This window comes from Phyllobates terribilis, unplaced genomic scaffold, assembly GCF_046119375.1.
Source record: "Phyllobates terribilis strain yellow unplaced genomic scaffold, ASM4611937v1 Scaffold_11__3_contigs__length_659146591, whole genome shotgun sequence".
NCBI lineage: Eukaryota > Metazoa > Chordata > Amphibia > Anura > Dendrobatidae > Phyllobates > Phyllobates terribilis.
Genome location: NW_027362771.1, coordinates 394,893,762 through 395,148,596, shown reverse-complemented (window position 1 = coordinate 395,148,596; position 254,835 = coordinate 394,893,762). Strand labels below are relative to the sequence as shown.

Below are 254,835 nucleotides of genomic sequence, written 5' to 3'. Positions count from 1 at the left end.
ACAGAGAGCATTAGACCTAACCTCCTCCCTTTTATTACCATAGCAGCTAATGGCTTGTAGACAATAGGAGCAGTAGGAAAGATAAGCTGCTCCATATAATCCCTGCAGACTTCTGTCATAGATGTAGAGGGTAATGCACTCTATGTTTTCCTGTATATGTAAAGTTGTATTTATCTTAATCTGGAAATACATTTTTAGAAATCAGACTTATGTTTAAGCATTTTGCTTTCTGTAATTAATCACATTTTTTTACTGCAAGCTGCATATGTCTGTATGCAAGTACTTTAAAGGGATTTTACCCCTGTCTTTCAGCTGTAGTTTATTAAAGAAGCACTCCCATCAAATTTTTTGTCCTATTAATATATTGAAATCATAGTATACAGCACTGTGTACTTACAATTGCTCATTCTGCCTTTCTAATCAGCTACTTCTTCTCTTTTCTCTGCTCTATGTAGAAACAGGAAGTCTCTTGTCCCTGCATTTATCATCCCATCCCCCTCTTCAACTCCTGACCCAGCTTCTCCCTCCTCCCCCCTTCCTGAGACTTTTGCAGTGACTCATGACTTGTGCAGAGAAAATTGACCTCCTGCTTCTACATAGAGTTTAGAAGGATTCAGCTAGTCAGTTTTTTAGTGCCATATAATATGATGATTGTGATATATTAAGAGGATAAAAACTTTGATGGGAGGAGGAGTGCTTCTTTAAAAAAAAAACTAAAAAACGAACTGTGTTTTATTTTCTCTCCCAAGGTCCAGCACTGAGTCTCCACCGTTGCTCCTGGTGTCTGTTTTTCTCTGCAGTGCTGATATCATGTCAACAGCTCTGCAGCAAATAAGTGAGCTCAGGTGCTATTCCTGAATTGTGGCACGAGCTCACTGATTGGCTGCAGAGCTGTTTATGTGATGTCAGCACTGCGGGCAATAACAGACACTGGTAGCAGTGGTTGAGATTTAGTGCTAGATCTGTGGAGAGGGAGTAAAGCATGGTTGGTTTTAATCAAACTGCAGCTGTGGATAGGGGTTTTCCAAAACTGGAAAACTCCTTTTGGTCTTCATAGAATAATATACATCATCATGATTTAAATATTCGCTTTTACAATAAAAGAGTCAATTTAAAGACCGAGACTCTCATCCATGTTTCTATGTTGATATCAAAACCCCTCCCTTATTTTTAACATGGCTTCAGCTACTTTTAGAAGCTGCACATACACATGTTAATTTTTTCAGCGATTTACATTAAGAGAATCTGCAGCACAGTCCTAGCTAAGTAGATGAGACGTGAAAAATCTCATTTGCACGTTGTGCACATTTTCTGTGGATAACATGCTAAGACGTGTCCATTTTGAAATCCACAGCGAGTCAGTTCTTTGTGTGGTTTTTCATTGCTGATTTCACTTTGAAATTTGCACAACAGAATACTTCTATAACATATGTGGATTGTACTGAGGATACGATATTGACAATCTGCAGTAGTTACATGTGCAAATGTTAAAGTTTGAGAGATGTTTTTCTTTGCTCAATAATAGATAAAAGAATATACAGGCTTTTCTGTTTTGTGTCACCAATAGAAAGCACATTAGAGTACTTCCACCAATAACATAAAAAATGAATTGTGATCACAGATCTGGACTCAGGATCTGTGCAAGAGTTCTATTTACAGTGGTGTGAAAAAGTGTTTGCATGTTTGTCACACGTAACTATTTCAGATCACAAAACAAATATAAATATTAGACAAAGATAACACAAGTAACCACAAAATGCAGTTTTTAAATTAAGGTATTTATTATTAAGGGAAAAAGAAATCCAAACCTACAGGGCCCTGTCTGAAAAAGTGATTGTCCCCTAGACCTAATAACTGGCTGGGCCACCCTTAGCAGCAACAACTGCAATCAAGCGTTTGAGATAACTGCCAAGTCTTTTACAATGCTCTGGAGGAATTTTGGCCCACTCATCTTTGCAAAATTGTTGTAATTCAGGCACATTGAAGGGTTTCCGAGCATGAACCACCTTTTTAAGTTCATGCCACAGCATCTAAATTGGATTAAGATCAGGACTTTGACAAGGCCACTCCAAAGTCTTAATTTTGTTTTTCTTAAGCCATTCAGAGGTGGACTTGCTGGTGTGTCTTGGATCATTGTCCTGCTGCATAAGACAAGTGCTCTTCAGCTTTTTTGGTAGACAGCAGAATTCATGGTTCCATTTACCACAACAAGTCTTCCAGGTCCTGAATCAGCAGAATAGCCCCAGACCATCACACTACTGCCACCATATTTTACTGTTGGTTTGATGTTCCCTTTCTGAAATGCTGTGTTACTTCTATAACAGCAGTAATGGGGCATTCACCTTCCAAAAAGTTCAACTTTTGTCTCGTCAGTCCACAGAGTATTCTCCCAAAAGTATTGGCGATTAACAAGATGTTTTCTGGCAAAATTGAGACAAGCCTTTATGTTCTTTTTGCTTAGCAGTGGTTTTCATCTTGGAACTCTGCTATGCATGCCATTTTGAGCAGTCTCTTTCTTATGGTGGAGTCATGAACCCTGATCGTAACTGAGGCAAGAGAGGCCTGCAATTCTTTGGATGTTGTTGTGGGGTCTTTTGTGACCTCTTGGATGAGTTGTTGCTGCGCTGTTTTTGGTCATCCGGCCACTCCTGGGAAAGTTCACCACTGTTCCATGTTTTCTCCATTTGTGGATAATGGCTCTCACTGTGGTTTGCTGGAGTCCTAAAGTTTTAGAACTGACTTTATAACATTTTCCAGACTGGTAAATCTCAATTACTTTGTTTCTCATTTGTTGATGAATTTCTTTGGATCACAGCATGATGTCTACCTTTTGAGGATCTTTTAGTCTACCTCCCTGTGTCAGGCAGGTCCTAATTAAGTGATTTTTTGATTGAGAACAGGTATGGCAGTAATCAGGCCTGTGTGTGGCTAGGGAAATTGAACTCAGCTTCCAAATATGTGATAAACCACTGTTAATTTATGTTTTAAAGAGGGAGAGGGGCAAGCACTTTTTCACACAGGGCCCTATAGGTTTGGAATTCTTTTCCCCTTAATAATAAAGACCTTAATTTAAAAACTGCACTTTGTGTTTACTTTTGTTATCTTTGTCTAATATTTAATATTTAAATTTATTTTGTGATCTGAAACATTTAAATGTGAGAAACATGCAAAAGAATAAGAAATCAGGAAGGGGACAAACACTTTTTTATACCACTGCATATGTATTCATTCCATATGTAAACTCTAAAAAATTTTTACAGGTCAACATACTGTAAAATTTGTATAATGTAATGATATTTAGTAGACTGTCTACTGATGACAGAAATATATTCAATCTGCTGATGAAATCACAGAATGTTCTTCAAGGACAGAAAGAGGGATGAGTTCACATCCCTGATAATATCAATTAGCTTTATCCACACCTGTATGATAACTTACACCAAAATAAAGTATCCTATGAACAGCTTTAGGTGTACAGCGTTAGGTGTACCTTTACTTATGTGTGCTGATGTGGCATTCAGACATGTCAGAACAGAAGTCAGCATTGGTGGGTGTTTTGCAAACTGGGACGAACCAACCCCCGATCTAAAGAATGAACTAGCTCCAGCGATCTTCACAACTGAAGGAAGTGACAGTGTACTGTGCCTTTAGCAACAATGTCTACAAACATTTTCATTAAAAATGACTATTACTAGTTGATTTATTACTCATAAAACAATGTGCATGATACTGAGCAATGACAAGTTGTAACTCATGGTTAAAGTGAATTTGTAGGTCCCCTGACTTTTCCCAACTGCCAGTATGGCGGTATGTGTGGGAATATCTTTAATCTGATAAGGTGTTTCATGAGGCTTGACATCCCTGCAATCTTTGAAGAATGACCATTAATCCTTGTTAATGAAGAAGGACTAGTCCAGCTATGTGTCTCTTCACCGAGACTAGCCCTGCCTCTTCTAATCAGCCCTCCCGATTCTTTATTGACACCCTGCATTCAATCCAAGGCAGGAGTAGTCAAGTGTGGCGTCTCTACCACCAGTTCCCTTTAATAAAATTTGCTAAGTTGAGTTTGTAGAACTACTGTAAAATAAATGGGTAAAAATGGAATTCCGCTAACATACTGTTCTTCAGACAGATGAGATGAAAGTGGAACTCTTTACCAATATATTTAACCCCTTCACCACCCAAACCTGTTTTCACCTTCCTGACCAGGCCAATTTTTACATTCTGACCAGTGTCACTTTATCTGGTAATAACTCTGGAACGCTTCAACGGATACCATGGATTCTGAGACTGTTTTTTTCATGACGTATTGTACTTCATGATAGTGGTAAACTTTGTTTCATATGACTTGCATTTATTTGTGAAAAATTTGGAAATTTGGTGAAAATTTGGAAAAATTTGCAATTTTCAAACTTTTAATATTTTATGCTCTTAAAAAGAGTTATGGCACACAAAATAGTTAATAAATAACATTTCCCACATGTCTACCTTACATCATCACAATTTTTGAAACATAATTTTATTTTTGTTAGGAAGTTAGAAGGGTTAAAAGCTGACCAGCGATTGCTCATTTTTCCAACAAAATTTACAATACCATTTTTTTAGGGACCACATCTCATTTGAAGTGATTTTGATGGGCGTAAATGACAGAACATACCCCAAATTGACACTGTTCTAAAAATTGCACCTCTCAAGATGCTCAAAACCACCTTCAAGAAGTTTATTAACCCTTCACGTGCTTCACAGGAATTAATTAAATGTAGAAGGAAAAAATTAACATTTAATTTTTTTTAACAAAAATTTTACTTTGAACCCAATTTTTTTATTTTCACAAAGGGTAACAGGAGAAAATAGACCCCAAAATTTGTTGTGCAATTTCTCCTGAGCACGCTGATACCTCATATGTGAGGGAAAACTACTGTTTGGGTGCACGGCAGGGCTCGAAAAGGGAGGAGCACCATTTGACTTTTTGAACTCAAAATTGGCTGGAATCGAGAGTGGATGCCATGTCACATTTGGCAGAGCCCCTGGTGTGCCTAAACAGTGGAAATTCCCCACCATTGACCCCATTTTGGAAATTAGACCCCTCAAGGAACTTATCTAGATGTGTGGTGAGCACCTTTAACGCCCCCCCCCCCCCCCCCCGGAGCTTCACAGAAATTTATAACGTTGAGGCATGAAAATAATAAATCTATTTTTACAAGGGTAAAATGAGAAAATAGACCCCAAAAATGTTTGTGCAAATTCTCCTGAGCACGTCAATACCCCATATGTGGGGGAAAACTACTGTTTGGATGCACGCATGTCTTGGAAGGGAAGGATCACTGTTTGACTTTTTGATTGCAAAATTGTCTGAAATCATTAGCGGATGCCATGTTGCATTTGAAGAGCCCTTGTTGTGTCTAAATAGTGGAAGCCCCCCCACAAGTGATGCCATTTTTGAAACTAGACCCCTCAAGGAATGTATCTAGATGTGTGGTGAGCACCTTCAACCCCCGGGTGCTTCACAGAAGTTTATAACGTAGAGCTGTAAAAAAAAAAAAAAAAAAAATTTCCCACAAAAATGTTTCTTTAGCCCCAAATTTTGCATTTGCACAAGAGTACCAGGAGAATATGCACCATACAATTTGTTGTGCAATTTCTCCTAAGTATGCCAATAACCAATATGTGGGGGAAAATTACTGTTTAGGTGCACGGCAGGGCTCGGAAGGGAAGGAGCACCATTTGATTTTTGGAGCGCAAAATTGGCTGGAATCATTAGCAGATGCCATGTTGTGTTTGGAAAGCCCCTGATGTGCCTAAACAGTGGAAAACCCCACAAGTGACCCCATTTTGGAAACTAGACCTATCAAGGAATATATCTAGATCTAAACCCCCAGGTGCTTCAAAGAAGTTTATTACGTAGAGCCGTGAAAATAAAAAAATCTAATTTTTCTCACAAAAATGTTCTTTGGGCCCCACAGCCTCCCATGTGGCAGCCCTTCCCCCAAAAGCCAGGCCTTTCCATCTAAACTGGTAATTGACTCTTTAAGTTCTGTTTATACTTGTTGTACCATACTTTTGTATTTCTAACTCTGACCAGTGTGTATGTTTAACAATTATGTATATAGTATATTGTTTAGTGTGCCCTTATGGTGATTAAATATATAATTTAACCTTGGGCTTTTCTTTTATCTCGATCCACTAACCTTACGTCTGTTGTTCGGTCCAACAAACACGCTACTGGGCTGGGTTCTAGCCCGATATAAGTCCGTTATATCAAATAGAAACTGGTGGCTGCTCTACCAGGCCAACAAGGCTCTGCTTCACTGGAGTAGTGAAAGAGCCTTTCAGCCTGTCAGGGGCCTGAGTGAGTGTGGTGCCACGTCAGTGGCTAAGTGGACCACCTTTTCTCACTCCCTGGTGCCTCTCTGTACCCGTGTGGACAGGGGGTGACTGTGTAGAACTGTACTAATCTGACCTTACGCGTCCTTGAAGGGGGTGCGGATGGTCACTTTGGTGTAAAGGGTAGATCCATATCACGTGCTCTGTCTGGTGTGGTGTGACGTCAGCTGGGTGGCGGGGTGTGGATCCATCACAAGAGGCAGCAACAGCGAGATGCTGTTTCTTCACAGGGGACGAGGAGCCATTTCACTTTTCCAGAGCCTTTGTACTACCAGTAACATGGAAGCCCCCTATTTTTTCCGTTAACAGATGATGGACCTGAGTGGGGACTTGCTTTTTTTGTGGATTGAGTTGAAGCTTTAATTGGGAACATTTTACAAAACATTTTGAATCACATTTATCCTGAGCTATACGTTGAGCACTTACATCTAAATCTCTGAGTGACCGTGATTCAGATGAAACCCTCGAGGGATCCATTCACTTTAATGAGGCAGCAGAGTTACTGTGGACTCCGTCTGGCCTCTGTTCAGCGTTGTCTGTTTCAGAAGTGCACAAAACTGTGGCATACCGTGCTTTTATGCACGCCTAAAAAGACGGGCACCGCCAGATCACAAGCCAAACTGCGTCCACAGTGTCTCTATCTGCTTCATTATAGGGAATCTTCCACTTGGGGTTCCATCTGAATCACATATTTCAGAGATTTACACGAAAACCCCAGTGTAAGCTCTCAGCGTAGAGCGTAGGATAAATGTACGCCGAGCCTTACTGCGATCTTTGGGAGGCAGAATGAAAAAATCAACAGCAGGTGAAGAATTAAAGTGATTAGGCAACTTTATTCTTCGGGTCAGTGTGATTTCTGCGATACCAGATTTATATTGTTTTTTTTAAGCTTGGCTGCTGCCACACACTAAAAGATGCTTTTTATTGCATCGCCATATTTTGATAGCTAAAATTTTTCCATATTTCGGCTGACAGAGTAATGTGATGGCTTGTTTTTTGTGGGACGAATTGATGTTTTTATTAGTACCATTTTTCGGGCTTGTGACATTTTTTGATCACTTTCTATTCCGATTTTTGGGAAGGCAAGATGAACAAAAACCAACAATTCAGGATTTTTTTTTTTTAATGTTGTTCCATGTGTGGCAAAATTGATAACGAAGCTTTATTCTTCGGGTGAGTACAATTACAGTGATACCACATTTATATAATTTTTTTATCTTTTAGCCCTTTTACTCCTGTAAGGCAGCTACCGGACATATAGTTGATGGGGGGTATGAGTCACAGAGATGGCTGTGATCTGTGATGTAATCCTGGAGTGTTGCTCTAGTGCACATAGCACTAAGAGGATTGTTTGGTGCATCCAGGACCAGGTTAGGGGCAGCCATGAGAGATGGGCAGGTCTGGCTGCCCACATACCTCATCTCTGGGTATGGTTAAGAGGTTAAAGTGGAGTCCTTTGTTTGAAACATGGTCTGTGTATGGAGGGAGAAGGTCTCCCGTGTGTTGTTATCTGCAGACTGAGCCAGTGTACTGGATGCTACCCAGCCTGTGTGCCCACAGGACTGACTAACCAGAGGCTTTGCCTGAAGGACTGTTTACTTTACCTGCACTAAAGGCTGTTTGTTTTCCCTTTTGGTTATGCACGGTTTATGAGGTAATAAACCGACACAGACATTTAAATAAAAACGCTTCCTGTTTGCCTCCCGACGCACCCAAGTGAGTAGAAACCCTACACAGCATAAAAACTATTTTATAGAAAAAATAATTATTTTTGCATCGCTTTATTCTGAGAGCAATAACTTTTTTATTTTTCCACTGATGGAGCTGTATGGCAGCTTCTTTTTTACTGGACAAGATGGCGTTTTCATAGATACCATTTTTATTTATATTCGTCTTTTTGATCGCGATGTATTCCACTTTTTGTTTGGTGGTACGATGATAAAGCATCGTTTTTCTGCCTCGTTTTTTTTTTTTTCACTGTGTTCACTGAAGGGGTTAACTAGCGGGACAGTTTTATAGGTTGGGTCGCTCCAGATACGGCGATACCAAATATGTGTACTTTTTTTTCCTAAAACTATTTTTTTATGGGTACAATATAATATTTTTTTTTATTATTTTGTGATTCTTTTTTAACATATTTTTACAATTTTATTTTTACTTTTTTACTTAGTCCCTCTATGGGACTTTCACTTTTTTCAGTCTGATCGCTTATAAAGCATAGCAATGCACGAGCATTGCTATGCTTTATAAACTGTCAGTGGTACTGACATACAAGCTTGTTACACCATGCTCTGAGCATGGTGTAACAAGCTTGCTAGCTCTGGTGACTCGGATGTCATCATGATGTCATCTGATCACCACGGCAAAATCGGCCCCTCGCAATGACGTCACGGGGGCGCCAAGCGGAGGACCTCTACCTGCCTTCTAAATGCGGTGATCGCTATCGATCGCAGTATTTAGTGGATTAAACCTCCAGGAGCGGTGCAGGCAGTGAATGTCGGGTGTCAGCTGTCATATCAGCTGAAAACTCGGAGGTGATCGTGCCTGCACAGCTCCTGTGTGCGCAAAATCGCAAAGATGTATCCATACGTCCAAGGTTGATAAGTACTTACCAACCTGGACTTATAGATATGTCCAAGGTTGTGAAGGGGTTAAAGGAAATACATAAAGCATTTTGTCAACAGTCACACATGGAAGTGGTAGTTTGGAGATGTGTTTCTATCTACCATGAATTTTTATGTTTTTGTAAATTATCTCTTCCAAGAGGAAGAGGAATTGAACTCTAGTGCCACCTTATTGGAAGTAGCAATCCTATAAGTCAATATCGACCCTTTAACAAGCATTCTAATATGACTTAGGATAAAATGCAAATTGAGATTCTGATTTGGCTTTTATCCTCAGACATATTCCAACACTTGTTAAAGGGTCAATATTGACTTATAGGATTGCTACTTCCAATAAGATGGCACTAGAGTTCAAGTCCTCTTCCTCTCTGAAGAGATAAGTTGCATATTTAATTCAAAGAGGAGCATGCAAGGCTTTTAAGTCTCCTCATACTGGCGTGCCAGACATGGAATGTCACTCTCCATAAGAAGAAAACCAACCCCTTAGATCATACAGGTCAAACTCTGGCCTGCAGGGTGGTTTTATTTGGCCCGCAACACCAGATCCACCAGCCATTCATTATTCTGTATAGAGGACTATGTGGGGCCCATTATTCTGTATGGAGGACTTGGTGGGGCCATAATACTGTATGGGGGACTATGTGGGGCCCTTATTCTGTATGGAGGACTATGTCGGGCCCATTATACTGTATACTGAGTGGTCCGCGACTTTGTTTAAGTTTTTCATTTTGGCCCTCTGTGTGTTTGAGTTTGACATCCCTGCCTTAGATCTATGTTTTTGTAAGTAAGATATGTTTATTTGCTATAGTCAAAGTTTTGAATATATATATATATATATATATATATATATATTACTTGCGGAGATATTAGTATTTTGTTGTTTTTGTAGGGATGCACAATTTTGCAATATGGACAACTGAAATGGCATCATTTCTTATCAGCTATCTGTTTTTATTCAATGCAAGAAAAACAAATTGATTTTGATCAGTTAATATTTTCAGCCTTCCAACTGTTGTCATGGTCTGTTTGTCCTTTTTTTTTTTTCAAAATTAAATTTTTATTGAAAGGTTAAATAATTTTCAATTACAAAAATACAAAAAAAAAGAATAACCAGGACAATATCAGCATCAATATATCATAGAATATAAGTATAACATCCAATAAAACATCAAGTTATAGGAAGAAAAAGGAGGGAAGGGAACATTTTAGGCCATCAGTATTACAATTATGAAGTTACTAAAATACAATGGAAACCATAGTGCAGCCAGGCGCAAACCAACACGGGGCACAATCCGGACAGAGAAGAAACGCACTAGAGAAAAGGGTGGATCACATCAGTCTGATGAAAGGCGGTAGGCATCGGATTCCCAGAATTCAATCCAGTCTCTCCAAGTCTCACAATATCTATTACAGTCAGTGGGGGATTGGGCAATCAAATGTTCCATCCTATTTAGAAGGGCTATTTCACAGAACCACTCCTCCAGAGTAGGTGGAGAAGTACTTTTCCAGTGACGAGGAATGATATTCTTAGCAGCCTGTATAAGGTAGCTTATTAAAGACCTTTTGTATTTGGTGAGACTAGTTGGGATCATAAAGAGCAAAAGAGATTCAGGAGAGTCGGGCACAGAGAGACTAGTCATTTTTTTAATAGTCTGAATTACCCGAGTCCAGAAACCTCTTATTATGGGACAGCTCCACCAAATGTGCGTCATCGTCCCCTCTTCCACTCCACATCTCCAGCATCTATCTGATACTGCGGGAAACCACTTATGAAGTAATACGGGAACCTGGTACCATCTGGAGATTATCTTAAAGGAGGTCTCTAGAGCTTTGGTTGCAATTGACGTTTTGTGAGCAAATTGAAAACATTTAGCCCATTGTGAGTCTTCAAAAGATTTGCCCAGTTCTCTTTCCCATGCATCTCAATAGGGTGGTTTGATAGTTGTAGAATGGGCTATTAGGTGATCATAGAGCAATGAGATGGAGTACAAGGGTGAAGACGACGACAGGCACAGTTTTTCAAAATTTGTAAGATCCCTATTGAGCCGTCTATCTTTTCTAACATGGCAATAGAAATGTTGCAATTGTCTATAGTCATAGTTGGCTCTTGGAGGGATAGAGCAGTCCTGAAATATCTCGTTGAGGGGTATTAAAGATGCGTTAGATAGTACATGAGCAAAGTGAAGAGGGCGATATTTACTTCTACCCAGAAATCGATTGGAAGATAGCCCCAGTAAAAAGGTTCGATTGTCTGAGATAGGGTATAATGGGCCCTGTGGGTCAATTAGAGAGATCTTCTTATTGTGTCGACGTAGGGATAGGATTGTACATTATGTTCTGTAGGATTGTTGAGAGGGTTGAAGGACTGAGGGATGTGGGTTCCAGGGGAGTGTAGTTAATGCCCTTGGACATATAGTTTGTGCTATATGAACCCAAAGCTTCCCATGTTGATGGTGAAAATAATCGAGTATTCTGGCATGGACTGCCGCCATGTAGTATTTTCTACAATCCGGAAGACCGAGGCTTCCCATTCCCATCTGTTTAGACCTGACTAATATATCACCACGAATACGTGGACGACCAGTCAGCCAGATGAACTTAAAAAAGCTATGACGTAGATGTTTCCAAAAATTTAAAAGGATTCTGGTCGGGATAGTTTGAAAAAGGTAAAGCAATCTAGGTAAAATATTCATTTTTAATATATTTACTCTGCCGAACCATGAGAAATCCTTCACAATCCGTGAATTAAGGTCCTTATGGACTTGACCAAGTGAAGGTTTGTAATTGAGGTCAAACAGTCAAGAAAGATCGCTATGTATATGTATCCCTAAGTATTTTATACCCTGTGATGGCCAAGAAAAAGGAAAATTGGATTGGATGATAGCCTGAGTGGTAATTGGCAAGGAAACGTTGAGAGCCTGAGATTTTGAAGTGTTTATTTTGAATTTGGACTGCTTGTCCTTTTTTACTGTCCATGTGTCATCTGTTCTTTTTGTATGCAAATAAAAAAAATGCTTCCAAATTTGTCCAACCCATTAGACAATAAAAAAAAAAAAAAAAACAATAGCACCAGCATACAACATTGTGCTGTCCATTTTCAGGTGACCCATGTCCCTTTTAGAAAAATGTCTACCACAATATAACAGAAACTTATCCCTGTAAGCAAAATAAATCTAACTACAAGATTTCTACATGTATTTTTTCTACTAATTTAATAATATATTACCCATTTTATGTTTTGGACACAATTAATTTTTAAGTTTAATTTTTGTCATATTTCCATAACCGAAATCTGACCTTGTGACACTATTATTTACTTATTTTACTCACTTATATAGTGCCATTAATTCTGCAGCGCTTTACATACATTATCATCTCTGTCCCCATTGGGGCTCACAATCTAGATTCTCTATCAATATGTCTTTGGAGTGTGGGAGGAAACTGGAGAACTCGGGGGAAACCCATGCAAACACGGGGAGAACATACAAACTCCTTACAGATGTTGTCCTTGGTGGGATTTGAACCTAGGACCCTGAAGTGGCAAAGCTACAGTGCTAACCACTGAGCCACCGTGCTGCCCAATGACTCAAAACTAAAGAGAAAATCTACAATTAAATAATAGGAAGAATGTAACTCAAGTTTCAGATTGATTCAAGCTCAATAGAGATGCAATGGTTCATCCTAAAATGAGAAGTTCATAAATGAAAGTGTCCTGCAATTGAATAATGGCTTAATTTACTGTACTAGATATATACATGAAATCGGAGTTATTGACATGAGCAAAACAAACTATTTTGCTCGTGTGTTTCAAAACTTTCCAACAAAAATGTATCTGATTGTAAAATTGCCATACAGAAGGATGTTTTAGCCTTTTGCATCTTCACATTGCAGTATACAGAAAAAGAGAATATGCATGCCAAAGACAGTCAGGACTCAAGGAGGACGGCATAAGGAAGTGGCAGTATGTCATCTTTTAATTCTGCCAGACAGAACGTACATTTCAGAGCAGTGTGTGATTACTTTAACCCCTTAATAACATCTGACGTACTAATACGCGTCTGTGCCCTGGGACTTAAGAGCCAGACCCGTATTAGTACGTCATCGCGATCGCGCGCGCACACAGGCTGTGCGGGCGCGATCGCCGCCGGGTGTCAGCTGATTGTCACAGCTGACACCCGGTACTATGTGCAGGGAGCGGTCACGCACCGCTCCCAGCACATTAACCCCCGCGATGCTGCGATCGAAGTCGATCGAAGTCGATCGCGGCATTGCGGGGGCAAGGGGAGGTGATCGGCGATACTCACCTCCTCTTCCGGCTTCCAGCGCAGTCTGCAAAGGCTTCCCGGGTGTTGCCATGACGACCCGATGTCGTCATGACAACATCTGGGTCACCAGAGAGCAGGAAGATTGCTTGGACATGCGCAGTGCATCTCCAAGCAATCTTCACACTGTGCACTTCTGACAGCCTTCATGGCATAGGGATGGTGCTCCATTCCTGTGCCATGCAGGCGATCAGAAAAAAAAAAGTGAAAGTCCCAGAGTGGGACAAAGTAATAAAGTGTATAAACTGTGTGAAAGTGGAAAAAAAAAAAAAAAAAAATGTGCAAAAATATTATAAAAAAAAAAAATAAATAATACACCAAAAATAAAAATATAATGTACCCATCAATAAATATTATTATAAAAAAAATAAAAAAAAACAATAAAAGTACACATATTTGGTATCGCCGCGTCCGGAACAACCTGACCTATAAAACTGTCCCACTAGTTAACCCCTTCAGTGAACACGGTAAAAAAAAAAAAAAAAAAAACAAGCAAAAAACAATGCTTTATCACCATACAAACAAAAAGTGGAATAACACGCGATCAAAAAGACGCATATAAATAAAAATGATACCGCTGAAAACATCATCTCGTCCCGCAAAAAACAAGCCGCCATATAGCTCCATCAGCCGAAAAATAAAAAAGTTATAGCTCTCAGAATAAAGCGATACTAAAAAATATTTTTTTCTAAAAAATAGCTTTTATTGTGTATAAGCGCCAAAACATAGAAAAATGATACAAATGTGGTACCGCTGTAAACGTACTGACCCGAAGAGTAAAGCTGCCTCATCAATTTTACCACACGCGGAACAGAATAAAAAAAAAAAAAACAATTCCTGAATTGTTGGTTTTTGTTTATTCTGCCTCCCAAAAATCGGAATAGAAAGCGATCAAAAAATGTCAGGTGCCTGAAAATGGCACCAATAACAACGTCAAGTCATCCTGCAAAAAACGAGCCATCACATGACTGTCTGCCAAAATCTGGAAAAATTATAGCTCTCAAAATATGGCGATGCAAAAACTAGATTTTACAAAAAATGTGTCTTTTAGTGTGTGACAGCTGTCAGTCATAAAAACCCCATATGATTCTGGCATTGCTGTAATCACACCGACCCGAAGAATAAAGTTGTCTAATCACTTATACCGCACAAGGAACGGCATCAAAAATAAACTCTTGAGTTAGGATTGGGCTAGGGTTAGGGCTGGGTTTGGGGCTAGGGTTGTGCTGGGGCTAGGGTTGTGCTGGGGCTAGGGTTGTGCTAGGGTTAGGGCTGGGGTTGGGATTTTTTTCAAAAGTAAGAAAAAAAGATGACGATATGGCGACTAGTGTTGAGAGCAAGTGCTCGCTACTTGAGTTTGCATCGGGTGCTCTGGTATGCATTTAGTATCGTGGGTATTTGAGTGACATGCTCGAGTCTCTGCCCCATATGCTTCGCGGCCAAAAAACTTTACGGGGATTGCCTGCCATGCACGAGCGATCCCCGCATGTTTTTTTTTGGGTGTATAATAACCGTGAAACATGCGGAGCAGGGACTCGAGCATGTCACTCGAGCACACGCTGTACACGGTGCATACCTGAGTACCCGATGCAAACTCAAGTAGCGAGCACTTGCGCTCAAGAATAATGACAACTTATTCAATATGATGACCTAATGTAAACAAATAATGTGCCGTACCTCTGGGTTCAAAATGTTCACTATACACCTTAATAAAATCTTTGAGGGGTATAGTTTCCAAAATGGGGACACTTGTGGGGGAGCTCCACTGTTTAGGCACATCACGGGCTCTCCAAACGCGACATGGTGTCCGCTAACAAATTGAATGGAAAATCGGCTCAAATTGTTAGCGGACGCCATGTTGCGTTTGGAGAGCCCCTGTGTGCCCAAACATTGGAGCTCCCCCACAAGTGACCCCATTTTGGAAACTAGACCCCCCAAGGCACCTATCTAGATGCATAGTGAGCACTTGGAACCCCTAGGTGCTTCACAAATTAATTCGTAAAAATGAAAAAGTGTTTTTTTTTTCACTTTTTCATTATTACGAATCAATTTGTGAAGCACCTGGGGGTTCCAAGTGCTCACTATGCATCTAGAAAGGTGCCTTGGGGGGTCTAGTTTCCAAAATGGGGTCACTTGTGGGGGAGCTCCAAAGTTTGGGCACAGAGGGGCTCTCCAAACGCAATGTGGTGTCCGCTAACAATTTGAGCCGATTTTCCATTCAATTTGTTAGCGGATACCATGTTGCATTTAGAGAGTCCCTGTGTGCCCAAACATTGGAGCTCCCCCACAAGTGACCCCATTTTGGAAACTAGACCCCCCAAGGCACCTATCTAGATGCATAGTGAGCAGTTGGAACCCCCAGGTGCTTCACAAATTGATTCATAAAAATGAAAAAGTGGTTTTTTTTTCACTTTTTCATTGTTACGAATCAATTTGTGAAGCACCTGGGGGTTCCAAGTGCTCACTATGCATCTAGATAGGTGCCTTGGGGGGTCTAGTTTCCAAAATGGGGTCACTTGTGGGGGAGCTCCAATGTTTGGGCACACAGCAGCTCTCCAAACGCAACATGGTGTCGCTAACAATTTGAGCCAATTTTGCGTTAAATTTGTTAGCGGACACCATGTTGCATTTAGAGAGCCGCTGTGTGCCCAAATATTGGAGCTCCCCCACAAGTGACCCCATTTTGGAAACTAAACCACCCAAGGCACCTATCTAGATGCATAGTGAGCACTTGGAACCCTCAGGTGCTTCACAAATTGATTCATACAAATGAAAAAGTGTTTTTTTTTTCACTTTTTCATTGTTACGAATCAATTTGTGAAGCACCTGGGGGTTCCAAGTGCTCACTATGCATCTAGATAGGTGCCTTGGGGGGTCTAGTTTCCAAAATGGGGTCACTTGTGGGGGAGCTCCAATGTTTGGGCACACAGGGACTCTCTAAATGCAACATGGTGTCCTCTAACAAATTTAACGGAAAATCGGCTCAAATTGTTAGCGACACCATGTTGCGTTTGGAGAGCCGCTGTGTGCCCAAACATTGGAGCTCCCCCACAAGTGACCCCATTTTGGAAACTAGACCCCCCAAGGCACCTATCTAGATGCATTGTGAGTACTTGGAACCCTCAGGTGCTTCACAAATTGATTCATAAAAATGAAAAAGTGTTGTTTTTTTTCACTTTTTCATTGTTACGAATCAATTTGTGAAGGACCTGGGGGTTCCAAGTGCTCACTATGCATCTAGAAAGGTACCTTGGGGGGTCTAGTTTCCAAAATGGGGTCACTTGTGGGGGGGCTCCAAAGTTTGGGCACACATGGGCTCTCCAAACACAACATGGCGTCCGCTAATTATTCAAGCAAATTTTACAATCAAAAAGTCAAATGGCGCTCCTTCCCTTCCGAGCCCTGCCGTGCGCCCAAACAGTATTTTTTCCCCAAATATTGGGTATCTGCGTGCCCAGGGGAAATTGCACAACAAATTTTGGGGTCCATTTTTTCTTGTTACCCCTGTGAAAATAAAAAAAATTGGGTCTAAAGTAACATTTTTGTGAAAAAAGTTAAATGTTCATTTTTTTCTTCCACATTAAAAAAATTCCTGTGAAGCACCTGAAGGGTTAATAAAGTTCTTGAATGTGGTTTTGAGCACCTTGAGGGGTGCAGTTTTTAGAATTGTGTCACTTTTGGGTATTTTCTGTCATAAAGACCTCTCAAAGTGACTTCAAATGTGATGTGGTCCCTAAAAAAATGGTTTTGTAAATTTTGTTGGAAAAATGAGAAATCGCTGGTCAACTTTTAACCCTTATAGCTCCCTAACAAAAAAAAATTTTGGTTCCAAAATTGTGCTGATGTAAAGTAGACATGTGGGAAATGTTATTTATTAACTCTTTTGTGTGACATATCGCTCTGATTTCAGGGCTTAAAAATTCAAATTTTGAAAATTGCAAAATTTTCAAAATTTTCGCCAAATTTCCGTTTTTTTCACAAATAAACGCAAGTGATATCGAAGTAATTTTTCCACAATCATGAAGTACAATATGTCACGAAAAAACAATCTCAGAATCAGGGGGATCCGTTGAAGCGTTCCAGAGTAATTACCTCATAAAGTGACAGTGGTCAGAATTGTAAAAATTGGCCCGGTCATTAACGTGCAAACCACCCGCGGGGCTTAAGGGGTTAAAGTTTAGGAGAAACCAAAAAAGGCATTCTTTCTAAATAGGACAAGGGTTGATATTGTATGAAATATTAGAACCTACAAATCACAGTATGTGGTATCTGATGTGCTACACCGGGTTCCCAGTTTCTCTGATGAGCTACACCGGGTTCCCAGTTTCTCTGATGAGCTACACCGGGTTCCCAGTTTCTCTGATGAGCTACACCGGGTTCCCAGTTTCTCTGATGAGCTACACCGGGTTCCCAGTTTCTCTGATGAGCTACACCGGGTTCCCAGTTTCTCTGATGAGCTACACCGGGTTCCCAGTTTCTCTGATGAGCTACACCGGGTTCCCAGTTTCTCTGATGAGCTACACCGGGTTCCCAGTTTCTCTGATGAGCTACAGTGGGCTCCCAGTTTCTCTGATGAGCTACACCGGGTTCCCAGTTTCTCTGATGAGCTACACCGGGTTCCCAGTTTCTCTGATGAGCTACACCGGGTTCCCAGTTTCTCTGATGAGCTACACCGGGTTCCCAGTTTCTCTGATGAGCTACACCGGGTTCCCTGTCTCTCTGATGAGCTACACTGGGTTCCCAGTTTCTCTGATGAGCTACACCAGGTTCCCAGTTTCTCTGATGATCTACACCGGGTTCCCAGTTTCTCTGAGACCACTACAAATGTCTCACATACCAGCGGCTGATAGCTTGAAGAGGGCATATTACAGCAGTATTATTACACATCTCTTCAGGAGTAGAAACTGGAGGGAAAGAACATTATATAATCAGAGTTCATGCTAAATGTCTACATGATAACTTTGCTTTATCATACTCTTTTGTTGGGCATTCTCAGGGCATTACACCTTACTAGCAATATGGCAGAACCAAGTTCCCTACGAACTGTGCACAAATAGAAGCATTCCTAGAAATATAGATACATTGTAATACTCACTGCGCTGAAGATCAACTGTAGAACAAAGCAGACAGGAGCTTACTGCAAATAGGAACAGGATGACGGCCCTTACCCTGCAGCTAATCTACTTAGCAAGCTATTAAAGAACAGAGTCTCCAAGAAAGATTATTACTAGAAGCCAATAAACACTTCTTGGCTGTATTTCTACAATTGCTAATGATTGATAATTTAGAAGTGTTCTCAAAATGGCCTCCTACCGTAGGAGACGATCTGAAAATGTCATCAATTCAGATGTTGCATAATATAATGGATAAACAGTGGTTTTATAACTTTTACATAGGCTCTGACTGGCCTACTTGGCAACAACAACAAGTGATCCTGTGTGTGCCCCTGTGCAGGATCCTCCTATTCAAGCAGTAATTGGCACAATACAGTTTATTCACTAAATGCAGAGAAGCGTCGTCACATCATTCATTTTATAAACTATCTAGCTAAGATTATTATTATATAGAAACATTTGTGAATGAGGATAATGTAATATTTGCATGTAGCTGAACTGTGGGTTAGCAGAGTAAATGATACTGGCGGGCCCTTGGCACTAATCCGTCACTGCATATACAAGTACACCGCTCATAGATGTTCCTGCCCCTCTAGGGAATTCTAGACTCCTGCCTTAACAAAAGCTTCAACATTGAACTATCAACTATTTACATTCAAAATGTATGATGAATTTGGAAATATCACCAAATATACCCTAAATGTACATAGAAAACCCCAGAATATAAATAGTACATGTATCAAACATGCATTAATTTATAATATATACAGTGGCATGTAAACGTTAGGGCACCACTGGTCAACATTACTGTTATTGTGAATAGTTAAACAAGTTGAAGATGAAATGATCTCTAAAAGACCTAAAATTAAAGATGACACATTTCCTTTGTATTTTAGGCTATATATATATATATATATATATATATATATATATATATATATATATATATATACACATATATATATAGATATACACATACATACATAATATATATATGTATATATATGTGTGTATATATATGTGTGTATATATATATACAGTACAGACCAAAAGTTTGGACACACCTTCTCATTTAAAGATTTTTCTGTATTTTCATGACTATGAAAATTGTACATTCACACTGAAGGCATCAAAACTATGAATTAACACATGTGGAATTATATACTTAACAAAAAAGTGTGAAATAACTGAAAATATGTCTTATATTCTTGGTTCTTCAAAGTAGCCACCTTTTGCTTTGATGACTGCTTTGCACACTCTTGGCATTCTCTTGATGAGCTTCAAGAGGTAGTCACTGGAAATGGTTTTCACTTCACAGGTGTGCCCTGTCAGGTTTAATAAGAGGGATTTCTTGCCTTATAAATGGGGCTGGGATCATCAGTTGTGTTGTGCAGAAGTCAGTTGGATACACAGCTGATAGTCCTACTGAATAGACTGTTAGAATGTGTATTGTAGCAAGAAAAAAGCAGCTAAGTAAAGAAAAACGAGTGGCCATCATTACTTTAAGAAATGAAGGACAGTCCGAGTCACCAGCCTCGGAAATCGCAGGTTAACAGCAGCTCAGATTAGAGACCAGGTCAATGCCACACAGAGTTCTAGCAGCAGACACATCTCTTCAACAACTGTTAAGAGGAGACTTTGTGCAGCAGGCCTTAATGGTAAAATAGCTGATAGGAAACCACTGCTAAGGACAGGCAACAAGCAGAAGAGACTTGTTTGGGCTAAAGAACACAAGGAATGGACATTAGACCAGTGGAAATCTGTGCTTTGGTCTGATGAGTCCAAATTTGAGATCTTTGGTTCCAACCACCGTGTCACCGTGTTGTGACCATCCACAACCTCATCAGGAGTATGGAGGTCATACAGGCACGTGGAGGCCACACACAATACTGAGCCTCATTTTGACTTGTTTTAAGGACATTACATCAAAGTTGGATCAGCCTGTAGTTTGCTTTTCCACTTTAATATTGGGGGTGACTCCAAATCCAGGCCTCCATTGGTTAATAAATTTGATTTCCATTGATGATTTTTGTGTGATTTTGTTGTCAGCACGTTCAACTTTGTACAGAACAAAGTATTCAATGAGAATATTTCATTCATTCAGATCTAGGATGTGTTATTTGAGTGTTCCCTTTATTTTTTTGAGCAGTGTATATATATATGTATATACATATATTCATCTTTTACATTTTAAAAATTACAAAAAAGGAAAATGGGCCAATGCAAAAGTTTGGGCATCCTACATGGTTAGTACCTAGTAGCACCCTCTTTTAAAAAGATCACAGCTTGTAAACGCTTTTTGTAGCCAGACAAGAGTCTTTCAATTCTTGTTTGAGGGATTTTCATCCATTCTTCCTTGGGAAATTCTTCCAGTTCTGTGAGATTCCTGGATCGCCTTGCATGCACTGCTATTTTGAGGTCTAGCCATAGATTTTCAATGATATTAAGATGAGGGGACTGTGAGGGCCATTGTAAAATCTTCAGCTTGCGCTTTTTGAGGTAGTCTATTGTGGATTTTGACCTGTGTCAACAATCAAAAAGTAGTGGACAACTTCTTTAACTGTTCAAAATAACAGCAATTTTGACCAGGGGTGCCCAAACTTTTACATTCCATTGTACCATGTGTAAAAAAGGGGCATAGATTCATAAGCAAATATTAGGGAAGGATGCAAAATTTTAGTGACTTTGTACTGTCCAACATTGGCTTATAATAGCTATATTCTAGGCAATTCTCTTATATATTCATGAAGTTTTACAAAAGGTGAATTAACATATAAAACATACAGTACACTGTGTGCAGAATTGTTAGGCAAATGAGTATTTTGATCACTTTGATACTTTTTATACATGTTGTCCTACTCCAATCTGCATAGGCTTGAGGACCAACTACCAATTAAGTAAATCTGATGATGTGCATCTGTGTAATGAGGAGGGGTGTTGTCTAATGACATCAACACCCTATATAAGGTGTGCTTAATTATTAGGAAACTTCCTTTGCTTTGGCAAAATGGGTCAGAAGAGAGATTTGACGGGCTCTGAAAAGTCCAAAATTGTGAGATGTCTTGCAGAGTGATGCAGCAGTCTTGAAATTTCCAAACTTTTGAAGCGTGATCACTGAACAATCAAGCATTTCATGGCAAATAGCCAACAGGGTCGCAAGAAGCGTGTTGGCTAAAAAAGGCGCAAAATAACTGCCCATGAATTGAGGAAAATCAAGCGTGAAGCTGCCAAGATGCCATTCGCCACCAGTTTTGCCATATTTCAGAGCTGCAACGTTACTGGAGTATCAAAAACCACATGGTGTGTGATACTCAGGGACATGGCCAAGGTAAGGAAGGCTGAAAAACGACCACCTTTGAACAAGAAACATAAGATAAAACGTCAAGAATGGGCCAAGAAATATCTTAAGACTGATTTTTCAAAGGTTTTATGGACTAATGAAATGAGAGTGACTCTTGATGGGCCAGATGGATGGGCCAGAGGCTGGATCAGTAAAGGGCAGAGAGCTCCACTCCGACTCAGACCCCAGCAAGGTGGAGGTGGGGTACTGGTATGGGCTGGTATCATCAAAGATGAACTTGTGGGACCTTTTTGGGTTGAGGATGGAGTGAAGCTCAACTCCCAGACCTTCTGCCAGTTTCTGGAAGACAACTTCTTCAAGCAGTGGTACAGGAAGGAGTCAGTATCGTTCAAGAAAAACATGATTTTCATGCAGGACAATGCTCCATCACATGCATCCAACTACTCCACAGCGTGGCTGGCCAGTAAAGGTCTAAAAGAAGAAAAAATAATGACCTGGCCCCCTTGTTCACCTGATCTGATCCCCATAGAGAACCTGTGGTCCATCATAAAATGTGAGATCTACAGGGAGGGAAAACAGTACACCTCTCGGAACAGTGTCTGGGAGGCTGTGGTGGCTGCTGCACGCAATGTTGATGGAAAACAGATCAAGCAACTGACAGAATCTATGGATATATGTAGATTGTAAGCCCGCAAGGTAAGGGCCCTCTCCCCTCTGTACCTGTTTGTCATTGTTAGTTTGTCCACCGAATTTTATATTTGTATCGTGTATGTGCTCTAAAAAGAAATAATACTAACATCAATCACTTGCATAAGATGGATAAATAATGACAATGTGTGGCAAATAAAATGACAAAAAAGGGAGCAAACTACTGAATAGTCTTTATTAATGTAATGATTTTCATTTGTAAACATTCGTCTGTTTCTTCATTCATGTGATTTTCTTCATTTACACAATTTCATTTTTAAGTGTAACAGAACCTATTCCTAAAAAGGCGTTCTCCGGTCAGAAGCTGGAGAATTATGTGTACAAGAGATAATGGCGCAGTCCCCTTATAGATGTTTACTCTCAAGCTGATGTCCATCATTTCTGCTCTATAGTCACGATGTACACAAGAATACATGAAGAGTAAAGGCTCGTTTACATGGGCTGATTTCATCACGTGCCAATCTTCTACAGTATATACAAGTTGATCAGCGCCGTGAGCTGATGTATAACAGCACAATGCTGTCCACAGAACATCCCCCATTTACACAGGACGCTGTGCTGCTAATAAGGAAGATCGGCAGGAACAATTCTATCACCCAACTGCTCATTGAGTGATTGCCGATCCTCATCTCGTCTAAACTGGCCTTAAGCCATTTGGCTCCCAACAGACTGCAGAAGAAATGACATTTCCCGAGTGGACGGCACCATTCAGCAGCATAGGTATTATCTCTCCAAGATTAGATCTCCTGTTAGACATTTTCCTTCTTTAAATGATCTTCATATTGAGGCGCATGGTAAAAGATACATAACAAACAAAAATCTTCATGTCAAAATAAAATACCACTATAAAAATATGACAATTTGTATACAATTGGTTTTCATTTTCATTATCTACAAAAGATATAAAGAAATAATCTCTGAAAAAATATACAAGAATGTATAAGACGGCAGAGCTCTACATCTCACTAACATGCGGTAAATAAAATGCTTCTATTCATGTACAGATATGTAACTCCTATTTTTAACCCCTTCATGACCTTGTGATTTTCTGTTTTTGTTGTTTTCCTCCCCTTCTTCCTAGAGCCATAACTTTTTATTATTCCTTCAATATGGCCATGTGATGGCTTGTTTTTTTGTGGGAAGAGTTGTACTTTTGAATGAGACCATTCATTTTATCATATAATGCACTGGAAAGCGTGAACAAAAAGTGCAATTCCACAATTGTTTTCGGGTTTTTATTTACCATGCTCACTATATGCTAAAACTGACCTGCCAATATGATTCTCCAGGTCATTACAAGTACGCAGAGACCAAACATGTATAGGTTTTTGTTTAAATGGTGGGAAAAAAAATGATATAATTTGTAAGAACATTTTTTTTCGCTTATAACGCCATTTTCAGAGACTCACAGCGTTTTCATTTTTTGGGATCTGAGGCTGGGTGAGGATTTATTTTTTGAACCCTGAGCTGACTTTTTTATTGATACTATTTTGGGGTTGATATGATGTTTTGATCGCCTCTTATTGGATATTATTGCAGTGGAGTTTTGATTTTCTATCTCGTTACGCCGTTTACCGATCAGATTAATTGTTTTTATATTTTGATAGATCAGACATTTCTGAACGCAGTGATACCACATATGTATATATTTTTTTGTTTTCTTTTCAATCAGGCAAAAGGGGGTGATTTAAACTTTTGTGTTTTCTTATTTTTTTTCATATTTAAAAAACTTTTTTTTCACTTTTCACTTTATTTAATAGTCCCCTTAGGAGACTTGAAACTGCGATTGTCTGAAACTGCTGAAACTATGTATAGCAGAAATGACGATCTTCTATGAACGCCTGCCACAAGCCGGCATTCACAGGAGATTCACAAAGACAGGCACGGGGGTCTTCTGCAGACACCCGGCTGTCATGAAAACCTTTTCCGCCTCGTGGTCATGTGACAGGGGCGCTGATGGGCGGAATTTGTGACACGCTTCCGGCCATTAAATCAGCCATCAAGTGCGGGGAGAGATGTGGGCTCAGAGTCTGAGGCAACATCAAAGGCAGGGACACAACCTTTGATGTAAATATATGTTAAAGATCGTGAAGGGGTTAAAGGATATGAAAATTATTTTTTTTTACTTAAATTTATGTATTTTGAGCTATAAATAATTGTTGTTATTGGGTTTCATTAAAAAAAAAACTGCACTGTTTGCCTTCTATAGCCTCTTTGATACACTATTACAGGCTGCAGGATAAGTTAATTGAGAATATTTCAGTGAACTTGTTCTGACCAAAAGTTGGTAACTGTTTTATATGGCTTTTACTGCGCTTCTATCAGCTGATTTGGGCTGGGGCTACACAGTTACATATGTCGGGCATAAGCAATACAAGTTTAATGGGGTCGCACTGGGGGTACTGTGAACGTGACCTGGCTGTGTGACGTGATTTGACAAAAGTTGCTGTGTAGCCCCAGCCTTAACAAGCAGCCTTAAAAGCCGAACAGAGCAACATTTTTAATGAATCCTGAAAACTATTTTTAGCCCAAAATACATTAATTTAAGTAAAAAAAAAATCCCAATCCATATCCTTTAATTCTTAGATCTCGTTCACATTATTCAGTTCTGAATTATGGTTGAAATATACAGACATATTAATGTTCTTGTTTCCTTTTCCAGCTCAGTGTTTTGTTGCGGGGGAGAACAAGGGACGACATTGCTAAGAATAGAAGATGTAATGTATTTTAGCACCCACATGAAAAACATATTGATGTGATGACAACTTCTGATTCACGAACATATAGGAAAATGCATAGGAAATGTGCCTGCGGTAATAAAGTCATCCAATAAACGACCGATTCAACAATAAATTCCAAACATAAAATGCCAAAAATAAAACTTCAACAATAACAGTTAAAATCTCTAACTAAAAAAACAATGGCACAATACCAAACAATGCACAGAAATACCTAGCAATCAATGAGAATCCAGATAGAAACAAAAATTGCTTGGGAATATTTCTCATATAGATTAGGTAACATTCACTGAACCCCACAATTTTGGCAGGACCAGAAAATCATCTAATGTATATTGGGGTGTTTTGAATATCCCTGACGGTTGATATGAGGAAAAGAAAGGTTGGGCATGACGGCAAACAACATTCCCAATCCTCTTGTAAGGAGAGATAAGGGAGATAAGCTGCTGCTGGAGGGGTAACTGTGCCGGTGTATGGGGGAAAGGTGGGCAAGGAATTGATTTACTGAACAATATGGGCCAACAGTCAGGAAAAGGGTTCAGCTGACAGCTATGTGAAGTGTATGTCAGGTTTAGTGCTGGTATCTTTTCAGCAGAAGCGAGCACTGATCTCCTACTACAGCTAATGGGTTACAGAGGCAGCAACTACAACACCCAACATTCTGTGTTCTTTTATAGCTCAGATAGGCGCGGCAGTCCGCACTTTTCTATGCTATAAACGCCAAGTGTACACATCAGATAGATGGTGAGCATAAAAGAAGATAAGAGAGGTCCAGAAGAAGAATTCTGACAGCTTTTAGGTAAATGGGAGCTTTTGCACAGGAAATAAGAGCTAAATCTCGGCAGAGAATACTTTCTATTTTCTTCATGTCTGAGGATATCAAGCATCAAATTTACCTCTACTTATTCCATCTATTATTGTACTATACGTTGGAAATCAACTGATAGATTTTTTTAGACTTAAAAGTCTTGTCTGCAAGTCGGACAGAAACATCATGACTGTAGATGGGTTTGGACCCTGTGCATCATACAGTACCAGCTCTGACTCATTACATTGGGATTCTTTGTCCAAGGATCGAAGATTGTAAGAAAATCTTGGTGCTATATTCTCCTGTACTTTGTGATTTGTAATGAAACTGTATTTTCTCAAGAACCTTCCATCTTTACTATTACATCCTTGGAACAATGAGATGACGATAAACAGTCCCAACATTACAAGGTATCTAAATATAGTGCAGCAGGCAGTTTATCCAAGATGAATTCCTGCGAGGGCTGTACATATCCTCGGCCTGGAGCTTGTGCAGCCTTTTATATTCTAGACCCTCTTAAGGAATCCAAGCTTCAGGCTGCTGGGAATCTGGATGGTTTCCAGTGCATGGGGAGACGGGCTGAATGGGAAGGTCACTTGGAAGAGGTATTTGCTATCCACCATTAACTGTGCTCCATCTTCCCGACTGCTTAGCATGGACTAGAGAAATGAAATAAAAAAGTAATAGATTTACAAAATAATAAGTCAAATTTACTAATAAATGAATTTACTAAGAAATAAATTAACAAATGAATAAATAAAAATATTTAAAATCTATCAAAATTATATTTTAGCCTCATATTGAGTCCTAATCTGTAGCAATGATTACTATTCAGCAAAAAAACAAAACCAATCAAAGCCTGGATGGGGGGAATCACTGAGAGGGTTATTTCAACTTTTCTATCACATGTGGGGGAAAAAAACTTACAACTAAATAAGAACACAGACCTGGTCTCTCAGGCATCTTGGTTTACTCTAGTTGGACCCACAATGCAGCTAAAAACCAATGGTCACTGAATCTGCATGTAGTGCGAACCATATAATATGGATATATGGTTAGATGTGTAAATGAATGGATAGAAGCTATACCTGGACTTGCTATATGGAATATATTTATAAAAATAGCTTAGCACATATTGGCCAATTCCTGGGAGCCCACCAGCCATGACAAGTCATACCTCTCTTGGGACCCTAACCTAATATTTATCAAATATGCCTCTCCTGTGCTAAAACTCAACAAATTTGGAGGGCAGGTACGATCTAGCACTAATTAAAAACAGGCTTTGGCTGATGGGTGGGGTTCACCATCAGAAAAGGAGGCAGTCATCACCTCCAATAGTATACTACAAAAAAAATAGCACCTCCAAACATAATAAAACAAATATGAACAGACGCAAGCTGCTATGACTGCATAAGATTGTGGTATACTACTGCCTCCATATTTGGTTGAAAACTCGCAAATTTCATATATTCTATGTTTGCTAACATCTTACTGCTTACAGAGCGCTTCTTTTGATTGTAACTTATGCAGTCATAGAAGCTTGCACTGGTTCACACTTGCTGTTCTGGGTGTGTGTGTGTGGGGGGGGTTCTGGTCAGTTTTTTTGCAGATAGATAGACAGATATTCTTGGCATCCAGGCTATATAATGTCCTTCTACAGGTGCATCTCACTAAATTAGAATATCGTCAAAAAGTTAATTTATTTCAGTTCTTCAATACCAAAAGTGAAACTCATATTATATAGAGTCATTGCAAACAGAGTGATCTATTTCAAGTGTTTATTTCTGATAATGTTGATTATTATGGCTAACAGCTAGTGATGAGTGAACGTGCTCGCCACTGCTCGGTACTCGCCCAGCATAACTGTGCTCGCCGAGCTCAGCGAGTATTTCCGGGTTGCTCGGGCACTAACTCGGGTCCCCTCCCTGCATGTTTGGCGCTCTTTAGAGAGCCAATGAACATGCAGGGATTGCCTGCCATGCACTGTAAGGCCGTAGCCATGTTGGTTGTGGGCATTACATTAATTGGCTGGCCGCACAGCATCATCAGGTGTATATAAGACCGGGTGCCGTCATGCTCGTCAGTCTACCCCGGAATCAGGCAGAGTAGGGAGAGCTGCTGCTGCATCAGGGAGATATTTGCTTCTTCATAGTTAGTATAGGTATTCCACAACATATAAATATATACAACTGAACTAACAGTACTTCTGAGGACTAATCCAGCTACATATATTCAGTGGTGATAGCAGGAGTTAGGCAGCTAGGCAGTGTATGTGGCAGACTGCAGTGGATGATACAGCACAAGAGGGTCCATTGAACGTCCTGTAAGTATAGGTATTCCACAATATATATATATATATATATATATATATATATATATATCCATCTGAACTAACAGTCCTTCTGAGGACAAATCCAGCTGCATATATTCAGTGGTGATAGCAGGAATTAGGTAGGCAGGCAGTGGATGTGGCAGACTGCAGTGCATATAGTTCAAGCGGGTCCATTGAATGTCCTGTCTGCTGCTGCTGTTCTTACAGCTATTTGTAGACATAACCCCAGATATCAGGGAAAAAATTTTTTTGCACTTAATCCTGGTTATTTCTCACTGCAGAATAAAGCCAGATCTGTTCCATATTTCAGCGATAAAAATACAGAAATTTAAAGTGAACGTGGAAAATATTGGCCTCCTTTTCCTGTTGCAGTGTGTCGGTCAAGCTTTTCACACTAGGTGTCTGTGAAGGATAGTGTTAGCAAATTAAAGGCCTGCTATTTAAAACCTTGGTTCTCTGTCAGACATAACACCTATAGGAGTGTTCCAAAATCAGACATTTATTCCATTTTCATTCTGTTGCAGTGTGTCGGTCAAGCTATTCACAAAATGTGGCTGTGAAGGATAGTATTAGAAAATTAAAGGCCAGCTATTTAAAACCGTGGTTCTTTGTCAGACATAACAGCTATAAGAGTGTTCCAAAATCAGACATTTCTTCCATTTTCATTCTGTTGCATTGTGTCGGTCAAGCTATTCAAACTAGGTGTCTGTGAAGGATAGTATTAGCAAATTACAGGCCTGCTATTTAAAACCGTGGTTCTCTGTCAGACATAACACCTATAAGAGTGTTCCAAAATCTGACATCTCTTCCATTTTCATTCTGTTGCAGTGTGTCGGTCAAGCTATTCAAACTAGGTGTCTGTGAAGGATAGTATTAGCAAATTACAGGCCTGCTATTTAAAATTGTGTGTCAGATTTATCACATATAAATGCGTTCCAAAATCAGCCATTTCTCGTGAACGTGGAAAATATTGTCTTCCATTAAAAATGGGCAAGGTGCGTGGCAAGGGACGTGGTAGTGGACATGATGGTGATGGTGCATGCAAAGGCCGAGGACGTGGCCGTGGGCAAGCTGAAATTGTGTCACAACAAACACCCACATCTTGTCGCTCGACCTTCCTGTCCCAATTAACAGGGGACCGCAGAACACCACTACTGAACATAGAGCAGTGTCAAAAGGTTATTGGTTGGATATCGGATAATGCTTCCAGTCATTTGGCCACCACCACCGCCACCCTGCCTTCCACACGGTCAAGTCTCAGTAGCTGTGAGTCTGGACCGCATATTCCCCACCCTGATCCTCCTTCCTCCCACCATGCCGAGTGCCCGGACACAACTGATCCCACACTTGGACACTCAGAAGAGCTGTTTACTTTTTCTTTTGTAGATTCGGGCCTCTCACCCGGCCAGCTTCAAGCGAGTCAAGAGGAGAACGTGTGTAGTGATGCCCAAATATTGGAGCAGCCACGGTCACACGAATGTGACGGTGGGAAAGTGCAATTACTGTCACAAGAGGTGGATGATGATGATGATGAGACACAATTGCCAGAAAATCAGGAGGAGGACCAGGGTGCGAAAGTGGAAGACAAGGTGGTGGATGATATAGTAACTGATCCAACCTAGCAGGGGGACATACAGGGCAAGGACAGCAGCACACAGGGGGAGGGAGGAGTAGCACCACAACAGGCAGGAAGAAGCAGAGTGGTGGCCATAAACACAAGGCGGGAAAGAGTTCCTCGTAACGCCAACACAACGGAGTTGCCAGTACAACTGTTAGGTCTTCCCGAGTCTGGTTATTTTTTAAAGACTCTGCAAATTAACCCAAAAAGTCCATTTGCACCACCTGCCAGGCCAGCATCAGCAGGGGTAGCAAAACTAGCAGCCTGACCACCACCAGCATGATCAGGCACATGGCAAAAAAGCACCCGACTAAGTGGGCCAAACCACAGGGTCCAGCAACAGTGTCTGACACCACTGCTTCTTCCACTGTTGTGAGTGCACGCCAATCCCCTGTCCATGGCGCATGCCAAGATGACTCCCGCCCTGCACCTGTCGTTGCACACTCTCAACTAGCACCATCGGCAAGCACGTCCACGTCCTTGTCCCAGCGCAGTGTTCAGTTGTCCCTACCCCAGTCCTTGGAATGCAAGCGCAAATACACAGCCAACGCCCCACAGGCCACACTACTAAATTCACACATTTCGCAAATGCTTACGCTCGAAATGTTACCTTTTATGCTCGTGGAGATTGAAGCTTTCCGCAACCTGATGGTGGCGGCCGTCCCTCGGTACTCGGTCCCCAGCCGCCATTATTTCTCCCGATGTGCCATCCCTGCATTGCACAAGCACGTGTCCCAAAACATTAGACGTGCCCTCAACAATGCAGTTGCTGGGAAAGTCCACCTAACTACGGACACGTGGACAAGTGCTTGTGGACAGGGATGGTACATCTCGCTGACGGCACACTGGGTTAATATAGTGGAAGCCGGGACCCAGTTGGACCTTGGGACGGAACACATCCTCCTGACACCGAGGATTGCGGGCCTTGGGTCAATCAGGGTTGCCCCCACATTCTACACCTCCTGCACCTCCTTCTCCTCCTCAGCCTCCATCTCCGAAATGACCACATCAGTCGCAAGCTGGAAGCACTGCAGCACTGCCTCAGCCAAGTGGCAACAGGCTGTACTGAAGCTAATATGCTTAGGTGACAAACCGCACAACGCTGAAGAGTTGTGGACAGCTCTAAAAGAGCAGACAGATCCGTGGCTGAAACTGCTGAACCTACACCCAGGCATGGTCGTGTGTGACAATGGCCGGAACCTGGTGGCAGCTCTGAGGCAAGGCAAGCTCACACACGTACCATGCTTGGCCCATGTGCTTAACCTCGTGGTTCAGCGGTTTCTCAAAACCTACCCGGATCTGTCGGATCTGCTTATCAAAGTTCGCCGCCTGTGTGCCCATTTTAGAAAATCAGCTACAGCTTTCGCTGCCCTTGCCATGCTTCAGCAGCATTTGCAGCTTCCAGGTCACCGACTGATCTGCGATGTCCCCACGTGTTGGAACTCAACATTGCAAATGTTGGGAAGGATTTGTGAGCAGAAGAGGGCAGTTGTTGACTACCAGCATCAATAAGGCCATCGGTATTCAGGTCAGACTCCACACATAAAACCTCAGGAGTGGACATGGATGTCAGACATATGTACCATTCTCCAAAACTTTGAGGACTGAACCAAGAAGGTGAGAGGCAATGACGACCATAATTAGCGTCACCATCCCGCTTCTCTGTCTTCTGAAACGCTCTCTGCTCACAATTAAAGAGGATGCATTACAGGCGGAGGATGATGAGATGGAGCAAGGAACCATACAGGGTGATTCCACACAGCCCAGCCTCATCTCATCCCAATGTGGATTGGGTGACAATGAGGAAGAGGAGGAGGAAGAACAGGAGCTAGTTTCCTGTGAAATAGACGATACTACCTGTACAACTGTTATACCGTCTGTTCAGCGTGGATGGCCTGAGGACAGGGAGGAGGAGGAAGAGGAGAAGGATGAGGAGGAGAGCATGGTCAGTCGTCCTCTTGGTGAGGACACGGAAGTCTTGCCTCTTTGCAGTCTGGTACACATGGCTGATGTTATGTTACACTGCCTTTCCCGTGACCCTCGTGTTGTCCAAATTTTGGGTGACAGTCATTATTGGTTGGTGACACCTCTAGACCCACGCTACAAGGAGAACTTTGTCTTTTATTCCCTTGCAGGACAGGCCTAATAAAATGGTGCAGTACGAGAAGGCCCCTGTTGCGGAATTATTAAAAAAATTCCCATCTGAAAACGCTGGTGGTAGAGGTCACAGTTCATTGTACAAACAAGGAGTACAGGCGACAGAGACACAAATGCAATCAAGCAGAGGTAGAGGAACACTGTCAAAGTTCTGGGACAGTCTTCTCAGACCCTCCCATCGCACAAGCCCTGATGTGCGGGGTACTCTCTCAAGGAAGGAAAGAAAAGTTTCGGAAGATGGTGCGGGAGTACCTTATAATTATTGGGTATCCAAGCTAGACACGTGGCATGAACTGGCTCTCTACGCCTTGGAGGTCCTGGCTTGCCCTGCCGCTAGCGTTTTGTCAGAGCGGGTTTTTAGTGCCGCAGGTGGAATTATAACCGATAGGCGCATCCGCCTGTCAACTGAAAATGCTGACAGGCTGACTCTTATAAAAAGGAACAAGGGCTGGATTGGGCCAGACTTCTCAACACCACCGAATGATAGCAGCGTAACATAAACTGAAATACAGTGTCTTTTTTTGGGAGGTCTAACTATTCCCATGCACCTCTCTCTTCACACCCAGACATGGGTATTTGCTTCCTGATTTTGTCTATTTGCTCTTGTCCTCCTCCTTCTCCGCATCCTCATCCTCCACCACAATATCACCACCATATGTACCATATCAATATATTTACGTCTCTTGCAAGGGACATTGGAGTTCCTGCAAAATTTTGGCAGCCGTTGCTTCACTGCATAGGCAAACAGTATGGGAGACACACTTCCTAATAATGGGAACATTGTTTTCAGGAGGCCCTCCGACCTCTACATCTCTTGCAAGGGGCATTCGAGTTCCTCTAATTTTTTAGCAACCATTGCTTCACTGAGTAGGCAAATAGTATGGGAGACACACTTCCTAATAATGGGAACATTGTTTTCAGGAGGCCCTCCGACCTCTACATCTCCTCTTGCAAGGGGCATTGGAGTTCCCCTAAATTTTGGGCAGCTGTTGCAGTCACTGCATACGCAATAACAGTATAGGAGACCCACTTGTTAATAATGGGAACAACAAAGCATAGCCGGCTGATGGCTCTCTAACAATAGAGGGGGGTCCGACTGCTAGCCCTTTAAGAATAGTAAGGACTGCCTGATGGCCCTAGAAAAATAGGCTTTGTGACTTTCAGAGTCCCTCCATCATAAATGAAACAGGATGTGTCTGATGATGTGTCACACACCACATGGCCAGATAAGGTTGTAAAATGTTAAAATGACATTTCCTGGTGAATGCAGTTCAAAAACGCATCAAAAACGCTAAATATGAACATAGCCCAAGGTGTGGAGGAGCATTTTTGTTTTTGTATATTTATTTTGCCTTATATACAAGTCATTACCCTGGAAAGGATGTTCCTTAACATATTTCTCAGGAAAATCCATTTTGGTTTAGTTTTTGTATGTTTTATTGTAAAAGTCTGTAAAAGTGGTGTAATACCTCTGACAACGTTGTTGACAGCAGTGACCTGAGAGTCAGAAATGCTTTCAGGGGTCTTCCCCATGCAGTTACCATGTCATTTGAGCACAGCTCCCATAGATTTTTAGTCCCTCTGCAGACCGCTGGGGGGAGCCGCCGGAAAAATGCTCGAGTTTCCCATAGACTTACATTGGACTCGTTACTCGGTCCGAACACTCGAGCATTCCAATTTGCTCGACTCGAACAACGAGTACCCGAGCATTTTAGTGCTCGCTCATCACTACTTACAGCCAAAGAAAAGACAAAAGTCATTATCTCAGTAAATTAGAATAATTATCAAAAAACACCTGCAAAGGCTTCTGAAGAGTTTAGAAAGGTCCCTTAGTCTGTTTCAGTAGGCTCCACAATCATGGGGAAGATTGATGACTTGACAGATGTCCAGAAGGCAGTCAATGACACACCACAAGGATGGTAAGCCACAATAGGTCATTGCTAAAGAAGCTGGCTGTTCACACAGTGCTGTATCCAAGCATATTAATGGAAAGTTGAGTGGAAGGAAAAAGTGTGGTAGAAAAAGGTGCACAAGCAACCCGGATAACCGCAGCCTTGAAGGGATTGTTAAGAAAAGGCCATTAAAAAATTTGAGGGAAATTCACAAGGAGTGGACTGCTGCTGGAGTCAGTGCTTTAAGAGCCACCACACTGAGACGTATCCAGGACATGGGCTACAAGTCTCGCATTCCTTGTGCCAAGTGACTCATGACCAATAGACAACACCAGAAGCGTCTTACCTGGGCCAAGGAGAAAAAGATCTGGACTGTTTCTCAGTGGTCCAAAGTGTTGCTTTCAGATGAAAGTAAATTTTGCATTTCATTTGGAAATCAAGGTCCCAGAGTCTGGAGGAAGAGTGGAGAGGCCACAATCCAAGCTGCTTGAGGTCTAGTGTGAAGTTTCCACAATCAGTGATGGTTTGGGGAGCCATGTCATCTGCTGGTGTAGGTCCACTGTGCTTTATGAAGACCAAAGTCAGCGCAGCCGTCTATCAGGAAATTTTAGAGCACTTCATGTTTCCCTCTGCTGACAAGCTTTTTTGGAGATGAAAATTTCATTCTCCAGCAGGACTTGTCACCTGTCCACACCACCAAAAGTGCCAATACCTGGTTTAAAAACGACAGTATCACTGTGCTTGATTGGCCAGCAAACTCGCTTGACCTTAACCCCATAGAGAATCTATGGGGTATTGTCAAGAGGAAGATGAGAGACACCAGGCCCAACAATGCAGACGAGCTGAAGGCTGCTATCAAAGCAACCTGGGCTTCCATAACACCTCAGCAGTGCCACAGGCTGATCACCTCCATGCCACGCCACATTGATGCAGTAATTGATGCAAAAAGAGCCCGACCAAGTATTGAGTGCATTTACTGAACATACATTTCAGTAGGCCAACATTTTGGATTTTAAAAACATTTTTGAAGCTGTTGTTATAAAGTATTCTAATTTACTGAGATAATGACTTCTGTGTTTTCATTGGCTGTAAGCCATAATCATCAACATTAACAGAAATAAACACTTGAAATAGATCACCCCGTTTGTAATGGCTCTATATAATATATGAGTTTCACTTTTTGTGTTGAAGAACTGAAATAAATTAACATTTTGATGATATTCTAATTTAGTGAGATGCACCTGTATTTTGTAAACTTGATGCAATGTTAGAAGTAACAGCTTGGAGAATTGATGCACGACATTCTTATGCTCAATGTGGCCTCTAAGGCATGTCGTTGGTAATTGCAATTTAAATATTTACTTATCTAATATACATAAGACAAACTACTGAAGGGAGATTGGCACCTGTTAGCAATTTATTACAAACTTCTGTTAAGTCACCAGTAAGTGAAATGAATCATGGGAGATGGCAGCTTTACTCTACTTTACATGCTGCTACACTTGAGTAGATGTTTCAACGTTTGCTGCACCTGCACATGATTTACAGGACAACAGACTGCTTTTGTGGAACTCATTGTAAATATACCAAATATATGACATTATTTTAACTTATCAATAAAATCATGATTTGTTTTTTTTTCAAAATCCCATTGGAGGTCACAGATGAGGAATGATGAATGGGCCTTGAGTTTATAAGTTTTGAATGTTAATCGGCTTATTCTTATAGAAAATAATTTTTCTAAATTCATTTTTCTAAATGCATGGAGCCTACAGTGAAACATAGTGGTGGCATGTTGGTTACACGAGTGCTACTGGTGTCTGGGAGCTACATTTCATTGATGGAATCATGAATTCACAGATGTACTGCTATATATTAAAAGAGAAGATACTACGATCACCCTGTGCCCTTGTAGACATGCACAAAGATCCAAAACACAAATCAGTTGCATTTCTGAAGAACAGGGTGAAAGTGATTCAGTGGCCAAGTGTCTCCTAATCTGAACCCAATCATACAAATATGGGGAATTCTGAAGAGACAAGTTGAGCATCACTCTCCATCCAGCATCCAGGCTCTATTAGAGATCGTTCTGGAAGAGTGGAAAATGATAGACGATGCAATATGTCACTAACATGTTTATTCCATGTCTAGATTTGGTACTATTTTTTTTTAAATCATGGCAGTCACGCAAAATACTGGATGCAATTATTTTTTATATGTAGTGTTTATTTTTCCATCAACTAATTTGAGTAAAACTGAAGATTTTGGAATGAAAATTATATTATTACCCTGACATTTATGTTCTGAGTTAAAAAAAAAATGTTCTATGAAACTCAGTCTTGTCAAAACTTTGGAAATTGTTCTGTGAGACATTTATTAAAATCTTACTTTTCTAAGGGGGTGTACTCATTTATGCTGAGGATTGTATATATAGACCGATTTTTCCATTTATCTATATGTATATCTGTATATCTATATATAAATATATATATGTGTATGCGTACAAAATAAAAGTTTAAATACAACTAATCACAATAAAGTCCATTAAAGCTATTAAAACTTTAAAGGGGTTGTCCGGTCCACTCTGTGTGACTGCAGATTTATGAATCCCCCCAGCGCACGCACTGTGCACTGCGGGGTTCTGCCAGTTTCTGAGCCAGGAACGGAGAGTATGTATGAGTTATACATACTCCCAACCAGAGCCCGGCTAGTGGGCATGGCCTCGCTCCATATACTTCTACTGAGCGAGGCCACGTCCCGATTAGGGACGCGGCCACCCAGTGGGCGTGGCCGACTAGAGAACGCGGCCTCTCTTCACTCAAGTGTATGGAGAGCGAGGCTGCGCCCACTGGCTGGGAGTATGTATAAAGCTTACATACCGGCTCAGAAACAGGTTAATTTGTGCGCTAGGGGGATTCATAAGTCTGCAGTCACGCTGTGTGACTGCAGACTTATCGATTTGGACCAGACAACTCCTTTAATGTTCTACTACAGTATTCTAAGAGAAAAATAAATACAAAAAAGGCAAGTAAACCCCAACATATAAAACCTTCCCATCCATCCCAACTCTATATTTTATTTTTTATTTTACTCACTTTACAGTCATCTTCATCACTGTCCCCATAGGGGCTCACAATCTAAATTCCCTATGGGTGCCAGCAGACGAGCGTATGAAAAATCATCCGGGTTTCATCTAGAAAACTCAGACGATTTGTTTCTAATTTTCACCAGATATTTGTCCATGTGACATCCGTATTTTATTTTTTTTTATGCCTGTGTGCTGTCCATTTTTATACAACTACATTAAAACATGTTCATGATCACATACAGGTTTATAAAGAAATCTATCCGTAAAAATCAGATGCCACTCTGATGGTCAGTGCGGGATTTCATTTTTTTCTGGCACCCATAATCTTGAATGCGTGAGTCTTATCCGAGACTCAGATGAAAGTAAGGCATGCTGCAATTTTTCTTCTAACGGACAGTTGAACTGAGAAAAAAATCATTCATCTGAACAGCAATATTGAGTAACATGGGTCAGTGTTCTGTCCGGTTAAAAATCAGATAGCACATGTCCGATTTATTCGCTCGCCAGCATGAGCCCTTAGACTGCTTTACCAAATCTTTGGTTTACAGAGGGAAGATACAAAGCAATCGAGATTTGGAAATTCTCAAAATATCGCCATTTAGGATGTGCCTTACTCTACTGAGATCAAATGAATTACACCAATAAGCAAATACATGTGTAAAATGACTGAATTAGCATATACCGTAATTTTAATCCTAAAATGTGTGCACTAATTAGTGTATGGTTTATACTGAATAAGCCTAAAATATGAATATTTATCCCAACACATTTATCAAAGTAATGGGTCCCACGACAAAGGTTCAACCAAAACGTGCCAGGCTGACGCCATCCCATGGGGACCATTATCGTATTAGTATGTACAATGCCTATAGTGAGATAGTGGCATTTTGTACAACTTTGGCACTTTTGATATGATAGTTTCTATATGCAGCTCACATCTCCTACTTTTCCAGACCAGACTATAGTGTTATTTGGTATATGCACATCCATGCTAATGTCATATCTCTTTCTTTGGCTGATCCTGTGGGATTTTTACTTATTGTATAAATATATACCCATATTGTTGATTTTTTGACCCATTAGACAGACACATGTGTCTCTACGTATTTGACTTTATTTCATAGTTTTTATTAGGGTGCTATCCTTCTGATGATATTGCTATTTTGCCTTGTGACTCACTTTATTAATGCACATACATAAGAATTAAAAATGTGTGTTTTTAACAGTAATATCTAGTTGCATTTTTTTTGCCAATTATTTTCATAGGGGCAAATCTCTACTAAGATCTCAACGTGAAAAGCCACCATCTCAAAAAATGTGCTGCAGAAGAGGAACCAGGTACCCCACAAATCCAATCCTGAATACCAAGTAGTGTCACTGAAGGGTTACACAATATCGATCCTTCTTTTTACTCAGACGTTTTAGTGATAAAGACTGTTCTTTTCATCATATATTCTTACTATACCGCAATTGGGTACACATAAAAAGGATGTCCATGAGGTGAAAAAGGGAGAAAATATTCCTAAACTACTTGCATGTCTACAGCTCCTTGTATGTATTACCTGAACTTTACGAACAAATGAGGGGGTAACTCGCTTCTCAAAATCATCAATAGGAGTGTAAGAGTTCAGTATTTTAACAATCTGTAATAAATAATAATGAAAATAATGCAATTAAATCAACATGTCTTGTAACTTGGGATGCAAATGGGTAAAGAATAATAAGTCACATCTGGGATTTAAAGGGAATCTGTCAGTAGGATCAACCCTCCTAAGCTGTCTATATGGGCATGTAGGTCATAGGAAACTAAATAAAATGATATCTCGATATCTGTGAGATCCACATTTTTTTTAATATGTAAATGAGCTTGTTAAAATCCATGAGTGGGATATAGATCTCCTTGGGAATTATTATATCAAGTCATCTTCCCCTCTGAAGAGGCTATTAGCATATTTATATTCCTAGAAGAGCATTGTATGACCTATAAGGGTATGTGCACACGGTGCATTTTTTAATGCGTTTTTGATGCGGTAAATTTGAGCGGATTTGGCCTCAAAAACGCATTGCAAGCCTTATCCCAGCATTTTCTTTGCTATTTTGCAAGATCTGTGCACATGATCAGGATTTTGCCTTTCAGAATTTCATGTACGTTAAAAGAAGCAGTATATCCATTGCCTGCATTTTTCCTATACAATGCATTGGAAAAAACGCATGGCAAATCCGCAGGCAAAAAACACATAAGCGCTGCAGATTTTCCGTAGCGTTTTTGCGGCCAAGAGGTGCAGAACCTTGAAGAAACGCTGCAGAAATTTCTGCAAGCAAATCCTGATCGTGCGCACATAACCTAAGTCTCCTTACACTGGCTTGGAACTCTCCACAAGGAGAAAAGTTCCCCCTTAAAACCTCAGTCAGAGCAGTCTGACCTAGCCAAATCAGATTTCCTGCTTTGCGCTGAGGTGAGGGCAATATCCCGAAACATGTGTCTGCAAATGGAGTGGTTTGGCTTCTTATCCTAGCTCATGTGGCAAAGCTCATTAAAGGGTCAATATTGACTTTTAGGATTGCTACATCCAAAAAATGCTCCAGAGATCAAGTCCTCTTTCCTTTTGAAGCGGCTATTTGTATATTTAAATTCCCAATGGAGCATTACATGGCCTATAAGTCTCCTTACACCAGCTTGGCACTCTCTGCAAGGAGAAACTTTCTCCTTTAAACCCATAGTAAATTTAAGCACAGCTATTTTATTACCCTTTTTGGTGGCATAAAATGTTGTAAATTGTAACTGTTACATGACCCTGCTGAGTGCAGGACTACAACTTACAGACATGTATCTTAGGAAATGACCTGACAGCAATACACAAAGAGTTACATTTTAATTTGTACCAATGAACAGGTCAATTATATGCAGTACATATTGCACACTGCAAAACCTATTAGAGACATAATGTCATAAGGCTGTGTCATGACTGGCTGTTATGGTCATGGGAAATGGCATTTCAAAGGATGTGATGTCATTAGTCATGAGTTGCTGTTGCTTCTCAACACTGAAAGTTTATTGGAAATATCTGAGTTTTACAACCTTCAGTGAAATGCAGTTTTATGAAATATACTGTAGTCTTGGAAATCCTTCAACCCGGGAGAAGATCTGCATCCACTCTTGGAGAATGTCACGTTTTTCCCGTTATTCGACCATTCGGGAGAGACTTCACTTGTCTCATATATTGTATACACATGAATAGAGGGAAAAAAGAAAACTATGATAAAAATGACAGGAGAGTAACATTACCTGGACTGTAGAAAGCGCAGAGCAACGATCACATATTTCTTTAGCGTCATCATCTTTGATTTTTTTGACCTGTAATAACCATGCCGCTTGGGAAAGAGGTTCTAGGGTTTCCTTGGCTGCACTTCCATGTAGATTCTTCCCTTGTAGCCATTCTTCTAGATAGCTTATATCACATCTAGACAAAAGTTAATGACATGGGTGATTGGTGAACTTTGTATTAAGTCAGGAGGTCACAAATGGAGCAGTGTAGCAGGCCATTAAATTGCATTGTTTCCTAAAAATGTCAACGTTCGAGCAATTAAAACAAGTGCAGGGAATCCGAAAGTGCTGCATCACCTACAATACTAATGCGAATGACAACCCATAATTATTGCATGGTAAAATAGCAGCATTGTATAATAGTGTACAGTTGGACGATGCTTCATAGCGTTATCTGAAACAAGGGTAGCATGTAGCATAGAGACATCCTGTGTGTTTGTTATGTTGCCCATGAAAAGTGACCCCCACCCTGGTTCTACTAGGTAGTATAAAGAAGGATAGGCACTGGAATCATGACTAAACCAGAAGTGTATCATTAGGACGGAGCGCCACCCCCAATTTTGGTGTACAAGCAATTCTCCCCATATATCTAACCTCATAATTCCCTAATGCACATCAAATACAAACCAGGAACAGGTCTGCTGTTATTCTTTTCTACACTGTGTGAGTCAATTTGTATTTTTGATGATTAATTTTATTATTGAACAACTACAGTGGGGTAGGTCATTCCAAAATGCTCATAAATTGGAATATTTAAGAAAGCAAAAGTGAGGTTTTGTCTTTCTTAGGAGAATATCTTTGTGTGCAGAATTATTATCCAACTAAATGAAAAATGTAAATGCTTCCAATGTTTGGTTGTTATTCTCACTTTAACAGATGAACACAAACAACTCAAAATGTACAAAATACATTTTTGGCATTTAAAAAAAAATCTCAGGAACCAATATAGCAGCCCTTCTTTTCAATACCAATCATAAGCTCCATCCATGGAGTCTGTCAGTTTCTTACTCAGTTGATGATCAATCTTTTGGGCAGCACCAACCACAGCCAATCAGTGGTGTGGGCGGGGTTACAAAGAGCAGGAGCACTACATGCCACAAGACAACTAGTCCTCTAGTGATAATCTTCAGGTGATAAAACATTGATTTATTGAATCTACAACGAGCAGCCTAGTAAGCGACACATTGCAGGAATCAGGGTCTTTGTCCATACATCATTCTGCTCTCAGATTAAATAGCAAAAACCTGCTGACAGATTCCCTTTAACATCATGAAAATTATGAAGTTTCTTCATTTCTCATAAGCTTTACAATTATGTATGCCCAAAAAACTCCTTTCATACAGTGTGTAAGGTAATTTAACAAAGGAATTGTGGGTGTAGTTAAATTCTGGATCTACAATGCCCATGTGATGATCTAATACATCATCATATTGCACAGGTGACAGATACTTATTTTAGAGATCGTTAGTCCTCAGTAATCTAGATACGTATAGACAGCTTACTGAGCTATAGTATTCACCCATTTTAAATATGATGGAGCATAAAACTGAATGGGGTTGTGTGAAATCAGAAAAAAATGGTCTGGATGTTTTCAAGAGACATGTGTAAGGGTGTCACAGAGACTGTCATGTTCCTGCCCCTGAAGACAACAATTGTGTAGTGTGAATACTGTCATGTGTTTTTACTGCATTTTTTTCTGACATGTGAAATGTAAGATGTATAGAGTGTAATGTAACTAATGTATAGTGTGATAGGTACTGATGCTGCTGTGTGGGTACTGCAAAGGTAACGCCTAAAGTAGCTGTGTTACACTCAGCTCAATTCTAGGGAAAGTATAAGATACAGGTTAGTGCCTAGAATAAAGTTAGATAGTAACTGTAGGTACAATAGAGCAATACACAGTTAATATTTTGGGAATGGCCCACATTGGGAAGGGCTAGGGCAAGTAGAAAAGGGATCTTTTTCCTGGTTTAGTAAGTACGTAAGAGTTAGAGGGTTTGTGAGAGATGAGGCCAAGTTGAAGGAGCAGTGGGCTGGAGGCACCTGAAGTACATATTATTCTGGCGGTTTGAGCTCGTACCAACATCCGGGGCCTATGGACCAAAATAAGCACTGAAGAGAGATCCTTAATTCCTTTCCATATAGAGGAAGCTGGACGGGGAGCCATGTGAGGGAAAGCTAGCAGATCTTGGGAATACTGGGCTAACAGGACCTGTTAAAGTAGGGATAGTCCGAGCTGAACATAAGAAAATGATTGAAATGTACTGTGTTGATGGAACAAGAACTGGAGGGTTTTGTGCCCAATACTGTGTGTTAAAGACTGATGTACTTGAACTGTCCAGTAAAGTTGAACTTATTAAAATGAACCGGGTGTACCCTTATGTGTGTGTGCCTGGTCCAGGAACTGAAGACGTGGAGACAGCAAAGGCCTCCAGCCTGCAAGTGAGTACAATGCAATGTACACAGCACAACACTTATGGACTGGAACACTGCTTGCTTGTAAAGTGTCATGGCATTATGGAGCAGTAGCTTGCCCACGGCTACCGTCCTGAGCACCTCACACTTTTCCATAGTTTTACAGCTCAACTATTTACATGAAAGGGTCTAAGCTGCAATGCACAGTTTGTGAGGGAAAACAGAACAGAACAGAAGACAGACCAACTAAGCCATGATGTATTTTTGATCTGAGGTGCTGTACTAAGGTGTATACATACCGTACACAAAAAATATAAAGTACATTGCTGAGAAATGATTTCTCTAAACTTGGATCAGATTATACAAGTACATAAGCCTTTTACAAATGATTTTTGATTTTACATTTCACATAATGAACTTCGTACCTTATCTGCATTCCTTTCCTACAAGAACACATGTCCTTTCGCAGGAAAAGACTATTGAGCGTAACAGTGGAAATCAGGAAGAAAAGTTGCTTTACAGTCTGCTTCTGGAGCTCAGGATCCATGCCATGCTGACACATAGTAGTGTAAAAGTAACTCAGCTGCTGGAGTATTGAAGTCATAGTATATGCATCGGTATCGTCTATACTGGATGAACGCTTGCGGAATCCTGTAGGCTTTGCCACTGATATCCCGTGAAGACTTTCATATTCCAGCATCCCAGGTACTAGAACATAAAACATGATAGATCAGTCTCTGCCACAATCCAACTACCGTGCCTTGAAAGGTATTCTTACCCCGTGAACTTTTACATATTTTTCATGTTACACTCACAAACGTAAATGTTTTTTATTTGTTTTTTATGTGATATACCAACACAAAGTAGCAAATATTTGTGAATGATTAAGGAAATTATATAGATTTTTCTAAATTTGTATTTAGCCCCCTGTAGCCTGATACCCCTAAACAAAATCCTGGAATAGGGTCTATGAATACTTTTTCAAGGCACTGTATTTCTAGTACTAGTTTTGAGTGTTTTTTTTTTACCAATCATTGGCTGCAGATTATTCTCCATCACAGTGATGAATTGGTGGTAGATCCGAATAGCCAAATCACTGATAATCTGCCTGTATTCTGATAGATCAAAGTTCTTTAGACAGTTCTTATTCTGAAGAGGAACATTATATTTCATGAACTCCTGCAAATAATAAATAATATTAAATTTACTTTGTCATACAGACAGTGCTGTGGCTATTTTGCTATTGCCTGAAAATCACATATAGAAACTAATACAAAAGAGAAGAGGAAATACTTCCCATATAAGTCATGTAGACTAGACACACACACACGTACACATAAAAAGTGGCCAGGGATGCATTTCTTTGCGCACAATGCGCTCCTGTAAGGGCAGCCACATTGTATGAATTTATGACCATCTATGTGATTAAGTAATGTAAAAAAAAAAGTCCCAGAGCTGGGAGCCAAAGTATACAACAAATAATGTAATTTACTGGAGAGATAACGGCCACCACTTTATGTAAATGTCTAAGTGACAGTATGAATGCTTATAAAACCAGTGTTTGGATCAGTTCTGGAAATGTCTGATTGACATGTAGATGTGTAGCTGAATTCTCTTAAGTATAAAACTCCTGTGTTATACAATAACATAAAATGACAGAAAATATAAGAACAATATAATGTAATAGGAATAGTCTGATTTCCAGACCCCGCTGTTTAGTATTCGTACGATATACAATATTTAGATCATATTCCGGCCCCCATAATGCTCAAATGCTATTAAGTCTGTAGAAAGAGTTTGCTTTGTCCAGTGCTAAGTTTCTCCATTAAGTCAAGTGACAACATTTTCATTAAACCCAGTATGACCCTCAAGCAGCAGTATTTCTAGAATGTCTCCTCTTCTTTTGACAGAATAAAGTATTGCAGCAAGCAAGACTACATGGGAAATGGTTATGTGTGACTTTCCCGAGGAGAATATTCTAGCAAAAGGTATCCTCAGTGTAGGGCCAGCCAGTTGTACATGTTGCATTAGGCCTACCTGCCTACAATGAGAGTAGCCAGACACAGTATTGCCCGGTCACAGTCTACTACGTCTGGGTGTCTACCTCCAGTAGGCATCTGAAAATGATGCACATTAGAGCGCTCTGTCGGCACCATTATAGGCTATGGCTCCATTGACTCATACGTCCGAATTCCGTTTTGGATGGGGGGGTGAGTTCGGACGTAAGCCCAGACGAGGTCGCTGAACAGGTGCCAAAATACAATGTGAAAGCATCCTTAGAGGAGAGATTTGCCTCAAATGCAAGCTGGAATGAATCGTTCCCCTATTATGTTTCTATAAACTAGTTTATTTAGCTTAACTGATCAAATTTCTAAAATACATGATGGGTATCCTGATCTCCCTAAAAGGTGTTTTTTGGGACTGACAGACTAGCACCAATATTCCTCATCACAGTGCTAGTTACTACATAAAACACTTTTCCAAAACTGTAAATTAACTTTGTGTAACTGGATGAGAATATCCCATCTTTTGTGCAATGGGTAAGGCAAACGGCTTCCTGCCATGTAAAAAACGAGTGCACCTGACACATTTTGCACCCATTGATCTAGTCTACTTGCACCACACAATTTAATGTGCCTTAATAAGACACCCCTATTGTACCTATGAGTAAAAATTCACAGAAGCTTGTGCTTTGTCTTTATCTACTTCTTGTATTATGTGGTATATGTTTACATGTATTTGTATTGCACTGCACTGCTTCCTCGTAATTTAAAAAAAAAAATGAATAATTTATTATAAAGTCAGAAAGTCAGAATTTTCAATGTATTTAGAAACTATCTTTCAAAAAAACGTCAAAATTAAAAAAAAGGAACAAGAAAGCTGAAAACCTGCTCTCAAGTCTCCTGAGGATGCCGCAGGTGGATATAGACCAGCAGACGGTTTAGATGAGACACAGCCACTGATCTGTGTAGGAAGGCCTTTTTTACCCACCTGATTTTTGAAGCAGATATTTGCATCTCTGAGGTTTGATGTACAACTTACCTCTTCTCCACTGTACTGTTTCAAACAGTTGAGGAAATGATGGACGTTGGACAGCCAGAAAGACAACATTTCAAAATCATCATCGTGTTCCTACAGAATGAAGGAGAAGAACATTCATTTAAAAACAAAAGGCTAACACCCTAAGAGATGAATTAAAGAAGCACTTCTATCAAAGTTTTTATCCTCTTAATATACTGCGATCATCATATTATATAGCACTGTGTACTTAAAATAGTTCCTTTTGCCTGTCTACCCAGCTTATTCTTCTCTTTTCTCTGTTCTATGTAGGAACAGGAAGTCTCTTTTCTCTGCATGAGTCATCACCCTCTTCAACTCCTGATCCAGCTGCTCTGCTACTCCCCCTGCAAGGGACTATGCATTGATGACTCATGCAGGTAAAGAAGAATTTTTTCATTTTTTAATCATGTGATTTCATAGATCCAATGGAAAAGAGAAGAATTATCTGGGTAGAAAGGCAAAAAGAGGATTTGTAAGTACACAGTGCTATCTAATATGATGACTGCAATATATTAAGAGAATTCAAATTTTGATGGGAGGAGGGCTTCTTTAAGTGGTCAGCCCCTGTTATTACTTAGGTATCATAGGGTCCCCTGCTTTATAGGGCAGAAAAGAAGTACGCAGCATAAAGCTCTTCTGCTCTGGAGAACTCAGAATGATTAGGTATTACACATTAACCATTCCTTTTAAATGAACACCATGAAGAAATCTGGATGGCCTGGCTAATCTCTTATGGGTTGTCCCCCACCTTTCACAAATTTAATAAAGTTTAGGAGACTAGCCTGTCAAAAACAACATAGAGGTTTTTACAAATTTTCATTTTTACTCAGCTATGTGTGTTTTCATCTATTTGCTGATAATCTAGTAGCTGAAAAGAGTTACTATCGCCAATTTTTAATGCGGTTGTTCAGCCTTGGGGTACATGTTTGCAGTCACTGTATGTGACAGCAGACTTGTGAATTCTAACAGTGTGCAGTGTTTTCAGGTGCCGGCGCCGGGAGCGGTCACGTGACCGCAAGTATGCAGTTTGCATACTTCCAGCCACATTCTGACTAAACGTGTCTGGCCTCGCACAATATGCTTGCATTGAGCGAGGACAAGCATGTCTAGTCGGCACGTGACTGGTTGTCTGCTGCAAATCACATACTTGCAGGTCACATGACTGCTCCTCCCAGCACTGAAGAATCCTTACAGTGACTGCAGACTCGTACCCCAAGGATAGACAAACCCTTTAATTATAAAGCATTTTAATTGGTCAAAATACAGTATTTTTCGGTAATGATGTTTAGCCCTTTAAGGTTGACATACACATTAGACTAAGGTCAGCTGAGACCAATGATTTGGCTGGTACCAGCTGAACTTCTAATGTGCATTATGTGTCTAGCCCATGTTTGTTCGGGCAATGATGAGGGAAAAAAAGATTGGACATTTTTGATTTCATCATGACTGATCCCTTTATTTTCCCTGGAAATAAACTGCCCCCAAAGGTGTCTGGAGTGGCTTACTCCCCTTTTTGTGTTCACAACATATGCATGCTTAGATAAAATTAAAAGAATGAAGAATAACTATTATTAAAAATCTATATATTAAAGTGAATGTGGACATTAATGAAAAGGTTTAAGTTTTTCAGTAAATTTGTTGGAACAATAAAACGTTACGGAAATATAGTGACACTTATGTCACTAATTCTTCTCCGTCCCCTGCTGCTGGTCTCCTTGCTCCCACACAATGGACAACACATATTGGTGCCATTTTCCAAACAATAAATGCAAAGGATTGATGACAATTAGTGAGGTTCATATATTTGGTACTTTATTATTTCACTATTTTAAGCCCATAATAACTTTGCTTCGTAACCTCTAACAGATTAGACGTTAAAGAATTATAACATCATATTTGCATTATCACTTGTAGAGAGTTCTATAACATAAGCCTTAAGAAAATGTGCACATCTCACCTTTATAACCTGCTTAATACCATTGATGGAAGCATTCATTAAAGATTTGATTCTTTCAGCGTCATTGATGTAGTCTGTGTACCGAACACACATGAAGAGGATGTGAGCTGGGAGTCCTGGTATCATATTCACCACTACACCTCTTGGCTTAATATCTGCCATAACGGAAAATATAAATGTATTAGTCAAAATAGCAGACAAAATACATCACATTGGCTAATAAATAACCTATTCTTGTCATCCAATTATATCAAAAGAGTGATCAATAAAAGTCCAGGGAATCACACATACTGTGGTGTGAAAAGTGTTTGCCCCCTTCCTGATTTCTTATTCTTTTGCATGTTACACTTAAATGTTTCAGATCACAAAACAAAATTTAAATATTAGACCAAGATAACAAAAGTAAACAAAAATGTAGTTTTTAAATGAAGGTCTTTATTATTAAGGGAAAAAGAAATCCAAACCGACAGGACATTGTGTGAAAAAGTGATTACCTCCCCCTTAAAACACAAATTAACTGTGGTTTATCATATCTTTGGGAAGCTGAGTTCAATTTCCCCAGCCACACACAGGCCTGATTACTGCCACACCTGTTCTCAATCAAGAAATAACTTAAATAGGACCTGCCTGACAAAGTGAAGTAGACTAAAAGATCCAAATGAGAAACAAAATAATTAAGCTCTATCAGTCTGGAAAAGGTTATAAAGCTATTTGTAAAGCTTTGGGACTCCATCAAACCACAGTGAGAGCCATTATCCACAAACGGCGAAAATATGGAACAGTGGTGAACATTCCCAGGAGTGGCCGGCCGACTAAAATTACCCCAAGAGAGCAGCAATGACTCATCCAAGAGGTCACAAAAGACCCAACAACAACATCCAAACAACTGCAGGCCTCACTTGCCTCAGTTAAAGTCAGACTGGGCAAAAATGGCCTGCGTGGCAGAGTTCCAAGATAAAAACCACTGCTGAGCAAAAAGAACATAACGGCTCATCTCAATTTTGCCAAAAAACATCTTGATGATCGCCAAGATTTTTTGGAGAATACTTTGTGGACTGACGAGACAAAAGTTTAACTTTTTAGAAGGTGTATGTCCCATTACATCTGGCGTAGAAGTAACACACCATTTAATTTTCATACCAACAGTAAAATATGGTGGTGGTAGTGTGATGGTGTGGGGCTGTTTAGCTGCTTCAGGACCTGGAAGACTTGCTGTTGTAAATGGAATCATGAATTCTGTTCTCTACTAAAAAATCCTGAAGGAGAATGTCTGGCCATCTGTTCGTGACCTCAAGCTGAAGTGCACTTGGGTTAAACAGCAGAACAATGATCCAAAACACACCAGTAAGTCCAACTCTGAATGGCTTAAGGAAAACAAAATTAAGACTTTGGAGTGGCCTAGTCAAAGTCCTGACCTTACTCCGATTGAGATCCTATGGCATGACCTTAAAAAGGCAGTTCATGCTCGAAAACCCTACAATGTGGCTGAATTACAACAATTTTGCAAAGATGAGTGGATCAAAATTCCTCCAGAGCATTGTAAAAGACTCATTGATAGTTATCACAAATGCTTGATTGAAGTTGTTGCTGCTAAGGGTGGCCCAACCAGTTATTAGATTTAGGGGTCAATCACTTTTTCACACAGGGCCCTGTAGGTCTGGATTTCTTTTTCCCTTAATAATAAAGACCTTCATTTAAAAACTGCATTTTGTGCTTACTTGTGTTATCTTTCTCTTTGTCTTAGATTTAAATTTATTTTGTGATCTGAAACATTTAAGAGTGACAAACATGCAAAAGAATAAGAAATCAGGAAGGGGGCAAACACTTTTTTACACCACTGTAAATGTAATAGGTTAGCATATTGCATATTTTACTACTGTAAGTCTTTGTTCGCTGGCATTGTGGCTACCATTAGTCATTCAAGTCAGAACACTCTGCCTTCAAATAGAATATCCATAAAATAAGAGGAAATTTGCAAACGATGCTACTAATGCTGCCTCAGATGCAGATGTGAACAGAGCTTCCATTTTAAAAATGATATCTATATTAATCTGTGATTAGGCAAAATAAGAAATAAAGAAACAAATTCTGCTGGCACAAACGATTTTGACTAGTGGTATAACATGTGCCCTTGTATGGCCCCCTGGTCTAAAAGCACCCTCTGTGAGAGCCTTGTTCAGTTGTTCTTATGATAAATTGACCATACTATGATTGAAAGCCTTCAAAGTGTAAAATAAGTGCAGTCATGCTTATTGATTATGATCCACTAGGAGCATAATATATAATAAAAGTTTCCCTTTGGCACATTGTAGATAATTCTTTGATGACTAGAGCAGTAGGATATATGATTGGTAGCTCCTCATGAATAGATCATAGTTTTGTGGGTGCTCGAATAATTCCTTAACTGGTCCCAGAAATTATAGTAGTGTGTTGTGATACACATTCATTTTTCTTTTAGGGGTTTAATGTGGAGTCTCATTAAAGTAAATATAGGTCATTATATACTGTATATAAGTCTCCTGATGAATTGTTTGTGGTTTGGACGGCTAAACGTGTAGAGACAAGGGACTTGTGAAAGTGATGGTGCTTGTTGCACCTCTCCCTATATGTAGAGGCGTGGGGCATATGTTTGTCTTTTAGTCACTCTCTGACTAACCATCAGGATGTGAATAGTTAGGGCACTGTGTGTATATTATTTTATTAATTGGTATTGTTATAATAAAGGTTAAGTTTTATCCCTTTGTCAGTGAATTTTTTTGATGCTGGGAATAAGGAAATTAGAGCGAGAACTCCTCAACCAGTCCTGAGCCCGCTCAGAATATTTAGATGTAGTTACATACTAGTTACACATCCCATTTGTGTTTTCTAATGCAGATCTACACTGAGATAATGATTCCACTTACCCAGAATTAGATTGCCAATGAGTTTAATTTCATCTTCCGATGAGAATTCCAGCATTCCCAAGTAATCCTTAAAAACACTGGGCATATTTGTTTGGTTTTCTGTGAAATATTTTTTCATATTATTAATACTAATAATAGCATCATGAATAATAATATCAATAATAATACAACCTTAGTATAATATTCACATGTAACAGTGGGTGTTTTAAAATACATACCTGTTTCCATTGTTTTTGTTAGAGCTTTGATTTGATCTTGGAGTTTTTTAATAATTCTGTCTTTTTTATCCACTTGCTCTTCATAATCCTTGGAAAAAAAGAGATCTGTAAGTGTATTCTAATGGGATAACCACAACGTACGCAACAGCCAGGATGATGGATTTTCTACTTTGGCACTAATTTCATTTTAAAAGGTGCTGAGCAAAACAGTAGTCACTATACCAAAGACACAGAATTTGACATACTATTGGCAATTATGCATAATAAGTAGTGTTGAGTGAGCATGCTCGACACTGCTCGGTGCTCGCCCGAGCATCTCACTACTCGGGATGTTCGGCGAGCACCGAGCATTTTCGGGTTACTCGGGCGGGAGCTCGGGTCTCCGCCCTGCATGTTTGGCGCTCTTTACAGACCCAATGAACATGCAGGGATTGCCAGCCAGTCACTGTAATGCCGCAGCCATGTTGGTTGTAGGCATTACAGTGATTGGCTGGCCGCACAGCGTCACCTTGAGTATTTAAAACCGGGCGCCGCCATCTTGGACACAGTCGCTCCGGATCAGACAGTGTAGGGAGAGTGCTGCTGAGCTAGGGAGAGATTTATACTGCAAAATAGGTAGTGTAGGGTCTCTAAAGCCTGCAAAATCAAACAAACAGTCCTTCTGAGGACTAATATCCATCCCAGATATCAAGCAGGCAGGCAGGCTGTATAGGAGACGCAGTGGTTATACCAACAAACACTGCATTACAGTCCTGTGTGCTCCTGCTGGTCAAATTGCTAGACTTATCCCCGGTCTCAGGGGCCAGGAAAAATCCTTTTTTTCCATCTAAATCCTCTTTTACCTTATACACAAGTCTTTACCCTGGAAAGGATGTTCCTTAACATATTTCACAGGAAAACAGTTTCAGTTTAGTTTTTTGAACGTTTTATTGTGAACCCGTAAAAGTGGCTTAATACCTCTGACCATGTTGTTGACAGCAGTGACCTGGGGGTCAGAAATGCTTCCTGGGGCGATCCCCATGCTGTCCCCATGTCATTTGAACACTGTCACTATCGTTTTGGGCACTTTTTAGGCTTTCTACAGACTGCCGGGGGTGCTGCCTCAAAAATGCTCAGGTCTCCCATAGACTAACATTGGGCTCGTTGAACGGGTCAAGCACCTGAGTATCACGGTGAGCTCGGCCCGAGCTTCGAGCACCCAAGCATTTTAGTGCTCGCTCAGCACTAATAATAATACATTTTCTGTTACTTAATTTTTTTTTTAAGTTTAGCCCCTTACCGACATATGACGTACAGTTATGTCATATGCCAGCTCCCTGACATTTCCCGACTGATGATGGCTGTGATAATCAACCATCATCTGCCTCTAACAGCCATGGGTGGAGCAGAGCTCTGCCAGCGTCTGTTGGCTTGTTAAATGCTGTCAATCTCTGACACGCCGGCAGGGGGACACGTCATTCCATGCACCAATGGATTGCCATGACGGCCTGGGGAGCGCTGAAGACCCCCATGTGTGCCATGTTGGTTCTACTGTGACAGCCAGTCCATGGCTGACGTTCATAGGAGACAGTGATTTTCGCTATACACAGCAGTACTGTAGTATTACTATTTATACTACAAGCAATCGGATGATCGCAGATTCAAGTACCCTAAGGGGACTGACAAATACAGTAGAAAGTGAAGAAAAAAATGTTTTTAAAACTATGAAAAAAAATTTAAAAGTTCGAATCAACACTATTTTCTTCCATTTAAGAATAAAGAAATAAAAAAATTAAAAATACCCATATTTGGTATTGCGACATCCATAAAAGTCTGATCTATAAAAATATAAAATTAAATAACCTAAACGGTGTAATCAGAAAAAAAATCTATGTGCCAGAATTACGGTTTTTCGCACATCACAACACTGCAAAACAAATGCAATAAGAGGCAGTCAAAACAGCGTATCTACCCCCAAATGTCAGCTTAGGGCACAAAATGTAAGTTCTATATAAGCTCCATTGACCAAAAATGTAAAACATTATGGGTGTTGAAAAATGGCGACACATTTGAAATTTATTTTTTTTACAAATTTCCGTTTTTTCTTTTGCCGTTTAAATAAAGAAAAAAACTACACGTTTGGTATCTCTGTAATCGTACAGACTAGGAGGATCATATTACCAGGTTCTTTTTACTGTATAGTGAACATGGCAAATAAAAAAAAAGAAAACAATTGTGGAATTGCACTTTTTTTAACAATTTTGCCACACTTTTGAATTTTTTCCCGCTTTTTAGTACATCACCTAAAATCAATGGTGTCATTCATAGTACAACTCGTCTTGCAAAAAATATGCCATAATATGGCTATTTCAGCAAAAAAATAAAAAAGTTATAGTTCTTGCAAAAATGAAAAATCGCCTAGTCGGGAAGGGGTTTAATTCCTGAACTCAGACAAACATACCTCAATATAAAGTTCACTTTTCTCCATTAAATGATTGCTGACCTCGTTACCATTCAACTCTTCCTTTACCAGTTGTTCTGTATGTTTCATTCTAAGCCTGAAATAATATAAGTTATTGGCATACTAAACTTGTTCACATTAAAAGATATGCAAATGGTCGGTTCAGAGAAGAGGACAGGAACTCTAGTGCCATCTATTAGAGCAGAGATGTCAAACTTAAATACACAGTGGGCCAAAATGAAAAACTTGGACAAAGTTGCGGGCCAACCAGTATATAGTATAATGAGCCCCACATAGTTCTCCATACAGAATAATGGGCCACACAAAGTCCTCAATACAGAATAATGGGCCCACATAGGGATGGCGGTTCTGGTGTCGGGGGTCAAATATAACCACCCTGTGGGCCAGATTTGGCCCAAGGGCCGGAGTTTGACACGTGTGTATTAGAAGTAGAAATCCTAACAGTCAATTTCAACCATTTAATTAGGCCCTTTCACCAGTTTAAGCATATTAATGGCAGAGTAAAACATAGTTTTTATTTTTGAGTTCGTCCTCTATTGCAGAGATATTAGTTTAGGTTATAATTTATGTTATAGTTCAAATGGGTGTTACCAGAGATTTGTGTCTGGTCGCTTGTACTTCTTCCATTGCATGAGGTTGACCAATCATAAGCAGGTAGCAACACACAGGGGAGAAGAAAACCCACCCTCCTTTCCTTGCTGATCTCTGAAGCTACTGTGTAGACATGCAGCTGAGCTGAGTTATGTATCATTGCAAATCCTTCCAGATCTCATATCATGGCAGTCCGTGTGGTGGCATGTTTTTCCCTCTCGTCAGTGCAAAACAGAAAAACTGATTAGCTGAAAATGAGACCTTTGACTTTGAAATGAGACTTCTAGTTCATGCAGTGATTTCTTGGAAATTTAAACATGCCAATAGCCTCTGAAGGTCAGAGGACTGGGACTCCAGTGCCACCTACTGGAGGTAGCAATCTTACAAGTCAAAATTGACCTTTAAAAGGGCCTTGTCACATGACTTAGTATAAGAAGCCAAAATCAGAAACTCCAGTTGCAGACTCTTGTTTTTGGGATTTTGCTCCTCATCACAGCAAAGCAGGAGAGCTGGTTAGCTGGATGAGAGGCCTTTGCACTAATGAGGAAAATAAAACACCTGTATCACATGTATGCAAAATGGAGCTTTGGTTGGGTTTCCTATTCTAAATCATGTGGGAAGACCCTTTAATGTGTCGATAATGACTTTTAGAATTGCTACCTGCAATAAGTGGCACAAGAGTTCCTGTCCTCTCTCTGAAGTGGCTATTGGTATAGTTAAATTCCTGGGGGCCTATAAATGTTCTTATGCAAACTTTGTGCTCTCCACAAAGAGGAACTTTACCCCTTAAAGCCCCATTAAAACAGACACACATTACAAAGAATACATTACAAAGATGGAAATAAATTGTCATTTAAGAGAAGACTGAAACTACAACCTTTAAAAAAAGATTGAGAGTTATTACAGACCTCAACCAGGTAACTACATTTACAAAGTCTTAACCAAGCAGAAGTACAAGAAAATAAATCACTGGAACTTAGTTTATTAGATCACTTCTGCTTGAACTCTACACTTCTGCTTTAAAGCAGTAACTATACCAGAAGTATGAAAGGTGACCTTCTTCTTGATATATTTGAGTGCACCTGTTGCTAGAAAGGGATAATGCAATGTAGCCACCATGGCAATGCTGCAGTCCAGAAAGTCCAAAACAATGATGCCAGAGTCATATGAATTTCATTACAAAAAAAGAGATCACCAATGGTATCTTATTGTCACCAAAAAGAACCAATGGACTCTTCCTTTTTGAGGATTGAGCCCATGGAAGCACAAAGCATACACGGGAAAAGTTCTAATTACTTACTTCTGAGACATGTCTTCTGCCTGGTGGAAATATTTATGGTTGGATATTTTTTCTCCATTGTCTGCATGGTGAGAAATCCAATGCATATATAATAAAAAAAGGATAACTGAAAATTATTTACACACATTATTTTTGGAATGAAATAAAATAGTAATGGAGTAAAAGTGGAGTCTATAGTCGCTTGTCTGTAATAGAAGTAAATAACAAGACTAAAGCGAGTAGTAAAAATCTAGTCTATATGAATAAAAATACCATAAGAGATATAAGAATAACCGCATGATGTACTTTTTCCGGTAAAAAAAAAGAAAAATAGATGCCTGAAGAGTATCTACAATGTGATGTGATAGGGGTCATGAGTGACCCATATTAAGGTAGCAAGCAAAGTCTGTTTCTGCATAACTCAATGGACTGTATTTCTTGCAATTACTAATTATAAGAATGTACAAAATGCATTCCTAAACTTTGTTTATCTATATATCTTATATAACAGGAAGAGGTCTAGAAATGCCATCTACTTCTGAACCTTGGCTCCACTGTTTTTACATGAGGATTAAAATTAAAGGAGTTGCCTCATCATCTATAATGGGAAAAATTGCTAAGTGTCACAAATGTCCAACTCAAGGTAAATAAATAGAATGGTCTCCATACCATCTAACGTAAATGTTTAATAGGGAATAGGATTATCTCTAGATGTCTCAGTTTTTGTAGGCAAATTAATCATTTACTCTAGAAAATATGCTACATTAGAAAAACTAGTTTTACAGTACCTGGCATTTTCATGTTTTGTTCATAAAGACAACCTTGAAGATCCATGTTTTCTTTCTCAAGATCAGAAATCTTACTATTGAGAGATTCTATTATCTTGAAGGTTCAAAAAATCAAAGATCAATATACAAAATGTCAGAATTTTGTGCGTAAATTGTAATAGTATTCTGTATAAAATAATTATCATGGTTATTTCTGACTTGTTCTTACCATATATTAAAGAGCCTTTTGCAGTTCAGTATAAAGTGATGTAGTTACATCATTTTGTGTTTGACCCATGCTAACAGGTCAAGTCAACCATATGCTGTATGTAAGAAATGTTTTTGTTGCTAGCTATCTCTCCTTATTCCTTTCAAAACATGGGTGCCAAATCGATTGGACAAGAAGTATAGACACTGGCAAGAAAATCTGACTACAGATTAACTTCCAGCATATCACAATAAATGATATCACACTTTCCCCTGTACCGCAAGTCCACTGCCTCGCAGTAACCCTTGACTCTGCCCTGTCCTTCAAACGGCACATCTAAGCTCTCGCCACCTCCTGTCATCTCCAACTCAAATATTTCCAGAGTCCGTCATTTCCTCAACCCTGAATCTACTAAAATGTTAGTGCATGCCCTCATCATCTCCCCCTTGACTACTTCAATATCCTCCTCTGTGGCCTCCCTCTGCTGCTCAACGAAATCCCCTCTCACCTCACTATTCCTGCACTTGTCCCCTCTGCAAATCCCTTCATTGGCTCCTAATTCCCCAACGTATCCAGTTCAAACTATTGACATTGATCTACAATACTGTCATAATCTGTCTCCTCCATATATTTCCTAACTAATCTCCCATTACCTTCCAACACGAAATCTCAGGTCCTCTCAAGACCTTCTTCTCTCCTCCACACTTACTGTATACTTTCCTCACCCAATCACCTCCAAGACTTTTCCCATACTCTGGAATTATGTGCCTCAACACGTCTGATTATCCGCCAGTTTCGGAACTTTCAGACGGAACTTGAAAACGCATCTCTTCAAGCAAGTTTAAAGCCTTCAATAACCACCTGCCACCGGAGCTGCCGTAACCCCCCAACCTACTGTCTTCTTCCCCATTATCTGGTAGAGTGTAAGCCCGCAAGGACTGGGTCCCCTGTCCTCTGTGCCAGTCTGTCATTGTTCGTTTTTTCACTGTGATTTATATTTGTATTTTGCATGTAACCGTGCTCTAAAAATGAATAACAACAACATAATGACTTTTGGAGGACTGTTCAGCATCAGGCATATCATAACACTGATATGCCATGACATACTGATATTGCACAGCAGAGCTCTGTAGCATTCATTTAGGTGACTGAGGCTGGATTATAACTCCTGCCTATCTTGCAGTAAAGCACCATCATTTTATAAAAACATGGACGACTAAGCAATCAGAACTCCACTGATTAAATTAGAAAATGATGAAATACAGTGGATAAAAAAGTATACAAACCCCATACCAATAAGAATAATTTCAGAATTTTTTCAATTGAATTGTACAGGTTATGGGTGACTTTAAAGGTAGAAAAATCAACTGAAATTCTTTTCAAGTTGAAAAATAAAAAAAGAACTAATATAATGTGGTTGCTTAAATATGCACACCTTTAAACTAATACCTTGTTGAAGTACCCCTTGAATTTATGACATCATTCAGTCTTTTTGGGTAGGAATCTATCAGTATAGCACATCTAGAATTGGCAATCTTTGCCCACTCTTCCTTGCAGTAATGCTCAGATCTGTCAGATTGTGAGGGCATCTCCTGTGTACAGCGCCCTCTTCAGGTACAACCACAAATTTTCAATTGGATTCAGGACTTGGCTCTGGCAGGGCCATTCTAAAACCTTGATCTTCTGCAAAGCCATTCTTTTGTTGATTTGGAGGTATGCTTAGGGCTGTTGTCATAGTGGTAGGTGAAATTCCTCTTTATTCTTCAGCTCTATAGCAGAGGCCTGAAGGTTTTGTTGCAAAATTGACAGATATTTGGAACTGTTCTTAATTCCCTCCACCTTGACTAAAGCACCAGTTCCAGCTGCCGAAAAACATCACCAAAGTATAATGCTGCCTCCATCACACTTCACTGAGGGGAATGTGAATAAGGGCCGAATAGGACCTATATAGCTTCCCATTTGCTGGGTATCCATATTCGGGATCTGGTCCTGCTCGGCCCTTATTCACATTGACGTCACTTTGCCACTTGGCAAGATTTTAATACTAGAGGTTAGGAACATCCCTGTTTGGGTACACCTTGACGCTGGTGGGATGGCTTTTACGCTTTTTTTTAAATCAAAAACAATGTTTACTAAGTACCCTATGTTATTTATATACACTATTGATTTTACTTATTTACTATATGTTCATTTTGTTTCTGTCTTAGGTTTTGTCTGTTTAATGGCCAGTGTGTACATGCTCCTATTTTGCATGCATACCAACTTATACTCCAGTTCATTTTTTTTTTCGGATATGGAGAATTTGTGAGAGTGTTGTTACATGTAGTACACAACCAGTACTTTCCTGCAATTCTTTTAATGTTGGTGTAGGCCTCTTGGCAACCTCCCGGACAAATTTTATATTTGCCTTTTTATAAATTTTTGAGGAATGTCCAGTCCTAGGTAATAACACTATTGTGCTAAATTTAAGCTATTTCTTGATGACTGTCTTCACAGAGCGCCATGGAAATTTTTTTGCACCCTTCTCCTGACTTATAACTTATAACAATGAGATCCATTTGCTGTGTTGTAAGCTGTTTACAACCATGGTTTTTTGCTGTAAAATGCAACTAAGAAAATGTCAGGAAAATCCTACTAGAACAGCTAAACTTTATATGGGGTTAACCAGAGTCACTGTAAATGATGGCAGTTGTGTACTGACTACTATTTAACATGAGTACGCAACCACATATCCAATTATAGGGAGGTGTTCACATTTATAAAGAAAACAAAACAAAAAACCAAATTAGCAGAAAGGGTCCAAATCATAAATACCAAAGGAAAAAAAAACTCCTAAAAACAATACTTATATTAGATATTATTAAAACCAAGAAACCATAAGTTATACACTCTAACTTTAAAAAGAATTATATCTAGATTGTGTTATACTCTGTAAGGTGTCAAAATCATTGACAAGGGATATACATATAACAATTAGGGAAAGGTAGGTAAAATACCAAGAAAACTTACCAACCCTAAATATCCCTGCCTTACCATGGTGGTTGGCACCCTAAATATATACAAATTGCCACCCCCGCTCAACGCAGTAGTAATTAGTTTTGGTCACCTGAGTATAAACACTTTTAGGGAAGCCGGCAGATAAGGGGTTAATATACCCTGCTCCTACCAATATGTGCTTCTGGTTGGTGGAGAGTTTGATATGGGCTTGATTCGAATGATTAGACACCCTTCCTTCAGCTCAATGGAGCGGATTCTGCGGCTGGTGGAACATTCCACCATTGATCGCATACGTTACTTTCGGGAGTAAGAGGAGGTGATGTCTCTGACCGGCAGAACCAAAAAACATCATATCCTGGAATGAGGGGAAGTGATCTCACTTCCTTGTTACCATATACGGAGCACTAAGTATTTTCTTCTTGCGGCCAAAGGAACCTGGCCCCACATTGGTGGAACCTGTATCTGTATCCAGGATCTTTGGAGTCCCTGATGAATCCTAACAACTAGTGGGGAGAAACGCATTGGGACAGTTGAATAGGGAACAATGGATCCAGAAATCGTACCAGGTTAAGTATTCACTTCCATTGGTATATAGAGCATGGAATAACTAATTATAGGATCCAGTGATATTATTATTAGGACATGCTTGCCCCGTGAATTTGGCACTTATATCAAGTGCTTTATCTGACCAAGGGGGAGTATAATTGCGTATACTGCGAAATATGTTATTATTTTATTAGGTCACCACCAACTATATCCGGTAACTATTTATATCTACAATTATATCCATAATTACCATATATTATATATGTTTGTATGTTGTTGCACATGTTTGGATTTTTCACTTTATTATAAGTACTAGATTCTACCTACTTTGAGCGGGGGAACCAATTTGTATATATTTAGGGTGTCAACCTCCGCGGTAAGCCAGAGATTACTGAGGGATGTTTAGGGTTAGCTTGTTAACTTGGTATTTTACCTACTTTTCCATAATTGTTAATTATATATCTGTATATCCCTTGTCACCTTATAGAATGTAACACAATCTAGATATAATTCTTTTTAAATTTAGAGTAAATACCTTACGGTTTCTTGGTTTTAATAATATCTAATAAAAGTATTGATTTTAGGAGTTTTTCTTTTCCTTTGGTAATTTTGTTCACACCTATGAAACCACATTATTTTGGTTTTGTTATATTTATATCCCCCCTCAAAATGATTTCAGTTTCTTTTTCAATGTATTAGTACAGAATATGGCTGGGTGATATTAAACATAAAAAAATGTTCTGAAATATTTCTTTTTGGTATTATTTTTTTACATGAAAAAAACAGGCATTTTAACCAGGGAGTGTAGCCTTATTATATTCAGGGTATCCTTCTGTTCGGTCTGTAAACATGTAACGTGGTTTTGAACGTTTATTGCACAATTTTTTTTTTTCAGAAAATCACATGGGGTTCAGCTAACTTCTTTCATAGAAAAGCAGATGTACATCATTGTGAAAACTATTGTGTCATTTTATGGCGATGTTAAGACATGTAATTGTTACCTGATATTTTCAATCATCATAAACCAATGATATCACGTCTTCCTATAAAACTACTGAAAAATACGCCACCAACATTTTTTCATGAAATCTCTGCTCTGCATTGAAGACTCCACCTTTCCTTATTCAGCAACTTCAGAGGAACGATGAAACACACATACTATAGTGGTCACATTTAGGCGCAGTTCGCTTCTTCCAATAAATTTTATATCTTCCCAAAGACAAGCTCACCGAGTAATTTATAGTGTAGAAATGCTGACTTCCATATCTCTACATGGGGCATGACCTGTCTAGTCAAAAGTCAGCCAAAGTTACATCATCAGACTACCGCACACAAAGCCATTGCATAATTATTGACTTGTTACCTTATTCTCAGAAGTCAACCTTGTAATTTCTTGTCTGAGGATGTCATTTGTTTCTCTCTCTTCCTTCAGTGATCTTTGAACATTTCTGATGTCATCGCTGAAATGATCTACTTTGAAATTTAGCAGCTCAATTTCTTTTTCATAAGCCTCCTTTTGGGTCTGAAAGTGGGTTTCTAGTATTCTGTAAAAAAAAAACAGAACAGCAATGTACAGCAAAATCACTGTGTATATACTGTTATAGAGTTGTTCTGCTTGAACTACGGGCAGCAGGAAACAGGGACAGGCTTCCTACTTAGAAACAGCTTGGTGTTACTCAGAAATGCTGCTGAGCTTCCCAAGGAAACAGAGTATACAGGAAATCAGGAACAGAGAAAGTGTGGAGGGGAAGGCTCCCTGCTGGCTTTTCTATGCCTGAATCAGCTTGATTGACATGTACCTTCTTATTTGTGTAGAAGAATATGAAAAATGGTGGGTAAAAGCTGACAGACCACCAAATGAATACATCCTTTCTAACATACTTTTTGCTATGCAGCCTGAATTCAATGCACTCTTAGCTTAGTAGACTACAATAAATATGTGACACTATATGGGGGTCATCTTGAGCTTATCCTTAGTTGTTGGGAAAGACTGCGGTGATCTCCAGTGGATTTTCAGGTCAGGAAAGCATTATTAGGGTAAAAAAAATCCTACCCACCTAGAAGAAAGTACCAACACGCAGAGAACAAACTGTGCACAAGTTTAGTATTTGCAGCAGAAAAATCTGCTGCAAATACTGTAATGTTGGCAGGGAAAACGCTGCTTAAAATACGCACATTTTTGTATGTGTGTTTTTTTTTTAATTTTCTCATTCATTCGAATTGGTGAAAAATGTTGAAAGAATTTAAAGTAGTTTCAAATCTGCAAGGAAAAAATAAGTAATGTGTGCATGATATTTCAGAAATCTCATTCACTTTGCTCGTACCGTAAAACGCTGCGTATTTTTACATAACAAAAACGTAAGGAAAAAAAACGCATCAAAACCCAACATGTGCATATACCCTTAGTACATATGATGTTTTTTCCAAGCGGGCGAAACCCACAAGGTTTTCAAGCAGAAACCTTTCTTGAAGCATCTTTTTGCACGTTTTTCCAATGTTTTCTGAAGCGATTTGTAAATATCTTTTGTTGGTGTTTTCTTAAGCGTTTTTTGGGGCATCTTTTGAGCTTTTTCTTATCATTTTTTGGGGGTGATTTATAAGTCCTTTTTTTGTCAATTAAGCAATGAGCAAAATACGGGCATTTTTTTTAGGCGGAAATGCTCATAAAATGCTCCGAAAGACACCTAAGTGTTTTTTTTCCGCTTTCCCATTGACTTCCATTGTAAAGTATAGAGCATCTTCCAAGGGGACGAGGCATGAAGAATGGTCAGCTCACTTCTTTTAACTACTTGTCGTTTTTGGATACCTGAAGCTATTAAAAAACCTTTAGCAGTCTGAACATATGAAAAGCAAGTCTTTTTTTTCATAAAAATGTATAGGAAGATTCTTTTGAATGTTTTCTGAGCACCTTTTCAGGCCATTTTTGGAAAGGACCAAACCTACTTAAAAAAATGATGGAATACGTTCAAGTAAGACCATAGTTACCAGGAAGAAGTATTCCACAATATCCTACCTAGTTGCTTTTTTCAAGCCTTCATAAGCAAACCAAAGTTCTCCGTCTTCATTTATGTTCCCCAAATCTTCTTGAGCAAGTCTAAAAAAAGCCAATGGAAACAGAATACACATAATTATCTGCACATTTAACGAAAGCTGATTTAATCAGAAATTGTACTGAAATTTCAATTCCAATGATAACACTGGCATACAATTCCGTTACTGTTAAGGACCTAAAACGGCTCAGTTCTGGAGGAGTGGAGCACCATGTAAGCATGCTAAAAATTGTGATACCTGTTTTTAATATCTTCCACTTCAAAGCTATCCAAAAGCTGTCTGGCCATTTCAGACATCTTCTCTGTAAGAAAACATAGTTAAGAGATAGTGTACATTAATGGTTTAAAAAACATGTAAATTATGTGGCCATCACATAATGTAATTCTACAGTAAAAGAAAGTTATTGCATTTCATTTTTCTATTTCTCAGATTATCAAAATGTTTCTGCAAATATGAACTACATGAGAAATGAATTCAATTTATGGGTTGGGACTAGAGAGATATAGGTCTAATTTACAAGTCACATTTCTGTATGAGAATCCCCTTGTACCCTCATCCATCCAGATCAGTAAATGCAATTACATAAACTGGGCACAAAAAGCAGCAGGACTTCTCTTCTTAATATGCAGAGAAAGCAAAGGAAGGAGTTCAATTCTGTAAAATTCAGAGGAACACTTACCATCCATAAACTAACAGAATGAACAAGTTTTATTCATTCCCTCCACCCCCCCCCCCCAAAAAAAAGACAACAGTGTAAATGAAAGGGAACCTTTCAAGGGGACCCCTCTTATGTGGCAGGAGTGCTTTATCAGACTCCTAACAACGTTTTCAATGCCCCCTATACCTAAATGCTACTGGTGTGTGTAAAAATGATATTTAATCCAGGTACCTGGACTAGTACCGGATCGCTGTCACTTATCCCAGCAGTGCGCTGGTATCATACCCACAGATGTATGATTGACATCCCAGGATGTACATGGAGGAGGAGAACAGGAACTTCTCCTGGCACATGTTGTGATACCAGCACACTGCTTGGATAGTGACAGGGGTCCCAGACTAGTTCACATTTGCCAGGATCATCCCTGCCTTAAAGGGAACCTGTCATCAGATTCATGCTGCCTAGCTTGAGGAAGGGGAGGAACCCTGGAACATCCAGAGGTGCAGATCCTCTGAATGTCTGAAAGGAGTCTCTGCCTTTGCTCCTGTTTGTTGGAGTGAAGAGGATCGTCTACATCAAATTTACTGAACTGAGATCACGGCAGTGACTATGGTGGTTAGAAACTGTTTATTATATTATAATGCTCAGAAAAACTATTCTATATACTGGAAATTAAAATTTAACTTTTATAAATGAAGCATTGAAGAAAGTTCAAGTGTGTTTTGCTGTTTTTCTACATTGCATATTGTATGGCAGTTACGGGAACAATTGCATTTTGTCAGAATTCACACAAGGTGTAACGGTTCCGGAATCGGGGTTGTTTTTTTCCTTTGTTTGACTGAACCACAGGCAGCATGAATCAGGGTCTGGCTGCCTGACTGCAGGCAGGTATGTTTTACTGTAAAACATTGTGTTGTTTCAGAGTATACATAATGTAACACTGGTGGGTGTGGACCACTGCGCCATGGGCCGGGCTTACCCTGGAGGGGAGTGACTAAATGTCTACGGGGTCTTTACTAGGCCCTCTGCCGGAGAGAATAGGCTGGGCTGTTGGTAGACACCAGGTACCACTCCAGCACAGTCGCCGGGACTGCAGCTGCTGACTGGAGGGTCAGAGGCATGGGTACGAGGTACAGGAAGGCGAGACAGAAGCGTAGTCAGACGGTCCGAGGTCGGGGCAGGGCCTGGATTCACAATACAAAGCTGGAGTCAGGGATGGAGAAGTCAAGCACGGTGGGTAAACCGACTGGGTTGATAACGGGAAACAGAATATAGAGGTATGCATAAACAGCTGCTAGCAGACTAGGAAACAATATTCGGGCAAGAAATGGTGGGAGGAGCAGCCTAATATAGACCTTGCTTGCACGGAATAGGCCAGAGACATAACAGGGTTAATTTCCTGCAGAGACCAGCTACGCCCCCTAAAGCCAAATTGAAACAACCTCCAGATGCAGGAGTGCTGAGAAGTGCTGCAAGAAGCAAATTCAGCAAGAAGGCCTGACACTTGAAGAGGTGCGGTGACCACGATGAGTAGGGCGGCACTGAGGAGGCATGCAAGTTACCGCCATGACAGTACCACCCCTTTTGCCCCCCTTTCATGGCCAGACCGATGGAGAAACCTCTCCAAGATGACAGGGGCACAGATATTCTCTGCAGGTTCCCAGGATCTCTCGTGAGGTCCAAAGCTCTTCCAGTCCACCAGATAGAAGGTCCTCTCCCGAACCGTTTTAGTAATCTGGATGTCCTTAACTTCAAAGACGTTCAAGGGACGCTCAGGTACAGCGGTTAGTGGAAGTAACTTGAGGCTTCGAGAAGCGATTCAAGACCACTGGCTTCAGGAGTAAAACATGAAAGGTGTTTGGGATCCATAAATTTGTAGGGAGCTGAAAAGAGTAAGTCACCGGATTAAGTTGCCTGAGGATTTTCTATGGACCCAGGTACCGGGGAGCGAACTTTTACAGCGAATATTCAGGGATAACAGCCAGACTTTATCTCCAGGATGATACTGAGGCGGCGAACCCCTCTTGTTGTCCAGATGAGTCTTCATCTGAGACACTGGCCTTAAGGAGGGAAGCCTGTGACTGCTGCCAGATCTGAAGGAAGTTTCCATACGAGGCATCAGCTACTGGAACCCCGGATGAAGCAGACATAGGAGAGGGCACTTGAGGATGCTGGGAGTATACCACGAAGAATGGAGATGCTCCAGAAGACTCCTCAACATGGTTGTTGTTGGAAAACTCTGTTTAGGGGAGTAGTTGTACCCAATCATCCTGACGGGCAGAGATAAAGTGGTGAAGGTAGCTCTCAAGAATCTGATTTACCTGTTCCACTTACCCATTGGTCTGTGATAGACACATCTCCATTACTAACACCAGGGCTTGATGTCAGCTGTGTTTTTGGACACTTCACAGCTGACCTCAACCCCATTACTCCAATTGCCAACGCACCAGGGCATCAGGAAGAGCCATGGTAAAGCTCCAGAATTGGAGTATTTCATGTGATGCTCCACTTCTGGGGTGGCTGTGGGCTGGCATTTTTAGGCTGGGAAGGGCTCAATAACCATGAACCTTCCCAGCCTGATAATATCAGCTCTCAGCTGTCTGCTTTACCTTTGCTGATCACAAAAAATGGCGGGACCCCATGTCGGTTTATTCATTTATTTATTTCATCATAAAAAGCTGTCCAATAAGCTCCACAGGGTGCAATTTTATAATGTCGGGGAGTTGTGCAATTATACGTCTATACAGTTGTGCTCAAAAGTATACATACTCCGACAGAATTTTTCCTTTCTTGGCCTTGTTTCAGAGTATATGAATGATAACAAAAAAACTTTTTCTCCACTCATTGTTGTTGGTTGGGTGAAGCCATTTATTGTCAAACTACTGTGTTTTCTCTTTTTAAATCTTAACGACAACCAAAAACATCCAAATGACCCTGATCAAAAGTTCATATACCCTGGTGATTTTGGCCTGATAAAATGCACAGAATTTGACACAAATGGGTTTTAATGACTACTAAAGGTAACATCCTCACCTGTGACCTGTTTGCTTGTAATCAGTGTGTGTGAATAAAAGTGGAGTGAGTTTCTGGGATCCAGACAGACTCTTGCATCTTTCATCCAGCCACTGACGTTTCTGGATTGTGAGTCATGGGGAAAGCAAAAGAATTGTCAATGGATCTATGAGAAAAGGTAGTTGAACTGTATAACACAGGAAAGGTATACAAAAAAATATCCAAGGAATTGATAATGCCAGTCAGCAGCGTTCAAACTGTGATTAACAAATGGAAAATCAGGGGCTCTGTAAAAACCAAACAGACAAGTAGACCAACAAAAATTTCGGCCACAACTGCCAGGAAAATTGTTCGGGATGCAAAAAAAAAACCTCAAATAACATCAGCTGAAATTCAGGACTCTCTGAAAACTAGCGGTGTGGCAGTTTCAACATGCACAATAAGGAGGCACTTGAAGAAAAATGGGCTACATGGTTGAGTCGCCAGAAGAAAGCCATTACTGCGCAAATGCCACAAAGTATCTCTCCTATAATACGCCAAACAGCACAGAGACAAGCCTCAAAACTTCTGGTACAAGGCAATTTGGAGTGATGAGACCAAAATTTAACTTTTTGGCCACAACCATAAACGTTAAATTTGGAGAGAGGTCAACAAGGCCTATGATGAAAGAAACACCATTCCTACAGAAAAGCACGGAGGTGGATCGCTGATGTTTTGGGGATGTGTGAGCTACAAAGGCACAGGAAACTTGGTAAAAGCTGAAAGAAAGATGAATGCAGCACGTTATCAGCAAATACTGGAGGCAAATTTGCACTCATCAGCCCGGAAGCTGCGCATGGCACGTACTTGGACGTTCCAACATGACAACTATCCAAAACACAAGGCCAAGTCGGCCTGTCCTTGGCTACAGCCGAACAAAGTAAAAGTTCTGGAGTGGTCATCTCAGTCTCCTGACCTCAATATCATTGAGCCACTCTGGGGAGATCTCAAGCAAGCAGTTCATGCTAGACAGCCCAGGAATTTACAGGAAATGGAGGCTTTTTGCCAAGAAGAATGGGCAGCTTTACCATCTGAGAAATTAAAGAACCTCATCCACAACTACCACAAAAGACTTCAAGCTGTCATTGATGTTAGAGGGGGCAATACAAGGTATTAAGAACTGGGGTATGTGAACTTTTTATCAGGGTCATTTGGATGCTTTTGGTTGTAATTAAGATTTAAAAAGAGAAAATACAGTAGTTTGACAATAAATGGCTTCACCCAACCAATAACCATGAGCGGAGAAAAAGTTTTTTTGTTATCATTCATATTCTCTGAAGCAAGGCCAAGAAAGGAAAAATTCTGCTGGGCTATGTAAATTTTTGAGCACAACTGTATGTCTGTCTATATATCCGTCTGTATGTCTATATGTCTATCTGTACGTCTATATCGATATATATTATTTTTCTCTATAGCATTCATTGCTATCCAAAAATGCTAGAAAAATGCATGCAAAAATGCCCGATTTTCCTGCCAAGAGATTTTCTGCATGCAAATACTCAACGTGTGCACATACCCTTAGAGTTTTCAAGCTAGTTTCAGCCAGCTCCTCCAAAATGTGCTGAGCTGGGGAGAAATTGGTCGGGGCAGGGTGTAGCGATACCTGCTCATCAAATTCATGACGAGTAGTGGCATACCTCATGCCAGAAATCTGACTCGACTATCTGACCTTCTATGGTGAGGCACACAAAGGCTCATGCCATTTTTAAAACACGCCTGACTTCAGGATGCCTCCTCTTAAAGGCCAGTGTGAACAATGCTGGTCTTGATGAATGAGGGCCAGTGTGTCCCAGTTTACTATTCCAAGGCATGTTCCCGGTGGCTTCTCCCTGCCCCACTCCAGCTGACTGACAGGTTTCTCCCTATGTGTGTATCTATGCAGAAACTGTCAGTCAAAGGGATCTGGATGAAGAGAAACCAGCCAGGAACCAGCCTCAAACAAGTCAGCCAAGACACATAATCACCGTGGTTCGGGCAGCATGAATATGATAGTAGGTTCTCTTTAAGGTACAATATAACCCATGGGTTCGATATTAAAAGTAGTGTTTAGTTGCAATACAGAGGAACACCTCCAAGTATACATTAACTGCTTTAATATAAAAGCAAAACATGAGAGAAGACACATACCTCGCATTTCATGCTTTTGCAACTGTGCTTGGTTGTCGGTCTCCTTTATCTGGGTTTCAAGAACTTCAATTTGAGTTTGAAACTCTGGGATTTTCTGTACACAAAAAGAATAATATTGTCTAGAAATAATCAGGTATTACTCCTAAAGTTTAGATCTTTAGGTTATATGTACTGAGGGGATTATTTACTAAGTTTCAGAACGCTGGAAAAATCAGGAGAAAACTTGCAGAAACCATCCTTTTAGTTTTAGTTGTCTAAACAAAAGCTGAATGACAACTGAAATACATGCTTTATTTCCAATAAAGGTATGAGCTTTAACCTAAATATCCTAAGTTGTAGAGATGTCTTCAGATTTAAAGGAATTGTCCATTACTGGACAACCCCTGCTTAATCACTTCAGTGCCCCATATAAACTAAAAAAACAATTGATACTCGCTTACCACAGCATTACTGCGATGCCAGAGTTGCTATTCCCAGTGCTGCTATTCTCGGTGGGTGATGTGACAATGTTGTGTCAAGTGACCACAGCACCCACTGACTGGCTGCAGTCATCATGTGACACCACTATGTCATATGACCTGCCGAGAATAGAAGCACTGATATTTCTACAATGGTGCTGCCGTGTGAGCTGAGTATCGATTGTTTTTATGATATGAGACATTGAAGCGATTAAGCAGTTCTTGCTCAGTAGTGGACAACCCCTGCGTCTTGTCAGAAATATTTTATTCAGTGCAACTGTAATACACGTGCAGTCCAACTGCAGTCAATGGGGACTAAAGCCCCAGTACACATTAGAAGGAAATCAGGTGAACTCGACAACCATTTGATATGTATGTGAGCCTCCTAACTATTCCCCAACTGATGAAGGTGGGGAAGAGAAAGATCGGACAGTTGGAAGTACAACATCCAAACCTTTTATTTTCAGGGGACATTAGCTGCTATGAAATACCTTTCTCTACACTCCCCATTGACAGCACATGATATATTTTGTTTTATAGTGGGGGTCACAGAGCAGAGACCACTATTCTAACTTCTTCCCATCCTTAAAGATATGAGTCTTATCTTTTGCATATTTTTATCTTTTTTTAGGTCTCACAAGTTTTAAAATGTGTTTTTCATGTTCTATTTTTATGACTGCTAAAGCACAATCACACAGGTAGCGTACAAATCAGAGAGACAAATACCTGAACCTGACAGATCCCTGTTCAGACTAGGAAAAGCCCTTCTCTGACCCTGGTCTGTCCCAGCCTTGCCGTGGAGGTTGGCACCCTAAGACAACATAAAGTCACCCCCACTCGAAGGCGGCTTACCCTGAATGTCGTTAGCAGATCCTAGTATCTTCCAAATGTGGTGCAATCACATGGAGGATATTCCACCAGGGATTAATATTTGTAGGTTTATTAAAAAATCATAAAACGGTTTTATAATTTTTAATAGGCCTACAAATATTAATCCCTGGTGGAATATCCTCCATGTGATTGTACCACATTTGGAAGATTCAACAATTTTTTGGTTACTCTTTCTTCCACGGGAGCGCCTCCAGAATCCATTTGTCTCAATTTGTTCACGTGGTGGCTGTCTGTCGGGTAGAACAAATATACCACCACCGTCTATGGAAGAGCTGCAAACCGTGGTTTGAGAACCCTAATAACGGACAAATTCCTCAAATAGAGTTGTGCCTATGAGCACAACTTGCTCAGGTGAGCATAAAAGATTTTATATTCTTTTAAAATTTCTAGTCTCTACTTACTACGCTCAGGTAGCGCTCTCTTTCCCTTTTTCCTCCACTTCTTTCTACCCAGGAACAATCAGCTCCTAGTATCGCTAGAGTAGCAATTCCCTAAGGAATAACGAAATCACACACAAAACATCTGCAACCAACATAAACTACAGCAAAATGAATGAATCCAACAAAGACTATCACCAGCAGGAAAAACCTGCAGGGGAAGGTATAAAAAGCTGCACCAGAAAGGTGATAGGGCAGACAGGGTAAATGAAAAACGCCTGTTACCCAAAACCGACAGAAATAAACAGAACAGAACTAAAACACCCAAAGAAAAGGTGTATCTGCTGTGGCTCAGCGGAAAAAGACGCCAACCACAGGATCAAGGGTTTGAATCCAGACGCATGACATCTACATAAAGATTAATAGAAAATATAGGACTAATATGACAGAAAACTTAATGCCGCAGAAATGATTTCCCATATATTTACCATTTTATACAGTTGTCAAAACAACAGGAATACATGAGATACCAACAATCTTCATAAGACCCATCAGTGATTTTATAAAGAGACATGGTAGGTAAAATTATATCTATAAAGACTCTCATACAAGAACAAGAGAGGACATGTAGGTGCCGAAGGATCAAAATTTCACACGTGGCATAAAATATTGGGCACCAGTTGCTAGGCATGCTATACACATCTCTTTTTTTATGCCAACTCATGGCTGCCACGCTGGTGTGTCAAAACATGGCACACAATCCTAATTAATTTTGTGACTTTTCTTGGCCACATTCCTTCTATTAATACTTTTTCAAGCTGTTGAGGTGAGCCTAAATAGTGGCTACACACACAATAACTCTGTAAGCCCAGGCTGGGGCATTCTGTCTCATATACGGTATAACCCATTATATATGGGGAAGTCAGTGTCACTTATCTCCTTTCTTGCATCATAGTTATTAGCAGTGAATCTTAGAAATAGGAAGAGGACTTTCTTCTGTCTATTTATAAGTTTTGGAATTTACCTTGCATCACAACAGCATTTCCCTATGATTAATGACAGGAACTATTATGTGTAGTTCCTCATAAAAGACAATCACTATTGCTCCAGTCTGTGTTTGAGCCCTTACTATACTTCATTTTATGAATAAAAGTACATTGGCAGCTGGCAGCAGGGCACTGCATACAATTGGTGCCAATGGGCAGCACTCCCCAATATCATCCTCTATGTAACAGAAATCTCTCTTGCTAATCATATAAAGTGAGAATCCTGGTAAATTACAGGGAGAAGAATGGGTGAAGGCAGAGGGGAGATATACATTGGGCATCTCTCCCCAACTCTGGAACATTACACTGTTCAAAGGCTAAAGTGTAAGGTATGAAATCTCTAAATGCTGCATGGCTGAGACCTCAGACAAGGGATATTGATAGAGCTCATAGAAAATTAACCACTATCCCATAAAAAACATGAATTTTATTAGATATGCATTAAAAACTTGCCCTAATGTGCCCGATGTCTCAAGGCTACCTGTCCGCTAAGGTTGGCACTCTAAGGTGGACAATAGTGGTGCCCCTGCTCCTCATCGACAATCTCTGAATTATCCCTTTCAATTCCTATAGATAAGGGGTAATAAAATTAAAGGGGATCTGTCAGCAGGTTTTTGCAGCATAATATAGCCACTGAAAGCCTGATTCCAGGGATGTGTCACTTATTAGGCTGTGTGCTGTAGTTTCAATGCAATCAGCATTTTACCAGCAAGAGATTATCACCGCTGGACTACAGCTCAAGCACAGCCCAGTGCAGTCAAACTAATCTGTGTAATTCCACCCGTGCCACTGATTGGCAGCTTGCTGACAATCACAGTGTACAGGAAGCTGCCAGTCAGAGGTGTGGGCAGGGTTATATACAGTTTAACTTGTAGCTCTGCTACATCTCCATCAGACAATAAAAGTATTCTATGGTTTGCAAGGAAGAATGGGCAAGAAGTTCAGCCTCTCGATGTGCAAAACTGATAGAGACATATCCCAAGCGACTTGCAGCTGTAATCGCAGCAAAAGGTGGCTCTGCAAAGTATTAACTCAAGGGGGCCGAATAATATTGCACACCCCACTTTTAAGTTTTGAATTTGTTAAAATAGTTTAAAATATCCAATAAATTTCGTTCCACTTCATGATTGTGTCCCACTTGTTGTTGATTCTTCCCCAAAAAATTAGAATTTTATATCTTTACGTTTGAAGCCAGAAATGTGCAAAAGGTAGAAAAGTTCGGGGCCAAATGCTTTCAAAGGCACTGTGTATATCAAACTACCACGTCAGCATAATGTCTCCTCCTATCTCTTAACAGTTTGGATCCAATAGGGCAAACATATTTCAAAGGCAAAATTTAGCTAGGAAGGTATGGGTTATGTTGTCAATTCCAAAAGCCAACAAATAACTCCAAAATGTATATTATTTGCCTAAAGAGAAATGTACTAGATCCTTTAAAAAGGTCACCCTATAAATAACATTAGTCTCTGAGTTGGGTGGAGTGGTATACATGTCATTTAACCCCCCCTTCTAGATTGTGAACCCTCGCAGGCAGGGTCCTCTCTCCTCCTGTACCAGTCGGCGACTTGTTTTTGTTCAAACTATTGTAATTGTTTTTGCTATGTATACCCCCTTTTTCACATGTAAAGCGCCATGGAATTAATGGCACTATAATAATAAATAATAATAATTTAAGTGACTCACATAGCAGTTAGATCCAAACCATTCTAACTATAAGGAAACTCAAAAGTATCCTTATAGTTAGAATGGTATATTCATCGTCTCAACGCCTTTCTCCATCCCTATTTTAAAGGGTTATCAAGAGATCCAGCGCGGTCAGTGGAGTAAGGTGGGGGAATATCATCCCCTTGTTTCCTTCCACTGCTAACATACAAAGTGATCAGCCGTATCAGTGTGAGCCGGGTGCTGATGCACTATGGTCTCCCGCTTGCCGCGGCCGAGTGACGGCACGCCAACCAGTGACCAGTGACTTTCAGGGGCTACATTGGTAGTCTGATATATATCTTAGGATCCATATCTCATAAAGACGTGGTGCATGTAGACTGGACCTTGGATTTAATTCCTTTTATTCCCTCTTTTCTATAGGGATTGACAGGGATATTCAGGGACAGTCGACAATATGAGGGGGAGTCACTATCGTTCATTTTAGGGTGCCAATATCTGCAGACAGGTAGCCTTGAATCATAGAGCACATTAGGGCAAGCTGCCCCCTAAATTACTTGTCTATTCCACTGTGTGGCCTGTACACATTGATTTCCTATATATCCAGCATAAATAAATATTAGTACTACATAATCTGTTTTAACCCTTCACTCACAAACATTAGCCCTTATATAAGGGAATTTATCACTTTTAATGTATATCTAATAAAATGTATGTTTTTTTAGGGGATAGTGGTTAATTTTCTGTAAGCTCTTTGTTATATTGCCCATGAACACTCCAGATACTCTGTGATTTATAGTATGTATATATTCTTGTGTATGTATATGCGTTCTAGTCCACAACATTAACATCTTATATAGATGTCAATGTATGCAGCTCATAAATACATCAAGTCTTATGGGATTATGAGGGTCTGGCCAAAGACTTTCTGTCCATACTGCCATACTTGAGTATCGTGGAGCTTTAAAAGTAATGTTATACTCGGCACTCATTACACTCAGGAGATCACGGTTTACAGTATTAGTGGATCCCATAAAACATATCAGCTGCACAAGTCATGTCAGGCTTCATCTGATTTGTACAGATTCCTGTTAATTAGCTGATATTACATGTTGGGGATTTTCCAAAAAGCAGCGCAAAGAATTTATATAATATCTGAAATTCCATCTGAGGATCCGGAATAAACAGGCAAGCCATTACATCATCTGTTTGTATAGGTAATACGGAGCTCGAGATAATCCCAGGTAAATATGTATCTGTGATTAGAATAAAGTATAGAAGGTTCTCCCAATTTCAGGGCCAGGATTATGGCCCGATACCAGGTAAAGCCTAGAGGCAGTCTAAGGAGCAGTTCTACGAACTTTACCTGATGAGACAAACTTAGGAAAACAAACTCTTCAACATACAGTCATATGAAAAAGTTTGGGCACCCCTATTAATCTTAAGCTTAATGTTTTATAAAAATTGGTGTTTTTGCAACAGCTATTTCAGTTTGATATATGTAATAACTGTTGGACACAGTAATGTTTCTGCCTTGAAATGAGGTTTATTGTGCTAACAGAAAATGTGCAATCTGCATTCAAACAAAATTTGACCGGTGCATAAGTATGGGCACCCTTATCATTTTCTTGTTTTAAATACTCCTGCCTACTTTTTACTGACTTACTAAAGCACTTTTTTTGGTTTTGTAACCTCATTGAGCTTTGAACTTTATAGCCAGGTGTATGCAATCATGAGAAAAGCTACTTAAAGTGGCCACTTGCAAGTTGTTCTCCTGTTTGAATCTCCTCTGAAGAGTGGCATCATGGGCTCCTCAAAACAACTGTCAAATGATCTGAAAACAAAGATTATTCAACATAGTTGTTCAGGGGAAGGATACAAAAAGCTGTCTCAGAGATTTAACCTGTCAGTTTCCACTGTGAGGAACATAGTAAGGAAATGGAAGAACATAGGGACAGTTCTTGTTAAGGCCAGAAGTGTCAGGACAAGAAAAACATCAGAAAGGCAGAGAAGAAGAATGGTGAGATCAGTCAAGGACAATCCTCAGACCACCTCCAGAGAGCTGCAGCATCAACTTGCTGCAGATGGTGTCACTGTGCATCGGTCAACTATACAACGCACTTTGCACAAGGAGAAGCTGTATGGGAGAGTGATGCGAAAGAAGCCGTTTCTGCAAGTACGCACAAACAGAGTCGGCTGAGGTATGCAAAAGCACATTTGAAGAAGCCTATTTCTTTTTGGAAGAAGGTCCTGTGGACTGATGAAACCAAGATTGAGTTGTTTGGTCATACAAAAAGGCATTATGCATGGTGGCAAAAAAACACAGCATTCCAAGAAAAACACTTGCTACCCACAGTAAAATTTGGTGGAGGTTCCATCATGCTTTGGGGCTGTGTGGTCAATGCCGGCACTGGGAATCTTGTTAAAGTTGAGGGACGCATGGATTCCACTCAGTATCAGCAGATTCTTGGCAATAGTGTTCAAGAATCAGTGATAAAGTTGAAGTTACGCAGTGGATGGATCTTTCAGCAAGACAATGATCCAAAACACCGCTCCAAATCTACTCAGGCATTCATGCAGAGGAACAATTACAATGTTCTGGAATGGCCATCCCAGTCCCCAGACCTGAATATCATTGAACATCTGTGGGATCATTTGAAGAGGCTGTCCATGCTCGGCGACCATCAAACTTAACTGAACTGGAATTGTTTTGTAAAGAGGAATGGTCAAAAATACCTTCATCCAGGATCCAGGAACTCATTAAAAGCTACAGGAAGCAACTAGAGGCTGTTATTTTTGCAAAAGGAGGATCTACTAAATATTAATGTCACTTTTCTGGTGAGGTGCCCATACTTATGCACCTGTCAAATTTTGTTTGAATGCAGATTGCACATTTTCTGTTAGTACAATAAACCTCATTTCAAGGCAGAAACATTACTGTGTCCAACAGTTATTACATATATCAAACTGAAATAGCTGTTGAAAAAACACCAATTTTTATAAAACATTAAGCTTAAGATTAATAGGGGTGCCCAAACTTTTTCATATGACTGTATGCTGATATGAATACTTTAGTGTATCTCTTAAAAGTAAGATAGCTAGTAAAAACCACAAGATCTCATAGCAATATTAGGCATAACCCCACATAACACTAAACTATGATAATGTGTCCAGAATTATCACTACTTAACATAACTTCTTTGATTTCAGCAGCAAAGAATTGATATTGATATGAAAAGGTGAATCTTCTGTATAAAGGAGAACCCGCATAGTACACATGGCCAGCAGAAAGACATCTCCATTTTCCACGAAAGGAATGTTGTTTAATGAATTGATCTAGGGTGGATTAGAGGTTAATACCTAATATTCTGAGGGTTTAAAGGGAATCTGTCACCAGGTTTTTGCTACCTCATCTTAGAGCAGCATGATTTCCTTAAAGAGACCCTGATAAAAGCGATGTATCAATTAAGTTTATTGGGTGCAGCAGTTGTAATACAATAAGAGTTTTCTCTACTGTAGATGTAGAAGAGCTCAGAAAGCTAACCTTGCAAACACCACTGATTATCAGCTTTCTATGTACATTGTTTATGAACTGTAAGCAGATAATCAGTGCTGGAGGCATAGTTGGACAAGGAGGCACGCCAGCAGCTAGTCCAGCAGTGATAATCTCCTCCTAATAAAACACTGATTGTATTGAAACAACAGCACACAGCCTACTAAGTGACACATCGCTGTAATCAGTATCTCAGCCCCTACCTCATGTTGCCCTCAAATTACATAGCAAAAAACGGCTGACAAATTCTCTTTAATACTATTATCTATGGTGGTCTAGGACATTAAATGAATAAAGTGTAAAAATCATTTAATTTACTAATTTAAATATGTCTAAAAATCTCTAAAATATTTGGGGATTTGTCTTTCTGTTACATAGATCAAAAATCCATTTCCCTTTACACAACTAAAAAATTACATGATAAAATTTTGTCTCTCTGTGGACACCACTAGGAGGAGTCAACTGCATACTAACTGTATAAATCCTGTATGAGAGTATGCTCCCCCTAGTGGTGGCTGGAGTAAGAAATTATTTTGGCTTCTTTTCCCAAGTGTTGCAGTTTATACATCTGAGAAATATATAGTGTGAAACTTGTCTGCTTTACACTTGCAGAACAATGTGAATGCAGCAGACACTTGTTCTGTAGTGAAGGCCAGAAGAAGTGGAAGATCTTATAGTCTTATAGATCTTATAGTCTTTACCTTTGCTTGGTCAGACAAATGAGCAACTTCTAGTTTCAACCCATCACTGAGTCTTGTTTGCTCCTCTAGCTGTAGCATCAGTTGTTTATTCTTTTCTTTTAAAGCCTCAATTTCATCTTTCAGTTGCTTTATTTGTTGTTCATAGTCCCTCTTCTGCATTTCAAACTGTTTTTCAAGCTTCCTGAGTAAGAAATGTTATAAATAAACGAATGATCCAAGATCATTATTATCTAATACAAAATGATAGAAGAAATACTTGGTTAATAAGTTTGTATTTCTGCTTTGCTAACACTTCATTCATTACTAGGTACATAGAACAAACAAAGAGCAATCATTTAAAGAAATAGTCTGAAGGGTAAAGTAGGTCTTCACCCATGTATACTGCGTTAAACACATTGTACATACATTCTTTGCTTTCCTTCTTTCTCCACATCAGAAAATAGTTGATTGGTGAGATCATCCATTTTATCTGTAGGAATAGATAGAAGTTGGAGACAGACAACAAGAATATGTACAGTAGGTGAGTAACCACTTAATCATTTATCTACTGATACAAAAGTAGACAATAAAAGGGTGAAACCGCAACACTCACCCTTCATCTCTTGGGTCTTCTCTTCCAGTCGGACTTCTAATCTCTGCTTCTGCTCTAGAAGTTCAGTGTTTTGAACTTGAAGCTTTGACATTTTCTAATGGGGAAAATACATTTTGATGCACTTTTACAAACAAATGTGATTTTGTGAATAATATATTTTAATAATAAATACAAAATATTAATAATCACATTTCTGAATTATAAACCATCAGTTATGGACCATTTTGTGGCGCTATTCTAAACGGTTGGCTCTATATTTGTCTCTTGAGCAGCTATGCTTTCAAGTCATCATACTTCATGGTTTCTGGTAGGGCGTGTACTCCTCCTTGAGTGACAGCTCTTGTTGAATAGTAGAACTGTAGTATTAGTAAAACTAGAAAGCTCAGCACAAATTTTGCTGTAACACATTCAGCTATCAGTGGTTTGTTCTGAAGACTACACTGTTATCACTATATTTACATATAGAGATAGCAATGCATTTGAACAACCATATGGCTAAGGAAAGTGAGAGCCATGATTAGGAGACGGGCTTTGTAATAACATCTTGTCAAGAGTCGAGAGGGAGGTGAGCAGATAACTGGGATGACTGGGATCTTAGGAGTTAACTCTTCACTTGGAATGTAACTACTGTGCACACTTGGCCAGGCTGTGGGCAGGCACTAGTGGCCAAACTGCATGGAAATAAGCTGCACACTATGCAAGGTAAAAGCCCTTATTGAAGGAGAATAGAAAAAAGTCAGTTAAAAATGTGCTAAGTTTCATGTTATCTAACTGAAACAATTTATAACATGAGAATACCCCTTTAAGGAGATTTCTTTGGTAGCCTTTGCTTGTTATCAGCTACAAGCAAATGAAAGATGCTGTTGGCAATAATGAATTATATCAGATCAGTCAATGATCTGTAAGCTAAGATCAAATTTATTAGGGTAGATTCATAGATGGAGATATTAAAGAAATAATAAAGTAAGCAAAGTAGTAAAACTGGTTTTTACGGTTATTTATTTTGTTAAGTGTTGATTTGCATTTAAGATGGATGCCATGTTGAAATGGGTTTCCATGTAAAAAAAAATGGATGTGTTTAAAATAGAAATATAGAAATATACAACTTACTAAAATCTATGTAATGAACTTCTTCTTTGGAATATGCCCAGTGATGTGTGTGACGGGGGCTGGCGGCCTGGCTCATTTCAATAGCTGAGTCAGATTCTTCTCTGTGTAATGCATCGGCATATTAGTAAGTTGCAATTAATTCTATTTTAAACACATCGAAAGATATTTTTGCCAATTGGACACTGCTTTAAAGACAATATGTCACCAGGTTTTTGCTACCCCATCTGAGAGCAGTGTCATAAAGGGTCAGACACCCTGATTCAAGCAATGTATCACTTACTGTACTGCATGTTGTATTTTTTTCTAAAATAACAGTTTTATCTACAACAGATCTAGCAGTTCTCTGAGTGCTGAGCTCTGTATAACCCCACCCACACCACTGATTGACAGCTTTCTGTATATGCTGTGCATGGGAAGAAAATCAGTGGTGGGGTTATACAGAGCTCAAGGAAATGGAGGACTATTTGGCAGCAGGTTTACTAGTCCTCTAGAGATAATCTACTGTGGATACAACATTGATTTTATGAAAACTAAAGCAAGCAGCCCAGTGAGTGATACATCACTGGAATCATGGTCTATGTCTCTACATTATTCTGCTCTTATATTAGGTAACAAAAACCTAGTAACAGATTCCCTTTAATGACATATTTTACATACCAACATCCTGAAAAACATATCCTCAATGACTTTTTATGTTATGCAGCCACCTATAAAGCAGCTTCATAAACCATTGAAAAGTGATGTAACTTTTTGCCAGATGTGACAGAAATCTCACAAGTGTTACTTCCTCTCTTACCCTAGTTAAGTTTATGGGTTATCTCTGTACGTTGCAGGACAATGACACTAGCTATCTCTACAATGAACCCATGGCACATGCACCTGCTCAGTATCGTCCTTGTATTTCTTCCCTTTTTCCTCTTGTGACTTCCTTTGTGTAAGAGATTTTTCCAGATCTGTTTCGAGTTTATGGAGTTTATCGGCATCGTGGGAATGAGCGGCAGCTAGACTAGTCAGTCTTTCCATCAATCCATGGTTTTCCTTGTTCTAAGGCAAAAAAATAAGTAAAGAACTATTTTCAGTCCTTACATTAACAAGAACCTAATTGTAAACTCAACTCACCCAAAAAGTTACTATCTAAAATTAGGACATGTGAGAGACAAACAGGCGTGATCTATACATAAAAAGGAAAAAGTAGTCGCAGAGTAAACAAGCTATACCCAAGAAAAATTACAATAATTTATCCATTTATTGTTATCCTCTAAGTGGCAAATTGTAATCATAACAACAAAAACTTTACACATCAGTCACAATTTAGGCATCAATGACTCTCTACAGCATAGGTCAGAACATATAGCATAGTGACATCTCCGTTATCAATACGATGCGTTGGTGTCCTTTTTGTCCTTAGAATTACACTTTTTTATGGATTGTCAACACTAAAAAAGTAAACAATGAAACCATGCCCCCTGACCCCTTTAATTCTTCTGGCTAACTATTTAAATAGTATTCTTACATGAGTAATTAACAATAAAAGTATATTATTAGTATATGATTGCAGTGCATGATAGTAGAATTCATATGCTTGAAGGGGTTGTCCACTACTTGTAGAACCCCTTCTGTATCCCAAAGTTTCCCTCTGGTAAAATAATAACACCTATACTCACCCCCAGCGCTGGCACAGTTCCAGCGGTGTCGGTACTGACTGTTCTGGGGACCGCCTGACATTGTTATGTCACATGATCCCTGCGGTCAATCAGCGCTGGCTTCACTCTCCTCTCTTATGGACGTAATTGACATCCGGAGGAAGTGTGAGGAAAGCCGCAGCTCTCACTTTTCCTCTGGATGTCTTGAATTGTCTGAAGAAAGGAGAATGAAGCCAGCTGATTGGCCCCCGGGAGAACCAGTACTAACACCACTGGAACGGTCCCAGCACTGGAAGTAACTTTTTGTTAGAGTTGAAAGGGTAGACATAAATATACATAACTCCTTTTGCAAGGATGGTACTTCCCATATCTACAGAAAATCAAGCAGTTGTAACCTTATTTAGCTGGTGTTGCAGATATTGAGGCCTGCTATATCCCTCTGAGATACTCCTTGTTCTATCACATATTGTTTTAACATATTTATCTTACATGACTTTTCAATAAACTTTAGAAGTTTTATTATGGCATAGATCTCTTCTTTGGCTGTCCTGCCAAGTGGTTCACAGACTTTATGGGTATATACATTATATGTAGCTTGAAGTGCTATAATTTTTTGGTTTGGACAAACATTGATTAATGATACTGCTAGTTTTTCACTAGCGTCCATGAAGTGATAGGTTATGTGAATAATATCTAGTACCTCCCACAGGTATCTCACCATGCTCAGAGACCACCATGGGACATAAATTAAGTCAGCAGAATAGGTTTTACAGTGAAGATATAAGGGAGAGTCATGTACCCCAATTTTGTAGAGTAACTCTGGAGTCCTATAAATGATACTGTGCAACATGTACAGTGGAGAAAAAAAGTATTTAGTCAGCCACCAATTGTGAAAGTTCTCCCAGAGAGAGAGGCCTGTAATTGATATCATAGGTAGACCTCAACTATGAGAGACAAAATGAGAAAACAAATCCTGAAAATCACATTGTCTGATTTGGAAAGAATTTTTTTTAAATTTTGGTGGAAAATAAGTATTTGGTCAATTACAAACAAGCAAGATTTCTGGCTCTCACAGACCTATAACTTCTTCTTTAAGAGGTTCCTCTGTCCTCCACTCATTACCTGTAGTACTGGCACCTGTTTTAACTTGTTATCAGTATAAAAGACACTTGTCCGCAACCTCAAACAGACACACTCCAAACTCCACTATGGTGAAGACCAAGTAGCTGTCGAAGGACACCAGAAACAAAATTGTAGCCCTGCACCAGGCTGGGAAGACTGATTCTGCAATAGGTAAGCAGCTTGGTGTGAAGATATCAACTGTAGGAGCAATAATTAGAAAATGGAAGACATACAACACCACTGATAATCTCCCTCGATCTGGGGCTCCACACAAGATCTCACCTCGTGGGGTCAAAATGATCTCAAGAACGGTGAGCAAAAATCTCAGAACCACACGGGGGGACCTAGTGAATGACCTGCAGAGAGCTGGGACCAATGTTACACAGGCTACCATCAGTAACACACTACGCCACCAGGGACTCAGATCCTGCATTGCCAGATGTGTCCCCCTGCATAAGCCATTACATGTCCGGGCCCGTCTGCAGTTTGCTAGAGAGCATTTGGATGATCCAGAAGAGTATTGGGAGAATGTCATATGGTCAGATGAAACCAAGTTGAACAGTTTGGTAGAAACACAACTCGTCGTGTTTGGAGGATAAAGAATGCTGAGTTGCATCTAAAGAACACCATACCTACTGTGAAGCATGGGGGTGGCAACATCATGCTTTGAGGCTGTTTCTCTGCCTACGGACCAGGACGACTGATCCGTGTACAGTACAGACCAAAAGTTTGGACACACCTTCTCATTTAAAGATTTTTCTGTATTTTCATGACTATGAAAATTCAACATTCACACTGAAGGCATCAAAATTATGAATTAACACATGTGGAATTATATACTTAACAAAAAAGTGTGAAACAACTGAAAATATGTCTTATATTCTAGGTTCTTCAAAGTAGCTACCTTTTGCTTTGATGACTGCTTTGCACACTCTTGGCATTCTCTTGATGAGCTTCAAGAGGTAGTCACCGGAAATGGTTTTCACTTCACAGGTGTGCCCTGTCAGGTTTAATAAGTGGGATTTCTTGCCTTATAAATGGGGTTGGGACCATCAGTTGTGTTGTGCAGATGTCTGGTGGATACATATCTGATAGTCCTACTGAATAGACTGTTAGAATTTGTATTATGGCAAGAAAAAAGCAGCTAAGTAAAGAAAAAAGAGTGGCCATCATTAATTTAAGAAATGAAGGTCAGTCAGTCCGAAAAATTGGGAAAACTTTGAAAGTGTCCCCAAGTGCAGTTGCAAAAACCATCAAGCGCTACAAAAAAACTAGCTCACATGAGGACCGCCCCAGGAAAGGAATACCAAGAGTCACCTCTGCTTCTGAGGATAAGTTTTTCCGAGTCACCAGCCTCAGAAATCGCAGGTTAACAGCAGCTCAGATTAGAGACCAGGTCAATACCACACAGAGTTCTAGCAGCAGACACATCTCTTCAACAACTGTTAAGAGGAGACTTTGTGCAGCAGGCCTTCATGGTAAAATAGCTGCTAGGAAACCACTGCTAAGGACTGGCAACAAGCAGAAGAGACTTGTTTGGGCTAAAGAACACAAGGAATGGACATTAGACCAGTGGAAATCTGTGCTTTGGTCTGATGAGTCCAAATTTGAGATCTTTGGTTCCAACCACTGGGTCTTCGTGCGACGCAGAAAAGGTGAACGGATGGACTCTACATGCCTGATTCCCACCGTGAAGCATGGAGGAGGAAGTGTGATGGTGTGGGGGTGCTTTGCTGGTGACACTGTTGGGGATTTATTCAAAATTGAAGGCATACTGAACCAGCATTGCTACCACAGCATCTTGCAGCGGCATGCTATTCCATCCGGTTTGCGTTTAGTTGGACCATCATTTATTTTTCAACAGGACAATGACCCCAAACACACCTCCAGGCTGTGTAAGGGCTATTTGACCAAGAAGGAAAGTGATGGGGTGCTACGCCAGATGACCTGGCCTCCACAGTCACCAGATCTGAACCCAATCGAGATGGTTTGGGGTGAGCTGGACCGCAGAGTGAAGGCAAAAGGGCCAACAAGTGCTAAGCATCTCTGGGAACTCCTTCAAGATTGTTGGAAGACCATTTCCGGTGACTACCTCTTGAAGCTCATCAAGAGAATGCCAAGAGTGTGCAAAGCAGTCATCAAAGCAAAAGGTGGCTACTTTGAAGAACCTAGAATATAAGACATATTTTCAGTTGTTTCACACTTTTTTGTTAAGTATATAATTCCATTTGTGTTTATTCATAGTTTTGATGCCTTCAGTGTGAATGTACAATTTTCATAGTCATGAAAATACAGAAAAATCTTTAAATGAGAAGGTGTGTCCAAACTTTTGGTCTGTACTGTATATGAAAGAATCAATGGGGCCATGTAGCGTGAGATTTTGAGTGCAAACCTCCTTCCATCTGCAAGGGCATTGAAGATGAAACGTGGCTGGGTCTTTCAGGATGACAATTATCCCAAGCACACCACCAGGGCAACGAAGGAGTGGCTTTTTAAGAAGCATTTCAAGGTCCCGGAGTGGCCTAGCCAGTCTCCAGATCTAAACCCTATAGAAAACCTTTGGAGGGAGTTGAAAGTCCGTGTTGCCCAGCGACAGCCCCAAAACATCACTGCTCTAGAGGAGATCTGCATGGAGGAATGGGCCAACATACCAGCAACAGTGTGTGCCATCCTTGTGAAGACTTACAGACCTCTGTCATTGCCAGCAAAGGATATATAACAAAGTATTGAGATGAACTTTTGTAATTGACCAAATACTTATTTTCCACTAAAAATTTGAAAAAAATTTCTTTCCAAATCAGACAATGTGATTTTCAGGATTTGTCTTCTCATTTTGTCTCTCATAGTTGAGGTCTACCAATGATGTCAATTACAGGCCTCTCTCATCTTTTTAAGTGGGAGAATTTGCACAATTGGTGGCTGACTAAATGCTTTTTTTCCTCATTGTAAATATTTCATAACCTATGAGCTTCTCCTAATGATATTTTGGGAATTGATTGTCATGTTTCCAACAATCGTTCAGTTTCTATTGGTTCTTTGTTTCCCATTTACCTTTTAGATCTGAATGAAATTTCTCGATGTATTTGGTAAGTGGCCGTATACGGTAGATATTACTTCCAATGTCGAGTCTGTCTTACCTGCTTTACAAGCTACTGCAAATATTGTAATATTCATAGGTATCCATTGTGACTCAGTCTGAGATGTATGTCACAGTCTCAAATACTTATAAAACTGATTATGGGGCAGAGCAAATGTCATTTGTAATTGGTTAAAATGTTTACGTTCCATTCCCGATACCACTTGGGTTACTTTTTTAATTCCGATTTGCTACTAAGTCTGTATTATCTAGAGAGAGCAGCTCATGAAACCATAGAGTATTCCATGTAGATATATATTGCATGCATCCAATTATACCTAACAACTCTTTCGCCTTCCACCATATTTTATGCATTACCATGATTGTTCTTGACTATCAGCGACTTTAAAGGTATTACTTTCTAAGGCCTCGATTAATTGCATATTTCTTGTATGATGTATTAGCAATAATGAACTAAAATCCTCCTTATCGTATATATACCATCATCTAAAATGATGTTAATTGGCTTCTATATAAATTATTGTTACAAAATCTACTACAATTCCTTTAATTTGCATTCAATATTTCAGAAATAAAGATATTGAGCACAGAACTGCAAAATCATGTAATATTTCTTAAGACCAGAGCAGATGACAAAGCAGAGAATCTCTAACTAAATAAATACATAGCTATGCCATAATTGTTAATCAGTGTATTTCCCCCCACAATCATAGGAAAGGGGGAACTGGTGTCTTCCCTGATTAAACATCAAAGCAGCATGGAAGAGATTGCATAAGAGTCTGCAGCGCCTTTACTGCTACTCTACATTATAGTCTATGGCAGAGTTGGCAACCCATTCACCGCAACCGGTAGGCCAATATTCTATCACTAACTCATAAATTAGTTTTCACAATGTGCATACTTCTATGCTTGTATTCTGGAATATCATTGTAATGAATAATATGTTTTTAATTATTGATTTCAACAATATTTAATTAAGAAAGTGGCGAGGCTCCGCAGCCTTGAATGGTGTCTCAGTTCATTCTTTATGGAAATTTTCTGGGGTCCAATCTGACACTCAGATCGCTGCCTGGATTTTCCCTTTAATTGTTTAGGGTGGCAAATTGCTGAAAACTCTACTTTGAATATTATTCTGACTTTTGGATGCAGTGAAATATGAACTAAATCCATTTTGATCAGTGAATTACCTGATCCTCCAGTTTCTTTTGCAGCCGCTGCACCCTGTAAGACAGTTGAATGTTTACCACAAATCTTCGGATGTTCTGAAACCTTCGCCGGGCCAGCCATGCCCGTGCATACTTCTGTAGTATCAGGGCCTTGTGCTCTTCCCGTATCTTCATGTAAGTAATAACAAGGGAAATATATTTTTTATCTTAATTATAATTTAGTATTAACAAGCATTAAAAACATAATTGTACAGTATGTGATAAAGTACAAAATACTGCAAAAGCAACATACTCTGAATGGTATACGTATGTGGCTACTAATAGAGTGAAAACACATATCCTGCTCTGTCACCATCAGGATACAAATTTATTTTATATGTTATATTGACTATAGCATGATATGATAATAGTCATAACACAATATGGTTATTATTATTATATCACTGTTATTCATCTTCTTCATACAATAAGAGCCTGCCAGACAAATATCCCAATATCTCAACTTGCCATACCCCTGTAAGAGTGCCATCAAGGGGGTCAGAAGGGGTTATGTGGGTTACCTGCAGTCAAACTTGAATTTAAGTTGAGTTTCCCTTACATCTAACTGCATAGAAGTAAATAATTTTGTGTTCTAGTCAATAAAATACATCGTTATTCCAATTATTTAAGTTAGCTAAAAGGGCAATAGATAAACATACCTTGCGGTATCTCTTTCTTGCCAGATAACCTCGTGTAAATGCTTGTATGGTGACAGTGGCTACTAAAATAAGCTGATATATGCGGCGCACTAAAAAGCCTCTGCAGTGTTTCTGGATGATGATAGCAGCCCAAGTGTGTTTAATGGCAGTTGCAGTTATTGCTTGTCTGGAGAGGAGACAAAAAAGAAAAGTGTTGATTTTATTTACATTAAATATGGCCATACAGCTGAGGGGTATTTGTCCTGAAAATTAATAAAAAACCAAAACAATTCAGTCTGGATGCCTTTTATTCTAACAGTATCAAAGGATTACTCACTCAAGATGAAAAATATACTGTCATGGTCGAAAGTGTTGGCACTCTTGAAATTGTTTCAGAAAATGAAGCATTTCTCCCAGAAAATTATTGCAATTACACATGTTTTGTTATACACATGTTTATTTCCTTTGTGCGTTGGAAGAACACAAAAAAACTGAAAAAAAAAATGCAAATTGGACATAACTTTCGAAAAAAAAAAAAATATGAGTCGGACAAAATTGTTGGCCCCCCCTGGTGATTGCACATTCTTTGTAATAAATGCCTGCAATCAATCGCTTTCTATAACCATCAGCAAGCTTCTTACACCTCTCTCTCTACTGGAATTTTGGATTATTCTTCTTTTGAAAAATGCTCTCATATTTGAAGGGCGCCTTTTCCCAACTGCAATTTTAAGATCTCTCCACGGGAGTTCAATGAGAATTAGATCCGGACTCATTGCTGGCCACTTCAGAACTCTCCAAAGCTTTGTTTCCATACATCTCTGGGTGCTTCTTGAAGTATGTTTGGGGTCATTGTCGTCCTAGAAGACCCATGACTTTGGATTCATATCCAGCTTTCTGACACTAGGCACTATATTGCGACACAAAATCCTTCGGTAATCTTCAGATTTCATGATGCCCTGCACACAGTTAAGGCACCCAGTGCCAGAGGCAGCAAGACAATCCCAAAACATCTTTGAACCTCCACCATATTTGACTGTGTTCATTTCTTTTGTAGACCTCATTCCGTTTTCGGTAAACAGTAGAATGATATGCTTTACCAAAAAGCTCTATTTTAGTCTCATCTATCCACAAGATGCTTTCAGAGAAGGATTTTGGCTTACTCATGTACATTTTGGCAAACTGCAGTCTAGCTTTTTTATGTCTCTGTGTCAGCAGTGGGGTTCTCCTGGGTCTCCTGCCATGGCATTTCATTTCATTCAAATGTTGATGGATAATTCATGCTGACACTGATGCATTCTGAGCCTGCAGGACAGGCTGAATTTCTTTGGAACTTGATTGGGGCTGCTTATCCACCATCCGGACTATCCTGCGTTGCAACCTTCCATCAATTTTTCTCTGCCGTCCATGTTCAGGGAGATTAGCTACAGTGCCATGGGTTATAAAGCTCTTGATTATGTTACGTACCGTACCATGGACAAAGGAACATCAAAATCTCTGGAGAAAGACTTGTAATTTTGAGATTGTTGATATTGTTCAACAATTTTGGTTCTCAAGACCTCAGACAGTTCTCTTCTCTTTCTGTTCTCCATGCTGAGTATGGCACAGACACAATGCAAAGATTGAGTCAACTTCTCCCCTTTTTATCTGGTTTCAGGTGTGATTTTCATATTGCCCACACCTGTTACTTGCCACAGGTGAGTTTGAACGAGCATCACATGCTTAAAACAAAGTTGTTTACCCATAATTTTAGAAAGGTGGCAACAATTTTATCCGGCCCATTTTTGGGGTTTTGTGTGAAATGATGTCCAAATTGCCTTTTTTTCTCCTATTTTTTCCATTGATCTTATAATCACAAAAGAAATAAATATGTGTATATCAAAACATGTGTAATTGCAATAATTTTCCAGGAGAAATCCTTAAATTTCTGGAACAATTTCAAGGGTGCCAACTCTTTCGGCCATGACTGTATGACCACAGGGGGACTTACCACTTGGGTTGACACTAACCACTAGAATAGGGGTCCGAACCAGAATTCTGGTCTCCCAACCAAGTCTTTGGGACTGATGGAGACAACAAATAGTTGTGCAGAGCTCTTCTTCAGTTATATAGTAGTTGACTGGGTCGGCAGAACACATGCTCAACCACTGCCGCATTCAAATTCTATACAGATCATGCAAGCGTGGAGGACGGAGGACTCAAGACTCTAGTTTAGTGATTTTGGCGCCCAGTAATCATGTATTCATCTCCTATTCACATGAAATTTTGTGGGAAAGCCTCTTCAATGTATACCTTTATTTTCAAATAGAAACTTGCATATGTCTGCTTTTCTTTGGACAGCATGGGGAAATCATACAGACCATCCAGATATACAGTACAGACCAAAAGTTTGGACACACCTTCTCATTTAAAGATTTTTCTGTATTTTCATGACTATGAAAATTCAACATTCACACTGAAGGCATCAAAACTATGAATTAACACATGTGGAATTATATACTTAACAAAAAAGTGTGAAACAAATGAAAATATGTCTTATATTCTAGGTTCTTCAAAGTAGCCACCTTTTGCTTTGATGACTGCTTTGCACACTCTTGGCATTCAGACCAGTGTACATATTTATTTTTCCCTAGAACAAACATACAACATCATAAGTATCCTTTATGTCTGAACATAATTAGATATTTCCATACTTGACCGTAATATTGAAACTAGGTTGTTACCTCACAGCCCGTTGTCCCCTGATGTATTGCTGAATGACAATGGCCGCATTTCGTGCACGTAGGAACTTCTTCCTCTGCACCCAGCCCCGAATGTTCTTCTGGATCATAACACAGGCATTTCTCAACTTGTCGGACCTTAATTTTTCTAAGTATGCCACTTGTCCAGCTCTAAAAAAGATTTTAGTCCTTCCAAACTGATACTGATTGGAATCCTGGAAACAGTAAGGGAAAATCAATAAGACACGACCATGTCCAACAAATATCACAATAATGCTTGTAAAACGAGCCTTTTCTTAGATAAAGACCTTATCTGACTGACACAACAACTCTGGATATAAGAATCAACAAACAGGGGGCTTATTCTGCCTTCCTTCCAGAAATCACAGCAGCCCCATTTACCTATGGAAGCTGAAGACCCAAAGACTGAGAATATATACTGACAAATTGGTATCACATGTCCTCTTATACGTCTGTAAGGATCAGTTTTCCCACAAAGACCTTTACTGAGTTCAATCCTCTGAATTTTCTGATGTCCGGATTCTACTTGGCAAATAATTGAGACGATAGATACAGATGTACATGAGATCTCTATGACAACGCTGCACCAGAGAGGTCATCAGGATCACTCGTAAAACATGGTCAGGGTCTATCATTTCAAGCTACTGATCTCAGCAGAGCGAAAACATATACAGTAAATATCCGACCTACAATAAATGGGCATATATAAAGCTCCTCTAGTGACTCTCCATTAAACTCTGTTAATAAAATGTATTATTGTGTACTCTGCCCTTTAAAAACATGCTCTAAACCTGTCAGTCTATATTCAGTATTTAAGTCTAATATTTAAACCCATGTCAATGTTCACGTCTTGTATCCATTACTGTTCTATAAGTGCTCGGAATGATACGCTGCCAGAATTGTGGTTATTTCTTTGGCTTTAAAGCCTCCTCCTGGCCATTTGGCAGATTGCATTTTAGCAGGGGTGCACAAGTTTGTTTGTTCTATGGGCCACAATGTCAGACTAAAATGTTGATATAAAGCAGATTATACAGTTAACACTAGAAGTGCATAGGTTATAACTTCTACAATGTGTGCAGAATTATTAGGCAAGTTGTATTTTAGAGGATTATTTTTATTATTGATCAACAACTATGTTCTCAATCAACCCAAAAGACTCATAAATATCCAAGCTTAATATTTTTGGAAGTTGGAGTGGGCTTTTTTTCGATTTGGCTATCTTAGGAGGATATCTGTTTGTGCAGGTAACTATTACTGTGCAGAATTATTAGGCAACTTAATAAAAAACAAATATAATCCCATCTCACTTGTTTATTTTTACCAGGTAAACCAATATCAGTGCACAAAATTTAGAAATAAACATTTCTGACATGTAAAAACAAAAACAAAAAAAATTAGTGATCAATATAGCCACCTTTCTTTATGATGACACTCAACAGCCTTCCATCCATAGATTCTGTCAGTTGCTTGATCGGTTTTCGATCAACATTGCGTGCAGCAGTCACCACCGCCTCCCGGACACTGTTCCGAGAGGTGTACTGTTTTCCCTCCCTATAGATCTCACACTTTATGATAGACCACAGGTTCTCTATGGGGTTCAGATCAGGTGAACAAGGGGGCCATGTCATTATTTTTTCTTCTTTTAGACCTTTACAGGCCAGCCACGCTGTGGAGTAGTTGGTTGCATGTGATGGAGCATTGTCCTGCATGAAAATCGTGTTTTTCTTGAACGATACCGACTTCTTCCTGTACCACTGCTTGAAGAAGTTGTCTTCCAGAAACTGGCAGTAGGTCTGGGAGTTGAGCTTCACTCCATCCTCAACCCGAAAAGGTCCCACAAGTTCATCTTTGATGATACCAGCACATACCAGTACTCCACCTCCACCTTGCTGGCGTCTGAGTCGGAGTGGAGCTCTCTGCCCTTTACTGATCCAGCCTCTGGCCCATCCATCTGGCCCATCAAGAGTCACTCTCATTTCATCAGTCCATAAAACCTTTGAAAAATCAGTCTTAAGATATTTCTTGTCCCATTCTTGACGTTTTATCTTATGTTTCTTGTTCAAAGGTGGTCGTTTTTCAGCCTTCCTTACCTTGGCCATGTCCCTGAGTATCGCACACCTTGTGCTTTTTGATACTCCAGTAACGTTGCAGCTCTGAAATATGGCAAAACTGGTGGCGAATGGCATCTTGGCAGCTTCACGCTTGATTTTCTTCAATTCATGGGCAGTTATTTTGCGCCTTTTTTGGCCAACATGCTTCTTGCGACCCTGTTGGCTATTTGCCATGAAACGCTTGATTATTCAGTGATCACGCTTCAAAAGTTTGGAAATTTCAAGACTGCTGCATCCCTCTGCAAGACATCTCACAATTTTGGACTTTTCAGAGCCCGTCAAATCTCTCTTCTGACCCATTTTTCCAAAGGAAAGGAAGTTGCCTAATAATTAAGCACACCTTATATAGGGTGTTGATGTCATTAGTCAACACCCCTCCTCATTACAGAGATGCGCATCACCAGATTTACTTAATTGGTAGTTGGCTCTCAAGTCTATGCAGCTTGGAGTAGGACAACATGTATAAAAAGTATCAAAGTGATCAAAATACGCATTTGCCTAATAATTCTGCACGCTGTGTAGATCGGTGGGAGTCTGAGAGCTAAGACGATTCATTACCTATGTGACTGGTGTAAAAGTCAAAAACTGCACTCCAGCGGTTCCATAGGGAATTAATCGAGTGGCAGTCAATTATGCACACTGCTGCTCCATCCTAATGGGGGTCCAAGTGAGGAGAACTCCACCATTATAAAAGTTATTGGTGAAAAATTTCTTCACACTGAAATACCCCTTTAAGATAAGTTACATATATTTATTATATATTTTAAGATTTAAGACATAATTTAAGCTATAATTATAAAACGTTTTACAAATCCTTTTCCTCTATAGTAAAGCTAGCTAGCAATCATGTATAGAACTACCGTGGCCAACATCTATTTCACACAAACATTTGCAATGTTTCAATCCACAAGTTGTCTTTGAAGTTTGAGAAAAACCCATTGGAGGTTGAAACAATGTACATGTTTATGTCATTGGCTGCAGCCACGTAATTGTAAAAACGATTTTACACCCCAAATACATACATTTAAAGGGAATCTGTCAGGAGGATCAACTCTCCTAAGCAGTCTATATGGGCATGCAGGTCATAGAAAGCTGAATAAAACGATACCTGTGATAATCTGTGATAGGTTGTCTTATTCCAGAGAAATCCACATTTTTCTTATATGTAAATGAGCTGTGGGCTGGACACTGATCTGCATGAGAATCTCTTCTGATCTCACTGCAGAGCTGTGTGTAATTAAAACTGACACATCTTTAGGTTCCTCTCAGCTTCAGCTTCCATCTCACCAGCAGACAGGGCCGCAATAGAGCAGAGCTGTGAGAGCTGCAGCTATTGTGTTTGTAAGAAGACAAAGTTCAGTTCTACTGTTCTGGGTTAGTTACTTGTCTCACACTGATAATGCCCCCTTTTATTTAAAATAAGCACTGGAGGCAGAGTTATCTTCCAGGCAACATCCTCCCCATAGCCTAAAACAGCTCATTTACATAAAAGAAAAACGTGAATTTCTCTGGAATACGCAGATATCAAGGTATCATTTTATTCAGCTTCCTATGATCTGCACGCCCATATATATGGCTTAAGAGGGTTGATCCTACTGACAGATTCCCTTTAAATGTATGTATTTGGGGCTACAAATCATTTTTACAATTAGATTTAATTAAAAAATGTCATCATTTCGCTTTGCTTCCTGCACATTCAACATTGATGTGTTCTGTGGTCATAAATCAACTGAGAGGAGCTCAGAAAATGACACAAAAAGAGATAAAAACTCTCTTTTTGACTGTTATAGCAGGCTGACTGACGAATTCTCATTTAATTATTCAGTCAAACATACCTGGCTGAGTTAATACAGCCAGTCCCTGATACATGGCAGCATGTATCAGCTGACAGGTTCGCTTTAAGTAAAAAAATGTCCTCAAAATTGAACTACAAAAGCTTAGATGCCTGTTATGGCAACAGAAGTCTGATGCATCAGTGAAGTGGTAAGAACTCTGAGATGCTAGATGTCACTGAGTGCATCCTGATACACTGATTCCTAGACTTATTTGGCAGCTCTAGGTTACATACAGTGGCATGTAAAAGTTTTGGCACCCCTGGTCAAAATTACTGTTATTGTGAACAGTTAAGCAAGCTGAAGATGAAATTATCTCTAAAACGCCTAAAGTTAAAGATGACATATTTCCTTTGTATTTTGGGCAAAAAAATATTATATATATATATATATATATATATATATATATTCATCTTTTACATTTTAAAAAGTGCAAAAAGGAAAATGGACAGGTGCAAATGTTTGGGCACCCTGCATAGTTAGTATCTCGTAGCACACCCTTTTAAAAGTATTACAGCTTGTAAATGCTTTTTGTAGCCAGACAAGAGTCTTTCAATTCTTGTTTGAGGGATTTTCATCCATTCTTACTTGGAAAATTCTTCCTGTTCTGTGAGATTCCTGGGTCATCTTGCATGCACTACTATTTTGAGGTCTAGCCACAGATTTTCAATGATATTCAGATCAGGAGACTGTGAGGGACATTGTAAAACCTTCAGGTAGCGCCTTTTGAGGTAGTCTATTGTGGATTTTGATGTGCGTTTAGGATCATTATCTGATTGCAGAAGCCATTCTCTTTTCAACTTCAGCTTTTTAACAGATGGTGAATCCATTCTTCCCTCTACTCGTAAAATTAACTGCAACACAACCCCAAAGCATGATTGAGCCACCCCCATGCTTAATGGTTGGCGAGATGTTCTTTTCCAGAAATTCTGTGCCCTTTTTTCTCCACATGTTGTATACCTTTGATCATTGTGGCCAAAAAGTTCTATTTTAAACTCATCTGTCCACAGGACTTGTTTCCAAAACGCATCAGGCTTGTTTAGATGTTCTTTTGCATACTTCTGATGTTGAATTTTATGGTGAGGACGCAGGAGAGGTTTTCTTCTGATGACTCTTCTATGAAGGCCGTATTTGTGCAGGTGACTCTGAACAGTAGTCTGCTAAATCTTTCTGAAGGTCTTTTGCAGTCAAGAGGGGTTCTGATTTGCCTCTCTAGAAATCCTACAAGCAGCTCTCACTGAAATTTTGCTTCGTCTTCCAGACATTATCTTGTACTCCACTGTTCCTGTTAACTGCCATTTATTAATTATATTTCAAATTGATTTAAAGGCAACTTGAAAACGCTTTGCTATTTTCTTAGGCAGCTGCTTAGAAGAATCCATGACTGCTGTTTTTTGGCATAAGGTTAGAGGAGGCTGGGTTTTTATAAAGCTAGGAAATTTGCATCATCTTGCCTTTCTTAACAATGATGGTGAACAAGCCATAACCCTAACAGGCTAATTAAAGTCTAAAAACCTAGGTCAAAGTTATCTGAGTACACAAATCTCCAAGGGTACTCTTTTGCATTGGCCCATTTTCCTTTCTGTAATTTTTAAAATGTAAAAAATGAAAATATATACTTTTTTTGCCTAAAATACAAAGGAAATGTGTCATCTTTAACTTTAGGCGTTTTAGAGATAATTTCATCTTCAGCTTGCTTAACTGTTCACAATAATAGTAATTTTGACCAGGGGTGCCCAAACTGTTACATGCCACTGTACACACACATATATATATACACATACTCTAATATACTGTATATACATATATATATATATATATATATATATACATACATACATACATACATACAGTTGAAGTTTACATACACTATATAAAAAGACACATATGCATTTTTTTCTTAATACCTGACATGAAATCAGAATAAACTTTTCCTGTTTTAGTTCAATTAGGATTACCATAATTTTTATTATTTGCCAAATGCAGAATAATGAGAGAGAGAATGTTTTAAGGCATTTTTATTACTTACTGCAAAGTCAAAAGTTTACATACATTTTATTAGTATTTGGTGCCATTGCCCTTAAACTGAATGACTTGGGTCAAACGTTTGGGACATCCTTCCACAAGCTTCTCACAATAGTTGGTCGGAATTTGGGCCCATTCCTCCTGACAAAACTGGTGTAAGGCTGTGTGCCCACTATGCATTTTTTAAGCAATTCTGCTGCATAAACACTTAAAAAACGCTTGGTAGAAGGTCTGCCATGTTCCTCAATGATAATCCACATGTGCTGTGCACATGCTGCGAAATTTCCACTGCTAAAATAAAAATAAATATTATACTTACCTTCTGATGGCCCCCGGTGTCTTTGTCCTGGCTTGCCGGCAGCTCGCGGTAGACTAAAAGGACCTGTGGTGACGTCATTTAGTCATGTGACGGGTCACGCAACCGCTGACGTCGGCAGGTCCTTTAATCTACCGCGAGCTGCCAGCAAGCCAAGACAAGGACACCGGGAGCCATCAGAAGGTAAGTATAATATTTATTTTTTATGTTTTACCATTCTTTCGGTCACACTATATAAATCCATGCCATTTGCAAGTGATTTGTCAAGCACTTTACAAGTGATGCTAAAATTGCTTGGAAAGCGCTTGACAACCCGCATGCGGAAATACATGTGAAGAACCCTTCACTTCCGCTTGTCCCTGGCAGGAAAAACGCATGTACAATCCGCATGCGTTTTTTCTGCCAGGGAGATGCAGAAACGCTCAGAAAAAATCCGGAGCATTTCTGAATCGTGGGCACATAGCCTTACTGTTCCAGGTTTGTAGGTCACCTTGCTCGCACCTGCCTTTTCAGCTTTGCCCATAAATTTTCAATAGGATTGAGATCAGGGCTTTGACTTTGTTATCCTTAAGCCACCTTGTTACCATTTTGCCAGTATGCTTCGAGCCATTGTCCATTTGGAAGACCTATTTCTGCCCAAGCTTTAACTTCCTGGCTGATGTCTTGAGATGTTGCTTCAGTATTGCCACATAATCTTCTCTTCTCATGACGCCATCTATTTTGTGCAGTGCACCTGACCCTCCTGCGGCAAAACAACCCCACATGATGTTGCCACCCCCGTGTTTCACAGTTGGAACAGTGTTTTTAGGCTTTCAAGCTTCTCCGTTTTTCCTCCAAACGTAACGAGGGTCATTATGCCCAAAAAGTTAAATTTTAGTTTCATCAGACAACAGGACATGTCTCCAAAAATTAAAGTCTTTGTTCCTGTGTGCATTTGCAAACATTAATATGGCTTTTTTATGTTTCTTTTGGAGTAATGACTTCTTCCTGGCAGAGTGGCCTTTCAGGCCATGTTGATACAGTACTCGTTTCACTGTGGATATTGACACAATCTTACCAGCTTTCGCCATCATCTTCACATGGTGTTTTGCTTTTGTCCTCGGGTTGATATGCCCATGTCGGACCAAAGCACGTTCATCTCTGGGACACAGAACCCGTCTCCTTCCTGAGTGGTATGATGGCTGGTCATTCCCATCTTATTTGTACTTGCATATAATTGTTTGTACAGATGAACAAGACACCTTCTGGTATCTTGAAATTATACCCAAGGATGAGCCAGACTTGTGCAAGTCCACATTTCTCTTCCTGATATCTTGGCTGATTTCTTTAGACTTTCTCATGATGCTACACAAAGAAGAAGTGTGTTTCAGGTGTGCATTAAAATACATGTACAGGTGTTTCTCTAATTAACTGAGATGTTGCAAAAAAAAAAACGATCAGAAGCTTCCAAACACATGACATCATCATATGGGCAGTCCAGAATTGTTTATTCATTTCAGATATTGAGAAAAACATGCAAACATGCATATGTGTCTTTTTATATAGTGTATGTAAACTTCTGGTTTCAACTGAATATGTATATATATATATATATATATATATATATATACATTAATTAGAGGAATATATTCTTGCAGCACTACTAGCTCATTGGACATGCTTAGCACCATTCTGACCATGATCTGTGCCATACCTGGATTAGTCTCTGCAGTACAACTTTGCAGATATTTTTCTTATCACTCAGTGACAACTCCTGCTGTGTCATTAGGATGCTGTAACGCCCATAAAATTCTATATATGTCCACCTGAAAAGAAATGACGATGATTACATGAAGGCAAATTATTTTAGTTTAGAGATGACAAGATGAAGAAGCGGGTTCTCAGAGACAGCCAATTATTCACAATGTCATTTTTAATAGAACCTGATGGAGGTGTTCAGGTATAGTGTGGAGAAGTCACAGACATTGTATTTTTAAGTGTATATATGGAGATATACCTGGAGGGATAGCTTTGTGCACTTATTCGGATGGTTTCCAAGACACCACAAGCTCTTAGTTGCTGGACCACTCTTTTCGAGTCAAATCTGTGACACGGTATATAAATAAGTATTATAAAGCAAATATGTAGCAGTAAAACCTTGCAAGTAATAAGCAATACAAACTGTGATGGTGTGATATGGTATGTGGGTATCATTTTGTGTATATTTATATTTTACTGATTTTCAAAGTGTTCTCTTGTTGCTCTGTGTCCCCCTAATGTTGACTTCTCTTGTAGGTTGAGTTGATATTTGTTAATTGATGAATAGCTGTTATTCATCATCTGATACCAGCTCCTACAGCTTATTATACTGTTATCTGTGCACAGGGTCAGTGAATAATGCTGTTTGCTAATATGCTAATGACATATTGAACCAGGCCAGCTTGTTGATTTTGTAAAGCAATGGAAGGACCAACAATGCCACCTTCCCCCCTGACCAGTGAATGAGGAGAAGGGACTTTTAAATATCACAGCCAGGAGAGACACTGGATGGTGTGTGGGACAATGACGTGAGGACAGCATGTCAGAGAGAATGGGAGAAACCTGGATGACTTTAGAAATACTTCTGGAAGGAATATATACGGAGTAGCATATGGACTATTTTATCCTCTGTCTTCTGGATTGTTGGACTCTCATCTCCCAAGGCATTTGTCCCATTACCGGACTGTATTCGTGTTTCTGGACTATTTTTATCCTCTGTGTGCTGGCTTGTATATGGACCTTTCAGTTTTGCCTATAATAAAGTTCTTGGAATTGTTCAATCTTCTTTTGCTCTGTTGAATGTGTGATACTGGAGAAGGACCCCGTGACACAAACATATATAAATTATACATTACATTATTGCCATTTTTATATTAAAGGGAACCTTTTTAAGCCGTCTATATGGGCACGCAGGTCATAGAAAATTGAATAAAATGATACCTTGATATTTGAAATCCGATGTTTTATTCCAGAGAAATCCACATCTTGTTTAATATGTAAATGAGCTGTTAAGATCTATGGCCTGGACATACTAGAGATCTTCTTGAGAATCTTATTTTAAAAGAATGGGGGCATTACCAATGTGAGACACGTAGATCAGGAGAGCAGGGAGAGGCCATTACTTATCACACTGATAACGTCTCCTTTCATTTAAAATAAGCTCTGGAGGAAGTAAAGTTAATGCTGGCAATGATAGAAAGATAAATTAAAAGGGAAAAAACAAACAAAATATAATTCTTTATTACTACTCAATAAAAAAAGGTGAAAGTCAGTTTTTTCTTCCTTTGGGGGTAGTGACTACCTTCATATTTGGCTGAGCACTCCGATCAGTCTAAGAGTGAATTCAGATGTCTGTGAAACATGTTCCGTGTTCAGAGTGTGATGTATGAACTGGCCAATGGGTCTCCCGACCTGAATTCAGCAATCTTATAGGCATATATCAGTGCAGCACAGTGGCTCAGTGGTTAGCACTGTTGTTTTGCAGCGTTGGGGTCCAGGATTCAAATCCCACCCACACCTATAAGGAGTTTGTATGTTCTCCCCGTGTTTGTGTGGGTTTCCTCCAGTTTCCTCTCACACTTCAAAGACATACTGATAGGGATTCTAGATTGTGAGCCCAATGGGGACAGTGCCGATAATGTATGTAACGTGCTGTGGAATTAATAGCATTATACATGGTGAGTAAAATCAATAAAATAAATATATGAGGCTGACGACTTCGGGAGACCAGCGGCCAGTCCCATACACTACGATCCGTAGAAGGACCATGTTTCATATACGTCTGCATTCTGCCTAAGGCATTTTTTGCTTAATTTGGAAAATATTTACTTTTGAACATGTTTTTTTCCATTTTCTCATTATTTGCAGATCATTAATATGTCTATCAATCCTGTTATTTCCATAATTCCACAACTTTTCCTTCTTGGGATGCTTTCACACTGCATTCAGGTACCCGTTCAGAGGCTTTGTCGGGGCTTACATCCGAACCCCCCACAAAATGGGAAGTGGCCACAGGTGCTTCATTTAAGTGATTCCTGAAAAGTGGGCTGAAGATAGAGAACACAGGATGGTGCAGCTAAAGTGTCATTTTAAGCTGGGAAGATTGGAAGTCACCAACTCTGTTTGTCAAAAATCACACCAACTGTACCGCTGAAAATGAAGGCTGGAGACATGTCACTGTTCTGTCGTTTAAAGAACAATGTCAACAATTTAGGTTTTCTGCTGTGTGTTTTTACAACCGTTAGTAAAGACGAGTTTGACTTTATAGACTGTTGTCGTTCCCTGTTCGCGGGATGCAGAGAACCAAAGCCACGCAATGCATGGAGGGCCAGAGGAGCAGTGAAGTGTCCACTGTAACAACAGCATCACACACATGCCGGAGTCAACCTCCATTTTTCTGTAACAAGCCGAAGTGCGGAAACAGTGTCCCCCACCTATGGCTTATGCCTCAGACACATTTACATGTACAGGGCTGGGGATTTAGATGAGGCAGTGCTCCAAAGCGATCATTGCTAATCCCCATAAGGGAGGTTAAGAGGATGGAAATTAAGGAGGTGGAATGGTGCAATGAGCCCTTGGACACGCCAAGGATGCACTGAGGATCGCTCATTTACATATGTAATGAAATGGTTTTCACAAAATTAAGCTAATAATATCTTCAGTACACGTATGATTTTTATAGTGGCAAGTCCCCTGTATGAATGTCTGAATAGTTCAATCTCAGTTTTGGGAGTGACAGACTCCCTATAAAACCTCTTTAAACACTTCTGCAGACCAAGTAAATTACTACATGGCAGTATTATTCCCCAATTACAGTACCCTCTTTCAGCAGGATAATGAACCCTGCTACATTGCAAAAATTGTTGAAAATTGACTTAATGAACACAACAAGAAGTGTTGACTCGGCCTCCAAATATCAAGGTCTCAATTCTATGGAGCATCTGTAGGATTTACTGGAGACACAAATTCAATCCATGGAGGCTTCACCTCACAATTTATAGGATCTTCTACTAATGTCTTGGAGTCAGATGGCACAAAGCACTTTCAAGGTCTTGTGATGCTCATGCCTCGACTGTATAGAGCTGTTTTAGTATCATGATGGATAAATGCACAGTATTTGTCAGGATGTTTTAATGTCGTGGCTGATTATTGCATATACATAAAACATACAAGCTGCTTAATTTGCTTCATACTTACTCAAAAGGCAGCTTTTCATCATTGGGTTTTATGCATCGGACATAATGAGGAGTGGTGGCATTAAGTGTCTCCATTAGTAAACACAGAGAGCTGCGAAACTGAAATTACAGAGAAACATATGATACAGAACACAGAAGACATGAGCTACCGTGTACAAGCTACTACAGGTCAAAAAAGCAACAAATGCTTTCAAGCAGCTAAGTCCTCTTTTCTATTATATCACATAATAGGGATATTACTACTTTTATTAGAACTTGGCATTCCTTCATATTTTTATAACTGGAGTAGTATCCCACTTGAGCACCCACCTTTGACTCTAGTGTGCCACGCAGTCTTCCCTTTTTTTTACTTTTTTATTATATACATATGTAACTCATTCCCACTTGCCATGAAGACAGCTATTAGAAGTGAAGGGCAAGAAAGGAAGGGAGAACAAGGGAGGAGTGCGGAGATAAATTGCTAGCTTGTTATAGAATGATTTTCTACATTACAAAAGGTGTACTTGGTAGTGTACAAAGAGGACGGGACCCCATAACAAAGCTAAAAATAATATGGTTTGTACAAACTATATAAGCTATGCCGATCCATAGGATAGTGAATATATTATTGACTGGTGGGGTCCAAACACAGAGATCCCTGCGATGCCGAGAAATTAACTGCTGGGGTCCTATAGAAAAGGAATACAGAAGATGCATACATGCTTGACATCAGCTCCATTCAGATGAGGTACAGTGAAGCTCATTGTTGGAATTGGTGGGGGTCCCACAATCATCGTTAAGTATGGATAGGGGATTACTTACAAACTTGGCATACACCCTTTAAGCCCCCATAAGGATCTTCTTGACATCACCACACTATAAACCACAGGACCAAGTTAGTACTACTGTCCTAATCTTCCTTTCACTACTCAAGTACATTTCTACTCTTCTTCCAAACACTGCAGAACCTCAGAAAACCACATCCCTGTACAGGTGGCCCCCACACATTAAATGTAGATGAGACGACTCTTTAATGGGCCTTCTCTTAAAGGATCCATAACAGCCATGTCGGGCAGTCTACCTGGTACATACATCCTTTCTGTGCAACATTTTCTATTTCAAAAATCTACCAGATGTAAATGGCAGATTGTATGGCAATATATAGTCCTTGTGCTGCATACACATCAGTATGGACTTGGTGCATTTCCTACAAAAACTGAGCATTTTCACTGACAGAAATGATAAATTACACAAGCTATTTCATCATAACTGAAAAATGCAAAGACATAAGAGCAGACAAATTAAAGTAGAATTCTTAAGGACGGAGAATGGATCATTTTCATGGCTATATAAAGTTTAACCACAAAATTGACAGTACCTTGTTGCCCACTGTCATTCTTAACTCTTTGTTTGCTGACTTGATCACGGGCCTTGCAGATTTCACCTTTATAGCTGCACTGTAAGGTTTAGTGGTCACAGTGTTATCTTGAAAAAAATTTGCGCAAAGCTGGAACTGGAATTGTTAAGAACAAAGAAAAGCATTGTTTCCCTTTTTCAGCTTAAAACGTGATAAACACTATGGAAAATATATTATGATAGAGAATGATAATTGTTCCCTGAAACTCAGAGCACATATTGATTTTACTTTAATATTTTCTAGGTAATGAGGAATATTGTTGGTACCGTGAGCTCCCTGAAATCATAGCTCTGGACAAATCTGAGATCGACTATGCACTACAGAATATACAATGAAAAGGATCACCATCCAAATATTCCCAAGTTATTACATTTTCATTGTTCGAACATCTATGTGAGCCATGAAATCCTATTAACCGACCAAACAATACATGGTCTGTAGCCCCTATAATACTAACAACACCAAAAAAGTTCAATTAGGGAAAAAGAGGTGGAACGAACGGGGAGAAAGAACCCCTATACTATAAGTAATTACCTCTATTATCCTGTAGATAATCCCAGACTGACAAGAAAAGGGGTTTGAATCAAAACATGTATAAATTTTATTGCACAATATTACATTTAATTACACAGTAGCGATAAAAAAGTGTAAAAATGGATGGGGAGGGGAGAGGACAGCTAGAGAAGACAGGGTAAGACAGGAATACCCTGTTCAGAGACTAACATCCCCAGAGACAGCTTACAATGTATACCAGGTGTAAATATGAGCTGTCAACTAAATAGTATGATGATATAAGGTCCTGGCAAAAATCATGCCAGGTAATGTCAGATCTACCAATGATATAATGGAAGCACAACATGGAACCTATGTGCACAACAATAGTGGATTATAAGTTAAGACATGACTTTTAGAAAAGATCCATGTCATCAAGTCAATGAGATTATATGGTTTCCATTACCTTGAGTCATTATTGGTAGATACTAGGACAGCGTAGAGTAAGGTGCTGGGGATGCCTGGTATACATTGTAAGCTGTCTCTGGGGATGTTAGTCTCTGAACAGGGTATTCCTGTCTTACCCTGTCTTCTCTAGCTGTCCTCTCCCCTCCCCATCCATTTTTACACTTTTTTATCGCTACTGTGTAATTAAATGTAATATTGTGCAATAAAATTTATACATTTTTTGATTCAAACCCCTTTTCTTGTCAGTCTGGGATTATCTACAGGATAATAGAGGTAATTACTTATAGTATAGGGGTTCTTTCTCCCCGTTCGTTCCACCTCTTTTTCCCTAATTGAACTTTTTTGGTGTTGTTATCTATGTGAGCCATGTCTATGCATTGGGTCAGTATTGCAGTACAGCCCCAAAACAGTCAGTTTTTTCTTATATGACAATCATACTTTTTTATCTTTGCTTTGCTTGTAAACATGTCATCTAGCAGAAAAGTTAAGCAGATCTTTTAATAAAGTAATCAGCTGACGGAGAGTCGCCTGACATGTGATGTGAACAGACTGAACTCTTCAGCAAAGCAGACCTAATAGCGGTGTGAAGAGAGGCTACGACATCAGTAGTAAATACACATAACATGAAGCAGAGCAGAAAATAAAGAAAGGGCAACAACAAGCTGAAACATCGCTAACCTGAATCATGAAATGAGAAACATACAAACCTTACTAGTTTTTAGCAGATCTATTAACACTTCATAAACCGTGTCACGATTCTTCTCCAAAAATCCATCACACTTATATTCTACCTGTGAATTTTACAAGGAACTTACTTAGTTATTAGAGATTTATGCTATCATTATTCCTATACAAGTTTCAGCTCCAAACAAAGCAGCGTCCATAAATCCTGATTCACACATGCAGTTTTTGATGCAATTCCCTTTGTAGTTTGTGATGCAGTTTTTTTTTTAAACAGAGGATCCAAAAGAGAAAAATCTTTCATTTTCTGTCCTTCGGGATCCACTCCTGCATTTGGGTTGGTTTTGGTGCATCAAAAACTAAACTGTGTGTGTGAATCCAGCTTTTATCGCATATTATTCAATTTTACCTTTACAGATTAAGAATGATCAACGTAAGTGAAAAGTGACAAAACCAATGAGAGCGCTGTTACACTCCATACTAATTTAATCGTGGGAACGTGGCCTTACTGTCAGGTGTTTGGTTTTTTTCAGTGTGTCTTTTTACATTTAGGGCTTGTCTGAAAGGGTTACTCCCAGAACAGCAAGTTGTGCACTATCCGTATGATAGAAGATTACTTGTTCATTGCTGGGGTTCCGACAGCTGGGACCTCCAGTGATCCCGAGAAAGGGGGTCTGCAGAGTGCCCTATTGGATAGAGTGGAGGTGCCCATGTGCTCCGCTATTTCCAGCAGTCCCAAAGACAATGAACAGAGTGGAAGCCAAGCAGGCGCACTTCCGCTCCAGTCAACACGCGGCTCTGCAGAAGGTCGTTCACCTGATCGGGGGGAGTTCCAGCAGTCAGACCACAAGTGATCATTAAGCCCTATGAATTGCTATTTTGGGAATAACCTTTAAATCTAAAGTGGTGCTGAATTTTTTGGAATAATTGGAATTTAGAACTACTATTATTATTATTATTATTATTACTGGAGGACAAATCTTCAAAGTGTGAAAGAAAACATTGGTAAAATATACTTAAAGGAGAAAAGTGGACCCCAAATATTTCCTTTAGTGTAAAATAGCAAAATCAGATAGCGCTCTCCTTCTCTGGGTCCAACACCAGCTCTCTGGCACTGCTTTAGTCTCAGTCTTTTGGCCGCAGCAGTGATATCACGTCGACAAGCAAACATCACTACTAACAATACCAATCACTGAGCTCAGCCGCTTGTGCCGTCTACATCAGATTAGTTGCAGCGGTGATATGAGCTGTCAATGTGATCTCACCACTGCAGCCAAAACACTTGGACCAGAGTAGTGGCAGAGAGGCAGTGTTGGACCCAAGGAGGGGTGAATACTGTTTTACATTATAAGAAATAATTGGAGTCCACTTTTCTAAATGTAGAAAACCCTTTAATTGCTAATGATTCATGTAACTGTTATTGATATGACTGATATTATAAAAAATATAAGCACACTTTTTAATTAGTAATAATGATGGCATTTGCATGATATTCTTTTGAAGACTGACCATTTTGTTCAAATAGCAATCTCAATATTTCTGTACAAGTCTATATCCTATACTACATCAGATTACATACTACATTATATGAGAGACATACAAAAACTGAATATAAGAAATATCTAAAGTCTTTTTCTAATGTTTGCATTCCTGTTGATTCTAGCTAGATCCCTTTGTACAGTGAATCTATGATGGAATGACTGAACATTACTGAAAGCCTTAGTTACAGATTAGCTGCTGCACTTCTTGTGTCAGTTTACCTGATCGGCAAAGTGCTGGATAATAAATGATCTATTGGACATTCTTGGCTTCTCAAACAATGGGTTCTTGTTGATGTAGTTGTTGTAGAGTTTCTGCAGCCAGTTTTCATCAGTTCCTTGTGGTAGCTGGGAAATACAATAGTGTAGGTTAATATAATCCACTAGAGGGAGCCCTGCAGTAATCTCAGGGAGTAACACCATATATAGTTGTCGTTAGCAAACAGTTTATCCACTAGAGGGAGCCCTGCAGTAATCTCAGGGAGTAACACCATATATAGATGTCGTTAGCAAACAGTTTATCCACTAGAGGGAGCCCTGCAGTAATCTCAGGGAGTAACACCATATATAGATGTTGTTAGCAAACAGTTTATCCACTAGAGGGAGCCTTGCAGTAATTACAGGGAGTAACACCATTTATACATGTAGCCAGTAGGCAGCAAACAAAGAAAATTACAGTATTCACAATTAAGCTTCCATAAATAACAGGCACAATAATCCTCCACTGCTAACTAGCAAACTATATCTAACAGCTATTAGAAAGTAAATCTACAACAATATACACAGATCCCAAATGTATTATTACTAAGGATGGGCGAACCAGTGGTTGTTCAGGTCCGTCGGGTTTGGCTGAACTTTACAAAAAAAAAAGTTTGGTTCGGGTACCAGAACTTAATCTTGAATCCCATTCAAGTGAAAGGGGGCCTGAACATCCAGCAGTTCCCATGCTGTGCTCTGTGTGACAGCATGGGAAACACCGGCTCTGACCGGCGGTAACCTTACTGAAGTCACCGCAGGTGACAGTCGCTGGGTATTGATGGTTCCCAGGCTGTCACACAGAGGACAGCGTGTGAGTCAGCAGCTGTGACCGGCGGTGACAAGGTTACCGCCATCCAGGTGCTGGCTGATGGCTACTACTGTCATCAGCATCTGATGAGAGTATTCACCAGCCGGCGCCTGTGTATAGCGCTAGAGACCAAGAAGAAGATGGACGTGGATTACTTTGTGGGATCCTTTTATTAATAAATGGGTAAACGAGAGCTAGTGTGGGGGGGTCTTTATTCAAATTTAAAAAAAATTCTGTGAGTGAGTGTTTATTTATTTTTACTACTGGGTTAGTAATTGGGTGTCTAACAAATACCTCTTCATTACTAACCCCAAAAACAATTACCCCAGTTGCCACGGCACCAGGGAACCCAGGAAACACTGAGGCTAAGCACCAGAATTGGCGAATCAAATATGAACCCATTCTACGCCCGGATGGCAAGCATTTTCATTGGTATATGGTCTCCCATGCTGGTATGTGCTGCCCCCATCCTGGTATTTGTGCTGCCCCCATCCTGGTATTTGTGCTGCCCCCATCCTGTTATGTGCTGCCCCCATCCTATCCTGGTATATATGGCACCCCTCATCCCTATCTTGGTATGCATGGCACCCCTCATCCCTATCCTGGTATGCATGGCACCCTTCACCCCCAATCCTGGTATGCATGGCACCCCTCACCCCTAATCCTGGTATGCATGGCACCCCTCACCCCCAATGCTGGTATGCATGGCACCCCGTACCCCCAATGCTGGTATACATGGCACCACTCATCCCCAATCCAGGTATGTATGGCACCCCTCATCCCAATCCTGGTATGCATGGCGCCCCTCATCCTGGTATGCATGGCTCCTTCATACCCAATCCTGGTATGCATGGCCCCCTCAGCCTTATCCTGGCATGCATGGCACCCCTCATCCCTATCCTAGTATGCATGGTTCCCTCACCCCCCAATCCTGGTATGCATGGTACCCGTCATCCCTATCCTGGTATGTATGTCACCCCTCATCCCTATCCTAGTATGCATGGTCCCCTCACCCCCCAATCCTGGTATGCATGGTACCCCCTAATCCTTATCCTAGTATGCATGGTCCCCTCACCCCCCCAATCCTGGTATGCATGGTCCCCTCACCCCCCAATCCTGGTATGCATGGTCCCCTCACCCCATAATCCTGGTATGGATGGTACCCCCTCATCCCTATCCTAGTATGCATGGTCCCCTCACCCCCCAATCCTGGTATGCATGGTACCCCCTAATCCTTATCCTAGTATGCATGATCCCCTCACCCCCCCAATCCTGGTATGCATGGTACCCCCTCATCCTTATCCTAGTATGCATGGTCCCCTCACCCCCAATCCTGGTATGCATGGTACCCCCTCAGCCCTTTCCTGGCATGCATGGTCCCCCATCCCTAATCCTGTGGTATGCATGGCACCCCTCACCCTCCAATCCTGGTATGTAGGGTATCCCTCATCCCCAATGCTGGTATGCATGGCACCCCTCACCCCCCAATCCTGGTATGCATGACACCCCTCACACCCCAATCCTGGTATGCATGGCACCCCTCACACCCCAACCCTAGTATGCATGGCACCTCTCACCCCTCAATCCTGGTATATATGGTACCCCTCATCCCCAATGCTGGTATGCACGACGCCCCTCACCGCCCAATCCTGGTGTGCATGGTCCCCTCACCCCCTAATCCTGGTATGCATGGTACCCCCTCATCCCTATCCTGATATGTATGGCACCCCTCACACTCCAATCCTGGTATGTATGGCACCCCTCATCCTCCAATCCTGGTATGCATGGTACCCCCTCATCCCTAACCTGGTATGTATGGTCCCCTCATCCCCAATCCCGGTATGCATGGCACCCCTCATCCCCAATGCTAGTATGCATGGCACCCCTCACCCCCCAATCCTGGTATGCATGGCACCCCTCACCCCCCAATCCTGGTATGCATGGCACCCCTCACCCCCCAATCCTGGTATGTATGGTACCTCTCATCCCCAATGCTGGTATGCACGGCACCCCTCACCCCCCAATCCTGGTATGCATGGTCCCCTCACCCCCCAATTCTGGTATGCAAGGTACCCCCTCATCCCTATCCTGGTATGTATGGCACCCCTCATCCCCCAGTCCTGGTATGTATGGCACCCCTCACCCCCCAATCCTGGTATGTAAGGCACCCCTCACCCCCAATCCTAGTATGCATGGTCCCCTCACCCCCTTATCCTGGTATGTATGGCACCCCTCATCCCTATCATGCTGCACACATACAAAAAAATAAACGCTTATACTCACCTTTCTTCCCTGTGCTCCAGCGCTGCGTCCCGCTCTGCTGGAGACCGGGGGAGGAGTGCGGCGCTGGAGTACGCACGTGCCTATACCGCACTGTGTGGCACCATTTGGCTGAAGACACACTGCAAATGTGTCTTCAGTAAAATGGCGCCGGATAGCGCTATGCGCATGCACCGATTCCGACATCTCACTCCTGCCCCGGTCTCTGGCGAGAAGAGAGGCGTCGCGGCAACGCTTCTCCCGGTCAGGTAAGTTTGTAAGTATGGCGCCGAAGATCGAGGTATGCATTCAGTGTCTACACATATCGCGATCTCCGGCGCCATATACACTCCTCATACCTGCAACGGCTCCATGCGTTCTTCTGTCTGGAGCCAGACTGCGCAGGCATGTCGAGCTTGCGCAGTCTATAAAGGCTTCAGACAGAGGTATGCATCTCCGGTTATATTATAGATAATAAATAAATAAATGAATGAAAAATACTAATAGATAAAAAAACAATAAAGTGAGATCCCCCCTATTTTTAATAACCAGCCAAGGGAAAGCAGGCAGATGTGAGCTGGTCTTATTATTCTGGGAAGAGGCCAATATCCGTGGACCCTCCCAACCTATTAATATCAGCCCCCCACCTGTCTGTTTTGCCTTTGCTGTTTATAAAAATGGGGGGACCCTAAAAGAATGATGTGGGGTCCCCACTATTTTTAATAACCAGCTAAGGCAAAGTAGACAGCTGAGGGCTGATAATCGTAGATTATGTAGGGCCATGGATATTGGCCCCTCCCCAGCCTAATAAGACCAGCCCTCAGCCATCTCAGAAATGGTGCATCCATTAGATGTGCCAATTCTGGCGCTTAGCCTCGGCTCTTTAAATAATTTAAAAAAACAGCATGGGGGTCCCTCTATTGTTTGTTAACCAGCCAAGAAAAAATTGACACCTGAGGGCTGGTATTGTTAGGCTGGGAAGATCAAAGGATATTTGGCCCTCCCAAGCCTAAAAATAGAGGGGACCCCACAACTTTTTTATTTTATTTTTTTACATACGGCACTGGCCAATCACAGCCACACCTTGGCATGGCTGTGATGGGACCGGAAGTGCCCCACCGGAAAAGCTTGTTGATTGGCTGTGCTGCAACCTTTCAAGAACCTTTTTTCGGGCTGTCGTATCCGAACGCTAACACGGATTTCCGTGAGAAGCCTGTGTTCGGGGTCCATACACGGACACTAGGTGTCCGGTATGGACCCCGAGCTTTATTGTTCTGGTTCACCCATCACTAATTATTACCCCTTTGTTGCTCTTATTTGATTGCTGCTTCACCCCAGAGTATTCCATTTTCTTTATTTTTAAATGTGTCTTACGATTCTAGATATATAGGCACTTATTTTTAGTGCTACTTTTCATGATCATTACCAAGGGTGGCATTGTTCACACGGTAATTATACAGAGCATCCTGTGAGCCATGCCTCCTTCTAAAGAACGTAAAAATTAGCACTGAATAAAACGGCCCCTATCTCTGGAAACGAACGGCGGATTTAAAAATGAAACAGCAATTCTGATGCTGTTAAGCTGTGTGCCCAAGATGCGTTTTTTAAGCGTTTCCGCAGCGGCAAAAACGCTGAATGCTTAAAAAACGCATGGTAGAAGGCCTGCCATGTTCCCCAATGATAATCCGCATGTGCTTTGCACATGCTGCGAAAATTTCCGCTGCAGGTTATCATTGCGGAAAAAAACGCAGCACTACCAATTATTTTGCGGAAGCGCAGCATTTTTGCCGCCATTGACTTGCATTGAATCGCTTGGATTCTGCATCACTGCATCTGTAGATGCGGAATCCATGCGCTTCAATGTGAGGATGGTACCCGGGTGTGGAGGACAGGAGACTCTCCTCCGGACCCGGGTACCACAGAACCTGTAAAAAAAAGAATAAAATAAAAAATAAATATTATATTTACCTTCTGATGGCCCCCGCTGCGCTCGTCCTTCCATGCCGGCAGATCGTGGTGGACTGAAGGACCTGCGCTGACGTCATAGTCATATGACGGCAGGTCCTTCAGTGTAGTGTACCGTGAGCTGCCGGCAAGCCAGGACGGAGCGAAGCAAGACTCCGGGGGCCATCGGAAGGTAAGTATAGATTTATTTTTTAACATTCTTTAAGGTCACAGTATATAAATCCATGCCGGTTGCATGGATTTATATAATGTGACCAAGTTGACAAGCACTTTCCAAGTGATGCTAAAATCGCTTGGAAAGCGCTTGTCAACCCGCATGCGGAAATGCAAGTGAAGAAAGCTTCACATCCGCATGTCCCTGGCAGGAAAACGCATGTACAATCCGCATGTACAATCCGCATGTACAATCCGCATGCGTTTTTTTTCTGCCAGGAAGATGCAGAAACGCTCAGGAAAAAATCCTGAGCATTTCTGCATCGTGGGCACATAGCCTATCCTGACATGTTACTCTTTCATTTGTTGCACAAATAAGGTTTGACTATTATTCTGTGGGTGAGGACAAATATGGTGATACCAAATGTATGGAATATTATTTATGTTTCATTACTTTTATACAATAAATACTCTAATTCTGAGATAATCTTATAAATGTGCCCCTGCTGAGTACTGTGTAATGTACACTCTATATAGCAGGGGCACATTTATAAGATTACCTCAGCACAGGAACATTTTTTTAACACATCCAAATGTGGAGATTATTTTTATTCCAAGATCTATTGATTAAAAGGTACTTTGTTCATGGGAAAACCCCTTTGAATCTCTCTTGTACCAGAGATAGGAAATGGCAAAAGCAAGAATTCACCAAGCTGCCTCTACCAAGGACTTAGTTTTTTGGTGATATTTTATTTTAGTGACAGAAAAAAATTACATCTTGTCTCAGCAGCTATTTCTACAAAAATAACAAGAACTGCTGCTAAATTGTGTAGGAACTTGCAAGCATGAGGACCCTTAGTGTAGGGACTCGAAAGCATGACGACCCTTGACGTGGGTTACGAGCTTGCACATTTTAACCAAAATATTGACCAATATATATTATATATATATTTTTGTGCACGTTATATTTTTATTCAGGGTGCAGCCAAACCCATCAATGTTGGCCTTGTAAACTAGGGTGTCTGTCCTCATGGGGTGCACTTATACAGTTCTGGGCAGCCCACATAATCTAATAGTATGGGCGACACTAATGGGCTGCAAGCCAGACACTGTGCACTACCTGTGTGTGACCAGCGCCCTATACAAGCTTTTTTTTGTGAACAATATTAATACTAAGCAATTATCCCCTTCATGAATTGGTAGATTGTGACTAGTTGTCTCATCAGTAATTTGCCCCTGTGCTGCCTCTCTTTATTAAGTGGGTTTGCTGCATCCTTTTTTGCTGTGTTAATTCTTCAATTTTGGGGGGAATTTTAATCCCTCTTTCAGTGGCTTAGCTTTTAATTATATTAGTAGTTGCAACCGCTGGTAAAACTTTTACTTAAAGGGGTTGTCCACTACTGGAACAACCCCTTCTCAATCTGAATGTTCACCCTTGTTAAAATAAAAACACCTATACTCACCTCCCGCGCCAGCGCCATTCCAGCTGTGTTGTTATGTCATGTGAATCCGGCGCCCATTCAGTGCTGGCCTTCACTGTTGCCGCCTTTGGACGTATAAGTAATAAAGAGGAAGTGAGCAGCCAGCCAGCACAGGAGGTGAGTGTAGGTGTTTTTATTTTAACGGGGGAAAACATTCAGATTGGAAAAGGGTTGTCCTAGTGATGGACAACTCCTTTAATTATCTTAATCATTGCTGGAGCATGGTGACAAATATTGCTACAAGTGTTGATGTCACTTTTACAAAGAAAAAGTCAAAACATGAACAAGTCGGTATTTCTGTAGTCAATATAACAACTATGAAATGTTGGTTATCACTTAATGTCTGACTTACTAGTATATGTCTGATTTTTCATTTGGGTGAAAATACATTTCAGAAGTTTTGAAAACATGGAGGCCCAATGGCCTAAACACTACATCAGAGTTTTACTTCATCTGAACTGTATAGATGACACCATATATCTACCACTTTACATACTCAAATTACTCTGTTTCTTGGGGTATGGGAATAATGATCAACAGTGGTATGAAATAGTGTTTGCCCCCTTCCTGATTTCTCATTCTTTTGCATGTTTGTCGCACTTAAATGTTTCAGATCACAAAATAAATTTAAATATTAAATATTAGACAAAGATAACAAAAGTAAACACAAAGTGCAGTTTTTAAATTAAGGTCTTTATTATTAAGGGGAAAAGAATTCCAAACCTATAGGGCCCTGTATGAAAAAATGATTGCCCCCTAAACCTAATAACTGGTTGGGCCACATTTAGCAGAAACAACTTCAATCAAGCGTTTGCGCTAACTGGCAATGAGTCTTTTACAATGCTCTGGAGGAATTTTGGCCCACTCATTTTTGCAAAATTGTTGCAATTCATCCACATTGTAGGGTTTATAAGCATGAACGGCCCTTTTAAGGTCCTGCCACAGCATCTCAATCAGATTAAGGTCAGGACTTTGACTAGTCCACTCCAAAGTCTTAGTTTTGTTTTTCTTGAGCCATTCAGAGGTGGACTTGCTGGTGTGTTTTGGATCATTGTCCTGTTGCATAACATGAGTGTGCTTTAGCTTGAGGTCACGAATAGATGGCCACACATTCTCCTTTAGGATTTTTTGGTACACAGCAGAATTCATGGTTCCATTTACCACAGTAAGTCCAGGTCCTGAAGCAGCAAAACAGCCCCAGAACATCACACTACTACCACCATATTTTATTGTTGGTATGATGTTCCTTTTCTAAAACGCTGTGTTACTTCTACACCAGATGTAATCGGCCATACACCTTCCAAAAAGTTCAACTTTTGTTTCGTCAGTCCACAGAGTATTCCCCAAAAGTCTTGGCAATCATCAAGATGTTTTCTGGCAAAACTGAGACGATCCTTTATGTTAATTTTGATCAGCAGTGGTTTTCGTCTTGAAACTCTGCCATGCATGCCATTTTTGCTCAGTCTCTTTCTTATGGTGGAGTCATGAACACTGACCTTAACTGACGCAAGTGAGGCCTGCAGTTCTTTGGATGTTTTGTGATATCTTGGATGAGTCGTCGCCGCACTCTTGGAGTAATTTTAGTCGACCAGCCACTACTGGGAAGGTTTACTATTGTTTCATGTTTTTGCCATTTGTGGATAATGGCTCTCACTGTAGTTCACTTGAGTCCCAAAACTTTAGAAATGACTTTATAACCTTTACCCTGAGTGATAGATCTCAATTACTTTGTTTCTCATTTGTTCCTGAATTTCTTTGGATCACAGCATGATGTCTATTTTTTGAGGATCTTATGGTCTGCTTCACTTTGTCAGGCAGGTCCTATTTAAGTGATTTCTTGATTGAGAACAGGTGTGGCAGTAATCAAGCCTGTGTGTGGCTAAGGCAATTGAACTCAGCTTCCCAAAGATGTGATAAACCATGGTTAATTTGTGTTTTAAGGGGAGGTCACTTTTTCCACACAGGGCCCTGTAGGTTTGGATTTCTTTTTCCCTTAAAAATAAAGACCTTCATTTAAAAACTGCATTTTGTGTTTACTTGTGTTATCTTTGTCTAATATTTAAATTTGTTTTGTGACCTGAAACATTTAAGTGTGACACACATGCAAAAGAATAAGAAATCAGGAAGGGGCAAACACTTTTTCAGACCACTTAATAAACTTAATTAACTTACTTAATAAAAAAATGTTTGTGCTCTCATGTCATACTTATAATAGAAAGTTCAATAAAGATGATCCAATTAAACAAAAAATGACCAGACCAGTCTGCACAAGAGCGTGATAATACCACATGGTCACCTCTGTCAATGGTGCATGTTACTAAGAAGCCCCTTATTCACACATTAAGGCTGTGTTCACACGATGCGTATTTCATGCGTTTCCGCGGCGTTTTTGCAGTTGCGTAAACGCCGCGGAAACGCATGAAAAACGCATGGTAGAAGGGAAGCAATGTTCCCCAATGGAAATCCGCATGTGCTGTGCCCATGATGCGGATTTTTCCGCAGCGTTAACGCTGCGGTCAAAAATCCGCAGCATGTCAATTAATTTTGCGGAAACGCGGCGATTTCGCCGCCATTGACTTGCATTAGAACGCGCCAATTCCGCAAGACAGCATCTGTACTTGCGTAATTGGTGCGTTCTAATGTGCGGATGGTACCCGGGTGTGGAGGAGAGGAGAGTCTCATCCACACCCAGGTACCATTAAAAAAGCTGTAAAAAGAAGAATAAAATAAAAAATAATGTATTCTTACCTTCTGTCGGCCCGCGCAGCGCTCCCGCTTGGTTCCCGGCACTTTGCAGTGAGTTGTAGGACCTGCGGTGACGTCAGAGTCATGTGACGGGTCACGTGACGCTGACGTCGGCAGGTCTTTCAATTCAAAGTTGCCGGCAGCCGGGAGAACAGATTGAGCAGGACAGCGCGGGCCATCGGAGGTAAGTATATACACGCTCTCGGTTCACACTGTATAAATCCATGCTGTTTGCATGGATTTATATAGTGTGACCTAGTTATCAAGCACTTTCCAGGTGATGCTACATCGCCTGGAAAGCGCTTGTCAATCTGCATGCGGAAACGCATGTGAATCTGCATGTGGATCCGCATGTATTCTGCAGGAAAAACGCATGCACAATCTGCATGCGTTTTTTCTGCCAGGGAGATGCAGAAATGATGCAGAAATTTTCTGCTTCATTTCTGCATCGTGTGCACATACCCTAAAGCTTGCTGTATAAACAGCTATACAAGTATAATAAAAGTGGACTAAATTACGGAAATAAGTACTTACCAAGCATTCTTCATCGAGAAGTTCCAAAATACCCATCTTTGCCTCAATAAGGTCTATAACTGGTTGATTGTCATAGAAATCGATGAGAGTCCATGGGATATCTTCCTTCATGTATTCTTCTTGCTCAAGTTTGAAGACATGCTAGAATGGATTGTAAAGACAAGAACCTATTATTACCAAAAATTGGGGTCATGTCTTCAACACCTTTTTATATGGCCTACATTTAGGGAATATGTATCCCATTGAAGAGTCTCTGGCTGAAAGCGCCATCTATAGCAAGTGGGAGACTAGTACTATAGTCGCATGTAATAAATGGCTGCCATGGGGAAAACAAGCACTGGTGATGCAGGTAAAAACTAATTATTGAGGCTGCAGGCCTGGAGATCCCCATAATTATAATGTTTTAGAATGACTTGGAAGGGATTTTAAACAGCACAACTCTTCGTAGCATACATAGACCACAGATTCAGGACTGCTTTTGTAAAATAACAGCAATAACTCAACAAAGATGTTGACAGAAACACGACCTTTGGATTCAGTAATGGCAATTAAAATAGTGTTGGCAAACTGTAATAGAAAGTGCAGAGTCGTTTTATTACACAAGGGAGACCAATATAGCGTGCAACAGATGAGAAGACGTATACAGTTCTCCTACTATAAAGTAGGCACTGTAGACACATTGTAAGGACACCTTCACTCACTGCAGTGTGACAACCATAGGGGCCGGATGGCTTCTGCCATGAAAATCACCTTCAGCTATGTTCAGAATTCTTAGGTTTTACTATGAAAGTCAGGGTTTCTTTTAACAAAAAGACCAGTTACAAGTGACTAAATTACTAAATCTTACAAAAGTCAATATGCAAATAACTTTCAATAATTAAACCAGCAAACATAACACAGAGACTCCCAAGACTGGAGGGGGTTTCCTGCTAGAGGTTTTCCACTTAGGATCCAACTGTATAATACATTGATCGAATGTCTACATATAATATTTAGACCCTCTGTTTGGAATAAGAACACCCTTTTAATCCAGAAATTATTGCATAATGCCATGTGCACACAGTATTTGGTGAGTTTTTTACATCAGTATTTGTAAGCCAAAACCAGGAGTGGAGCAATAAGAGGAAAAGTATAATAGAAACTCCTCACCACTTCTGCATTTTTTGCCCACTCCTGGTTTTGGCTTACAAATACTGAGGTAAAATACTGACCAAATACTCAATGTGTGCACGTGGCCTAAGGGTATGTGCACGTGGCCTAAGGGTATGTGCACGTGGCCTAAGGGTATGTGCACACATTCAGTAATTGCAGCAGAAAAATCTGCTGCAAATACTGATGTGTTGGTAAGTAAAATGCAGCATAAAATACATGCATTTTTTAATGCGTTTTTGATACTTTTAATGCATTTTTCCCACTCATTAGTATGGTTGAAATCTGGAGCAAAAACGCTGAAAGAATTGACATGCTGCAGATCTGCAAGGAAAAAATAAGCAACGTGTGCATTCGACTTCAGGAATCTCATTTAGGCCACGGCCCCACTATCAGTATTTGGTCAGTATTCGGTCAGTATTTTTTCTCAGGAGTGGGAGCCAAAACCAGGAGTGGGTGATAAATGCAGAATTGGTGAGTTGTTTCTATTATACCTTTTCTCTGATTGTTCCTCACCTGGTTTTGGCTCCCACTCCTGAGAAAAAATACCGACCACATACTGATAGTGGGGCTGTGGCCTCACTTCGATGATACTAGGAAATCTTTCAGGTTTTATGACAAAACTGCGCAGAAAAAAATGTGACAAACAATCACAATGTGAGCACAGGCTCCTTAGGGGAACTTTTATAATGGAGGAAATTCAAGATGAGTCCAAAATAAAAATGAAAGTATTATATTCTATTACTTTTTTTTCTTTCATACTAGAGAAGTCATGTACAGTAATTGGCTATTTCAGGTTCGTTCTAATTTAAGTACAAGTTTAGTTTTAGTTTAAAATAATCAGCTTTCTGAACTTTCAGATTGTTGGATGCTCAGTAAAGGAAACTTTACTGTAAGACTGTGTGTCCACAATGCGTTTTTTAAGCATTTCTGCAGCGGCAAAAACGCTGCAAAAACGCTTAAAAAACGCATGGTGGAAGGCCTGCCATGTTCCCCAATGATAATCCGCATGTGCTGTGCGCATGCTGCGGAAATTTCCGCTGCGGGTTATCATTGCGAAAAAAAAACGCAGCACTACCAATTATTTTGCGGAAGCGCGGCGTTTTCACCGCCATTGACTTGCATTGAATCGCTTGGATTCCGCATCACTGCATCTGTAGATGCGGAATCCATGCGTTTCAATGTGCGGATGGTACCCGGGTGTGGAGGACAGGAGACTCTCCTCCGGACCCGTGTACCATAGTACCTGTAAAAAAAAAAGAATAAAATAAAAAATAAATATGATACTTACCTTCTGATGTCCCGCGGTCTCCTTGTCTTCGCTTGCCGGCAGATCGCGGTGGACTGAAGGACCTGTGCTGACATCATAGTCATGTGACAGCAGGTCCTTCAGTGTAACGCGAGCTGCCAGCAGCCAGGACGGAGCGAAGCAAGACTGCGGGGGCCATCGGAAGGTAATAATTGATTTTTTTCTTTTTTTTTTTTTTACCATTCTTAATTAAGGTCACAGTATATAAATCCATGCCTGTTTCATGGATTTATATAGTGTGACCAAGTTGTCAAGCACTTTCCAAGTGATAACCCGCATGCGGAAATGCATTAACTGAACTATTTTAAAACAAACTGGAAAAACTGGAAAGACAAAAAGTGTAAATAGGGTCTTATCTGATAACCAAGTGGTGTAAAATGTTAAAGGTAAGCTCACCTGATTGGGTTGTGACAGTCACCACTCCTATAGAGGCATATAAAGGCTGCTGCAGGACCACCCAGGAGATATGTTGCAGTAAATGTGGAATATGGTGGTTCAAAATCTGCACTGCACACTGGTTCAAATATATAATCACACATGAAGGTGAAGCATGAATGCGGGCCCTTTTTTTTAATACATTTTGAGTTGTATCATCTCTGTGGTTGGTCCTGATGAAGAGCTTTGAAAACCTTGAAAAGCGTTGACAAAATAAATCGCATTCATGCTTCACCTTCGTGTGTGATCATATATTTGAACCATTGGGCAGCGCCGATTTTGAACCACCGTATTACACATTTATTGCAACATAAAGCTATATTTTCACATACGTTTATCACCTACTTTGGGACCCCTATTCACGGGATCAGTCCAGATCCCAGTGGTCGGACCCCCAGCAATCGTACACTTATCCTGCAGATGAGTGATAAATGTGTTTAGTGGGAAGACCTATTTAAACTGATCTAAAAAGGATTGTTTTTCTTGAATGAAAAATACTCAAATAACTTCCTTACAGGGATTTTGCTTTTCTACTTTTTTTAGTAATTCTCCTTATGGAAACTATCACAAAAATAACTGGTTTACTGGACATATCACTTTATGAACCATGAAATAAAAGTCTGACAGCTGGGGCCCCTACAGGAGTAGAGAATGAGGGGTCCTGGTTTCCCTTTTCAATAGCACAACTGAGGTAATATGAATAAGTAACTATATTTAAGTTGCTAAACTAAATGTTCCCTTTATTCTCCTGCACTGCTGTTACAGCTCTCCTGCCCTCTCTGCCTTTTCCCTACCCACTGCCTGCCTCCTATTGCTGACAGGTTACTAATGTTTTAGAGACCTGTCAGTCAAAGCAGGGGGCAGGCAGTGACGCAGAGAAGGCAGAGGGGGCAAGACAGCGGTCAGCACGGAGCCCACCCACTACACTTACAGCTCTCCTGCCCTCTCTGCCTTTTCCCTACCCACTGCCTGCCTCTTATTGCTGACAGGTTACTAATGTTTTAGAGACTTGTCAGTCAAAGAAGGGGCAGGCAGCGACGCAGAGAAGGCTGAGGGGGCAAGACAGCAGTCAGCACGGAGCCCACCCACTACACTTATAGCTCTCCTCCCTCTCTCCTTTTTCCCCACCCGCTGCCTCCTGTCTGTGACTGACAGGTCACTAACGTTTCAATGACTTGTCAGTCAAAGACAGGGGGCAGGCAGCGGGCGGGGAAATAGCAGAGAGGGTAGTAGAGCTGTAAGTACTGAGCCCACCCACTGCACTTACAACTCATTAGCATACAATTCCAACTAAAGATTTTAATAAAAAAAGTGAAACAGATTTGTACAAGAAAGGTAAAAAAAGCCTGATGACAGGTTCCCTATACAGAAAATGGATTCTAGACATTGCATTGCTATTAATCCAGATACTTTAGCATGAAGTAATTATCAAACCTGTTAAACCAGTTCACCAACTTTACCAAGGTACCTGTAGTATGCACTATTCCTACACTATCCGCAATTATCACCGAAAGACATTCCCTTAAGCAAATAGTACACGTAATAAGAATTAGAGAGTGTTATAATGCATTCCGCCTTAAAGAAACATTAACGCAGGTTAAAAGCTCAAATCTGTTCATATGCTACAATTGTCACAAAAATAAACTTGCAACTAAATTGCAGCATTCGATTTTCTAGAACAATGTAAGACAAGGTAAAACAAATCTAAAAATAACGTGAAAATGAATGTAGTGTATATTCTAATATAAGAAGAACCACTTGTAACATTTTCACAACATAACTGAGGGCAAGAAAAATAACAGAGAATATGTCACTGACATCTATAAAAATAATGTGGGGACTGTTAGGAAGCACATCCATGGACAATCCATTGTGTTAGAAGGGTGTCTCATTGATATTCCATGGCGTCCCACTGCTGGAAACTCATTAGTCATCTGTAATCTGTTGGGGAACCTGACAGCAAGTGTTCATTTTCCCTGAGGAAATTAGAGTTGGAACCAGCTCAACACACTGGAGTAATTAAAAATTCACAAAATCTTTATTGGAAATCCTTTAAAAATAAAATAGCTGAAAAACTGGGCATCTCAGACAACAAAGCAATAAAGAGGGGTGGTGTGTATAACAGAAATCAGTCCATACGCATTTCGAGCTACATGGCTCTTGAACAAAGATTTTGTGAATTTTTAATTACTCCGGTGTGTTGAGCTGGTTCTGACGCGCCCCTGGGCCTGCTGTGTCGCGCAGCGTCTCGCGCTCGGGGGCTTACCCGGAACCGGATCAGATGAGGGTTGTAGTCTCCGAGTGGCGGGGACCCGGTCCGTGCCCAGGGAGTCAAACTCAGTGTGTGGCAGTCTTGATAGGTGTTATTTGAGTGTCGACTACGCCACCCGTTGATTTGCAGCTATGGAGCTGCCGCTGCAGGGCAGACCGCTGAGGCCGATGTAGAATTGTGCAGCGTGATAGTATAACCCCCAACGGGAGGGGTATGGCCTCAGGGCAGCCGACGTGGAAGATGGGGGTAGCAGGAACCACTCAGAGACAGTGCGGTGTAATTCAGGGTCTTTACTGGTAACAACGATAGACCCTCCCGGAGTACTTGCTAGCGAACGGGGCCTGGTCAGTCCTTGAGCAGATGGGATCTCCCCTGGCCAGGCGGAGTTGTAGGCCTCCCAAACTGACTGTACTCTTCTGGCTACCTTGCTAGAAGCGGATATAAGTAGCCCACGTCCCTGAGTGTGCCGTGTGGTGCTCACCCGTATGGCCGGTGACTCGGGGCCTTCTAATGGCTTCCGCTCCACGATGGCGGTGCTGGTCCCACGCGTGTGACCTTGCCTTCGGGTTTCTGGGCCTGAGGACCTGAAATCCCCTGCCGGTCGGCTTCTGCTGCTGGGTAAGAGTTAGTCCCCACAGCCTCGGACGCCGGGTCCGGTAAGAAAGCTTCTCAGTCAGGGCGAGCTCTGCAGCTGCCAGCCCCTGACTTGTAGTAGTATTGCTCCCACTGAGCTTCTGCTGTTTCTTCCTATGACTGTTTCTTGTCTCTGCTTCTTCTCTACTCCCTAACCCTGCCTCAGCCCTAGGTTTATATAGGGGAAGTTCTTCCCCTCCCAAGACTGGGCAGGAGGTGTGGCATGCACAGGATCCCTGACCAAAGGACCTCCCACCTGCTCTCAGACATAACATTACATTACTGTGGAAAACCAGACCCCTGGGGTGCCACATTCCCCCCTAGTGAAATTTAGTACTCCGGGAATAAACATTTTTTTTAGAAAAACATAACAAGATATAACAATAACAATAAAGAAACACATAAAGGTGGTCACGGCATGTCCGTAACCGGGTTGATTGCAGCGGCGGCAGATGGGTCGTCCGTCCTCATTGTACCGGTCACTCGGTCTTCCTCTGGCCGGTGGGGTCCTCCTTGGTCGACGCCACGGGATGTTCTCCGGTCCGGATGCCAGCTGGATCTTCCCTGGAGTGGAAGCCTGTAAAGACTGCACAGTTCGGGTTAACGCAGCAACGCTTTTGGCTAGCTCTTGGACCTGATGGTGCAGGTCTGGAGCCGGGTCATTGTTCAAAGCCTGCGCATCAGCCCCTACAGGCCCTGCCGACAAGGGCGCCGCCTCCTGGTGGTAAGTGATAGCTGGGCGCCTGTGGGTCACAACGCCATCCGGTGCCGGTTCTCGGAGCACCCGGATGGCTCTGTCCTTGAACTGTGCAAATCCCAGATGAGGGTCCTGTAGGGCCATTGCCCGCAACTGGGTTCGGTGGGCATTGCAATATAAACCCTCTATAAATTGTTCAGTCAACAGCCTGTCCTCGTCTCCCACGCTGTCAGGGTCGGTCTGCTTAACGGCTCTCAGGGCCTCTTGTAGGTTCAGGGCATAGTCCCTTATACTCTCATGGGCCCGCTGTTTGCACCCGTAGAATCTAAGCTTGATCTCGGCTGAGGTGCGGGTATCAAAGGTGTCCCTCAGCCAGGTTAGTATCCCTGCGACAGTCCTCCCCCCAGGTGGCCAGGACTTTACCTCCCTTCGGGCTGCTCCGGTTAATTGGGCCACCAGGATGCTCACTTTTTGCTCTTCTGTGAGGGGGTACACCTGGAAGAGGCTATCCAGCCTTTCTCTAAAGTCCTGCAGGGTATGTGACTCCCCTGAGTACTGGGGTAGCCAGGCTGCCCCCGGGATATAGGGCATGGTGAAAGGCATGACCGCGACAGCGGTGGCGCTGGCGGGGGTTGAAGCGGTGAAGCTCTCCTCCGTATCCGACATCCTTCTCCCCCCTAGTGGACCGTGGCCTACCTTGCGATGATCCTCTTCCGTAGGCCGCGGCTCCGCAGTGGATCGTCAGGGTTGAGGACCTTCCGTCGCGCTCCGGTGACGTCGGCGTCTGCTGGGCTCCTTCCAGGACCTTACGCAACGTCCGGACGTGAGGCGGGGCTTCAGTTCTCGCGGGCTTTTCGGAGTCCACGCCCCTCTTCTTCCCGCACGGCGTCCTCAAGATGGCGTCCAACGGCGGGAAAACTCCACGGATGGCGGGAAGAAGGCTGAAGATGGCGCCGGATGGCGGGAATCTTCACAGATGGCGGGAAGAAGGCTGAAAATGGCGCCGGATGGCGGGAATCTTCACCACAGGTGAGTTTGAAAGTCTCTTTTTCAGGCACGCAGTACCCGGTGGTTGCGGGCACGAAATCCTGCCGACTACGCCAAAGTTGACGCGCCCCTGGGCCTGCTGTGTCGCGCAGCGTCTCGCGCTCGGGGGCTTACCCGGAACCGGATCAGATGAGGGTTGTAGTCTCCGAGTGGCGGGGACCCGGTCCGTGCCCAGGGAGTCAAACTCAGTGTGTGGCAGTCTTGATAGGTGTTATTTGAGTGTCGACTACGCCACCCGTTGATTTGCAGCTATGGAGCTGCCGCTGCAGGGCAGACCGCTGAGGCCGATGTAGAATTGTGCAGCGTGATAGTATAACCCCCAACGGGAGGGGTATGGCCTCAGGGCAGCCGACGTGGAAGATGGGGGTAGCAGGAACCACTCAGAGACGGTGCGGTGTAATTCAGGGTCTTTACTGGTAACAACGATAGTGTTAGAACCTTGCTGTTAGGTTTTTTTTCCTTTGCTGGTCACATGACCTTGTTGGCCTATTTAATCCTGCTCCGCCCTTCTGGCTTTGCTGGACTTCATTGTATATCTACTTTCTAGCTAGCCTGTGCTCTGTATCTAACTCTGTTAGTTTGCTTGGTCTACGGACCTCTATGTTCTATCTATTTTGTTTGTTCGTCTGTCTGCTACTATTTCTGTTAGGAGGTGTCCCATATTCCTCCCAGTCCTTAGTACTTGTAGGGATTCCCTCCCCACATCTATAGGTCTTCGTACAGACTAGATTAGGACTTTAGCAGGTCTGATCGCAGGATCAGGTTCCCTGTTACATCGTAGGGATTCAGCTGAGTCTTATAGTAGGGACAGATCTCCTCTCTTTCCTTAGCTTTGGTAGCAGAACATAACAGTAAGTCCAGCCTGCAAATTCTCTAAGGAAAGATTTTTTTTTTTTTTTTTTTTTTGTTCCATCATGGTGTCGGTTCAGGATTTGGCTAAACACCTGCAGGGACTCTCTCTGGAAGTGGCCGAGCTCCGTCAGCACGTGAGTAACTGTCCTGGAGCATATTTCTTGGAGCCTAAGGTATGTTTGCCGGATTTATTTTTTGGTGAACATCGAGAATTTTTTTCATTTAAAAATGCTTGCTTATTGTATTTTCGTTTGAGACCCAAGTCCTCTGGGGATGAATCCCAGCGCGTAGGGTTCATAATGTCACTTTTGCGCAAAGAGCCTCAGGAGTGGGCCTTTTCTTTGCAACCTAGTGATACATGCTTCAGATCAGTGGATAGTTTTTTTTCTGCTTTAGGACTATTATATGATGATCCTGACCGTGTCGCATCAGCTGAGACTGAGTTGAGACGTTTAAAACAAGGATCAGGTAATGTCGAAAAATATTGTACTCATTTTCGTCGTTGGTCCACTCAAACAGGGTGGAACGATTCTGCTCTGAAAAGTCTATTTCTTGCTGGGCTCAGTGAAAGGGTTAAAGACCTGCTAATTGCTTATCCTACACCTGAGGATTTGCAACAGGCTATGCAATTAGCTATACGGGTGGATAGAAGACTGCGTGCTAGGGTTAATGAGAGCAAATCCTCTGCTATGTCAGTTTCTGGTTATGATAATGTGTGTACTAACAGTGGTGAACCGATGGAGATTGGATCGGTGGCACCTCGCTCTCAAGAAAAAGACCGTCGTTTTTCGCAAGGCTTGTGTTTCTATTGCGGAAAATCTGGTCATTTGATTAAAGGCTGTGAGCTTCGTATGAAGAAAGAAAAAAAAATGGTCAGTCACGCCCGTATTGCCTGTTTAAATTCCAAGGGTATATTTTTAGCTGCTTCCACGATTGCTCAGGAAAAATTAATGGAATTTCGGGTGTTTGTTGATTGCGGGTCTACACTGAATGTAATTGATGGGGGATTCGTGGAAAAACTCAATTTAAAACCTGAACCTTTGTCATCCCCCATTGCTGTGGTTTCTGTGGATGGTTCCCCTTTGAAGAATATTACTCTCAAGGTCAGTGAATTTCCTCTCACTATTAATGGTGTTCACCATGAGAAATTGGATTTGGTAGTGTTGAATAACTTGCCTTCTCCAGTAATATTGGGTTTGCCCTGGTTAAAATTTCACAATCCTGTACTGGATTGGTCTACCAGTGAAATTAAATCCTGGAGCCATAAATGTTATGACAAGTGTTGTAACGGGCGTATTGCAGCTTTGGATAGGGGAGAATTGCCTGTTCCTATTCAGGATTTTTGGAGAGTTTTTTCTGAGAAGGAATCGCAGGTTTTGCCTCCCCATAGAGACTATGATTGTTCTATTGAATTTGTCCCTGGAGCGACTCTTCCTAAAAGTCGTTTATTTAACCTTACTATTCCTGAGAGGAAGGCTTTGGAGGAATACATACAGACAAGTTTGGCCGCCGGTCACATTAGGCCCTCTAAGTCTCCTGTGGCGGTTGGATTTTTTTTTGTAAAAAAAAAGGACGGCGGTTTACGTCCTTGTCTGGATTTTCGTGAGATCAACAAAATTACGGTACGCAATCCTTACCCACTGCCATTGATTCCTGATCTGTTTAACCAGTTATTGGGGGCCAAGTGGTTCTCTAAAATTGACCTTAAGGGGGCATACAATCTGTTGCGCATGAAGGAGGGTGATGAATGGAAGACTGCTTTTAACACTCCTGTGGGTCATTTTGAGAATCTGGTTATGCCTTTTGGTCTTACTAATGCTCCTGCATTTTTTCAGAATCTGATTAATGACATCCTTAGACCTTTGATCGGTAAAAATGTGGTTGTGTATTTGGATGACATTTTGATTTATTCGCCAGATCTGGAGTCTCATTGGCGGAGCGTGCGTGAGGTATTACAGTTATTAATGGACAATTCGCTTTTTGCTAAGCTGGAGAAATGTGAGTTCGCTGTACAGAGAATTAGTTTTTTGGGCTACATTATCTCCAGCAAAGGTTTTGAGATGGATCCGGTTAAGGTTCAGGCTGTGCAGGAATGGCCTAGGCCTATTGGTTTGAAATCGACACAGAGGTTTTTGGGTTTCGCCAATTACTACAGAAAATTCATAAAAAATTTTTCTAGTATTGTCAAACCTCTGACTGATCTCACCAGGAAAGGTGCTGATGCGGTTCAGTGGTCTTCTGAGGCCATTGAAGCTTTTGTGTATCTCAAGGAGAGGTTCACCTCTGCTCCCATCCTTATGCAGCCTGATGTTACTAGGCCGTTTTTGGTTGAGGTTGATGCTTCCTCTGTGGGGGTTGGCGCTGTATTGTCTCAGGATAACGGGGATGGATTACATCCCTGTGCCTTTTTTTCAAAAAAATTTTCGGAGACTGAACTGAATTACGATATTGGTAATCGGGAATTATTGGCTATTAAACTCGCATTTGAACACTGGCGCCACTTCTTGGAAGGTGCGGAATTTCCCGTTCAGGTTCTTACGGATCATAAAAATCTGATATATCTTGATGCTGCCAAGCGCCTGAATGCCCGTCAGGCTAGGTGGGCACTGTTTTTCTCGCGGTTTAATTTCTCCGTTACTTACATCACTGGTACTAAGAATGTTAAGGCGGATGCCTTGTCTCGCAGTTTTTCTCCCATAGTCGGTGCTGAGAAAGAGGAAAACATTTTACAAGAAGGTGTTGTGATAGCTGCTTTAGACTCCGTTTTGGAAGATGAGATTCTTAAAGCTCAGGAGAATGCCCCATCTAACACTCCTCATGGGAGGTTGTTTGTGCCTGAGACCTTTAGGAGAGATTTGTTTGTTGAGTGTCACGAATCTCGGTTGGCAGGTCATCCCGGAATCTCTGAGACCAAGAGACTGGTGGGTCGCAGTTTTTGGTGGCCTGGATGGCAGAAGGAAGTCATTAAGTGGGTGCGCCAATGTACTATATGTGCTAGATCTAAGTCCTCACATACTCCTGCTGCGGGGTTGCTTTGTCCTTTGGAGGTCCCCAGTGCTCCTTGGACACATTTGGCTATGGACTTTATAACTGACCTTCCCCCCTCTGAGGGTTTTACTGTCATCTGGGTGGTCGTGGACCGTTTTAGCAAGATGTGTCACTTGGTTCCCTTCGTCAAACTGCCCTGCGCTAAAACTCTCGCTAAGGCCTTTGTCAAGGAAATTGTCAGACTTCATGGCGTTCCTACTGACATTGTTTCTGATAGGGGTCCTCAGTTCGTGGCTCGTTTTTGGCGTGCCTTTTGTGACAGGTTGGGAATTCATTTGTCGTTTTCGTCCGGATATCATCCTGAATCTAATGGCCAGACAGAAAGGAAAAACCAGGATGTTGAGCAGTTCTTGCGTTGTTTTGTGGCAGACAATCAAGAGGGGTGGTCTGAGTTTCTGCCACTTGCCGAATTTGCTCTGAACAATCATACATCTTCTTCTGCTGGTTGTTCGCCTTTTTTTTGTTGTTCTGGGAGACATCCGTCGTTTGGGTCGTTCTCCAAGTTGGGATCTGCCGTGCCTGAGGAGGAGAATTTTTCCGGTGATTTGGAAAGAGTTTGGACGGATGTGCGTGGTAATCTTCAGGAGGCCAACAGAAAATCTAAAGACTACTTTGATAGGAAACGACAGGAGGTTTTGTTCGCTGTTGGTGACATGGTTTGGTTGTCCTCTAGGAATCTGCGGTTGAGGATTCCTTCTAAGAAATTGGGTCCCAAGTTTGTAGGGCCCTTTAAGGTGCTTCAGGTTGTCAACCAATCTGCTGTTAGGTTGGAGGTTCCTACCTCCTGGAGAATTAATCCGGTCTTTCATGTCTCTCTGTTAAAAAAAGCTGTTGTGTCGGATGGTGACGCCTCTGCCTCTGTTCCTCCGGTGGTGGAGGACGGGGAATATGAAATTTCTCGCATCCTTGACTCTAGACGGTATAGAGGTAGTTTGCAGTATCTTGTGGCCTGGAAAGGTTTCGGACCCGAGGATAACTCTTGGGTGAGGTCAGATGATGTTTCCGCGTCCAGACTTATCAGAGCGTTTCACAGGAGATTTCCTGATAAGCCTGGTCCTAGGGGATCCGGAGGATCCTCTTAGAAGGGGGGGTACTGTTAGAACCTTGCTGTTAGGTTTTTTTTCCTTTGCTGGTCACATGACCTTGTTGGCCTATTTAATCCTGCTCCGCCCTTCTGGCTTTGCTGGACTTCATTGTATATCTACTTTCTAGCTAGCCTGTGCTCTGTATCTAACTCTGTTAGTTTGCTTGGTCTACGGACCTCTATGTTCTATCTATTTTGTTTGTTCGTCTGTCTGCTACTATTTCTGTTAGGAGGTGTCCCATATTCCTCCCAGTCCTTAGTACTTGTAGGGATTCCCTCCCCACATCTATAGGTCTTCGTACAGACTAGATTAGGACTTTAGCAGGTCTGATCGCAGGATCAGGTTCCCTGTTACATCGTAGGGATTCAGCTGAGTCTTATAGTAGGGACAGATCTCCTCTCTTTCCTTAGCTTTGGTAGCAGAACATAACAGATAGACCCTCCCGGAGTACTTGCTAGCGAACGGGGCCTGGTCAGTCCTTGAGCAGATGGGATCTCCCCTGGCCAGGCGGAGTTGTAGGCCTCCCAAACTGACTGTACTCTTCTGGCTACCTTGCTAGAAGCGGATATAAGTAGCCCACGTCCCTGAGTGTGCCGTGTGGTGCTCACCCGTATGGCCGGTGACTCGGGGCCTTCTAATGGCTTCCGCTCCACGATGGCGGTGCTGGTCCCACGCGTGTGACCTTGCCTTCGGGTTTCTGGGCCTGAGGACCTGAAATCCCCTGCCGGTCGGCTTCTGCTGCTGGGTAAGAGTTAGTCCCCACAGCCTCGGACGCCGGGTCCGGTAAGAAAGCTTCTCAGTCAGGGCGAGCTCTGCAGCTGCCAGCCCCTGACTTGTAGTAGTATTGCTCCCACTGAGCTTCTGCTGTTTCTTCCTATGACTGTTTCTTGTCTCTGCTTCTTCTCTACTCCCTAACCCTGCCTCAGCCCTAGGTTTATATAGGGGAAGTTCTTCCCCTCCCAAGACTGGGCAGGAGGTGTGGCATGCACAGGATCCCTGACCAAAGGACCTCCCACCTGCTCTCAGACATAACATTACATTACTGTGGAAAACCAGACCCCTGGGGTGCCACAGTTCCAACTCTAATTTCCTCAATTACCTTCAGCGCTGTGCAGCAGCGGGGGATACCGTGCTCCTCCCAGATTGGAACAGCATCTCAGGGGTGAGCTGAATTTTTTTTCCTATTGTTTATTTCCCCTACAGTGCCATCACAGGGAAAAGCCTTACACAATACATAAGGTAGTACAGAATGGATCACTATGTGCAATTCTTCAAATATGAAGAGACCTTGGGCAATGCTTGAAAGAGGCCTTCACGAGGGAACGTCACTCCCGTCTTACTCCTGAGATTATAGTATGGGGAGACATAATGTCCTGTACCCGGAGCCTTGATTTGGATGTGAAACCAGTGGTACAGCCATTTCCTTAAAGTGCTCCAGGAGTAGTTTTTCAGTATGATAACACCAGTCCACATGTTGCTCAAACTACTGTCAGCAGCCTGCAAGGCCTGAATGTGCTACCATGGCCAGCAGAGTCTTCGGACTTGTCTCCCATGAAACACACATGGGATGTCATTGGTTGGCAATTACAAAGGGAGCTGCTAACAGCGTATCTTGATGATTTGTGTGCCCAAGTGCACTCATTGTGGCAGAGCATTCCTCACTTAACATTAGTAACCTCACTGATAGCAGCCAAGGCGTGTAAGTGCAGAGATTTCAGCGTATAACGATTATTCTCAACACTGAATAAGTTGAGATGTTTTGAAATTGTTGTTTCCATTTTTTCATTGTTTGCAGAGCAATAATATGTCCATCGATCTTGTTTCCATAATTAGTGTTACAATATCAATGTTGAGGAGTACATACAGGTGCTTCTCACTAAATTAGAATATCATGAAAAAGTTAATTTATTTCAGTTCTTCATTATGAAAAGTGAAACTCATATTATATAGAGTCATTACAAACAGTGATCTATTTCAAGTGTTTATTTCTGTTAATGTTGATGATTATGGCTTACAGCCAATGAAAACACCAAAGTCATTATCTCAGTAAATTAGAATACTTTATAACAACAGGTTGAAAAATTATTTTAAAATACGAAATGTTGTCCTACTGAAATGTATGTTCACTAAATGCACTCAATACTTGGTCGGGGCTCCTTTTGCATCAATTACTGCATCAATTAGGCGTGGCATGGAAGCGATCAGCCTGTGGCACTGATGTGGTGTTATGGAAGCCCAGGTTGCTTTGATAGCAGCCTTCAGCTCGTCTGCATTGTTGCGTCTGGTGTCTCTCATCTTCCTCTTGACAAACCCCATAGATTCTCAGGTGAGTTTGTTGGCCAATCAAGCACAGCGATACTGGTGTTTTTAAACCAGGTATTGGTACTTTTGGCAGTGTGGACAGGTGCCAATTTCTGCTGGAGAATGACATTTCCATCTCCAAAAAGTTTGTTGGCAGAGGGAAGCATGAAGTGCTCTAAAATGTCCTGGTAGATGGCTGTGCTGACTTTGGTCTTGATAAAACACAGTGGACCTACACCAGCAGATGACATGGCTCCCCAAACCATCACTGATCGTGGAAACTTCACACTAGACCTCAAGCAGCTTGGATTGTGTGCCTCTCCACTCTTCCTCCAGACTCTGGGACCTTGATTTCCAAATGAAATGCAAATTTACTTTCATCTGAAAACATCACCTTGAAATACTGAGCAACAGTCCAGGTCTTTTTCTCCTTGGCCCAGGTAAGACGCTTCTGGTGTTGTCTATTGGTCATGAGTGGCTAGACACAAGGAATGCGACACTTGTAGCCCATGTCCTGGATACGTCTGTGTGTGGTGGCTGTTGAAGCAATGACTCCAGCAGCAGTCCACTCCTTGTGAATCTCCCCCAAATGTTTGAATGGCCCTTTCTTAACAATCCTTTCAAGCTTGCGGTTATCCCGGTTTCTTGTGCACCTTTTTCTACCACACTTTTTCCTTCCACTCAACTTTCTATTAATATGCTTGGATACAGCACTCTGTGAACAGCCAGCTTCTTTAGCAATGACCTGTTGTGGCTTACCCTCCTTGTGGAGTGTGTGAATGACTGCCTTCTGGACATCTGTCAAGTCAGCAGTTTTACCCAAGATTATGGAGCCTACTGAAACAGACTAAGGGACCGTTTTAAATGCGTAGGAAGCCTTTGCAGGTGTTTTTTGTTAATTATTCTAATTTACTGATATAATGACTTTTATGTTTTCATTGACTGTAAGCCATAATCATCAACATTAACAGAAATAAACACTTGAAATAGATCACTGTGTTTGTAATGACTCTATATAATATGAGTTTCACTTTTTGTATTGATGAACTGAAATAAATTAACTTTTTGATGATATTATAATTTTGTGAGAAGCACCTATATATATATGTGCTTGTAAATTACAGAGTATACTACATACCAAGTTGAATTGCTGCTGTAGTTTCTCATTTGCATAATTTATGCAGAACTGTTCAAAACTATTGACTTCGAAGGTCTCAAACCTGCAATTAAATATCTAGTCTTTAAATACCATAATAAAACATATAAAAATATGACAAGACTTCACTTGTAATAATACAGAATTATAAAGTGAATAATTGCTGAAGTCACATTTGTTCCATAATTATTCGGTCCACACTCTCCATGAGATAGATGGGTCTAAACAAAGATTAGACTGAGTCTAACCTAATGATTCTGTGAGCAAATTTAGGCAAAGTCCTAAGTGTTCCATTTCTTTACAACGTTTGGTGTTTAGAGCCTAAATCTGTAGTTAGTCACTTTGCAGTTTAGATTTGAACAGGGATTTCCAGATATACAGTGGGGGAAAAAAGTGTTTATTCAGCCACCAATTGTACAAGTTCTCCCACTTAAAAAGATGAGAGAAGCCTGTAATTGACATCATAGGTAGACCTCAACTATGAGAGACAAAATGAGAAAACAAATCCTGAAAATCACATTGTCTGATTTGGAAAGAAATTTTTTTCAAATTTTGGTGGAAAATAAGTATTTGTTCACCTACAAACAAGCAAAATTTCTGGCTTTCACAGACCTGTAACTTCTTCTTTAAGAGGCTCCTCTGTCCTCCACTCATTACGTGTAGTACTGGCACCTGTTTGAACTTGTTATCAGTATAAAAGACACCTGTCCGCAACCTATGATGTCAATTACAGGCCTCTCTCTCTGGGAGAACTTGCACAATTGGTGGCTGACTAAATACTTTTTTTCCCACTGTAGCAATAATAAATATCAATAGCAAATTCTCTATACACATATTGATCTAGATTCCCAATCACTTCAAGAGTCTAAACTGAGGAAATATTAAATGTTCGGATTTTGTTATTATTTTTTCCAATTTATCTTTAATATACATAACTCGTTATCTTTTTCTATGTCCACATTCCCGCATGTGTGTTTATATGTTACACGTGTCACAACTTTAAGTCTAATTTTAATTGATTGAAAGGAACATAATTACACAGAATCCCTTCCATGGTTCGTTAATATGGACTACCTTTGAGTAGTTAGGACAACCAGAGTGTGCCAAAAAAATATCAGCATACAAGTCTATGGGTCCATGAAAATAACGGACAGCCCAAGAATGGTATCAGTGTGCGGTCCATGTGCTGTCCGTGATTAACATTGCAATGAATAGGAGAAGTTTTGTAATTTACCTATTTTTTAATATGTGAAAATCACTGAGGAAAAACTGATGGTGAAAACTGAGACGCTGACCAAACACTGATGAAACTCAGATCCAAATCACTGATGAACAACGGACGTCATTACGATGTTGTATGTCAGTGTTCCCCAACTCCGGTCCACAAGAGCCACCAGCAGGTCATGTTTTCAGGATCTCCTAAGCATTGCACAAGTGATAATAGCATCAACTGGACAATACTAAAGAAGTCCCAAAATCATGATCTGTTGGTGGCTCTTGTAGACTGGAGTTGGGGAACACTGTTGTATGTGTATTATTGTGGATTACTGCTTTAAAAAATGCAACACAGGAAGTCATTAAAGAGGGGTTAATTTTCAGTTTGTGGGTTTGTATTATCAACTCAGATACATACCCATAAATATCCAGAACCCCAATGAATGTATGCTGCTTCCCAGGGAACTGCAAAGCTTTATTTATTTTTTCGATCACATAATCGAATAGATGGGAATAGATCTTTTTAGCCAGAGCATCTCGTCCATTTTCAGACTGAAGCTTTGTCATGGGTTTGATGACAGTATCAGATGTGGTGATGATCTTCCTATTGCACAGCCATTGAGCCACCTTATCTGTTTCCAGGTTTAGCAGCTCACAGAAGATCTGAAGGTGTCTGTCATTTCTCTGGAAAGATATATTTACAATATTATTTATCCCTTTAACAAGAAAGTACAAGCCAATGGTTAGCAAGTGTGAATACTATGACATCTGCACCATATTGACCTCAGTTCTGGTGTCATACAGTCCATTCTCTTCCATACACTAAATAATGAAGGGAAATAGTGAGATAGATGACAAGAGAACAGTAAGAACACTATTGGAGAGGAAGTCATCAAGTATTTCACACCAGGTAAACACCTTTCCTCTAGATGGGACTAAGAGACCCCGGTCTTGATGAATCAGAAATTAATCATATGATCAATAATTATATTCTCATTATGAAAGAGATGATTAAAAGGTTTTTCAAGGCTTTTTTTTTTACTTATTCCTTGAGTGCAGCTCCAGCACCACTGATCTAGTGGTCCCATCCGCTAATAGAAGTGATCACCTCCTGTACGTCAGGGACCTCACCACTGCAGCCAATCACTGAACTCATTGGTAACTTTTGCATGTGCTAAACAACTATACTTAGGTGACATATGAAGGGGGCTTTCTGTACCAGCAGAGATCACCAGAGTGGTGGGGTGATTCAAGTGGTGAGCAATGTTTATTTTGTTATTTTACAACATTCCCTACTATTGGGCATCTTGTAAAACATTCTGGAAACAACAACTTTTAGGAGTTAGTTCCCACTGTAGGTTTTTGACACTGCCTATTTTCACTGCGCACAAAACAAAGTCTTGAAGTTCCAGCAAACTGGATGGGATTTGTAGAAATCTCATGCCCACTGTAGTTATTTTTTACTCAGTATAAACTGATCTGCAGGGTGTGTTTCAAATCCGCAACATGTAACTTTCTCTTGTAACACTGAGTTTTATGTGTGGATTTCCAGCATAGATTACTTTACATACAAACAAGAGAATATGGCAGCACATTGTAAGCTCTAAGATTTATGCAAACACTGAATATATGAAATTTGAACTGCATTACTGCTATATAGAATATACCTATAAAAATAAAGATACTTAGCATATAAATTGGCCAATTCATGGGAGTCCAATAGCCGCAACAAGGCGTACCCTTCTTTGATGGGACCCTAAACCTAATGTCATGCCTCTCCGGGGCTAAAAGCCTAAAAATGTAAAAGGCAGGTAGGATCCAGCACTAATTACAAACCGCTTTAGGCAGATGGGAAGAGGAGTGATCAGTCAGAAAAAGGACGCAGTCAACACATCTAATAGTATACTACAAAAATCAGTATATGTAGTACAAAAACAAAGCAGCTTTATTTGAAACATGACATATCAACAAGAAATAAAGCCGCAGCGTCAAAAACGTAATAAAAAGACATGGAAAAAATGCAAGTAACCAAATTTACCTAATAGATGCAGAGAAACTGCAACATCAAAAAGTTACCAAATACATTGTGAGAGCCTTAAGGTACATACTGAAAAATATCACCTAATGTCCAGATCTGTGAAGCACTGATAGAGAGATGTTTTTTCAGTAAAAAAAAAAAGCTGCTGCCAGATTTTAGTCAATAGACAGTTAATAAACGCACCGCTCTAAGTATGATTTTTTTCTTAGGCATTTTCCCATTGACTTCTCTGTAAGAATTAAAAATGCATACAGAAAATAACGTCTGAATCAAAGCACCACCCAAACACTATGTGCAAAGGAAGAATTGGGAATGCTACAGGCCAATTATATCCAACCATTCAGACTGAATAATGTAGTCACGCGTCATTTGGACTCCCATATAAATTGATCAAGATGAATGATTATCCTACATTTACAATAGCGTCCTCCCACTGTGTACAAGATATAGAGGATGCTAAAGGCCAGAGCACTTAGTAAAAAGCCCGAGCACTTAGTAAAAAGCCCCTTAAGCAGTAGTTTACTAATCAAGACTTCCAGTTCTTACAGGTACTGAAGACTTGTCATCACTAACTCGCTTGATCTCTACATTTCCCAAATGCAGGATAGCCGCCAGTACTTTGAAGACATCCATCTGAAAGTCAACATTGAAACCTAAACATTGTGCCATTTGCCACAAGAAAAGAAGAAAATCTAGGTTAATCTGGTAAAACATAGTGCATGATTTGAGTTTATAGCCATCTACAAAGCTTAGTTACATAAATGAACAGCATGGATTAAGAACACTATGGATTGATTCAAACGTTACCAGTTGAGTTAAAAAGCAGTAAGGGAAAACAGTCTAGGCTTTTTTAGTATGACTTGCCACAATTTTGCAGCGCTGTAACTTGCCATGTGCTTTTTACAGGTGAAACTTATAACAAAAATGTGTTTCACCTATACAGTTCTCTAGGCCAATTAAGGTATTGTAAAACCCTGGCAAACCACAGTAGAAATGTATGTGTTTCCATCTGATGAGGTTTTGATGCAGCTTTTACAGCAATGTGTAAAAGCAACTTAACAACTAGGTATAAAATGTAAGCTGTATTCAAAGTCACCCAAAACCTCACTTGTAGCACTTGTTAATACACTCTTGTTTTTGCCACGTTTTTCCTTGCGTTTTTAGCTGCAGAAAAAGCATAGCATTTTACAGTACTAACAAAGTGAAGGAGGTTTCTAAAATCTCATGCACATGCTACTATTTTTTTCCTTGCAGACTTGAATCTTCAAATTTGCAGCATATCAATTCTATCAGCGTTTCGCCAGTGTTTTTCACCCATTCAAATTTATGGGGAAAAGCGCAAGTAAAAAATCATATAAAATGTATGCAAAAAACATGCAGATTTTATGCAACGTTTCGAGGTGTTGTCCCTTCTCAGTGCCGGGTATGAGATCTGATTTGGCTGTATGAGAGATCTCTAACTGGTGTTTAAGGGGTAACATATCTCCTTGTGGAGTGTGACATGTCAGTGTAAGGAGACTTATAGGTTTGCACTAACGAGGGGCAACACCCCGAAACAAGTGTCTGCAAACTGAGATTCTGGTTTGACTTTTATTCTAAGTCATGTGGCAAGGCTCGTTAATGCCTCGATATTGACTTTTAGAATTGCTACTTCCAATAGGTGGCGCTATAGTTAAAGTCTTCTCATTTTCTGAAGAGGTAATTTGCATATTTAATTTCCCTGAGGAGCATTGCATTGTCTATAAGTATCCTTACACTGGTATGTCAGGCACGTCACTCTCGACAAGGACAGACATTACCCCGTAGACCACATACTCACAAAAATTAAAGCCGCTTAAATCAGTAACGTGTTGTGTTCCAGAATCCTAGATACTAAACTCTAGACATAGCCGAGGTATGGGATCTGTTTGTAAAGTTGTAGGCACTTCACTTTTGGAATCAGTGATGGTATGAGCTTGTGGCATCTATAACTATAGACCATTTTTGCCTAGATTTACCATTTCAATCAATGCATAAATATTTGACTTTATTATTGTAGTCCTTAAGTCTCGAAAGAAACACAGCCATAAGTGCAAGAACCGTACATTCACATACTTACCTAGGAGACTGAAGGTTTTTTGAGTCTCTATCATATCTCTTCTGTCATCAACTCCTTCAATATCTATGCAATCGCCCATATTTGTATAGTTAAAGTTCTCTGCGTTCACTAAGAATGAGAAAAAAACATGAAAGAGCTCCTTCTTTATGTACACTGTACATGTTCATAGCAAGTCAAAGACGGTGTTGGACATACTTAGGTGAAGGCCTTTGAACTCAGGCTGAGAGGCAGATGCACAGAGCTGATAAAATATATGATAATTTCTTTCATTTTCTGACTGCAATAAAAAAAAAGAACAAAAATATATCATAGAGGGTAAAAAATATGTTTGTTTTTTTTTAGCTATTGTTTTTATTACTCTGTGATTTGTTTGACTCACCTGAAATACAACTCTGGATTTTTCAAGGAGATAAGTTCTCAGGTTTGCACCAATTATCTGGTACCTCCTGTCAAAGCTAATTTCTGTATATTTCCCAAAACGACTGCTGTTATCATTTCTAGTGGTTTTCGCATTTCCAATAGCCTATAAATATCAGAATAAGATCATTGTATTAGCCAGTACAAGACCAGGACATATCCTTTCATTCATGCGCCAACATTTTTTGGAGTTGGGCCAATCAAATAACTTTTGTCTCTTTTCTTCGTGATATGTGGGGCCTAATTTTTATATTCTTTATTTATATATGTTTTATGACCAAAAAGGACGACTAAAATACATTTTACATTTATGTTCACCTTTCGGTAACAATTATTTTTATATATTTGACGTGATTTTTATTTTACAGGGTGGGGCTAGAAATAACATTTTGGACTGGGATTGACTTTCTTTTATTATGTTATTTTTTTCCAGCTCTTTTAAACATTTACTTATTTTTTTCATTTATTTTACACGTTCTGCCACCCATTTGGTCATAAAACACCGATGGCAAAAGAAGAGCCTTTGAACATTGAAATAATTTCTTTGTATATCTTATTTTCCCTGTAAGTGGGACTGGCATATTAGCCTCAGGTACAGGTGAAATTCTGCCTCCTGGCTCACAGCAGACCAAGACGCTCCTGCTCCCTCCTCGCATCTGGCGATCACTGTCAGCGCTTCCTAATCAGCATATACAGTGCTCCTTCTACATTGTGTATACAGCCATCACAAAGGCAGAGACAGGAATGAACCATCTCTGCATTCTCTCCTGGGAGTCTGGCTGTGTCTGACTGCTGGCTCCTCGCTCCTGCAGCTGCATGATCTCTGTGCAGCTTCTTACTATGCAATGATGTTTTAGAACGTCATTGTAGAGTAATATGCGGACAACGTGAATGTTTGAAGTCTATACACGGTCCAAAAGAAGTTAATAATAATAACAATTTTCATAAAGTAAAAACATATTCTAAAGTGCTTAACATTTAGAACTATTGTAAACTATGCTACTAAATAACGAATTGTCACATTAGATATAGCGTGTTACTTTGCCTATCAGTTTAGGCCATTTATGCCTGCACTGCATACTAATTTGTTACGTAGACATGGAGGTTTTATTTTTTAGGAACTTTTGGAATGGATCCACTTCAAAATTTTCCTAAAAAAAATGTTGCTTGAAAGACATGATATTCTTTTCTAGTCTAAAACCACTTTGCTGTTCATACGTTCAGTGTTTTGTGCACGTCACTTTTTTGATTCGACTTCTGATGTAATATATTCCAAATAAGACCCTATTTAATCAAAAATCTGCAAAAAAAAACTCTTTAAAAATCACTTTCAGTAAATGAAAAACTAATCTAAAAACCCCCCAAAGAAGGATCAGTTCATGAAGTGGTTTACACCTCGTTGTTTCTCAACACCCTAATAAAAATTTTGTGTGCACATAGCCCTTCATGCTATAGTAGCAAAAGCAGGTCCTGTCAAGCATTATGCAGCTTAATGAATTATATATAGTTTATCATTATGGAACTATAAAAAAACATGAAAAATAAATAACAATTATGTTTCCACATCGAAAATCAATGCTATAATTTAAGACCATGGTATTAGGTAATGGTTGATGACCATTAATGGAATCCGCCTCCAGGTTCATGCTTCTCAATCTGAGTGAAGCACATATAAGTGGGACAGAGACCCTAATTCCTGGGCTGTGTCACTTACTGGCACCTTGCTGTAATTCAGTCTAATCCCACCTGTAACACTGATTGCCAGCTGTTTGCCTGCCTACATGGTGTATAGACAGAGAGCTGCCAATCAGGGTATATGACCCCTTTATGCTGCTATCAGATATGGCAGCCACATACTGGTGATGAATTCCCTTTAAGCAAATTGAAGCTTAAAATCAAGAAAATCCATGTAAATATAACAGGCCTGACACATCTTAGGTATGTACACACATTCAGTATTTGAGGCAGAAAAATCTGTTGAAAATCTGCTGCAAATACAGATGTGTTGACAGGAAAAAAACGCAGCATAAAAGACATGCATTTTTTTATGTGTTTTTGATGCCTTTTTCCCATACATTAGCATGGGTGAAATTTGCAGCAAAAATGCTGAAAGAATTGACAGATTTAAATCTGCAAGGAAAAATACGCAACTTGTGCATGAGACTTAAGGAATCACATTCACTTTGCTGGTACTAGAAAATCCTTCATTATTTGTGATAGATCTGCTCAGAAAAAACACAAAAAAAACACGTCAAAACTGCAAAGTGTACACAGACATTTAAATGTTGTTTTTTTTTTTCAAGAATTACAAGCACTAACGGTTTCTCAGACTCAGGTTCCTCAGTGTACCTCCTGACAAAACTGCAGAGGTGGTGAAACGCGCGTCGAGGTGTGGGTCAGCAGTGCACACATCCCTTGCATTATGGCAACAGAAGAAAAACTTCGAAACAAGCGTCCAATAGAAGTGTGTAACAATAGTTTATTACAATAAATTACAGGTGACAACACGGGTAACAGACAGGGAAAAAAGGAATATAAAAACCAAATGACAAAAAAGAAGACACCATCGCAGAGTCATATAGAGAAAATTCCTTAATATAACATGATCACATGTCCTGTAGTGACCCATGTAGAATGCATGAATATAATTTATTGTAATGAACTATTGTTATACACCTTTATTGGACGCTTGTTTCGAAGTTTTTCTTTTGGATTCTCATAATCATCTTCGACTGTCCTTTCTTTTTGTTTTTGTATCCATACTGTGATTAATTGACCATACACACGTGTATTTAGAAGCATGAATTGTATTCACGGATTTGTCTCCTGTAGCCTTCTCCTTTCTACACATAGTCGTTCTATACCAATTATATGCGCTAGCTTTTTGCTTTTATCTTGATCTGCCATTAGCCTTTGTCATTGTCATCTAAATATAGTCTTGCATTCATCAGTACCATTTATAAGTGACAGTTTAGCTGTTCACATTTTTTGATCTACCATTAATTTATCACATCTGAACTATATATTTACTTTTTGTTCAAGTGCAGATCCAATAATATGTGTATATTGATCCATATTGCACTGATCATGTAATACATGCTAGTTAGGATGAGCACTTTTGCTTTATGGTTTTTGTTATTATTATGTCCCATCATGATTACGAGTTTTTAAACATTGCGCCATATTTATTACCTCTCTTAAAATTCTAATTAATTTTGTTATTTTTTATATTTTGTGATCGTATGCTCCTTCATTTTTCACTATAGGTTTATATCATGTTCCTCAGACTATTGAACAGAAATTCTGCTTAGTAATGTAGTGATATTGGGACAGAGAAATGCACTAGAGCTACAAAGAAAATAAATGGACATTACAAAAACATTAAAGAAATATCATTTGTTCTGACCAAACTTTTATTGTTCTGATCTGAAGAGGGTTGCCTAATCTATAACATTTACCTCTGTTATTGGATTGGACGCCAGCACCCTATCCTCCACATTGGCTTTGCTGCTTGATTTACTGACTGTAGCGAAGTAGCGCATGGCATATCTCGCAGACACCGTCTTGCCAGCTCCAGACTCTCCACTCACAATGATTGACTGATTCTTATTGTTCCTGTTGTTGGACAAAATCCATGAACAATAACCCTACATGATGAACAATGTCCTGCAAAAGCTAAGACGCCTAAAAGATGCCATATTTCAGTCTCTTTAGCAGCGTGCATAGAGGTATAAAATGACAGATCCTGTATGATTTCCAAATCTATGGCAGTAAAAAATCTGAGAAGAATTTTAAAAATACATCAAAGATTCACATGTGCATCACTTTTCTGGAGGTAAAAAGTCAAAATTAATTGTGCAGTTTTTACCTCTTGAACAGTGTCAAGAAAGGGGGTAGAAGTAATGTTTTTAAAGCGCTGCAGTATATGATGGCGCTATGCAAGTAGTATAAATTAATAGTATAACCAGGTATCCAGGAGGGTTGTGGGGAGCAGTGAATATTCATTTTCCTTAATAGTGTGCACACTGTATCTGCAGTAAGTATGGCACCCCTCATCCCTCTTCCTGGTATGTATGGCACCCCTCATCCCTCTTCCTGGTATGTATGGCACCCCTCATCCCTCTTCCTGGTATGTATGGCACCCTTCATACCTCATCCTGGTATGTATGGTACCCCTCATCCCTCTTCCTGGTATGCTGATACCTGATACCCATCACGCTACACACAAAAAATAAACAATTATGCTCACCTCCTCTCTCCTCCATCACTGCGTCCTGCTCTGCTGCCGACAGGGATCTCACTGTGTGAGCCGAGCATGGCGTAACTGCCATGTGCCCTCACCCTGTCAGATGCTGTGCCGGAATAGTCACTGCTCCCCACGCTGGGACTGTGCGTGGGAGCAGTGAACATTCACTCACCTTAATAGCATGCACACTGTAGCCGCAGCGTGGCTCCTACTGCTGCTCTGCGGTTTGTGTGCACGCTATTAAAGGCCATGAATATTCACTGCAACCCACTCCCATGGGTTGTAGTGAATATTCATGGTCTTTAATAGAGGGCACACATGACCGCCGGCCGCAGCAGGAGCCGCGCTGTGGATACAGTGTGCGCACTATTAAGGTAAGTGAATGGTCACTGCTTCCCACGCACACAGAGTGACTGCAGACTTGTTGCCTAAGACAGGACAACCCCTTTAACACTGTAGGTATCAGATATTTCACCATTTTAATGCATGCTTGCGGAAATAATTTCTAATATCTACCCAGTTGACTGTGTTCGAGTGACAATTCTTAAATGAAATTTGTCACCAGGTTATTGCCACCTAATCCCAGAGCAGCATAATGTAGAGACAGAGACCATGATTCCAGTGATGTGTCACTTATTTGATATAATTTTGGTACAAACACTCTATTATCAGCAAGAGATTATCACCAGAGGACTAATAAACCTGCTGTCATGAAGTCCTTCATATTCATGAGCTTTGTACAACTCCACCTCCACCACTGATTAGCAGCTTTCTGCCCAAGCACAGTGCACACAGAAAGCTGCCAATCAGTGGTGTGGCCAGGGTTATACAGAGATCAGCATTCATAGAACTGGCAGATCTGGTGCAAATAAAATAGTTTTTAATCATACAATCTACAATACACAGCCCAGTAAGTGACACATCTGTGGAATAAGGATCTCTGTCTCTACATCATGCTGCTCTCACATGGGGTGGCAAAAAATAGTGACAGATTCCCTTTAAAAGCAATGTACAGAAATGAATGAATATGTATAGATACTAATTTGTTCTAATTGCAATATTTATTGGATTGCAATAATTCGACATTGAAATTACCTGGCCATTTGTTTGTATGCTTCTTCGGCCACAGCAAATATATGTGGGTCCATGTCTCCCATATTTTGCCCACTGTACGCATGGATAATTGCATCTCCATAGATTGGCAGTTCCTTATATGGATTTATTGCAACAAGAATAATACCTACAGAAAAGAAAAATGTTTTTATTTTTTCAGCAAGCATAAAATCCCTATACATGAAAATAATAATGGCAGACTATGACATTTATACAAGATATGACAGATAATTAGTATTACTTAATGTTACAGATGAGTGGATCAATACATTGAGGATCAGATTTTAAGATGACTTTCCAGAAATTCGTGGTTCCATTTGCATTCGAACAATCTGCAATTTAATTTGCGAGTATCGTTAAAAAAATATATTCCTGCCGCCATTTCACACACTGCTGAACACTCAGTGAGCGAGCTAATGGTGTCAGGCACAACTGTCCACATTATGCCTTGCAGCAATCATTTCACATGGTCTAGCCCAGCCAATCAATGGGCTATCACAGCCAGTAAAAGAGATAGGAGGCAGCCAAGGAATCCCATTGTATTCTTGTACTGTGAAAGGATAGGAGCTCAGAGCACACAGCATGGGGTTATAAAAAAGACTAATGCAATTGTGGTGTACTACTTCAATGCTGATGTACCAGATTAAAGATGGGATAGTCTCAGTTTGTGAAGACTAATCCAAGGATTCAAATGCTATACAGGGAAATGCTGTTGTTGTTATTCATCACTATTCAGTGTGACCGTAAATTAATTGATCTGTGAAATACTGCATTAACAGCACCTTAATAGCTCATTTTCTTCAGTATTAAACCCCTCAGTGCTAATTGTGCAACTAAAACCAAATTCTGAATCCAAAGCTTGTGCTTCACTGAAAGTGATCCCTGTATTTTGAGACGTGCAAGCCATTTTTTTTTAAGGGAAATCTCCATAATCCTGTAACGTAAACACTATTGTTTAACTACCAAAGTGTGCACGTTGGTTGAAATAATATTTTTAGCTTACTTCATTGCTGTAGGAGTGTAATATTAGATGTGTACACACGCCACTTGAATACAGCGGCCATTTGCATGTGCTTGCTTCTGAGACATGATTCTCTGATCCCATCCTATTTTCTAAAGAAACGTGGCAGTGTTTTTTTCACCTTTAACATAAAAGTCTCTTTTTATGTATTTTTTGTTTTCATTTTTTACTTTAGATACCATAAACCCCACGACCAAACTGCCTGCTGTTGATGTGTGTTTGCTCCCAGTTGTGAACCCAAGTGTAGCAACTTTGCAACCTGGCATTTTCAGTTACCTTAACTTACATTTCAGTTTGATTGAAAGGGAAAGGGGGGGTTCGTCAATATTGAAATAAATAAATAAAAGAATGATAGCAAATAAAAAACAATTAAAGAAAAAAGTTAAAGGTGTGGCCTGAAACACAACCTAATTTTAATCCTAAATGCCTATCTATTTAATGGCATAATCTAATCTTTTTTCTAATACACTTTAATTAAAAATTCATTTTCCTTCCCTCACTACACTATCTAATTGATTTATTTTTATTTTTTTACTACTTCCTCTTGGATGATGCTTCAATTGAGAATCTCAGTGCTAGTTGTGATACTCAAACGTTTTTAATTTTGCCTACGTATTACAATGTTCCGTATCGGCATTGTTGAACCACCTAACTATACTTTGTTCTGTTGCCGCATTTTTAGGCAGTGTTCCTAACTAGTGTTGAGCCACCCCCGTAGTGTTCGAGTTCGGTTCGGTTCGTCGAACACCCGTGTGTTCGCCTAACTGTTCGTCGAACTGTTCGTCGAACACCTTCGAACACCGTTAAAACCAATGGCAGGCAAACAAAAACACATAGAAACACATAGAAAACACCTTCAAAGGTGTCCAAAAGCTGACAAACTGCTCAGAAGACATAACTAACACATGGAAAAGTGACAAGTACATATAGTCATGCGAAAATAAAAGAGGTGGAGGAGTAAAAGGAGGGGGAGACACAGATATAGGCATGTCATGCCCTTCTAAAATCCAAAAAGTGAGAAGCCGACACGGCCAGTCCGCTCCTGCCCGTGCCACCTCCGTGTCGCCGGGTTTGTGCCAGAGCCGCGGTGAACCCTGACGGCCAGCCCCCCTCTCCCAATACTGGTGCCTGTCCGCTGGTGGGTCGAGCGAGCCCCCCTGTGGTGGAGGCAGCTCTAAGCTTTTTAATTTAAATTGTCTCTCTAATTTGAATGAATACACTTTAAATCCATTTACAAGGATCTATTGGAGGGCAAGTCTCATGCCAGCAGCCGCGGTAATTCCAGCTCCAGTAGCGTCCACTAAAGCTGCTGCAGTTAAAAAGCTTTTATAAGGATCGAGCTCGGCTGTCCACCGCAAGGCATCCTACTGCCAGTCCCAGCCCCTATGCCTTGGGGTGCCTCCTGATGCTCTTCACTAAGTATCCCATGGTCCCGAAGCATTTCCTTTGAAAAAATTAAGTGTCTAAACTACAGGTGGTGCAGCTTGCTTAACAGCCGGGATAATCCGCTCACTAGCAGACACTGCTACTAGGCACAAAGTATTTCCTGGGCTAGATGCAGTTAAAAATTTGTAATTAGATACTCTCGTTGGATGCTGAGAAAGCATTCCATAGAGTCTCCTGGCACGCCATATATGATTCTCTTAAAAAGCTTGGGGTAGGGGTCTAGGGGACCCTTTTATAGCCAAAATCACGGCCCTGTATCGCAATACGTCACCTAGGCTGAAGATAAATGGAACTGTAGCACCCTGAGGGCTCGGTTGCTACAGACGTATTGCACCTCACCCAGAGGTGTGATATCTCACTCTCAGGTAAGGATGGAGTGTGGATCAGGACCCGACACCTGCATGCATTACACCACATTGCCGTGGGGCAGGGCGACCAATATGCCCCTGAGATGGGCACGACAGTCCCTGTCCCTGGCTGGAGTGGGGGGAGGGAACACTGAGGAAGGGGAACCCTGTAGTGCAGGAGCAGGGAGGAAGCAGTTCCTGGGTGCATTGAGAAGGGAGTATAAAAGGTGGGCACCATCTTAGTTCAGTGCAGAGAAGTCTGAGCAGAAGTGGCAGGGAGCAGGGGCTCTGCATGAGCTCTGCTCCGGAGGCGGGCCTAGTAACAGAGGCCCAGGCCTGGAAGAGGGAGAAGGAAGGAAGAGGAGCGGAGAAGGCTCCAGGAACGAGGAATGAAGGGATCCCAGGGGTGCGGACGGGCGAGTCGCCACCGCACGCCCGAATCCACCTGCGTGGAGGGGTCAGGCCAAAGGGGGAGACCGGTCCCCGAACTAGTGGAGGCAGGAAACGACCCTCAGCTAGAAACCGGAGGCTCTGACATTTTATGTGGCGCAGCCCCTCGCTACACCCGCTAGGAAGGCACCACATAGGGTCAGGGAAACTGGCGCCAAGTTTACCAAGAGGAGGCCCGAGGCAGCCGGACAGAAGTGTTGGTAAGAAAGGCCAGACAAAGGACACACAAAGGGGGTCCTGTGAAGTGCTCCAAAGTTATCTGGGAGTTGTCTGAGCCCCTCACCTGGTGAGCACAGTACGACGTGGGCAGCCGTTACCTGCAGACGTGGTCTGGATAATAAGAACTGTGAGTAAAGGCCCTGAACTGCATCACTGACTCCGTGTCGTTACTGCTGCTGCCCTGCACCATCACCCCCATCCTCCGCATACACTGCCCTGAGGCTATACTCCTCCCGTGGGGAGTTATGCTACGCTCTGCTGCACCCACAACACCAGCCTCAGTGGTCTGCCCTGTAGCGGCGGTTCACTCTGACCGCAATCCACGGGTGGCGTAGTCGGACATTTAAACATGAAAACCACATAAATAGTTCCGCCACTGGTTTGACCGCCCTGAGCCACGGAACTGGGTCGCCGCCACGAAGACTACAACCACCAGCATCCACCAAAAAGGGTCCGGCTCCGGGTGTCCCAAGGCCCAGGGGGTGCGTCAGAACATTTTCATCACCTTTCACAATCACCAATGGGACAAGGCAGTGATGTCCTCTGTCCCCTCTCTTATACATCCTAGTGACGGAGCACCTGCTCTCATCAATTCGCCATAACCCCAATATTAGGTGGATTGAGGTGGGAGGCACCGAGTACAAGTGCTCTCTATTTGCTGATGATGTCCTAGTATAGATCACTCAATCACATATATCCATCCATGCTGTTATGGCTGAAATAGATCACTTTGTTACATGGTAAAATTTTAAAATCAATGCAGCGAAGTCTGAGGCCCTCGATGTCTCCCTCCCCAAATCCATATAGGATTCCATCCAGTCCAACTTTCCCTTTGCCTGGCCCTCACAGGGTATCAAATACTTAGGAATTCCTATTCATAGAGACCTCTCCCATCTATGTTATCTTAATTTTGGGCCCTTTATTGAACAACTCCATACAGACCACGGTTGGCAAGTTAGAACTGTAAGATTCACTACGTGAACCACTGGTGTTTTGTGGAAAAGCACATGTACACTGTGTTCCAAATTATTATGCAAAAAGTGATTAGGAGTGATAAGGGAAGAATTTGTTTGTTTGTCAGTTAAACTCATTGATGGTGATGTGTGTCAGGGCTCTTTATATCACTGTAAGCAATTGCAGACACCTGTGCTAATTAGTTTGGCAGGTGTGTCCAATGAAAGGCAAGACTACTTAAGAAGGCTCTCTCACATTATTAAGCAGCCTACATTTTCTGCCAAAATGGGAAAGAAAAAGGATGTGTCGGCTGCTGAGAAGCAACAAATTGTGGAGTGTTTAGGTCAAGGCATGACTACAATCAACATTGTGCGATGATCAGGATGAAGTGTCTTGGCAATCAAGAAGTATGTAGCTGATTCACAGTACACACGTGTGCGTGCTGATAAGGGCAAATTGAGGACTCTTTCCTACAGGCAATTACGTCAGGTTGAAAGAGCAGCGGCAAAAAAGCCTTGTCATAGCAGCAGACAAGTTTTTGAAGCTGCTTGTGCCTCCAACGTCCCCCGAACAACAAGATGCAGGGTCCTTCAGAGGTTTGCAGCTGTGCATGCGCCATCCTGTCGACCTCCTCTATCCACTTCACACAAGCAGAAACGGCTCCAGTGGGCCAAACATTACATGAAGACTGATTTCAAAACTGTTTTGTTCACGGATGAGTGCCGTGCAGCGCTCGATGGTCCAGATGGATGGAGTGGAGGATGGCTGGTTGATGGACACCCCACGCAAACACGGCTACAGCGCCAACAAGGAGGAGGTGGAGTAATGTTTTGGGCTGGAATCATGGGGAGAGAGATTGTCGGCCCCTTTAGGATCCCTGAAGGCGCTAAAGATGAACTCCATAATGTATGTGGATTTTCTCAAACAGCACTTCCTGCCATGGTTCAAGAAGAAGAACCGTGTATTTCACAGCAAGATCATTTTTCTGCATGATAATGCACCATCTCATGCTGCACATAAAACATCTGCATCTCTGGCTGATATGGGCATAAAAGGGGACAAACTTATGGTGTGACCCCCATGCTCCCCTGACCTCTACCCCATTCAGAACCTTTGGAGCATCATTAAAAAGGAGTGTCTATGATGGCGGGAGGCAGTTCACATCTAAGCAACAGCTCTGGGAGGGTATTCTGTCCTCATGCAAAACAATTGAAGCAGAAACCATCCAAAACCTGACAAATTCAATGGACGAGAGAGTTCAGAAGCTCCTTTCGAACAAGGGGTCCTATGTGAAAATGTAACATCACCTAGAATAAAGTTTTGAGTTGAAAACTGTTTGATTTCAGTTTCTAACAACCTGCTAATGCTTATAATTTCAAAAATGACCATTTTTTTGGTCTTTATTAAAATGAAAAGGTTGATCGAAAAGTTTGGGGGATCTAAGAGTGTGGCAACCCAGTAGTCATGATTACTTCGAATTCTGACAATATGAGGGTCATGCTGCAGGTAGTGCAGCAAGAAGGCACTTATGTGCCTTGCGCATCTCGGAGCCCCAAAATTATTTTCCGGGCTAGATGCAGCTAAAAATTATTTTTAATTTTAAATCTGGTGAAGCTTTAGTATAGATGGCCTAATAGGATCAGTGCTGCACACTGCTACAAAGCCCAAATTATTTTCCAGTCAAGATACAGATAAACATGATTAGTAATTTGAAAGCTTAAAACGGTTGGTAGGGTGATTTTAACCAATCATCAAGCTTTTACTCTCCCCAGGATGACACAGGGGTAGAAAAGTCGTTTCGGATCCATGATTTGTTCATCTTTATGAACGTGAGTCTGTCTACATTATCAGTGGAGAGCCGCGTGCGCTTATCTGTCAGCACACCACCAGCAGCGCTGAACACACGTTCAGACAGAACGCTGGCTGCGGGGCATGACAAGATCTCCAAGGCGTAAGTGGCTAGCTCCGGCCATTTATCCAGATTGGAAGCCCAAAAAGAGCAAGGGTCCAGTGACACAGTCGTGGCTTCAATGTTTACTTGGAGATACTCCTGTACCATCGTCTCTAGGCGTTGACTATGTGTCAGACTTCTTGTCTCCTGTGGCCTTGCAAAGGATGGGCTAAAAAAGTGGTGAAATGATTCCGCAAAATTGATGTTACCAGCAGATACTGTGGTTCTGTTACGGTTTGAGTGCTGAACACTTGACGGTCCCACGGTTGGCAAGTTGGAACTGTGAGATTCACTACGTGCACCACTGGTATTTTGTGGAAAAGCACATGTAAGATTCTGCAACAGTCTCTGCTGATACTCCTGCATGCGTGCATCCCTTTCTATGGCAGGAATAATTTCTGCAAATTTACTTTTGTACCGGGGATCTAACAGTGTGGCAACCCAGTAGTCAGGATTATTTCTAATTCTCACAATTCGAGGGTCATGTTGCAGGTAGTGCAGCAAGAAGGCACTCATGTGTGTTGCGCATCCAGGAGCACCAAGTCCCTGTTGTGTTGGTGGCGAGGTAACAATCATGCTTCCTTCCTCTGTCCTCTCCCCCCAACCTCGCACAACAGAAATGTGATCAAGGTCTCCCTCATCTGATGAGTCTTCCATCAGTTCGTCCTCCACTTCTTCCTGGGCTCCTGCACCTTCCTCACTAGTTTGGCTGCTACCATGCGCCCTGGTAAAACCATCTCCCCCACCCTCACATGCCTGCCGCCTTGGTGCTGCCGACCGTCTGGACCTTGCAGATGTTAGCCCTTCCGCATACAACTCCTCCTCCTCTACTTCCTCCACCTCCTCTTGTGCCACCACCTGACTCCGAATTCTGTTTAACATGTGCTCCAGCATGTAAATCACCGGAATAGTCATGCTGATAATGGCATCGTCAGCACTAAACATCTTCGTCGCCATTTCAAAACTGTGCAGAAGGGTGCATAGGTCCCTGATCTGAGACCACTCCTCCAGCGTGATTTGCCCCACCTCTGAATCTCGTTGGCCCAGGCTATACGTCAGAACGTATTGCACCAGGGCTTGTCGGTGCTGCCACAGTCGCTGCAACATGTGCAGAGTTGAATTCCACCGGGTAGGCACATCGCATTTTAGCCGGTGAAGTGGCAGGCCCAACGACTTCTGTAGAGATGTAAGTCGCTGAGCTGCGGGATGCGAACGGCGGAAGTGAGCACACAGCGACCGTGCCCTCTGCAGAAGGCCATCTAGTCTGGGATAGTGGGCTAAAAATTGCTGGACAACCAGGTTCAACACGTGAGCCATACAAGGCACGTGTGTGACATTGCCCCGGCGAAGGGCCGCACCCAGGTTTGCAGCATTGTCGCACACGGCCTTCCCTGGTTTCAGGTCCAGTGGAGACAACCATTCATGAAATTGGTTCTCCAGAGCTGACCACAACTCCTCAGCTGTGTGACTCACATTTCCCAGACATTTCAATGTAAAAACCGCCTGATGACGTTGAGCCCTACTGCCAGCATAGTAAGGAGGTGTGCAGGATCCCTTCTGCGCAGTTAGAAAGCTTGTGGCATGACCAGACAGGCTTTGGGTGCAGGTGGAAGACCGAGAGGAGGTTGAGGAGGCAGAAGCAGTGGAGGAACTTTGACATAAAGAGGATTGACGCACAACTCGTGGGGACGGCAAGACTTGGACAGCAGCCCCTTGTCCTGCTGTCACCATAGTTACCCAGTGCCCAGTCAGCGACATGTAACGCCCCTGTCCATGCCTACTCGTCCAAGTGTCTGTGGTGAAATGCACCCTGTCACACACAGAGTTTCTCAAAGAAGCAGTGATGTTGTGTGCGACATGCTGGTGGAGCGCAGGCACACCTTTCTTTGAGAAGTAGTGCCGACTGGGCATCTGGTACTGGGGCACTGCGACGGACATAAGGTCTCGAAAATCCTCTGTGTCCACCAGGCGGAAAGGCAGCATTTCTGTAGCCAAGAGCTTGCAGATGGTGAAATTCAACCTCTTAGCTTTCTCATGGCTAGGAGGAAATGGTCTTTTACTTGTCCACATCTGAGGGACCGAGGGCTGGCTATTGTGCTTAGACGGGGTTGATAAGGGTGTCCCCGGCAAACTGCCGGTCTGTGAGGAAGATGCAGGCGGACATGTTAGGTTGCCTTGATCCAAAGGTGGTGCTATCGATGTCGGACAGCGCTCAACACCAGCTGGTGTTACCACCTCCAAAGAAAATGATGACCTGCCAATCACGCTGGCTGTTGCGGGTAAAGAGGTGGCAGGTCTGCGCCCCAAAACAGGTGTGACTGCTGTCCCCCCAGTCACAGAGGATGAAGAGGCCGCGGATGCACAACATATGGCAGACGGTGATTGGCCCGGCCGGCTAGGCCGCATTGTAGCACACTGAGCTTCCCACTGCAACTTATGCTTCATGTCCATGTGCCGGTTCATGCATGAAGTACTCAAACTATGTATTTTTTGGCCTCTACTTAGCTTTTGCTGACAAATGTTACAGATAACACGAGTTGGGTCATCTTTATCGATCTGAAAAAATGCCCAGGCTATGCAAGGCTTAGCACCCATGCGACCTGAAGAGCCACCACGACTTGTGGTGAGAGGCAGAGTTGTGTTTGAGGATGCAGTTGTTGACGTGCTTCCAGTACTACGTCTCTGTCCAGGAAGGCGCAACCTGACCTCGTCGTCACTAGCATCTTCCTCCACCTCCTCTGCTGACCTCATCTCTTGGCTGACTGTGGGTTGACAGTAAGTGGGATCTCCGACCTCATCATCATCACCCTGTGCGTTATCACACCCGTCGTCCTCAGAGCCAACCTGTTCCTGCCCTGACAAAAAACTAAAGTTGTCGCTCCAATCAGGTATTTGAGTCTTATCATCGTCTTCCTCATTGTCTCCACCAACAGGAGTTACAGTTTGGGAATGAGGGTCTACATTATGGTCAGAACCTTCTGCGTCTGGTCCTGGATCCGACTCATAAAGATTCTGGGCATCAGTGCAGATCATTTCTTCGTCTGGATTCACAGAAGCGCTGGAATCGACCTCTGATTCCCAGGCTATAGTATGAGTAAACAGCTCTGCAGACTCAACCATCTGTTCTACCTCATACTCAGACGGGCAGCTGGAGATTTGGTAGCTGTGAGGAAGCAAGTGCGATTTGGGTGACACCTTTGAGGACTGGAGTATTTGTGATGTTGAAGTTGATGTGGAGGAGAGCCCACTTAAAGGAGCACTTGATATCCGTTGAAGCACCTGCTGTTTTTGTGCCTCATCTGGAATTTGTAGCGATTGGCGTGGCCGTAAGAAAGGGATCTTATCACATTGTCCGCTAAAAGAAGTAGACATTTTAGTTTGGCTGGAAGATGGTCTTTCTTCTGCAGATGTTACTGTTGCTTTAACACCTACCCCACGGACACAACCTTTTTTCCCCTTCCCAACACGCCTATTCCCCTTTCCACCAGCAGCAGGCCTTTTTCCACTCATTTTGGTGGTTAACTAATTCACAACTCTGGAGTTGTTTGCACAAAAAAACGATGGATGGGAACCGAGCAGAGGTGAGTGGCCAAACTGTGGTATTAGGCCAAAACTATTGGCTGGGTTAGATGCAGAAAAAAATTATTTTGAATTTGCAACCTGATGGAGGTCAGTATAGATGGACTAATACAAATAGTCCCACACACTGCTAGAAGCCCAAATATTTTTTCAGAGGTACTGTAGATGCAGATAAAAATTATTTTTAATTTGCAACCTGATGGAGGTCAGTATAGATGGACTAATAGACCAAGTCCCACACACTGCTAGAAGCCCAAATATTTTTTCAGAGCTAGATGCAGAAAAAAATTATTTTTAATTTGCAACCTGATGGAGGTCAGTATAGATGGACTAATAGACCAAGTCCCACACACCGCTAGAAGCCCAACTATTTTTTCAGAGCTAGATGCAGAAAAAAATTATATTCAATTTGCAACCTGCTGGAGGTCAGTATAGAAGGACTAATAGAACAAGTCCCACACACTGCTAGAAGCCCAAATATTTTTTCAGAGCTAAATGAAGAAAAAAATTATTTTTAATTTGCAACCTGATGGAGGTCAGTATAGATGGACTAATAGACCAAGTCCCACACACTGCTAGAAGCCCAAATATTTTTTCAGAGCTAGATGCAGAAAAAAATTATTTTTAATTTGCAACCTGATGGAGGTCAGTATAGATGGACTAATAGACCAAGTCCCACACACTGCTAGAAGCCCAAATATTTTTTCAGAGCTAGATGCAGAAAAAAATTATTTTTAATTTGCAACCTGATGGAGGTCAGTATAGATGGACTAATAGACCAAGTCCCACACACCGCTAGAAGCCCAAATATTTTTTCAGAGCTAGATGCAGAAAAAAATTATTTTTAATTTGCAACCTGATGGAGGTCAGTATAGATGGACTAATAGACCAAGTCCCACACACTGCTAGAAGCCCAAATATTTTTTCAGAGCTAGATGCAGAAAAAAATTATTTTTAATTTGCAACCTGATGGAGGTCAGTATAGATGGACTAATAGACCAAGTCCCACACACTGCTAGAAGCCCAAATATTTTTTCAGAGCTAGATGCAGAAAAAAATTATTTTTAATTTGCAACCTGATGGAGGTCAGTATAGATGGACTAATAGACCAAGTCCCACACACCGCTAGAAGCCCAAATATTTTTTCAGAGCTAGATGCAGAAAAAAATTATTTTTAATTTGCAACCTGATGGAGGTCAGTATAGATGGACTAATAGACCAAGTCCCACACACCGCTAGAAGCCCAAATATTTTTTCAGAGCTAGATGCAGAAAAAAATTATTTTTAATTTGCAACCTGATGGAGGTCAGTATAGATGGACTAATAGACCAAGTCCCACACACCGCTAGAAGCCCAAATATTTTTTCAGAGCTAGATGCAGAAAAAAATTATTTTTAATTTGCAACCTGATGGAGGTCAGTATAGATGGACTAATAGACCAAGTCCCACACACTGCTAGAAGCCCAAATATTTTTTCAGAGCTAGATGCAGAAAAAAAATATTTTTAATTTGCAACCTGATGGAGGTCAGTATAGATGGACTAATAGACCAAGTCCCACACACCGCTAGAAGCCCAACTATTTTTTCAGAGCTAGATGCAGAAAAAAATTATATTCAATTTGCAACCTGCTGGAGGTCAGTATAGAAGGACTAATAGAACAAGTCCCACACACTGCTAGAAGCCCAAATATTTTTTCAGAGCTAAATGAAGAAAAAAATTATTTTTAATTTGCAACCTGATGGAGGTCAGTATAGATGGACTAATAGACCAAGTCCCACACACTGCTAGAAGCCCAAATATTTTTTCAGAGCTAGATGCAGAAAAAAATTATTTTTAATTTGCAACCTGATGGAGGTCAGTATAGATGGACTAATAGAACAAGTCCCACACACTGCTAGAAGCCCAAATATTTTTTCAGAGCTAGATGCAGAAAAAAATTATATTCAGTTTGCAACCTGATGGAGGTCAGTATAGATGGACTAATAGAATGATGCTATGCCCAAAAGATTTTACTTCACTAGGTGCAGTAAAAAAATTGGTATTCTATACACAGGTGTTATATCTTGCAACACAGATAGGCTACTCCACTGACTAACACACTCTGCAATAGGCCAAAAAGGATTAGCTTTGCTAGATTCAGCCAAATGCTGTGAAAAAAACTTGCACAGCACTGGCACAGACCTGCCTGGCAAAAACTGATAGGAACTCATGTAACCTAGTCCTGAAAAGGACTCCAATTACAATTAGTCTTTACTCCCACAACCTATCTATTTAAGAGCACAGACCTGCCTGATAAAAGTCGTAGGAAATGCTGTAACCTAGTCCTTAAAAGGACTGCAATCACAACTATTCCCTACTCCCAAGCTATCTGTATATTTGTGCGAAAATTGGCTTGAAATTAACAAGGTATAGCGCACACAGCAAGAGCGGTGCCGTCTAACACGCAGCTGCAGCAGTGAGAAAATGGTGGCGACGGGGAAAATGGCTTGGTCTTATAGGGCAAGGACATGTGACATACACTGCCAATGACACATGCCCTTGCTTGTGTGAAAAAAAGCACTTCGCTCCGTGTGTGCGCTGCTGATAGGCTGACAGATTGCACCTCCCCACTGTAAATGCGGGAAAGAGAAAAAAAAATGGAGATCTTCATTGTTCCTGCAGAGATCCATCCCCTGCCCCTCCCCCCACCCCGCTGTACACTCAAACTGCGTATTAACATTAATTTTCATCATTACTGAGAAAAAATCCAGTTATGATTTTGGTGCACGAACAGTTATCGAACATAACCTCGAACAGCCGAATTTTTCTCAAATTGTTCGTGTTCGCCGAACGGCTCGAACACCGCCCAAAACAGCTCGAATTTGAGATTGGCGAACAGTTCGAGTAGAACAACGCTCATCTCTATTCCTAACCTCCCTCATGGCATTAGTTTTTATGCAGTCCTTTTGGCCAGTGAGACTTCATGTGCTTTAATCCAAAATTTGTAAATAAATTATTAAAGTAAATATAACATTTACTGTTACTGTGCAGGTCTGTTATAACACACCTGTTTAAATTGTACTTTTGGCAGAACGAGTGCCCGCTCTCTGTGCTCACGTACATGCAGGGCTAGCATCAGCACCCGGCGCACCCGGGCAAGTGCCGGGGCCCTGAGCAAGCGGGTGGGCCTACTCATGGTTGGGCACCCCGGCGCGCCATGGGACCCGTGAGCGGTGCGGTGCCGGTGTCAGCGCTCACTCCCCCCTGCTTGCTCAGGGCCCCAGCACAATACTTACCTCTCCCCATGCCTCCGCAGCAGCTCCAGTCTCTTCCGCGGCTGCTGCACTGTGACATCTCAGGTCAGAGGGCGCGGTGACATCTTTACACAGCGCTCTCTCCTGAGCCGTCACAGGCAGCGCAGAGCAGGAAGACACCAACGCGGCTGAGGGGTCCGGAGCTGCGGCAGCAGATGAGAAGTGAGGTGAGTATTTGATTTTTCTTTTATATGTATGGAGGCATGGGGCATTATAAGGGAGGGGGGGACAAGTGACATCCTGCATGACGCATTATATGGGGGGGGAGGTGACATCCTGCATGGGGCATTATATGGGGGGAGAGGTGACATCCTGCATGGGGCACTATATGGGTGGGGAGAGGTGACATCCTGCATGGGGCATTATATGGGGGTGGGGGGCGACATCCTGCATGGGGCATTATATGGGGGGAGAGGTGACATCCTGCATAGGGCATTATATGGGGGGAGAGGTGACATCTTGCATAGGGCATTATATGGGGGGGGCGACATCCTGCATGGGGCATTATATGGGGGGAGAGATGACATCCTGCATAGGGCATTATATGGAGGGACAGGTGACATCCTGCATAGGGCATTATATGGGGGGAGAGGTGACATCCTGCATGGGGCATTATATGGGGGCTGGTGACATCCTGCATGAGCATTATGTGGGGGCCAGTATTCTGTATGAAGCGTTATAAGGGGACCAGTATCCTCTATGGAGCGTTATATGGGGGCCAGCATCCTTTATGGAGCATTATATGGGTACCAGTAACCTGTATGGAGCATTATATGGGGACCAGTATCCTGTATGGAGCGTTATATGGAGACCAGTATCCTGTATGGAACGTTATATAGGGACCAGTATTCTTCATGGAGCAATATATGGGGCCCATAATACTGTATGGAGGACTATATTGTCCGGTCTGCACTGTGCATTGAGAGGATTTGCCGGTTTCTGAGCTATTGTAGAATTTACAATAAATATCGCTCATGTAATGTAAGAAGTGAAATCTTTGGCATTGTACTATATATATATATTTCTCCGCCGTATCTGTGCATCATGAATCGTGGTATGTGCTAAAGGGGCCCACTGAGACTCTTTCGCCCAGGGCCCACAAAAACCTGGAGCCGGCCCTGCGTACAGGACAACATAGGCCACTTATCTTTGAGCTCCAAAGTACATTGTACTCTAGATACCAGAAACAACAACTATGACCAGGGACAATACATGCAATTATTGGATGGCTTGGGCAAAAAATTATTGCTTCTTCGTTTAACAAAGTGCTCAGCTTTTGAAACTCCGCAAACGCAGAAGCATTTCAGAGAAAAATATACCTGACTGCGATCACACAGTCAGGATTTGATTCATGCTGCTCGGGGTCCGGGCAGCATGAAATGACTAACAGGTTTCCTTTAAGAGTTAAAAGTGAATAAATAAACTAAATACTAAATACCAAGGCATAATTTTATTTTTAGTACAAAAACTTTTTCTTTATTGCACAAGTGTTTTTTTTTTTTTCAAACAGTAACTGGAAAATATTAAAGCAATATACATAATTAGAATAATGTAAGAACATTGTGGATGTGAGCGTGATAATATTTGTACAGGTGTGTTTGTCTAAGCAACCTTCAACTACTTATTTCACTTTTTTGTACGTTTATTAGTCATGGGAACAAAAATACCTGTGACTTGTTCTAACAGTGTTGGACAAATCCCAGAATCCAAACATCCAGCACTCATTAGCATTTGCCACTAGAACCTCGCTATAAGGCCAGATTTACACATGGGGTTTCCATTTGCTGTTTTGAAGCAGTTTTTCATGCTCTACAACTACTGATTTAAATGGTAAAGATCAATGTTGCAATAGATTTATCAGACACAATTTTAAAGTGACCCTCTTTACTTGACTCTGTACAACATGTTGTGGACACCATGGTATACAGACTTAGGGTTTGTGCACATGTTTAGTATTTGTAGCAGATTTTTCTGCGTAAAAACCAAAGCGTTAGCAGGAAAAATGCTGAACAAAGTACACGTTTTTGCCTTATTTTTGTGTGCGTTTTTTACTTGCGTTTTTCCCTATTGACATGCTGCAGATTTAAAAATGCAAATTGTCTCTTCAGAGAGGACAAGGACCAGAACTCTAGTGCCGCCTACAGGAAGTAGCAATCCTAAAAGCCAATAGTGACCCTTTAACGAGCCTTGTCACATGACTTAGGATAAAAGCCAGAACCAGAAACTCAATTTGCAGACACTGTATTTCGGGGTACTGTCCCTAGTCAGTACAAAGTGTAAGTTCTGGTTTGGCCAGGTGAGAGGCGTCAGACAGATATCTAAGGGCTAACATTTCTCCTTGCGGAGAGTGACATGTTAAGCATGTCACAGTGAGGAGACTTTTAAAGCCGCAATGCTCCTCTGGGAAATATGCAAATTGTCAATTCAGAGAGGAAGAGGACCAGAACTCTAGTGCCACCTACAGGAAATAGCAATCCTAAAAGTCAATAGTGACCCTTTAACGAGCCTTATCACATGACTTAGGATATAAGCCAGAACCAGAAACTCAATTTGCAGACACTGTGTTTCGGGGTACTGCCCCTCATCAGTGCAAAGTGTGAGTTCTGGTTTGGCTGGATGAGAGGCGTCAGACCGGTATCTAAAGGGTAACATTTCTCCTTGCGGAGAGCGGTATGTTTAGCATGTCACGACATGTTAAGCAGATTAAAAAAAATGCCTTGAAGGTTCAAATCTGCAGGGAAAAAATAAGCAGCGTGTGAATGAGATATCAGAAATCTCACTCACTTTGCTGGTACTGTAATCTGTGCCTTTTTTCCACATCAAAATGTGTGGAAAAAAAGCGGAAAAAAAGGAACATGTGAACTAGCCCTTAGAAGCTAAGCAGAATGATATATTGGTTTGCTGGGAAAGATTCGGTATAACCTGTGTTTTATTCATTGAAGTCTCTGGTATTTACATGCATAATAGTCCCGTGGGAGGTCTTGTTCAGTGGTTGACAGTTATCTCTTTATGCATAGTTGGACAGGGAAGACTGTCAATCATTTATTAGGACTGCCCACTGGGCTTATATGTTATAAAACACCAGAGATTTAAATTAATAAAATGTGAGGTTTACTATAACTGTTCCCACACAAAATAAAAAAAATACCTATTTTATAATATCTATCTATATAATTGTCTTATCCCGTCTGTCTGTCTTTCTGTCTGTCTGTTCAGGAAATCCCGGGTCTCTGATTGGTCCGGCCGCGGCCAATCAGCGACGCGGCATTTCAGAAAAACATGGCGGCCATTAGCAGCTCATGTGTGGCACGGAGGTCAGCGGCGATGCAGCCGGGAGATGCAGCCGGCTGCTCGCAGCATAAGTCCCCCGACCACAGGCGCCGCTGACCTACATGCGGCTATCGTCGGAAGATCAGCGGCTACGGCCGCTTATCTCCCGAGGACAAGTGTGACGCCCCTCCCCTCCCCTCTCCTCTCCTCCCGTCCCTCCCCCCGCTCGATCAGGACCCCGGCACCCGGCGTCATACTTAAACCCCCCTGTGCCTGCGCAGCAGCTCATGTGTCTTCCGCTGATGCTCTGTGACGTCTCAGGTCAGAGGGCACGGTGACGTCTTTACACCGCGCTCTCTCCTGAGCGGTCACAGCGCACAGCGGGAAGATGCCAGCTACCCTGGAGTCCAGAGAAGCAGTGAGGTGAGTATTGGATTTTTTTTTTTTGTATGGGGCCATAGGGGACCTGCATGGGGCACTATGGGGGGATGTGACATCCTGCATGGGGTATTATATAGGGGGGATGTGACAGCCTGCATGGGGCACTATGGAGAGATGTGACATCCTGCATGGGGTATTATATAGGGGGGGATGTGACATCCTGCATGGGGCACTATGGAGAGATGTGACATCCTGCATGGGGCACTATGGAGAGATGTGACAGCCTGCATGGGGCACTATGGAGAGATGTGGCATCCTGCATGGGGCATTATATAGGGGGGATGTGACAGCCTGCATGGGGCACTATGGAGAGATGTGACATCCTGCATGGGGTATTATATAGGGGGGATGTGACAGCCTGCATGGGGCACTATGGAGAGATGTGACATCCTGCATGGGGTATTATATAGGGGGGATGTGACAGCCTGCATGGGGCACTATGGAGAGATCTGACATCCTGCATGGGGTATTATATAGGGCGGATGTGACATCCTGCATGGGGCACTATAGGGGGATGTGACATCCTGCATGGGGTATTATATAGGGGGGATGTGACTTCCTGCATGGGGCATTATATAGGGGGGATGTGACATCCTGCATGGGGTATTATATACGGGGGAAGTGACATCCTGCATGGGATATTATATGCATGGGGTATTATATACGGGGGATGTGACATCCTGCATGGGATATTATATAGGGGGGATGTGACTTCCTGCATGGGGCATTATAAGGGAGGGGGGGGATGTGACATCCTGCATGGGGCATTATAAAGGAGGGTCGGGAGACATATGCTAGAATACCTGATGTGTTAGAATCGGGCCACCATCTAGTATGTATATAAATATATATCTTCTCAGCTCCCTCTCCTCTAGAACATCCTGCCAGCAGATCAGATACCATTCTTTAAGAATAGTGCACTCTTTCAAACACATATGGTTGTAAACTATTGCCACCCCTTAAAAGTATATAAAAAAAAACAATTTGAGATGACTGCCTAAAAATTGCATTGAAATGTGATCTTTGATTCAGGTGGCCTTTATCAAATGGTCAGCATGCATAATTTTGTGGTAGAATGAAAAATCTGTCACAGGAAATCTGATCTGGATAAGGGGTGGGTGGTTATCACAGTGAGGTGGTCTTTTGGAATTCTAAAATATATAGTGGGTGAAATAAGTATTGAATATGTCACCAATTTTCGAAGTAAATATATTTCTAAAGGTGCTATTGACATGAAATTCTCACCAGATGTCGTTAACAACCCATCCAATCCACACAGGCACATGAAGAAATAAAGGTGCAAAAAGCCATGTAAAATTATGACACCATCTGAAATCTATCAGTAATTAGAAAGCAATCCGGCCACTTAGTGAAAAAATAATATCAGCTGCTTCACCTGATGGCCTATCAAAAAAGTGTCTCATTACCAAGGTGTCACACAAGAAACATCTCATGATGTGTAAAACTAGTGAGCGGTCTCAAGACTTCTCAACCTTATTGATGCAAAACAGACTGATGGCATTGGTTACAGAAGAATTTCTAAAGTACTGAAGGATCCAGTGAGCACTGTTGGGGGGACAATCCAGAAGTGGAAAGAACAGCATTTCACCAAAAATCGGCCACGACCAGAGATTTCAAACAGAGGAATGAAAAGAATTATCAGAAGAGTTGTCCAAGAGTCAAGGATCACCTTTGGAGAGCTACATAAAAGACCTGGATCAGCAGATATAATTGTTTCAAAGAAAACTATAAAGAATACATTCAACCTCCATGGCCTGTATGCACACTCACCACACAAGACTTCATTGCTGAACAAAAAGCATGTTCATGCTTGTTTAAAGATTGCTCAATAGCATTTATACAAGCTTGTGAAATACTGGGAGAATATAGTTTGGTCAAATGAGACCAAAATTGAACTCTTTGGATCCCAAAATACACACCATGTGTTGAGGCCAAAAGGCTCTGCATATCACCCTAAAAACAACATACCAACAGTGAAGTTTGGAGGTGGGAACATTATGGTGTGGGATTGTTTTTCAGCATACGGTACTGACAAACTTCAAATAATTCAAGGAAGGATAAATGGACAAATTTACCAAAATATTCTTGATAAAAATCTACTGCCATCTACTAGGATGATGAAGATAAAATGAAGGTGGACATTTCAGCAAGACAATGATCCCAAACACACAGCGAAGGAAACTAAACCAAGAAAATAAAGCTTTTAGAATGGCCCAGCTTATCACCTGTCCTGAATCCAATAGAAAATTTCTGGAAGGAACTAAAGCTCAGAGTTCATAGGAGGAGCCGACGGGATTTGAAGAGTGTTTGTGTGGAAGAATGGGGAAATATCACACCTGAGCAATGCAAGCGACTAGTTTCTCCATACAGGAGGTGTCTTGAAGCTGTCATCACCAACAAAGGCTTTTGTACGAAGTATTAAATACATTTCAGTAAGTGTGTTCAATACTTTTTCCCTGTGTCATTTCTCATTATTATACATAATTTATGGACATTTATGGGTTGACTTCTTTGCCTGTATGGATTGGATGGGTTGTTACCGACATCTGGTGAGAATTTCATGTCAATAGCACCTTTACAAATATATCAACCGTATTTTTCGGACTATATGAAAAATAGGAAAAATTATTTTTTAGAAGATGGCGGTCCGTCTTATAGTCCGAATAGGTATCTTACCTGTGGGGCAGTGGAGCAGGGAAATGGCCACCCGAGTTGGCGCATGCACAGACTGGGATCTCGGTGGCCATTTCCTTGTAGATCACGGCTTCAGGAAGATGGCCGTGGCCGCCGGAAAAGCAATGCACGCCACTCTGCCTGACCACCGACACCCCGCAGTGTCTCACCGCTTCTGCTGCCGCCGCCGGGTTCCTGAGGGAGGGAGGAACCCTGCTTCCTGTGATCCCGCTTCACCACAACCGCAAGTCCCCGGTAAGCTACATTCGGACCATAAGACGTACCCCCCATTTTCTTTCCAAATTTGGGGGGGAAAAGTGCGTCTTATAGTCCGAAAAATATGATACTTAGAAAATTGGTGACGAGTTCAATACTTATTTCATTGTTAAAAAACTTAAAATTATCATTTATTATGTCATTGGGTATATAATAAACAAACAGTAAGGTTAAAGGGAAGCTGTCACCAGAAAAAATGCTATTATGATACAGGGTTAATCTGCAGGTTAATAGTGTTACTAACCTTCCTGGTCCTGCACGCAGCAGAAGACTGAGGGGAGAAAATTAACTTCATTCCCCCCCGCAGCATTCCGGTCTCAGTTACGGGGGTGGCGCCGGCACGGGTTCAGTCACCAGTCACAGTATACTGAGCAGTGTCTGTAACCGCGTCCCCGGCCCTGACTGACACTGGCTCTGCATTGTTTGTTTTTCTGATTTTTTTTTTTAGCAGAAACTCTCCAAATCCTCAAAACTTGGTTATGGTGATGTATAAATGTACTAACGGTAGTTCTGGTGATGTAGTCATGTAATTACCCCTTTTACATTTTTTGTGGCACGTGGGATTGGTTCAGTATGGCAATGTGGCCCTTGGACCAAAAAATGTTGTGCACCCCTGCATTAGAGAGACACCGTGGACCTCTGCATTAGAGAAGACATATAATTCAATATCATTACTATGTGGAAAAAAAATGAAAAGCGTGAGATAACACCAATAAATTGTTAGTAAATGTACCTATTTGTAATAGTTTCAGTTGTATGACACACATAGCACTGTACAAACAGTAGTTCAGCTGTGATACAGTATTGACTTACCACTGTAGGTGTAGATAAGTTTAGACTCCATGAATCGCACTTTAAGGTTGTGCAGGACGGCTGGCTCATGCAAATAACTGAGGGCAGTGAGGTCATTTTCTCCTACAAGAATGTCTGGATTTCTAAGAGGAGGTAGACCTTTCTCGATCACATATTTCAAGTCCTACAAGACAGTAATAATATACCAAATTTACTTTTACTAATTTTAGCTTCATTTCCTGAGTGATTGCTTCATCCTTTTTGACCATCAGTGGCTTTTTTTATTAACACTTTTCCATTGTTTTTAGGTCATCTTTTTAAATGGAGTTTTCTGGTAATTTTTCTCTCTCGATTCAAGAACTAAGAAACTGCTAGCGTTTTCTGAAGTGAAAATGCTGGGAAAACGCTAAAAAAATGCCCAGGGTGTCTTTCAGACATCTTTTGAGCCTTCCCATTGCCTTATACTGTAAGACACCTGAAGAATAGTCAGATCACTTATTTTAGCCGCTTGGAATTTTTTGAAACATCAAAGAATTGTAAACCCAGGTACCCGTAAGGTCTCCCAAAAGGCACTGGCAGCCATAGCAATACCAATAACAAAAAATATGCCAGGACTAAAGTAATAACATTTATTGATTAAAAATGAATGAACTTTATTGAATACAAATATATAAAAACATATAAAAAAATCCCAAATACAGACACATGAACAAATTGGTGGATGATCATACTGTCAAAACCCCAGTAATATAAAAATTCACAATCACAGGGCGACATATAAATATATATTAAATAAATGAGGTATATAGTTTATATGAATAATTCAAACATATAGTCATCGAATGACTATGACCATATGCAAATTTACATAGAGGAATTATATACAGTGCAGACTACAGGTACACATTGCAGACAATATCAGATACAAAGTGTAATAAATAGTAAAGGTATGAACCCACCAAACACCCGACGCGCGTTTTACAATGCTTCATCGGGGGTCACCCTGATATTGTCTGCAATGTGTATACAGATGTAGAAAGCTTTAACATCAAATGTAATACATTACATACCATTTTGTGGCATCTGTTCTTTTATTTTGACAGTACTTTCAGGTTTCTTGAGCAGTGCATTACTTTGTTTTTATTGTTCGTTCTTTGAATTTTGGTTCTTTTTTACAATATTTACCAGTTTATATATATGTTTTTAAAGAAAGTAAATAATTAATCATGCCAGTTGACAAAAATATGTGTGACACACCTTTTTGTGAGGCCTCATTCAAACATCAGTTTTTTTCATGTACGAGAAAAACAGACCTATTATTTTGATCAGACTCTGATAATGTTTGATCTTAGTTTGATCAGAGTGTGGTTCGAGTATCATCAATTTTTTCTCAGATGTGGAGTAAAAGAAAAAAATTCTTCACCTTCTCATTTCTGCTAGTTCGTGAAAATCGGACCACACTCCTATGTCATTGGAGCGCGATCCGATTTTTTCAAGGACCCATATACTTACATTGCCAATTTTGATCCATGCACCGCTAGGTCTGCGAAAAACCACAGACATGTGAGTGACCCCATAGACGATCACAGGTAAAAGTGCTATCCACGAAAACCACAGATAGCACTCATACTCAAAAATTGGACGTCCGAATGAGGCCTTACACTGTAGAAGGAGCACGAGAAGCTGAAATTATCTGATAGCAGTAGTGTGCTTGTCTCTATCTGTCAGGAGCAGTGTGTGACACTTAGGTTATCAGAGATCAAGATTTTTGATAACCCACCATCATATATTCAACACTGGCCTGAAAGAAAGGACTGGGAGGAAGTTATGATGTTAGTGAATGGGTTTTGTTTAAGAGGACCTGTCACCAGATTTCATAGTAAAAACTTCATACATTATTAAATACATACAGTACAGACCAAAAGTTTGGACACACCTTCTCATTTAAAGATTTTTCTGTATTTTCATGACTATGAAAATTGTACATTCACACTGAAGGCATCAAAACTATGAATTAACACTGCTAAGAGTGTGCAAAGCAGTCATCAAAGCAAAAGGTGGCTACTTTGAAGAACCTAGAATATAAGACATATTTTCAGTTGTTTCACACTTTTTTTGTTAAGTATATAATTCCACATGTGTTAATTCATAGTTTTGATGCCTTCCGTGTGAATGTACAATTTTCATAGTCATGAAAATACAGAAAAATCTTTAAATGAGAAGGTGTGTCCAAACGTTTGGTCTGTACTGTATCTCAGAACTGATGAGACTGGTGTGCTTACTTTGAAAATTCAAGTCAGAACGGCTGTATAATCCTTTTATAAAGTTTTCACATGGCTATTAGAATAAGCATTTTAAGAGTAAATGCTCATCTTAATATGAGGATAATATAGTCATTCTCACACATGTAAGAATATCAGTCTAATTAGGTCTAATAGATCTTGTATTGTGAAATTTGGTAATAGATCCACTTTTAAATCCTGTCTAAGAGCTCTTTCAGTGATTATTCTTGCGCACAAAAAATAAAATATACGTTTCATCAGTGTTTATTATAAAGAATTTCATCAGTGTTTGATCAGTTTTTCTCAGATAAAAAATAAAATGATGAAGGTTTCTCAAGCTTCTCCTAACAAACAGACAGTGAAAAACGGACAGCACACGAATGGCATTTTTTCATGGGCAAATAGACTTGCAATGGTGAGTTTGATCCAAGAATTGGATCAAAATCAAACATACAGTTGATTTTAAACATCTGCACACCCCGGTTAAATAGCCAGGTTTTTGTTATTTAAAAAAATTAATGTCTCACATAATCTGTTAAGATCCATTGTGAATCAAGCTGAAATAATTTTGAGGAGGAAAATAAAAGTGATAAAACTTAAACAATGTGGTTGCATAAGTGCTAACACCCTCCTATATATGGAGATGCGGCTGTGTTCAGAATTAACCAATCACATTTAGGGTACGCTCACACAGCCGTCATGCTGAGGAAGTGGCGGCCATCAGAATTTCAAGCCACACTCACCACTGCCATAGTGGCCCGAATGGATGTGGGAAGACCCCACTTACCAAGTAGAAAACAGTATGTACTCACCACAAAGTGGATGGGAACGCAGGGAAGGGGGGAACCTCAGGGTAGCAGGCGCTTTTCTACTTGGTAAGTGGGGTCTTCCCACATCCATTCGGGCCACTATGGCAGTGGTGAGTGTGGCTTGAAATTCTGATGGCCGCAACTTCCTCAGCATTTGGGATGGGATGCAGTGAACTTTTGGGGACCTTGGTCTAGGCACTTTGCACTTTTTTTTCCCCTTTTCCTACATTTATGATATTTAAAATAAATTTTTGTACTGTATATTTATCTATTAATAAACAATCTTCTTTTTTCTTTTATAAGCCATTTATACTCTTAGTCTCTGTTTGGTTTTATATATGCTGTGAGTAGGCTGTCTGGGTAAGGCCCAGTTATCCGGGACTCTAACCTGTTTTTTTTGGTTATTTGACATGTTGGCTGCTGTTTATAAATATAATTGTTGTCAGTATATAAACCTTTAATTGTATTGGGAATTATAGGAGAGGCAATATGGTGGGGTGATCTATACTCTCTTTATATTCTTTTATCAGACTGTCCACTATGTAAAGCTTATTGTGTATGTAAAAAAAAATTGAATAAAGGAATTATTTCTATACTACAAATATCTTCCCCTTTTTAATCTCTCTCTCTTGGGTAAATACTTTTTCTGTAGGTATTATTCTACATGATACCTTTATTAAAAGATTGACCCTGCTTTTTTGGTTTGGTCATGTTAAATAGTAGTCAGTACACAGCTGCCATCATTTACAGTGATTCTAGTAATTCCATATAACGTTTAGCTGTTCTAATAGGATTTTCTTGACATATTCTTAGTTGCATTGTACAGTAAAAACCATGGTCCGTAAACAGCTTACAACACAACAAAGGGATCTCATTGTTGAAAGTTATCAGTTAAAAGAAGTGTATAATAACATTTTCAAGGCATTAGATATAAAATGGGACACTGGGAAGACAGACATTAAAAAATGGCTTAAATTTGGAACAACAGTGGTATTACCTAGAGCAGGATGTCCATGAAAAATTGCTGACAAGAAGATAGTTGGTCCTGGAGGCTGCCAAGAGGCCTAAAGCAGTATTAAAGGAGCTGCTGGAATTTTCTAGCAAGTACTGGTTCTATACTGCATGTGACAACAATCTCCCGTATCCTTAATAAGTCTGGCATGTGGGGTAGTACGGCAAAAAGAAAGTATTTTGTCACAAAGAAAATACATGCTAAAAAACCTACATCAAATCCGCCAAACATATTTTGGTCTGATGAAACCGAGGATGAACTTTTTGTCCATAACAAAGTTATGTTTGGCACAAAGCCAAGACGGTGCACCACCAAAAGAACACCATACCCACAGTAAAGCATGAAAAAACCAGACAATGTGAACTGAGGTCTAAGATGGCAGACATACAAGAAACAGAGGCATGTTCACACTAGCAAAAAAGAAGCAAGACAAAAATATATCTCATACCCTACCATAATTATATATAAATGTAAAGCAAAATTGCATAATAAATATAGGGTACTTAGTGAACTATTTTTGATCAAAAAAAGTATACAAGCCGTCCCACCAGCGGCAAGGTGACCCTAAATTGGGACGGTACCTATACTGCCTATATTAAAAACCTTACTGTATATCAAAGTTGAAGTAATGCATATAAAAGGGTAGACAAATAGGACCGGGTCCCAACTCCAGACCACCTAGGCCCGTGGTAAGCTACATATATACCAATCAGCTCAACAAAGGGCATGCCACACCCTTAAATTGCACAGAATGCAAACAAGTCAAAAAACCAGACAATGTGAACTGAGGTCTAAGATGGCAGACATACAAGAAACAGAGGCATGTTCACACTAGCAAAAAAGAAGCAAGACAAAAATATATCTCATACCCTACCATAATTATATATAAATGTAAAGCAAAATTGCATAATAAATATAGGGTACTTAGTGAACTATTTTTGATCAAAAAAAGTATACAAGCCGTCCCACCAGCGGCAAGGTGACCCTAAATTGGGACGGTACCTATACTGCCTATATTAAAAACCTTACTGTATATCAAAGTTGAAGTAATGCATATAAAAGGGTAGACAAATAGGACCGGGTCCCAACTCCAGACCACCTAGGCCCGTGGTAAGCTACATATATACCAATCAGCTCAACAAAGGGCATGCCACACCCTTAAATTGCACAGAATGCAAACAAGTCAAAAAACCAGACAATGTGAACTGAGGTCTAAGATGGCAGACATACAAGAAACAGAGGCATGTTAAGCATGGTGGAGGCAGCATTATGTTTTGGGGCTGTTTTTTGGTAGCTGGAACTGGCACTTTTGTCAAGGTGGAGAGAATTGTAAACAGTTCCAAATATCAGTCAATTTTGCACTAAAACCTTCTGGCCTCGGCAAAAGATGAAGAGGAATTTCACCTTTCAGCAATCACCCTAAGCATACGTCCAAATCAACAAAAGAATGATTTCAACAGAAGAAGATCAAAGTTTTGGAATGGCCCGGTCAGAACTTAGCCTAAATCCAATTGAAAATCTGTAGAATAACCTGCAGAGGCTGCTGTACACAGGAGATGCCCTCACAATCTGACAGATTTGGAGCACTGCCTCAAGGAAGAGTGCGCAAAGATTGCCAATTCTAGATGTGCCATGCTGATAGACACCTACATAAAAAGACTGAATGCTGTAAAATTCAAAAGGTACTTGAATAAAGTTTTAATATAAGGGTGTGCATATCTATGCAATCACATTATTTGTTGTTTATCATTTTCCACTTGAAAATATTTCAGTTTATTTTTCAATTGAATTATACAAATTATTGGTGATATTAAAGGTGGAAAAAGTTCTGAAATTCTATGATTTTTTTACATGGCAAAAACTTGGCATTTTAACAGGGTTGTGTAGACTTTTTATATCCATTGTATCTCCAAGATTTCGTGCAGAGCACTCACTCCGCGAAAATACACTGAGACGCTAACAGCTCTATAAACTACAATAGGTATGAGTTCTATCTGTGAAAAACGTGTATAGAACTCGTATGAGAAAAACTGACATCTGAATGAGGCCTTACAAAAATAGTCCATCCTCCTGTGCAGTTAGGAGATGTAAAACACAACAATTCACCTTTTAACTGAGTTTACTACATTGTATACAATTTATGCAAAACAACATTTTATAATTGTTCCTTACAGTCCCATCTTCCAAGTACAAATGAAGCACACTGTCCCCAATCTTCAAGTCCTTTGTGATCTCAGCAGATCTCCACACCTCATCTGCATCAGGGATCCACACCCGGTTATACTGCAACAAAAAGGGAGTGTAATTGGTTAGATCTATTTATAATGTGACAAGACTGCATTCACTTGATACTTGTGCAAGATTCTGCTCATATTAATGTATGAACATCACTTTTACCCCTCTGTCAGCAAATAGCTTAAACAAGATGTGCAAGTTCTACATTACCGGTTTTCTTACGTTTATCAAAGGCAATTCTGCAATAGATAACTGTCACAATTTCTGATTAGTATAAAATCAAGCCCAAGGTGGCTGGCGGCCACGTCATGACTGTCAAATAGATTACAAGTAGTGCTGATAGAGTATGTTTCATTAACCTTTTCCGGCAAGCACGCTCCGGTGCTCAGTGAATGAAACGTCGAGCACGCCAAAATACTCGGCGAGCACCCAAGCGTGCTCGCCGGAAAAGGTTAATGATACATACTCAGCACTAATTACAAGGAAAATTGTATAAATTGATCACTTACTGTTGTTACCTTTCAGAAAATCTTTGCCATTGACTACCGTTTGCGTTTGTATAATAAAAACAAAATGCACTTTACTCACTGTCCCCTGGGACCATTGCTGAGCTTATGGCGCTGCTATTGGTGTCTGGTATTGGCTGTGGTGCAGACTACACATCCACAGTGTGGCAGCCAATCAGTGAGCTCAGCAGCTCTGCCCATGAAGATGGAAAGTCTTCCTCAGAGTTCACTGATTGGCTGCAGCCCTGTCATTGTCACATTAGCACTGCAGCTAATGCAGGACACCAGGAGCAGCACCAGAGACTCAATACTGGACCCGGGATGGTGAGTAAACAGCGTTTTGTAAGGGGGCTATGGGGTCATCATTCTGTATGTAGAGGTGCTGTGGGGCCATCATACTGTATGTAGGGGAACTGAGGGACCATCATACTGTATGTAGGGGCACTGTAGGGCCATCATGCTGTATGTAGGAAGGATATGGGGTAAGCAAACTGTATTTAGGGGACTGTGGGGTTGCAGTACACAAGGATCGCAATGCAACACCATTTACTTGTATGACACCATGATGTAGCAGCAACATAAAGGAAACTTTTGCCACATGACCTCTGTTGTACCATGCCGGCCCAGCCTAAATTTAACAATGCAGCACACACCCTAAAGAGATTTTTTTTGTTTGGGACCACTGTTCTAGATCCTCCTCCCTAACTGCCATCTCTTATCACAATGACGTGAAAATCTGTATTCCCTAAATACTAATTTTACAATTGAATGGAATGGAATTCATTGATCAGTCCAGGAGGAGAAATAAGCAGATAAATCCTCTGACAAGATATATTACAAGGCTTCTTATCTTCACATGTACTATTGATTTATAAAAAACAAATAAATAAATAAATGACGTCTACTCTTTAACCCCTTAATGACCGAAGCATTTTCCGTTTTTGCGTTTTAGTTTTTTGCTCCCCTTGTTCCCAGAGCCATAACTTTTTTATTTTTTGGTCAATATGGCCATGTGAGGGCTTATTTTTTGCGGGACGAGTTGTACTTTTTAAACGTCATCACTGGTTTTACCATATTTTGTAGTGGAAAACGGGAAAAAAATTCCAAGTGCGGTGAAATTGCAAAAATAATGCAATTCCACAGTTTTTTGTTTTTTTTTTACCACATTCACTGAATGCTAAAACTGACCTGCCATTATTATTCTCCAGGTCATTAGGAGTTCGAAGACACCAAACATGTATAGGTTATTTTTTATTTAAGTGGTAAAAAAAATTCCAAAGTTTGCTAAAAAAAAAAAAAAAGGCGCCATTTTCCGAGACCTGCAGCATCTCCATTTTTCGGGATCTGGGGCCGGGTGAGGGCTTATTTTTTGTGCGCTGGGCTGACGTTTTTATTGATACCATTTTGGGGTAGATCCGATGTTTTGATCACCCGTTATTGCATTTTATTGCAATGTTGCGGAGACCAAAAAATGTAATTCTGGCGTTTGGAATTTTTTTCTTGTTACGCCGTTTACCGATCGGATTATTTTTTTATATTGATAGATCGGGCGATTCTGAACACGGCGATACCAAATATGTGTATATGGGGTTTATTTTTTATTATTTTATTTTGAATGGGGCAAAAGGGGGGTGATTTAAACTTTCATATTTTTTTATATTTTTAAAAACATTTTTTTTATACTTTTTGCATGATTCAATAGTCTCCATAGGAGACTAGAAGCAGCAGCTGTCCGATCGCCTCTGCTACATAGAGGTGATGAGCAGATCGCCTCTATGTAGTAGAAATGCTCACTTGCTATGAGCGCCGACCACTGGGTGGCGATCATAGAAAGAGAGACATGACAACCACAGGGGTCTGCTGCAGACCGAGGTTTGTCATGCCCACGCATCGGTGACCCGCGATCACGTGACGGGGTCACCGATGGGCGGGGCAAATGCAGTGCTTCCGATGCGGCGCTGTTAAATGCCGCTGTCAGAGATTGACAGCGACATTTAACTGGTTAACAGCTGCGGGTGGATCACGTTTGCACCCGCGGCTGTTGCGGGCACATGGCAGCTGTAAGAATCAGCTGACATGTGCCCTGTTCAGTGCAGGCTCACCGCCGAAGCCCCCACTGAACCGGCCTTTCCGACGTGGTGCGTACTATTACTGACCACGTCGGAAAGGGGTTAAATGTTCGATCCTTTCATCCTCACTTTATATAAGCCACTGCCAGACCTTTCTGGCAGCAGCATACTACCCTCTCCCCATTGAAAACACATAAATACTCTGCCATGCAAAACATTAATGTGTGAGGGGGAGTTCGGAGAGATACCCGGGAGCCAAATGAGTGATCAGCCAATCGCCATCTAGACATATTTTACCTCCAATCAGCTCTGTGATAGTGATGATGATCGACATTTAAGAATGTAAAACAATGACACTAGAAGAACGAACAACCTTTTTATGAATATTCTTAAAAAAATAAACAGTCATACTCAGGCATGAAATCTTTCACAAAAATGTTACCCACCAAACATTTGTTGTGGTTGAAATGGTCTGTTTTCTTTAAGCTTAGTCTATTGTGTATGGTCACCTTTAACCCATTGACTTTTGATGTTTATATTTTTGTATTTTTTTTAATACTCCAAACTCTAACACGAGCAACGTAATAGTACATCACACGGTAAGAAGGGGGTTAAATAGCCGGGATCTGATCAAGTTCTTCAACAACAGCTGTTCCTGCAGGGAAGGTGCTGTCAACCACAGCAACCCTCCTGCTACAATGGACATACACCGCATGCAGAATTATTAGGCAAATGAGTATTTTGATCACATGATACTTTTTATACATGTTGTCCTACTCCAATCTGCATAGGCTTGAGGACCAACTACCAATTAAGTAAATCTGATGATGTGCATCTCTGTAATGAGGAGGGGTGTTGACTAATGACATCAACACCCTATATAAGGTGTGCTTAATTATTAGGCAACTTCCTTTCCTTTGGCAAAATGGGTCAGAAGAGAGATTTGACGGGCTCTGAAAAGTCCAAAATTGTGAGATGTCTTGCAGAGGGATGCAGCAAATTTCCAAACTTTTGAAGCGTAATCACCGAACAATCAAGCGTTTCATGGCGCAAAATAACTGCCCATGAATTGAGGAAAATCAAGCGTGAAGCTGCCAAGATGCCATTCGCCACCAGTTTTGCCATATTTCAGAGCTGCAACGTTACTGGAGTATCAAAAAGCACAAGGTGTGCGATACTCAGGGACATGGCCAAGGTAAGGAAGGCTGAAAAACGACCACCTTTGAATAAGAAACATAAGATAAAACGTCAAGAATGAGACAAGAAATATCTTAAGACTGATTTTTCAAAGGTTTTATGGACTGATGAAATGAGAGTGACTCTTGATGGGCCAGAGGCTGGATCAATAAAGGGCAGAGAGCTCCACTCCGACTCAGACGCCAGCAAGGTGGAGGTGGGGTACTGGTATGGGCTGGTATCATCAAAGATGAACTTGTGGGACCTTTTCGGGTTGAGAATGGAGTGAAGCTCAACTCTCAGACCTACTGCCAGTTTCTAGAAGACAACTTCTTCAAGCAGTGGTACAGGAAGAAGTCGGTATCGTTCAAGAAAAACATGATTTTCATGCAGGACAATGCTCCATCACATGCATCCAACTACTCCACAGCGTGGCTGGCCAGTAAAGGTCTAAAAGAAGAAAAAATAATGACATGGCCCCCTTGTTCACCTGATCTGAACCCCATAGAGAACCTGTGGTCCATCATAAAATGTGAGATCTACAGGGAGGGAAAACAGTACACCTCTCGGAACAGTGTCTGGGAGGCTGTGGTGGCTGCTGCACGCAATGTTGATGGAAAACAGATCAAGCAACTGACAGAATCTATGGATGGAAGGCTGTTGAGTGTCATCATAAAGAAAGGTGGCTATATTCATCACTAATTTTTTTTGTTTTTGTTTTTGCATGTCAGAAATGTTTATTTCTAAATTTTGTGCACTGATATTGGTTTACCTGGTGAAAATAAACAAGTGAGATGGGATTATATTTGGTTTTTATTAAGTTGCCTAATAATTCTGCACAGTAATAGTTACCTGCACAAACAGATATCCTCCTAAGATAGCCAAATCGAAAAAAAGCCCACTCCAACTTCCAAAAATATTAAGCTTGGATATTTATGAGTCTTTTGGGTTGATTGAGAACATAGTTGTTGATCAATAATAAAAATAATCCTCTAAAATACAACTTGCCTAATAATTCTGCACACAGTGTATATACAACAGTGTGCAGGGATTACCTCCTGATGATAACATACATTTCATAATACGTAGAAATGATTCAATGTTGGCAACCACTTGCTTTCTCAAAATTGGTTTAAAAAGTAAAATTATGCAGTTCAAGAATTATACATAATAGTTACCCACACTCTTAAAATTAAAATGCTTATAAGCCTGTTGTTTTTGGCCAATATCCTTTAAGATCTGGACACCTCCATTGGTAAATGGAACAATTCATGTGAATATCAATTCTTCAAAAGCCCAGCCTAACAAGTCAACACTAAGCTGTTTACACAATCGGGCACATTATGGTACACCCGCCCTCAGGTATAAGAAAGTATGCACATCACACTTTTCAGTGAAATGTTCTGGGAAGTAGGAAATCACACACTCCATTGTCTCTAGATTAGTCATGCTCCAAATCCCAAACCCCGACTGCCTTGTTACTAGTATGTTTAGAATAGTACATGTATATCTATGCTCTCTTGACTGTTTTCACACCAGAAGATAAAGAAAATATATACATACAATACAAACAATTATTAATAATACTGATATAGAATAGCACATAAATGACTGACTGCACATAAATGGGAAATCATATACCTGCTGTAAGGTCTTGCCATTTCCCATTTTACCACTCCAGTGAGGCTAATTGTCTTATAGAAATGATGCCATGTCCATCATTCGCAAGACGGCTGCAGCAAACTATAAGGCATGGGACTGAGGCAGGTATTAGGTGTAAGACAAATGTAAATGATGGCCATGATGTTTTGCTCTTAGCCCATTTTAAAAAATTCTAGACAACCCCTTTAAACGAGAAAACAAAACCCCACATAACAGCAGCAAAATAATTAAATAAAGGAAACATAAAAATATGCTTAAGGGCAAAATAAGCCAAACCTTAAAAAGCCCTCCCATTAACTTTTTCCCCTAAGCCTGAGTATATGTGTAAATATTGTATTGTCTGTAGGTTAATATACTTATATCCAGTGTGTTCTTAGGATCCAGCGCCGTTCCACTCCTTTTCTGAGTGACATCACCACTCTTTAGACAAACTGCATTACCTGAAAGTGGCTTTTACAATGTCAACCTATTGAGAATCAGAATGACGATCTATGGGTTAACATTGTAAAACAGACTTTGGGCTCACGCGTAGAGCATAGAGTGATCCGGATAGTCTGAAGAGCAGTGACGTCACTCAGAAAAGGAACAGAACGGCGTTGGATCCTGGAGAAGGAGGTGGTAGATGAGTACGTTAACACAGTGACAATACACTACATACACATATACACAGATTTTGGCCATGGTCCCACTATCAGTATTTTGTCAGTATTCGGTCAGTATTTTTTCTCAGGAGTGGGAGACAAAACCAGGTGAGGAACAATCAGAGAAAAGGTATAACAGAAACAAGTCACCAATTCTGCATTTATCACCCACTCCTGAGAAAAAATACTGACCGAATACTGACCAAATACTGATAGTGGGGCCGTGGCCTTAGGGAAAAAAGTTAATAGGAGGCTTGAGGATTAAATATAAACCAGCAATGTGGCCCATCATTCAAGTCAGACCCTCACTGTTGATAGAGGGATAGGATATTACATTGCTACAATATAGCAAATGATAAAATAAACTGCTCTACCAGAGCAGCTCTTCTGTGATATTTCTGGCTATTGAATAGAAAGGTTAGGAATTAACTGACATTTCACATGACTCGATTGAGTGCAAAGGATTTCAATCTATGCTTTTGCATTGGTGAAATAGCTTATAATAATGCAGGAAGTTCCCAACATTTAAAATGAATATTATTGTTCATGTTTCAAAAAGGAAACACAGTTCGGGGACTTCACGGGACAGAATGAGTGACGTATGTCACACTGCTACAATTAATAGAACAGAATAACCATAGATCAGTAGACTGTCCAATATTTTCTAGGTATCACTAATCTTACCTTTTGCAGATTGGTATGCAGCATTAAGTGTCCTTCCTCAGCTCCTGCCTGGCACTGACTAGTGGCCGTGTGAGCTTGGCATATCCTGGACAATGCTTTATATGTTGTAGTTATGAGAACACCTGTGCAGTGTGTTCATTTAATTACCTAGCTAAATATCATAATCCCTTCAGCTTTTTATGGCCTCAGTGTAACATCCTTTATATTACTGATTAGTTGTCGGTTATGTTACTGTTTAGTTAAGAAGCTATGAAAAGGTCAAGCCGAGAAAAGTCTATGGCTGATAACTAAAATCGAAAATGCATGTCTCATACACATATTTATGGAAACTTCAGTTAATGTTCTGCCACTTCTAATAACTAATTATTTTTTTAATATTTGATACAGATCATTTTTGATCAAACAAACTATTACATAATAAAAAAAAAAAAAAAACTGATATACATATCATGTCAAGAGATGATCATTTATATAAAAAAGGGTTTAAAATGTAAAAACAGTACTCCTTTAAGTTCAGAAGTTATCCCCTATCCATTGAGCTTCCTGATCTCTGGGGGTCTGATCATGAATCAGGTGCGTTTGACTCCACCATACCCTCTCAAGAGTGGTGTGAACAGGACCTATGTCTTTTACATGTAACTATTTCCTTTATCTATATTATTTATCTGCTTATCTTTCTTTAGTAATTATTTAATCATCCTTTCTATTCATTTAGATTGACATTTTAAAGGTTACTAAACCGACTACCACTTTTTTTTTTTAGCAGGGACATAAAATAACGTTCTTTAGTTTAATGCAAATTTGGAACTGGGTCTTCCGCCTAATATGTTGCATTTAAAACACTAGTGCCTTTCTATAGTGCTGAGAAGCCTTTAGGCCAGGGATGTCAACATCAAACACACAGAAGGCCAAAATGAAAAACTTGGGAGAAAGTCGTTTTGCCAACCAGAATACCATATAATGGCCTCACATAGACCTCCATACAGTGTAATGGGCCTCGCATAGACCTCCATACAGTGTAATGGGCCTCACATAGTCCTCCATACAGAATAATGGGTCCCACATAGTCCTCCATACAGAATAATGTGCCACACATAAGGGTGGTGGTTCTGGTGTCATGAGCCAAATATAATCACCCTGTGGGTTAGATTTGTCCCACTGGCCAGAGTTTGGCATGTATGCTTTAGGCTCTCTCAGGCTTAAGGTCATGAATGCAACTGCTACCTCTTGCATCCCCTATAGCTATTGCCTTTGTTGCATAAAATTCAGTTTAATAGTGCATGAGTTTCTGTCTCCAGCAATAGTGTTATACTGACAGTAAAGCATTGTTAGAAAAAAAAACAACACAGGAAGTTCCTGTTCACTCTCAGTGTGTGTAGCTTTCACTTTGCAACATGACAGACAAAATGCTAAGATCCTCAGCTATAAAAAATACCAGCTATAAGCTGTTATCTTTGTTCCTGAATATACAGGTGCATCTCACAAAATTAGAACATCATCAAAAAGTTAATTTATTTCAGTTCTTCAATCCAAAAAGTGAAACTTGTACATTATATAGAGTTATCTACTATATAATTGTCCAGGAAATCCCGCGTCGCTCATTGGTCCGGCAGCGGCCAATCAGCGCCGCGGGATTTCAGAAAAAAGATGGCGGCCGTTAGCGGCTGATCTGCGGGACGGAGCTCCGCGGCGTTGCAGCCGGGAGATGAGCTCCGCCAGATGCGACCCTGACCGCCGGACCCATCTGCGGGACGGAAATGCAGCCGGGAGATGAGCGGCGCGAGGCGCTCATGTCCCGGCTGGTAGCAGCGGAAGGACCGCCGGCGTCGCTGACATCCATGCGGAAGGGAGGACCGGGGAGCGGCGCTGCGGGTCGGGATACTTCTGCTGCGAGCGCCCGCTCATGTCCCGGGTTCTCGCAGCGGAAGTAGCCGCACAGGCAGCACCGCTCCCCGGTCCTCACCAAGACGATTCGATGATTGGTCGCGGTCTTTGGACCCAACCAATCACTGATCTTAGCGCAAAAGTTAAATACCGCTGTGCTGATTGGTCGCGGACGCTGCCCGCGACCAATCACCGATTTGGGCGCCAAATTGAAATATCGGCCGCGACTAATCAGCACAGTAGTGGTTAACTTTAGCCGCAAGATCAGTGATTGGTCGCGGGCCAAGACCGTGACCAATCACCGATTTGTGCAGCACATTTAAATAGCGGCCGCGACCAATTGGATGTCAGCGCCGCTCCCCGGTCCTCCCTTCACACCCTTGCCGCATGGATGTCAGCGGCGCTGCCTGTGCGGATACTTCCGCTGCGAGAACCCGGGACATGAGCGGGCACTCATAGCAGAAGTATGCCGACCCGCAGCGCCGCTCTCCGGTCCTCCCTTCACACCCTAGCCGCATGGATGTCAGCGGCGCTGCCTGTGTGGATACTTCCACTGCGAGAACCCGGGACATGAGCGGGCGCTCGCAGCTGAAGTATCCGCACAGACAGCGCCGCTCCCCGGTCCTCCCTTCACACCTTAGCCGCTGATGTCCCCACAGTATCCGCATGGTGTTACAAAGGTCCGGACATTTGTGTTAAAAATCGCTGATTGGTCGTGGGCGCTGCCCGCGACCAATCACCGATTTTGGCGCCAAATTTAAATATCGGCCGCGACCAATCACCGATCTTGGCTCCACATTTAAACACCGCTGTACTGATTGGTCGCGGACGCTATTTAAATGTGGCGCCAAAAATCGGTGATTGGTCGCGCCCAGCGTTGGCGACCAATCAGCACAGCGGTGTTTAAATGTGGAGCCAAGATCGGTGATTGGTCGCGGCCGATATTTAAATTTGGCGCCCAAATCGGTTATTGGTCGCGGGCAGCGCCAGCGACCAATCAGCGATTTTTAACACAAATGTCCGGACCTTTGTAACACCATGGGGATACTGTGGGGAGATCAGCGGCTAGGGTGTGAAGGGAGGACCGGGGAGCGGCGCTGCGGGTCCGGATACTTCTGCTGCGAGCAGTCGCTCATGTCCCGGGTTCTCGCAGCGGAAGTAGCCGCACAGGCAGCGGCGCTCCCCGGTCCTCACTAATACGATTCCGCTCCCCGCTCCTCACCAATACGATTCGCTGATTGGTCGCGCTCTCCGCACGCGACCAATCAGTGATCTTGGTGCAAAAGTTAAACACCGCTCTGCTGATTGGTCGCGGCCGCTGCCCGCGACCAATCACCGATTTGGGCGCCACATTTAAATAGCGTCCGCGACCAATCACCGATCTTGCCGCCACATTTAAACACTGCTGTGCTAATTGGTCGCGGACGCCAGCCGCGACCAATCAGCGAGCTTGGCGCCAAATTTAAACAACGCTCTGCTGATTGGTCGCGGACGCCAGACGGGTCCAATCAGCGAGATTGGCGCCAAATTTAAACAACGCTCTGCTGATTGATCGCGGTCGCTGGCCGAGATCAATCAGCAGTATTGGCGCAAAATTTAAACAACGGTCTGCTGATTGGTCGCGGCCGTCAGCCGCGACTAATCAGCGATTTTGGCGCCAAATTTAAACACCGCTCTGCTGATTGGTCGCGGCCGGCGACCAATCAGCGATTTTGGCGCCAAATTTAAACACCGCTCTGCTGACTGGTCGGGGCCGCCATCCGCGACCAATCAGCGAGATTGGCGCCAAATTTAAACAACGCTCTGCTGATTGGTCGAGGCCGGCGACCGCGACCAATCAGCAGAGCGATGCAGAGTGGGGTTTAAATTTGGCCCCAAAGTTGCTGATTAGTCGCGTCTGACGGCCGCGACCAATCAGCAGAGCGTTGTTTAAATTTTGCGCCAAAATCGCTGATTGGTCGCGGCCGGCGGCCTCGACCAATCAGCGATTTTGGCGTCAAATTTAAACACCGCTCCGCTGATTGGTCGCGGCCGCTGCCCGCGACCAATCACCGATTTGGGCGCCACATTTAAATAGCGGCCGCGACCAATCACCGATGTTGCCGCCACATTTAAACACTGCTGTGCTAATTGGTCGCGGACGCCAGACGCGTCCAATCAGCGAGATTGGCGCCAAATTTAAACAACGCTCTGCTGATTGATCGCGGTCGCTGGCTGAGATCAATCAGCAGTATTGGCACAAAATTTAAACAACACTCTGCTGATTGGTCGCGGCCGGCGACCAATCAGCGATTTTGGCGCCAAATTTAAACCCCGCTCTGCATCGCTCTGCTGATTGGTCGCGGTCGCCGGCCGCGACCAATCAGCAGTATTGTCGCCAAATTTAAACACCTCTTTGCTGATTGGTCGCGGTCGCGACTAATCAGCGATTTTGGTACCAAATTTAAACACGCTCTCCATTCCTCACTAACACAGTTCGCTGATTGGTCGCGGCCGCCGCCCGCGACCAATCAGCGATTTTGGCGCCAAATTTAAACACCGCTCTGCTGATTGGTTGGGGCCACCATTCACGACCAATCAGCGAGATTGGCGCCAAATTTAAACAACGCTCTGCTGATTGGTCGAGGCGGGCGACCGCGACCAATCAGCAGAGCGATGCAGAGTGGGGTTTAAATTTGGCCCCAAAGTTGCTGATTAGTCGCGTCTGACGGCCTCGACCAATCAGCGATTTTGGCGCCAAATTTAAACACCGCTCTGCTGATTGGTCGCGACTAATCAGCGATTTTGGTGCCAAATTTAAACACGCTCTCCAGTCCTCACTAACACGGTTCGCAGATTGGTCGCGGCCGCCGCCCGCGACCAATCACCGATATTGCCGCCAAATTTAAACAAAGCTTTGCTGATTGGTCGCGGTTGCCTAACGCGACCAATCAGCGATTTGGGCGCCAAATTTAAACGCCGCTCTGCTAATTGCGCCCCGTCGGCCGCATACCTATTCTAGAATACCCGATGCGTTCGAATCGGGCCACCATCTAGTTACAAACAGAGTGATCTATTTCAAGTCATTATTTCTGTTAATGTTGATGATTATGGCTTACAGCCAATGAAAACATAAAAGTCATTATCTCAGTAAATTAAAATAATTAACAAAAAACACCTGTAAAGGCTTCCTAAGCGTTTAAAAGGTCCCTTAGTCTGTTTCAGTAGGCTCCACAATCATGGGGAAGACTGCTGACTTGACAGATGTCCAGAAGGCAGTCATTGACTCACTCCACAAGGTCCCAGAGTTCCAATCTTAATTTGGAAATCAAGGTCCCAGAGTGTGGAGGAAGAGTGGAGAGGCACACAATCCAAGCTGCTTGAGGTCTAGTGTGAAGTTTCCACAATCAGTGATGGTTTGGGGAGCCATGTCATCTGCTGGTGTAGGTCCACTGTGTTTTATCAAGACCAAAGTCAGCGCAGCCGTCTACCAGGAAATTTTAGAGCACTTCATGCTTCCCTCTGCCGACAAGCTTTTTGGAGATGGAAATTTCATTCTCCAGCAGGACTTGGCACCTGTTCACACTGCCAAAAGTACCAATACCTGGTTTAAAAACAACAGCATCACTGTCCTTGACTGGCCAGCAAACTTGCCTGACCTTAACCCCATAGAGAATCTATGGGGTTTGTCAAGAGGAAGATGAGAGACACCAGACGCAACAATGCAGACGAGCTGAAAGCATCTATCAAAGCAACCTGGGCTTCCATAACACCTCAGCAGTGCCACAGGCTGATCGCTTCCATGCCATGCCGCTTTGATGCAGTAATTGATGCAAAAGGAGCCCCGACCAAGTATTGAGTGCATTTACTGAACATATGTTTCAGTAGGACAACATTTCAGATTTTAAAAACATTTTTCAATCTGTTGTTATAAAGTATTCTAATTTACTGAGATAATGACTTTAGTGTTTTCATTGGCTGCAAGCCATAATCATCAACATTAACAGAAATAAACACTTGAAATAGATCACTCTGTTTGTAATGACTCTATATAATATATGAGTTTCACTTTTTGTATTGAAGAACTGAAACAAATTAACTTTTTGATGATATTCTAATTTAGTGAGATGCACCTGTATATACACTGTTGAATGGCTGGACAGTACAGAGATTAATACCCTGCCAACAGGTATTGAGCCCAGAGACCCAGAAACCCAAAGACCCAGAGAACAGCTCAGAGGAGAGAGAACAACGGTGTACTAAAAAGAAGAAGCAGGGATGGCTGCCAGGAGCAACTCTGTGTAGTTCACAGTGCCAATTCTGACTAACCAGAGCTACCAATCCTGGAAATTCAAGGAAAATATGCTGCTGATAAAAGAAAGTATGTGGAAATACACACAGGAGTCTAGACCTGACCCACTACCAGAAGACTGGGTAGAGAAGGATCAAAAAGCACAAAGCACTATCTCCCTCAGTATAGATGATGATCAGATTGTGCATGCATGTGAATATGAAACTGCAAAAGAAATGTGGGAACAGCTGCAGAAAGTGCATGAAAGGATAAATCTCAGCAATAAGCTCTATTTAATAAGAAAGCTATATCAGTCTAAGCAAAATAAGGGCCAAAATATCCAGGATTACATAAGAAATACTCTAGAAATTATGGAGCACCCGCGGGGCATTGGAGAAGATCTAAAAGATTTCCATGTTGCGGCACTACTACTAAGCAGTCTACCAGAAAGCTATGACACACTTGTAGCTGCACTAGATGCATGGCCAGATTATGAGCTTACATTGGAGGAAAGCTTGTAGATGAATATATGAGAAAGACAGAAAGTGTAAGCAGCAGTGGGGTATCCAAAGCAGAATCCGCTTTAAAAACCGAAGATCTAACCTCTCACATCAGATTATCAGCCAGCAAACGGATAGTGAAGGTAGATTGGCTCACCTAACAATATCTACGTCCTGCGGGGTTTTATCCATTTATAATGTCTATGCTTCTAATGTAGGGAATAAATCCTTATTCAAACAGTTGGAAACTAGACTTTTGCTTAACTCCAATTCCATTAAAATAGTAGGGGGTGACTTAAATTCAGTAGTGTCAGTACATGAAGACAGAAAAAATATTACAGGCATTATCCAGTCAACAACTACACATGACAAGATGCTGGCACTAGTGTTGAGCGAGTATGTTCTGTTCCGAGTATGCTCGGGCGAGCTCCGAGTAGTTACAGCTGCTCAGTGATATGTTTGAATCGCTCCCGTGTGCATGATTTGCAACTGTTTGACAGCTTTATTACATGTGAGGAATGTGTAAGAAATAGACATTCCTCACATGTAGTAAAACTGTCAAACAGTCGCAAATCATGCACACGGGAGCGATTCAAACATATCACCGAGCAGCTGTAAATACTCAGAGCTCGGCCCGAGCATACTCGGCGAAAGGGTTAATAGAACATACTCGCTCAACACTAGCTGGCATCTCTCATGTCCACCTGTCAGTTAGTCGACTCATGGAGGTTCCTTAATCTTAGCAATAGAGAGTACACACATTTCCACACGCCAACGATTCATGGTCTCGAATTGATTATATGTTTGTTTGTCTCCCCCTCCCTTTTGGCCAAATTGATCTCTGTACACATCGACAATATTGCTATTTCGGACCATGCTCCAGTAATTTTGGAATTATCAAAGACTTTCCCCAGCGGCTCAGACTTTCTGTGGAGATTCCCCAAATACTTTTGTAAAGATGACTCTTTCATCTTCTCCCTCAAATTATGGTGGCAAGAATTCATGTCGGACAACTGGACACACCAAAAAGACCCTATGTTACTATGGGAGTCTGCCAAGGCGGTGCTTAGGGGGAAAATTATGGGGTATACATTTTCCCACAAAAAAAAGTTCTAAAAAGGTATGGGGAACTCTCTACTGACTTAAAACAAGCCTACACCAAATTTTTACTTGACCCAATCGCCATAAATAAAAACCACTGGTCGCAAAAACAAGCGGAGTTAAACCAATATGCAGACTTGAGGGAAAAATTTCACCTATCTAAATTGGAAGCTTATTTTTATAGCTTCGGTAACAAATCGGGGCGGATGTTGGCTAATTTGGCTAAAGGGATGAGAAAACCACAGGGAATCAGGGAATTTTTCAATTAAAAAGTACCGACGGGGAAATCCACACCAACCCTAAAGCAATAAATTAGATATTAGGTTCTTGTTATAAGGACCTTTACAAAAATACAAAACAAATCCCTCCCTCCTCAGTTACACTTTTAGATTTGGTCAAGTTACTCATCTTCTCAGAGGAACAAAAATCTATCTTAAACAAACCTATCTCTTTGGAAGAAGTCACGAATACAATTAAGAATCTAAAACCGAACAAAGCACCCGGCCCAGATAGATACACAAATGAATTTTTCAAATCTCTAAGAGAGGAAATTTCCCCTTTATTGGAATAAATTTTTAACAAAATATCTCAAGGCGATCCAATTTCTCCTTCCGCAAACATAGCATATATTAAATTGTTACTAAAACCAGACAAAGACCCGTTATCCCCCAGCTCGTACAGGCCAATCTCTCTCATTAATACAGACATTAAGATCATATCTAAAATAATGGCCAACAGACTGGCCTCCATTTTACCCCATCTCATATCTCCCACCCAAGCAGGCTTTGTAAAAGGTTGCTCTGCCACGCTAAATATCAGAAAAGTACTGCTGGTACTGGATAAAATCCATTCTTCACCTAACTCAAAAGGTTCCCCAGCGATTGTTTCATTGGACGCGGAAAAGGCCTTTGATAATATAAATTGGGAGTGTCTGTATAAGGTCTTAACAAAAATGTCACTAACAGGCCCCTTCTTCTTACATTTGTAATTTGTATTCGTCTCCAAGGGTTCAGGTATACACCCCGGGTTTCTTGTCCACTCCTTTCCCCCTTGAGAAAGGAACGAGACAAGGTTGTCCGTTGTCCCCCCTCCTCTTCAACTTAGCTCTGGAACCCCTAGTCCGCATTTTGTCTGATCCAAACACTTTCTCAGGTATTCAGTTTCCTGGGAAATCAATTCAGGCGACTTTTTTTGCATACTGTTTATGTCTGATCCCATCCAACATTTGCCTATAGTGTTGAACCTGCTTAAAAATTTCGCTTCATATTCTGGGTTTAAAATCAATGTTAAAAAGTGTGAAATACTCCCATTAACCGAGAAGGGAAAAAAACTCTGCCCAAATGGGTCTTTAAATGGTATATCCTTAGCACCCTCACATATCACCTACCTGGGAATTAAAATAGGTCGTTCGCCTTCATCTATATACACCTTAAACTACCCCCCTCATAAAAAAAATCGTCAACCAATTAAAGTCATGGCAAGATTTGCCTTTATCTTTTAAGGGTAGGGCACATCTGGTAAAAATGATCAGTGTAGTCAAGATTATGTATCCACTACAAACCTTACCACTACTCCTGAAACACACGGCCGTAACTACACTCAATAGGGCCTTCACTCATTTTATCTGGAAGGGAAAACGTCCTAGAATTAATATGAGCAAACTTATGGCTTCCAAAGACGATGGAGGCATTAATTTTCCAAGCATCAGAAATTACAATCTTGCCTGCCTCTTTCGTTCTATAATAGACTGGTTTCCTAAGAGACATACGTATTCTGACTACACGTTAGAAGCCGACTATGCATACCCCCTTGACTTGGTTGCCCTCCTTCACTCTCGTTTCACCTCCCTTCCCTTGTCAGTTAAGAAGTCAACAATCCTTAGGGACACTATCTCCGCCTGGAAGGCAGTCAGGAAACAATATGGCCTTTCCTTCAGGATTTCAAAGTACCTTTCAATATGGCAAAACCCATAATTCCTTGTAAAATTCCGGGTTTCCCTTGCAGATCTTTGCCAAACTTTTTTCCTCTCTTTTAAGGACAGGTTTTTGAGATATTTTTTCCCATCCTTTCCTCTCAGTCTACCTGAGGATTATCATTGGCTGAGTACTTTTTTAACATGTCCTTTTTCTCTACATGTTTGTACAATTTGTTGCATGTTTTTATTAAAGGGCGGAAAAAAACGCAGCACTACCAATTATTTTGCGGAAGCGCTGCGTTTTCGCCGCCATTGACTTGCATTGGAACGCATGGATTCCGCATCACAGTATATGTAGATGCGCATTCCATGCGTTCCAATGTGCGGATGGTACCCGGGTGTGGAGGAGAGGAGACTCTCCTCCGGACCCAGGTACCATAGAATCTGTGAAAAAAAGACTAAAATAAAAAATAAATGTTATATTTACCTTCTGATGGCCCCCGCTGTGCTCGTCCTCCCATGCCGGCAGATCGCGGTGGACTGAAGGACCTGCGCTGACGTCATAGTCATGTGACGGGTCACGCAATGCTGACGTCGGGAGGTCCTTCAGTGTACCGCGATCTGCCGGCAGCCAGGATGGAGCGAAGCAAGACTGCGGGGGCCATTGGAAGGTAAGCATGATATTTATTTTTTATTTTTTAACATTCTTTTGGTCACACTATATAAATCCATGCCGTTTGCATGGATTTATATAGTGTGACCAAGTTGACAAGCACTTTCCAAGTGATGCTAAAATCGCTTGGAAAGCGCTTGTCAACCCGCATGCGGAAATGCATGTGAAGAACGCTTCACTTCCGCATGTCCCTGGCAGGAAAACGCATGTACAATCCGCATGCGTTTTTTCTGCCAGGGGAGATGAAGAAACGATCAGGAAAAATCCGGAGCTTTTCTGCATCGTGGTCACATAGCCTTAAAAGGTTTTCTGCATGGAAGGAAGCTAAATTGTCCAATGCTGATGTTATAGCATTCCAGGAAACAAAATTTGCAGATAAAAATCCTCCAAATTTTGCCCATAAGTCTTTCCCACACTCTTATAGATCATCCTCATCTGCTAAAAAAGCTGGAGTCCTTACCGCCATTCGAGACTCAATATCTTTCCAATTTATCAACGAAATTATAGACACCAACGGACATTTTCATTTTTTAATTTGTGAACTAGAATCGGTGACATACACACTGGTTAATATATATGCTCCCAACAAGGGGCAAATTTCTTTCCTTAATAGATTAATGAAAAAAGTGAATAAGTTTAAAAAAGGTATATTAATCATGATGGGAGATTTTAATGCCACCTCTGACAGCAGTATTGACACTACAGCCTCTTCCAGAAGACCTAGGATTACATAAAAAATGGATATTTATGGAACAGCTTTTCGATGTATTTAGATGCTTAAATGCCTCATCTAGGGAATTCACCTTCTACTCTAATCTTCACAAAACGTCTTCAAAAATAGATTTGATTCTCACAGATATTTCTTCTATTCATAAATTTTCAGAGGCCTTAATAGGTAACATATCCTGGTCAGATCAAGCCCCAGTTTCCTGTAAAATAAAAATGTCAGTTTCCCAAAACAGCTTCAGGGAATTGAAGGGCAACTTCTTGATTTTAAACTGTCCCTTATACAGAAAAAAAATTGAAGAGGCCATTGAAATTTACTTTAAAGAAAATTCCTTACATGTCACCTCTCCTTCTTGTTTATGGAATGCTCATAAGGCTGTTATTCGTGGTCCGCTTATGCAATTTAACACTATACACCAAAAGAAAACTAAAGAAAAAAATTCTAGAAGTTTCTAGGAAAATTAATGATGAGGGAATAAGACAACAAAGCAACCCGTCAAGTTACACTCACTCTACTCTCTTGAAATTAAGAACAGAATTTAAAGTCCTTCTTATCAAGGATTATGATAAAATAATAAAAATCTCTAGAATAAATTACTATTATTCATTCAACAAAATCTCAAAGTTGATGGCGAATAGAGTGAGGGAGCACCGTATTAAATCTAGAGTGAAGGTTATTATAACAGTTTATCATCCTCAGTGTATTGCAAATCAGATTCAAAAATTTTATTCCACACTCAATAATCTGAAAGATGACCCATATACTCCACAACCCAACACTGATGACATCAACAAATTTCTTTCTTCCGCAAACTTACCTCATCTTGACCCCAAACAATCCAACTCTCTAAATTCACCATTAAATGAGGAAATTGCTTTTGCAATTTCTAAATTAAAAGATAATAAGGCCTCAGGTCCAGATGGATACCCAAATGAATACTACAAAATTTTTAAACATCATTTAATACCACCACTGTTATCTTTCTTCAATTCGACCATTAACTCAAGTTCTTTTCCAAAGGAATCTTTACACGCTAATATTATTGTTATCCCCAAACAAGATAGTAACCCCGAGCTAATACAAAATTACAGACCCATTTCCCTCCTAAACTGTGATGTTAAAATATACTCTAAATTAATCTCAAAAAAGCTAAAAGATATTATACCTACATTAATACATTCTGACCAAGTCAGCATTGTTAAAAAAGACAGGCCTCAGATGGGACAAGAAGGATTATAAATATTTGGTCTATCATAGAAAATAAGAAAATTCCATCTATCCTTCTATCACTAGATGCGGAAAAAGCTTTCAATCGAATTAATTGGAACTTTATGATTGCTACTCTAAAAAAATTTGGATTTGAAGGCCATATTCTAAATTCCATATTAGCTTTATATTCTTCTCCCATAGCAAAAGTCATTGTCAACAACCATTATTCTTCCCCTTTTACTTTATCTAATGGAACCCGTCAGGGCTGCCCCCTTTTCCCATTATTATTTATTCTACTAATGGAGCCCTTTGTTGAATCAATCCGGTCTAATTATTACAGTAAAGGCATTCCATCAGGCATGAGGCAACACAAACTAGGACACTTTGCGGATGACATCCTTATTTCCATTGCAGACCCTATGAACTCCCTTAGAGAGATTTCTGTGTTAATCAATAGGTTTTCTTTAGTTTCCCATTATAAAATAAATGAAAAAAAGTCTAAAATTCTTAGCTTCCACTTGGATAAGGATTTACGGAATGATATAAAAGGTGAATTCCCTTACTCTTGGGCAGATTCTAACATCACTTTTTGGGCATTAAAATCACAAACCCTTTAAGGAAGATTGTGGAAGTAAATTTTGGAGAAATCATTAAAGAAATTCAATCTATCCTTGATAAATATGATAAAGTAAATACCTCTAGTTAGAATAACCATTATAAAATGATGATCCTCCCAAAATTGCTGTATGTGCTTAGATCCGTTCCTCTTTCTGCTCCTGCTATCTTGATTCAGAAATTCCATAAACAATTGTCAAAATATATTTGGCAAAACAAACCTCCTAGAATCTCAAAAGGTCTTCTGTTCAAGAGTAGGAGCAATTGAGGCATAGCCCTTCCAAATATCCAAGCGTATTATGAGGCTAACATCATCCTACAGAGTAGAAACTGGTTTCAAACGAGGAATAAACCAAACTGGGTCTTTTTGGAAGAGGAATTATATGGAAACTCCTCTTTATCATCCATTATTATGTTACACCTACTTGATTCTTCTCTTCCATTACCAGAACAGCCAACAGTATTCTCAACAATTCTCCATTGGAAAAAACTATATAAGTTGGTATCAGATAATTTGTCCATATTTCCCCTAAGAAAGTACCCATCACTATTTTTCACACGATTTTTCCAAAGTTTCCATTTGGCAAATGGATAAAACTAGGGATTACTAATTGCTCCTTCCTGCTATCAGGTCCAAATAAAGACTCCATCATAAACTTCCAAGCTTTAAAAACTTCTTATGGTCTTCCAGATGAGGAACTTTTCAACTTACTGGATCTTAGAAAGTATATAAGAAAAAAATTCTCATTACCTTTAGTTCTCCCAAGAGCTATTATCACATTGCTAGAAAACCCCTCATCTGACTTCATTTGGAACATGAAAAATCTTTACATGTTCTTTAACTCAGATCTCGAGTTTAAAAAACCTAAATCGATTATAAAATGGGAAACAGATCTAAATAAAAAATTTTTTCTTATAATTGGCAACAAGCTTTTAAGCTCATGTACAAATTTAACGTTAATGCAAATATACATGAGAACTACTTTAGAATACTCTCTCGTTGGCATCTCACTCCAGTTAGGCTTAAAGAACCCTTCCCAACCTTGTCTGATCTGTGTTGGAGAGATTGTGGGCAAACTGGTAGTATTATACATATTTTTTTGGTCATTAAGACCTTATGAGAAGAGATCAATATTCTACTATATAAAATAGGGAAAAGGAAGATACTTATCTCTCCTTATCTTTGTCTTCTCTCCCTTGAAACTGATTTCCTTTCTAGGGAAATGTGATTTATATCTCTCCATATTTTTGCAGTAGCTAAACTGCTCATTGAAACCAAATGGAAATCTCCTGCTATCCCTACCGTTAATGATATCTTTGATAGAGTCTCAACACATAACACTTTTGAACTTACCTTTTCCCTAAAAAACAATACTCTTCCAAAATATGAAGCCAGATGGTCTCTATGGAACCTACTCTTCCTTTGAATGTAGATTACCTTTCTTATGATAAATCCTAACTGTTAGCCAGTTGTTGTTTTTTTTTTTTTTTTATATATATATATATATATTTTTTTTTTTTTCTCTAAAACATGAAATGTGTTTTAGGTATACTATAATGTACATTGTATTATTTGTGTTAAGCACTTCTCAGATAATTACTTTGTTCTCCCCCTCCTTTCATTCCTTATCCCTTCTCAGTTTATTCTTTCCTCATTTAACCTCTCCCCCTATTATTTCTCCTCTTTTCCGTCCTCCTTTCCTTTTTCTATTTTCCTTCCCTTCCCTACCCCTTTTCCTCACCACTCCCTTCCTCTTTTTTCCTTCTTCTTCTCCTCTCCCTTTCCATGTGACCCGCAGAAGCACTAGTTAGAGAGTGAAACAGCTGTCGTCCACCTCCTCCCCGCTTTCCATTCATTTTATCCGAATATGAAATAAAGGACTCTTATTTTTACATAAACCGTGAGTGCAGCTTTTCATCATCTCCTTTCTATTGGACATTATAAATGAAGCGCGGAGAGAAACTCAGTATAAAATTATACATGGGGCCATTTATGCATTTAACATACCTAAAAAAGATCCGCTATCAAATAGGCTAACAGCTTGCCCTAAATGCCACCTTCCTTTTTCCGACCTTATACACGGCCTTTGGTCATGCCCTGCATCAATTTCATATTGGAGACAAGTATCAGATTTGATTAACACCATTTGGGGTCCAGGATACACCCTCTCTCCTTATCTAGCCTTGATGCATTTCTGGAACAATACAGAGAACCCTAGGGGAAAGATGGGAAGCCCACCCAAATTGCTCCACACCTGCTTATTTTGGCAAAAAAAAATGACTTAAATATTGGCTAGACCCCAACACTCCCCCCATTGAAGAGCTGACAGCTCAAATGAAACATTTTATGGGAGTGGAGCAACAAGACGCCCTTAGCAATAAGGAAACGCAAGCGGGCAAATTTCTTCCAAAATGGAAACAGTTTATTGTAAACTGCTGCTCATTAAATGAAAAAAGGAAAATGGTGGAATCCATCACTTCCACAGCGTGGTACATTCTGGAGGACCTTAAAAATAGCCTAGGACCACTACGCTTAAATTAAGGAAGGGAAAGAAAGTAGGATAGAGAGATCATTAGGTAAGGATTTACAGTACGAGTATAGATGGTCTATTTTACCAAGATGGCTTCAATAAATCAGAATATCACCTGGATTATATGTCAGGTAAATTGATATAAGTTACAAATTTATTGGGTTTTTATTGTCTGTATTGTTTTGTATTACCAATCAATCTTGTGAGAATTATCACTTTATACCTTGTCTGCGAACAGGTATCTGATTATCGTTTTAGTCTGGTATGTTATGTTTTTTTTTCTTAAATACTAATAAAAATTACATATTAAAAAAAAAAAAACAAGATCTACCCAAAAATAAAAGTCATTTGAAGGAAACACATGAGTGTTTCATCTGCAAGAAATCAGAGCACCTAAAGGCTGACTGCAGAGTCTGGAAAGCTAAAAAGAATCAGCTGGAAAAGCAAAATAATAATCAAAGGGTTAAAAGTGCCATTACTGAGCCCCTCAGGGGTTCTTGATTAAAGATGATACATTAAAAACATGGGATATACTGTATTAAAACAGAAAAAAGACCTAAGAAGCACTGATAATTCTTAAACTCCTCTCTTTTCAAACCCAGACTTTACCCCGGGTCAGGATAGACAGAGGTTTCTCAGATGGAGCTCTGATTCAGACTTACAGATATACAATATCATAACGGAAACGGGACTGCCCTCGCTCGAAGATCTGCAATCCCAGGATCCTCTGCAAACCCTGCCCTGGATGGAATACAGACAGTTGGAATCTTTTGTATCTGAGAGAGGGGGGGGACTGCGTCTTCCGACTCCCAGGGTGACCCCCTTTGAAAAACTTTTTACACAGAAAGAGCCAATGCCCCATATGATCTCACATTTTTATTGTCTCCTCTCTCAACCAGCAACAGCAACGACCCCTTATTATTTGCGAGCGTGGGAATCGGAATTGGGTTTCACATTTTCTGAAATACACACGTGGTCAAAATTGTTGGTACTCCTCGTTTAATGAAAGAAAAACCCACAATGGTCACAGACATAACTTGAATCCGACAAAAATAATAATAAATTAAAGATCTGTGAAAATGAACAAATGAAATTCAGACATTGCTTTTCAACCTTGCTTCCGCAGAATTTAAAAGAAATGAAACTCATGAAATAGGCCTGGACAGAAATGATGGTACCCCTGAAAATAATGTGACAAAAGGGACATGTTAAATCAAGTTGTGTCCACTAATTAGCATCACAGGTGCCTACAATCTTGTAATCAGTCAGTTGGCCGGTATATAGGGCTACAGATACTCACTGTGCTGTTTGGTGACATTGTGTGTACCACACTCAACATGGACCAGAGGAAGCAAAGGAAAGAGTTGTCTCAGGAGATTAGAAAGAAAATTATATACAAGCATGTTAAAGGTAAAGGTTATAAGACCATCTCCAAGCAGCTTGATGTTCCTGTGACTACAATTGCACATATTATTCAGAAATTTAAGATCCATGGGACTGTAGCCAACCTCCCTGGACGTGGCTGCAGGAGGAAAATTGATGATAAATCAAAGAGACGGATAATACGAATGGTAAAAGGGCCCAGGAAAACTTCTAAAGAGATTAAAGGTGAACTCCAAGCTCAAGGAACATCAGTGTCAGATCGCACCATCTGTTGTTGTTTGATCCAAAGTGGACTTCATGGGAGACGACCAAGGAGAACACCATTGTTTAAAAAAAATCCTAAAAAAGCCAGACTGGAATTTGCCAAACTACATGTTGACAAGCCACAAAGCTTCTGGGAGAATGTCCTATGGACAAATGAGACAAAAATGGAAGTTTTTGGCAAGGCACATCAGCTCTATGTTCAGAGGCGGAAAAATTAAGCATATCAAGAAAAGAACACTGTCCCTACTGTGAAACATGGAGGAGGCTCTGTTATGTTCAGGGGGCTGCTTTGCTGCATCTGTAACAGGGCGTCTTGAATCTGTGCAGGGTACAATGAAATCTCAAGACTATCAAGGAATTCTAGAGAGAAATGCACTGCCCACTGTCAGAAAGCTTAGTCTCAGTCGCAGGTCATGGATCTTGCAACAGGATAATGACCCAAAACGCACAGCTAAAAACACCCAAGAATGGCTAAGAGGAAAAGATTGGACTATTCTGAAGTGGCCTTCTATGAGCCCTGACCTAAATCCTATTGAGCATCTTTGATCCTTTGTTGGGTGAAGAGAATGGGGCATCAAACTGCGCTGCTCGCCTGTCAGAATTATGTACCAGGGGAATCCAAGTCGATGTAATAATAAAATAGACTTTATTTCTACGCGTTTCGTGGTGATCACACCACTTCCTCAGGACAGTCTATGTCAAAATAGACTGTCCTGAGGAAGTGGTGTGATCACCACGAAACGCGTAGAAATAAAGTCTATTTTATTATTACATCGACTTGGATTCCTCTGGTACATAATTCTGACAGGCGAGCAGCGCAGTTTGATGCCCCATTCTCTTCACCCAACAAAGGATCATTGTTTCGGGGTTTGCAGCAGCCGCCAATGCTAAGTACAGTGGTTGTGTCTTACACAACCCCAATAGGTGAGTGAATTTGATTTATCTTTCACATATATTTCCTTTATCTCGGATAAGACCCTATGTGCGCTCTATATTCCTTCTAGTTACATTGAGCATCTTTGGAAAGAGCTGAATCATGCTGTCTGGAAAAGGCAACCTTCAAACAGGAGACAACTGGAGCAGTTTGCTCATGAGGTGTGGGATAAAATACCTGTCGAGAGGTGCAGAAGTCTCATTGACAGTTACAGGAATCATTTGATTGCAGTGATTGCCTCAAAATGTTACATATTTGGTGGAAGTGCGAAAAGATAAAACCCTTGTGACAGGGTGTATTCAACGCATATCATAAAATCACCGGAGATAAAATTACACCAACCCCCCAAATAGCACTCCTTTCTATGTTACCGGGCTCTTTTACAACCCAGAAGAATATCCTGCGCTTTTGTCTTTCTGCGGCCCGTGCAGTGATCCCCAGGCATTTGCGTTCAAACGTGACCCCTTAAATGACAGAGTGGCGGAGTGAATTGAATTTCCTCTACCATATGGAAGAATTAATGGCAGAATCCTAAAGGAATACTCTCAAATTCATTCAGACATGGAGCCCTTGGATTCTTTTTAAAGAGTCCCCAAATTTCCTGAGTTTATTTCCTGAATAAGAGCTTAGCCAGCTAGTTCATCGTTTATAAGAAGTTATTATGCAGTCAAACATGATATCACATAGCCTTACCTTATCAGACACCCTTCCCCTCTATCCTTTATCCTAGCCCCCCTGTTAAATCCCCCCCACCTTTTATTTTCTCTCTCTTTCTTCTTCTCTTTTTCTAGGTTTATATTTCTTACATGCATTATATCTATATCATTGAAAGTGCCATTGATAGCTGCTGATATCTACATCACATGACTTGTTATTCTCATTAGGCAGTATTCAGATGGTACATTAAAAAATAGGCAACATCATACAAATGCATAACATTCGTTGGTAAACAATCCAAATAAAGTTAATCAGTATCTAACAATAGACAATAGTTAATTACTCAAAATATAAAGGTAACCCTTACATATGTTCTGTTAATACTTCATTACTATTACCTTTTACTCAATTTACGGATTTGAATGAATAAGTTTAAATAGGCCCTGGGCGGACAAAGTTTTTCTGTTGTTTTCTCCTTTGTACTCTTTCTTTTTTTGTGTGTCCAAAATCCTTTTTAAAATATGATTAAACATAAAAGTGCCATTACTGAAGACTATGACACTTCAAGTACTAAAGCTGCGTTCACTGTTAATGAAAGTACATCAAAGCATGAATGGTGTATAGACTCTGGGGCAACTAGTCATATGACTAATGACAGAAGCTTCTTCTTTAAACTTGACCAAAGTAAGTCAGAAAAAGTGATCTTGGCTAATGGTCAGTATATGAATTCAGAAGGAGAAATCAAAGATGAGTTGTACAAGCTAAAATGCAAGGAAAGCTTAAAGCTTAATGCTAAACATGAACAGTACAAGAATTGTATCCATGTATGGCACAGGCGTCTTGCACATAGAGACCCAGAAGAAATAAGAAAGTTCAAAAACAACTTGCTGATGGTATTACAGTCGATCAGTATAATGAGACAATGAAATGTACTAGCTGTCTTAAAGGGAAAATGTCAAGAAAATCCTTTCCTAAGAATAGTACTACAAAATCAGAACAGCTACTTGACTTAAAACACACCGATGTTTGTGGTCCAATGGGTACTTAAACTCCTGGAAAAAATATATTTTTTCACATTTATTGATAATTATTCAAGATATACAGTTGCCTATCTTCTTCACAGCAAATATGAAGTTCCAGAGAAACTTGAAATATATCTCCTTGAAGTTTATAACAAATTTGGGAGAATGACAAAAATTCTGCATGCAGATAATGGAACTGAATATAGAAATAATGAGACACAAAGCGTTTTAAGTAAAAATGGAATCGTGTTTCAGACCACTGTACCATACAACCCTGAACAAAATGGTGTGGCAGAAAGAAGGAACCGGACACTTTGTGAAAGTGGAAGAAGTATGCTATTTGAAGCAGACTACCAACAACATAGTGGGGTGAAGTAATCATGACAGCTAGCTATCTTTAAAATAGACTGCAAGGTAAAGATATTGAGAAAACTCCACTTGAGAAATAGAACAGCAAGAAGCCTGAACTACAGCACACAAAAATATTCGGAAGTAAAGTATTTGTACATATTCCCAATGAAAAACGTACCAAGTGGGAATCTCATGCAAACGAGGGTATCCTGCTGGGCTACAGTGAAACTCAGAAAGGATATAGAATCCTGCACTCAGAAACGAACAAGGTCACAATAAGAAGAGATGTAATGATTGATGAGAACTTGATGTTGCTCAAGTTTCATGACTTCATACCAGTAGTCCAGCTGAAACAACAACAATCTCAGTCACAATTTCAAAATAACAAGAAAAAAGATGTAGAAGTTTGGTTAGGTTCTTCAACCACTGAAGAAGCAACAGAAAAATCAGGTGAACCTGAAGTCAAGAGATCGTAGAGATCAAGCAAGGGTATACCAGCTAAGCCTCCATCCTATTTTGTCAAAACACTACCTGAGTCAGAGCCGCAATCATGGGATGAGATGCAACAACTACCTGTCCATGAAAAACTGAAGTGGATTAAGCCTGCTAATGAGTAAATGAAGTCTCTTCATCAACTTCAAACTTGGAAACTCACCAAACTACCGCAAGGCAAGAAAGCAATCAAATGTAAATGGGTTTTTTAACACCAAGTATGACTCTGAAGGAAAGGTTTACAGATTTAAAGCAAGATTAGTCACAAAAGGATATATTCTCAGAAATATGGTGAAGATTACGATGCCACATTTTCTCCAGGTGCTAATGACGCGCCCCCTGGGCCAGTGCTGTAGGGGATACCCGGAGCCGGATCTCGATGGGGGTAGTAGTCCTTGTGGCGGTGACCCGGTCCGTGCCCAGGGTGTCAAACTAAGTGGCAGTCTATGGCAGTAGATGTTAACTTGATTGTCGACTACGCCACCCGTTGAGTGCGGCTTTGAAGCCGCCGCTGCAGAGCAGTCCACTGAGGCCGGTGGTATATGTGCAGCAGTGATGGTATAACCCCCAACGGGAGGGGTATGGCCTCAGGGCAGCAGGTGTAGATGATGGGGGTTGTGATGATGCAGAAAGAAGATTCAGAGTCAGGAGATGCAGTTCAGGGTTTTTACTTACTGGTGTTCTCTTGGTCACTCTGGCCTTGAGTGACCACCCGAGCCGTGCTGCGTCCACCAGGTCCTGGACTCGGCCAATCCCCAAGCAATTCCGGAGCGTGGTCCTGAGCTCCTTTCTGACTCTCCCTTCCTCTGGCCGTTCCCACCAGGGTTCCACTTTTGGCCGGCTCCCTCGGGTCTCTTGGTGGTCAAGCCTCCTCTGGGCTCCCTGACCCTATGCTCGGTGTGCCTTTCTAGTGGATTTGGTGAGGGTCGTGGCAGATCCTGACCACGACCTCCGGTTCCTGGCTAAGGTTGGTTTTGGCCTCTGCCAGCTTGGGATCCGGTACCCTTGTCCGCCAACCCTTCACCCTTTTGTCTTTATTCTGGGATCTTGGGGTTCCCTTCTTGTCTCCTCTCTGGGTCCTTCTTTTCTCCTCTCTCCCTCTGCAGGCTCTGCTCTGGAGCTGGGCCCAGCCGGAGCCACAGCTCCCTGTCAGCCCTCCTGGCTGAGCTCCTCTGCTCTGCTCCTCAGGCTAAACTCTGACCCTGTTCTAAGATGGTGCCCACCTTATATACTCCCTCTATGTGTGAGCTCAGATGACCAGCACCCAATGAGCTCCTATCTTTACCCAGACTACTCCCCCTATCTGCCCCTACACTACTGGGATGTTCCACCCCCCTCCCACTCCAGCCAGGGACAGACGCTGTCGTACCTGCACATATACTGGTGGGAGTACCGTCGTTCTGTCCCCCGGAAATGGGATGTATGTAGTGCATGCAGCCTACTAGCTCAGTTCCACACTCCATCCTTACCCGGGAGTGGAATACCACACCTCTGGCTTGAGGTGTAATACCCCTATAGCAGCCGAGCCCTCAGGGTGCTACATTCCCCCCTGGTAAATCACAGCACGTCCTCGGGCTGTAAAAGAATAAACATCCAAAAACATACAATTTTTTCAAAACATCATAAACATATAAAACATTATAAACATTATCCTTCAATCATCCCTTTATGGGAGGTACTTCTTACTTATAATGTTACCAGCATCAAATGTTACGGACACATCATATAATAATATTAACTCTTTCAGCATAATAAAACTTTTCCTATAAAACATTTTTGACCTCTGGCCACTTGTGCAAATTGTGACCAGGGAAGTGCCACAGTCTCTTCTGGAAAAAAACACAGTTCCTTCTAAAACCAGTAGGGGGCGCCTTAGGAAGCGCAACTATATACAAGGGGAGGTATGGCCGCTCTCAGTCCTCGGCCAGTGGGGAAAAGGGATGGCTGCTCACAGTCCTCAGCCTGTGGGGAGATGGGACACACTGGAACAGTTCACACTTGTCCCAACGGGGAACATATTTAAATTAGCAGCATGGCAGATACCCTTACGGGTAACTATTTTACAGTTTCAGTTCACCTCTTAATGGTGACGATGCCCTCCTGCTCCTTCCTGAGGGTAGGCTTCAGACCCGTCCGGGTCCTCTTGACCTTCCTCACACCGCAACTCCTCTTCCGTCAGGCGATGTACATGAAGTGCATAGGGTCCTTTGGCACACTGGTGCCGGGTAAAGGTGACCTCATCACCCAGGTAAAGGTCACGACCTCTGTGTCCCTCCGGTAGGTGGGACTCGACATCTCTTCTGGTCACGAAGACGTCGCCGGGGGTGTGATGATCTCTGATGAAGCCCCAACCGTGCTGCAGTTGGAATTTGATTACAGTCCCGGTGTCACGGGGACCGTGGGCTGCACGGGGGTTCCTCCTGGTCCGGCTCTTCTGTTCTGCACTTTTTATTTGCAGCCGCTGCTCGCGGACCCGCCTCTCTCTTCTTTCTCGGTCAAAGGCTTCCAACTGCTGGCGGCAGCACTCTGCACGCTCCGCTGCAGCCGCCCGGGTTTCTTGAGTGAACCCGATGAGGTCTCCTCCTGCGGGGTCCCACTCAAACTGCGCCTCCTCCAACGAGAGCGGGGTCATCTTGACGGGCGCCGGAGCCGGGATCAGGGGCTCATCCAGAGGTCTTTCTTTCCGGAGTCGGGGATGGTGGAACTCCGGTGGCCACACAAAGGGCTGCCCATCCGGGCATGTGTGCTGGGCAAATAGGTCTTCACCCAGGTGTGGCGCTGTGGACGTTGAGGGCGCTGTTGAGGTGGCGGCGCCCGGGTTCACCAGGCCTTGCGACCAGGCTTGGGGCACCCTGAATGTAAAGGGCACCGTGAAGACGGCGGCGCCCGGGGTTACTTGGCCCAGCGACCAGGCCGGTGGCTCAGTGGAGGTAGAGGGCGCTGTTGGTACTGCGGCGCCCGGGGGTACTCGGCCTTGCGACCAGGTCGGTGGCGTCTCCTGCTTGGCCGCGCTCAGGGTTGAGGCGCGTGACGTCACAGGGGGCGTGGTCGCGGCTCCTGCCGCTTGAGGCCTAGCTTGGAGCGGTGACGATGCAGCAACGTGAGTGGTGAGTGGGGTCTCGGGCTCTGCGACGGGGAGTTGGGGCAGGCTTGCGACCATCGGGCACGGGATGTTGTCGTCCCCATTACCTGCTCCCTTTTCTTCAACTCCCTCCGCGGCGTCGTCTCCGGCCGTCGTCCCTCCTGCACCGTCCTCAGAGGCGGACATGCTCCTTGTTGTGGGTGGCGTGCTTCGCTGGCGGGTTCCAGCCTGCTGGGCCATCTCTCTGCTCCATGCGGCCAGTACGTCCCGCTGCACTCGGGCCATCCTCTGAGCCAAGCCCTCCAGTGCGGTCCGTGCATGCTCCCGATCTCTGGGGAGCTGCGCCAGGATCTCCACCAGGCCTTCTGGGGTTGTCGCTTGCAACAGGCTCCTGACCACTGGGTCGGTGCTGCCTGCCTCTCCCTCCATCTCCGGGTACGGCTCCTCCAGACTCCTCTCCAGACTCCTCCAGGCTGCACCCATCTTCTCTGTTTTGTTCTGTATACGCCCATACTGAGGGCGGTCCTGGGGCAACTTGGTGATTGTCAGTTCCAGGGGCAGACCCCCCACGCTGATGGACATCTCAATCATTGCAGTTTCTGCTGGTGGGGGCGGTCTTCGTTTTTGGCGCCACTCTTGGTCCTGGCCCACGATGGGAGGTCGTCTCTTACCACCCTCTGGCACGCCCATAATGGCGTCCGCTCTGCCAGGGCGGGAAACTGTCCAAGATGGCGGGAATCGCCTCCCAGTGGCGGGAAACTCTGTGGATGGCGGGAAAAAGCTGCAGATGGCGGGCAACCGGCGGGAACCGATCCGAGATGGCGTCCGATGGCGGGGACCCTCCGGAACCGGCGGGAGACTTCTTTTTGAGGTAAATGTGAACTTTTCTTCAGGCACGCAGTACCCGGTGGTTGCGGGCACGTTATCCTGCCGACTACGCCAAAAGTTGACGCGCCCCCTGGGCCAGTGCTGTAGGGGATACCCGGAGCCGGATCTCGATGGGGGTAGTAGTCCTTGTGGCGGTGACCCGGTCCATGCCCAGGGTGTCAAACTAAGTGGCAGTCTATGGCAGTAGATGTTAACTTGATTGTCGACTACGCCACCCGTTGAGTGCGGCTTTGAAGCCGCCGCTGCAGAGCAGTCCACTGAGGCCGGTGGTATATGTGCAGCAGTGATGGTATAACCCCCAACGGGAGGGGTATGGCCTCAGGGCAGCAGGTGTAGATGATGGGGGTTGTGATGATGCAGAAAGAAGATTCAGAGTCAGGAGATGCAGTTCAGGGTTTTTACTTACTGGTGTTCTCTTGGTCACTCTGGCCTTGAGTGACCACCCGAGCCGTGCTGCGTCCACCAGGTCCTGGACTCGGCCAACCCCCAGGCAATTCCGGAGCGTGGTCCTGAGCTCCTTTCTGACTCTCCCTTCCTCTGGCCGTTCCCACCAGGGTTCCACTTTTGGCCGGCTCCCTCGGGTCTCTTGGTGGTCAAGCCTCCTCTGGGCTCCCTGACCCTATGCTCGGTGTGCCTTTCTAGTGGATTTGGTGAGGGTCGTGGCAGATCCTGACCACGACCTCCGGTTCCTGGCTAAGGTTGGTTTTGGCCTCTGCCAGCTTGGGATCCGGTACCCTTGTCCGCCAACCCTTCACCCTTTTGTCTTTATTCTGGGATCTTGGGGTTCCCTTCTTGTCTCCTCTCTGGGTCCTTCTTTTCTCCTCTCTCCCTCTGCAGGCTCTGCTCTGGAGCTGGGCCCAGCCGGAGCCACAGCTCCCTGTCAGCCCTCCTGGCTGAGCTCCTCTGCTCTGCTCCTCAGGCTAAACTCTGACCCTGTTCTAAGATGGTGCCCACCTTATATACTCCCTCTATGTGTGAGCTCAGGTGACCAGCACCCAATGAGCTCCTATCTTTACCCAGACTACTCCCCCTATCTGCCCCTACACTACTGGGATGTTCCACCCCCCTCCCACTCCAGCCAGGGACAGACGCTGTCGTACCTGCACATATACTGGTGGGAGTACCGTCGTTCTGTCCCCCGGAAATGGGATGTATGTAGTGCATGCAGCCTACTAGCTCAGTTCCACACTCCATCCTTACCCGGGAGTGGAATACCACACCTCTGGCTTGAGGTGTAATACCCCTGTAGCAGCCGAGCCCTCAGGGTGCTACACTAAGCGACCACAGTCAGGACTTGAATGCTATTGAACGGCTGCACAAAAGATGTTTGTCAGACATGTGAACATCAAAACTGTCTTTTTAAATGGTGACATTGAAGAGGACTACTTGTACATGACTCAACCTGATAGCTATATCAAAGAGGGTGAAGAGAATCTCGTTTCCAAACTACAAAAATCTCTCTATGGTCTAAAGCAATCGGCAGGAGCATGGAACACCAAAATGAACAAAGTCTTATTGGAAGAAGGATTTAAAAGAGGACAAGCAGATCCGTGTTTATATACAAAATGTACAGAAGGAAAGTGGATGTATATTCTCTTATATGTGGATGATGTGATTATGGTTCATCAAGAGAAAACAAATTGCAAAGATGACTAAAATTCTGAATAAGCATTTTGAAACTAAAGACCTTTGAAATGTGATATATTATTTAGGAATCCATGTCCTAAGAGAAGAAGATGGAAGCTTTCTTCTAAACCAAAGTGCAAAAATTAACTCAATTCTGAATCAGTTTGGAATGTCAGAAGCCAAAGGAATATCAACCCCAATGGAACCATCCTACTTAAAATTGGAAGGAGAAGATGATCTGCTACCTAACAATGAGAAATACAGACAGGCAGTGGGGGCATTTCTATACAAAGAAACTATCACTCGACCGGATATTGAAGCAACAATTGAAATTCTCTGCAGATATGTGGAAAAACCGTGCCAAAAAAACTGGGATGCCATTAAGAGAGATCTTCAATATTTGAAAGAGACTCAAGACATAAATTTAAGGATATCTGCAACAGGAGATCTAAAACTCACAGGCTATATGGATGCAGACTGGGCTGGTGACTTAAGAGATAATAAATTGACAAGCGGCTATTTGTTCAAGCTTAGAGAAAGTTCAATTTCTTGGTCTAGCAGATAACAGGTGTCTGTAGCCTTGTCATCTACAGAAGCAGAGTATGTGTCTGCAGCCCACACAAGTCAAGAGATAATTTGGTTAAACCAATTATTAGGCGATCTTGGTAAGCCATCAACTCAACCAACAGTGATTTATGTAGACAACTAAGGATGCATGAAACTTTTATGCAGTGAGAAGATCAATGTGAGAACCAAACACATTGACGTTAAACATCATCACCTGCTATACCAGCCCAGGAAGCTGATAGCTTCGCACTGGAAAGACAATGAACCTACAAACATAAAAGAATATATCCCTAAAATCAACAATATACTTGGACTAGAGAGATATGTATACGAGAGAAGGGGGAACCCTCTTAAATTTGAAAAATTGTGGGCACCTTGGTTGGATTCTCTGGGCTTGGCCCCTATGACATTAACATGGACAAGAATGTATTGATTAGATAAATCAGTTTTGATTGTAATATAGATGTAATGACTCCAGCTAATTGATAATTAACAGATTGATAACAAGTAGCTAAATGAACTGTGAACGTTAATAAACAAGGGAGAGATAGAAAGTGATCAACACATCTGATACGTAAAATAAATCCTTTTATTGCATGAGAGACAAGTTTTACAAAGTGAAGAAATTGGCAATGTCTATAAACCATTTCTCCCCTTTAAAGGTCAAAAGAGCAGGCAGGAAGGGGTGGGAAATTTGAAAGGATGTGATTGTCAACTTACCTGTTCATGTTGAAAATGTTTAAATAAAAATTATTTGATTTAAAAAAAACATCATCACCTGCGTGATTTGATAGAACGTGGCATAATTGAGTGTGTTTATTGCGAGACTGACCAGATGATAGCTCATGTTATGACAAAGCCACTTCCAAGAGCCAAATTTGAAGAATTCAGAACTACTATTGGACTATAAGGATAAATAGCTGTTGAATGGGAGTGTTGAAATAATGCTTATTATTGTATATATTACATCAACTACTATTTACTACTGTTTAATATTGCATGGGTTTCTGTCATCAGCAATAGTGCTATATTGCCAGCAAATCGTTCGAAAAAAAAAAAAAAACAGGAAGTTCCTTAGGGCATGTGCCCATGGTCAGGAGTCTCTCCGGGTTTGAAGCTGCGTGTTAAGCAGCTTCAAACCCGCAGCATCCAGATGTTACAGCATAGTGGATGGGATTTCTAGAAATGCCATGTCCACTATGCGTCCCTGTGCACCTACGGCTCACCCGCAGAAACAGATATGTGGCACATCTTTCAGACCCCGCAGCATGTCAATTTCACTTGCGGGTCCACATGAGGACTATCCCCATAGACTAACCTCTATGAGGAACGTCCGCATGTGAAAAAAAAAATAAAAACTTGGGGCTGCTCATTTTCATAATGAGCGGAAGCCGCACGGCTATTCCATAGTGTCGAAGCCGCAGGCGGCTCCTGACTGTATGCACATACCCTTACTGTGTGTAGCTGGAACGCTTTTTACTTTCATTCTGCAAGCAGACAGACAGGATGCTAAGATCCTAAGCAATACCAGTTGTAAGCTGTGTGATATTAATATATATTCACTGTTGATCGGCTGGGCAGTAGATAGATTAATTAGCTGCCAACAAGCATAGAATACAATGGTTGTATCAGAACAAAGTGAGATTGTAATGAGGGAGCACAATATGTCATGATTGTTATGTTTTATGAATATAACAAAGTTTGGAGTACAGCACACAACTTCAGTCATTTATACAAATCATGTTGCAGTCAATACAAACAAGGCTAAGGAAACATGTCAACATGGTAGTATTAACAACAATGGAGAATAGAAATATATTTTATAGAAAGTAGAAATAGAAAATAAAAAGGAAGCTGATTAGCCAAATGACAGACTAGTACTCGACAATTGCAGATGAGTATGTGATGTGTTATCCATGAGTCCCAGATTTTAAACATTAAAAAGTTATCTACATGGGCTAAAAATTTCAGTACTCGGATGTTTTTTTTTCTGTAATGAGACCAAGTGAGTGAGGATGATTTGTGATACAACAAAACAAAGCTTCCCAGGGATTTCTAGTATTAGTGTATAGAAAATAGTATAGGCCGAGTTATATACACGAGAGGAGCAGCAGAAAAACAGTTGGCAAATCCACAACATGTGCAGCATGTCACCTTTAGAAGGACACCCCTGGAAAGAGTTAGTAGGGTAACCGGGGACAATGTGTGCCATCCATGCAGGGACCATATACCAGCGCATGAGACCTTTGTATGAAGATTCCATCGTGCTATTGAGCAGAAAGAAACAGTGATCCATGCATTATTCCAGGTACCTCTGTCCACCAAATCTGCATCCCATCCACATGGAAGCAAGGACGAGAGATGCAGCTCCACAGGCAAGAGAGTCTTGTTTCTAGGTACATGTTAAAATTCCAAACAACATCCATACTGGCTAAGAACAATAAAAACACTGCCGTGATTCTGGAGCATCAAGCACCTTTAGTCATGGAATCATGACTAAAGGTGCTTGATGCACCAGAAACGCGTCAGTGTTTTTAGTACTCTAAGCAGATGTTATTTGGAATTTTAACATGTACCAATAAAGAAGATTTTTTTTTGCCTGTGGAGTGGGATCTCTCTTTCTTGCTTCCAGTTTTGGGTGTTTTTTAGCAGTAACATTCTCTGTGCTCTGCACAGGACTGGATTCAGGCATTACTGGTGAGCTGGACTTTGTTTCTTCACATCCCATCCACATACCTAGCTGTTTATGGTGTTAGAAATGCTGCTCAGTGGTAAATAAAAAACGGAAATTAGACCTATGGAGTGTGGTGATGACTGCCAAATATGTTCAAATGATGTAAAGTATATGGAGGGTCAAAACCAATGTTCTATATGTAAAGGAAGGGATTGAGCATTTCTCTTTCAGAACCTCAAAAGAAACAAAAGCTTGAAGTGTAGTTGTCTGCCCCAAGTAGGAAGACACTAATATACTATAGAGACTGAAGAAGAGGTGAAGAGGTTCAACTTTAAATGAGAATTTAACCACATGCCAAACTTTAAGGGAATGGAGCATCCGGGGGGATACATAATAGAGAATTAACAAGCAAAGGGAAAACATTAGGTATTTTGAAAACCCACAGGGACATTTTATTAGATGAATGTAATGTATAAAGTTGAGCTATAGTAGCTGCCTGATAGTAGCGCAAAAGGTTGGGAACCTAAAGGTCGCCCAACCTTACAGATATAGCAACTGAGATATAAAAAGTATGTGGTGACAGAAAAGGGCAGGGGACAGAAGGTTTAGAAGAACCGTTATTGTAACAGCACTTATTCTGCTTAGCCAATAAGTAGTCAGTGTGGGAGAATTGGACATGTGTGTGGAAACAGAGCTTAGCATAGGTGGATAGTTAACTGTAAAAAGGTCTTTATATAAGGGGGTAATAGAAATCCTTAAATAGTCTAGAATGGTTAATAAACCACTGAAATAGGTAGGTAGACGGTAGGGCAGAAATGTCAGGCTCGGGTATGGAGATATTGAGGGCATATGATTTAGAGTTATTAAAGTTCAAGACAGAGACATCACCAAAAGCAGGTAAAATAGAAAGAAGGTGGGGGAGTGTGACAAGGAGCTGTGTAAAAGTTAGCAAAATGTCACCAGCCAACAGACATAATTCATGGGACTGACCAGCTACCTCGATCCCCTTGATGTCTGAATAAGCACTGATAACTGTTGAAAGTGGTTCCATGGAAAGTGAAAACCAGAAAGGGAAGAAAGGTCTGTCATGTCCTTTCTCTTGGGGAAATGGTAAACATTCATATGCATTGCGTCGGACTTGTGTAGTAAGGTTAGTATTGTGGACAGAGACACAGTGCAGAAAATTAGTTCAAAAACTCCACTTTTGAAGTGTAAAGTTGGGGCTACACTGTGACTTTGGCTGTGACACCTGTAGCAAGACCAAAGTTTGCTAGGAGTGACTGTTACAACTCAGCACCATAAAAGTGAATTGGGTCATATTGTGACTCCAAGGGTACTGCAACTGCGACAAACAAGTTGCAAAAAATCCGAAGTGAGAGGACTTTTTGAGACTTGCTTGACCCAGGACTCATCGGATCAAAATGCAACTCCATTCACTAGTATAGTTCTGTAATATAGTTCTGTATATATAATAATATAGAAATGACATCTAGCAAACTTTGGCAATGCGAAAGATGTCACAGCCAAAGTCGCCATGTAGCCCGAGCCTAAAGTACAAATAATAGCACAATAATCAATCAAAAGCTTTAGAAATGTTAATAGAGAGGAACAAAGAGGGCAGTCTAAGAATAGTGTCTAAATATGCCAAATAAACAGCTACCGATATTATCAGTAGTTTGGCATTTTGGGATGAATCCCATTTGATCTCTATGTATTAGAGTTAAAAAGTAACACTTGTTTACATTTTTATTTCATAAATTAATACTACACATGAAAATAGGCAAATTATATATCTCATTAGAAAAATCTGCTTCTTTTTCCTCCTAGACTGATCTTTCATTTTCAAAATTTTCAATTCCCAGGTAAATCTGTATTCAATGAAGATTTTTACATTAGAGAGATAGAAGAATACATTTCCTAATGATAACAATCTATGTAAAGGGGAGAGAATAGCTCTGACTCTAGATCTTCCCTCCTTTCTTCTACATCTTACAAACACCAACTGTCATCTCATATATCAGTAATGTATCAGTCTGTCTTCTCTGAATGCAGATTTCACCCATGAATTGAACATTTTGAAAATTAATAATCAGTTCAGGAAGAGAAAGAAGCAGATTTCTCTAATAAAATATATTACAAAGTTGCTTATTTTCATGTGAGCTATTGATTTATGAAATAAAAATTAAAATGACGGTTACACTTTAACCCCTTCCTGACATTTGTAGTATATATACACGTCATCATCGGGAAGAACTTCCCGACCGATACAGTATATATACGTCATGGCGATCGCCCGCACACAGGGGGCTGTGCGCAGCCGATCGTCGCTGGGTGTTAGCTGATTCTAACAGCTGACATCTGGGACTCAGTGCCAGGAACGGTCCTGCACAGCTCCCAGCACTTTAACCCTCTAAATGCTGCAATCGCAGCACTTAGTGTGCAGGCAGAGAGGCTGGCAGAGGGAAGAAAGCCCCTCTGCCCTTGGATCGGAGACCGCAAGCCTGATCGCTGCCATGGTGAAAAAATAAATATTTTTTTTTAAAAACAAACAAACAAAAAAGTACACATATTTAGTATCGCCACGTCCGTAACAACCTGACCTATAAAACTGTCCCACTAGTTAACCCCTTTAGTGGTAAAAAAAATAAATAAAAAACGAAGCAAAAAACGATGCTTTATCATCATACCGCCAATCAAAAAATGGAATAAAACGCGATCAAAAAGACGAATGTAAATAAAAATGGTACCGCTGAAAACGTCGTCTTGTCCCGCAAAAAATAAGCCACCATACAGCTTCATCAGACGAAAAATAAAAAGTTATAGTTCACAGAATAAAGCGATGCAAAATATATATTTTTTCTATAAAATAGTTTTTATTGTGTAAACACACCAAAACAAAAAAAAAAACTATATAAATGTGGTATCGCTATAATCGTACTGACCTGAAGAATAAAGCCGCCTTATCAATTTTACCACACACAGAACGGCATGAAAAAAAACACAATTCCAAAATTGCTGGCTTTTGTTCATTCTGCCTCCCAAAAATCAGAATAGAATGCAATCAAAAAATGTCACATGCCAGAAAATGATACCAATAAAAACATCAACTTGTCCCGCAAAAAATAAGCCCTAACAGGACTTTGTAGGCCGAAATATGGAAAAATTATAGCTCTCAAAATATGACGATGCATTAAAAAGAGTCTTTTAGTGTGTGACAGCTGCCAAACATGAAAACCCGCTATAAATCTGATATCACTGTAATCGCACCGACCCGAAGAAGAAAGTCGTCTAATAACTTATACCGCACAAGGAACGGCATAAAAAATAAATCAATTCTTCACCTGCTGTAGATTTAATCATTTTGCCTTCCAAAGATTGAAGTAAGGTTTGGAGCACATTTATTCTGCGCTCTACACTAAGCGCTTACACCGTGGTTTCCGTGCAAATCTCTGAAATACGTGATTCAGACGGAAACTCTGGCAGAAGATTCTTTATAACAATGCAGATGGAGGAACTGTGGATGCCGTCTGGCTTGTGATCTGGCGGTGTCCGTCTTTTTAATGGTGCATAAAAGTGCCGTCGGCCACAGTTATGTGCACTTCTGAAAAGAAAGACACCGCTTAACAGAGGCCAGATGTAGTCCAGAGTAACTCTGCTGCCTCATTATAGTAAATTGATCCCTCGGGGGCTTCATCGGAATCACGTCACTCCGAGATTTAGATGGAAACCCTGATATAAGTGCTCAGTGTACAGCGCCGGATAAATGGGATCCAAAATGTTATGTAAAATGTTCCTAACAAAAGTTCAAATCAATCCACAAAAAAAAGCAAGTCCATACTCAGGTTCGTCATCTGTGAATGGAAATACAGGGGCTTTCACGTTACTGGTAGCACACAGGCTCTGGAAAAGCGCTATGGCTCCTCGCCCATCAAAAGAAACACAGCAAATTCTGCACTCACAAATTCAAATGCCCCCCTCCCTTCAGAGACTCAGTGTGCCTAAACCACGTTTAGCGTCCACATGTTTGGCATTTCTGTAGTGATGAGAGCCTGTCTAATTTACAGGGTACTTGTCTCCAGAAGCAGGAGCTGGGCAAAACATACTGGTCACTACAACGGCAGTTTGCAATTTTCACTTAGCAACATCCACAACTGCTTATTTCTGTAAAACCACCAATGGAGTCAAAATAGTCATTACACCTGTAGATAAATTACCAAAGGGGGTATAATTTCCAAAATGGGGTCACTTGAGGGAGGATTCTGCTATTCTAGCACTTAGGAGCTGTGTATATGGAGTCCACAGCATAGTATCCTAGAAAAATCTGCGGTCCAGGAGGCAAATAGCGCTCCGTCCCTCCTGAGTCTCGCCGAGTGGCTAAGCAGTACTGTAATGCCACATATGGGGTATTTCTGCATTCAGCAGAAATTGTGGGACAAATTTTGGTGGCATTTTTACCCATTTTCCAGTGTAAAAAGGAAAATCTGGGGCTAAAAAAAATTTTGTTGGTAAAAATGTAATTATTTTTTTCTTCTCTGCCCAATGGTATAAAATTCTGCGACCGACCTGTGGTGTCAATATGATCACTGCACACCTAGATGAACTCACTGAGAGGTGTAGTTTGTAAAATGGGGTCTCTTACGTGGGGTCTACAGTGAGATGCCTTAATCATGGTGTGTGAGGTCTCATTCACCTCTCATACCCTTTGTTTCTTTTTGCATTAGTTTCCAAACTGGGGTCACTTGTGGGGGTTGTCCACCGTTTAGGCACATCAAGGGCTCTCCAAACGCGATATGACAACTGCAGACCATTCCATTAAAGTCTGCATTCCAAAATGTCACTCCATCCTTTCTGAGCCCAGCCGTGCGCCCAAACAATAGTTTTCCCCCCACATACGGGGAGTATACGTGCTCAGAAGAAATTGCACAACATATTTTGGGGTGCATTTTCTCCTGTTACCCCTTGTGAAAATAAAAAAATGAGGCAAAAAAAAATTTTTGTGGGAAAAAGGGGATTTTTTATTTTCAACAGCTCTACGTTATAAACTTCTGCGAAGCACCTGGGGGTTCAAGGTGCTCACCACACATCTAGATAAGTTCCCTAAGGGTTTTAGTTTCCAAACTGATGTCGCTTGTGGGGGGTTTCCACTGTTTAGGCACATCAGGGGCTCTCCAAATGCGACATGGTGTCCGCAATTTATTCTAGCAAATTTTGCATTCAAAAAGTCAAATGGCACTCCTTCCCTTCCAAGCCATGCTGTGCGCCCAAACAGTGGTTTTCCACCACATATAGGCATGAATAAAAGTGAAAAAAAGTTAAATGTTCATTGTTTTCTCCACATTCCAAAAATTCCTGTGAAGCACCTGAAGGGTTAATAAACTTTTTGAATGTGGTTTTGAGGTGTGCAGTTTTTAGAATGGTGTCAATTTGGGGTATTTTCTGTCATAAAGACCCCTCAAAGTCACTTCAAATCTTTGTGTGTTCATTTCTTATACACTGCTCAAAAAAAATAAAAGGGAGCACTTAAACAACAGAATATAACTCTACACTAATTGAGCTCTGCAAAATGACCTCTAGCAGGCCACAAATGTGCATGTGTCTGCACAAACGGTTAGAAATCGACTCCATGAGGGTGGTATGAGGGCCCAACGTCCACAGATGGGTATTGTGCTCACAGCCCAACACCGTGCAGGACGCTTGGCATTTGCCACAGAACACCAGGATCGGCAAAGTCGCCACTGAGGCCCTGTGCTCTTCACAGATGAAAGCAGGTTCACACTGAGCACATGTGACAGGCGTGACAGAGTCTGGAGACGCCGTGGAGAGCGATCTGCTGCCTGCAACATCCTTCAGCATGACCGGTTTGGCAGTAGGTCAGTAATGGTGTGGGGTGGCATTTCTTTGGAGGGCCGCACAGCCCTCCGTGTGCTCGCCAGAGGTAGCCTGACTGCCATTAGGTACCGAGATGAGATCCTTAGACCCCTTGTGAGACCATATGCTGGTGCGGTTGGCCCTGGGTTTCTCCTAATGCAGGCCAATTCCAGACCTCATGTGGCTGGAGTGTGTCAGCAGTTCCTGCAAGATGAAAGCATTGAAGCTATGGACTGACTCGCCCTTTCCCCAGACCTGAATCCGATTGAGCACATCTGGGACATCATGTCTCGCTCCATCCACCAACGTCACGTTGCACCACAGAGTGTCCAGGAGTTGGCGGATGCTTTAGTCCAGGTCTGGGAGGAGATCCCACAGGAGACCATCCGCAAACTCATCAGGAGCATGCCCAGGCATTGTAGGGAGGTCATACAGGCACTTGGAGGCCACATACAATACTGAGCCTCATTTTGACTTGTTTTAAGGACATTACATCAAAGTTGGATCAGCCTGTAGTGTGATTTTCCACTTTAATTTTGGGGGTGACTCCAAATCCAGGCCTCCATTGGTTAATAAATTTCATTTCCATTGATGATTTTTGTGTGATTTTGTTGTCGGCACAATCAACTTTGTACAGAATAAAGTATTCAATGAGAATATTTCATTCATTCAGATCTAGGATGTGTTATTTGAGTGTTCCCTTTATTTTTTGAGTAGTGTATATACTGGAGTAGAACAAGATAATAGTTCATTACAGGAACACCACTGTCTCCAAGAACTCTTCGCTCGGCAGCGTCAGAACAGGGAGCTTCTTTTTATCTGGCGTACCCATAACAAGTATTTGTCGACACTGACAGATCATTAGTGCAAAACCAGTCAGAGCACAATTCAAACATGTTCCTAGGAAACTCAGTTTGTTTTAACAGTCACATATCTTTCATTGAGTCATGGAATGAAAGTCACATTGATATAAGGAGCACCTAAGTGCAATCAATACTTATTTTAATAGAATCTTTATTTTTTTCTATTTTTTTTTAAATCATTTGTTACTCAAAATGGGGGATGAGGTATAAATTGGCAATAAGGGTCCCAATCAGGGCCGGCTTGCTTACCCGGGCAAGTGCTGGGGCCCTGAGCAGGCGGGGGGACCCACTTGCCGTCGCGGGCACCCCGGAAGCAATATTGGGCCCGTGAGCGGAGGAGAGCGGTGTCAGCACCTGCTCCCCCCGCTTGCCCATGGCCCCGGCAGCCGGCACAATACTTACCTCTCCCCGTGCCTTGGCAGCAGCTCCGTTCTCTTCCGAGTCCTCCGACTGTGACGTCTCAGGTCAGAGGGCGCGGTGACGTCTTTCCACCGCGCTCTTTCCTGAGCCGTCACAGTGCAGAGCGGGAAGACGCCAGTGATGCTGGAGTCCAGAGCTGAGCAGCGGCAGCAGGTGAGAAGTGAGGGGAATATTTGATTTTTTTTTTTTAATGTATGGAGGCATGGGGCATTATAGAGGGGGGGTGACATCCTGCATGGGGCATTAAAAGGGGAGGGGAGTGACATACTGTATGGGGCATTATAAGGGAGGGGGGAAGTGACATCCTGCATGGGGTATTAAAAGGGGGGAAAGTGACATTCTGCATGAGGCATTCAAAGGGCGGGGCATGACATACTGCATGGGGCATTCAAAGGGGGGGGTGAAATCCTGCATGGGGCATTAAAAGAGGGGGAAGTGACATCCTGCATGGGGCATTAAAAGGGGGGGTGACTTACTGCATGGGGCATTCAAGGGGGGGGCGTGACATACTGCATGGGGCATTATAAGGGGGGGAGTGAAATCCCACATGGGGCATTAAAAGGGGGGGAAGTGACATCCTGCATGGGGCATTAAAAGGGGGGGGAAGTGACATCCTGCATGGGGCATTATATGGGGGGGAGTGACATCCTGCATGGGGCAGTATAAGGGGGCTAACATCCTGCATGGGGCACTATATGGGGGGGAACAGCCTGAATGGGGCATTATAAGGGGGGAACAGCCTGCGTGGAGCATTATGTCAGGGGAACAGCCTGCATGAGGCATTATGTGGGTGGAACAGCCTGCATTGAGCGCTATATGGGGGCCAGTATTTTGTATGGAGCGTTATATTGGGGCCAGTATCCTGTATGGAGTGTTATAAGGGGCCAGTATCCTGTATGGAACTTTATATGGGGGCCAGTATCCTGTATGGAGCATTTTATGGGGGTCAGTATTCTGTATGGAGCGTTATATGGGGACCAGTATCCTGTATGGAGCGTTATATGGGGGCCAGTATCCTGTATGGAGCATTTTATGGGGGCCAGTATTCTGTATGGAGCGATTCGTCCGTTTCTGAGCTATTGTGGAATTTACAATAGATATCCTTCATGTAATGTAAGAAGTGAAATCTTTGGCATTGTACTATATACAGGGTGGTCCAAAAGTAAGTTGACAGAAAGTGTAATAAGGTTATGAAGGGGGAGATTTATCAAACACTAAATTGCAGCCGCCTGTCTGGATCATCCTCCAATAAACCATGAATGAGACGTGGACGATAAGCTTTCCACCCAATAGATTTCAGGATTCGCATGATAGAACCTCGTGAAATTCCCAATTCCAAAGAGGCTCTTCTTGTGGACTTTTTTGGACTCTGAACAAATGTTTCAGCAACAAGTTGTTTATTATCTTCTGTACAGAATGTTTCGGGTCGACCAGTTTTTGCAGCATTAAGGATTGAGCCAGTGGCATTGAATTTGTCAAGAGTGCGGTAAATGGTTTGTCTCTTTGGGGCTTGAGTACCAAATGTTTCAACCCAATTTTGCTCTAACGGTTTCAGCATTTTGAGATTTCCAATACTCAAAATCCATTTTCTTTGATCTGTATTTAAATTATTTGCCATTATGTGTTATCTGAATTATCTGAAAAGAAAACAGATTTGGGGGAGATCTATCTGTGAAAACTAGATCTGTGAAACTGGCTCAGTTGCCCTTAGCAACCAATCAGATTCCACCTTTCATTTTCCAAAGAGTCTGTGAGGAATGAAAAGTGGAATCTGATTGGTTGCTAAGGGCAACTGAGCCAGTTTCACTTTACACCATGTTTGATAAATCTCCCCCTTCATAACCTTATTACACTTTCTGTCCACCTACTTTTGGACCACCCTGTATATATATTTCTCTGCGATATCTGTGCATCATGAATCGTGGTATGTGTTAAAGGGGCCCACAAAAACCTGGAGCCGGCCCTGGTCCCAATAGCTACATTAAACCCCTGCATTTCATGCATATTAAATAATAGCAGTCAGTAGTGATTTAAAGGTCGTATCACACCCAATGGGGTGGATTTACTATTGTGAGTGCGCCTTGACTTTAGATGAAAAGATGAAATATTTTTGTGTATTTTGGGGCAAATTATTTGAAATACTTGAATTATATTGAGTATGTGTTTAAAACTTTGCGCCTCACTTAAAAAGGTGGTGATTTAGCTAGAAAGGTGAACTAATATGCACTAACATTTAGATGAAAATAATTTGTTAGGCATCATACATATTTCAGTTTTTTCTTGTACAGTACAGACCAAAAGTCTGGACACACCTTCTTATTTAAAGATTTTTCTGTATTTTCATGACTTTGAAAATTGTACATTCACACTGAAGGCATCAAAACTATGAATTAACACATGTGGAATTATATACTTAACAAAAAAGTGTGAAACAACTGAAAATATGTCTTATATTCTAGGTTCTTCAAAGTAGCCACCTTTTGCTTTGATGACTGCTTTGCACACTCTTGGCATTCTCTTGATGAGCTTCAAGAGGTAGTCACCGGAAATGGTTTTCACTTCACAGGTATGCCCTGTCAGGTTTAATAAGTGGGATTTCTTGCCTTATAAATGGGGTTGGGACCATCAGTTGTGTTGTGCAGAAGTCAGGTGGATACACAGCTGATAGTCCTACTGAATAGACTGTTAGAATTTGTATTATGGCAAGAAAAAGGTAGCTAAGTAAAGAAAAACGAGTGGCCATCATTACTTTAAGAAATGAAGGTCAGTCAGTCCAAAAAATTTGGCAAACTTTGAAAGTGTCCCCAAGTGCAGTTGCAAAAACCATCAAGCGCTACAAAGAAACTGGCTCACATGAGGACCGCCCCAGGAAAGGAAGACAAAGAGTCACCTCTGCTTCTGAGGATAAGTTTATCCGAGTCACCAGCCTCAGAAATGGCAGGTTAACAGCAGCTCAGATTAGAGACCAGGTCAATGCCACACAGAGTTCTAGCAGCAGACACATCTCTACAACAACTGTTAAGAGGAGACTTTGTGCAGCAGGCCTTCAAGGTAAAATAGCTGCTAGGAAACCACTGCTAAGGACAGGCAACAAGCAGAAGAGACTTGTTTGGGCTAAAGAACACAAGGAATGGACATTAGACCAGTGGAAATCTGTGCTTTGGTCTGATGAGTCCAAATTTGAGATCTTTGGTTCCAACCACCGAATCTTTGTGCGACGCAGAAAAGGTGAACGGATGGACTCTACATGCCTGGTTCCCACCGTGAAGCATGGAGGAGGAGGTGTGATGGTGTGGGGGTGCTTTGCTGGTGACACTGTTGGGGATTTATTCAAAATTAAAGGCATACTGAACCAGCATGGCTACCACAGCATCTTGCAGCGGCATGCTATTCAATCCGGTTTGCGTTTAGTTGGACCATCATTTATTTTTCAACAGGACAATGACCCTAAACACACCTCCAGGCTGTGTAAGGGCCATTTGACCAAGAAGGAAAGTGAAGGGGTGCTACGCCAGATGACCTGGCCTCCACAGTCACCAGACCTGAACCCAATCGAGATGGTTTGTGGTGAGCTGTACCGCAGAGTGAAGGCAAAAGGGCCAACAAGTGCTAAGCATCTCTGGGAACTCCTTCAAGATTGTTGGAAGAGCATTTCCGGTGACAACCTCTTGAAGCTCATCAAGAGAATGCCAAGAGTGTGCAAAGCAGTCATCAAAGCAAAAGGTGGCTACTTTGAAGAACCTAGAATATAAGACATATTTTCAGTTGTTTCACACTTTTTTGTTAAGTATATAATTCCACATGTGTTAATTCATAGTTTTGATGCCTTCAGTATGAATGTACAATTTTCATAGTCATGAAAATATAGAAAAATCTTTAAATGAGAAAGTGTGTCCAAACTTTTGGTCTGTACTGTACGTGAAATAATGAAACATTTTTCATCAGTGTACTGAATCAAATTTTCATCAGTATTGGGTCATAGTTTGTCTGTTTTTACCATAAGTTTTTCTTTTAAATCACCCCCAAAAATGTGCTAAGCCTCTCCTATCAATTACAGTGTTGAAAATGGATAGCACATAGATTACATAAGGCATCTGTGTTTTTGTTGATTTCCATGGATCCATAAGCATATGTGGGTGGTTTTGATCCAAGACTTAAATAAAAAACGAACATGACATTTTGTGTCCGCAAAAAAAAACTATTGTTTGAGCAGTCTCACAGTTTACAAAGGGTATGCGCTCTATCTGTGAAAAAACATGGATTGACGGATAGCATACGTATGCGAAAAATGGAGCCTGAATGAGGCATAAATGTAAGCTAAACAATAGGAGGTGTAAAATTAGACAAGGGTGTCAAAAAATGTGAGGAAGTGAAGATGGATCCAGCTCAACACAAGTGTTGAGCTGGATCCATCTTCACTTCCTCATTGACCCAGGCGCTGTGCAGCAGCGAGGACTCCGTGCTCCATGTCAGACTGGGATTACATCTCAGGGGTGAGCTGAAATTTTCTCTTTATTCATATTACTGTCAAAAAATGTGCCAAATTTATCAATCTGCATGGAACAGGTACAATTACTGTGCGAGATGCAAAGGGCGGGGGTGGGCATTATTAACATCTGTGGCAATGTTATGTCTCTGGCATTATGGATTGTGTGTTTGTGTAGAGGTGGAGAAAGTACTGTAAAATAAAGGAGCCACATATTTCTGTCTTTGTGAATGGATGAAGTTGTCATGCTGGTCTGGGCCAAACAGAGAAGAAAATAATAGAAAATGTCGATATTTAAAGGCACCACCTGTGAGTGACTTGATATATCTGTACTGTAATTATATGGTCAACTGAACTCCCGTGTACAACTGGTGTCTAGCACTATATGGTCCCTATACAGTGGTAATACTAAACTTAATTTAGAGGTGTTGATTTAATAACAGTATGGTGGTATTATTCAGTCACTATGTACAGTGGTGGCCTAAAAGTATTGGCACCCCTGCAATTCTGTCAGATAATACTCAGTTTCTTCCTGAAAATGATTGCAATCACAAATTCTTTGGTATTATTCTCTTCATTTAATTTGCTTGCAAGGAAAAAACACAAAAGAGAATGAAGCAAAAATCAAATCATTGATCATTTCACACAAAACTCCAAAAATGGGCCAGACAAAAGTATTGGCACCCTCAGCCTAATACTTAGTTGCACAACCTTTAGCCAAAATAACTGCGAACAACCGCTTCCGGTAACCATCAATGAGTTTCTTACAATGCTCTGCTGGAATTGTAGACCATTCTTCTTTGGCAAACTGCTCCAGGTCCCTGATATTTGAAGGGTGCCTTCTCCAAACTGCCATTTTGAGATCTCTCCACAAGTCTTCTAAGGGATTCAGGTCTGGACTCATTGCTGGCCACCTTAGAAGTCTCCAGTGCTTTCTCTCAAACCATTTTATAGTGCTTTTGGAAGTGTGTTTTGGGTCATTGTCCTGCTGGAAGACCCATGACCTCTGAGGGAGACCCAGCTTTCTCACACTGGGCCCTACATTATGCTGCAAAATTTGTTGGTAGTCTTCAGACTTCATAATGCCATGCACACGGTCAAGCAGTCAAGTGCCAGAGGCAGCAAAGCAACCCCAAAACATGAGGGAACCTCCGCCATGTTTGACTGTAGGGACCGTGTTCTTTTCTTTGAATGCCTCTTTTTTTTCCTGTACACTCTATGTTGATGATTTTCCCCAAAAAGCTCTACTTTTGTCTCATCTGACCAGAGAACATTCTTCCAAAACATTTTAGGCTTTCTCAGGTAAGTTTTGGCAAACTCCAGCCTGGCTTTTTTATGTCTCGGGGTAAGAAGTGGGGTCTTCCTGGGTATCCTACCATACAGTCCCTTTTCATTCAGACGCCGATGGATAGCACGGGTTGACACTGTTGTACCCTCGGACTGCAGGGCAGCTTGAACTTGTTTGGATGTTAGTCGAGGTTCTTTATCCACCATCCACACAATCTTGCGTTGAAATCTCTTTTCAATATTTCTTTTCCGTCCACATCTAGGGAGGTTAGCCACAGTGCCATGGGCTTTAAACTACTTGATGACAATGCGCACGGAAGACACAGGAACATTCAGGTCTTTGGAGATGGACTTGTAGCCTTGAGATTGCTCATGCTTCCTCACAATTTGGTTTCTCAAGTCCTCAGACAGTTCTTTGGTCTTCTTTCTTTTCTCCATGCTCAATGTGGTACACACAAGGACACAGGACAGAGGTTGAGTCAACTTTAATCCATGTTAACTGGCTGCAAGTGTGATTTAGTTATTGCCAACACCTGTTAGGTGCCACAGGTAAGTTACAGGTGCTGTTAATTACACAAATTAGAGAAGCATCACATGATTTTTCAAACAGTGCCAATACTTTTGTCCACCCCCTTTTTTAGGTTTGGTGTGGAATTATATCCAATTTGGCTATAGGACAATTCTTTTTGTGATTTTTCATTGAAGACAAATTAAATGAAGATAATAATACCAAGGAATTTGTGATTGCAATCATTTTCAGGAAGAAACTGAGCATTATCTGACAGAATTGCAGGGTGCCAATACTTCTGGCCACCACTGTAGGTCTTATGCTGTTTTGAAGGCAAAGGGTTGGTCACACCAAATATGGATTTAATTTAGATTTCTGTTTTGTTTAATCACTTTCCATTGTGTTAATCTCCAGAACAGCGCTGACACTGGAGGTGAGTTTAGGTGTTATTATTTTATTGGGGGGAAGCATAGGGATTCGGAAGGGTTTGTCTGAGTAGTGGACAGCCCCTTTAACGCCTACTGCACTGTAATGCAACTTTAAAAAAATCTAATAAATCAAGACTGCAGAAAAAGGGACTAAATAACTTTTAAATGTCAATTTACTATATAAGCTATCCTAAAACATGTTTATTGAGTGTAAAACCTTGTTTTCAGTCTTCAGGACTGAGCATTATTGCTTATTGTCTTTTTCACTATCCATGGCCATCTCCCTTGAATTTATGAGGGCTTGTTTTTTGGGGTATATAAAACTAAGTGATTAGCACGAGGATTTTTTTGGATACCATATGCCTTGCTGGATATAAATAATGTTCATTTTATTTTATAAGGCGTTCCATTGGTGATGACAGTAAAAGTTTAGTAGTATACCATTATTAAAAAATATAATATAAAATGTTTTAAATATTTTTTCAAGGCTCTTCCCTCTGTCAAACTCTTTTAATGCCATGTTGTTTGTTAACTCCAGCATGTAAAGGATAAAAAAAAAAAACAAGATCAGCGATATCTCTAATCCCTAACTTTTTACATTAGCAGTCAGGATATCAACCACAGCTAAGCTCTAGCCGAGATTGTACATGTACAGCTCCTGAGCCCACACAATCCTCCAGATACCCCAATAGTAATGTTACATGCTATTGTGGTTTGGAGACTGCAATTATTAGGTGATAGTACATATTAATATAGGAAACGGTTAACGCTGGTTTAACATATGTTGTTTTTGTAATTTTTTTTTATATGATTTGTGACACATTAGTCAAATATCAAATATTGTGATAAAACATGGCACTCTCTTTATTATCACGCTCGTAAATATGCTGACAGAAGTGGGCAGTAATAACCGATCTCCCACCAGACTGTATACCTGCATCTTCCATCAGTATGTCTGCATTACAGATCTCTCAATGAAAACAGGGCAGCATGGTGGCTCAGTGGTTAGCACTGTTGCCTTGCCGCGCTGGGGTCCTGGGTTCAAATCCCACCAAGGACAACATCTGCAAGGAGTTTGTATGTTCTCCCCGTGTTTGTGTGGGTTTCCTCCGGGTTCTCCGGTTTCCTCCCACACTCCAAAGACATACTGATAGGGAATGTAGATTGTGATGATGATGTCTGTAAATTGTCTGAATTGTAAAGGGCTGTGGAATATGTTGGCGCTATATAAATAAAAATATTATTATTATAAGATTATTAAATGCCTGGATGCAAGAACAGAGGGAATATATTGCAGACATTGCTATTTTATCACTTTTATGCAGGGTGTGATACAGTAGGTACAAGGTGAGAGGGGATGGGGGTCTTAGATACAGTGGGTACGGAAAGTATTCAGACCCATTTAAATTTTTCACTCTTTGTTTCATTGCAGCCATTTGGTAAATTCTAAAAAGTAATTTTTTTTTCTCATTAATGTACACTCTGCAACCAATCTTGATTGAATAAAAACAAATGTAGAAATTTTTGCAAATTTATTAAAAAAGAAAAACTGAAATATCACATGGTCATAAGTATTCAGACCCTTTGCTCAGTATTGAGTAAAAGCACCCTTTTGAGCTAGTGCAGCCATGCGTCTTCTTGGGAATGATGCAACAAGTTTTTCACACCTGGATTTGGGGATCCTCTGCCATTCTTCCTTGCAGATCCTCTCCAGTTCCGTCAGGTTGGATGGTGAACGTTGGTGGACAGCCATTTTCAGGTCTCTCCAGAGATGCTCAATTGGGTTTAGGTCCGGGCTCGGGCTGGGCCAGCCAAGAATGGTCACAGAGTTGTTCTGAAGCCACTCCTTTGTTATTTTAGCTGTGTGCTCAGGGTCATTGTCTTGTTGGAAGGTGAACCTTCGGCCAAGTCTGAGGTCCAGTGCACTCTGGAAGAGGTTTTCATCCAGGATATCTCTGTATTTGGCCGCATTCATGTTTCCTTCAATTGCAACCAGTCGTCCTGTTCCTGCAGCTGAAAAACACCCCCATAGCATGATGCTGCCACCACCATGTCTCACTGTTGGGATTGTATTGTGCAGGTGATGAGCAGTGCCTGGTTTTCTCCACACATACCGCTTAGAATTATCACCAAAAAGTTATATCTTGTCTCATCAGACCAGAGAATCTTATTTCTCTTATTTTGGGAGTCCTTCATGTGTTTTTGATAAAACTCTATGCGGGCTTTCATATGTCTTGCACTGAGGAGAGGCTTCCGTCGGGCCACTCTGCCATAAAGGCTCAACTGGTGGAGTGCTGCAGTGATAGTTGACTTTGTTGAACTTTCTCCCATCTCCCTACTGCATCTCTGGAGCTCAGCCATAGTGATCTTGGGGTTCTTCTTTACCTCTCTCACCAAGGCTCTTCTCCCATGATTGCTCAGTTTGGCTGGACGGCCAGGTCTAGGAAACTTCTGGTGGTCCCAAACTTCTTCCATTTAAGGATTATGGAGGCCACTGTGCTCTTAGGAACCTTGAGTAATGCAGAAATTCTTTTATAACCTTGGCCAGATCTGTGCCTTGCCACAATTCTGTCTCTGAGCTCCTTGGGCAGTTCCTTTGAGCTCATGATTCTCATTTGGTCTGACATGCATTGTGAGCTGTGAGGTCTTATATAGACAGGTGTGTGCCTTTCCAAATCAAGTCCTATCAGTTTAATTAAACACAGCTGGACTCAAATGAAGGAGTAGAACCAGCTCAAGGAGGATCACAAGGAAATGGACAGCATGTGACTTAAATATGAGTGTCTGAGCAAAGGGTCTGAATTCTTATCACCATGTGATATTTCAGTTTTTCTTTTTTAATAAATTTGCAAAAATTTCTACATTTCTGTTTTTTCTGTCAAGATGGAGTGCAAAGTGTACATTAATGAAAAAAAATGAACTTTTTAGAATTTACCAAATGGCAGCAATGAAACAAAGAGTGAAAAATTGAAAGGGGTCTGAATACTTTCCGTACCCACTGTATATCACAGTCACTAATGAGCATGATTAATAATACTACTACTACTAATAATGATAATAAATAATATTAATAATGATATAGTCAGAGGTTGTGTGTTAGAACTCTCCTGTTTGTTTTTTTCCATCTTGTGTTTTGCGGTCACGTGACCATCTGCCTTTATATTCCAGCTCCGCCCTTTTGGCTGTGCTGGACTTCAGTGTTTGACTGTTTCTCTAGCCAGGTGCTTCGGTGCCTTTCTCTGTCAGTTCGCTTGGTCCTTCTGGGACCTCTAGTACCTTTTGTCAGTTTGTGTTTTTGTGTTCTGCAACAACTTCTCTGTTTAGGAGGTGTCCCATTTTTGTCCCAGTCCTTAGTTCTTTTAGGGACCCCTCCCCTTATGCTATAGGTCTTCGTTCAGACTAGCCGAGGACAAAGGCGGGTCTGTTCGCTAGGAACAGGCAAGCCTGCTACATCGTAGGGATTCAGCTTAGTCTTACTTTAGGGACAGCTTTCCCCCTTCTTTCCTTAGTACATGTTGCAGATCATAACATTGTGTTGGTGACATGAATAATGTAAACAAACTTCCTTGCTCTAATGGACACAAGGATAAGACGCACACAAATAAATACTTGAGGCCAATTTCATTCACTGTTTCTGCTTTTGTTTTTTCTTAAAAACTGTTCTGAAAAGGTTGTAAAATTCATGACTAAAGTACATCACAGTGTAATGTTATAATGTCATCTTGACGTGATGTCAGCGCTGCAGACAAATAACAGAGACTGGGGCAGCGGCGCAGAAGGGTATGTTTTTGCACCTACTGCAGCCTGAGTGATGCGAATTTACTTGCATGTCCCATCCCATCAGCCACAACAGTAGCCTGTGGCCACTGGATGGAAAGGGAATACCGCCTCTTACTTGGCTGCGTCCACAGCTCTTCTTTGAATTAGCCGGCCTGGATGACATGTGGGTCACACAGCAACGATAACGTCACACAGCAACGATGACGTCACACAAAGCCGACTAACCAAAAGAAGAGCCGCTTACGCCACCAGTTAAGAGGCGGTACTCCTTCTCCGGTTCAGCGGCCACAGACCACTGTTGTGGCCAATGGAAAGGAATGTGCAAACTGATTCGTACCAAGTCTACAGCCTATAAATGGACATTTTTTGAAAAGGGACAACCCCCCTTAAAATACAGAATTACCAATTCATAAAGTTTCTGATACATTGTATATTACATTAGTTTCTTTCCACTGGTTGTGAAGCACACACGTATTCTGCAATGTTTTTCATCAACAACTGTCAATGATCAGAGCAGCACCTGTCCCCAATGGAGCTTACAATCTATTTTCCTTACATCAAACATGTGCAATAGGGTCAATTTTATGGGAAGCCAATTAAAGAGGTTATTCAGAACCATCTTGCACTGCTCACTTCCACGTTGTCAGTGAACTGTCGATATCGGTACGATCCCACACACTTGCCGAGAAGCAGTGACAATTGGCGGGTATTGTGCATGTGTCCTATTGTGATGAACAGGACATGAGCATGTTACCAACCAATCCCGTGTGCATCTCAGTAGGAGTGTGGGGTCATAATGTCATCAGCCCCACTCACGTCCCATGGAAAAATGAGCGGCACCTGAGAATCCCTTTAAGTTGTCAGTATGTTTTTGCTCCTTGCTTTGATGAGATTACTGTGGGCACTTGGATAAAACATCATTGTTGCAGGCAGAAAGTGGATGCCACAGCCACATGAAATGTCACCATGTTTCTTTGGAAGCCGAGAGGCCTCTCTATGGCGTCCATATATCCCAATACAGCATAAGGATATACGATGCTATCATTAACAAACCCCTTTAATATTGTGCCTTGTTGATAATTATGATGCCTGCGGCTTTGTGGATGATTGTTAGTATTGCTGATTTTCTTCTACATTTTGCATGATTTTCAAATGCAGAAAACTGATGGAAGCGTGGGACGTCACGCAGCGGCCATAAGTGGTCTCGTGACAACAAATTGCTCAAGCACCACAAATCTCTCTGCTAAAATGGCATTTAGAAGAAAGCCCATAACAGCCAATCAGATTACAATGTAGGTTATGAAAGTCTTAAAACAAAGTGATCGCATTGGTAATTATGGGAAAGCAATGTTTTCCTTGTATGTGTGAATATCCCATTGTATTTATTCATCTGGAAATCCTAATCTTCAATCACTTGTCTCTGCAGTTTGCTAAACATCAAGCAGAATATAATAAATATATAGAGACCATTAAAAACATTATGCAACTTGTGGAAATTTGCTTGTATCACTAAGGTATAAGGTTTTTTTTTTATTTTGGATCATCTCTGTCTCTGGCTACAGTTTGTTTAAAAAGAAAACAAATTGTGCTTTACTCCACCTCCCCAGGTCCATCACTGGGTCTCCGCTGTTGCTCCTGATGTCTGTTTTTGTCTGCAGCCCTGACCTCACATAGACAGCCTGGCAGCCAATCAGTGAGCTCAGCGGATCAGAGCAGTTTGTACCCTCGACTCAGGCAGACCCGCTGCGCTCTGTTATTGGCTGCTGCGCTGCCAACATGACATTAGCAGACCATAACATATACTAGGAGTAACAGCAGATAATCAGTGTTAGACCGGGGGAGGGGGATTAAAACTCAGTTTGTTTTTAGAATACAAACTGCAGCTGTGCTCCTTCCACATTTTGCTTCTACAGCTCCTATGCCGACTATGCATCTCCATAGTAACAGACAACAAACAAACCCTGCGTAGTCGGCTCACGCAGCCGTACTCCTATCTACCTGCTTCTTTAGGCCAATCCAGGAAATGTATGTTAACAAAAAGTAGGGGACAAAGCAAAGTCTGACTGCAGCACGACACTGCACAGGACGTATTTGCTGTCTGTTACCATAGAGCCGCATAGTCTGCATAGAAGCTGTAGGAACAAAACAATAGGAAATATTTCATTAAAACCTACTGAAACCTGTGACCTGTCCTCAGGTCCCATTAATAGGGGGCACATCAGTCATTTGTCGTGTCAGGACTTCCCAAATAGTAGCAATGACTGAGATCTAATGCAGTTGTCCCCTTTCTCTGATAAGTTCCTATAGTGCCAGATTGTGTCGGCAATATGGTAAAAATCATCATTTTTGGACATCTTAAATATCTTTTGGCCACTTTATTGCAGTTACCCGGCTCCGAAGTGACGATAACTATCTTAATATATTTCATTTCTTTTTAACGATGCATTTACGTCCGTAGGAAGGGTCCAGCATGGACGTCGTATCTCTCTGCTGGAGACTACTCTACAGGCTCTACGGAGTCTGGCATGTCGGCCATGCCTGTGTGAGATGGAAGTGACAAGCAATGTGGAATACGCGGTAACCCTCATATCCCCCTTGTATTAGTTTGTATGTTAGCCCTAAAACGTTTATTGTCGTTCCCTGGTGCCCAGTAACACTGGCCGCGTGTAGTGGCATCACCAGGTACAGCAGCCTGCCAGTCTGCAGGGGAACAACAAAGGATAAAGGGGAACACACACAACTTGCCATAAGTGGGAAAATGAGCGTCTCCCCCTATACAGGAGTGTCTGTGAAGTTGATAATTTATAGTTACTATTAATTGAAATCTGCATTGTTCTGTGCATTAATCCCACTTGTATAACGCCAACATGACGCTGTAGAGAGATTATCATTAGATATTTACTCCAGACTACAGACTATCCCAACATATGAGTACTGTGGGGACCTCCTACTGTGGGGACGCCTGCTGTGGGGACCTCCTGCTGTGGGTACCTGATGCGGGGACACCTCCTGTGGGAACCCAATGTGGGGACGCCTGCTGTGGGAACCTGCTGTGGGGACATGCTGCTGTGGGAACCCGATGTGGGGACGCATGCTGTTGCACCTGCTGTGGGTACCTGATGTGGGGACACCTCCTTTGGAAACTCAATGTGGGGATGCCTGCTGTGGGGACCTGCTGCTGTGGGGACGCCTTCTGCTGTGGGGACCTGCTGTGGGGAAGCCTGCTGATGTGGGGACCTGCTGCTCTATGGAAGCCTGCTGTGGGGACCTCCTGCTGTGGGAACCTGCTGTGGGGAAGCCTGCTGCTGTGGGGACCTGCTGCTGTGGGAACCTGCTGTGGGGAAGCCTGCTGCTGTGGGGACCTGCTGCTGTGGGAACCTGCTGTGGGGAAGCCTGCTGCTGTGGGGACCTGCTGCTGTAGGGACCTTCTGCTGTGGGGACACCAGTTGTGGGGAAGCCTGCTGTAGGGAAGCCTGGGGTGGGGACCTCCTGCTGTGGGGACATCTGCTGTGGGGAAGCCTGATGTGGGGACCTGCTGCTGTGGGAACCTGCTGCTGTGGGGACCTCCTGCTGTGGGAACCTGCTTCTGTAGGGAAGCCTGCTGCTGTGGGGACCTCCTGCTGTAGGGAGCATCTGCTGTGGGGACCTCCTGCTGTAGGGAGCATCTGCTGTGGGGACCTCCTGCTGTAGGGAGCATCTGCTGTGGGGACCTCCTGCTGTAGGGAGCATCTGCTGTGGGGACCTCCTGCTGTGGGGAACATCTGCTGTGGGGAAGCCTGATGTGGGGACACCAGCTGTGGGGACCTCCTGTATAGACAGCTCGGGATCAGTCCCAGCACACAGGCCACTGCCCCCCTGAGGACACTTCTTGGCTGGAGGACAGACAGGATAAGCTACAAGCAGCAGGGACCTCACCTGTGTGTAGAGTTCAGCCAAAGCCATGGTGCCAGGCCGGAGGGGTCTGTCCGCTCTCACCCTCCCGAGGGGTCTGTCCGCCCTCTCTGCAGTCCTGTGCTGTAGATGGTGCGAGGGGCTGCGCGTCCACGAGCCGCTACCTGCAGCACAGAGCCGGGAGCGCGCCTGTCCGGACACCTGAGCGGGTGTGGCGGCCCCGGCAGGGATGACTGTACAGTCAGCGCTCAGCAGCAGGCACCTGCTTAAAGGGACACGCACCGCTATGGAGCCGGGCAGAAAAGACAGCAGAACTGTATGGAGGCAGAGGGCGAGCGTGGGGACGAGTAGTCTAGGCTTCTGGTCAGTAAGGCCGTTGTAATGGCTAATAACAGAGAAAACTAGTGTGTAGTCACCAGTGTGGCACTTGTGCAAACAGACAAGTCATTTTGCATGAAGGGGTCTGAGGATAATCAGAGGGTACATTGCCCAATGAAATAAATGGGCATGAGCCGCCTCCTACAGCAGGGCACCGATTGTCCATGTGGAGCTAATAAGCTTCAGGACTCTTAAAGCTGCGTTCTCATCATATAGAAGCTATAAGAACTTGCGCTCCAGTAGAAAGAATGAGCAGAATTTTATTGTAGGTGAAATGAAAATATAACGTTTCGGTCTCATTACCTGGACCTTCACCAGTAACAGATTGCTGTAGGGTGCTGATGGGCGCAGGAGAGGTGCAGCCACAGTCGCTGTATGAAAGGCGCCTTACCTGCGCTCATCAACAGCTTATAGAGACCCTACAACCATCTGTTACTCATGAAGATCCAGGTTTTGGGACCAAAACGTTATATTTCATTTCTGGATTACCTACAATAAAATTCTCCACATACTTTCTACTAGAGTGCCAAGTACTTTATTTCTAACGGAGCGAGACCACTTTTACCCAGGACTGCATATATCTTTATATAGATGCTGCCAGTGGTTTATTAAAGCTTCAATCCTGTGTTTTGTTTTATTTCAGCGCTGGAGTGGTGCTACTAACCACTTGTAATATATTCACCAGCTGACATCTTCAGCCATTCCCAGTGCCACTCTGGTCCAGCACCACAACTCCTGACTGCCGGAAGTCAGAGGTAAAGGTCATACACTCTCAGTGTAGGTCTAGGAGATGCTTGTTCTGTCCTCTTTTGGGCTCTCATAGACTTGCATTGAGAAGTGACCGCTGGCTCACCCAGCAAACACTGGAACCATCCTGGAGGTCACCACCTACAAAAGACAACCGGAGCTGATAAAAGATGAAGACGGCGGCTGGTACATATGGATCTAGGGGCAGGGAACTTACATTAGTGGAACCACTCCAGCAGTACAGTCACAAAAAAAAAAACTTTAAGCAATTACGTGTGATCAGCATAAAACCACTCAAGACTTAGTGATGAGCGCAAGTGTTTGTTACTTGAGTTTCCCTATGGCGCCCAGGTATGCACTGAGTATCACGTGTGCTCCAGTGACATGTTTAAGTCCCCGCAGCCATTTATCGTGACTATTAGACTGCCACAAAACAAGCGGGATTGCCAGTGTTTGTCATCCTCTAAAATTTGGGATCAAGTCTCATCCTGATAAAGGATAGGAAGACACATTTCTTTATATTATTAAAGTCAACACTGTAAGGTGGGGAGAAACAAATGTTATCATGGGAAACCTTTTTGGGGGCAGAAGAGAGGTAGTCTGAGGTTTTTTATTCACAATATTTTTTGCCATGTGTAGAATTCTTTTTTGGGAACCTCGTTGTTTGAGTCTATGGGTAGTTGTGTTTGCCTTATGCTACATTGTCAGTACATGTGCATTTTGCCCTGATGGATTAATTCACAGGGAGATTGGTAATGTGTGCTTGGGGTGGTTACTCTCAGCATGAAGTATGGCATTACCACTGATGGGTTTTTGGAAAAAAACTAGTGTGAATGAATCCAGAGATAGGATCTCCTGATATGGTAATGTCCAAAAAAGAAACAGTTATCATGACTATCAACAATGAATCTATATTTAGATTTGAGAGTCCTCAGTGGTTGATACCTTTTAATGGCTAACTGAAAAGATGGTAACAAATTGCAAGCTTTCGAGACGACTCAGGTCTCTTCATCAGGCATAGTATACCACAAAATCTGAAGAGTCACATATTTATACACAATAAGACACACAAAAAATGCAATAGGTAAGACAGGTGATGAAAAGCAGAGTTATTATGGAAGAGATAAACAGTTCTGGCTATAAATATTTTAGCAGTTAATAGATAAGGAGTGTGAAGGTTTTATTGTCCTGTGTCCAGTGTTGTGATGACCTCACAGGTCTGAGAGTCTGAGGAACACATTCCTTAGTTGATGTAGAATGACAGAAATCCATGCGACACATTCATTCCTGCTCTGAAAGTGTTAAAGGTCATCATCAGTTTATATTCTGAGACTCTTCTTTCTCTTTGAGATTTGAAGTTACCTTTTAATACTAGTAATTTCATATCTTTTATGTTGTGATCAGGGAAACAAAAATGCTTGGCTACAGGCAGATCTATTCTTTTTTCTTCTATTGTGTGGCGATGATGATTCATCCTTGTCCTAAGTTTTTGCCCTGTCTCCCCTACATAAAGACGCCCAGCTGGACATTGGGTGCATATAATAAAGTACACTACATTAGATGTGATACAGCTGAACATACCTGGGATCTTATAGTCCTGATGTGAATTGGGGATCTTTATCTTGTCTGTGGTCGTTATACATGGACAGGTTTTACATTATTTCTGGTTGCAAGGAAAGGTACCTGTAGCTGGTGGAGATGACAGGGAGCTTCTGACAATGATGCTTCTTAGATTTGGGGGCAATTTGAAACACAGAAGTGGGGGGTCTGGAAATATGGATTGTAATCGGGCATCTTTTTGTAGTAAGGGCTGTAGTTTCCATGCAGCTCTTCTTAGCGCCTCCAGATTTGGATTGTAGGTGACTACTAGAGGCACCCGGTTGCTTTCTTGTTTAGTTTTGTAATGTAGGAGATGATTCCTTGATATTCTGGTGGCTCTTGTAATCTGGTTCTCAATTGTTCTCGGATGGTAGCCCTGTTTCAAAAAGGTCTTTCTGAGGCCACCAAGGTGTTTGTCTCTATCCATCTGGTTGGAACATATCCGATTGTATCTGATGGCTTGGCTGTAAACAATAGAGTTTTTTATGTGTTTTGGATGGAAACTGTCCCATTTAAGGTATGTAGGACGGTCGATTGGTTTCCGGTACAAGGATGTCTCTATTTCATTGTTCTGTAGCTTGATGATGGTGTGCAAAAAGTTAATTTCAGTACAGGAGTAGTTGAGTGTTAGGTTGATGGTGGGATGAAATTGATTAAAGTGTTCATGGAACGTCTTCAGCTGTTGCTCAGACCCCGTCCAGATGATTAAAATATTGTCAATGAAATGATAGTAGGCCAGAGGCCTGATGGGACATGAGGACAAAAAGTCACTTTCAAGCTTGGCCATGAAAAGATTTGCGTACTGTGGAGCCATTTTACTTCCCATCGCTGTACCAGTTTCCTGTAGATATATGTTGTTATCAAATTCAAAGTAATTGTGGGTGAGGATGAATTCTGTAAGTTTGACCACCACAGAATCAGCAACAATTCCTGTATTTTCTATGAAGATTTTGCAGGCATTTAATCCATCCTTGTGTGGGATATTAGAATACAAAGATTCCACATCCATGGTGGCCAGGATGGTTCCTTCAGGTAGAGGACCTACTGCTGCTAGTTTATTCAGTAGGTCTGTCGTGTCCTGAATGTAGCTGGGTGTACTCTTTACCAGGGGTTTAAGAACACACTCTACCCATCCAGAAAATTGCTCAGTAAGGGTGCCCACACATGAAATAATTGGTCTTCCTGGATTTCCAGATTTGTGGGGAGCATATAGAATGTCCCTATTCTGGGACTCTCTGGTATCAGGTCATCGGCTCTTATGGATTCGTCAGACCGACACGATACCAACTTGTTTAGTTCCTTGTAATAGTCCTGTGTAGGATCAGACTCCAGTTTTTTGTAGTAGCGCGTGTCCACCAGTTGTCTGTTTGCTTCCTTCATGTAGTCTGATGTGTTCATCATGACTATTGCACCACCCTTGTCAGCAGGTTTAATGATGATTTCTTTGTTGGTTTTCAAAGATTGTATGGCCTTTCTCTCCTGGGCACTGATGTTGGATGCGTGTCTCCTGTTTGTGTCTAAGATGGTGGATTTTATCACGTCTGAAGGAGTCTATATATGTATCCAAATGAGGGTTTCGTCCAGGTGGAGGTGTCCAATCTGACCTCTTCTTGGTTGTCAAAATCCCTTTTCCTTCAGTTAGGGTGGGTTCTGAATCTTCTGTAGCATTGAAGTATTGCCTCAGGCGCAGTCTCCTGAAATAATTTTCCATATCACTTCAGAGTTCAGTTTTATCTAGGGCCTTAGTAGGACAAAATGAGAGTCCTCTAGAAAGCACGGTCAGTTCAGCTGTATCACATCTAATGTAGTGTACTTAATTATATGCACCAAATGTCCAGCTGGGGGTCTTTATGTAGGGGAGACAGGGCAAAAGCTTAGGACAAGGATGAATCATCATCGCCACACAAAGAAAAAAGAATAGATCTGCCTGTAGCCAAGCATTTTTGTTCCCCTGATCACAGCATAAAAGATATGAAATTACTAGTATTAAAAGGTAACTTCAAATCTCAAAGAGAAAGAAGAGTCTCAGAATATAAACTGATGATGGCCTTTAACACTTTCAGAGCAGGAATGAATGTGTCGCATGGATTTCTGTCATTCTACATCAACTAAGGAATGTGCTCCTCAGACTCTCAGACCTGTGAGGTCATCACAACACTGGACACAGGACAATAAAACCTTCACACTCCTTATCTATTAACTGCTAAAATATTTATAGCCAGAACGGTTTATTTCTTCCATAATAACTCTGCTTTTCATCACCTGTCTTACCTATTGCATTTTTTTTTCTCTTGTGTGTCATTGTGTATAAATATGTGACTCTTCAGATTTTGTGTTATACTAGCCTGATGAAGAGACCTGAGTAGTCTCGAAAGCTTGCAATTTGTTACCTTTTAATGGCTAACTGAAAAGATGGTATCAACCACTGAGGACTCTCAAATCTAAATATTTTTCTATCTACTGGCTAACACGGTACAAGAATATATATTTTCCCTATATCAACAATGAATCTTAAATTAAGATTGTTTGAATTAATTAATTTACTAAAAGGATCAATAATGCAGGTGTCCCCAGACCAGATAATGATGCTATCATCTATATAACGCCCGTACCTCTCCATAGAGGTATGGAATGGATTACGGGCAGTGTATAGACAAGTCTCCTCCCAACAAGACCTATAGAGATTTGCCATGGATGGGCTGGGATTTTTTCCTTCCGTGCATACCTACCTTGAGTGAAAGACCCCAGGGCTATGCTACACCTCAGGAGAGCTGATAAGTAATTTTTCCTTTTTTGTATTCCCAAACCAGAGCTTCTCTTTGTTCCAGCATTCCTTTGGCAATTAGAGGGTAACCCTAATGTTACTTAAAGGAATGTCATCAGTTTTTTTGCTGCGCAAACCACGGGCAACATTAAATCACAGCAGACTTTGTCTTTATGAAGATCCATGTCCTATTCTGAAACACAGCAGCGTTAGAAGTGTCCACTGGACAGCTCCCTTCCAGCCTCCTGCTCCAAAGTGATTGACACTTCTGTTTCTATATACAGTGCCTACAAGTAGTATTCAACCCCCTGCAGATTTAGCTGGTTGACACATGCGGAATTAACTTGGCATTGTGACATTTGTACCGTAGATCAGCCTGGAAGTGGGAAATGCACTGCAGCAACTTTTGTTTGTTTTTTTGTTTTTTTTTTGTTTTTAAAACGTTAAAAGTTAATTCAGAGTGTCATTTATTATTCAACCCCTCAAACCACAAGAATTCTGTTTGGTCCCCCTAAAGTATTAAGAAGTAGTTCAGGCACCAAGAATAATGAGCTTAACATGTGTGGATTAAAGATCTCTTTTGCCAGCCTTTTCTGACTATTTAAGACCCTCCCCAAACTTGTGAACAGCACTCAGACATGGTCAACATGGGACAGACAAAGGAGCATTCCAAGGCCATCAGAGACAAGATCGTGGAGGGTCACAAGGCTGGCAAGGGGTACAAAACCCTTTCCAAGGAGTTGGGCCTACCTGTCTCCACTGTTGGGAGCATCATCCGTAAGTGGAAGGCTTATGGAACTACTGTTAGCCTTCCACGGCCTGGACAGCCTTTGAAAGTGTCCTCCCGTGCCGAGGCCAGGCTTGTCCGAAGAGTCAAGGCTAATTCAAGGACAACAAGGAAGGAGCTCCGGGAAGATCTCATGGTAGTGGGGACATTGGTTTCAGTCAATACCATAAGTAATGTACTCCACCGCAATGGTCTCCGTTCCAGACGAGCCCGTAAGGTACCTTTACTTTCAAAGCGTCATGTCAAGGCTCGTCTACAGTTTGCTCATGATCACTTGGAGGACTCTGAGACAGACTGGTTCAAGGTTCTATGGTCTGATGAGACCAAGATCGAGATCTTTGGTGCCAACCACACACGTGATGTTTGGAGACTGGATGGCACTGCATACGACCCCAAGAATACCATCCCTACAGTCAAGCATGGTGGTGGCAGCATCATGCTGTGGGGCTGTTTCTCTGCCAAGGGGCCTGGCCATCTGGTCCGCATCCATGGGAAGATGGATAGCACAGCCTACCTGGAGATTTTGGCCAAGAACCTCCGCTCCTCCATCAAGGATCTTAAGATGGGTCGTAATTTCATCTTCCAACAAGACAACGACCCAAAGCACACAGCCAAGAAAACCAAGGCCTGGTTCAAGAGGGAAAAAGTCAAGGTGTTGGAGTGGCCTAGTCAGTCTCCTGACCTTAACCCAATTGAAAACTTGTGGAAGGAGCTCAAGAATAAAGTCCACATGAGACACCCAAAGAACCTAGATAACTTGGAGAAGATCTGCATGGAGGAGTGGGCCAAGATAACTCCACAGACCTGTGCCGGCCTGATCAGGTCTTATAAAAGATGATTATTAGCTGTAATTGCAAACAAGGGTTATTCCACAAAATATTAAACATAGGGGTTGTATAATAATTGACCCACACTTTTATGTTTAAAATTTAATAAAATTCAACTGAGCAACATAACTTTTTGGTTTGTAAGATTTATGCTTCTGTTCATAAAACCTACTCTCGTTTGCAGTTTGAAGGCTCTAACTTATTTGCATCTTATCAAACCAGCTAAATCTGCAGGGGGTTGAATACTACTTGTAGGCACTGTACAAAAAAGGTAAAACCTGTCAATCAACCTGGACTCTGTCAGGATTTCATGGTTTAGACAGCTTGAAACTGAGGACAGGCTCCCCTTAGGCTTACTGCCAGAGGCAGACAAGCCCTTACCTGGAATACACCACTGAGGGAGCAGTTCACACTTACACATGGCTGATGTTCAGTTCATAAAGGAGTGTGTGAAGACATTGCTAACAGTGCATAGCAAATGAACCATTGACTCCATTGCAGAAACAGATGGTCAGTGGGAATGGCTATGCCATATCACCAGGCTGCATGCATCTTGTCACGGTTACTGGTCAGGCTTTTCCTTAAAATCCTATGTACACACTCACAGACCATTATAGATTGTTTTAGTGTCATACACATAGATCATGTTTTCCAAGAATGAACATTTATCACCTATTCCCAGAATAACTTGCAAGTTTCTAAATGCTAGGGGCCCCCACAGTCTGAAGTATAAGGGTCCTGTGGCCCCATTTGCAAGAATCTGTCAATGGGACTGACGTCAAGAGTACAGTGTGTAAATAGGTCACATTTGTTTATTCTGTAAAAGAAAAAAAACATTAACATTGGGCTAATGTCTAATTTTGGCTATAAAAATAAAATGCGAATTGGGCCTTACAAAATTTTTGGTTTTAGTCAGATATTTTCTAAAAATGCTACAAAAAACCTACGGGGGGGGGGAGAAAAACACCTTTAGTTAACCTAATTTTGCACTCCACAGAGCTATAAATTCACAATTAATGTGCACTTGGATGTTTTACTATAAAGGGGCCAGTTCCGCTTTAAAAATAAAAACTTTTTTTCATTACTGGCCAGACAAGAATTTCTACTTTGACCTGGTATTCTAGTTCATTGTACAAGACTTTAAAAGTTCCTTCCACATAATTGCTTGTATTCTGCCATAGACTGCATTGCCTATTATAATGCTCTGTTTTGCATTTTCACAAATAGTGTTACATCATATTATACACATTTTCTAGAGCCAAAGTGGAGAATTTTTGGATTTATTTTAGGCACTGTACTTTTCAGAAAGCCGGGAGGCTGGGGAGCCGTTCGAGAAGATAAAATAAACCATTTAACCCAATGTCCAGGTGGGATAGAGTTCACAAAAGCGGTGCTGCACAATAATCCTGGCACTGCTGTCATTCGTGTATACCATAAGGCCTGATTTTTTTTTTCAGTTATAAAAACTGACACAACAGAAACCACACCGGTTCTATTAAAGTCATTGGAGCCCTTTTTGCATCCATTGTGTAATAAATCCATATGCCGCACAAAGTCAGTTTCTGTGTTCCTAAATCAGAACAAAGAAACTAAAATGAAAAGATCCAGACTGCTGATCCTTTTATTTTCTAGAGATAATCCGCCTCCAGAACGCCATCTAATGTGTATGGGAGGGAAAGCTTTCTTAATTTATTCTACTGCAATAGTATCACATGTTTTCAGAAGTGGAAAGATTTCTCTAGGGATAGGGGAAAAAAGGAGAGCTATCAAAGGCTGCGTGCCCACTATGCGTTTTTGCCACGGAATTTCCGCAGCGAAAACGCTTAAAAAACGCTTGGTAATACGTGCCCCATGGTCCCCAATGATAATCCGCATGTGCTGTGCACATGCTACAGAAATTTCCGCTGCGGATTATCATTGCGGAAAAATACGCAGCATGTCCATTAATTTTGCGGACACGCAGCGTAATTGCCGTCATTGACTTGCATTGAACCGCATATTATCCGTGTGAGCACGTGCCCATACGGATATCATACGGTTCAATGTGCGGATGGTACCCGGGTTTGGAGAAGAGGAGACTCTCCTCCAGACTCAGGTACAATAGAACCTGTTAAAAAAAAGAATTTGAAATAAAAAATAAAGATTATACAACCCCTGGCAAAAATTATGGAATCACCGAGCTCGGAGGATGTTCATTCAGTTGTTTAATGTTGTTGAAAAAAAAGCAGATCACAGACATGGCACAAAACTAAAGTCATTTGAAATGGCAACTTTAAGGGCTTTAAAAAACACTAAAAGAAATCAAAATAAAAAATGTGGTACTCAGTAAGGGTAATTTTTTTCAGACCAAGCTGAGGGAAAAAATTATGGAATCACTCAATTCTGAGGAAAAAATTATGGAATCATGAAAAACAAACACACAAAAGAACATTCCAATACATCACTAGTATTTTGTTGCACCACCTCTGGCTTTAATAACAGCTTGCAGTCTCTGAGGCATGAACTTAATGAGTGACAAACAGCACTCTTCATCAATCTGGCTCCAACTTTCTCTGATTGCTGTTGCCAGATCAGCTTTGCAGGTTGGAGCCTTGTCATGGACCATTTTCTTCAACTTCCACCAAAGATTTTCAATTGGATTGAGATCCGGACTATTTGCAGGCCATGACATTGACCTTATGTGGCCTCTTTCAAGGAATGTTTTCACAGTTTTTGCTCTATGGCAGGATGCATTATCATCTTGAAAATGATGTCATCATCCCCAAACATCCTTTCAATTGATGGGATAAGAAAACTGTCCAAAATATCAATGTAAACTTGGGCATTTATTGAAGATGTAATGACAGCCTTCTCCCCAGTGCCTTTACCCGACATGCAGCCCCATATCATTAATGACTGTGGAAATTTGCATGTTCTCTTCATGCAGTCATCTTCTCATTGGAATGGCACCAAATAAAAGTTCCAGCATCATCACCTTGCCCAATGCAGATTCGCGATTCATCACTGAATATGACTTTCATCCAGTTATCCACAGTCCACGATTGCTTTTCCTTAGCCCACTGTAACCTTGTTTTTTTCTGGTTAGGTGTTAATGATGGCTTATGTTTAGCTTTTCTGTATGTAAATCTCATTTCCTTTAGGCAGTTTCTTACAGTTCGGTCACACACATTGACTCCAGTTTCCTCCCATTCGTTCATTTGTTTTGTTGTGCATTTTCTGTTTTGCAGACATATTGCTTTAAAGGGGTATTACCATCTCCAAGATCCTATCCCAATATGTAGTAGGTGTAATAATAATAATATTAGCAAATACCTACAATTAGAAATGTAGTATAGTATTTTTGATTCACTATCTCTCTTACCTCATGTGCAGGCATCGCAGGACCTTAAGGCATCCATGGTTACGACCACTAGCAACTAGCTAACTGTGACTTTATCTGTGGACGTAACCATGGATACCCAAAGTCCTGCGATGCTTGCACATGAGGAAAGAGACATAGCAAATCAGAAAAAAATATACATTTTTAATTGGAGATATTTGCTAATATTACTATTATTACACCTACTACATATTGGCATAGGATCTTGGAGATGGGAATACCCCTTTAAGTTTCCAGTCTTGACACTTTGATGTCTTCCTTGGTCTACCAGTAGGTTTGCCTTTAACAACCTTTCCATGTTGTTTGTATTTGGTCCAGATTTTAGACACAGCTGACTGTGAACAACCAACATCTTTTGCAACATTGTGTGATGATTTACCTTCTTTTAAGAGTTTGATAATCCTCTCCTTTGTTTCAATTGACATCTCTCGTGTTGGAGCCATGATTCATGTCAGTCCACTTGGTGCAACAGCTCTCCAAGGTGTGATCACTCCTTTTTAGATGCAGACTAACGAGCAGATCTAATTTGATGCAGGTGTTAGTTTTGGAAATGAAAATTTACAGGGTGATTCCATAATTTTTTCCCTCTGCTTGGTCTGAAAAAAATTACCCTTACTGAGTACATTTTTAATCTTGATTTCTTTTAGTGTTTCTTAAAGCCCTAAAGTTGCCATTTGAAATGACTTTAGTTTTGTGCCATGTCTGTGATCTGCTTTTTTTACAACAACATTAAACAACTGAATGAACATCCTCCGAGCCCAGTGATTCCATAATTTTTGCCAGGGATTATACTTACCTTCCGATGGCCCCCTGGTCTCCTCAGCAACACGTCCGGTCTGTTGTATGGGTCGCGTTGGTGTTAAAGGACCTGCCATGACGTAATTTAGTCATGTGATAGGTCCCGCGGCCGCTGACGTCGGCGGTCGCGTGACCTGTCACATGACTAAATGACGTCATGGCAGGTCCTTTCACACCACCGCGACCCATACAACAGACCGGACGCAGCAGAGAAAATACCGGGGGGCCATCGGAAGGCAAGTATAATCTTTATTTTTTTACTATTACTTGGACACACTATATAAATCCATGTGGGTTGCATGGATTTATATAGTGTGACCAAGTTGTCAAGCACTTTTCCAAGTGATGCTAAAATCGCTTGGAAAAGCGCTTGATAACCCGCATGCAAAAATGCTTGACAAACGCTTCTACCTGGCAGGAAAAACGCATTTAAAATCCGCATGCGTTTTTCCTGCCAGGGAGAAGCGGAAAAAATATGCAGCATTTCTGCATCGTGGGCACTTAGCCTAAGAGTAGCAATCAGAGTAATGAGTAAATAGATTAGGTGAGGGATAGGGTGTGTGCTCACCTGGCAGTTGTGCTGCCTAAGACACAACTCTAGGAATGAGTAGATCTAGTATACGGTCTAGGTTACAGGCTGCAGCTGATCTGATGGAACGTGGACGGGTCTTTCATGGAGTTCCAACGTCAAAAGACTAGAGAATATGAAACCAGAGAATGGCGCTTCTAGCACAGTACATGAAGAATTCCAGGAATTAAAATGTAAAAAGTAGGATCTGTGTGCTCAAACAACAATAATTTTAATAAAAGCAAGGGTATAAAAAAAAAAAAAAAAAAAAAAAAAAAAAAAACGCATTTCGGCTACACAAGCCTTCATCAGCTGTCTACAAACAGATGTCACATACAGCCCTCTTATACCTTCTTTGGTTTAAAGTGGGTGGGGTTTCCAAAGTGATAGGTGAAATGGTTCTTTTTTAAAAAAAAAAAAAAAAAAATATATGCATAAAAATATATTCACAATAACAGCTTACTATCTATAAATATATCATAAACCTAGAAACATTTTCATATAGATGGACAACAGGTCAAATTTATATTACATGGAAATTACACATGACCCGAGGCTATCAAACTCATTAGTGATGCATTCAACTTGCAAATTTTAGATAAAATAGAAAAAACGATTTCTTACCAACACTTTTTCAAATAGAGCCATCATGTTATGTTTTAAATAAAAAAACAAAACAAAAAAAACCACATGCTGACAGCATGATGTTTTTTCAATATATAGCAAGGTAATGTTAATCTCCAACAACTTTTCACCATATTGCTTCCTTTAGGTCTTATTGAGTGGACTGCGTAACAATAGCTAGCTTTCTATCTCCCTCTAGTGGAGGCTGCGGGTAGCAAACATGATGTCTAGTGGTGGCTTCAGGCAGTGTCGGACTGGGGTGCCAAGGGCCCACCATTAATCAACTCCAGGGCCCCACTTTTCACCTACATGCAAATATGACATCATCCTCAACCACAAATTTATATATAACAAAGAACTGGGTGGAATATTAAATGAATAAGATGCCCCCCTTTGTCTGTACATAGCAATTCAACTACAGTGTGCCAAGTGCTGCTCCCATGAGGGTGGTGGCCCACTCTTACAGAGGGGCCCACCGGACGATTCTCCTGTTCTTCTGTGGACCAGTCCAAGCCTGGTTGCAGGCGGCAATCACGTCTAGTGGTGGCTGCAGGCGGCAAACACGACGTCTAGTGGTGGCTGCAGGCGGCAAACACGACGTCTAGTGGTGGCTGCAGGCGGCAAACACGACGTCTAGTGGTGGCTGCAGGCGGCAAACACGACGTCTAGTGGTGGCTGCAGGCGGAAAACACGACGTCTAGTGGTGGCTGCAGGCGGAAAACACGACGTCTAGTGGTGGCTGCAGGCGGAAAACACGACGTCTAGTGGTGGCTGCAGGCGGAAAACACGACGTCTAGTGGTGGCTGCAGGCGGCAAACACGACGTCTAGTGGTGGCTGCAGGCGGCAAACACGACGTCTAGTGGTGGCTGCAGGCGGCAAACACGACGTCTAGTGGTGGCTGCTGGCGGCAAACACGACGTCTAGTGGTGGCTGCAGGCGGCAAACACGACGTCTAGTGGTGGCTGCAGGCGGCAAACACGACGTCTAGTGGTGGCTGCAGGCGGCAAACACGACGTCTAGTGGTGGCTGCAGGCGGCAAACACGACGTCTAGTGGTGGCTGCAGGCGGCAAACACGACGTCTAGTGGTGGCTGCAGGCGGCAAACATGATGTCTAGTGGTGGCTGCAGGCGGCAAACACGATGTGGAGAAGTAGGGAATTTGGAACGGTTTCAGAATTATGGAGCTCAGATCACTATAAGAAATTATTCCGCATAAACTTCTGAACCTGGTGAGACTAAAAGGTTATTTATGGACAATGCATTCATGGCTATTAAAATACATCAACTTTTTTATCTATACAGTTGTATTGAAAAGTGTAGTCAACAGAGCTGTAAAATACATAAGACGAAGTTTCTCAAGTTTTCTCTACTGAGACCTTACCAACCACAACATGATATCGATAAGGGTCATAAACTAGTAGAACATTAAAGAAGTTGTGCACTACTTTAGATTACCCCCCCCCAAATGTATCCCCCTGGGGCCCCTAAGGATTTTTGTGAATACCTTACGTTGATGTTTCTGCCTGTGAGCAGCGCTATCTCGGGCCGCTCAGAGGCATCACGTGACCCCGCGCTGACGTCACGACAAGTGAGGCGTGACTCAACGCTGGGGTCCCCGAGGTGGCTGCTGGGTTATGGACGGGTTTACCCCCCGCGTCACACCCAGCATCCACTGCGCGCTTTCCCAATGAATGGGGAGAGGCAGAGCGCGCGGTGGATGCCGGGTGTGATGTGGGGGAATAACCCGGTCCACAGCCTGGCATCCATGGTGGAATGCAGAAGACAGACCCCCGGCTGCTGCCAGCACTTGTCGTGACGTCAGCGGATGTCAGAGCTGGCTGCAGCCGGGGGTCACGTGATGCCTGTGAGCGGCCAGTGATAGGCAGTATCTGCAACACAAGGTAATTACAAAAATCCTTAGAGGTCCCAGGGGGATACATTGGGGGGGGGGGGGGATAATATAAAGTACTGGACAACCCCTTTAAAATAAACACAAAGCAGTTAGTGTGTTAGGCTAAATTCACACCGCATTCAACAGTGCTTTGATGACTTCCATCTGAGACTTCCGTATGAATGACTGACAAATATAAATCAGACGTGCCCCTGATGGAACCATTCAGTACAGTGAAACTAATGGATTCTATTTGTGCTCCTTTGTGGTGGTGTCTGCATTCAAAATGAAGCACATCATAATACATCATACAATACTGTCTGCAAAATGTTTGATTGGTAAATAAGCAAACACTATGCTTTAAAGATTAAGACATATTTACTAATGAAGCCAATGGATCATTAAAAGGTTGCAAATGAAGAATCTATACTCAAGGAGGAAATCTACTTAGTCACCTACTAAGTACTAAAGTCTCCACCTACCTTCCCCTGGTGATCACTGGTCGTTACCCCTACATCCATTTTCTCTCTTATTGCCTTTGATATGGTCCATGTGTTTTTGGTTATAGGCTTCTTTGCGGAAATAAGTCGACATACATTGTTTACCTCATTTAAAGGGGATATCCAAGCTTGGGACAAAAGTCTGCAGTCACAATTCTACGGTATTGCTGGTGCAAGCCGGCAAATATATATATGCACATGATTTGCATACTTGCGGACATGTGTCGCCTAATTGCATTGAGCTTTTCTCCATAGAAATGGATTGAAAGAAACTGTACAAGTCTAGTCAGCATGTGACTGCAAATATGCAATTCACATACATGTGGTCACCTGACCAGTCACTCACACCAGCATTAATGGTGGCATTACTGGTGAATCGTGACAGCGTACACACCCCATGCGGTCACAATTCGGCAGTGACTGCAGGCTTTTGTCCAAAGCCTGGACAACCCCTTTCATAATGAATATGATGCTCTACGTGATAGACTATGGCTGTGTATTGGAGTCTCATCTTTAGTATGTGGAATATATTTTGCTGATTTGATTTAGGACTTAAACTGAGGTTAAAAAATATATAAAGTATTTCCTTCCTTTTTTTGTTGTCGTTATACATGTCAAGTCTCAAATAAAAAAATACATAAAAAAAATAAAGAGGTATTGGAATGTGTTAATGGTATGGTATATTGAGAATGTGACATAATATTCTGATTAGTGGCAGTATACCATATGCTGCCATTGTTTCTGCACCGTGGGGCTTCCAGCGAAGAGAAATGCAACAGCTTTATTCAAGAGGAAGAATGAAGAAACCAGTTAAGGGTCGGCCCCCCACTGATTGGAAATTGGTGACATTCTAGTACTTCATTTTATGAAAAAAACCACTTTAATGACCGCGATGACTGGGGATGAAACAGTAAGGTGGTTTCTGATTTTAAAATGAATCACATCATGAAATAAAGAGCAAAATACGACACCATATTCTCAATTTTTTTATTTTATTTTCCAATTTGCAGTGATAGCTAATTAGTTACAGTGTTAATGATGCAAACATTTGCTAAGCACAACTAGACCGGTCACTTGTTAGCACTTCGGCTTTAGTGTAATTATGACATTGTTTAACAATCTAATCCCAGTATATCGTTAATATATAAGTTACACGTGTAATTAACAAACCTGTCCTCTTGTTAGTTCTGTGGGGAATATAATACAGCTTGATGTTAATGACAGTGACCATAAATTAGAGAAAGTTACTGTGCTGAAGGTGTGTAGATATCACTATTACCGTGACTACATTACATCCATGCAAAAAAAAAGCAGTGGCTTTTACCTAAGTATTTTATTAAAAAGGCATTTTTCTAATTATTCACATATTATAATGACCAAGTCCTCGGTACATAATGTTCTGAGCTGCTGGAGGAAGGCATTTCCTATACATCCAATACAATTGTACAGAAGGGCTCCTGAGATTATTTAGTATGTGGAAACCTAGTTCTCCCAGTATAATGTAATGGTCGGTGTCATACAGCGAGAAACACTGATTGCATGTTGCTATTAATTCCTATAAAGCAGTGAACACTGCCAACACATACTATACAGGGGCAGGATGCGGACTCCAAATACCAAACTAGATCTGGGCTCTAAACTACCCTCAAAGTATTAACTTGTGGGCCAAAATTAAGTGCTCACTTTAAGGGCTTGTGTACACCACCGATTTCCATCATATAAGTGATATCCGTGGTTTCCACATATAGCACTTGTACCTATGATATTCTATGTCCGATTTTTTCCTGTGCCCGAGTGGTCCAGGAAAAAATGTCCGATTTTGATCCGAGTGTTGGATCAAAATCGGCAATGCAAGTTCATGGGTTCATGAAAAAAGCAGACCGCACTCGGATGACATCAGAGTGTGGTCCGACTTTCACAGACTGACAGAATGGAGAAGATAGAGAAACTTTATTTCTCTCCACATTCAAGAAAAACGGATGTCACTCATCAAACTCTGAACAGAATAATTGGACCATTTTTCTCGAATGTGGAGACCCTACCCCTGAAGGGAACCTGAAAGTAGATTCATGATGTCCAAACCACGAGCAGCATGCATCAGACACTGGCTGCGGTACTGCAGCTGCGGAGGTTTTACTCTGAAATGCTGCATTGTTGCAGAGTTGCAACTACAAGAGAACAAAGACATCTTATCTATATGGCAAATAAATATTTGGTCATAAACCTGCACACAAATAAGTGTATAAAAAAATACATGGAAAATTAGCAAAAAAATCAAAAATGTCTTCTTTGGCCCATTTGATAAGTACAGTTTATTGATTCTGCAGAGATCAATTGTACCTTGATATATAGATTTTGGGGACTATGCATCTAAGATAACTAGCCCAAAAACTTCCCTGGCGGTTTCTCCCTGTGTACATACATAGGGAGAGACCTGTCAGTCTAAAGAAGCGGGGCGGGGAGAGGTCAGCAGTGAAAAGCATCAGATTAGTCATTCCAGACGCATGGTCCCTGCTGGCTGTTCAAACTATATTTTATCTGAAAAACTGCTGCATTTTAGAGTAGAACATATGCTGTCCCTGGTTCGGACAACATGACCCTACTGTCAGGTTTATTTTGAATGGGTTTCCTTGTCCTTGAGAGGTTTAACAACACCCAGAATCTGTAAGAAGTTTATAAAATATGTATTATAACATAAATATCTATATAGATCTATATATGAATCTATACATATGTATAGATATATATATGTAATCTAATATACCATTTAAATGATCCTGCCCTTGTGTATTTACGAGGCCTCTATAGACTCCTGTTTGTTTTGTCCATAGTGGCAGTAACTGGATGATGCAACCATGTGACATTGCGTCACTACAGCCAAAAATCCCCACAGCGGCCTGTAGAGGAACTATTAAATACAAGAGACCAAATGGTGCCAGGGAATAAAATAAAAAATAAAAAGTCAATAGGATGTTACAATTTGTTTTCCTATATCTTACAGGTGGTAAAAGGGTTTGGATCCCCCATCCTGAACATGAAGACCTATTTAAAAGAGACCATCGCCAAGTTTTTGCGGCCCCAACTGAGAGCAGCTTAATGTAGGTGCAGAGATCCTGATTCCAGGGGTATGTTCCTTATGAGCTCCTAGCTGTAGTTTGATAAAAACACAGTATTATCTGCTGCAGTCCTCTCATTGATGAGTAATGAGGACTATATAGCAAGAGCGCAATATTCATGAGCTTATCTATCCCTGTCCCAATTATTGATTGGCAGCTTTCAGCCTATGCACAGTGTAAGCAGAAAGCTGTCAATCAGTGGTAGGAGTGCAGGTAGACTGAGATCATCATTGAGTGAACTGCAGCAGATAAAAACCGTGATATTACCAAAACTACAGCAAGAAGCATAGCAACACTGCACTAATATCAGGGTCTCTGCCTCTATTTTATGCTACCCTCAGATTAAAAAGCATAAACCTGGCAACAAATTGTCATTAAAGGGAACCTGTCACTTGCTCAAAGAAATGTGTTAAATACCTTGTAAAAGTCCCAGAGCTCTACTGATTCTATTGTACATTTCTGTTGTGCACTGTGTCACTGCATTTCAGAAATATTCACATACTCACGTGGTCAAAATTGTTGGTACCCCTCGTTTAATGAAAGAAAAACCCACAATGGTCACAGAAATAACTTGAATCTGACAAAAGTAATAATAAATTAAAAATCTATGAAAATGAACAAATGAAAGTCAGACATTGCTTTTCAACCCTGCTTCACAGAATTTAAAAAAAAAATTAAACTCATGAAATAGGCCTGGACTGTAATGATGGTACTCCTGAAAATAATGGGACAAAAGGGGACATGTTAAATCAAGTTGTGTCCACTAATTAGCATCACAGGTGTCTACAATCTTGTAATCAGTCAGTAGGCCTGTATATAGGGCTACAGATACTCACTGTGCTGTTTGGTGACATGGTGTGTACCACACTCAACATGGACCAGAGGAAGCAAAGGAAAGAGTCGTCTCAGGTGTTTAGAAAGAAAAGAAAAAAGTTACTTACCGGTAAAGGGATTTCTCGGAACCCATGACGGCACCACGGAGAGAGGGGTTCCGCCCTTCAAGGACAGGAAACCTACAGATAAAAAGGGCGGCACCTCTCTCCCGCATCGGTTGTTTACAGAGCACAGAGAGGACCACCAGGTTAGTAACACAAATTTTAATATTTTTCTTAAAAGGAGCTTGCCAGACACACCCTGTGACTAAAAGTAGGTAATAAATAAATGTGCACACCCATGTGTGAAGGGAGGGAATGTACGGGTGCCGTCATGGGTTCCGAGAAATCCAGTTACCGGTAAGTAACTACGTCTTTCTTTTTCCCCATGACGGCACCACGGAGAGATTTGCAGAGAAGTGCTGTCTAGGGAGGGACCACCGCCTCCAGAACCCTTCTGCCAAAGGTAAGGTCCGAGGAAGAGGTTAGATCCAGCCGATAGTGCGTAAAGAATGTAGAAGGGGAAGACCAGGTTGCAGCTCTACATATCTGCTCGATTGAAGCCCCAGCTTTCTCCGCCCAGGAGGCTGCCACTGCCCTAGTCGAGTGAGCCTTTAAATCCTCTGGCGCGGTTTCCCCGCTTGAGGAGTAAGCCAGGGAGATGGCGTCCCTTATCCACCTTGCCAGGGTGCTCTTGGAAGCCTTCTGTCCCTTCCGAGAACCCTGGAAGCACACAAAAAGAGACCTATCCTTCCTACACTCCCGTGTGGCCTCTAAGTACTGGATGATGCACCTCCTGACATCTAAGGTGTGAAGGGCTTCTTCCCCCTTGTTTTTTGGGTTTGAGCAAAAGGAAGGGAGGGTGACCTCCTGCGACCTGTGGAAAAGTGATCCCACCTTAGGAAGGTATGCTGGGTCAGTCCTAAGTGTCACCCTGTCGTCTAGAATTTGTGTAAAGGGGGGCCCTGCTGATAAGGCTTGTATGTCGCTAACCCTATGAGCCAATGTGAGGGCTACTAGAAGGGACGTCTTAAGAGATAGGATTTTAAGGGATGCATCCGCTAGAGTAGGGTTCCCCAACTCCAGTCCTCAAGGCCCACCAACAGGTCATGTTTTCAGGATTTCCTTAGTATTGCACAGGTGATGTGCAGGTGATGTAATTATCACCTGTGCAATACTAAGGAAATCCTGAAAACATGTCCTGTTGGTGGGCCTTGAGGACTGGAGTTGGGGAACCCTGCGCTAGAGGTTCAGAGGGACGCTAGGTCAGGGCTGAAAGACCTAAATTTAAGTCCCAAGGAGGAGCATTCCGGGAGGGGATGGGCCTGGACCTATGAGATCCCCTGATGAATCTGGAGATCCACCTATCCCTGGCCAGGTCGCAGTTATATAGGGCTCCAAGTGCCACCACCTGAACCTTTAGAGTGCTTGTGGCCAACCCCCGCTCCAACCTCTTTTGAAGGAACTCCAAGATGGCAGTAGCGGGGGTCTCCCCTAATACTTTCAAACCCGTGAATGAGAGGAATTTTCCCCAGGTTTTACCATAGAGTCTGGTGGTTACAGGTTTCCTACTCTGCAGTAGGGTGGAGATTAAATTGGGGGAAAACCCTCTATCCCTTAAGAGCGCCCTCTCAAACTCCAGGCTGTCAGGTGCAGGTTTGCTACCTGAGGGTGAAGGACTGGTCCCTGACACAGGAGATCCGGAACTTCCAGAAGGACCCAGGGGTCGGTGTTGGACATTATCCTCAGCCAGGAAAACCAAGGCCTCTTTGGCCAGAAGGGAGCGATCAGAATTAGGTTTGCCTCGTCTTCCCTGATTTTCCTCAGAACCGCCGGGATGAGAGCAATCGGAGGAAAGGCATACGCTAGCTGGTGGTTCCATGGGATTGAGAAGGCATCAAGTGCTGCTGGGTTCCCCTTGGGGTCGATTGAACAGAACATGTCCACTTTTTGTTTTGCCAGTTAGCGAATAGGTCTATGGAGGGGTTCCCCCAAGCCCTCGTGATTTGGTTGAACACTAGCTGATTCAGCTCCCACTCGCCCTGTTTCAGCTGGGTCCTGCTCAGGAAGTCTGCCGTGATATTCTCTGTCCCTTTTATGTGGAGTGCCGATAGGGACTCTAGATTGTTCTCTGCTACCTGGAGGATGGAACTTGACACTTATAAAAGCGAATGGGACCGAGTCCCCCCCCTGGTGATTTAAGTATGCCACCACTACCTTGTTGTCCGAAAAAACTCTTACATGATGCCCCCGTAGAGTGTTTAAGAATTCTAAGAGGGCATATTTTACCGCCAGAAGTTCCCTCATGTTGGAAGATACCCCTTCCGAATTCTTTGACCCGACTCCCTGAGCTACCTGGTCGTTTAGATGAGCCCCCCACCCCTTGGGGCTTGCATTTGTCGTTAGGACCTGTGACACTGATATTGTCCATGGAACGCCTCTGGCTAAATTGTCCCCCTCTGTCCACCATGTCAGGGAAAGCAAGGTTTTTGATGATAAAGTCAGCCGACCTACTAAGTGCCCTCTTAGTGACCTTTCCGCCCCCAAGATTTCCCATTGTAAGTCCCTGGTGTGCAACTGAGCCCAGCGGACCCCCGGGATGCAGGCAGTCATGGAACCTAGGAGGGACATTGCTCCCCGTAGAGTCATATAGGGATGGCTCTTTACATGGGATACTCGGGCCATCATACTCTGGAATTTCCCCACCGGGAGACGGCATTCCTGATTCCTCGAATCTAATAGGATACCCAAGTACTCTTGCACTTGATCTAGCTCCAACCTGGATTTTTTTAGATTCAGAAGCCAGCCTAAATTCGACAAGGAACCCATGACTCTTGCTAGATGGTCCTTGCAATGGTTGAACGAGTTGCCTATTATAAGCAGATCGTCCAGGTACGGGACTATCAGGATGTTTTGCTCCCTCAGATGGGCCATAACCTCTGCCACTATCTTTGTGAAGACCCTTGGGGCTATCGCTAACCCGAAGGGAAGAGCCGCATATTGGTAGTGTTTGATTATGCCCCTCAGTGGTATCGCTACTCTCAGGAATTTCCGGTAGTCTCTGTGTATGGGAACATGATAATAGGCGTCCTTCAGATCCAGGACAGCCATAAAACAGTCTGGGAACAACAATTTCACTGATGTTTTTATTGATTCCATCTTGAACGATTGTACCTTTAGAAATCTGTTAAATTTTTTTTGGGTTCACAATAGTCCTGAATGTTTCGTCCGTTTTTTTCCTGAGGAACAGAGGGGAGTAGAATCCTTCGCCTTCCTCCTGAGCTGGGACTTCCTTAAGGACTGCTTTGCTTAGTAGGCCTAGAACCTCCTGTTCTAGAGCCAGTTGTTCTACCCCTGAAGACTTCATGGGGGTTATGACAAAATTTGGACCGGGAATGGAGAGGAACTGGAATCTTAGTCCTGATTCTATCAGGTCTAAAGTCCAACGACTGTTTGAAATTTTTTCCCAGGCTGGGAGGAAATGGAGAAGTCTCCCCCACACCTGGGGCTGCCTTTCATTGGGCGGGTTTCCTATTGTCACTGGGGGGCCTGTTAAACATAAACCCCTTGGCCTTTTTTTGTCTCCTGTCCTCCCACCTGTCCTGGTCTTCGGGGGCGTTTCTCCGAATGAATTTCCTGCTCCGAAAGGATTTCCTAAATGAAGTACCGGAGAGGACCGGGAAGCATTTTTTGTTATCCCCGGCTTTGTCAAGGATATCGTCCAGGGTAGATCCGAATAGGAACTTCTCCTCGCAAGGGATGGAGCACAGCCTAGACTTTGGAGGTCGCCCGGCCAGCATTTGAGCCAGAGGGCCCATCTAGCTGCGTTAGAAAAACTCCCAGCCCTGGCTGCCAGTCTGACGGAGTCGGCTGAGGCGTCAGCCAGGAAAGCAGCTGCGCCCTTCATTACTGGGATGGAGCCTATTATGTTATCCCTTGATGTTTTATTTTTCTCCTTTCTTCTCATCTGTAGGTCCCCGTCAAGGACAGGAAACCAACTGATGCGGGAGAGAGGTGCCGCCCTTTTTATCTGTAGGTTTCCTGTCCTTGAAGGGCGGATCCCCTCTCTCCGTAGTGCCGTCATGGGGAAAGAGAAATTATAGACAAGCATGTTAAAGGTAAAGGTTATAAGACCATCTCCAAGCAGCTTAATGTTCATGTGACTACAACTGCACATATTATTCAGAAATTGAATATTCATGGGACTGTAGCCAACCTCTCTGGACGTGGCCGCAGGAGGAAAATTGATGACAAATCAAAGACGGATAATACGAATGGTAACAAAAAAGCCCAGGAAAACTTCTAAAGAGATTAAAGGTGAACTTCAAGCTCAAGGAACATCAGTGTCAGATCACACCATCCGTCGTTGTTTGATCCAAAGTGGACTTCATGGGAGACGCCCAAGGAGAACACCATTGTTGAAAAAAAATCATAAAAAGGCCAGACTGGAATTTGCCAAACTACATGTTGACAAACCACAGGATAATGACCCAAAACACACAGCTAAAAACACCCAAGAATGGCTAAGAGGAAAACATTGGACTATTCTGAAGTGGCCTTTTATGAGTCCTGACCTAAATCCTATGGAGCATCTTTGGAAAGAGCTGAAACATGACGTCTGGAAAAGGCAACCTTCAACCATGAGACAACTGGAGCAGTTTGCTCATGAGGAGTGGGCCAAAATACCTGTCGAGAGGTGCAGAAGTCTCATTGACAGTTCAGGAATCATTTGATTGCAGTGATTGCATCAAAAGGTTGTTCAACAAAATATTAAGTTAAGAGTACCATCATTTCTGTCCAGGCCTATTTCATGAGTTCAATTTTTTTTAATTCTGTGGAAGCAGGGTTGAAAAGCAATGTCTGACTTTCATTTGTTCATTTTCAAAGATTTTTAATATATTATTACTTTTGTCAGATTCAAGTTATTTCTGTGATCACTGTGGGTTTTTCGTTCATTAAACGAGGGGTACCAACAATTATGGCCACTTGTGTATGTTTGTTCTGGAGCACAGTATGTGAAATCTCTGCTTGCAGTACAACTGGGTGTTTCTTCTGGCTTTCACTCCTCCTTCCAAAATGTTGCCAATCGCAGATCAGCAGCATCTGAGACAGCTAGATAAGCTGCCAAGCTGTGATTGGCGGCATTTGGGAAGGAGGGGTGAAAGCAGGGATTTCACACGGTGTGCTTCAGAGAAACAAATATGAATATCTCTGTAATTAAGTGACACAATGCAAAATGGAAAAAAGAGGCAGACTCAGTAGAGCTCTGGGATGTTTACAGGGCATTTAATTCAATATCTTCAAGCAAGTGACAGGTCCTCTGTAAATAATAAAGTGCATGATCCTTCTTATTTACTATACCTTATGTAATATACCTTTACGATTACTGCTTAAAGGAAATCTGCCAGTAGGTTTTTGCTATTTAGTGTGAGAGCAGCATAATGTAGGGGTAGAGACCCTGATTGCAGGGATGTATCACTTATTATGCTGTGTACTGCAGTTGCAATAAAATCTGTGTATTATCAGCAGGAAATTATCACTGCTTAAGTTTTGAAGCAGGACTAAAAGGCTGACAGCTTAGTGGATGGAAGAGAAGAAACGTGCACTATGCATACTGTAATATCTACACTGATGCCAATATTAGTTAACTAGATAATTTTGGCTTAGAAAATATGTGGTGGGATTCGTGTACAACAACCAACCTGTGCTAGAAAATAAGAACTAAACAGGTTTCTATAGGTGATACATTACATTTTTGCCTGCTTTACTTATCATACATATAGATCAACTGTAGGCACTAGGAAAGCCATTCAATGAAGCCTGCAGTACTTTGTAATTCAAGTGACCTAATGTCTGCCTCCAGAATTATTCAGTCTGTTCAATGGTTACAGTCTTACTTGGTAGAAGGGTTATGACTAATGAAATTAATGCGGAGCCAAAAAAATGAAGTAAAAAGAAAGGGGGAATTGATAAAGAAACACAGCACATAAATGATTGTACAGACACATAAGAGCTTTAATGGAACAAGCAGAAAAGCAGACCAAAATGATTTTAAGACAGAAAGGAACCCTATTACCCATCAGGCCAAGCATTTGGGAACCTGTCCTGTTCTGAGCAATAGAAACTCAATCATCTCAAAAACAATGATAGAAACCCATTTAGGGGCCATTTTTAGCTTGTGGAAAAGAATATTAAACTATGGCTTTTTCCACAGTAACCTTCCAGCATTCAGTGCTCTATGGGTTTAAGAGACTCTTTCTGCAGAGCACAAAAACATCTTCCCTACATGGCAAATAAATATTTGGTCATAAAACTACACACACACACATATATAGAAAAAAAATACATGAAAAATTAACAAAAATCTCTTCTTTGGCCACGGCGTTGGACCCTTTGATAAGTACAGTACATTAATTCTGCAGAGATCCATTGTACCTTGATACATAGGTCTAGCAATCACTGACCCAGTTCTTCTAATGATTTAAATAAGGAAAGAAAGGTGTAATGACCAATGTTTTACTATAGTGCTCTGACCAGGCTATATAAAGTGTCCTAGCATACCATAATCTAGTGCAATAGTGCCTCTGACGTGCATGAACCTGGACCCTAATGCAGAACAGTCTCCTACAGTACATGCCGATGCATAGCAGAGGAGGTGCAACTACAGGGCATCGCCATCTCTGAAGCCAGTCACGTACTAGGGAACCACTGCGGTAGCACAAGCTTAGGATATACCACAATCCTGATATCATAGACTTAAATAAATAAAAAGCACAGAACGCCAGCACAGAATATAGCAAAAAAAACACCAAAACCACAGCAAACATCATTAAAACTATCAGCTGCAAATAATACTGTGATGAACCAAAACACTCAAATATATCATACAAAAAAAAAATCCATAAAGGACTATACATGATTATTAAGAGATCCTATTTGTTCTTTAAGGCTTTATTTTATTAAAAACGGCTATTTTCTCAGCTCTTCCCATGTGCTTAAGCTGCCTCTACCTTCATTCCAGGTAAATAATTGGGTCTCGCCCCAAGATCCATCACATTGAGCTGTAAACATACTGGATAATAAAGAGATGAGGGTTTTATTTGTAGTGCCTAAGACGGATATTGGGACATCAGAAGAACACAAAAACACAGCAGCACATTAATATGCATAGTAAACCACGGTGCTAGGAAACATCTACGTTACATGGTAAGCCGAGATTTTTCCAATACTTTTATAGAAATGTTTCTTCTCCCTAACATAAATAATGATGTGGTTTGGCTATTGTCGGCAGATACGTAGCAATCAAGTAGACTAGCACAATGAACCAGACCGTCCTTCTCACATCTATATTCTCCCCTACACATCTCCTGCCTCACATCCCGGCGTCTCATCAGGAAGGCAGCTACTATTCCTAGGACATCGCACATCTGGTTGAAGACAAAGGTAAGGTGTCCCAAACTGAAGGCGTAAAGAGAAGTTGAGATGATGGATACCACGTGCCACCCGTCTAGCAGTTTCTTACACATGATGTACAATTCACAGGAGACGTGACTTCTATCTATAAGGATGCAATGGTGAATTCCAGAATGCTTCCAGTGTTAGAGGTCTGAGCGATTTAAGATCAATGAGGATTTATTTACACGCGCGAGATGAATGCAAGGCTGAGACTGCCAGGGATCTGAATGGTTTCTAAAGCAAGGGACGATGGGTTAAATGGGAAAGTGACAGGAAAGATGTGCTTGGCATCCATTAGCAGCTGAGGGGCGTCTCTTCGGTCCCTTAGACGCAGCTGAAAGTTAAAAGACAAAGTTATAGATTTCACTTATTAAAAAATATATGTATATTTATTACCATTATGCTTTACTTAAATAGAGTCATCATATTCCGGATATATATATATTATACACACACACACACACACACACACACACACACACAATTTCACTCTTTTCTGAAAGGTGTTTGGATACAATGATCTAGCACAGGAGTGGGCAATTAATTTTTCAGAGGGGCCACATTAGAGACTGTCTGTTGTGGAGAGCCAAATCAATAGGCTGAAATTAATTCTGCTCAATATTAATATTAACATTAATTATAATTATTTTATATTAATATTAATCGTATCACTTAATATTGAGATGAATTCAGTATACTGACATTCCCTATATCCTGCTTGAGCCTCTACACAGTCCCCTATATACTGTAACAGCCCCCCCCCACAAAATGAGCCCCAAGCCTCGCCATGTCCGGCATGAGAGCCCCATAGCCTCGCCATGTCCGGCATGAGAGCCCCATAGCCTCGCCATGAGAGCCCCATAGCCTCGCCATGAGAGCCCCATAGCCTCGCCATGAGAGCCCC

At 41.6% G+C, this 254,835-nt stretch overlaps 2 protein-coding genes across 9 annotated transcripts in view; both read right to left on the bottom strand.

Moving 5' to 3' along the window:
* Nucleotides 1-22,610: 22,610 nt before the first annotated feature.
* On the bottom strand, nt 22,611-227,882 carry MYO5C (myosin VC). Of its 3 annotated transcripts, none has more exons than XM_073653029.1 (41): nt 227,650-227,882; nt 169,929-170,039; nt 163,675-163,837; nt 142,902-143,046; nt 141,019-141,175; nt 137,523-137,666; nt 137,339-137,420; nt 137,144-137,251; nt 135,592-135,698; nt 133,426-133,691; nt 131,775-131,856; nt 115,809-115,949; nt 105,828-105,953; nt 104,094-104,177; nt 102,388-102,522; nt 101,032-101,129; nt 97,814-97,900; nt 97,511-97,622; nt 89,516-89,727; nt 86,817-86,982; nt 86,140-86,286; nt 79,970-80,134; nt 77,981-78,074; nt 77,794-77,857; nt 77,389-77,569; nt 68,701-68,794; nt 63,102-63,165; nt 62,827-62,907; nt 61,177-61,357; nt 56,084-56,177; nt 55,317-55,377; nt 53,405-53,501; nt 50,965-51,052; nt 50,747-50,845; nt 47,844-47,998; nt 45,869-45,958; nt 43,855-44,005; nt 43,252-43,534; nt 40,373-40,547; nt 38,649-38,729; nt 22,611-26,658 (listed from the first exon to the last, which is right to left on the bottom strand). In XM_073653029.1, exons 1-41 carry the CDS (start codon nt 227,674-227,676, stop codon nt 26,506-26,508), a joined length of 5,151 nt encoding a protein of 1,716 aa, XP_073509130.1. In that variant the 5' UTR covers nt 227,677-227,882; the 3' UTR covers nt 22,611-26,505. The 3 variants fall into 3 exon arrangements, with proteins under 3 accessions (XP_073509130.1, XP_073509131.1, XP_073509132.1); XM_073653030.1 differs by lacking the exon at nt 227,650-227,882 and adding an exon at nt 176,730-176,860; XM_073653031.1 differs by lacking the exon at nt 38,649-38,729.
* Nucleotides 227,883-252,377: 24,495 nt separating this feature from the next.
* The window catches only part of MYO5A (myosin VA), a 183,972-nt gene continuing 181,514 nt past the window's right edge, over nt 252,378-254,835 (bottom strand). For all 6 annotated transcript variants that reach the window (XM_073653024.1, XM_073653025.1, XM_073653023.1 and 3 more), the window contains one exon: nt 252,378-254,265. In XM_073653024.1, the coding sequence (XP_073509125.1) occupies nt 254,113-254,265 (153 nt within the window). In that variant the 3' untranslated portion in view covers nt 252,378-254,112. The remainder of the gene's footprint in view (nt 254,266-254,835) is intronic.

What these genes read in the sequence shown, in the direction of transcription:
- MYO5C (XM_073653029.1), bottom strand. Translation starts at nt 227,676, where the DNA reads ATGGCTTTGGCTGAACTCTACACACAG. An exon ending in AAAGAAGGAAAGCAAAGAAT is followed by an intron (nt 77,570 to 77,793) that starts GTATGTACAATG and finishes TTTCTTACTCAG; the next exon opens with GAAGCTTGAAAAACAGTTTG. An exon ending in GGTTGACTTCTGAGAATAAG is followed by an intron (nt 56,178 to 61,176) that starts GTAACAAGTCAA and finishes TGAACCTTCAAG; the next exon opens with ATAATAGAATCTCTCAATAG.